This window comes from Sebastes fasciatus, chromosome 8 (genome assembly GCF_043250625.1).
Source record: "Sebastes fasciatus isolate fSebFas1 chromosome 8, fSebFas1.pri, whole genome shotgun sequence".
Lineage (NCBI taxonomy): Eukaryota > Metazoa > Chordata > Actinopteri > Perciformes > Sebastidae > Sebastes > Sebastes fasciatus.
Window position 1 is genome coordinate 4,604,177 of NC_133802.1, and position 282,737 is coordinate 4,886,913.

General features: G+C 32.2%; 3 protein-coding genes across 4 annotated transcripts; 1 reads left to right on the forward strand and 2 right to left on the reverse strand.

Annotated features, from left to right (window-relative positions):
* Positions 1 to 18,923: 18,923 nt before the first annotated feature.
* On the reverse strand, positions 18,924 to 127,447 carry LOC141772181 (MICOS complex subunit mic25a-like). 2 transcript variants are annotated; one of them, XM_074642883.1, is made up of 9 exons: positions 127,229 to 127,447; positions 124,227 to 124,320; positions 122,998 to 123,130; positions 121,641 to 121,785; positions 89,562 to 89,585; positions 82,542 to 82,625; positions 68,463 to 68,533; positions 50,701 to 50,836; positions 18,924 to 19,582 (listed from the first exon to the last, which is right to left on the reverse strand). In XM_074642883.1, exons 1-9 carry the CDS (start codon positions 127,310 to 127,312, stop codon positions 19,559 to 19,561), a joined length of 795 nt encoding a protein of 264 aa, XP_074498984.1. In that variant the 5' UTR covers positions 127,313 to 127,447; the 3' UTR covers positions 18,924 to 19,558. The 2 variants fall into 2 exon arrangements, with proteins under 2 accessions (XP_074498984.1, XP_074498985.1); XM_074642884.1 differs by lacking the exon at positions 89,562 to 89,585.
* LOC141771951 (uncharacterized) lies at positions 31,917 to 36,124 on the forward strand. The gene is made up of 3 exons (XM_074642499.1): positions 31,917 to 32,264; positions 32,481 to 32,845; positions 35,992 to 36,124. Exons 1-3 carry the CDS (start codon positions 31,917 to 31,919, stop codon positions 36,122 to 36,124), a joined length of 846 nt encoding a protein of 281 aa, XP_074498600.1.
* Positions 127,448 to 128,733: 1,286 nt separating the features above from the next.
* LOC141772172 (E3 ubiquitin/ISG15 ligase TRIM25) lies at positions 128,734 to 135,964 on the reverse strand. The gene is made up of 4 exons (XM_074642871.1): positions 135,083 to 135,964; positions 133,390 to 133,529; positions 131,770 to 131,937; positions 128,734 to 129,988 (listed from the first exon to the last, which is right to left on the reverse strand). The coding sequence occupies exons 1-4, from the start codon at positions 135,701 to 135,703 to the stop codon at positions 129,280 to 129,282; spliced, it is 1,638 nt and encodes a 545-aa protein (XP_074498972.1). The 5' UTR covers positions 135,704 to 135,964; the 3' UTR covers positions 128,734 to 129,279.
* Between the last annotated feature and the right edge of the window lie 146,773 nt (positions 135,965 to 282,737).

Consider the following 282,737-nt stretch of genomic DNA (forward strand, 5'->3'; position numbering starts at 1 on the left):
ACACACGGCTGTTTTACATTATTCTGATTAGACCTCTGCTCAGACTGAAGCTTAGTGTGGCCATGCTGGGAATTATGTGAGGTCACCACATTCAACGAAAAAATAAAGATACAGGGATACCGCCTTAACAGGTGCAACAGAAAAGTGTGGGAGATGTCAATCACACGCAGTCTGTACACATTCACACAGTCCAAAGATTGAACTTGCATCTCTAGGAGTTTGAACTTGGCAAGTTCAACTCATGACCAGCGGCTCATCCAGGCTCTGGTGATTACATTTAAATAGAACTGTCCACACTTGTTGTGTAACAAAATATCACATCTTTAGTACACAAACATGCTTAAAAAAAAAACCACGAGCATTTTTGGAGCTCTTAACTGCGTTGACCTTGAGATGCAGTCAGCAGAACACCTCCTTACTTCATCTTTAACCGAAGCAATTTGGCAGGAACAAATGTTAGATTTTAACTCCAAGACAATGTATCTTCCAAAAGTTATTATTTCTTATGTGCAAAATGCTACAGAGACCTCTGATCTCGCCCGGCTAGTGAGTTTACACATCTCTGAAATTTTTTTTTAGCAAATTTTCACACCTGAAAAAAAATGGTGACACACTAACTTGTACATTTTTACAGTTATGAGTCTCATATCCTCCACCATGGCCGCTGTTACATGCAAAATGCATGATAGGATCTACCCCAGGTTCATACAAATCAGCTCCCTATCAACTTCTGTATTATGAAGAGACGAGTCGGATTTATTGAAGCTTTTAGAAAAGAGTTTCACAGACTCCGATGTTAACTTGAACGCTATTTATGAGTTGGAATCGCATAATGATGATAACTCCAACAAGGCATCAATGTGGCATCAGATCTAATCAGGCACAACAAGTAACAATACCTGTATGGGTAAACCATAGGGAATTAAATATTGGCCACTTTGAGTTTCCATTCAGTTTGGGGTGTAATGGTAGACTTGATTTTTACCTTACAATTAAAAAAAAAAGAGAAAAAAAAGGATTTGATTTTGACAAACTTGAATTGACCATAGGGTTTAACTTAGCTGGGTATCAGTATTTCCACCTTCGGTATCCCCATTGTGCATGCCTACAGTCGTATCATATTCCTGAGTGTTGAGGATGATGTACTGAGTGTAAGATACAGACTGTAAAAAGTCAATTGAGTCTTTAATCGGTAGGAATTTAAATAATTGGATATGGTACTCTAAATCAGCCCCACTAACAGTGAATCATGGACCTACAGTGTTAATGACCATGTAGAACAGGCTTCATTTACAACACAACCCATTCTTCTTTCTTTTCTTTAGCAACAGGGTGTGGAATCTCTCTTTCACACAGATCCACCTACACACCCACATGCATACACATATAAGGACGTGATGCAACTCAAAGTAAGCGGTTGCTCTATAATGAGAGGTGTATGGGTCATCATGCTCGACATGAACCCAGCTTGTTTCCCACAATCATTAACACCTTTCCTCTCTGCTCTTCTAAGATTCCCCCTATGATATCTGATCATACTGGTAGATGTAAATATACGGGCATGCACGTATTTACACACCGACGCACATAACACAGATAAAAGAGCATCATAGTTTTATTAAGCCTTTTGTAAAAATCATTTTTGTGGAAGCTATGTTCAAGTCACACGCGCGCAAAATCACACAACATCTTTGACAAACTCACCGATTCCTTTAGGACAGCATTATGTATTTTTCCATTTAAAAGTTGAAGGAATCATAATTATTAAAAATCAATTGTTGAGATTCTTTTTGGAAGTTGCTTAAAACCAAAGTATGACAGGACACTTGAGGAAGAATTGATAGTATAGCATAAGTAGGCCCTTTATCATGAATAAAAAGAAATTATGAGCTGCTAATTCATAATTCATTTCAGGTTTTAAGACGTGATTACAAGTCACTGATGTGGTCGAAGCTGTTCAAAGCCATTGTAGGGAATGTCAGGATGTCTCCCGATTCTCCTCTCTTGCACAAGGTTTTAAAAAAGACAACGAGTATATAGGCTACTACAGCTAAATGAGCTAAACGCTAATGCCAGCACGCTAGCATGTTCACAGTTAAGGCCAATTCATACCTTCCATGTCCGTGAGGGTCCTCTTTGGCCTGCGTGACAAAAATGTTGTCAACCGCCCAGGTCGGTGAAGGTCCGCGTGGACCCTATATGTCGACGTCCGCGTGCAGCCCAAAATGTGTGACCATGTGGACTGTATTCATAGCAAGAGCGCCGAGTTTGCAAGCTTCAGTTTCGTTCCAGTCCAGTTGGTGACGTATGCACCTCTGGCTGGTTTGCCATAACAAATTTGATGCTTGTTTTTAAGAGAGGTTGTGCAAGGAGATCTGCCAATACCCACTTTTAAAGGAATACAAAGACAGTCGAATGGCGATGAACTCCTGGCAAACAACGTTATGGTGCATTACCGCTACCAATTTGAATGGAGTGTGGATCGGGAAATGTGCATATGTGGAATGCCAGACCGACACGGACCCTCACTGTAGTATGAATGGAACCATGTGCGCGTCCACGTGACCAGTACAAGTCCGGAAAGTATATCCAATTTACAAAGCTAAAATGCTGCTATTTTGACTGCTTTCTGAGTGTTTTCTTACTTTGACTTAGACTTAGACTAGTCAAAGTTTAAACATCAGGGAAATTCTGAGCATTAATATAGCTGCAAACAACTCTTTGTAATATAAAAATATAGAGGAGAAATGATTACCTGAACAGAGAATGAAGTCGTTCTCCCTCAGTGTGTGTTGTGTTCTGAGTTTCTCTGTGCTTTGTTGACATAGCCGGGCCAGCCACGCATGCATTTTAGTGCAAGTGAGCCTCTCTGTTGTGTCCCACTGGCTAGCTAATAGCCGCCACTCTGCACTGCGGTCATACGGCAGTTACCACTGATAACACCGGCGTCGTTGCAGAAGCCCTCCAGCCCGTAGTTTGCACTGCTCGTGCCATTTGCATAGCTGCCGGTTCAGCCGTCTCCATGTTGAAAGCTGTGTAGAGGCAATAAATATGCTCCGAATTCTGTATTGAGCACTTTTAACATTTTTTTTTAGGTCCCACGTAAAAACAATGACATATACCGTATGACAATATACTACAAAGGTGGCGTTGCAGTTGATCAAATTGATCAAATAAATTGTATTTCCTCCACTCTTGCTCCTTTCATAGACGTATAAATGGTATACCTTTCAAACCACAGTAGATCTAGGAGAAGCCATAAGTGTCACAACGCTCAGTTCCAAATTCCACCTGACACAAGTGCCAAAAGGTTGCAGGCGCATTAAATAAGATAGAGGTGCTATGGAAATAAGACATATTTTTTATGAAATGGAGAGACTGATATAGAGATAGAGATGTGAAAAGCTCCTCTCTGACAAACAATCATAATGCAAACATGCAATGTACAATATGGTTTTATTGTTAGTGGCTTATTATACTGCTTTGCTACAGGGTCACAGCATAACATACATTTCCTATTCATGAATTTATTATTTTAATGTGAAAGTTGTAGCATATATTACAGAAGTTAAATCAAGATTCAGAACATCAGTCCAAAAGATCGGTGAGGATCTGCCATTATGCTAGAGAGCTCTGTCCAGTGTCATATTGCTGATAATGAGTAAATATATGAATAGAATCAAAAATCAGAAACTGTATTCATATATCTTGTACCAAAAAATATTAAAACAATTATACAACCTGCACCACAAAATCTGTGCTCCAATTAAAACTATAGTTATGACTGAAATGCATACACTTCATACACAAAAGCAAGGCCCTGTTGTGCTACATTTGGCCCCAGTGGGGATCGTCCCGTAACCCAGAAATGCTCGGCAGAGAGAGATTTGTCCAGTTTTAACAAGGCTGCAGGACGGTACATTTGTCATTCTCCCCTTTGCTTTTCTAAACTACATTTAATAAGAAGACAACAAGTCAGACTTTTTGGGCCTAACAAGGTGGATGCCATTTAATATGAGCCACCTGACAGCGGCTGTGAGAGCAAAACATTTTGACAGCGGGTGAGTGGTAGTCAGTTTGTTAAAATTTAACAAGGATGGTGGGCTGAGGATCGGTCTCCGTTCATTCGTCTGTCTGTCTGTCACACACGTTATCTCGGATGCCGCTGATCAAATTCTGACAGCCTTGAGGGAATGGTGCGTGTCACCGGTATCCAGGATTTCCAAAAATTGCATTGCCCAGGAAGTGAGCTACAATTCCAGGTCAAACCGAATGGTCCACTTGGTCCAGAGGACTGCTGCATCATGTGTGGGGATGACATATTTGCTGTTGCCTTGTTTTTTCTCAACGTTCTCTTCATAATCTTGAAAGGAGTAGCTCAACATTCTGCAAAATACATACTTTTTTTCTGAAAATGTGATGAGAGCTATTTATAGCAAATCTCATGTTTGTGTGCGAACCAGGCTAAAAGTCTAAAGCCATGCTAACAGCTCTGTGAGACTGTACTTAGGCACAGCTTTGCTTTGAGCTAAATGCTGCTCTCAGCGTGCTAAAATGTTCACAACAACAATTTGTGGTTTATGGGGAGTAACGTGCTGCAACTATTTCTTGGCGAACAACATCCCAGTGCAGTGACAAGGATTCGTGGCTGTACAGAGACCAACACCAAAACCTGTGCTTCCTGCACAAAATCCGTTAAAGGGGACATATTATGCTCATTTTCAGGTTTGTACAGAACTTGTTTACATGCTTCAGTGTTCAAAAAGCACCTTATTTTTCACATACTGTCTGTCTGAATATACCTGTATTCATCCTCTGTCTGAAAAGCTCTGTTTTAGCACCTGTCTCTTTAAGTCCCCCCTCCCGAAAAAGTCCAGTCTGCTCTGATTGGCTTGTGAGAAAAATATGGTGCACCTTTGCAAAGGTAGTTCTCAATCTGTGGGCGATATATTCAAAATAGTCGGCATGTAACATATAGGAATGGGAGCCAAATCTCAATGGCTTGTTGAATCCCGTTTTCTGATCTAGACAGCCCACAAAAAACTGACTGGGTTGTCTTATTTCACAGTGTGTGGGTTGGTAGACACTCCAGATACCCAAGTGTGTGTGCACAAGCACTGAAAAAGTGAGTTTTTCATGATATGTCCCCTTTAAGGGTGTGGTTAGCTTAGCTAAGCAAAAAGACTGGAAGCAGGGGGTATAGGTAGCCTGACCTTATCAATGAGATACACTGTCAAAGGGTCAGCTTAAAGCTTTTTACACACCGGGTGTGTTTCTTTGTTGCGATTAATCGCACGTCAATGTGTTTTTTTGAACAGTTGTTTTTTTGGTCATGAGTACTTTCACACAGAACGCAAATATCAAGCAAAGTAATTTTGTTTTCGGAACAACGCAGATTTTTTGAGTGTTTGCATCGCAAACAAAGTCATCAATCACTCACGTTGTGCGGAATGGACATAATCAATATGTACACACGGAGACTGATTAGCTCGTAACCAAGATGGCAAACGTCATTACTCCTTTCAACCTTGACAAATGCAGCGCATACCAGATCCACTCCTTTCGTTCTTACCTTTCACAATAAAAGTCCTATATACATTGTGCAACTGTTTAGCAGAGGCTAATTCACTCAGAGCATTTCGCAAAAGGAAACAGTACCTCTTAGGCTATACAACAATTTACCTCAGACAGACTGCCAAATGCTGCTCTGGGTCAATAGGATGCCAGTAATTGGTCCTCTGCCTGTTTGAATCTATTCAAACCTTTAATTAAAAAAATGTTGCAACTCTTGCAAAAATAGTTTTGATGCGCAATATTTGCAGGCCAGTATTTATTCATCACGATAGGTGTGTTTTTGAACTTTGGGCTGCCCAAGCTAGCTGTTTGCCCTTTGCTTCCAGTCTTTATGCTAAGCTAGGCTAAGCACATCCTGACTCCAACTCTGTGCTTAACATGCAGACATGAGACTGATGTGTCATCTTCTCATCTCACTCTTGGAAAGAAAGCTAATAAGCATAGCCTATTTCTTAAAATGCAGCAGTATTCCTTTAAAGTGGCAATCTGAGATTTCTATGTGTTCAACGTATACTCACAATGATGATATCTTGTGAAAAAGTTATTCCTCCTTTTTGTTTGTTTACCTACGAATTTCCAGCAACACGTGTCAATTTCCGCTCGTTACATGCATACAGTCTTTTCAAAATAAACTTACATCTTCACAGGAAACAACTTCCTTAGGTTTAGGCAAGACAGCTACTTAGGAAAAGGTTGACTTTGATAGGATTAGGCAACTAAACTACTTAGTTAGGTTTAAGCAACTAAACTACTTAGTTAGGTTTAAGCAACTAAACTACTTAGTTAGGCTTAGGAAAAGGTTGACTTTGTTAGGATTAGGCAACTAAACTACTTAGTTAAGTTTAGGCAACAAAACTACTTAGGTTTAGGAAAAGATCGATTTTGTTAAGATTAGGCAACAAAACTTGTTGAATTAAGGTTTAGGAAAAGATCATGGTTTGGCTTAAAATAACTCCAGAAGTGGCATTAATTAAATACGTAAGTTACATGACAAATAAATCACAGGTCTCCTGGGCGAAAGTCCGGTATTTTTTGACCCACCCATCCACCCCGACTTTCCCCCTATACGCGACGCTCCCCGCTATTTATATTCCCTGGTTCGAGATTACATGGGATTTACACGAATTGCAGAGCATTACTTTTCTTAGGTATAGCTACGAACCGTGTATGAGACCAGCTTGATGTATTAAATATTGTGAGTATTTTAACACACCATTTTGGGCCCAAGTGCTCACTGCTCATGGACATTTATTTATTTAGACAGTGCCATTTTAGCTCCACGGAAGCTTCACTACAGGAGCCCTTTGTCCCTAAGAGAGAGTAATGACAATTGGCAGATAAAGGGAAGTCACCACATTAAACAGCATTAAGCCACTCAGTACCAGACGCATTACCAAGAGAGAAAGAGGGAATGAAGAAAGGGATGAGAGAGGAGAGAAAATGACAGCGAGGCCCGGAGAAAAGAGCGAGGCAGTGATAAATCGCAGGACTAATCCGGGCTACTACAGAGGGATTAAATCGTTCTCCGCTGCACGGTCGCCTGCTCCGTCAGACGGCAGAGGTTAAGCAGACCGTTCTCTCCTTGTCCTGTTTTTCTTCTTTTCTCTCATCCCCTCAACCACCTTCTCTCCTTTTCTCATCCATCTAATGGCATTAGAGAGGTGGAAGTCTTTAATCGGAGTAGCAAAGTAGTGAGGAAGGCCTCTGCAGAGCATCTCACACACACACACACACACACACAGTATTGAGCAGATGGAGTGTTGGGCTAATAGATGTCAGTGTTTCTGATAATCTGATGGAGGGAAGAGATAACAGAAAGAGTCATTGATTTCCCTTGTGGCGGGTGTGTACAAGTGTGTGTGTGTGTGTGTGTGTGTGTGTGTGTGTGTGTGTGCATTTGTTGCATATTTGTGTGTCATTTCAATTGGGCAGTACTGTGAAAAAATTACCTTGGGATAAAATAACAATTACCAGCATTATCTAGTATTATACTGTATTATCTAGTATAAAAATAAATATATTTTTCATAATTATTGTGTTATAGCATTTGATCTTACAGTGCTTTTCATATTTCATGCATTATAATTTGGATTTACACCAGTGTGTGTGTGTAGACTGTATGTGTGTGATTGAGGGATAGTAGGCCTACAGTATGTGTAACATAGCATGTGTGTGTAATCCAGGATCATTTTGGTTTCTTATGCTACTAGTTAACTAACATAGTTTTTCCTTAACTTCCATTGCATTCCAATTCGTGATAATAATAATAATTAAAGCACCAAGTTAATTGCTGAGATCAAGCCTGGATTGTGAATGGGCCAAAGCGTGCAGCTGCCGCGGGGCAGACCCATTCCCTCCAGGGCTCTGAAGGCTCCGGGTTCACCATGTCACAGTTCAATTAGTGCTAAATGGACTGCATTTTATATAGCACCTTTATCCAAAGCGCTGTAAAATGTGGTGGAGCCGGGGATCGAAATGAACTCAGCTCTACCTGCTGAAGTGATAGGGGCCTTAAAACACCACCTGCATTACCTAATGTTGAGGCTCCATCTTGTAGAGGGGCGCTGAGTTACAATTGAATCGGGCCTCTATTATTTCAGTATATATTGTGTTTTAAATTCAGATTACCTATGAAAATGACAGGAAAAAAGTGGTGGATAAAACGGCGACACAACTAAAGCATTGGGAAGGTTTATATATGCAGCCTTATGCAGTCTTGGAGGACGATGGATTTCAGCATATGATTAACGTAACGTGACATGAGCCGAGCTATACACTTAAGCAACACAGTAATTCCAGCAGCACAATCCCTGTTATGTGTTTTATATTTATTCATTGTTTTTAAATAACACAGTTGCACAGAAATCAAACCGTGTTTCTTTTTTTTTTTTAAAGTTATTTTTTGGGGGCATTTTTAAGCATTTTATTGACAGGACAGTGGATAGAGTCTTGGAAAGGGGGGGAGAGAAAGAGTGGATGCGGAAAGGGCCACAGGCCGGATTCGAACCCGGGCCACCGCGGTCAGGACTGAGGCCTGTTACATGGGCGCCCGCTCTACCGACTGAGCTAACCAGGCACCCCAAACTGTGTTTCTACAAATAATGCACTTTGTGCGTGGAAAAACTAATCTTTCAATTAAGAGCTGATGTTAAACTGTTCTCTTTTTTTTTTAATTATAGTTTTGGTTGAGCTTATGCTTCACTTTATGTTGATGGCCTTAGTCTATAATTACATCATATTTATATGAAAAGAACAAAGCTGCATTTTCTGTTTGCACTAATTACTGTAGAAGACCTATTCTTTCAATTAATATTTGACAATGAAGAAGAGTTTATGTTCTTTATGTAAGGCATACTTTTGTTAAGGCAAACATTTGTTAACTTATTTTTGCCAAATAAATGAAAAACATGACCTCCTCGCTGTAACATAAATGTACCAAACCAAAAACCATAACCCCAAAACTGTGATATGAACCGAACCGTGAATTGTGTGAACTGTTCCACCCATAGACTGTATGTAACTTCTTACTCTTATAAATATGTTTTAATCGTTTTTTATTGCCAATGTGTGAACAGGTTGTAACCTAACCTAAAAAAATGAGTCCTTCCGTGACTTTCTGGGTTTCCTCTATCAGCCTGTAGACTGCTTTTAATGTAAAGAACCCGGATCCGTTTTTCCGGGAAAATCCAACGGATGTGACGTCATGCACGCTCGCGAGTGCCTCAGCCGTAGCTAACGTTCGGTTAGAAATGGAGCCTGCCAACGCCAACAAACGACCATACCCCACCACAACTCAGACTCCAACACAAACTCCATGGAAGCACAAAAAAAAAGAAGTTATATCTAGTGAAGCTCGTCTTGCAAAACAGGAATGTGAGCAACGTCGGGCAAAAAATAGTGTTGTGGGAGTGTGTGTGCACGTTGGACGTGAGTGGTGAAGCAAGAGAGAGAGAACTGCGGCGAGTGTGTTAGAAAACGAACGAGCAGCGGAGCAGAAGAGAGTTAGTTTAGCTCTGAGAATATCTGTGAATGTACAATGGAAGTTGCAGTTTGTGCAGATATAAATGCTGCAGCTCCTCAAGACCAACAGAGGTTTCCTGTGTCTTGTTTCCCTGCTGCTGAGTGAAGTGACGGCGGGGGTTAACTCCAGAGCGAGTAATGTTATTGACTCTAACCCAGGAGACCAAAACTACGGTGTCTCCCCTGTTCCTTCTGACCACGGTCGGGAGGCTGAAGCAGGAAAAGTTAACACTAGGATCAACATCGGCAGGGCCTTCCATTCATGGAGGGATTTTCCTTTGGTAAGCTAACATTACTGCCAAGCAGGTGAAATATATGATGATATTGTGCTTTTAGCTTTCAATCACGTTAAGTCTTGTGTGTGTCGCCTCACTGTTTTGATCGATGCTCACTCGCGTCTACGTAGAGCGAGCACAAGCGCGGGCAACAGGACGCTGACTGTCGTTGAATTGACGGCCAAAGGAGTCACTGTTAACAAGCAATTTCTGATTCTTACATTGAGTCCCTTTAAAGAATTATTAATTATTGTGATTATTGTTATTCTTATTATTGAACTTCCATCATTAGCTTTGACCTGCTGTACCTGCTTTAGCTGTTTTTTTCCTGTGTAATGAGGGATTATTACCAACATTTCAGCTGCACTCACTTTCAGTTTTTCCTCCAATTAAAGCAGATAATGTGGCTAAAGTGTTGGCTTGTTTACAACCTTTCTGACCTGTTTCTTTCCCCATAATGATGTCTCCATGTTCCCGGATCTCAGCAATTACTTTGGTGTGTACAATGTCATCATAAGTGATGAGAAATGAAGGCCAAAACTATGGTAGGGACCATAAAAAAACAGAAATGATAGCCAATACATCCATTTCTTGCTGGGATTTCATTAAATCAAAGATATGTGAATGAAGTGGAGAGACAAACACCCCTTTCAACACATGCATATTACAACACAGTCTCAAAGCAGTTGGTGAAATAGTTACGAAATTTAATTTATTTGATTCGTGTACATTGACACGAATTTACCTTTTTTTCGTGATGCTCAGTGCGACTTTCAATAACGTATTTTTCGTGCGTTTTCCTAGGAATGTTCAACAACACGTGACGCAAGAGTCAATTTCCTCTCTAGTCTTTTCAAAGTAAAACTACTTAGGTTTTGAAATAGGTCGACTTGGTTAGGCTTAGGCAACGAAACTACTTAGTTAGATTTAGGAAAAGATGGACTTGGTTAGGCTTAGGCAACAACAGTATTTAGGTTTTGGAAAAGATCAGTGTTTGGATTAAAATAACTCCTGAAGTGCTGTAACTTGGAAGTTACATGACAAATAAATCAACTTTGACTTCTGGTTTCACACAGGACACAAACACTGGGAGAAAGTTCTGTCTTTGTTTGACCCACCCATCCACCCCGACTTCTTGCCTATGTGCTGTTTGCCGCTCTTTATACTTTCCGATTCGAAATCACGAAGATTTCATACAAATTGATTTTGTGCTTACCATCACGAAAAAAAAAGAGGCATGAGCAATGGGGATAAGACAGGTGGAAATACTGACACTCAGCTAAGCTAAACCCTTTGGTTAATTAAAGTTTTTCAGAATCTTCTTTTGGACATCTTTTTTTTAAAACATTGCAAGGTAAAAGTCAAGTCCCGTATCCGGGATATTATGTCATTTTTTTAAATCTCGTGACAATTTCACAAACTGCTGTTCGACTGGGCTACATATTACCACTGTACAATGCACAAAATTGTCTCAACATCATAGTGCAGGGACAACTGTGTATGCCGAGCTGAATCTCTAGTTCTCTTATTTCACAGAGAAGTTGTCACGCTGAAATCTTTCTGTCTGAAGCTGCAGATAAGAGAGATTTCTTTGCCACAACCTTCCTCCTGTGAACGTGTAATGACAGGCGTGGGTGTTTACCTCGGCACACCAAAGGTTCAAGCAGACACCAGAATGCTCCCCTTTCTCTTTCTGTATTCTCTGTACAACCCCCACCCCAGCCCCCAGCAACCCCCTCGCTCTGCGCTCCCTCCTTCCCCTCGCTGCAGTGGTAATTGGGTATGACACGGGATCAACAGGGAGAGAGCGAGGACGCATTTGAATGCGCCGAATGTCGTCTTCCTCACTTCTCTTTTCTAACCTGCTGCCTTCCAGCTCCCAGCCTCTCGCTCACCGCTGTTACCGTAGCAACATCTGCGTGACCGCATCCTCCATCCTCCCTCCTCCACCCCCGTGTCATTTCTTTTATTAAGATTGGCCGCTAGTGTCCAAATGTGCGTGTGCGTGTGTGCAGCAGCCTGACAGTGAGGTGCATAGCAGCAGAGCGTTGCCAGCCTAACTCCGTGCTCCGAGCCAATTACCACAGCCTCACTACAGAACTGAAAGCTACAACTCAGGAAAAATTAACCCGAGCAGAGAAAATGTAGCCACTTGAGTCAAACTTGTTACATTAAGTCAATCAAGTACATTATTGCACACCTGGGTACGCCTCGGTGATGCTCAAAGGGGAATATCTCTGCTGTAGGAGCCACACAGCCATGAAAACGTCCATACATAATCCTTCCTCATGTTTCCTCTTCTCCTGTCAAAAGAAAAGAGGTGAATTACAATATGTTAAAGGTGCAATGTGTAAGATCTGGCCAGAATTTTAGTTTAAAACCCCCAAAAAATTAACATTATTAACAAAATGTGATCAATGATGTCAAAGATGTCTATGTGACGCAGAGATATCTAATGAAATGAGCATGCTAAACTTAGACTTAATTTAAACACTATTATAATTGTCATATAGTATATACCAGTGGGCAACTGATTGTATAGAAGTATATAAGAAAATGAGCCTACTTCTCACTTCATTTATTACCTCAGTGAACATTGTAAACATGAGTTTACGGTCTCAATCGCTAGTTTCAAGTCTTCTTCAATACAGCATGATGTTCATTTAGTAAATTATGGTCCCATTTAGAGTCAATGTGTTTTTAAATATTCATATGAATGATTCCTCCAACAGTTTTGCCTCTGAATTTTGAAATATTACTTCATACTTAAACCATAACTGAATATTGAGCTTGTCTTGTGCCTATTTAGTGATGATTGGGATTTCCTCTCAACACTGGCATATGTGCATCCTGTCTGCTTGTATTGTTGCTGCCGGTTATCCCTCACAAACTATTTAAAAATCTGCATTCAACCCATCCTAAGCATTTAGGAGCAGCGGGCTGTTGTAAAGATCTGCCCACTGAGCTACAGCCACCCATATTTTATTTAAAAAAAATAATAAATTATAGGCTGTGACATTCAAGATACGCAGTAGAGATGACTGGATGGACCAAGTCTGTAGGAAGAGCACCGGTGATTCTGAAATAGCAGCCACAGTCAAAACTGCAGGCCACTCTATGTGCTACGGCCCAGAGACTTTTTCTCATGCATTACCATTACAAAAGAAACTGCTGTTAAACAATAAAGAGTTCAGTGCTAGTTGGATTGGTGGTAACAGCAAGTGTGGTTAAAGTAGCAGTGGGTAGAAATGGAGCAAATATGATTAATAAAAGTTGTTTTTATAAAACGTTCACTATATCCTGACAGTAGTGCATGAGACAAAATCATGTTCCTCTGTGTCCTCCAGTGCTCCTAATGGCATCTGCAAGATTTCACAGACTGGAGGAAAACAACCAATCAGAGCCAAGCTTGACTCTGCCAATCCAGCTGTTGTCTATGAGCAGCTGTCAATCAAATGGTCAGACTACGCAGCGCTGATCAATATTCTGTTACTGTAAGGCCTATTTCTCCCATAAAATGTTTTCAGAAACATCTTGTAGTGTACTGTTTACCCGCCCGCCACCCGGAGCACAGCCGATAGAAACGCCGTCTCTCTGAAATGACCTGTGAAGTCTCCTGTCACAGACTTAAAGCCTGAATACAGAGCCATGAGGAGGTGCAGACGTCTAGTTTTCTCTCAGAACACTTGAATTACAATATGCTGAAAAGTTATTATGGAATTTATAGGTTATTTTGAAAGCTCTGATGCCAAAAACTTGTTGCCTACTGAAGCTTTAAAGGACGTTTGAAGGATTTAACCAAATGTTCTACAGTATTTGCTTATTTGCACTTGATTGCTTCTTTTAAGATAGGGTGTGACATCCGCTGTTGACAGAGAAACGCAACAGAGTTGGGCCTGGATGGACCAAGTCCTGTAGGAAGAGCACCAGTGATTCTGACATAGCAGCTGTAAACAGCTGTAAAACAACAAAGAACATTTCACACATTCAAACATTTCTGTTTGTATAATCACAGTTTAAAGTCGTAACACTTCAGATTTCAGTGCTGGTAGGTATGGTGCTAACAGCAGGCGCGGTTTAATACGGCACAATTCTGGAGGCAGCAAACCCTTCTGGAGCAGCTACTGGTGTCTGTTTACAGCGCAGCCAAACAAACTCACGTTGTTTTAATACGGTCAATAATATTTTTTTTCTACTGTGGCATGAGCAACCATGAACTGATTTCATGTTACACACTTCATAAGTAGTTTTCCACACAACAGCAGGACACAGTAAACGGAGTTTATTACCTTACTGAGGAGATGGTGGTGTGCAGCCTGTTGCCTCGAAGCTCTTCATCTAACAGCTCTCTGTGGCTGCTCCCATTGCTCCCTGCAATAATTCAAACTGGGCCGCTGACAGAACGTGTTGAAAATGACCATATGTTGTTTTGTAAATGCATTTTTGGATCAATGAATGACTTTTTCACTATGAAAGCCACTTAATGTTTTAGCAGTTGAAAGCTTTTAATGTGACTATAGCAGCAGTAGGATGTTTGCATTGTCAGTAACTTAATATAGCTCTGCTGTAGGAGCAGAAACAGTCAACAGTGAAGCTGATATCAATGAGATTAAAGCTGAAGTAGGCGAGGTTGGAGCAAATATGATTAAAAAAAGCTATTTTTATAGAACGGTCGCTATATCGTGACAGTAGTGCATGAGACGGGTAACCTGAAAAAAATCATGTGCCTCTGTGTCCTCCGGTGCTCCTAACATCATCTGCAAGATTTCACAGACCGGAGGAAAACAAGCAGTAAGAGCTGATCTGAGGTCTGCTGTCCATCTGCCGTCTATGAGAGCCGGCTGTCAATCACTAGCAAACTCCGACCAAACGGTCAAACTAGTCAGCGCTGATCAAATATGAATCAATATTATGTTATGTTAATGCCTATTTCTCTCCACAAATGTTTTCAGAATCATCTTGTAGTGTAAAGTTTAGCTGTAAAATTAGAGAATTTGTTACCTGGCAGCCATGTCCGGAGCACAGCCAATAGGAACGCTCTCTCTCTGAAATGACCTGTGTTTGGTCAAAGTCTCCACTTCTAGATTTTTTAAAGCCTGAAAAGAGAGCCATGAGGAGGTGCAGAAGTCTAGTTTTCTCTCAGAACACTTGAATTACAATATGCTGAAAGGTCATTATTGAATGTTTGCCCAATGATGCCAAAATTATACTGCCTACTGCTACTTTAAATTACTTAATAAAACAGTGTTACGTGCTGTGTTGTCTTGTGTGATTCTGCTCCCTGTCCTGTGTCTCTTCAGGTGCAGCTCTCCCCCGCCGTGCAGCCGAGGTGAATGGTTGTATGCAGCTGCGCCCAATCACCCATCAGGGCTGGGTGGTTAAGAGACCGGGAGAGAGGAGCAGACAGGGCCGGTACACATATTTGCCAGCTGTGGTCAAAAAGTATTTTTTGTTTAGGAAGGTTCCTAACAGAATAAAATGACCCGGAAGTATCTCAGTAGCAGCCATGGTAAGAGCTGGTCGAATTCTCTAACTGCTAAGGAAAGATGCTTCAGTGCTTCTTTTTTTATCCTGTATGGACCATCCTTTATGAAAGGAAACGAGATAATGTCGTCCCACAATTCCTTGCGGCAGCAACTTTTAAAGCGACGCACCATTTGTCTGTTCATGAAAACAAACAATATGTTTATGATGCATATTATTTTCATACAGCCATATACTAATTGGGATTAATGTTGATAAAAATGAGTGGACAGTGATAACCATTTTGTTTCACTTTATTTCTATTCATTTATTTCGAAAAAGTCACAAATAAGTAAAAAACAAAACAATAACAAATAAAATCAGTAAACATATAGCAAATAATTAATCAGCATAAATAAATATTTCGTCTGAAAAGGAGTAGGAAGAAATATACATTTAATGGTTCTACTCCATAACTCAAAAAATAACTAAAATTAGTGGTATCTATAGGTTATTCCTTTAAGATAAAGTCAGATAATCCTTTATTATGTGTTGATGTAAAGTGTTCGAGCAGCATAAGGACCTACAGGATCTCTCTATCACACACTGCGGGTGAAGCAGCCTGTCACTGAAAGACCTATTTAAGAACGCATGGAGGGAGCAGCGTCTTTTGTAGTCCGTCTTCAGAACATTGTAGTTTCACCATGGCAGACTCATGTCACTAACATCCGCCTCCGTTGCATCATAATTACAGAGCCTAGTGAAGTGCAGTCAGATTCTGCTAACACCACAGTTGTCTTTTCCTAAGTCCTTCTGAATTCTCCTTCACATCTTTCCTTGACCTCATGACGTTTTCCATCGAGGTCAAGGACAAGTGGTTAGGAAAAGGCATTAGGACGTAATTTTTGGACTTTTCGACCGCGGCCCGCTAGAGAGGAGCAGACGGGACCATAATGTTTCTCTCTGCGGAGCCCCGTCACTTCACAAGACACGGGAAACCTCTGTTGGTCTGGAGGAGCTGCAGCAGTTATCTCTGCACAAACGTCCACTGTACATTCACTAGATATTCTCAGAGCTAAACTAACTCTTCTGCAGTGTGGAGTGAGCGCGCATTCATGTCTAGAGGTGGAGCGAGTACGCGAGAACACGCGCTCTGTCTGAGTGAAGGCGAGCAGGCAGAGGAGGAGAGTACAGCGGCCACAGGCGAGCGCGCATATGTGAGCGCGCATGTGTCCCGACCCGGTACATTTATACGCTTAAAAAGTTACAAACAGTCCCTTTAATGAACACAATCACATGGTCTCATTTCATACATCAATTCCCTTTTTCATAATTCATTTCTGATGTGCTTCATCAATGTAAGACTGAAAACTTGTAGACAAGTTTCATCAGTGTCATCTTTTCACGTTTCTCCAGGTCACTGCTTGTATCTTCATGCAGTAACTCATTGACACTGTATCACACATGGAGTCGTCCACATTACTAACCAGAATCCTGGGTGATCCCACATCTGCAGTGAAGCCTCCGTCATTGGCACACTTCCTTTCTATTTAGCTATTTCACATTGTGTCTCATCTAGTCCTCCGAGACATTTGGCCTCGATCCCTCACAGCACTCAAACTGTTATCTAGAAATTATAGTTGATTTACTGGAAAAAGTTGCAGCTGACGGTTGCCGTATGGTTTTTATTGTCATTATTTCATAGTAAAAACTTAGCTTGTGAGCTGTAGTCTGGCTTTGAAAGGCTCAATGTAGCTGTGGAACTTCCACATGGCAGTTAGTGGCGTACCCTTACAGCAGTGATTCTTAAAGTGGGGTCATCATCATCATTTATTTTTTTTTTAACAAAAGTCTTCACAGTTCAACAAATAACATTTTAATTTTAAATATACAGTATAATCAGCCCAGTCGCCAGGAAATAATGTTGGCATTGTACGTTTCTGCTAAACATGTTGAATGTGGACGTTTTTTCATCCGGCAAGTGACATAGTACAGCAAGCTACCGTTATTGAAAGTTTCATGCAACGTCGTTTTACGCAACGTACTCAACATTTTTTTACGCAAAGTTGTTTTATTTTGGGCGGCTGTAGCTCAGTGGGTAGAGCGGGTTGTCCTTTAACCACAAGGTTGGCGGATTGATCCCTGGCTCCCTCTGTCTGCATGTTGAAGTGTCCTTGAGCGAGACACTAAACCCAAAGTTGCTCCCGGGGTGCTTCACAGCATCCTAATGCTTAGGATGGGTTAAAGGTCACAAGAGGTCACATTCCATGTATGTATCTGACGATTCTAAACGTTTTGTTCAACATTGTTTTACGTAGCGTGACATTAGAAAGGCTAAGGGCGGTTGTTGTTTATTTACAGTAGTAATGTTGTTATTATATGTTGGTAAATTATTATTCTAACACAAACCATTATGTTTTTTCTAACCTTAACCAAGTAGTTTTGTTTCCTAACGGCGTGTTCACACCGCCCGCATGAGCAGCGCGTGGCGGCTGCGGAACCTGTTGTTTAGTAAAGTAAAGATTCATTTTTAAATCAACACTTCCTGCTTTCATTTCAAAATGAAAGCCCTCAAGCGTTTTTTTCTGTGCACAGTACAGAAAATACATTTGTTAACATGAGGCTTTTATTTTGAAATAAATGATGTGCAGGACAGTGTTGTAGAACATGCAGTGACTTGCACGGCTCCATGAATTAATAAAGTACAGGGTTTTAATTGTGAATGATTACTATTATTTACAAATTACCACACATTTCTTAACCTTTTTTCTGTCTAAAATAAATATAAATGACATTTATAATGAAATAAAAATGGCCATTATGAAAGGGAAACTCCATGTAGAAAGAAAGGACTCGCAAAAGCAGCAGAAACGCTGCTGGTGTGAACAACCGATGCGTAAGTCACGCAGCAGTTCAGCGAGGCAGCCGCCAGGCGCTGCTCATGCGGGCGGTGCTTCCAGACCGTAAACCTGAGCAATCGTTTCTCATTGTTAACCATATGGCATTGTACATTTCTGTAAGTGTGATATGAGGCTGATGATTCCCACGGTTTGCAGAAAAGCCAAAAAATGTTCTGCCGACTGGGTTGGTAAAATAGTTCATAGATTACGTTCTATTCTTACAAATCTATAACTCTTGCATATGTTTAATACATATATTTTTGATTCATTTCTCATGTGTTCTTTCACATAACTAAGACTATAGAAGTGTAAAAAATAGTTTACGTCAAATTATTAAAAGGGACATACATGACGGGGTCCTCGGTATATTCTCTATCTTGTAAGGGGACTTTGGCTGGGAAAAGATTGAGAACCTCTGCCTTAGAGGATTCAACAGTGTGGGGTAGCTTGTCAGGCTAAATAACTAATACATTTCATTCAGTTTCATTTTATTGTTCTGTGAGGTGCTATTGCTTTAGTTTGAAAGATGATTTGAGAAGAAATGTTGCATTTCTCTGGAGGAATAAATAAATCACTTTTAAAATTAAATGTACTTAGCATTAAAATTAAAAGAAAGAAATAATTAAATATGCATATAAACAGGTTGAGGAGTCCAGAAGGAAAAAACTAAAAGACACACACAAGACAGTCACCGGATATGAATCATTTAATAAAATCATACAATACATCACAGGTCTGATGAATTGAAATCATGGCCAGGATTACCTCAGCTTATTCCTGTGTCATTAAAAAAATACAAAACCATAAAACTCAAAAGCAATAAAATTCAATTAGCTCTTTTTTTTTTTTTTTCAGCCAGAGATCAAAACAAGGACGGTACCGATGCCCTCCATTCATCTCACACCTGAAATGATTTTCTTATTTTTCATCCCAACAAAGGAAGCAGAAGTTTGGATGTAAACTGAATTTCACATTCAGATGATGGAGGACTGACCCTGAATGGATCTTTACAACCCAAATCTTAGAAATACTTTCAGCTGATCTTGTGAATGACTGAATTGAAAGTGTACTGACTCAGACCATGAATACACACACTCATTTCTCTCTCAAAAGCTTCCCTGTAGAATGTAGCAGTGCAGAATAATAGAGCGACTTTACCGGATGATACTGCAGATAAATAGCATAATATAAACGTTTTAAAAACAACGCATGCTAAAATAAAATCAACTCTCTCAGAATTCGAAACAGGAAAGCGACAAGTGTCGCTCTTAGTGCCAAAGTAAAAGCCTACTTCAAATAACAGTTTTACCCTTTTCCTCCCTCTCTTCATCCGTGATTGACCAGCAGGTTCTAAGAGAAAAAACAGAGAAAAAAAAAACGAGAATTAGTCCACCTGCACTCTGCCACATCCTCCGACCTTTGAGATGCTCTTAGGGAGCGAGGACTGTCATGTTTCGTGCATACTTTTCCAGCTTTAACTGACCACACCTGAAAGGTCAGAGCTGCTAATAGTAGGGATTATCGCAGTAATGGAGAGAAGTGAACCTGTTGATCGATGTTACTCAGCTCTACATCGCTACCCCAAAGGCCTTTTCATGTTGCAACAAATTGCAACTACAGGAGGTAGATAAGATCTGAATTTACCCCTCAACTTGTAACTGTGTCCCTCTTTGTTGAAGCAGTCTGTGTTTGGTATTGGTTGTTAGAATTTTACAAGACTGTTCCCATTGACATACTAAATATTTGGCAGTTTATTTGACCAATGCACTTGAAGTTTGGGCATGGATTTAAAAAAAAGAAAAAAATCTATTAGCCATTTTGTGCTACTTTACAAACAAGACTCGGTCAAAACTGATTATACTGTATATGTTTGGTTATTCAGTCTAAACAATCAACCAAAATCTACTTCTGAAAAGTTTTTAAGCGATAAATAGGCTACAATACTGCTGAATCTCATTTCATTTTAGAACTAGATCTCCTAGTTTCACAGCCTGGTCCAAGTTGCGTGTGCCGTAGGCGTCGCGCTGGACGGGCTCATTTGCATAAAGGACCGTTCCCACCTCTTCATTTTGAAAGAGAAAGGACCAATGAGGAAACTCCAACACTCGGCCGACCAATCGTGTAACTCAGTAAGTCAGTCACTCAGTGGCTCTCTGCGGTCAGGCCAAAAATCTCTAACACAATAAAGTTGTGACCTCTTTTACAGCTGGTGCACTGTGCTAATGTTAGTCAGTTTAGTCTCCTTCCACAAGGTGGTCACATTATTTTGTCTTCTCGTTGTATGTTGGGTATTTTTAAGGTATAGCAAAGTTGGGAATCTGGAAGAATGAGGGGAAATATATTTAGCAGAGGGTGTGTTATTGGCTGGCATCAAACAGCCAATCATACAGTTCTTCTTATGTCATTTCAAATCAGTGCAATCCCAACACATGCATATAGACTGTCTCATAATAGGGAGGAGAGGCAATCTGTTGGAAGGTGCAAAAATATCTGTTCAACCCAACCCTAAATATGTCTGAATAGTATGATATAATTCATTTTGAAGACTGTGAAGGCCCTAAAATCACAGTAGTTCTCATTCATCATGATGCACCCAGTTTTATTTTCAATCACACAATAACTTTGTGCAGCTATAGATACATTTGTAGTAGAGCCTGAGAGGATTACTGAGACCAACACAGATATTTGATAATAAAAAATCAAGGTAACAATATATCGGACATAATATATATATATATATAAATAAAAATATATATATATATATATATATTTATTTTTTTACATAACGTAATGCACACAAATATTTCAGTGTCAGTACCCTCTGGTGGACAACCTATGTAACGATAACAACATTTATAAATTATTACAGGTGTATCTGCAGCATCTCGCTACTGCAATTTCTTATTACTTATTGGCTGACATGCAATATGTATCAAAATAAATATCTGATCAGCTAATATCAACCAATAATATCAGACCAGTCGATTTATCAGTCACACTTTACTTTAAAGAACAATAAAACCATGAAAAACTGCCAAAATGCCAAAAATAAATGAATAAATAAATGACTCAATAAAAAAATAAATGTCATTAAATGTAGCAAAAATAATATTAAATATGAATGTAGCCATTAATTAATTGATAAAACGTGACATAAATTGATATTTCTGTTTTAATTTGCTTCTTTATTTATTTATCTTTGTATTAATTCGCTTATTTATTTACTCTTTCGTTAAATTTTCCCTTTTATTTATTTATATATTAATATTCATTATTTTTTTTGATTTATGTATTTATTTGTATATTTTTGCATTTATTAAAAGAAGCAAATTTAAACAGAAATATCGATTCATGTAATTTTATCAATTAATTTCCATCATTAAAATCTCAAACAAACATTTGAAACTATTTGCTTGTTCCCACAGAAAACCTTCTTTTTAGTGCTGAAAGGAAGAGGTTACAACTGAGGGTTCTAACTAGAACCTTTACTAAAGGGATCCTCTTTACAACCCACATGTAATGGAATCCTCTTTAACGTTTTTTTTTGCATGTACAGTACAAGGGTTATATCAGGGGCCAATCTTGTTGGTGATACTCAGAACTCCTTATGCGTGACATCTACCTGGAATCCATTACAGATAGATTCAGGTAGATCCTCGTTTACAGTCTCTATAGCAATCTGTTCATATAACGGAGATGCAATGACCTCCAAGAGAGCTATAGTCTATCAGGCCTACCTACTTGAAAACAGCTACAAGAAATTGATCCCAGCAGTGCAACCGCCATCTTTCAACCAAAGATCAATGCTGTCCTTGAAAGCGTGTCATTGTCCCTGAGAGAACACAACAGGTCTGACAGCACGATTCCAAGCTACAGTGTACGACCTCGTCTTGAATACTGCGAGAGGGCTTCACTCCAATCATGTGCTCTGAAATTTTCTGTCTCTGAAAAGTAGGCGTAGAAATAACACAGATGGGATTTACACAAGCTACAAGAGGGGTTGTGGTGGAAAAAGAAACATGCGTTGACTTTTAGTCTGTTTTCAGAAACGTATTTAGCTGTAAAATGACAAAGTTTGAGACCCGTCCACCATGATGAAAACAGTCGAGCCAAACACAAGCAAATTTCTGATTTTACAGCTGAACAGTACAATATGTTTCTAAAAATATTTGAGGTGAGAAATCGGCATTATAGTAACAGAACCTCGATTCATATTTGATCAGCGCTGCCTAGTTGCCGAGCAGCTGCCTGACAGTTTGATCGGAGTTCGCGAGTTTCACGAGCACCGATTGACAGCTGCTTAGAGACTCCTCGGCTCTGATTGGTTGTTTTTTCGTCGGGCGCCGTGAAATCTTAAAAATGCCATTAGGAGCACAGGAGGAGGCCGAGTAACATGATTTTTCTCAGATTACCTGTCTCATCCACTACTCAGGATATAGTGACAGTTTTATAAAAATAGCTTTTTGTCATATTTGCTCCAAGTTACCAGCTGCAGCTTTAACCATCCAAATCTGCTCTTTTAAAACTTAAAAAATTAAACAGAAGAGTAAATAAAAAAGGGAATTAATACAAAGATAGATAGATAAATAAATAAAGAAGCAAAGTAAAACAGAAATATCAATGTATGTAACTACTTAATCACAAAATTTATTTTTAATATTATTTTTGCTAGATTTAATGACATTTAATTTATTCATTGAGTCATTTTTTTGTTTATTTTTAAACGTTATCTTTTCATCAGTAATAGTTATTTTTATCAAATAGCTGAGTGTGAGCTGACGTGTGGCTGAAGTAAATGTTTTGGAATCAAGATCACTATGTTATTTCTATTCTGAGCTTGGTGATGTCAGACAAGTCCCACTACTGATCTTAAAGTGCTATAGTAGCTGGTCTCCAGGGTTACCAATACATTGGTATAAACTGAAGTATCTCAACAAATATCAGATGGATTGCCATCAAAGCATACAGAGTTTAATGGTTCCCAGAGGATGAATTGTCATGAGTTTGATGATCCCCTGACTGTTCCTCTAGCATCATTATGAGTTTGACATTTTTGGTTTTGAATTAATTGTCTTAACAACCATTTGAAGGGTGACCATGACATTTGGTACAGATTCATGTCCCCCTCAGACAGAACAGAAAGCTCTAATAACTTTGGTGATTCTCTGACTTTTTACTGACACCATCATCAGCTCAATTTGTTGTAAAATATACAATCAGCAGAATCCAGAATTATTTCCCTTCCTCCATTCATGTGAATGAGCCCCAGACTGAGGCTGGACCGAGATTGTGTCTAGAAGGGAGCCCACAAATTGTGAAATCTGATCTGAGATCAACTAACTAACCTCAACTATTCGAGGTCAATGCCTAACCATAACAATCTCGTGAGAGTTTCCCCAGTTTGCGGGCTCCCTTCTAGCCACTACCGCGAGCCGCTGGCTCAGCCGTCGCCATGTTGAGAGCCGTGCGGAGATAACAGATATGCTCTGAATTTCCTATTGAGCACCTTTAAGGTTTTTTAACCAAACTTTGTTTGTTTGTACTTTGCTTATGCACTTGTGTTTCTGTGCAAATACGGATTTATATGGTGAAAACATTTAAAACAAGCCTGTAATGCATCAGCCATTCCAGTAATCAATACAAGAGTTACATCTATTATTAATCCTTAATTCTTTACAGGAAAAATAAACTCTGTCTTGTAAATTTGCTTTGGTGTGCCCATCAGAAATCGATCAGGCTCATCCCTGCTTGGCTTCAGAGGCTGGACAGCAGCAGGGAGGGGGGGTGGGGGGGGCTGTTTCAGAAAGACTACTGGTCCCACTGAAGTCCAATAGTAACCCATGTGGAACGATGCAATGAGCTAAATTGACTGAAGGCTCGAGGTGCATTGACCTGAAGCCAGCTGGCGGAGAGGCATGTATGTACTATTATGTGCATGTATGTGTGTGTAGAGAGGGCACGGTATCTGTTCTAAGCACCACAGAGTTCGCTCCAGCTGAGAAACTCAAACCATTAAAACCACAGACAGACTCACAGAGCAGGGTGATCAATATGGCTCCCCACTTCAGTCCTCTCATCTCATCCCTCTGATTTCCTCTCCCCACCTTTCACTCTCTTCCAATTCTCCTGCTCAACTCTGTCATCTGTCCTCTTCTCCTCTCATCCACTCATCTATCTCTCTATCCATCCCTCCATTTTCTTTTCTTTCTGCTCTACTCTGCAGTTCACTGGGTACAAGTAGTAGGTGTATACATACAGTATAGTACAATGACTTAAACACAAACCTGAAAACACATTTTCTCTCCTTTTTTATCTTTGTAAATGTTTGTTTAATTCGCTTCACTGTTTAGTTTTGATATTTCGGTCATTTTCAACTTATACCACTCAAATACACATATATAAGAATTGCGAGATAATAAATTAAATATTTGACAAATCTCCCTTTAAGGTACATTTTGAACAGATACAAAATATTGACAGATTGACAGCCCTAAAATGAATTGAAGCATACTTTAGATGCTTGTGTTCTATAGGCTATGCATTAAGTTTCAGTGTAATGTTCAGGTCTACAGTCTTCTGTATGACTAAATGTAGCAATAATATAATTGTGTAATGGTGTCCTACTGATCACAGCATGAACAGCGAAAGTAATTAGTACTCCGACAGGTTCTGAAAATGGTATCAGCGCACTTCTACTAACCGGTATCACCTCGCAACTCACCCACTAACAAACTAATGGATTTCCCACCTGTTGCTCTAATTGAAGATCCATCCTGAGTTACAGTAGTCACGGACTAAGAAGACTTGCTGCGGTTACACCACACCGCCTCCCAGATAGCACGTTGGTATCTGGGCTTTTACAACAAGCCTATTTTCATTTCACGTGGCTCCGGCCGGCAGATCAGAGAGAGACAGTGAAGGGAGTGGAGACAGAAGAAGAGGGACGGGGGCCGAACACAGTAGGTTGATAGAAAGAGAAAAAAACTAACTAACAACAAACAGAAAGTCAGGAGAGGTAGAAGAGCAGCAGAAGTCTACCTGTTCTCCATTCTGCCTGAGCCAGCCTGGGAGCCTTGACTCAATTGGAAATCCATTTTATCTGATGACTGGCAGGCAATTGGGGCTCCCAGGCGATAGGCTGAGGTTCTGTGGTTGATAGGCCTGACCACTCCACTGCTGAGGGATGGAGGGATGGAGACGGAGGGGAATGTGGAGGAGAACATGTACTGTAAAGATTGTCTCCGCTAACAAAGTTAATTTCAGGCTACCTAGATAATCCGCTTCCTCCACTCCTATCAAAAAAATACAACATCTAACGGATATTTTGATTATCAATTAATCCGTTCCTTCATTTTTCAAATAATCAATAAGTCCAAAACTGCAAAAAAGAAATAAAATACGACGACAAATTACCACGAAATATTGACAAACTAGAATTACTGCCTTGCGGTTGTATGCCTCCGTAAACCAGTCAGTTTGGAGTTTACATCCATGTCTGTTCAAAATGTCATCACTTCATCATTTTATCCTATTAATTTATTATTGATAAAACTAAGGCTGTCAATTGATTAATTTAAAATGATTAATCATGATTACTCGCAAATTAATCACACATTTTATAAAAATGTTTAAAATGTACCTTAAAGGGAGATTTGTCAAGTATTTATACTTATCAGCATTGGAGTGGTCAAATATGCTGCTTTATGTATATATTTATTATTGGAAATCAATTAACAACACAAAACAATGACAGATATTGTCCAGAAACCCTCACAGGTACTGCATTTAGCATAAAAAATATGCTCAAATCATCACATGGCAAACTGCAGCCCAACAGGCAACACCAGCTGTCAGTGTGTCAGTGTGCTGACTTGACTATAGGTCCTTCTCATTTCAGCATTTTTCGCCTCCTCGACTCCTCGCTCCTCGATCCTCTGGCTGTGACCCGGAAATCGATCTCAGTCCTCCATCTTGAAGGACGTCCCAATTCATAAAATGCGCATCGAGGAGCGAGGATCGAGGAGCGAGGAGGCTTGCTGGAGGAGCTATGAGCGAGGATACACCAGTGCATCCTCCAGTGTTTCCTGCACGGAAGTTTATCACCGACCGACACGCCCCCTTACTGGATATCAGTTATTGATTGGACGCTGCGCCGATTAGACTGATCTGATACATCAACATCACTAGAGTTTCATACCAGAGTGAAGACAGATCACAGATTAACAGTTTTATATTTTAGTTGTCTTCTGATTCACCGTCTAGTTATAATCTGTGTTAACTGTAGGTGTGAACAGCAAACGGATCATGTTGATGGTGAAGTGTTCCAGCAGCAGAAGGACCTGCAGTCTCTCTACTTCACACACCGTCACTGAAGGAGTCTGACACTGAGAGGGGTTTATAAAAGCTGACAACAAACAGACTTAAAATAACTTTCTTCATTTATTAGAAAGAGTTTTCTTTTGATGATCTGTTATTTCACTCATTCACTTTTATTAAGTATCCAGTTAAAGTCAGAGAGAGAAGGGGAGTCTGTCTTTTATACCTTTTACATCATTTATCCTCATTTCCATTCAGTCACATGTGAAGCTGATAATTCCTGAGCGTCGGGTTTGATATGAGTTATATCATTTCACTTTCCCCTCAAACATTCAGACTAATACATAACTTCTACTGTCAGAATATAAATTAATACAGACGCTAATAATGAATAAATAATATAAAGATATTGTGCCAGTAGAGATGGTTCCTGGTTCTCTAAGCAGGACACAGTCCACAGTAGAAATACAGACTGCAGCTGTTATTCATGTGCAGGTGTTTGTTAAACAGGTAACAGGCTACAGAGAGGAAACACTGCTGCTCTGATAACTCTGTTTCTTTATTACTATTAGATCAGTTCAGACATAAACAGCTGTTGAAGCCAACTGACAGCTGATCCAGCTGTGATCAGCTGCTGCTGTCTTCAGAGGAAACGACGTCTCATGTCTCTAAAACATATTTACTCGTTTCCTCTCTCCTCGAGTCTTTTCCTCGCCTCCTCCGCTCGCATCTCCCGGGGGCGGGACTAAGACGCGAGTCGAGGAGTCGAGGAGCCGAGGAGTCGAGGAGTCAAGCCGTATAAAAGCACTAATGGGAAAGACCCTATGACTTGCTCCAAACTGCATGTGATTATCATAAAGTGGGCATGTCTGTAAAGTGGAGACTCGTGAGTACCCATAAAACCCATTTTAAATCATATCTTGAGGTCAGAGGTCAAGGGACCCCTTTAAAGTGGCCATGACAGTTTTTCCTCGCCAAAATGTAGCATACTTTTGGAGAGTAATTTACCCTCCTTTGCAACAAGCTAGTATGACATGGTTGGTACCAATGGATTCCTTAGTTTTCCTAGTTTCATGTGATGCCAGTCACGTATCTTCACTCGCTGCTTAAGTTGCGTTAATGCTTAAAGGAATGTGTGGCATTAAAATTAATTTGTGTTAATGTGTTTTTATGGCTTTAACGTTGAACGCCATAATAATAATATATTGTGAAATTGTCATAATTAGTATATGAATTATTGAGCCAAAAACGTGTTTTGTGAGGGCACGATGACCTTGACCTTTGACTACCAAAATATAATCAGTTCATCCTTGATACCAAGTGGATGTTTGTGCAAGATTTGAAGAAATTTCCTCCAGGCGTTCCTGAGATATCACGAGAATGGGACGGACGGACGGACGGACGGACGGACGGACGGGCAACCTGAAAAGATAACGTCTCTGGCCACGGCTGTCGCCGTCGCAGAGGCATAAGAACACCACAAATGACAAGTTCATGAGTCATTGTTCTCGTACAATGCAAATAAGCAGCTGCCTTTGGTACATTTGCTAGACAAAGAATTGTAAATAACTGCAGTACCACTATAAAAAAAAAAAAGAAGCAATTTCAAAGTTTCACATGAAAGTGAACTTGTCAACACAGCTCTGGGAGCAAACAATAACACAATGACATTTATTTATTTACAAAAAGGCCAGAGAAAAAAAAAAAAAAATCGATCTCTTTGGGAGTACAGGGTGTGAATTGTAGGGCAGGACTCAACTCATAAAGGAAAAGAAGGGATGGAGAGACGGACGGATTGAGTGACAACGGGACACAAAAGAGAGGCTGGTATAAAGTGGACCGTTCCGATAATGTTGCGGCTGTTTGGAGGCACTGAAAAAAGCCAGTGAAAAACCCACCTAAAAGCCCCGCTGTTGTCCTCTCTTATCCCAGCTGGTGGTCTTGGTTCTACAAAACCTCTCGCTAAGCGCACCAGAGAGGGGGCGATAAAATGCTTACCAGAATATTGGTGTGAAATGCGCCCTGAAAAAAAACAACAACCGAGTGTGTCAATTGCTTATGCAGCCGTGGTGGCTTTCAACGGAACACAATGCAGGGCTGTGCTGAATTATTATCGGGACCCCCGTCGGAGAACGCAGAAAGAGGGAGCGAGAGCAGGGGGTCTCGTGGCGCGAGCCGACAGGCGTGGTGGCGCTCGGAAAGGTCAGCGAGGTGTACAAAAGCTGGTGAAAATGCCTCCCTCGGGAGGCAATTGTGAGTAACCTCAACTCTACACCCCCTCCCTCCATGTCCGCACACCCCTGACTCCCCCCCTCGTTTGAAAGCTTTGAGGCGTCTGAGGGCCACGAGGCAGATAAAAGAGGAAACAGAGGCTCCAGATTTGGCTTGATGTGCTGTGCGATCGAACACTGCAGTGCAACAAAAGACAGGGAGAAGGGAAATACAGGAGAGAAAGGAAGGACGGGGACAGAAAGACTCGGCGGGCGTTATATGTCTCTCAAAGAAAAAGTAAGAGAAAGTTCCATGTGTAGCACAACGGTGGCTGGAGTGCGGAGAGCGGTGGAGGTATACGCACATTCATCGTCAAAGACAGGCACATGCATGGACAGTGAAAGTTTCATTTCTTTGCAACAAGAACAGAGGGGTTGTGATAATTTCTCATGAATAGTTTGTGATGCACTTTTCTTTTAAAGTCCCTCAGCTTTCCATCTGAGTGAGCTATTTTTCACAAAATGTAAGAGTCTGAAGGGAAAAAGAGAAAAAGAGAAGAGAAGCCTAATTCACTATAAATACCTAAATGTATTGGGTTGTTATTTCACTGCAGTGCTGAATCGCTAGATTAAAAAATATAACCCACAGAGCACACAATACAAGACAGACGAACAACAAAAGAGAAAGAACGAGAGCAGATAATGACGCTCGGCGGTGATTGGTTGTGATCGGCTCTACAATGATCAATGCCGGCTTGAAAGGAGGCAACGCTGATGGTTTATGACAGAGGGAACAGTATGAAAATGAAATCAATAAGTCAACTGCGGAGCAGGGAGAGAGAAATGAAGGAAGCGGCGGAGAAAGAGAAGAGAGGTGGTTTTAGAGGAGAGAAACAGATAGCAGAAGACCGAATAAAACACGAGAGACAAAGAGAGCGGAGTAGACATAGTGAAAGGGAAAAAAAGGAGTTGCAGACAAGACGTAGAAGCTAGATGAAAGGTGTTGGTTTTAAAGGAAGCAGAGACAGAAAAACAAAATTGACGGATGAAGGACGATTCATTAAAGATAGATAAAAAAGACTACAGCGAAAACAAACTGACGAAAAATCAGATAAACCAACTAACAAAAACTTCTCTACAAACCCTGGGAGCTGATGTAAGTGCACTTGAGCATGTGTGTTCTGTATGCATGTTAGGGCTGCACGATATACCGTTCCAGCGTCGACAGGACTTGTGATGTCGACAAATGAACTCAAACATGTCATGCTGCGACTTTTCCGTTGCTCGATGCAAAAGGAAAACTCGCACGGTTGTCATCATCCACGACAAATCCAGTGTTTCCCGTTAATTACCTACAGTCTGGGCACTGTAGACCCGCCACAGTTTCATAATGAACCGTATATATTTGTATACGCTTCGTGTGGGGTCTGTGCTGTCTGCCCGGGGGATTCGACTCGGCGGGTCAGGGACGGCCACTCAGTGTGGCAGGACCCTCTCCCCGGTGCTGGCTGGCTCTCGCTGGGTGCATTTCCTCCATGATGGTGCACCATGGTGTGTCATCCCCATTCATATCTATACAACCAATGTGTTTATGGTTAAATGGTTTACTAGAGCACAAAAGTGTTTATAGTTTATTTAATTGTGCTCTCAAAGTGCACCAGATTGATGCATTTTAACTTTAAAATGTACAATATTTAGGGTGAATACTCCTGTATTTTTTCATAGTGTATCGCAGAAAAAATATTGCATATCAGTTTTTTTTCCCCAATATTGTGCAGCCCTAATGCATGCGTGAATGTATGTATGCTCAGGTCCTGTAACCATACACAGGCAAGGTGGTGTTTGACACATTCTCTCAGCTTCCTCACAGAATAAACTTCCTTCATTATGGGCACTTCGACACGCAGGGGATCATTGGGCCTCATGCAGGAAGTGATATACAAACACATTTTCTCTTATTTTTGTTCTTTTTGCTCTTGCTTAGGTAAGAGAAAATTTTACCAGTGGTCGAGAGCACTCTTACCAAGATACGAAAAAAACATGTTGTTTTCACAGCAAGGAAACACATGTTTTAAATTTGAGGATCATAACAAAATGCATGAATATCATATAATCAAATTTAGATTATGATATGTTTTAGAGGTATTATAATGATTGGATTATTAAATTTTTTTGGGCTGAAGAAATACACCAGTACTGAAAATCACACAATTACTTTGTTAAGTTAACATGTGATCAAATAAAAATCAATAAATCAATCAATCTTTCTTTCTTATCGTATTTCAGCTTCAAGGTAAAACTGCTATGTTTCTTGCCCTCATGTCTGAAAACTGGACTCACAGGTTCATATTAGTTCTTGTGGCCTGCTATGTGTGTGTGTGTGTGTGTGTGTGTGTGTATGTGTGTGTGTTTACATTGACATTAATGACTGTCCTGATCTCTACCCCTCTACCTCTGATGATAAGGTCTGCCATTTTTTAATGAGTCAGAAACCCAGAAATGACTCCAGCATTAAACTTCTCAGTGGACCCGACACACACAAACACACACTCGAGGTCGTTCAGCCAAAATGTAATGTGGCACAAACATAATACAGAGTTCAGTCACAGGTCGAAGTTGTTGTGTTCTGGCTGTGCCAGCTTGTTGTTGTGAACTGTTGTGGTTTTGGATGTGGTTTATTTGTATGTATTTCCGGTGTTTCCTGTTTTATTTTGGTGATTCACTCCTCCTGTGTCTTGTCTGGGTTTACTTCCTTCCTTTGTCTGTTTTCCCGCCTTTTGGTTGATTGTCTGCCCCGCCCTGATTTGTTTCACCTGTGTGTAATCTTGTCTGTTATTTAAGCCTGTGTGTTTCCCCTCTGTCCTTGTTGGTTTGTACTTGTCTTCCCAGTCCCTTGTCCTCCGTGTTCCTAGTGTTCCTAGTGTTCCTCCTGCCCGTGACTCTCGCACCCTCTGGTTTGTAGTTTTGTTTTTGTTCTCAGTTTGGTTTTGGTGTGTTTTCATTTGTACTTTGTTCCCCTCCTCGTTTTGTGATTTCTGGATTTTGTCAGCTGAATTAAAGCTCGCTTTTGTTTAAAGAACTTCCGTTCCTGCTGGTTACTCTGCGTTTGGGTCATATAGAAAACTCACCACACGACAGAACGAACCAACCTTACCATAATGACCCCAGCAGAGAGCTTTTATGCCCATTTGGGCATCCGGATTCGGCCCGAGCATCAGCCTCAGCCCCGGCCTGTTGGCTTCCTGAGCTTCCGGCCCATGCCCCAGCAGTCAGCTAGCTCTAGGCTAGCATCAGCCCCGGATCGGTTCTTGGGAACCCGCCTTGCCCTGGGAGGCCCACGGAGTTTCCAGTCTGCTCCTCGCCATGCTGGCATCCAGGACACTAGCTTCGAGCCAGAGGTCATGCTAGGGGTGGGATCTCACAGAAGGAAGCGTGGGTCCCAGAGGCGGCGTTCTCCTAAATTGCTCAGTGTTCCATCCAAATCCAAGTCTACTCCTGTGTCGGAGGTCCGGCTGACCTCTGCTCCAAGTTTCCTGTCGGAGGTCAGGTCGACCTCTGCTCCAAGCGTCCTGTCGGAGGTCCGGCAGACCTCTGCTCCAAGCGTCTTGTCGGAGGTCCGGTCGACCGCTGCTCCAAGTTTCCTGTCGGAGGTCAGGTCGACCTCTGCTCCACGCGTCCTGTCAGAGGTCCGGTCGACCTCTGCTCCAAGCGTCCTGTCGGAGGTCCGGCAGACCTCTGCTCCAAGCGTCCTGTCGGAGGTCCGGCCGACTCCTGCTCCACGTGTCCTGTCGGCGGTCCGGCCGACTCCTGCTCCACGTGTCCTGTCGGCGGTCCGGCCGACTCCTGCTCCACGTGTCCTGTCGGCGGTCCGGCCGACTCCTGCTCCACGTGTCCTGTCGGCGGTTCGGCCGACTCCTGCTCCACGTGTCCTGTCGGCGGTCCGGTCGACTCCTGTTCCACGTGTCCTGTCGGCGGTCCGGTCGACTCCTGTTCCACGTGTCCTGTCGGCGGTCCGGTCGACTCCTGTTCCACGTGTCCTGTCGGCGGTCCGGTCGACTCCTGTTCCACGTGTCCTGTCGGCGGTCCGGTCGACTCCTGTTCCACGTGTCCTGTCGGCGGTCCGGTCGACTCCTGTTCAACGTGTCCTGTCGGCGGTCCGGTCGACTCCTGTTCCACGTGTCCTGTCGGCGGTCCGGTCGACTCCTGTTCCACGTGTCCTGTCGGCGGTCCGGTCGACTCCTGTTCCACGTGTCCTGTCGGCGGTCCGGTCGACTCCTGTTCCACGTGTCCTGTCGGCGGTCCGGTCGACTCCTGTTCCACGTGTCCTGTCGGCGGTCCGGTCGACTCCTGTTCCACGTGTCCTGTCGGCGGTCCGGTCGACTCCTGTTCCACGTGTCCTGTCGGCGGTCCGGTCGACTCCTGTTCCACGTGTCCTGTCGGCGGTCCGGTCGACTCCTGTTCCACGTGTCCTGTCGGCGGTCCGGTCGACTCCTGTTCCACGTGTCCTGTCGGCGGTCCGGTCGACTCCTGTTCCACGTGTCCTGTCGGCGGTCCGGTCGACTCCTGTTCCACGTGTCCTGTCGGCGGTCCGGTCGACTCCGGTTCCACGTGTCCTGTCGGCGTTCCAGCCGACTCCTGTTCCACGTGTCCTGTCGGTGGTCCGGTCGACTTCTGTTCCATGTGTCCTGTCGGCGGTCCGGTCGACCTCCGCTCCACGTCTTCTGTCGGCGGTCCGGTCGACTCCTGTTCCAAGTATCCTGTCGGTGGTCCGGCCGACTTCTGTTCCAAGTATCCTGTCGGTGGTCCGGCCGACTTCTGTTCCAAGTATCCTGTCGGTGGTCCGGCCGACTTCTGTTCCAAGTGTCCTGTCGGGGGTCCGGCTGACCTCCGCTCCACGTCTCCTGTCGGGGGTCAGGTCGACCTCCGTTCCACGTCTCCTGTCGGGGGTCGGGTCGACCTCCGTTTCGGTTGGGCCGCAACCGCCACCTGCTGCTCCGGTTGGGCCGCAACCGCCACCTGCTGTTCCGGTTGGGTCTCAACCGCCACCTGCTGTTCCGGTTGGGTCGCAACCGCCACCTGCTGTTCCGGTTGGGTCGCAACCGTCACCTGCTGTTCCGGTTGGGTCGCAACCTCCACCTGCTGTTCCGGTTGGGTCGCAACCTCCACCTGCTGTTCCGGTTGGGTCGCAACCTCCACCTGCTGTTCCGGTTGGGTCGCAACCGCCACCTGCTTTACCGGTTGGGCCGCAATCGCCATCTGCTGTTCCGGTTGGGTCGCAACCGCCACCTGCTGTTCCGGTTGGGTCGCACCCGCCACCTGTTGTTCCGGTTGGGCCGCAACCTTCACCTGTTTTTCCGGTTGGGCCGCAACCTCCACTTGCTTTTCCGGTTGGGTCGCAACCTCCACCTGCTGTTCCGGTTGGGCCGCAACCTCCACCTGCTGTTCCGGTTGGGCCGCAACCGTCACCTGCTGTTCCGGTTGGGCCGCAACCTCCACCGTCTGATTCGCCGGTTGGTCCGCAACCGCCACCGGCTGATTCGCCGGTTGGTCCGCAACCGCCACCTGCTGTTCCGTCTGGTTCGCCGGTTGGGTCGCAACCGTCACCTCCTGTTTCGCCTGGGTTTCAGCCCAAAAACCTGGTTCCTGTGACTGCTGGGCCGCGGTTCCGGGACCCCGGGTTCCCCGGCTCTGGCTCTGCCTTGCCCCCGGGCCGTCCGCCCGAGTTTCCCGGCTCTGGCTCTGCCTTGCCCCCGGGTCATCTGCCGGAGTTTCTCGGTTCGGACTCTGCCCTGCCTCCGGGCCGTCCGCCCGAGTTCCCAGACTCTGTCCCGGTTCTGTCCCCGGGCCGTCCGCCTGAGTTTCCCGGATCTGACTCTGCCTTGCCCCCGGGTTGTCTGCCGGAGTTTCTCGGTTCGGACTCTGCCCTGCCCTCGGGCCGTCCGCCCGAGTTCCCAGGCTCTGTCCCGGTTTTGCCCTCGGGCCGTCCGCCTGAGATGGTCGGTGCCCAGGGTTCCTGGAGTCCCTCCTCCGGGCCCCCCTCCGCCCACCCGGTTCTGGTTGTGGAACGTCTGGGATCCGTCCCTTGAGGGGGGGGGGCTATGTTGTGTTCTGGCTGTGCCAGCTTGTTGTTGTGAACTGTTGTGGTTTTGGATGTGGTTTATTTGTATGTATTTCCGGTGTTTCCTGTTTTATTTTGGTGATTCACTCCTCCTGTGTCTTGTCTGGGTTTACTTCCTTCCTTTGTCTGTTTTCCCGCCTTTTGGTTGATTGTCTGCCCCGCCCTGATTTGTTTCACCTGTGTGTAATCTTGTCTGTTATTTAAGCCTGTGTGTTTCCCCTCTGTCCTTGTTGGTTCGTACTTGTCTTCCCAGTCCCTTGTCCTCCGTGTTCCTAGTGTTCCTAGTGTTCCTAGTGTTCCTCCTGCCCGTGACTCTCGCACCCTCTGGTTTGTAGTTTTGTTTTTGTTCTCAGTTTGGTTTTGGTGTGTTTTCATTTGTACTTTGTTCCCCTCCTCGTTTTGTGATTTCTGGATTTTGTCAGCTGAATTAAAGCTCGCTTTTGTTTAAAGAACTTCCGTTCCTGCTGGTTACTCTGCGTTTGGGTCATATAGAAAACTCACCACACGACAGAAGTGACTACCATTTGATATGTTTGTATGAATTAATGGCGGCCAAAGTCATAAATTAAACATACAGCGACAAAGAAAAAATGGACACAGTATAACTGAGGACCTCACAGTATAGACAACTAAACATCCTTGTCAAACATATGCCATACAACACCCCAATCAAATGAAAACAAATGCTCACATTACTGTAACAAACCCAATTAAATACTGAGTACTTTCCACTTTCTGTTTCTTTTTTGCTTTCTCTTGCACTAAACTCTCTCCGTCTACTGGCAGCCTCCATTATGTTTTGTGTCAACACTTCTCCAAATTCAGCTTGTAAGAATCATCCACGCTTGAAATAAATCATCATGGCTCTGACTCGATTGGAAAGAAAAACATTATCAACCCTGAACACCCACACACTACTGCATCATCTGGGCAGACCCTCCATGGCAAACGGCTCCAAACTAAAGCCAGCATGGTTCCATGGTGAAAATAGAGTCACGATGGATAAATCGCCGCACAATCAATCTTAAAGGTCAGGTCCATTATTTTATATATATTTTTTTATCATTCAGTATTGGTGTTCCTTATGTATTCAAATCCAAACATTTTCTTATTAGAGACCCCAACCAGCACAGCCACAAACTGTTCTGCCTGCTGCCGTCTGGCAGACGGTCCCGCAGCATCTGCTCCTGCACCACCAGGCTCAGGGTCCGCCGGATCGCCTCATCCAACAGTCCAGAAGACTGCTAAACTCTTGAGCTCCTGCTCAAAACTTGACATGTTATCATTATACTGTCACTTTAACTTTACACTAGGGCTGTCAAAGTTAACGTGATAATAACGCCTTAACGCAAATTTGTTTACTACTTTCTTTAACGCGATAACGCAACTTGCGGATTTTAGGTTGTAGCGGACTCAGAGTGAAGATACCTGTATCATATGAAACTATAAAACCAAACAAATCCATTGGTACCAATCATGTCATACTAGCTTGTCGCGAAAGAGGTTAAATAACGCTCCAAACGTATGTTAAATTTTGGCGAGGAAAAACGGGCATGGCCATTTTCAAAGAGGTCCCTTGACCTCTGACCTCAAGATATGTGAATGAAAATGGGTTCTATGGGTACCCACGAGTCTCCCCTTTACAGGCATGCCCACTTTATGATAATCACATGCAGTTTGGGGCAAGTCATAGTCAAGTCAGCACACTGACTGTTGCCTGTTGGGCTGCAGTTTGCCATGTTATGATTTGAGCATATTGTTTATGCTGTGTTGTTAATTGATTTCAAATGATAAATATATACATACATTTGCATAATATCCCTGTTGTTAAGACTATTAAATAGTTGACAAATCTCCCTTTTAGGTACATTTTGAACGGATAAAAAATGTGTGATTAATTTGCTATTAATCACAATTAATTATGGACAATTGTGCAATTAATCACGATTAAATATGTTAATCGATTGACAGCCCTGCTTTATACATAAACTTAATGTTTTACAACCTGTTTACATCTCTGTATATAGCCTACATAAATGTATACTCCTCATTATACAAACATTTACTACATTAATCTTATTAATTTGCAATTACTGGCTACCACAAATTCATATTACTTTATTTCATATTTATTAATGATATATTTTATCCAAATTCTAACTTGACTACTTCATGTCTTATATTCTCATTTTATTTTTCACTTGTGTGATTTTCTTTTTTGAGATTATGTACTGAGGTGGGTCACACAGATACTGATATTGAAAAGATGCAGCTTTTTTATATTGTAGACTGTTGTAGTCTAATTTTTTAAAACACTTTCGAAATAAAAAGAGAGTTTGGTTCTCTTTTTAAAGAAGAATTTGAAAGTGTAAATGACAGTTGTCAGGGCATAAAACTGATCTCTCGATCTTTACGAATCAAGACTCCATCGTCTAACGCTGCATGTTTAAATCGGAAATCGAATCGTGACCTCAAAACCGAAAAAATCGTGGATTGGAGAATCGCGACGCCCCTCTTCAGCACAGCTATTAATTTTGTTAACACAAACAACTTGTTTGTTGTAAACAGAAAAGAAAATTAACGAATGATAAAATCCTTCATTGGTACGCATCAACTTCAGGTATCCAAAACACACGGGAAATACAACTTTTGGTCAATAGACCTTCATAACTGCTCTACGCATTATCCCGCTGTGTTCTGGCAAGTCAACTTTTGTTCAACACTGTGAGCTGCGGTTGGAAAAAAAAAGTAAAAAGTTATTCCTTGGAGTTTTTTCCGTTTCTTGTCTGTAGGCAGTCACAGCTAATGAGGCACAAACAGACCTTCAACTGAGAGCACAAGAGAAACAAGAATCTGACAAAAATGTGCTCCAAACGAACGCTACCTTTTTTAAATCGATTCAACGCCTTTGCAAAGAAAGGTGCAAAACTACTACTGAACAATTTGTTAAGATTCAAGATTTTTGCAATTGTGAGTTTTCATTCCTGTTTTCTCCAGTGGGCAGGGGGGAGTCGTGGTAGTTGAAGCTCAGAGTCACAAATACAATGTCAAAGGATAAAAAAAAGTGCTATCTGCTCCGTGGTGCATCAACTTTGTAGAAAAGTTCTGCACTTTGAAAGAAGATTTTTAAAAACGCAGCAAGGCTTTAGCCCCAATTAAGGCAACCCCTACACTAATTTAGAAGTGCGGTGTGAAACCCCCAACGCCTGGGTTTTTAAATCTTTTTTTTTCTCTCCCAACAAATATACAAATTGAGAGAGACTGTTCCTTAATTAGGCCTAGTTTAAAGAAAGCTACAAGACACTTTATAATATTTATTCACGCATAGCAATGAGGCGAATATGGAGTTTGACTACTTGTTCGCTTCATAAATTTTGTGTCAGTACATAAGTGAGAGTGTGTGTGAAACTTTCTGTGTGTGTGTGTGTGGTCAGTAGCAGGTCCAGCAAGCAGCTGAATCTCCTCATTCTTCTTCATTAGTGTTGACTGCAGAGGGGCCTGCCATCTCTCCCTCTCTCTCTGCATCTTTTCATCCTCTGTCCATCTCTAACTCTTCCTCCATACTTACCATCTCCTCACGGTATCCACCCATCTTTCCTTTCTCGCCTTTTACCTCCCGATCCTCGTGCCTCCTCCACCCTTCCCTCGTTTTCTCCCATCTGAGCGCTTCTGTCCGAGTCTTTCTCCTCCATTTCTCTCTCTCTCAACGGCGCTCCCATCATCCCTCGTCTGCCTCCACCTCTGTTCTTCAACTGTCCACCCTCCTTTTCTTCATCATTTTCTCCTCACATCTCCCCATTTTGTCCTCTTCGCTTCTAAAATTGCTCATCATGTTTACAAAGCGCAACTCTTTTTTTCTTCCCGTCATATTTTCTCTGTATTTTTCTCCTCTTTTCTTCCTCACATTCATTTCTCTGCTTTATTTTCTTTGTAACGTCTCTTCAGCTTCGCCCTATCAGTGCTCATCACGAGCTCCATCCCCCCTTTTTTCTTAACTTGCTTGCTTTTTCTCTTTCATACTACCTATAGAGGAAGTCTGCTCCATTATTTGTCTCACTTAAACTGATCTCCAGCTTCTTCCTGTAAACATTTAATCTGCAGCTTAATCGTTTCTTCTTTCGCTGGGCTCCATTGTCATGCTTTAGCGCTCCCCTCTTCTTCTTCCTTTCTATTTATCTCTCTCTATGCCCAGTGTTTCTCAAGGCCTCTCCGATTATTCCTCATTGGCCTTTCACATGTACCACCCCAACCTAAGAGTTTCTAGATCTCTCTACGTCTACACAGCATGTGCTTTTTGTTCTTCAAAGCCTTCTCTTTGTATTTTCTTGGTAGTTTGTTTGTCTACATTGTTATCTGCCGGCAGAGTCGCTGAGCTGCTGTGATCTTTGTACTGACTGGCATGACTCCCGTTCAATCAACAATAAAACTAAAGGTAAAAGAAAAAAAAGAAATCAATACTAGGTTTTACACCGCTGTGATTCACCGGCTTTGCGAAAGTCAGTTTGCATACAGATCGGCAACAGATACAGATTTCTTTTTTATCAGTATTGTCAATAGAGCTTTCCTCTGAGAATGGACTTATCAAAACCTGATGAAACTATTTTCTCTATCCCCTTATCTTCTGCTGTGCTGTCCACAGGGAATCATACTTGCATGCCTCAGAAATAGCACACAGGCTCCTGCACAAAAGGTTGGCCATTTCGAATCACAACAAGTGTTCCAAAATATTCTACAGCGTCCCTCTCTGTGGGTCTGTGGAAAGCTCCCCTGCAATAACTACAAAACTGCCCCGCTCAAATGCTCTGCCCACCCCCATTTACATAAATGATGGAATATTACAAACACTTCTCAGTATATTGCAATGCAGCACGTCAATACCACCAACCCCCCAAAAAATCACAAATCAACACTTCTCTGAGACAGATAATGTCTCAGAGAAGTGTCAAAGATAATCAATATTAGCGCTATTTTTCATCATTGTCTGTCCCAAAACTAAACTACAGTTGCCTACCTAACGGCACATAGAAATGACGACATTTGTCCCAGTGTCGCCTTTACAATGACGTATACATTTTGGTTTATAATATATATATAATATAATATATAAAATGATGGTGATAAAGCTGAACCTAGACCAGGGGTCAGCAACCTTTACTATCAAAAGAGTATTAGGGCCACATAGAGGGAAAAAAAATCTGAGATATCCAGAATAAAGCCATTATATTACGAGAAAAAAAGAAAATAACACGTAAAATTACTACTTTATAGTATTATGACTTTATTCTCATAATATTAGGACTTTATTCTCGAAATCTCAGATTTCCTTTTTTTCCTCAATGTGGCCCTAATTCTCCTTCGTACCGTCGTACCATAGACCTACAACAATGATAAATAAAAATGAAAATGTAAACAAAAAACAGTTATTAATTTCCATTTTTTTTAAATCCACAGGGAGCTACTGGAGAGGAGCTGAAGAGCTCCAAAAGAGATATTTTTTTAGATATATAAAAGCCCATTACTGCTCTAAAAAATAAAGTTTCGCAAGATTTGAAATGATTTATGTGCAAATGATACCACTCTGAGAAAAAGCTCCATCTTAACAAAGCACTTAATAAATGGTTAAAGTGGCTGATGGACAGCAGACATGACATGTCATCAGTCAAACCTCCTCTGTTATTTCAATTAGCCCTGATGGCACGACTGTCAACGACCGAACAGTCCAACAACCGTAAATCATTAGCTAAGCAGGAGAAAGGGGAATTAAAGGTGTAAATGAATGCCTCTCGCGCAGGAGAAGGACAGTCAGTCTTAATGCACCGGGTTGTTTTGGAGAATGTCTCACAGTATGAGAGCTGACAAATGTGACACCTCATCAGCAAGTCGTCCTACTCCCTACTCTACCTCGCCATGGCTGTCAGGGACCGGGGAGTTCAACAGCTTAGACAGTCAACAGAGCACACAAACACAAGTCTAGTTTAGTCATAATCCATAAAGCAGAAAACACACGTGGGCTGTGCATGTCTATGTCATTTATCGTTGGCATAGCTTGTTCATGAAAAGTAATATTCAGCCTCATTTTCTCTTGATATTAATTTATTTCTACGTCTCCTAACCAACTGTTACAGCCCTGTCTCCTAAAAATTATGTTTCCATACAACGGAACTGCTATGTGAATTACATTACGAGGGAAATGGAATAAAGTAATATACATTTGGTAGACAATAATTGCAAATGAAACAAATGTATATGCATAAGGAGGAGCATACTGTATATATTAACGCATTAACGTGATCTTTCGGTGGTTGTAGTGGGCTCAGTTCTAAAGCTAGAGTGAAGCTACTGGCATCATATAAAACTACAAAACCTAAAGAATCCATTGGTACCAACCATGTCATACTAGCTTGTCGTGAAGGAGGCTAAATATTGCTCCAAACCTACGGTAAATTTTGGCGAGGAAAAACTGCCATGGCCATTTTTCAAAGGGGTCCTTTAAAAAATAAAAAAATGTGCGATTAATTTCCCATTAAGCGTGATTAACTATGGACAATCCTGCAATCAATCGACAGCCCTACATTATAGACATAACCTTAAAATAAACTGTTGCATTCTAGTTTCAGCTTTGAACTTATTCTGTATTATATGAAATGTGAGCGTGAATGGTTGTCTGTCTCTTTGTGTCAGTCCTGTGATAGCCTGGCAACCTGTCCAGGGTGTTCCCCGCCTTTGTCACCTGGGATCAGCTCCAGCCCCCCCACGACCCTGAATAGGATAAGCAGTTACAGATAATGGATGGATGGATGGATGGATGTATTATATGAAATATGCCAAAAACTGAAGTAGACATACTGCACTAAAGCATATATCTCAATCCAAACAATTTTGGGTGGCATGTAAAAAAAACAATACATGAGTTAAGTACTAAAATAATTAAATAAGCAATTAAATTATCATATAACTTATACACAAATGTATTTCCCTCACTTTACAGCAATAGCTTGGCTTTGCACAAATTGAATAAGGTATTGGGGGAAAAAATTCTAATTTGTGAAAAAGTATCCGTAATTAGAAAATATATCGCAATGAATTCGACCAGAAAATCTGCCAAAGGTTGCTTAAATATCCCCGTGTATTAGATAATAGTGACTTCAAACACTACTTGGGATCTTATTACAGATATCCATGGGGGGCCAGTAGTCCAGACACACCCCAGGGAGAAGAGATAATGAAGATAGATCATTTCTAGGGGAGGCACTTTCCCGGATTTGAATAAAAAGCAGTCCATTACTTTAAGAGGTTATATCTACTAATCACCTGCCGGTCTGCAAGGTCTATCATATTAAAACATATTCTAGGGATGTATAGGAATGAAAAAAAATCACAACTAGAATTTACCCACCCAGATTGTACCGTTAAATTTTGTGTCTGACTACTACACTAAACTCCTACGACAGGCCACATGCATAATCTCACGTTTTAGTGTCTTTGATTACATCTGTGATTTGAAAACATCAGATTTCCACACATTCAGAAAAATAAAAGTGTACGTCCTCGTCATTCTCAAGTAATAGAATCCTTAATAAAAACTCTCCTGCCTGGCTGCTGAAAGCTGTCAGCCGAAGTGTTGATCACACTCAGTAGACGAACATCTGGTTCAAAAGTACTTTAGCCGACTTTGCGAGCATTCAGCAGTGAAGCGGCTAACAGAAACAAGTCACTCTGCCCTCCGTTTCCATCACACTTCTCTACTTCCATAACGGTTACTTTTGTAGTTCCAACACTCAAGTTTGCAAGCGTAAATAGTCGCAAAAAAAAAAAAATATTGCAATGATTTGACTGACAGAAGGAGATTTGACCCATGGGTTTCTCAAGTGATGATTTGGGGCAACAAACCTACATGTGACAGCGAGAAGGAATTCCTCTGCCGCAAAAGCAGCAGCAGCAGCAGCAACAAGGAATCACAGTCCACAGAACAAAGACTCATTTCTTACAGTGTGGCTGCTTCATTCCCAGTGCGGACAAGATCAATACGGCGACCAAATAACTCTTTAAACACACATTCCCAAATCTCCTTTTCAATCACTCTGCTGCTCCTCTTGCCTGATATCAGACAGAATTGTCAACTCAGTTTCCATCTTCAGTCTGATGTTCCCTCCAATCTAACCGATTTCCGTGGGGGGTGGGGGGGTTCTCCTAACTAGTGGGCAACCGCCGGGTCTGAAAAGTGAAGCCAATGCGGAAGTGCCTTAAACTTGCATTCTGTCTAACAGCCAGCAGGGGGCGACTCCTCTGGTTGCAAAAATAAGTCTGATTGTATAGAAGTCTATGAGAAAATGAGCCTACTTCTCACTTGATTTATTACCTCAGTAAACATTGTAAACATGAGTTCAATCGCTAGTTTCAAGTCTTCTTCAATACAGCATGATGTTCATTTAAAAATTATGTAAATTATGGCCCCATTTAGAGTCAAATAGATCATAAAGCAGGGGATGTTTAAAGGCATGGCTACCTTGTGATTGACAGGTCGCTACCACTGAGGTGTCCGTGTTTTCGTCTTAGAAATTTAACCTTTTCACAGTGGGGTTTTCAGTTTATGAAACATTTTGGTCGCCTAAAAACATATTATTCAGCGTTCGGTTGTACGTCCATTAGCTCCACCCTCTTCTGGTTGCAAAAACATGGCGACAGCCAAAAATCAAAATGCCAAACTTAAGGCTTCAAACCAAACCAATAGGTGACGTCACGGTGACTACATCTTATAGTCTATGCTCCTAACCAATCACAAGAGACCAACGTATATGCCTGAATGATACGACAGTTCAAGTCAACACTGACCTGACGCCACTGGTTTTGCCGGGGTTTTAAGAGTGGAGCGGAGCAAAGTAAAAACAAACTACCATGTCGGGCGATATTGAGAAGACATTCCGTCTCAGGCGTGCAGCTCGACAACGCTTCCCAACAGATTGACAACGGCATTGGTCCCACCCTTGGCACTGATCGGCTAATCGTCGGTCCACCGTGGCGCTCATTGGCTCAATTGCTTTTTAACGGAGAAACCGCTGTTTGGTGTCACGATGCCAGACGAATCAGTCAACTTGATGGAGTGGGTGGATTGAAAGGTCTGGACCCAGGCAACTGCTCCTCAACACTCTATAAAGTTTCTTGCTCTCCGATTCTACCTTTCTTTTCTCTCTGTTAGGTTCAGTTTCACTCTCTCTCCAGTCTGACAGGCAGCTTTTAACTTTAGGAGTAACTCCCTGGGTATTAGACCCAAAGCCTGGTATGTCTGTGCTCCACAGCAGGGCTCCGGATATATACGTGAGTGTGTGTGTGCCTCAGTAGTTGGCCTTGCTGAAGGGGAAAATAACAACGTTTAAAGTTTCTGAGGTCTTAACTTGCAGCCGGCCAGATCGTGACCTCGCTGTAGCTCCACATACATCTGTGATCGCACATGCTGATGTAACACCCATCTCTCTATGTTTTTCCAAATCTCTTTTATGGTTTTTACTCTCTGTATATCTGCTCTTTTTTACCTCTCCGTTCAGGTATTTTCTCCATTTTTCCGAATCTCTTTTGTACCTTTCTGTCACTGTCTCTCATTTTTCCAGTTTCCACTCTCTCCATTGTGAGGCAAGCCTCTGACATTGATCAGCATCAGAGCCGGGCTCTCTCTGAGATTGCCGCTAAATGAATTCACAATCCCACCAGGCCTTTAGACAGTGCGTGCGTGTGTGTGCTGTGTATGTATTCGCATCTGAGAGCGCAGATAAAAGACTAGAGAATCCCACCGAGTGTCTGGACAGTGTGTATGTGTTACATGTGGCAGTGCCCACGTCAGGCCCAGCCTCCCAGAGGATAATGACTAGAGGTCGTCTGCTCGGTCTCTGCGGGCTCTGTGGGAATCTCCCCTCATTTGCCATCAAACACACACACATGTACACAAGCGCACATAAAGATGGTAGTGTAACCCAGCAGGAAAACGTCTGTGATATGCAGGCCTGTCCACTGACCCGCTGTGACACTGATCAAAACACATCACAGTTGCTTCTGTGAGTCTGGAAAGACAAAACAAAAAAACTGGACCACATTCAGTCCCAATGAAGTCATCTTCAACTCATTTAAAAGCAAAGGAATGAAAAGACATCATCTGTTTGCTTTCTCCTATCAGAGGCTTTCTGATATTATTTAATTCGTAATTTTGATTAGTTAAATAAGCAGTAGTTTCTCTTGTTTAGTTAAGGCCACACAATTTTTGAAAGGATTAAAACTTATATTGGCAATACAGAAGAAAACACTCATCAACTACGCTTATAAACAGGATGAAAACAGAAATGAAAACAAATTTTCCCCAGGCTCACAGCGAACCGACTTTCCTTAAGATACTCTCATTTAATATGCATTATAAAGAAGAGAAGTGAAATCATTTCCCCACAGTTTGTAGGACTCAAACATTTATGGTTTAAATGATTAAAATTAATCAAAAATATTTTGCTGCATTTCTGTTATAACACGGACAGGAAACGCAAATGGTGTGATGCTTTAAAAAGTCCAACCCGCTCTCACAGGAAGGCGTATAAATACATTACACGGACATTCCGCGTGTCATGAGTACGCATTTTAGCATTTTCACGTGTCATTTGTACTTTTCACTGAACACCCTAAAATTTTTTCAACCTAAACATATTTTAGAGCTGAAATTAGCAACTTTCGGCCTGTTCACACTACAGCTGACGAAGCATGATGTGACGTTTTTTAAGACTATTTTTCAAAAGTCTACGTAACAAACTTCTAAGGCTGGGAGCAACTACTGACTTGTTAATGATTAGTGATAATTAAAGTTGGGATCGGCAACATTGGAGAAACCAGCAAGAGTAAGCTGGAGTTTGAACATATCCTACCGAAATAAATCCAGCCCAGTGTTGCCAACTTTTTTCTAATGAAAGTAGCCAGCAGCACTAGCTCCAATAGTCGCTAAATCTAGCAAGAAAGTCGCCAAGTCGGCAACACTGACAGTCCGTCCCTTCTGGCCTCACTCAAAAACAACAACCCCAATTAACAACACAAAACAATTAATAATATTGTCCAGAAACCCTCACAGGTACTGCATTTAGCATAAAAAATATGCTCAAATCATAACATGGCAAACTGCAGCCCAACAGGCAACAACAGCTGTCAGTGTGTCAGTGTGCTGACTTGACTATGACTTTGCCCCAAACTAAATGTGATTATCATAAAGTGGGCATGTCTGTAAAGGGGAGACTCGTGGATACCCATAGAACCCATTTACATTCACATATCTTGAGGTCAGAGGTCAAGGGACCCCTTTGAAAATGGCCATGGCAGTTTTTCCTCAACAAAATTAAGCTAGTCCTAGTCATTATACTATACACATTTTTTCGTGTTAAAGTTTATCAAAGTTGATTTTGAGGCCAAAATCCTCCGATTGTATGGAGGACCACAAGAGTCACGTTAATAGTAGTAGAGCATTTAATTGATTAATAACTAATGGTATAAAATAATTGAATTGCATTGCACTAATTGTACCGAGAGGGAAACGTTAAAGCTAAATGCAGAGGCTAAACGGAGAAGCTAAATGACTCAGCAAATAGCTAACACGTTTAGTAAAAGCAGCAGTGAAATGCTAATGCAAATGGGAAAAGAAGTTGCCCTTTTAAATGCCTGATTAAAACATGTATTCCTAATTCAATTTGTGAATCCAGTTATTTATTTCTCTTTTAAAACAGCATTTTCAAATAGAATTTTAACTTCCATTATTTATTTATGAATTAATTAATGTATCATTAAAATATGTACTTATTGACTGTTTTATGGTGTTTTTGTAAATCCTATTTTAATTTGAACTACTTATTGATGGATTAATTATATCATATAATAATACAACAATAATATAAATAATTAATATTTCATTTGTAAATTCTTTTCATATTCTTCTTTTTATTGCCCAATAAAATGTAAAATAATGACATACTTTGTAATTTCCATTTATTCATAGATTAATAAATTAATTTGTAAACACGTATTAATGCCTATTTTTATTGTACAATTAGTTATTAATCAATTAAATGCTCTATTACTATTTACCTGACTATTGTGATCCTCCATACCTTTGTGGCAATTCCACTGATGTCAAATTAAGTATGGGGTGATTGGCCCAGAGAACATAGACATAGTACTATAGTATCAATTAGCATTAATCACTAAATACTAGCTCTGTGTAAAAAGGTTATTTTGTCTTTAAACTTGATAGGTTCAACAACGCAACGTTTTGTTTTTTTCCCCCACAATGTGTCAGGCTACAGTACATTTATTAAGTCCACAGTCTACTCCACAAGAAAAAACAAGTCATCAGTGATAACCAAAATGTGACAGCTTCTAAAGACATAATGGAGGAAGAACTTTATAAACTTTCAAATTGGGTGAAAGTCAGGGAGATGCCTCAGGGGCTAATCAGGAGGAAAGACCTTGATGTGTAGGTTAAAACAGACTGCGATGTAGCAAGCTATTCACGCACCCCACACACACACAGACACACACACACAGACACACGCACACATATATTGTGCATGATCCGCCATGCTCTTTTAAAGACAGTCTTCAAAGAGTCTTCACTCCGCTCCTCGTTATCTCACACCAGCTAATATGATGAAGAAACTCGCGCACACGCGCACACACACACACACACACACACACACACACACACACACACACACACACACACACACGCACACACACACACGCACACACACGCACACAACGCCGATCCTTGTAAGGACATTTGACACTCATAAGTGTAGAAATACAAGAACACAAACAGGTTTAGCTATGTGTATAAAAGTCTGCATGGGTTTCATACAAGACAGATGCAAAGCTACGGATGCTATTGAAAGTGCACACACGTACAGGCAGCCACACACACACACGCACACACACACACACACACACTACACCAGCACAAGAGCAGAGGAATCAAGTTTCAGCGAGCTGATTATCACATGCTGTATTACTATATGCCAGGGGAAGCCTCAGTGCCCCTGAGCAACGCAGCTGAGATGTGAGCAGAGAGCACCATGAGGCAGAGCACTACGTTGTCCGGGTGCATGATGAGCAGCTACACCTTCAAATGCCTCTACTGTACAAACTTTGGAAGGGCAAGCTTCCAGTATTCTGTCCTCCAACTTCCCCCTCTTCCTCTTCCATCTCCTCACATTTTTCTCTCTATCTTTCTGTGAATTTGTAACTTAAAACTGCTGCAGCGATGCACATACTTGAGGAGAGAAATCTTGTCTTTGCTTTTGAATAATACAGCAAGTGGATCCAACTGAGGAATGTGAAATGCTGAAAGCGAAAGTACAAAGGCTAGATTTTACTGAGTGCATGCATAAGCAGCGGTTTCTTACTTTCACTGCGGATAAAAAAAACAAAAAGTGACAAAGAGAAAAAAGGCGAGATCTCTTCAAAGACAGCTCTGATGGAAAGACGAAGACATAACTAAATCAACTAAATTAACATTGTGTCAGAAAACGGAATGACACCACAATCAACTTAAAGGGCAACGACTGCCATTTTTAAAGGATTGATATTATTCTGGAGGCTATATAACATGATGGAAAAAATACTGCAACTTGCTCATGTACACGCATATTGCGAGGGCGTGCCAGGGAAACCACAAGGTAGCGGCGTCATCACGGTAAACAGCAACTGCCTGTCATTGACGATTTGAATGGAGTATAGAGTTTCAACAACAATATGAATAAACTTGCTGTCACTTTCTGAATCTATTTTATGTTAACAATAAACACTTATGAGACAGGGAAACTGTGTCATACCTTTCTGACTTCTTTTGAGCTTTTCCAGTAGTTATAGTTTATGTAAGTGCTGTCCCTTGAAATGGAGAAATCCACTGGAACGAAGTAATCCGTCACAGGATTTCACCGCAAGTTGTGACGGTCACTATGAGTCCGGCTAGCGACTCATTGTCGCTAGCCGGACTAGCAGGCTCCATTAAATCACAAAGCTTAATAAACACAGAGTAATTGATAATTAGGTCTGCCGTGAAATGATCCGTTTCACGTCACTGTGTTGTGCTATTTACAGGATGAAACCACAAAACGACACTTCACAGCTAAAACGACACCGGAGATAAAGTAACAAAGAGATATGCATCATATAAAGCATGTCGTCTTTGCTATGATGAGGGACATGGGTTAAAGGTCCCATATCATGCTCATTTTCAGGTTCATACTTGTATTTTGTGTTTCTACTAGAACATGTTTACTTGCTGTAATGTTCAAAAAACATTTTATATTCGTCATACTGTCTGCCTGAATATACCTGTATTTATCCTCTGTCTGAAACGCTCCGTTTTAGTGCATTTCAATGGAATTGCAACGGAATTGCGTTGCTCGGCAAAAGTTTGTGTCCATGTTTACTTCCTGTCAGCTGATGTTATTTACATACATTGCAACAGGAAATAAACTGGCACACATTTAGAATGTTTACGTTTAAAACCCTGCAATGGTCTAAATATTGTATATTTGTGACATCACAAATGGACAGAAATCCTAACGGCTTGTTTCAAATGCACAATTTCTGAATACGGGCTGTGTGTATTTCTAGAGCGTTTTGATGGTTTAACAGTATTTATATAGCACTTAAACCTGCTTTATGATATAAAAGACCTGAAAATCTCACTTTTTAGAATATGTGTCCTTTAAAGGATGAGTTTTCAAACTTAAATAACACAAAAGTCTAATGCAAATAAACAGGAAAAGAAGCCTTGAGATTATATAATCATAAGATTTCTGCTCTTATACTCTCGTAGAATTGTAATGATGAGACTGCAGACATTATCGTCTGACTGGATGACCCTGTCTGGTTTAGTTGAAGTCAAGTCAACTCCCTTTCAAAAGAAAATTCTTATTTTTCTTCAATTCTGGCAATGTTAATGTGCTTCAGACAGTGCACTGTCATATTCAGATAAATATCTAAAATGTAATTAATGTTGACTGGGAAAATGTCTAGTTTCACGGCTTGTTATCAGATAACAACCTGCTTTTCTGTCTTTCTCACTCACTTTAAATGATCACGTGTCTGTAAACTACCTAAAATTAGAACCAAAAGAGTGAAGGCTGCGGTGACAAGCTGAACTGCGACTGAGGACTTATGTCATAGCAACCCAAACTGTGTTTGCCTTTGAAAAGATGTCATTTTCAGCATTGGTAGGAAAACAAGTTTGGTAGCACTGGAGAACTTGGATTTCATACTTTTACATCACACATTCACTCTAAAAGCTGTTTCTAATGACAAGATTTTACTCTGTGTAAAAACTTAAAGTGACAGCACTCGAAATTGTATCAATCAGATTTTTTGGGGTCCTTAACTCCCCCCAGAATAATCGTGAGAACATGAGAAAAAATGAATTTCTTTCTTTTACATCAGACAGAGTGCTGCTCTGAAAATAACATCATCTTTATCCATGGAAAACTTCAAAAGCCACCACGAAGACAGGATTGTTATGTCTCAAACTTCCCCAAATCCCTGCTTGTTTGAGGGGCAATGCAAAGTACAATACGATATTAACATTGTTATTATTATTATAATATACATATTATTTTTGTTAGAGACTTGCTATTAATATTGCTTTAGAAAGTGATATTCATAATTAAAGTATGACCTGGGATTTTGTTTTTCAACTTCATGGGAGCGCTGACACAATAAAATACGATTTGTGATAATACTTTTGTTGTATTAACTTTTGGGATCTTCCCTAATATTCCAAATCCTATCCACTTGGAAAAAGCTCTCACCTTCTTTGCAGCATTGATACACCGCTGGTATTCTTTGGCCAGGTCTGAACACCTCAGGGTCTGGTCTCTGTTCTCCCTGTAGCAAGATAAAATCTGAGCCTGCAGGCCAGAACACACCGGGTCTGTATTGCGAGACCTGAAAAAGACAAAAACACAGAGATACAGTAAGAATAAAATAAAGAATTAAAAAAATAAATAAATATATGAATAAACAGTAATGTTTGGTCCCCTTTTTATCACTGACAGTGTAAATATGGGCCTGCAGAAAAATAATGCAGACCGAAAATCACGTTAAAACATCAATGAAATTGAAGAACTGATGAGCATCAACATCTTGAAAAACTGTAAATAGATAAGTAAAACCCCCCAAAAACTAAAAACAAACAACGGCAACAATTAGTGCATCTTGAAGTCAACACATATATCAGCTCCTCAGAGAAAGAGGAAAAATGTGAATGTGAAAAAAGGATCTATTTAAAGCAGCTATAATCTAAGTTTTTATAAGGAACAATGGATCACATACGTTTTCAGCTGAAGCAGGCAGCTGCTTTCAGCAAAAAAGTTCTAAGAACCACGACTAACTGGTGGACATATTGTTGCTTTTAGCAGCTGAAGAGCCAGACATTTCCCTCAGGAGTTGGTGGAGACCAAAACAGAGTTAAAAGGAGAGTTAATATTAGACATATAGTATATTCATCAAATGGCCACAGACACAACTCCAAATGAACGATAATGTTGCACTATAACTGTTGGATGTGTAAATAATAGGGCTGTCAATCGATTCAAATATTCATCGTGATTAATTGTATGATTGTCGTATGATTAATCACACTTTTTTTTTATCCGTTCAAAATGTACCTTAAAAGGAGATTTGTCAAGTACTCTCATCAACATGGGAGTGCTTGCTGAGATTTGCACTCACCTTTACTTTAATCATAAGTAGGGATGTCGATCGATTAAAATATTGAATCACAATTAATCCCCATTGTCCATAGTTAATCGTGATTAATCAAAAATGTATTCGCACAGTTTTTATCTGTTCAAAATGTACCTTAAAGGGAGATTTGTCAAGTATTTAATACTCTTATCAACAACGGATTGGGCAAACATGCTTGCTTTATAAAAATGTATGTATATATTTATTATTGGAAATCAATCAACTCGGAGGCCTCTGGTAGAGGTAGAGGACCCGAGCTTAAGGAAGACACCACGATACCACCCCACGAGGGTGAGAGGGAGATATATATATATATATATTTATATTTATTATTGGAAATCAATTAGCAACACAAAACAATGACAAATATTGTCCAGAATCCCTCACAGGTACTGCATTTAGCATAAAAAATATATGCTCAGATCATAACATGGCAAACTGCAGCCCAACAGGCAACAACAGCTGTCAGTGTGTCAGTGTGCTGACTTGACTATGACTTGCCCCACACTGCATGTGATTATCATAAAGTGGGCATGTCTGTAAAGGGGAGACCCGTGGATACCCATAGAACCCATTTTCATTCACATATCTTGAGGTCAGAGGTCAAGGGACCCCTTTTGAAAATGGCCATGACAGTTTTTCCTCACCAAAATTTAGCAAGTTTAGAGCGTTATTTAACCTCCTTCATGAGAAGCTAGTATGACATTGTTGGTACCAATGGATTCCTTAGGTTTTTCTAGTTTCATATGATACCAGTATCTCCATTCTAGCTTTAAAACTGAGTCCACTACAACCTAAAAATTAAGTAGTACTTAAAAGTAAGTTGCGTTAATATATTGAAGAAATTAGTGGCGTTAAAACGCATTTGCGTTAACGCGTTATCGTGTTAACTTTGACAGCCCTAACAAAAACAAGAATCTTATATCGTAACTAATTCATAAAGCCACTCATAAAGAACTGAAGTATGTTTGATTGTTTATTGACTGTTGTGAATTTACACTGTCAAGAAATGAAATCAGATTATAATGAAGTTTCGGAACACTTTCTAAATTCCATAAGTATGCTTTACTTCCAACAGAACATTAAATAATATTTGAGAAATAGAAGTGTTTTTTTCCTCTCGTCTACATGCTTCTCAACTTCATGTGTCTTAGCCACAACAGATGAAAAGAAAAACTATTTTTTTTTTTTTAAAAGAAAAAACATGGGAAAAAAAAGAAGTCTGTTCAAATGAGGCAAGACAAAGATGAAAAACAATTAACAACCTCACCCACTGCGACCTGTTTAACAACCTCTGGTGTGTATAGTACTGTACGTGCTTCATTGCAAATCATGCAATTAGAGCTAAATCACATTTAATTGAGTGAGTAGGATCATTCTGATCAAATACAGCAGAAAAGTGTGCTTCGAGAGACTGAATCAGCCGTGCTTAATTTGATATGTGGGCTGTATTATAATTGGTCTTTGCCTGTCTATCTGTGTGATTGTTAACTATGACAGGCTTGCTGCCTGGGCGCCTCGCTGTAATGGATTCTGACTGATTGAAGCAGAGACAAGCGAGTTATGTACGCCCACACAGGTATAGAAAGGCACATGCACAAATGTACACACCCACACGCACTTTGTAGTACGCCGTAAACGAGAAAGCACCGCAAACTTGCGCACACACACACCTCCCTACATGCCGGCACATCGATCTCCTCTACGCTGTGGCCCCTGCATACACACTTTCTCTGTGAGGAGCGTTTAACACCACATTTAATTGAAAGCCAAATTAAAGGGTCTTTTTGGCTTTGATTCACAGAGGTGAGCTGACCCCCGCGTTTCAATTACAGCATATCCATATCCACACAGGCACACACACACACTTTATCATCAGCAACAGTATCATGGATGCAATGACTGAGTTTATCTGAGCACGGGTGATAGAGGTTAAAGAGGAAAATGAACAGAGACGGATAGAAAAACATATAAAGGAAAGAAGTAAGATAAAACGATGAAAGGGGAGGAATGAAGCATTCTTTGGTGTTCTCTCATAAGACCCATTTTAAAAAGATGACAGCATACCCCGTTACCCCCCCCCCCCCCCCCCCCCCCCCCCCCTCCCCCCAGCACCACCTCCAATAGTTTATCTTGCCTGTTTAATCAGTCTTTTCCCACTTTTTTGTCTCCGTCTTCTCTCCAACTCGGTCTCCTTTCTTACTTCTCCCTCGCTCACCCCCCCTCCTCTTCTCTCATCACATTAACAACATAGAGAGGACGACACCAAAGCGCGCCATCTTTATCTCTCTCGCCGTTTGAGGCCACCGAAGATAAGGAACTCTCCTTTAATTTGAAATAAATGGCCTTCATCAGGGAAGCCAAAGCCTCCTGATAGCGCTGCGTGGTTTATTAAAAGGCGCTTGAAGCAGAAAATTGGCTCAGCCGCAGCAAAAAGCTAAAGCTCTGTCCACATGCTACACCAAAATTGAAGGTGAGGTCTTAAATCAACAATATTAACTGAGCCGCTTACAAAATAAATAAATAAGAAAAATACAGTAAATATATATATATAGAGAAGGAAGCCTTGGTTTTTTAGTTGGAACAAGGTAAAGCAGCGTCTGTGACAGCCCGTCCAGCCATGTACGGGGATGTTGTTGTTGTTGTTAATGTGCGTATGTACTGCGAAAAAAGCATTTTAATGTGTGTGGGAGCAGTCATTTTTGGGGAGAGTTCTCCACACATCTGTGAGCGGTAAATATGACAAAACATAAACAGTAAGATTAGTTGCTTAATTAATGGTGCTGCCCATTATTTTTAATCTCCGGCAGCGAAGGCGGAGGCGGACGCAACACAGAGGCCTCAGACTTCTGGACCACGCAGACCAGCTTACCGAGACAAAGAGAGGGAGAGACATGAAAGGGGAGAAATTGGAAAATGGAAAAAAGACACAAAACACACCACCAACTACAAAAGCCTCTGGCAAAGCTACGAGACTGATAAGGAAGATGCTTTTATCGCCTCTACATCATGCATCTCTCAGTGTTGAGAGTGATGTTTTTTTGTGTTTTCCTTAATGGCTTTGGCTATACATATGAAGCATTGTTTGTCCTACATGCCATTTTATTTCTACCCTGTCAACTACAAAGTGTTGGTATCTGCACTGTGTTTCAGGCAACTAATTAGAAAATCTTGTTAACATCTCACAGGAATCAGCGCCCGAGGAGGAAAAACGAAGAGAATCCAATATTGTGACTGACTTCAGGGCTACAATACAAGTTCATTGAAAGTCTGCGACATCTTGTTTGTGTGCAGACACACGGGGCATATGTTGTATTATTTTTGACATGTAATGAATATAATGTGTCCTCAACTTTTTTTTTTTATATAATGCTTGGCTCTGACTATGTATTCCAATGTCAACAACTGTCTGTTTAATGTCTATTGTTTTTTTTTCAAAAAATACCGTTGCACCCATCTCCCTAATTGCAATTCAGACGCTTCCTCACTGTCAACCAAATAGCTGACTACCTGCATCATTTGGCAGCCATGCTATACAGTGGTCAAGTCATATTTGTGGGGAGAGAGGGTAATCCAAGCAAAACCCATTCAGAACGGACCGATTTCTCAGTTCCCAGTACTGTTGCTTGCAGCGTTGTCGTTGGGCGTAACTGTTTGGAGCCCGTGGCCGTTCGGAACGCATGGCCATTCGGCGAGGGCTGATTGCTTGGCCCCCAGATGTGCTGGTGGAAGCGTTCTCGAGAAGCGTTCTCGAGAAGCGTTCTCGAGAAGCGTTCATCGCTCGTTGACTCCAGGGAAGTGAAGAAGTTTGGTTGTAACGTTAGCATCGAGCATCCAGAAGCAATGAGCCGCGGCCTGTATAAGCAAAAGCGGACGACATGATCGACTCAGTCCCCAGAGCCCTGAAGAGTTTATTAATATTGGATCTGTCGCATGATCAAATTGCACCAATTTCGACAATGCAATACACCCGCCAAGTGTTAAGTAGATCGGATGAACTTTTTTGAGATATGCAAAGGACATACGCATGCACATTAGACCTGCACGATAATGAAAAAAAATAAATAAATTGACATTGCAATATTTACTTTTTCTGTGACGTATATTGCGATATGAAAAAATACAGGAATATTCACACTCAATTTTGTAGGCTACATTTTAAGGTTAAATACATCAATCTGTTGCACTTTGAGAGCAAAATGAAGAGGCTAGATAAACAATTTTGTGGTGTTGTAAACAACTGTGTGCTCTGGTAAACGATTTATTCATAAACTGTTTTCATTGTATGAATGGTGATGACATGGCAAAAAAAAAGTTACACCCGCGAAGCATGGTTAATGAAACAAACTCCGTGATTCAGGACGGGTCGGGAGGGTTGCAGACATTAGCTGCAGACCTCAGTATAGTCTGCCCGGTGAGGAGAGCTATAAGCTCACCGTCGTGTGTGACTAATGCGCATGCTCGCATCTCAATGTCGCTGCTGGAACAATATATCAGGCAGCCCTAACACGCACACATACAGAGATTCCTTGTTTTATAGTTAGATTATTGTGACCCAAGATTGAGATGTTACCATGGAATACTTAACCCAAAAAAATAACCATTTGCGTATCAATTACTCACCCCGTGTCACCTTATCGCATGCCTCCACGGTGAATGGAGAATCAAAAAACAGTGAAAAGTCTTGTTGAATTGAAGTAAATGGAGGCCGCTTTTAACAACAGAAAAACTATATCAAAATATCCTTTTACAAACTCTAATGCAAATAGCACAGTACTCTAAAACCTTAGTATTAAAAACACTTTGGACTCGTCTGGACTCGCATGAATGAGTAGTGCGCCTGTGCAAGTGTTTTATATAATAAGATTTTAGTGCAAATGCATGTGTTTGGTAAGTATTGAGTATACGACTGGATAAATAAGACTTGGATTATACCGCACGAGTTGTGAGAAACAACTTCAAGAATTCAAGGTAACACAGGGTGAGAAATACAAAAATGGTAATTTTGTGGGTGAAGTTTTCCTTTCATCTCCGATTGAACTACGTTTTTCTCCTAAGATGAAGCTTAGGTGGCTCTGTTTATTCTCAGTTAATTTCATCATTTAAAGTCCTAGAATCCTTCAGTAGTGAGGTTTGAGTTCAAGTTCAAATTTGCCATTCCAATCACACAAAATACAGCTGAATGAAATATTCTTTCTTTCATTACCAGGGTAATAAAACTTTAAAAAAAAAAAAAAAAAAAAATCTGACCAAACATCAAGGTTATGGGTGAATCAAAAATCTGAGAGCAATGAAAAAGAGAGTGGTTTGTAAGAACCATCACTTCATCTCGAATTTTGTCTGCTAACTTCATACTACAATTCTACAATTTCATTTAGCAGACACTTTTGTCCAAAACTACGTACATTTGAGAGTTCGATGGCCACTGGCTTTCTCCAAAAAGTAAAAGTCCTGCAAAAAATGCCATAATATCAGGTGCTATATGTTTTTCAGGCCAGGCATTTACATCACGCTCATGTCACCAACCATTAAACGTCTTCATTTTGTCTATCTTTGTCAAGTTCCTGGAGTCTGGCGGTTCTCTAAGCCCTCAACAACTTGAGCCTACACTGTCAGGATTAACATCATGTTTGATATTCTGTTATACACTCTGCTCTCTTTCTCACCCTACAACTCTTGTAAAGTCTCTGTCTAAGCCCTCTTGTCAAGGAGGTTGCTGTTGTTGTTGCTGCTGCTGCTCCCTGCAATTTCTGCATTACCTGGTAAAATTTGAAATACTCCACTTGTGTTCCTATTTGGATGTCCAGGTTAAAAAACTTTGAGGAAGGAATGAAATACAACTGCATTTGTTCATCCAAGATCAACGGAGAAAGCCAAATAGTTCAACATATTAAAGAATATTTTTTCTCTTTCCGAGAGTCAGATGAGGAGATCGATACCACTCTCCTGTCTGAAAAGTAAATATGTAGCTGGAGCCAGCAGTGGATTAGCTTAGTTTAGCATAAAGACTGGAAGTTGGGGGAACTGCTATCCTGGTTCTGTTCAAAGCAAAACAAATCTGCCTAAAAGGACCTCTAGGACCAAAGATCCCATAGATTTCTATGCAATTTGACGGATGTTTGGATTGCAATTTTGACAACTTCATATGCATTCATCAGTTGTTATACAAACGTTTGTTTTATACACAGGTCTAAGAATTATTTTGTGATCTGGCCTGAAACTGAGCATTCACTTTTCCTAAATAAATTAAGGTCGATCATTACGTCATGTCCCTTCAGTCTTTCCCCGTCCAACACAGTGGCCGAATATTGCTTATCCAGACATCTATACATATTTGATTAAATCACGTTAGGCGAAGCATCTGTACAAATCCAATCTGTTAATAGCCAACTGCTTGATCTATAGGCTGAGATTTAGTTGAAGACGACAGTCTGATGCTGCAATAACGTTAAAGTATGACTGTATTACTGCAGCAGCCACACACTCAAGCTAACGTTAGCTAGCCATGCTAGTCACTGTCACCAGCATCATTTAGCCATTTACCACACTGACAGTGAATACTCACGTATCGTATGTGCCTCAAATCTCATTGTGAAAGCCTCGGTTAACCCGCTACACAACAGCTTTTTAGCATTTTCTCTCCTGTGACAGCAAGTTGAGCGCAGCTGCGGCAATGATGCTGGTCTGGTCTATAGCTTGGAGCCATAAAGCCCCTCTATTATACCTTTTTTAGGACATAGCAGGGGAACAAATTAGAGATCAGCATTTTTGGATTTATTGTTGGTGCAACCAACTACACAGCAACTCTTCATAGCATAGCGTTATTACTATTAGCGGTTGTTTAAAGTAGAAGTTTAGAGACATGTTTCAACTTCTTCTGTTTACTCTGTTACGGACACGGGATTGTTTTCCCTCAAAAGGGGGCGTGGTCATGCAAGCCCACTCTGGATGATGTACTGATGTATGTTAAAATGTTTGTCGGTTGCTTTTTGTAAAAACACGGAATTCAAAGTGGGTCCCTCCTCCATGATTCAACGAGCGAGTGAGGGACAGAGAGAGAGAGAAAGAGCAGCGATGGTTGAGTGAGCTATAGAGTGAATGAAGAGGGGGATCGGCCATGGATGTATTACGTGCCTCGGTATCAGATGCAGAGTGGCGTGACAAAGAAGCGGTATTTGACAACCTGAACAGGCAGCACACCCAGAAACATTGTTATTGGCTGTTGACATTACAGTGGATTCATTCTTCTCATCTAACTCTCTTAAGAAAGTGTATTTTACCGATATGTCAAATAACTATATATTTGTAACATGCAAACAATTTGCTTAAAATTGCAAAGTTCTTATGATGAGAAAATGTTTAATCCCTGGTGTAGAGAGAAAGACACGGGCAATGATTCTCTTGCCCAAGAACCTTAAAGAACCTTGATGCTCTGAAGGGAGAACGAGAGACTGCGAGGTAAACAGGTCCATCCTTATCTACTGAGGCAGGAAATGACATTTAACATGTCAGAGGGTCAGAATTCCTGAACAGACCGCTTTACCATTACCGACTTGATTAATACTGGTGCGGTGGTGGAGTGAAGAGAAAAAGAGAGATGATAACAAGGGAGAAAGAGGGCAGGAGAGGTGAAGAGGAAAACAGCTAGAGAGACAGACTTATCTCTTGCTTGTAGCTTGTATGCACCTGCACCCTGACAGCTTTTCAATTGACTGAGGGCACACATTCTCCCCTATCTTGTATCTCCACACTCCTTCACTCCTCCTCTCCATTCCTATCACAACCAGGAAGAGAGGGTCCTCCATATGCTAGTACTCACTTTGTCTCTCGTAAACATTAAAGTAGAGGTAGAGTACTTCATTTCTCCCAATGCCTCTCACTTTAGGGCTGTGACGAATGTCATTTTTTTCACATTCATTGAGGTTGAGGTTGTTGAATGAAGCTTCTATATATATATATATATATATATATATATATATATCCTAGAATCAAATCCTACATTTCAATAAAGTGATTCACCAGATTAAAGTGGCAGTAGGAAGAATATTTTTGGCATCATTGGGCAAAAATTCCTTAATAACCTTTCAGCATATTGTAATTCAAGTGTTCTGAGAGAAAACTAGACTTCTGCACCTCCTCATGGCTCTGTTTTCAGGCTTTAAAAAATCTAGTCCGTAACGAGAGACTTTGGCCAATCACAGGTCATTTCAGAGAGAGCGTTCCAATTGGCTGTTCATTCAATGGAGACAGCTGTCAATCACTCGCAAACTCCGATCAAACGGTCAAACTAGGCTGCGCAGATCAAATATGAATCAATATTCTGTTACTGTTATGAGAAAGTTTGTGACCCGGCCACCATGTTGAGTTGAAGAAATACCAAGCACCGCCCACCAGCCGGAGCTAACTTTCTAATTTTACAGCTAAACAGTACACTACAAGATGTTTCTGAAAACACTTTATTTAAAAAGTAGGCATTACAGTAGTAGAATATTAATTCATATTTGATCAGCGCCACCTAGTTTGACCATTTGATCTGAGTTCGCGATTGATTTGACAGCTGCTCAGAGATGGCAAGGCTCAAGCTCGGCTCTGATTGGTTGTTTTCCTCCAGTCCGTGAAATCCTGCAGATGCCATTAGGAGCACCGGAGGACACTGGAGGACACAGAGGCACATGATTTTTTTTTTCAGATTACCTGTCTAATGCACTACTGTCAGGATATAGTGACTGTTTTACAAAAAATATATATATTTTTTAAATCATATTTGCTCCAATTCTACCAACTGCTGTTTTAAATGAGTTTTTGTTTTTTTATGAAATCAAATTTCTTTAACGAATATAACTCGTCAGTGCGTGCCTCTCTTTGTGTGCTGGCTGCAAGAGGGAGAGTAAACAATTTTTTAAAAATGTTTTTGAAAGGCTAAACACCAACAAATATGGATTGAAGCAGAATATTTTGTTAGATAAAAACATTTTGCGAATTTTGGAAATGATCGCATCTATCTTTTTTCAATAAAAGTTGACTTTTGGACTTTACAATGCTCTGGAGATATTTGAAATGTTTGGATCAAATGTGTCGAAAACAATCCTGCGCAAGGCTTGAATTATTTGGTACAGCCCTACTATTTGTCAGCTCTAACATAATCAATGCTGTATTAGTGAATATATTTTCTTTTAGGTGTCTTTTAAGTAGCTCTAATGAATATGCATAGCTTCTACATGAAGAAAAACTTCAATGACCTCCACTTGAGTCCATTTGATAACCTCAATGGCATAACTGCTTTAATACTTTTCCCCTTTCCATCCAAATCAGGCGGCTACATGTAACGGCTCTTCTCAAACAGCCAGTTGAAATGTTTTTGAACCACGTTTTTGGTTGGCTTATAAAGCACAACAGTGGCCAACTATTCTGCCTTTTAACTTGGACTCTGGACTTTGCTTGTTAATGTTTCCAGCCTTATCGCTGAGTGATCTCCGTAGGCTGGTATCATCTGCCACAGGCTGGGAGGATCTGGCAAAGGCCGGCTATTAAGGCTAGTTGGACTACTACTGTAACAGACAGCTGGCCTTGTTAAAATGCCTTGGAAACTGACCGGAGCGGTTTGACGTGGGTATCTGCCTTGTCCGTCTCCGTCTCGCTCTCATTCCATTACTTTCAACTCTGAAGAGGAGGCTGTCTCCCTCACTCTCTCACACACAAAATGCATCTCGACTAAAAAGACAACGGTTTCCAACCTCGTGTCTCTTTCACTCTATATGTAATTCCACAGCTAGGTAGAGCCTGTCAAGTTAGCAAATACAAAACGTCTTTGCTAAGTGGTCATCAGTTATGCGTAGCAATCTCAATGTAGAACTGTCCAGAACGGCCTGCTGCCACAGTCCACTGATAAGAGGCGTTCTTTTTTTTTGTGTGACACCCCACCACTTATAAAGCTAAGTAGCTGAGCTAAACTATTACAGAAACCTGTTTCAGTTAGTTTCAGAGCTATTGACTAACTCTTGCTACAAGATTCTGTCTCAGTTTGACTCCCAGTACCTGTAGTCTCACCCAGGTACTGTACACTGGAGGGTTAGGGTGTTCATATGTACAATATCAATGGGAGACCTATTGGTGTAGACTTAGAGTCAGACTTACAGATGAAGATTAAAGCTACTGATGCAAACCTGAGTCTGATTGAAGTCACATGTCCAATCAATAACTAACCTGGCAGAACCTCTGGTTCCTAAAGGCCCTTTGGGGGGTGACAGTTTGGGGCAGTCAGCGAGCGTCCGTCGTCCTAGTTTTTGTCTCCCACACTGTCGGCTTCAGTCTGCCCGTGTCAGAGGCTTTTGGACCGATTCAGCATGTTGAATCGGTGGCAGAGCCAGTCGGTGAGAGAAATCACTCTGATTGGCTGTTCAGCTTAAACGGATCGGTGCACGAGAAGAGAAACAGAAGCGAGGAAAGCAAGCCAACGAGTAAAGTGGAGGATTGGGGGATTGGGGGACAGAGTCAACTAGAAGTATGTGGTTAATAATTGGTTTATTCTTTACATTTAAAAGGAATTTTGCTCTGTATTTTTGAATTTCATTCACTTGCAGTTGGCATGTATTGTATGTACACCATATGTCCGCATGTATTGTTTGTGTTCTTGCTTCTTTCCTGCACAAGCTGTGAACAAACACTGGAAGTGGACACTATGTATTGGACAAGATGCTTCATTGGTGGACTGTAGTTGACCAAAAGGAGATATTGACTCGTTGTTTTAGGATATAAAAATAGAACACAAATGTATGTTTTATTAAATATTAATTATATTCCTTTTCTCTTGTGTGTTTTGGTGTTTCTAAAAATATATATTTCACTGTAATTATTGTAAATTTGCACAAGTTGTTGGTCCCTGTGATTGCCATGTATATGGCATAATGTCGGCAGTCTGATAGGCAAGTCATTCCCACATCTTAACTCATAGGATAGGATATGGAAGTTATTGAGGCTGTTTTATCATACTCCATTGAGTTTTGACATTTCAGAGTGCTACAGGTTGCAGTCTTTCTCTGACGCACGAACGCACGCACTGGTTCCCTCAAACCCCAGAGTGCTGGCAGCCAATGCGCCCTTTTTGCTCCAAGGATTAAACTGTGGATTAACACATCACACACATACACACTTATATAGGCACGTATACACACATACAGAGTCACCCACATCAAATTTTACAGTAGCTTTGTTCTACAGATCTGCACTGAGAGAAACTTCCCTCAAACAGTTTACAACATAAAACCAGAGTCTGTCTGAAGTTTCTCAAAGATTACTTAATAGTTTTGGCATCTGAAATTGTTAGAACATGGTACTGACTGTTGTTTAATACATGAATGATTCAAAGTTGTCTATCAATATCCAGACTCTGCCTCTCTATTACTAACACTATATCAGGCTCTCTGCATACTGAATTTTATTCATTCAAGACGATTCTCACATATCAAAGCGCGCTAGAGCAGAGGCTCACCCAATTTGTACACGTTTTCATTTGTTTTAAGGCAAACATTTAGAAGTCAGCACCAAACTAAAATGAAGATACATGCTACAACTCACCTATTTAGCCTGTTTCACTGACTATAATGTCTCATTTTCCACTGCAAGGTACAGCTCAACTCGACTCTACTCGACTCACATTTGATACCAGGTACTTTTGTAGGTTTCGCTTTCCACTGCAGATAGTACCCCGTCAATGTATAAGGGATTCTTAGCTGATCGGCATAGCAACGTCACATGAAACTTCTGTGAAATCATCTTCAATGCAACACAGCTCTTGCTGGTTCCTTTCATCGGCAACCAAACACAGGAACCTCCGCACCTCGTCTATTGGCCACGGCATGGTTTTACAGGCTGCCATTTTTAAAAATCAAAGTCAAGTGAATAAAAAAAAAAAAACAGCCACTATTGATGGTAGCTTGGCTATTTAAAAATGTCGAGTTTGTGCAGGACACGGAACACTGGGTGTTTCTGAAAGTCAAGGACGCTTCCTTGGTAAGGTGGGTCCTTCCAAGTCGGGTCCTAACAGAGGCTAGGCAAGAATCCTTCCTAGCATTCTGACAGCACACATACGAATGCTCTAGCTAGTGTGCAGAAGAAATGGCTGTGGTATTTTTTTTTATTTAGAAAAATTCAGTACATTACATTTTCTAGTAAGAATATTGATATTTCATTCCTCAAAACAATATAAACAGATTCAAAACATGTAGGCCTATTAAAAGAAAATTAAATCAACAGGGATTCGAACAATTATTATAATTTACAAACGTACAAATCATACAGTTAGCACGAGGACCATAGTTCACGCCATTTAACGTTGTGGTTCCAAAATTTGAATTATTCCATCATTGCATATGATATGTTTCCCTCCTACTCTAAATACCTATTCAGCACATGCCTGTCATATTGTCATACTGATCGCATAACATTAAGAAAAACAAATCGATGAGTTTTTTGTTTTTTTGTTTTTTTTCATGACAAAAGCCCCCTCTAGTCGCCACAGGGGGCCACCTACAGTGGATATTCGGTGGCCACAAAGTAACTTTTTGTGGCCACAGGCCATGGTTAATGCCTAACCCTGTCTGCTTACTAAATTGATCATGAGACAAGATGCGTCAAGATCTGGAGGGCTTACATTTCCCTGGAGAAACCCTGTACTGAATATAAACTTGGACATGGACTTTTCTCACACAGCTTTGGGCAGAAGAAGACAGATGGCTAAAGGCTATTAACTGTCAATAAAATGAATAGTGTGAGAGCTAGCAATAATAAGAGTTTACACAGCTGAGGTGTATAGACAGTGATGCATTCAGTCCAACTAGGACAGGATGGTACAGAGAGACACTGTGTTCCGTGTGTTCATTTTAGGGTTGTCAATCGATAGGCATTCGATGAAATATTTAATCGGGATTAATCGCCAATTAATCTCACATTTTATTGTATTTAATACTGTTATCAACATGGGAGTGGGAAAATATGCTTGCGAAAGTATGCATATATATAGATCTATATAGATCTATATATATATAGCAGATTCCAGGAACAACATCTGAAGCCTCAGTCCAGAAGAGCGCAGTCCTAGGAACAGCTAAGATACTGCGCGGAACCCTCAAACTCCGAGGCCTCTGGTAGAGGTAGAGGACCCGAGCTTGAGAAAGACACCACGATACCACCCCACGAGGGTGAGAGGGAGATATATATATATATATATATATATATATATATATTATTTTTTTTAATATTTATTATTGGAAATCAATAAGCAACACATTACAATGACAGATATTGTCCAGAAACCCTCACAGGTACTGCATTTAGCATAAAAAATATCTTCAAATCATAACATGGCAAACTGCAGCCCAACAGACAACAACAGCTGTCAGTGTGTCAGTGTGCTGACTTGACTATGACTTGCCCCAAACTGCATGTGATTATCATAAAGTGGGCATGTCTGTAAAGGGGAGACTCGTGGGTACCCATAGAATCAACTTTCATTCACATATCATGAGGTCAGAGGTCAAGGGGACCCCTTTGAAAATGGCCGTGACAGTTTTTCCTCACCAAAATTTAGCTTAAGTTCGGAGCGTTATTTAACCTAAAGATCCTGAAGATCCTAAAGATCCTAAAGATCCTAAAGATCCTACAGATTGATAGCGTTAATGCGTTTAAGAAATTAGTGGCGTTAAAACAAATTTGCGTGAGTGCGTTATCATGTTAACTTTGACAGCCCTAGTTAATTTTAATCATAATCTATGCAACCAACAGGAAGTGTAAATTGGCCTCAAGAGCAAGTGAAGACCATTATAGTTTGGCTTCATACATAACTACATATTATCACGTGATGATTTCATTTTATAGGATGCTAATTAGTTACTTCTTTTCTTGATCACATATTTAACAGTGACAAATCAAACACACTTAAATGCACAGTAACAGGAGGGCACAACGTCCATCATATCCCTTTTTGGTAGAAAGTCTGATAGCAGACACTTTTTATGCAATGGTATCGGCCTTTTCCTCAGCAGATATTTTGACTTGCTCTGCTCTACTGAAGTGAACCATGTTGTAGCCACTGAAGTACACATCAAATAAATCCCATTTATTTTGTATAATTTGACATCATACACACGGACAGACTCTTATCCTCGCACCTTAATCCACCCATTAAAGTAACACTACTGAATTCCCCGGAGGTTAGGGTTAGACTAGATTACAGAATGAATGAGAGCCTAATCCATGCTCCAAAGCCTGTAAAAGCAGTATATAATTGTCCATAAAGGCAGTGCCATACAGGAAGCTCGGATCGTTTTATCTTCTCTGATAAAACGCTCATGGATTTAGAATACCCTCCTTCCCCCACCACACACACTCAAACACATGTGCAACCTCTCAATGAGCAAAGGATTAGCGGTATGACTGTACGGTATTCCCCAGAGGTAAGATCACCTGGTCTTCAGCATCAGCGCAGATCAAAAACATGTCGCATTGCTTTTAATCTGACTGTAATGCGGGGTCGCATGTTTCTAAACTGCTGATAACAGTGTTCAGTCGTGTATGTATGTGTGAGTGTGGGTGGGCAAGCCCAAAACATCTTCTTGTTATCGTCAGGCTTAAAGGTCATATTGCTAAAATTTTTATGTAGATGAATAATTCAAATTAAATACATTCACAGAGCTTTTAGAAAGGTGCCAAATAAAACAAATTAAAAGAATTAAAAGAATTAATAATTTTTCAAATTTTGGCGGGTCCAAAATGAATGTTTTGTTTAACTCTGTGCACAATATCTGAAATTTGGATTCCCACTTCTAAAAAGGCTTGTGAGCCAATAGTATAACAACGCTGGTATCACTTGGTATCTCTGGGTCGTCAGCGATCAAGTTGCCAGTTAGTGCGAAAAAAATGGAACAGCAGGCAAAATGCACGAGCGGGATTATTTACTGGCACATTTTATATCGTAGAACAAAACGTTAAAAAATCTCTTCAGCTTGTGTTAACCACAGACCTTATTTCAGGCATCTAACTAAAAAACAATTAAAAAAACTCACTGACTTTCAGAAAAAGGGAACCGGAAGTGCGAAAATGCTAACTCATTTCCGGATTTTAGGACTCTATGTAGGCCTATAGCTACATGTACAAAATGACTTTTACTCTACCACGAAAGATTCATCACTTGACATGACTGTCTGTCTGAGTCTCACTCCACCCAACCATATAATATGCAGGTTGTGCAACGAACTGGCAACTACTTGTTGTGAAGTGAATGCAATGGAACGGAGGAGGAATAATGCAAAATCTAGTGGATGAATGTTATCAATTGTACGCGGGCATTGTACCAGACTGTTGGGGCTCTCGAACTGCTGGTCGATCTACGTTCTAACCCTCAACTTAAAGCTTTGGGGAGCGAATGAGATCAATACAAAGCTAAACCAAGAAGTCGGTCTGTAAACTACCATGGACCTTTACAACAGACTGTTTTGGGAATAATTTCACTGTTTGCCTTAGTTTTTGCTTCCAAATAAGTTTGTGGGTTTCTTTAAAACATGTGTGATCTTCTGACTGCTCGTTTCTTCTTTTTAGCAATGTTGCTATGTCGCACTTGTTGTACGCACTTGTTTTGGTACAGATTATACAAATGAGATAGATATTAATTTGTGAGTGTTAAAGGTACTGGCAGGCACCTTCGGACAGAGCCAGTCTAGTTGTTTCCCCATTTTCAGTCTTTATGTTATACTAAGAAGCTAACCTCCTAGCTAACAAGGTAGTCTCCTGGTTGTAGCTTCATATTTAACAGACAATCATGAGAGTGGTGTCAATCTTCTCCTCTAACTCTTGGCATGAGCATGTATTTCCCAAAATGCCAAGGGAAGTAAGATTTTATTACTATTTATGAAAAAAAAAGGAAATATTTCTTCCACATTTATTTCCCAGCAGGAAAGCTAACTAGCATATTTGATATGTATTAGCATATAACATGTTAGCAACGTGCTAGCTAGCATTGCGCAAATTTGTTAGCCTATGTGTGGTCATTTTGAGTCTGTGCAATAATACTTAAAGTACTTGTTCACAGGTGTATATTTACTGCGTATTTTAAGTCAGGCAACCAAACTGAGGCAGTTTTGAGTATGATGCACGATGTTCTTATTACCATTAGGAATGATGCAAAAAAACTACGAGAACATAATTCAAGTAGTAGTGAAATAGGAATTTGAAATTGAAATGTGTTTATGCCAACTTAAGAAAAGCAAAGATAAACTTCACTAACAAGAAGCTGGCCACAAGCTAAAACCTGCCGTCAGGGAATGAGGACACACTGAGGGACATACATAAACAATTGTTTATGTTATTTTGTCCTCATCCATAAATACTTGCTCTAGTTATTAGCGGGCCCTGTTACTGGTGTGACACAAAATTTAACAGTAAGTAATGGCCTGGGTGTTTTACAGACTGCGGTGTCAATAATTAGCAGCCTTTTCCCTGGCTATGGCTCATTATAAGTCCACAGTGAGAAGCGAGGATGGGGAAATAGGGTATTGTTAAACTTGGCTTAATTAAAGCAGCCAATTAAAACACTTATCACATTAGTCAGGTGTGCTCTAGAGAATGTACGCGTTTAACTGGTTAAAAAATTAGGAAAAGAGCAGATCACTATCTATCGGTGCTTATTAGTCTGCTGTGTGCATGCTCGTACATGAACGTGTGTGTGTGAGTTGGTGTGTGTGTGTCAGAGGCTCCAGGGAATAATATCTTCTCACTTTTGGAACTGCAAATTAGTTTGTGAATGTGTGTGTGTGTGTGTGTGTGTGTGTCTCACCTCACGTTTGCTTCCGTCTTGGAGGCGGCTTGGTGGAATTCGTCCTTGCTCTGTTCGTATCTTTCCGAACCCTAAAGGACAACACAGGAAGAAATAAACGCAGAGCATTAGCTGAGACCTATTTTTTGAATAATTTATTGGCAGTTTTGTATGTTCACAGCATAATCACAATAAACAGATTTTGAATAGCAGCTTCATGCCGTACAACTCTTTGTGCAGTTATGTTCTCATAAATACAACACTTGAGGTGCAACAGGTGTAAAAAAAAAAAAAAAAAGAAAGAAAATAAGTTACTGTCTGACAACCACAAATGTTACCTTGTCTTATCCTGGTTGACCATGAGAAAAAAAAAGCTTTTCAAGATACTCTATGATTATTCAGAAACGCATGAGACCTATTTAGATTTTTTTCAAATATAAGGAGGTTTGCCAAGTATAACAGGACATAAAAATATACACATTTGAAATAAATAATATTGAGGAATGGGTTTTCTCCGGGTGCTCCGTCTTCCTCCCACAATCCAAAAGACATGCAGGTTGGGTTAATTGTTGACTCTAAATTGCCCGTAGGTGTCAATGTGAGTGTGAATGGTTGTCTGTCTCTATGTGTCTCTATAGTCTGGCGACCTGTCCAGGGTCAGCTGAGATTGGCTCCAGCTTCCCCGCACCCCTGAATAGGATAAGCGGTTACATATAATGAATGGATGGATATTGAGGAAGTCGGGCTGTCAATCTATTCAAATATTTAATCACGCTTAATTGCATGATTTTCCGTACTTAATAGCGATTAATTGCTAATATCCTAATTAATCGAGCATTTGCTTCTGTTCCAAATCTACCTTAAAGGGAGATTTGTCAAGTATTTAATACTCTTATCAACATGGGAGAGGGCAAATATGCTGCCTCATGCAAATGTTTGTATATATGTATTATTAGAAATCAATTAAAAACACAAAACAATGACAGATATTCTCACAGGTACTGCATTTAGCATAAAAAATATGCTCAAATCATAACATGGCAAACTGCAGCCCAACAGGCAACAACAGCTGTCAGTGTGTCAGTGTGCTGACTTGACTATGACTTGCCCCAAACTGCATGTGATTATCATAAAGTGGGCATGTCTGTAAAGGGGAGACTCGTGGGTACCCATAGAACCCATTTACATTCACATATCTGGAGGTCAGAGGTCAAGGGACCCCTTTGAAAACGGCAATGACACCTTTGCGACAAGCTAGTATGACATGGTTGGTACCAATGGATTCCTCAGGTTTGTGTAGCTTCACATGATACCAGTATCTTCACTCCAGCTTTAAAACTGAGTTGCGCAAGTTAATGTGTTATCGCGTTAATTTTGACAGCCTTAAACTGGATATAAAAAGATATCATCACTTTTTAAATAAATAATATTGAGGAACATATTCATATATTTGAGCAATGAGTCCAATATTTTAAATAACATTGGTAACAAATATGAGTCACTTCTGAGAAATTTCTGTAAAAATATTTAAATTTTTTTTAGTTTCTGTATGGGTTAAAACAAAATAAATATAACATGATCATAAGTGAGCTCCAGAGGTGCAGGTGGGGCATCTTTTTTTTCACTTTTTGACGGAGCCAGGCTAGCTGTTTCCCCCTGTATCTAGGCTTTACGCTAAGCTAAGTTAAGCTAATCAGCTGCTGGCAGTAGCTTCATTCACAGATACAAGAGTGGAATTGATCATCTGATGTAACTCTCGGCAAGAAAGCGAGTAAGCACATTTCCAAAAATGTCAAATTACTCCTTTGACTTCCTGGAAAACTGTCATTTCATTCATAATTTCAAACAGCACATCTTTAATGGAGACTTCATCCTGCACTGTGAAAACATATACAACATACTTACCACTAAATCACATCTTTTTAAAGTAATCCTACCTTTCTGTCTTCTCTTATCAAATATTCTTCTTTCCTAATTTCATATTCCATTGGTTTACTTTTAGAATGACCAAATCATCTCTTTCCTGCACTGCATTTCTTCATCTTTCTCTTTCCCTCCTCTGTAGCAGCTTCCTTTTCTCCCTGCTATTTTCCATTTTGTGCCTTCCGGACTTTAAAGGATAAACTCCTTTGTGAGTTCAAAGCCGCAACTCAGAATCCCACCTGTAATTCATTATTAAAAACCTGAACATTACTTTTACTGTAAGATGAAGCACACAGGAGACCCCGGGCCAAAATTCACTACCACTCTTTTAACACCAAAACTTACAGTATGAAGGAAAAAGTTGCGAGGTTGTATTTTCATCCATAGGAAAGCTTTGCGATTCCAGCCTCCTCTAGCGAAACTAAAGCTCAGCAGTAACGAGTTGCATTACTCATAAATTTTTTAAGGAATCGTGATTTCTGACTTTGCAGCTTCCCCTGGTGAGCCCCAAACTCCAAGCAAGCAGGCAGTGGTATTATGATAAAACAAGCAGCTAATCCACAACAACTGCAGCCTTTCCTCTGCTGATCCCCCTGGCTTAGGCCTTCTAGCACCCAGTATACTCACCTCCCCACTCCCAAATATTTAACCAGCAAACTGTACCAGCTGGGGAGGGAAGAATGACTGGGGGAAGAAAAGAGAGAAAAGGCTAGAAGGGAGGAAAGAGAAGCAGCAGAAAGCATGAAGGTAAGAGAGGCAAGAGAATAGAGAGGGGAGAGAGATTTGTGTTTGAGTGCTTCTGGTTGGATTGGGCTCTGTGTGTAAAAAGTGTGTGCATGTGTATATGTAAGAAGGTATGCAAGGTATAACAGGAGTCCTGCCTGTGACATATGTACACTGTATTCATCATACAGTGGCTGTTAAATCTGAATGTATTTGAGGAAAAATGGGATTACACAACACAAGGCTATGCATGGCGTATGATGGCAGGAAGATCATTTCAAATTTCACAAAGTGTTCCTCTCAGGGGCAAAGCAATGCCTTTATTGACAGTGACAGAGATAGTTATGAGAGGGGTAGAGAGAGGGGATGACAGGGCCACAGGTCGGATTCGAACCCTGGGCCGCACTGCTCTACCAGGTGAGCTACTGCGGCGCTCGGAAATCGTTTTTGTTTAATGCCAGAATCAATATATTTGCTTCATTTGAGTCTATGCAGAGGTAAAAAGGAAGTTACCGCTTTTATTGTTGTAGTCTGAGTAACGTGACGTCATATCCGTTCCGTATCCGTCAACCAAAACAAACTGCAGCCGGCCGCCGCGAGCCAAAAATGAAAAAGTAGAAAACGGTGGAGGGTCTGCGTGGATAGGACCTGCTCCGTCACATGCTCAATCTAACGTGATAAACACTACACATACAGTTAAGTATGGAAACACTTCCGGTTTCACACATTGCCAGGAAAAGAAGAGCTACACATCATGGCTAAAGTTGACAGTTGAGACAGTTGTCAGGGCACTAAACCAATGATCTGTTGATCAAGACTCCATAGTCTAACAATGGCATGTTTAAATCGAAAATTTAATCGAACCGTGACCTCAAAATCGAAAGTCAAATTGAATCGTGACACCCCTAGTCATGGAACACACAGCTTCTCAGCTTACTTATCTTCCTCCATCCCCACTATTAATGTCTTGCTTCTCTGGTCCTACCACTGTTCACATCTTCCAACTTTCCTTTCTGTGCTGCATGGATGCTCTCATCTAGGCCAGTTTACAATGAGTAAGCAGATAAGGGTTGAAGTATCTGGCTTGAGGACAAAATCTACAACATTTAACACAACATGGATCAACTGATCGACAGTATTTGGTGCAACTAAAGCTGAGTCATTCAGCTGTAGGAGCTTTGACTACAACCATTAGGCCACCTGCAGCCTATTAACTGCCACTTCCCTATTTCCTACTTGCTCATTATGTTAACTCATTCTCCATCCTGTAGACCTTTCTCACTCTCTCAGTGCCTAAGAGCAGCATGTGCATGGTATAAGAAAAAGAATGAATAACGTTGCAAATCTCTACGTTGGAGAAACCAATGTTCATTATTTTTAAAGATGGCTATGGAAACTTAAAAAAATATAAACAGAACTGCAGAGAGCCAGGAGAAACTCAACAAGCTTGTTAGCTGTGAAAAGGTAGCAACAGCTGTACTTAACAGTCATCAGCCATCAATAGCCAAACAGATTCCTGCTTCCCTACTGATGATGATTGCAGCCGTTCTCCCCAGCTGTCTACACATGTTTACAACTACCCTGCAACTATGGGATCGCACTTGTTAAATTTGGTACTTGGAGTCGATGGCAAGCTCGAAGGTAATTAGGGAGATTTATTTTTGCTGTTTATTTCTATTGCTGTTGGCTCATTAAAACAATGTAATTGTGTTAAAGCTAATAACCGAACTGGAAACACAACTTGCAAGCTACAGATCAGGATATATAGAGCCTCTCACACAGGCTACAATAGGTCAGAGTAGAGCATTGATAAAGTTGTTCAATCCTGACTGACAGTATGTGCCGTGACTAGGGATGGGTACCTAAACCCGGTATTAAACTGGCGGAGTATTGATAAGTTCTGACATTATCGGTTCTTTTATCGCTACTTTTTAACATTTTGGTGTAATTTTTTTATCTCTCATCCACCGCTGCTATGTTTACACAAGCACAGCGCGCTAGCTCGGTTAATACAAGCTAAAACTAAAGCTGTCTGTATGTAGTCTAACTGTTAAGCTTAGTTTGCCACGTATCTTAAAATTCTTGTAAACTAACTTATCTGCTAGCTGAGACACAGCAGCCCGATCCGGTACCAGTGTTTAATTAATAAGCTGTGTGTCTCATTGTGTGGAAGAGACTGGGATCATTCTTTTATGTGGAAGGCCACATCAGGCTTGACTTAAACATTTAATTCCTAACTTTGTAAAACAAACTTGACAATAAATATATAGTTATAAATTTACTGAATTGTTTTTTTTATTATTAAAATAATAAATCGTACACCAGGAACTTGGTAAAAAATCTTCAAAATTAACAGGAATTACAATTCAGGTGTAAACCTTTTTAATGCAGCAACAAATTGGACAACACTTAAACAGGAATTAAAATTCCAGTAAATAATGTATATAGTATATAAACAGAAAAGATCGGCCCCATTGTCACCGATTCCCGATCAAACTATTTGAGTCAGTATCGGCCCGATATCCGATCCAGCATCGGTATCGGCGCATCCCTAAGGAGGACAGAGGACAGGAGGAATGAATGATACTGACTGATTTATTCATTATAACCTTAACTCAGGAATATAATTTATTTCATTAGCATTCTAGATTAGTTTCCAGTACAATATTATTGAGTTTATATGGTGATTTGCTGTTGTAAAGATTGCTTTGGCTGCTCTAGAAACATTTAGTTATATTTAAAATATATATAGTTCTGAATTCATTCTTTTTTTAAATAATATATTAAATTATATTAAATAATTAGTAATGAAAAAGAACTGATAAGAGTATTAGTATCAATTAAATCCTAACAATACCCATCCCTAGCCATGACATAAACACAGACATCATGAATGGAAGCAAATACACAGACACTTTCCAAAGCAACTAAAGGCCTAATTTTTGCAGAAACATTGGTCTACAAGTGGGTGGCAAAACAAACTCACACACACACACACACACACACACACACACACACACACACACACACACACACACACACACACACACACACACACACAGGGCGCTCTTTGATCCAACAGTAAAAGGAGCAGTCTTTTAACCCACACACACTCCCACCTCATCTAACCTTTTGGTGTGACCTGAAAGTGGCAGCGGCATTCACCGAACACCACAAAAGAATTTTCGTGTGTGAGCTTCGAGAGATTGATCCGTGTGTGATATTCTATTAAATGTATGTACTTTCATTTATCTAAGCATTGTTCTTTGTTCTGTATGTCTGACTGTATATTCTTCTCCTGTAGTGTAGCCATTGAGGGGGTCACAGATGTCACTAATGGAACACCTAGACAGCTAATCGTTCTGACTTACAACTCTGTTAACATTAGCTGGAACCCTTCAGCATTCATATATATGACTATGTAAAAATGACTAATTGTAGTCTTCCCAGAGGTTATTTAGCATCTCAGTAGAATCTCTGCATGGTGACAACAAGACTTCAGCCACGGTTTTACACTTGCAGATGTTTTTGCCTTTGGACAAAGCCAAACTAGCCATTTCCCCCTTCTTCCAGTCTTTGTGCTAAGCTAAGCTAAGCTAAGCTTGCCATCTCCTGGCTGTAGCTACATATTGAGCATCCAGATATGAGAGTGGTATCTATTTTATCATCTAACTCTTGACAAGAAAGTTGAATCTGCATGAAGCTACCAGTAACCGTCATCTTTCTATCTGACAGCAGCAAAGACGCACGCACGCACGCACGCACACACGCACCAGACTTTGAACTGCATAGCAGGTTAGCTTTCTAGTTTATGGCTCCGTCTTCCAAGCTGTGTTGCACCTTGGCTTGTTGAACAGGTTACAGAGGAAAAGTGCACCTTTAATATCAGTCCGAGTTGACAAGTTCATCTTATTACCTTGTTAGCTTTAAGTCCCAGTGAAAGGAAAAATACACTTTCCCAGTTTGAATCTGTGTCCCTGTGTTACTTGTTCATTTATCTCTTGTTATATGCCAAATATATGTCAACAAATCAGTATCAGAGTATATTTTTACATTAAAATCTCTGTCTTTTCTCTTCTGTAAAATGGTTTCAAATGTTTGGTGAAGCATCCTGCACTCAAGGGGGGTTTACAAAAATCATCCAATCAAATGAGACTTCAGGTGAATAGCTAGACACACCGGTTGTATAAAACAGCAATTCACCGTTTGTGGATCGTAGTACTTAATAGATATGGAGATATATAGGAAGAGATGTGTGTTTGGATACCAGTAGGCAAAAACTTCCGAACCAAACCGGCTATGTGTCACTTCAGGGCGGTTAGTACAGCAGATGAACTTTCCCCCTGATCTAACAACAGGTGATGGAGGTGTGTGTGTGTGTGTGTGTGTGTGTGTGTGTGTGTGTGTGTGTGTGTGTGTGTGGAGCCAACAGTCCTCTGTAGCTTCGTATCGCACTAAACTCAAAGCCAGCCCATTTTTTAGCGGTCCAATCAAATGCAAAATATTTGATTGAAATCCCTCTTTTAACTGTACAGCTTTAAATATGTCACAGTACAGAAGCTAAAAACGCTCTAACTTCACTGGGACTTTAAGAACACTGGCTCACATATCCCCGCTCACTCCTCCACCCCTACTAAAGTAGGGCCAAAGGTTTTGCCCTTTAAAAAAATATAAACAATTTTGGGCACCCTGGACTTCTAACCCCCAAAAGGCACAACTACACCACACTGTCAACCATCATACCAAATCTGAAGTTCCTAAGTTTAATAGTTTCCGAGTTCTGCTCCAGAAACGAAAGTGTGACACGCGAATGGACGGAAGGACGGACATTCGGAGAGCTTTATACCCCCACGACTACGTTGTCGCGGGGGTATAATAAAAGCAGTAACTTCCTTCTACCTCTGCATAGACTCAAATGAAGCAAATATATCGATTCTGGCATTAAAAAATCAATTACAAAATCGTAAAAAAAAAAAATTGCGATACATAGGTGAATCGATTTTCTTTTCTCACCCCTATAAAATACACAATAAAACACACATTCTGCAGCCAAAAAGTAATATGTGTTAGAGGCAAATTAAAAGTGTTTCAACAACATTCTTCCCCACTACTTTAGACGTTCAATTAAGTTCAATTAAATGATCTGTGTGTGTTTATCACTGTTGAGGAATGTACACAACACTTTCTTGTTGGTGAGGCAACAATAATGAGGCAACTGGAATGGAAGCCACAACTCTGCAATGTTTAGTAATGTTAACTTATTATGAAACTCATATCTTCATCTCCAGATGGGTGCAGCCTCAGTGGAAATATTGCTAACAAGCTAAACTAATAAGCAGATTCGAAGCCCTCTCTGCAGCATATTGAGCAGATAGCTGTTCACGGGATGAAAGCGTTAAACTTTGACTCGGTCTACATGGGGCCCAGGGTGGATTCATTTCCATGAGAAAGTGCAACACAGCAGAAAAGTGGAGTTTTCAATACATTTAAAAAAAAAAAAAAAAACTTGAGTTCAGATCATAAGGCAAACCTGGCTCAATCGTGTCAGGAACACACATAGAGTATGTTGTCAGTGTGTGTGTGTATATGTTACTATATGCGTGTGCATGCCATCTTAAATAAGTCCTCTGCCTCTCTGTTTGACCAGGAAAAGGGTACTGCCACTGGCATTATTTGGAGTAAAGCAATGTGTGTGTGTGTTTAGCGTGCAGATATTTCTGGCGCACTACGTGGAGGCCCCTGCTGACAGCGTGTCAAGCAACCTGTCAGACTTGGAGGAGGATTATTATCTCTTCCTGTACGCTCTATTTCCACCAGCTTCAGACTATACTTTACTATGAAGAGAGCCAGACAGACAGCGAGGGGAAAGAGAAAGGAAGAATTAGGCAGATAGTAAATGGTGCATGTGAAACTAACAAAAGGCATACGCCTACATCAAATAAACGTCACTGCTTTTCCTGGGCACCGGGCATGGTGTTGCAGGTCTTCTTTGTCTGTCAATATTTATGTCTTCTCAATAGAAAAACAGAAAAACAGACTCGGTAATATCCGAATGCTCCCCTCCACCAAGGACAGGGTGGATAGACACAGTACATTAGAGTAAATGTTTAAAGTCACATGTCTGACTGAACAATACCTACATCATTATGTATTTATATGAAATAACACTCAAAGATATTGAGTTTACCGTCATAGAGGAGTAAAGAAACGAGGAAAATATTCAAATTTAAGAAGCTGGAATCAGAGAATTTTGACTTTTTTTTCTTAAAAAATGACTCAAACCGATTAATCGATTATTAAAATACTTTTATAATTTAATAGTTGACCAACTAATCGATTAATCGGGGGCCCTGTCCCTCTCCGCGGGGAGAGAGGGCGCAGCAAGCAGCCCACGGCCCACGGCCCACGGCCCCGTTAAGTGGCGAGGTCCGGGTCAGAGCTGCGAGCCACCTTCATCCGGGGCCTTTCCAAGCCGACCTAGAGCCGGTCGTGGTGCACCGCCACTGAAGAAATGTGCCCGGCGAGGGCCAGTCAGCAGCGGGGAGAGATGAGAGGATCCTCCCACTCCGAGCGGCCATTCCTGACCCGCCGAGTTGAATCCCCAAGGCAGACTGGGCGGACCCCACCCGTTGAGAAGTCGGTTCATTATGAAATAGAATAGGGAAACACCGCATGACGTGATTGAGTGAATTTGCCTTTACTTGCCATCGCACGACCTGCGATGTGACTACTGAGCATGCGCGATGTCGACGATGTCGACGCTGAAACTATATATCATGCAGCCCCCTAGACTGCAAATAAAATTACAAACCTTTCTTCTTCCCAATGCATGTTGTCAAATTTGTCATGACTTTTTGTCACATCCCAAACCAGCACGCATGTTAAATGCACAGGGCGACGTAACATAAGCACAGCTCAGTTTGAGAAAACTAAACCTGGAGCACTGAGAACACTTGGAGCAGTCAAACAGACTATAAACCCGAGGCATTATGTGGCTTCTGGTGCGGTCGGCAAACACACTGAGCCTGCAGATAGACACATTAATTTCCCCATTTACATATACAGTACACGTGCACCTGAATATACAGTACGCATGCAAAACACACATCTCTCTCTCTCTCTCTGTCTGTCTCTCTGTCCCCCACGCACACACACATATACCCACACAGAGAGGTCTGTCTACAAATATCCTAAGCCCAACAGCAAACACAGCTTGTGCCACCCGTATGTCAGCCTGCCAGTCTTCTACTCCCTCTGCAAACCCAACCTGTTACTAATGAGACTAACACAAATAGCCAGGCATCTGACACCAAGACCTGTGTGTGTGTGTGTGTGTGTAGAGACTATGCACGGAGGTAATAAATGTTTATTTAGGCTGACTGCATGATAATAGAATACAGATTTGTGTTATGGTGATGTAAGCTTGTATGTGTTTGTCTGTCTGTCTTTTAAAGTAAACAGCCACAGAATCATGGGGGGGTGAGGGGGGAGGAAAGACAGAGGAAAGAAAGAGAGAAAGACAGACCTCTTTCTCATCTTCTCTTTAGCCCGACAGAACCGACATGCCTAGTTTAAAAAAACTTCAGATTTAACCAAACAGAAAAAAGCCTATTGCTCGAGTCAGTGGTTACCAAGAACTCTATCCGCTTATGGTAGCTTATGGCAGACACTAAACATAACCTCCACTGACATGCATATACTACACACACACACACACACAAAAATGATTTATTCCAAACTTGGTTTGAACTTTTCTTTCTGTTAATATTCCAACAGCAATCAGAAATCACAAATGATTGACAAAATGCAAATTAATAGATTTAATAGATATCGATCCCGACCGACTTTATTTATTCAGTTTTAGAGATAGAGTGAAGTTACACATATCATATGAAACTAGAAAACCTAAAGAATCCACTGGCACCATGTCATGCTAGTATATCGGAAAGGAGGCTAAATAACGTTCCAAAGATAGGTAAAATTTTGGGGGTCTCTTGACCTCTGACCTCAAGATATGTGAATGAAAATGGGTTCTGTGGGTACCCACGAGTCTCCCCTTTACAGACATTCCCACTTTATGATAATCACAAGCAGTTTTTTGAATGCAGTACAAAAGTGTTATTTTCGACTATTCTAAAAAGGATGTGTTTGAATATACTGGGGTCCCTAAACAGTCTTCGAATTACATAAATTGGGTATCACTGGAAGGCTGAGGCTCTTGTGGATCCAATGAGCTCAATTGTATTAATATGTGATGATAGTCCCCATAGTAGCCATTTCATTGTAGTGAGACCATTTTTTTTTTTTTAAACGTGACTTCACTGTATAAAATGCATAGGATAATCACAGCCTCATGAAACTTTACAGCCACAGACTAGAGACCTAGAGCATTCAGAGGATGGACGGCTTTCCTAGGTAGATTGACAATAAGGGGATTTCTGAGCAGTTTCCAGACAGAGGTGCTCCCCATTTAGGGATGTTAATAATTAACCGATTAACCGTTAGCAGACATTAAGAATTTTAACCAATCGGTTAAACGGTTTAAATAAATATTAAAAATCAAATAAAAAGCTGAGCAAAATTCAGAAGAACGGCTCGTCGCTTAAAGCAGAAAAGCTGGTCCACCTTAACAGCACACCTTAAGAGAACCGGTGTTGTTGCTAATGCAACGGCTAACCGCCTTCAGTTTAATCAGCAGGCGGCCGGCGAGACACGGGAGCTTGGCTTGGGTCTTGAGGAGTTGTAGCATTTATTCACCGACAAATAAACTGTACACACACACTGCTACGTTCACAGCTATAACGCCATCGACAACCCCACACTCACCGCCGCCACACACACGAGGTCTGTCGGTCACTCGCTAATGTTACGCTGCGCTGACAAGAGTACGTCAGGCAGACAAACAGCTGCCAACCTCACAGCTAAATGATGTGGTGGAGACTGACTGGGACAATACATGCAGCATCATAGCTGCTACAGTAACTCTTGCAGAAATATCAAAATATCAAAAGTTTTTGATACCAAATCCCAGCATGGCCTTTTTCTGTAGTGTAATGTGGTATTTGGGAGGGATTATTGATCATTTTTTACGAATTCTCGATAGGTAAAAAAAGGTTAAATTTAGCACCGAATCTGTGTAACAAATGGTATCAACCCAAAATTGCTGCAACAACTTATGAGGCATAATAGAGCATGTGGATGGTGATTATATACTTCTATCATAATGTTCTAAAACATTATACACTTTCACAATATATTTCAATGAATTAATTATTTAATGTATGTTTATTTCTAGATAAACTATCTAAACTAGAACAACTTGACACACAGTGCTGAGCTGCATCTCAAATTAATCTTCAGGTTCCCAGCTATCAGATGATGTACACCACTTCTATGTGACATCTACTGTTGACCTGCTATCTCCCCCTAAACACCCCCTGTACCCACCTAAAAAAGACAAAAACTGGTCTATTGTGGGTCTCAGAGGGTTAAAGGCTGAGTGAGTGATTGTGTATAAAGTCTATGCTCAGCTACAAACGGATGAACCACAATGTAACACTGCAGCGATGGCACTGCAATGTTACGGTTGCCTCTTGTGACTCCATCTGCTCCCACCACTCCCTTAGCAGGACCGGCTTTGATTAGCCATGGTAAGCAGAACATAATACTTTGATTTTACACATAACGTCCTGTAAAAGGTCTTCCCCATCTGAGAACTAGGGGAGTGCTTCCCCCCAGAGAGCCCGTGTAAAGGTCCATCTTGTGCGGCGCCTGGTGAGGCTGAGCCTTAACTCACGACCAACAGCTTCTCTACCTTTTCTGCCCGGTAAATGTCAGACAGACGGACAGATGAAAGAGGATGAAAGGGCTTGGAAGGGCTCTGTGGGGAGATGCTCAGGCTGGCCAAAAATCTGTGTTCCCCTTTGAATCTCATTTACAGACAAATCTTGTGCAGTGCTTTTACTACAAATGTATGTGTGCACCGTACTTGCTATCTTATTCAGCTGTGGCAGCTAACTAAACTACCTGTGAACCACCCACCATATCAAAGGGATAGTTTGGATTTTTTTGAAGTGGGATTGGATGAGGTATTTATCCATAGTCACACACATCACAAAGTTAAAACCTGGTCCAACAAATGGAGAATCAAACTAAACCCCACCAAAACTCAGCTTATCCTGTTCACCAGAAACAACCAACTCAAACCAACGATCCACCTCACCCTCCACAACACCCCCAAAGAAAACCTTCCCAACTGGCGGGGCATAGGCCATACTGCCTCCCTACTGAGTGGGCTCCTCCTCCATCTCCTCTCTCCTGCCTCCAATGATAACGGCTTATGGATAGAAAAGGGCAAATGCCCTGAGCTATCGACCAGACTCACCAATATACGTTATTTATCCATAGTCAGTGTATTACCTACAGTAGATGACAGTCAGCACGCCCCCAGTTTGGAGAAACAGACAGAAGTACCAGCACAGGAGCTAAGCGATGTGCTGCTGTGGACGGGAGCAGCAGCAAATTTATTTTAGACACCTCAATATCAGTGTAAGTGTACGCTATATTTAGAGTATTTTCAGCGCTTTACTATGCCGTCTGACAGTCCTTTCCGATGGGGAACTGAAGCAGTTATCTATGCTCTCTTCAAAGCCACCAGACTCCATTGAGAAATACAGTCATTTTACCTCGCAGGACACAAGAGTTTACTGGTCTACCGCTGCCTCGATCGGTTAGTTGTTATTGCACGACTTTGGTGTTTTAAAGGGTTAGTTCGGATTCACCAAATCCACAAATATTCTAAATATAGCGTACACTTAAACTGTTATTAATTTTTTTAGGTGGGCCTTTTTTTTAAGGTGGCTAAAATACGTCTTGCTGCCGGCCCCGTCTGCAGCGGTACATTGCTTTCCTCCTGTTTCTGTCATCAACTGTAGGTAATACACTGACTATGGATAAGTACCTCAAACAACCTCACAAACAAACTATCCCTTTAATGTGACTGTCACTGTCACAGAGTAGTACTTCTGAGTGTCAGAGCTGTGTTTTTGAGCAGGTGTATTGGACCAGACTCAGACAGCCGATGCCATTCGTGTTGCAAAATTCCCATAATGAGAGTTACAGCACAGACCATTTCTGTCCACCCACTGTCTGTCATAGTGGGACGGCTCAGTTAACATGCACAAATCATGTGTTCACTGTGCCTGCATTTGTGTGATTGTGCAATTGTGTGTATGTTTGTTTGTGGGTGTTTATATATACATATATATACATACATACATATATATATATATATATATACGTGTGTGTGTCCAAGTCTGTAGACATTGTATATGTGTGTATGCATCTATAGTTTTGTGTATACAGTATGTGCAACTTTAGGAATATGTGAAAGCCTCTAATGAAGTCTTTGTAAGCGTTTGTGTGTATGTGTGTGTGTTTGTGTAAATGTTGTACCCTCTTCTCCAGCTGTTCCAGCTGCTCCTTGTAGAAGGCATCCAACGCTTTCAGCTGTGAATCTTTCTTCTGTAGCTGCTGAGCCTGCAAGAGGGCACACACACACACACACAGAGGAGGGGATTAACACACACTGTGTACTGCTACGTTTTCTCACTATAAAGTAGGAGACCGATGAAGTATACAGTAGTAACGCTGAGGGTTTTTGTTGTTGTTGGTTTTTCAAATATTAGATTTATTTTAAATGTTAGTGATAATCTTCTGTTATAGCGCTACAACATAAGAATATGATGAAAGTGGTTCCCAATCTGGGGGTAGAGACCCCCACAAGGGGTCGCATGATAAATCTGAGGAGGAAAGAAGAAACATGTAGAGTTGCAAAGTGTGAGGAGCAGCTGATTCACATTTTAAAGTTTTCTTTAAACAATATTCTCAATAGAGAGCTCCAGGGATGATGTATTTTTGTACGCCAACCAGGAAGTTAGCATCGCCCTGGGTTCCCTCGACAAAAAAACAATGGGATTATTGGATAATTGGATTATTGCAGAAAATAAGCTCTGTGGTAAACACACGTTTATGATACTTATACACGTTTTGTTCAGCAAGATAATCTTCACAAATGAACACCACTTTTATGATTTTTGAAGTGTGAATGCAATCGGCAGAAGTAAAAAGCTAACGTCAGAACATAAACTAACTACACCACGGTCGCATGCGTGTGATTATACACAACGAGGCTGTAAAGGTGGACGAGTAGGGGTGACGACCTTAAGTAGTCTCGTTTAGCCACTTGTTAGCAACCGCTTTTTTTTTAAGAGACATAAAGGCTTCTATTTACTGATTTACTGATGCAGTTTATGTCGTAGAACAAAACTTTAAAATCTCTTCAGCTTGTGTTAACCACAGACCTTATTTCAGACATCTAACTAAAATCCCATTAAAAAAAAACATCGACTTCCAGACGAGGGAACCGAAAGTGCTAAAATGCTAACTCGTTTTCGTGTTTTAAGACTCATTCCTGTAGTACTCTGTTACTTAACACAAAAACACAGGCTTCTCCCAAATTATATAATAACTCTATAGGTTTATGTTATGATTATATGTTATCAGGGTCTGAAATTTAGCTTTTTCACTACACATTTTTATCGGCAGCTACATTTTTTTGTCTGCCACTTCTGAAATTTATGTAGAACGGGTAGAACTTGCTAGTTTAATGTATTCAAGCAAAAGATTGAAAACAACCCTGGTGAAACGACCAAATATAGTTTTGGGTCATTTGTTGGAACTGGTTGATCTAATGGCAAAACATATCCCTTTTGTCTCTTATTGTTTAATTTAACTAAAGAGAAGAGCTCTGCGATTTAAGGTTTTATCCTTTTACAGGCTATTTTGGATGGAAGGTACTGAACAAATGAGAGATCACCATGTATCAGAGACACATTGTGCTTGGTGCTTTTGCACGTACACACAACACACTGTTCAACGTGAGGTCAAATGTAATAAGCTGATTTTGACCTTCACATCACATGTATGAAATAACATGCAAATATGGAGGGACTAATCTGCCTCAGAGTCCTATCTAATTACTATCATATATGTGTTATGGTACGATTCCTTCCCATATATATATTACCTTGACATCAACATTCCATACAATAAAGAACACATTCATGAATGAAAGGAAGTGTGGCTTAGGAGAAAAACCAATGGATTTCTGGCACAATACACAAAATACATACATACACATACAGTGCATGCACACATACCACTGGTAAATGTATATAGTACAGATCAATGTTAGAATGGCTGGATTAAAACAGGAGTAATACAGTAAGTCTAAAGATGTCAACAATCAGACTTCATAGGGGCCTGAATATTCCTACACATTCATATGCATACTACACTCTTAGAAATAAAAGTGCTAACTAGAACCATATGGACAAGAATGGCAACATCTGTACATCAGAGCGCGAGCAAGCAGCAAGATGGGTCCAACACTTCCAGGAAGTGCTCAACCTCCCTGAGCCAGAACAACTAGCTAACATCACAACAACAGACAATATCCTGGACATTAACATCAGCCCCCCTGACTTTGCAGAGGTTAAAACTGCCATCCTAACCCTAAAGGGTGGCAAGGCATGTGGCATAGACGCTATCCATGCTGAAATGCTGAAGGCAGCCATTCCCACATCAACACGAGTTCTGACGGACCTCTTCCAAAACATCTGGAATAGTGACACCATCCCTGAAGACTGGTCCAAAGGTCTCATCGTCAAAATTCCCAAGAAAGGCGATACCAAAAACTGCGACAACTGGCGAGGAATCACCCTTCTATCAATTCCCAGCAAGGTGTTCTGTAGAATCCTTCTTAACAGGATGGAGACAGCCATTGACACCAGGCTTAGACAGGAGCAAGCGGGTTTCAGGAAGGGAAGAGGATGTGCGGACCAGATCTTCGCTCTGCGAAACATTCTTGAGCAGTGCTTGGAATGGAACACACCCCTTTATATCAACTTTGTAGACTTCAGGAAGGCCTTCGACAGTGTTCACCGAAACACTCTCTGGAAGATACTACACTCCTATGGAATTCCACCAAAAATCATCCAAATCATAAAAACATTTTATGAACATTTTGAGTACAGTGTCATCATGGGTAATACCATCTCTGAAAGGTTTTCCGTACAGTCCGGAGTGAGACAGGGGTGCATCATCTCTCCCATCCTCTTCCTTGTTACCATAGACTGGATCACAACAAACACCACAGCAGACAAACCCAGAGGCATCCAGTGGACCCTGTTCTCGCAGCTGGAAGATCTTGACTTTGCAGACGATGTCGCTCTCCTTACAACCAACCACTTGAACATGCAGGCCAAAACTGACAGGCTCAACAACTTTGCCAGACAGGTTGGACTAAACATCAACATCTCCAAAACTCAAGTGATGTGTGTAAACTCCACCCCTGCAGCACCCATTCTTGTAAATGGGGCACCACTTGAGTTTGTGGAAGAGTTCACATACCTGGGCAGCCTCATCAGTAAAGACAGTGCAGTGCATAAAGACATTAAAACAAGGCTGGGAAAGGCTCAGGGTGCCTTCTCCCAACTCCGTTCCATCTGGAGGTCCAAGCAATACAGCCTTAAAACTAAGATGCTTTTGTACAACAGCAATGTCAAGTCTGTTCTGCTATATGGCTCAGAGAGTTGGCTAGTGATCAAAAGTGATATGAGGAGAGTGGAAGTTTTTCACAATGGATGCCTCCGACGAATATGCCAGATCTTTTGGCCAAACAAAATCTCCAACCACCAACTGTACAAAAAAAACGGTAGCCGTAGCATCATCAAGGAAATTACACACAGACGTCTGAGATGGCTAGGCCATGTGCTGAGAATGGAGCAGGACCGGATCCCGAGAGTCGCCTTAAGATGGACACCACCAGGCAAAAGAAAACCCGGGAGGCCCAAATCCACCTGGCGCAGAACTGTGACACAGGAGCTGGACAAGATGAACCTGTCATGGGGAGAGGCCCAACATGCTGCCAAGGACCGAATACAATGGAGAGAGCTCATTGAAGCCTTATGTCCCATAGGGGATGAAGAGGAATGATGAACTAGAACCGTATAGGATTCTTCGGCTTGTCCTCATAGGAAAACCCTTTTTGGTTCCTGGTAGAACCTTTTATAAAGGTTCCACCTGATACCTTTCAGAGGGTCCTATACCCAGAAACCAACATAAAGGGTTATACCAAGAACCATCTGTGAAAGGTTTCAGCCAGAATCCCTTATGAGAGGTTCTACAGAGAACCCTTCTATGGTGTAAATGGTTTCACCTTTTCCACCTTCTCAGGGTGCTTACAAGAACCCCCTTTTATATTCCAAAGGTTTCATCTAGAACCCTAAAGGGCTTTTCACACAGGACACGGTTTGCGCTGCGCTCACTGCTGGGTTCAGCGCACATAATCAGCGCAGCAAAACGCCGTTGTGGTACAGCGAAGACCATTGGAAATAATGTGTTTCAGAGTGCAGTGCTGCCATTGTTGGGTTCTGTCTGGAAAGGTCTTAAAGGGCCGGGGATGATGTGGTGCAATGCAACCCGCAACAATCATGGTTCACAATCACAGTTTTTAGAGGGGTGTGGGCTGGGTTGTGGGTGTTCCCTTTTAATCACCAATGCTTTCAACAATCCTTGAAGAACTGTTTCTTCCAAAAAGGGTTCTTAATAGAACCCTTAAGTCTTACTAAGAACCCTTGAAAAATCCTTTCTTCAAAAGCAAATGTTTCTGGGTAGAACCACAGCCCTTCAGGGAGAACCCATTTGGAACCATTATTCCTAAGAGTGTAACATGAGACTAAAAGACACCAAAAAACGCATGCATGCATGCATGCACGCACGTACGCACGCACGCACGCACGCACGCACGCACGCACGCACGCTAACTATACATATATATACATAGAAACCCTCAAATTATACCTCTTTGAAAATCTCCATTTTACACCTGCCTTTCTTTCTTCACCCACCCATCTATCCATCCATTTATCTCCATCCATTGTGCCCGTGTTTGCGCTGGCACAGAAAACCATGCCACACGCCATCTCACCACAAATCATATGTTATTTTCAAGTAATTATGAGGCACTCAAGGTGACAAACATACCCATGTGTCCACAAAAGCAGGCACATGCACAGGTGTGTGAAAGCATGCTAACAAACAGGCTCATATGCCACGCAAACACACTCCGCACTGACTGAAAGACAGGAGAGAAAATAAAAACAGCATGTGTGAGGGAACTACACTTGGGAATGAAATGTAAAAGAGGAGAGGAGAGCTAAACACGGTGCAGAAAAGAATAGAAAAGACAAAGTGGAATAGAAATTGAAAAATTAAGCTTTCTCATTAGCTATAATTCGTCAGTTTTCTTTTAGAGAGCAATTTAATTCAATAACTTCATTTAAAAGAAGTAATCAATTCTTCGTTAAATGTAATTAACGACTGGATATTGCTTGTGTTAGAGAATTTTACACAATACACATGCATGATAGTAACAAAAAAATATATTTTATTGCAAGAGCAACACGGTTTCTTGAAAAAATACTGTATATCTACACCCTTTGAAAAATGTCGAGGGATAAAAGGAACCTAATGCCAAATTCACACCAGGTAATGGCAAAGTGCATCTCGCCACAACAATTACAATTTTTCTGTGGCCGGGGACGTGAACATGTGCTTCAGTCGGGAAGAAATTCTTTAGAACCGAGAATCATTGTGCTTGCTGGGCATAGACGTTGCATGTCAGCTCGCCGTAGCCCGCCCTTTGCCGCTGCTCTGGTCATACCAACATTTAGCTAAATTTAGCTGCAAAACCAATTGATTTCTGTGCGATCGGTGGATTTACTTGGAGGGGTCGAAGTAAATTCGCACAAAATCTTCATGTTGAGTTCAACTTTGAGCCACTGACAGCCTTTGGGGGAACATAGAGCCAGGAGGTCCAAAATGGAGGAAGCTATCTAAGCTAGGGATGCACCGATCCAACTTTTTCAGTCCCGACACCGATAGCGATACCTGGGCTTTGGGTATCAGCTGATGCAGAGTACCGATCAGATACTAGTGTTTAATTAATAATCTGTATGCCGAACTGTGTGCAAGTGACTGGGATCATTCTTTTATGTGTAAGGCAACATCAGGCTCGACTTAAACATTATTCTCCTAACTTTGTAAAACAAAATGTGACCAATAATGAATATAAATTTACTGAATTGTTTATTATTAAAATAATAAATTGTACACCAGCAACTTGGCAAAACAATCTCCAAAATTAACAGGAATTGCAATTCAGGTGTAAACCTTTTCAATGCGGCAACAAATCGGTCAAAACTTAAACAGGAATTAAAATTTCAGTTAATAATGTATGTAGTATATAAACATAGAATTGAATTGAATAGATCGGCCCCACTGTCACCGATATACGATGCAGCTATTGTCGATGCCAATGTCAGTATCGGCACATATATATATATATATATATATGATCTAATGTTGAACCATCCACTTTTATTTAACCTGCTCTGTCGAAGAACAATCTGCTCCACCAAAGTGTGGAGTGGAATAGTTTGCAGACAGTTGTGAGACAGGAGTCTACGGTACAAATTCATTCAGTAGCTCTTTATTGAATGAAATGATGTACAACCCCAAGAACAAACTGCCGGGGGAGAGACAACGGCACAGTACAGAGAAAATAGGAAGACGCTTGGAGAGCTACTGTATTGTGACTGACTAATGCTAGTATGTTCCAGGCTGGCGAGCGTGTTAGCAGTTAGCTCACCTACTAGTCCTGCGAGTAATCCCATTGTCACCAAGCTTCTGGAACCAAAAAATATCGCAAAGATGTGCTGATGAATTTGTGCCACTTTCTGGTGTGACCAGGCCTTACGATTAATAAAAAAAATGTTTACATTAAAGTTAATATTTTAAGTAATATTTTGCAATTGAAATATATGTGGGGACAGTTTGTCAATGTGTTAAATAATGTCCTTGGTTTGATTTACAACACTGCTGCAGTATTCTCAGATTTTTCTTGCAACCTTCTGCAACTTAAAAATTCTGAACATTTTGGTGATTTATAAATACTGTATCAATAGAAGTAAGAACATGTGTATGCTTGATACAGAGAGATGGAAGGACGAATGAGAAAAACTGATTGAGGGATATTGAATGGGTAAACAAGCGGGGTGGGAGGAAGGAATGGAATTATGTGGATGGATGGGCAGAAGGGGGCCATGAAAACAGGAGACATGCTGAAGACAGAGACGAGTGGAAAGAAAAAGAAAATAGGAAAATAAATATGAATAGGAAGGAATAGTAGGTCCAACGAGAATAATCTGCACAGTAAATGTAGCTTCAACATTTTTTTAAGTGGCCCTAAGCAAGAGGACAGTGGGGAAATAAAACACTGTGAGTGTTAGAAGCAGCAGGCTGGATGGATGGAATGGACGAAAGAGGTTTAAAGGTTATGATGAAGCTTACCATCACATTTATCTCATCTGCAGACTAGAGAGGTTGGGAAATAGAAGAGAAAGAGTAAAAACAAGTTAGAGAAACAAAGCAGGATAAGAAAAGAAATACCAAATAGGAAGGACAGAGAAGCACAAACAGTAAGACAACACTGGACACAGTGCTCGGGTCAGGGCTGTTAAATGAAGATCTAACTATAAAGCGAGGAATCTCCGTCTGTCTGTCTTTTGCATTTCTCAAGAGCCGCTCATCTGATCTACTTCACATGGTGGGTGTATTGCTGTGGACCCGAGTGTTGAATGTGAAGCAGTTTGACCAGATGGTGGCGCTATGACAATGAACTTTACGTTTTGGCCTGTAACTTATGAACTTTAACTCTCAGAAACAAAATTATTTTTTCTGAGAGTCCAGACAGACGAATCGATCCACATAATCCACGCTCATTTTGCATCTAGATTGATTTTCCATAATTTTGAATTGTGTCCAAATCTGATTTTGTTTTGCTACTCCTCCTAAGAATCTTGAGCAATCCTCACCAAAATTGGTACAGAACATCTCTTGACCAAGCCGGAAAAAGTTATATTTATGGATTTTTGATGTTCCATACTATTTTGCTATAGCTGCCCCTCAAAGGTAGCTCAAATGCTGTGGGCAGGGATTGTATTACAAAAACATGTCATGTCCCCTGAATGCTTTGTGCTATTGGGACCACATTTGGTGGACATGTGTAGATATGATGTCTGAGTGACCATGACACATTTATAAAAACTATAAAGGAAGGAATCTCTCTCTGTCTGTCTGTGCATGTGTGTATGTATAACTGTCCTTCACATATCTCGAGAACCGTTCATCCAATCGGCCTGTTCCGGACGGGAACACGCTCCTAACGGGCACTGCACCAGTTATTTGAATTGCAGTTAAAATACAAATTACTGTAATTAATTACAATGAATAACATTATTGATCAGATGACTCCACACAATGCTATTGTGTTCATCTCTTGCAAAATGTATTTAGTATCACAAGGAATTCTATCATCAGAAGTATGAAAGAAAGAATTGTCTACCTACAGGTTTCTCAAAATCGCATGACCCTGTTTCTGCTGACCTCGGCAATTAATCCAATTAGAACATTTGTTTGCATTTTATTTATCATTGAAGGACCAATGTCCAAATGGATTTCATGGAAATGATATTGTAATGCAAACTTCTTCATCACCCAGCGGCAGTGCACATTTACATGCTCAAGTTTGGCCAAGTTCTTCAAACTTGCAGAAAGGATTTTTAAATTCTAGCAGCAATCCAAACGTCTCCAAAGATGTCAAATAAGCCATGCAGCATCTTGAGGAAGCGTGTATAAAGTGATGCATAATATACCTACAATATTTCCTTTTTCATGTAATGTTGCATGTTTGGTTTGGATATTTCCCCTCAGTGTCAGCATTATATAACTTCAATAAAGTGCTGGAAAGAGCCAATAATAAATGTGTATATGATTATGAGTGTTAAATAGTATAAATTATGTGTAAGTAAGTGTTGTTCAGCATTGTATGGAATGTAAAAGATTGATTGCAGGACAATATTTTGCTTTGAATAATATGTATCTGATGTGTTTTTTTTCCACAAAAACAGTTTAATTTCCTTAAAAATATATATATTCTCCCTCGTGGAAAATTCAGAATCTATGAATATTAAAATATTTTTCATTTCAAAAGTTGAACTTTTGAATGAGATATTTCCTACTTCACTGAAAGGTCCACTCTCAGTGTATGTGCCCCGGGGTGTCAAGTTTCCACGTCATAATTGTAGAAATTGCATACTGGACCCTGGTCGCCATCCAAACGAGATGTAACAACTTTCCTCCTTCAGTAAATGAAAACAGCTCTGCTCATACATCACTCTGCACAGTGGCAGTCAAACTTATTAATTAAGTAACAATAAACAAAACATATTTTTGACTGGACATTATTAATCTCATCTGTACATCAAATGACCGCACATGGGGTCCCGAACCCCAGATTGAGAATTTCACAATCCCCACAACAACCACCGCATGTTTTTACTTTTTTCAGTTTTCAGAGTTTCAGAGAGATCTATTCATTATTAATAATTTGAATTATTGCAAAAATCTTGGCTGTGAAGTGGTAAACTTAAGACATACTTCTGTGAAATATGAATTTGGCAGCATAAAAATTGCATTCAACTTTGGCCTACGCTAAAACAACACAATGGGCCCTATTTATCAATCTAGGGTCGTTAAAATAGGAGGATCTAGGAATGGCCTAGTGCATCTCGGGTAGGGATATCACGAGAACCGATACTTCGGTACCAAGTCGATGCCAAAATAAAAAAAAAGTGACAGTACTCTTTTTCTACAGTACCGAAGGTACCGTACGATGCCTGTAATGGTCATTGGTATGGATGTGACAGTGAGGAAAATGTTCCCACCAGTTAACAAATTTGTGACGCCACCGGTGTTACCGATTACACCGGACATTTTACAAGAAAAGATGACGGTCAATATGTGCAGAGTGCTGACTCTGATCTTTACTGTCGGGTGGCGGTGTGTCTGGCCTCTCCAGTAGCGCTTTTGCTGCGGGGCTCCGCTGCAGGGGTCTACCTGGCGCCGCTGCTCCGTGCACACCGGCTGTGACGGCTCCATCCACCTCGCAGCGATTACATCATTAATGTTATGGTTCCCTTATAGCGTGGGGATTAAACGTGAATTATTGCCAGATAGGTGCGTTTGCTTTTCGCTTCGACAATAAATACTCTGCCTCCTGCTCCTACTACTCTGAGCTGATGGACCAGATGCGTTCATGGTCAGTATGTAGCGTCCGTCATCTGACTATTGATTGATAACATGCCACTGATACGCCAAAATGAACAAAATGGGTCAATTTCTTTTATTTATTACTTAAAGGCTACATGCCTCTGTTTTTTGTAATGTTCAAATGTTTTTAATAAAAGAGTACGCGTTGAATTACAGTACAGGGGATTTATTATTGTTGTTGTTGTTGTTTTTTTACCGTGGTATCAAATTGGTATCGAGAATCGTGGATATTCACTGGCATTGGTATCAACTACTGGATTTCTGGTATCGTGACATCCCTAATCTAGGGTGTGTCAAACTCCACTTTTGCTGGTTAAGCGGCCCATAATATCGGCGCAAAGTAAGGCGCAAGGGGCTGTATTTAGTATCTGTGCGCATTGTTATTTAAAAGGCGGATTTGGCAAATTGGAGAAGCGAGCGGTTTTCTGCTGAGGAAACGGATCATCTCCTGCGTGAAGTGAAAGTGCGCGAGCAGCGGAATCCCCGGAGGCTCCATTACGCATGGGCTTGCTTGCAGCCGGGCAATGCCAGAGAGGAGGTGCGAAACGCGCGGTTCCATCAGCCTCAAAACACCGCCGTTTATGGGGAGAGGGCCCATAAACTTTGAAGTAGTATACGACTACACTCGCACACACAGAGGGACGAGGAGAGGAGACGTCACAGAGGCGTGTGCACCGTGATCTCTCTGGTCACGGCCGGAGGAGCGCTAACAGCTCGCTGCAGGTTGAGCAATACAGAATGCCTGAGAGCCTTACTTCATTATATTCCATTATATTCTGAATTGTCACCTGCCGCCTGAATTTTGTGTTTTACTGAATATAAATAAAAATGCTGTTGCAGCGCCGACACTGTATTTAACTGAGGAGGTGTGCCCTGTGTGATGTGAGCCTGCCTATGTAGACGCATCTTACTATCTGAATAATGCGCCTTTAAATAGCAGGAATATACTGCGCAATAAAACGTGGGCGCTGGGCGTGAAAATGCCAACTGCGTCAGTCTGAAATTAGCAATGACAGTTGTGCTTTGCGCCGCTTTGCGCCGGGTGTAAAAGATAGGGTCCAGTGACACAAACAACTGTACCTCATTTCGAACGTACTCACACTTAACTTATGCTCTGCACTGTCCACATGTAATGAAGGTTAAAGTTAATAGATGTTGTGACTCAATCCTCACTGGTCAAACATGACTATTCTATTGATAGACTCTCAACAGCTAATTGGATTAAGTAAAAATGAAAGTGCTGCAGTTATGACTTATAAAAATGGCATGTAGCCTCCATAAACAAAGCTCCTCTTGTTGCTATGACAGCGCAAACACCAGCATTTTAGCACGGTCACATCAGGAGAGGTTTCGTCAGACAGGAGTCTTGTTAAACGGTGCCATGGCATTGAAATATATCAACATTAGGAACACTTCATAGAACTTTCAACAGATAGAACTGACACCAGATGGGTGCGTTTGTCACATGGGGAAAGTCAACATGAAGAAAGTTTTAATAAGAATAACTGCAAAGTATCTCTGAGATTGACAGTCTGCCTGCCACTATCTGAACTACCCTAATGTACTAAATCTCACATCTGGTACACCCAGCAAATTAATGCCAGTCAGTATTTTTTAAAGCACCATTGTCCCTGACGAACAGCACTGTGGCACTGGAAAGCAGCATCGGCGCAGAAGGGTGAGGAGAGTCTACGGGCGCACATGCACACGCATACAGAGGGAGAGGAAGATTCATCATAATTATCAGGGCTGCTGAACGCCAAATCAAATCAGAGCCGATCGTCTGCGTTTCATAAACAGACCTTAACTGAGGAGAGACAAAGAGCGAGAGGGCTTCTGATGTGAGAGTTACTTCCACTGTCGGGTGAAGGCTGCAGCTGGTGCATGTTAATGCAGGTGAAGGAGAGGGAACTGAAATTGTTCATGTGTTCATTTTTATATGTTAGACGAGAATCTGTTCGGTGGGGATTAAGCGGAAAGTGAATGGATTTTAATTTTTAAAAAAAACACAGCTCTCCTTCCTATCTGTGTCTGTGTTGATCCTGTTTTAATTTGCAGTCAGAGAAGAAACTGCAAGTGAATCAGATGACTCCTCTGGTGTCCCTCCGGGGACCTGCGAGTCTATGGTAGATAACAGCCAGCCAGGCGTGACTTTACACACACACACACACACACACACACACGCACACACACAAAGGATGGCTGAGGCTTACATGCTCATGTTTGTTTAGTCTGTCTCTCTGTTGGGATACGTTGGCTGTTCATTTATTCATTCTTTTTTTGTCTGTACTAATGTGTGTCAGTGAGTCCATCTTTAATTCTGTTTTCCATTAGCACTGCGAGAAAAGAAAAAGAAAAAAACGCAGTCCTCTCATTTATTTTAATGAAACTGAAAACTGCTGGAGCAGAGGGCTCTAGTGAGATAAATGCAGAGTCATACGGCAAAAAAAGTTGAATTTGGCCATCCAGCACACTGTACTGTACTGGCCAGCCGAGTACATGCAAGCAAACATTCTTAGGGGCCGTACATATGCTGTGTTTTTTGCGCCCAAAAATCCAATGTTGTCAATGTAGACGTGCTCAAACGCCGTTGCGACGTGCAAGCGTTCCCGAGCACTTATTTCCCACGGCTGCGCCCCGAGATGAACACAATACAACTTTTGGAACGCTGCAGCGTTGTCACATGACGAGGAACAACCAATCACAGCCGGCAGATATCTTTTCTTTTTTCTGTAAATATCAGCGAGCACTCATTTCCAGCTTTTGGTCCTTGACCGTTTTCGATACTTGATGGGCATATTCTCGTCAGGTTGGTAACAAAAAAAGAACCGATGTTCAATGCCTAATTTAATCCTGCATTCAGGAGCGTACTGTCAAGATCAAAAGAAAACACATGAAGTCTTTGTCCTGTTCATCTACGAACGGTACAGCAGCATTAGTAGTGTTAGAGGGAGAAACAGTTTTTATCCCTTCGCTTCAAGAATGATGAACAAGCCTCACAAACGCACCCTAGTCCTCTCAGGATTATCCCATTATCACCATCAGCTTATTGGCCAAATGAGCCTGAATACAAAATAAATTCAATTTGATGGGATGCTCAATCACAAAGCAGAAGAAAATGACAGGGATATTGAGCACTGTGCTTTTAGACATACATCAAACATAGTCACTGTTGTCACCAAAAAAGGTGTCTCATTTAACGCTCAACTTGATTTAAGATAGATATTATGTACAAAAAAAACCACATAAATAACAAGAGACAAACTACATCAGAAAAGCATCTTCACATCTATACTTTGCCCTACGTAATCGGCTGCTTGTGTTTACGGAGTGTCTTATAATATTTTATTCTATTTACTTTTTATAATGCTTAAACAATTCCCATATGTCATACGGCATATCAAATTCATTCTCCTCTGGCGGGTTTTAAAATTGCATTAAGAATATCCTAAATGACTAAAATGAAAACAATAAAAGAGATAAAATGTCATCTGGTTGACATGAAGAAAAGAGAAGGAAAGACAGGAAAAGCGAGAGACAAGAGGAAGACCAAATACGTAACAGATGTAAACAAGTGCAGCAAAATATCTTCAGTTATTAAGAAGGTGCATAATTGAATACGGCAGCTGCTAGCCACGAGCTAAACAGAAGATTAGCTTCCAAACGTATTATCGCACAGTCTTCCTGCCCCAGGCACCTTCTGCAAATGAATCAATTCAGTACACAGCTAGAGGTGTGAAGCATCTATTTAGGAGCTACAGACGGAGGAAAAAATGTGTAAATGTGTGAGACGGAAAAAGGCAAGCGGCAGTAAGTTAGGGGGGAGACGAGCTGGAAATGATGAGGGGAAAAGGAGAGGCAACTGAAACCGACAAAGTGAAACAAAACAAAACCACGGCAAGAATGAGTGAGCATGCAGGAATAAGAGATGAGAGCCTCTGTTGTGGAAGCATCTCACAGCAAAACTTTGCAATAATTTGCAATGCAGTTTTGCTTGTTATATGACTAACAATCTAAAACTTCCAGTGGCAGTGCCATGAGGCTGAACTTTAATATACACTATTACTCCTGTCCAAGCAGTCCAGCTACAGAGCATGGTGAAATTATGACAATAAAAAGGACACTATTACAAAATACCAACCAGTAAAGCTGTGACGCAGGTTATGATTTCTTAACCCTAAGAGACCCACTTTTATCTTTTATAGGGGGGGGTGTTTAGGGGGAGATAGCAGGTCAACAGTAGATGTCACATAGAAGTGGTGTACATCATCTGAAAGCTGAGGACCTGGAGATTAGATGCAGCTCAGCACTGTGTGTCAAGTTGTTCTAGTCATTAATCAGAAATAAACATGAATGAATGATTTAAAATAAATCTAGCTAAGAAAGCCATCCATCTTCTGAATGCTCTAGGTCTCTAGTTTGTGGCTGTAAAGTTTCATGAGGCTGTGATTATCCTAGAGGTCACCACAGGTCATTTTATATTGTGACGTCAAGTTTCAAAAAATTCCATTCCTGTGCTCTATTATGTATCATAACTTGTTGCAGCAATTTTTGGGTTGATACCATTTGTTACACCGATTTGATAAAAATGATCAATAATCCCTCCAGAATACCGCATTAAGACACCAAGACCTTGAGGAACACCATAGAAAACAACACACTGTGATTTGGAATCAAAAACTTTTGACATTTGGAGATTTCTGCAAGAATTGCATTTTTTCGGCGATCGGATGGCGAACGCTTCTGTTCTGTAAACGGCTCAGAAACCCCTTTATTATCAATCTAGGAAAGCCATCCATCCTCTGAATGCTCTAGGTTTCTAGTTTGTGGCTGTAAAGTTTCATGAGGCTGTGATTATCCTAGAGGTCACCACAGGTGACTTTATACAGTGAGGTCAAATTTCAACTTCAACGGTCTCACTATGTTAAATGGCTACTATGGGGACTAACATCATCACACATGAATACAGTTGGGCTCATTGGATCCACAAGAGTCTTAGCTTTGGACCCCAGTGTGTAGAAATATTCAAATACATCAATTTTAGAAAGGCAAAAATAAGACATTTATACTGCATTAAAAAAAAGACATGTTTTTTGCCCCAAACTGCATGTGATTATCATAAAGTGGGCATGTCTGTAAAGGGGAGACTCGTGGGTACCAATAGAACACATTTTCATTCACACATCCTGAAGTGAAAGGCCGAGGGACCCCTGTGAAAATGGGCATGCCAGTTGGACAGTTGTCAACTTTGGAGCGTTATTTAGCCTCCTTCTTGACATGGTTGGTACCTTAGGTTTTCTCGGTTCATATGATATCTGTATCTTCACTTTAGCTCTAAAACTGAGCCTACAGTATAGCCTCTGAAAAGTAAAGTCAGTTGGGATCGCAGAGTCTTAATGCAGCTGTTAAACATATCTAAAAGATTTACACATTTTATTGGACATACTGCAGGTGTAAAGTTTTTACTGTAAGGTGTAATTTGTAAACACTTAACAAAAATAATAAATAAATAAAAATATATATTGGCTCAGCTGATGCTGGTCATAACCTGTACGTCTATACCTACAGAAATGAAAGGGACTGTCTGGGATGCTGAGGAGTCAAGTACATGCCTGTAAAAGTGATCAGGAACCTGAATAATGTTAGACGGTTAACGCGGTTGCTGACATGACTCAGAGCAGAAGTTGGGTGAAGTTGAATAAAACTACCATATTGTCAGGTTTTATGTTTATGAAAAGATGAAAGCGCTTGAAGATCAACTTGATGCCAATGAGCCCAAAACAGTCACGCAGGTACTGTGGGTGACGAGGACCGAGACAGATCAAAGAAACATTTTCAAATATAGACAAATATAGTCTCCATAAGCCAGCTAGAGACAGTCCTATGAAAATACCTTTCAAATTCACCTTTAAACATTTTCACAAGTTTTAGAACAAGATTTGTAAATTCTGTTAAAAATTGGGTCTCCTGTGGAGATAATAGTCATTAAAATTGGTGGTTAATAAAACTCCTCCTTCTGTCAGTGTTGGACCATATACTGTAGAAGGGAGCTCCTATGTAATTTCAGGAGTTTACTTAGTGGTTCCAAAGACCTAAATCATTAAAGATATCATTAAAGAAAAAATCCACAAAAGACTAAATTCCATTATTTTTGTGATTTCAGACAATAAAGTCGATATGTACAAACAGGGAAGACTGTGTCTATAATCTGGAAACAAGATCATCAACACGTCAGGGAATGTTCCCAAACCATAGTAGAATCTCTTTCCCCGACCGGTCACCGGAGCAGCACCGCGATCAATCTCTACACATCATCCACAGATAAAGTAAGGTATCAAAAAAACTGTATTGTTTTGGTATCATATCGACACTAGCTTAGAAACATTTTAAACAAAATTGCATACCAACCATAGGGTCAAACTGGGGCAGATATTGACCGTCTCTAATCTTCATATCAAACAATTTCAAAGGGCCTTTGAGCAGAAGAAAGTGCAGCATAACCTGCGGTCGAGCCAGATCAATAAACCTCGTCTTTTCCCAGTAGTACTGAAGACGCGGGATGACATCGTCAAAGCTATCTAACAATGGGTCGCCCTGGTAGCTCACCTGGTAGAGCTGGCACCCCATTGTTGGATAGCTTTGACGATGTCATCCCGCGTCTTCAGTACTACTGGGAAGAGACAAGCTTTATTGATGTGGCTCGACAGGAAGGTGCCAAGGCTGAATCCTTACCGCAACGGCCTGGCGTTTTAATCCGACCCACGGCCCTTTGCTGCATGTCATCTCCTCTCTCTCTCTCCTTTCACAACTATCACTATCACTATCAAATAAAGGCAAAAAAGTCCAAAACTATTCTTTAAACAGCCATCCAAGAATTGAATTACCTGTAAGTCCAATTAGTCTTCTTATTAAAATTGAAAATTTGCCGATTATATTTAGGTTAAGTTCTTGTACGGCTGCTTGTGTTAAGACAACATTTGAGAATTTGGGCTTCTTTTTGTTAAAGCCACGGTTGGTAATAATGTTCAAAAACATTTTTGTTATATTTGTTGAAATTCTCTTTACAGCAGCAATCAATAAATGAAATGCTCTGACAAAAAAAAGAAAACAAATCTGGTATCGGTAATAAACCCGTCCAATCATTTCATTCGGCCCAGAAGAATTATCATCCACACTGCTAGCTTGAGAGCTGTGAGTACTAACAATAGCCATGTTCCCATTCATAATGTACATTTTGTGGGAGTGTCTTTGGAGGGAGGCCTGAAGGGACGGACTGTCAGCGTCGTCGACTTGGTGACTTTTTCGCTAGATTTAACAACTTTTGGAGTTAGTGCTGCTAGCTGTTTTAGTTGGAAAAGAGTTGGTAACACTAGGTTGTGTTTTTGGTCGGATCATTTTTTTTAAATCTAGCATAGTCTTGCTGGTTTCTCAAGATTACCAACCATAGCTTTATATGAAAAAAGGTTTCGTAGAAAAACGTCTATACTGTATTTCTCACAGAAAAGTATGTTTTGGAATCCGTACAGAAGCTCAGGTATCAAACAGGCGATATAGTATCGACAAACTTTTCATACCAAGACCTAATAAACAGAGGCAAAAATTAGCATCGATTCATGTCTCAACCAAAATTACAATATCAGACATAAAAAAAACCTCACTACTCAGTTAAAGAAGAGCATATTTGTTTTTTTTACAGTGCAAAGTACACTGCAGGTTTTGAGGCTGAGCTGTGGGGACAACAGATGGCATCTGGCTGAGCTGTTAGTCAGTGTGTCTGCCGGGTAGACGCCACAGCGATATCAACTACGGAGGGCCAACACCCTGATCCAGTACAGAAGGAGCACATGAAGAGAGCATCCGAGGGCAGCGCAGTCCAATGGATTATCAACACAACACATGGACATGGACCACTAGTGTTTGGGCTTGCGAGTATGCCTGGGACAGACACGTATAAATAGACACTCACACATCTATCTCTTCCCCCTGTGGGCAATGTGTGTGCTGTGTTGCCATCTGATAGCAGCAGCAGTCTGTTCTCCCATTCCCTCTTTCTCCCCCCCCTCTCTCTATTTACTCTGCTGCGTTTATTTAACACATAGCTCCCAGCGAGGCAATAAATTAGCACTCAATAATAATCTGACTAATAATTAAAGCCAGGCGGCTACGCAGAGGAAAGAGTAGGACAATAAGGGCCACTGGCCCTTCTCCTCCTCCTCCTCCTCCTCCTCTCCTCCATCTATTACTTTAACTCTGACTGCTCCCTCTTTCATGTGACACTCCCTCCTTAATGTTTTAATTGGTTGTTATACAGTACTTTCTACATAATCATGAGATGTGGCTTAATGTAGTTCAGTGGGGTCAATCAAATCAGCAATACTAACAAGAGGGAGGTCATTTTGACAAGAAACGTACTGTATTTTAAATGTGCATGTATATGTACTACCAAAAGCATGCACAATATGGAATTTGTGATGTTTTTATTGTAAGAAACTTTCGCAGCCAATTTTTTAACAAGGATCTTAATAATTACAATTGCTCAATAGCAAGAGATATGAGATGTGGATCCTCAGAGGGATCAGACCAATTCCTTTTGGTTTGAAGCGTGTTAATGTCTCCGGTGTTGGTGTAATGGCCTGGTATCAGGACTGCAGGTGTAAGAACTATTTTGTCCCATTTACGTTTTTGTGTGGTTAAGTTTGAATTGCGTATCCAAACCCATGATTGACTGAAATGACAGTCAGCGTGCTCAAAACCAAAATAAGAGCTCTCTATGACCAAACACTGAATAGCATAAAAAAACTAGAATTACCGCCTCACGGTTGTATGCCTCTGCCAACAAGTCAAGCTGCAGTTTATATCCATGTCTGTCCAACATGTCATCGCTTCACCATTTTATCCTGTTAGACATTTGTGTGAAATTGTAATAATTAACGTATGCATTCTTGAGTTATGGCCAAAAACGTGTTTTGAGACTTAAGTTCATCCTTGAGTCCAAGTGGACTTTTGTGCCATATGTGAAGAAATTTATTTTAGGCGTTCCTGAGATATCACATTCACGAAAATGGTACTGACATATGGATGGACCTACAGACAACCCCAAAAACATAATGCCTCCAGCTACGGCTGTCGCTGTGCAGAGGCATACAAATGTTTAGAAATCCAGGGCCTTTCTAAGACCGGACCCTCCCTACTCCCACTCCGTGATGGAGAGAACTCCGTTTGTAGTCACACTCACGGCTGTATGAAGCACCCTTCTTTAAAGTGTAGGGTATAAATTAGGGCTGTCAATCAATTAAAATATTTAAAATTAGTTTATTTATCAATCATTTATCATATTTATTTATCAATCAATTAAAATATTTCATCCTGATTAGTCGCAAATGAATTGCAAATTTTTTATCTGTTTAAAATGTACCTTAAAAGAGAGATTTGTCAAGTATTTAATAGTCTTATCAACATGGGAGTGGGCAAATATGCAAATGTATGTATATATTTATCATTGGAAATCAAGTAACAACACAAAACAATGAAAAATATTGTCCAGAAACCCTCACAGGTACTGCATTTAGCATAAAAAATATGCTCAAATCATAACATGGCAAACTGCAGCCCAACAGGCAACAACAGCTGTCAGTGTGTCAGTGTGCTGACTTGACTATGACTTGCTCCCAAACTGCATGTGATTATCATAAAGTGGGCATGTCTGTAAAGGGGAGACTCGTGGGTACCCATAGAACCCATTTTCATTCGCATATCTTGAGGTCAGAGATCAAGGGACTCCTTTAAAAATGGCCATGACTGTTTTTCCTTGTTTCATATGATACCAGCTGCTCAGAAACGGCAGGGCTCCAGCCCAGCTCTGATTGGTTGTTTTCCTACGGTCTGTGAAAACCTGCAGATGCCTTTTATAATCATATTTGCTCCATTTCTACCCACTGCAGTTTTAAATGAGCTGCTTGGTTTTTGCAAGAGTCCCTATACAACACTTTATAATCAAATGAACACGTTTACTGTTTTCCAGACCAGACAAGAGTAGATTTTATTCTAAATACGATGCAACCTTAAGTTGTTAAATATCTATTTAGTTCGAGCAGTTTACGTTTGTACGGCTACTTGCACGGAACTTACATTTGTACGAAGCGTGTTCCATGACTAACACAAAACGCGGGTTATATAATCCACTTCCACTCCCCACTAATTGGTTTGGGATGGCAACTTAATATGGCGGACGGTGGACCCTCCACGCGAACGTGCAAACAGAGTGGAAGCAGGTAGGGAGAGGGTGTAGGGGGTGTTTTGAGAAAAGCCAGTCTTGATTATGATAAGCCTTTTTCTCAGCAGACATTTTGACTTGTCATAGCAGGAAAAGCAAAGGTGTCCTCGTAAGCCATGACAGTGTGACTGTGAGCAAATATTAACGATACCAGGACCCCAAAACTGCAGCCATCATCACTGCATTATTTACACCTGTCTTTTCCTACTGCGACATGTCAAAATGTGTTCTCTGAAAAAGGTCCATTCAGCTGCAAATCAGCTTATGACAGGATTTCATATTGTTACTTGTTCATGATTCAGATGTTCACTCCCAAAATAAGATGCAACCTGATTTGTAGCAACATTGCTCTTGTTCCAGCGGATGTACTGCTGAGACCCTGTGTTGAACAGATGTTGGAGGTGTTTTCTTATTTTGGCGAGGCAGCAATCTACAGTGTTCATGTATATCACTGCAGGTAAAGAACGACACATAAAGGTAAATTATATCGCTAAACCCAGCTGCAAATTTGCCTTTCTGCATTCCAGTTTTAGTGTCTTCTCATCTGCTCGTGGCTGTCATGACTGATGCTCAAGATCAGGACAAGCCGGTGTTAGTTTGGGAAAAAAGTTGTAACGGACAGTCAGATAATCATTACGGTCGGTGAGGGTTAAAGACTTCGAGAACAGATCAAGATATGACATGGTCCTTTCAGTTAAAGTTAGCCTCGAAATTCGTACTGAGAATATTGTTTTTGCAATAATAAAATGTGCATCCCAGTCTAGTGGGGAACATTGTGACACCATTCAATTTACCAAGCTGCATTATATAATTATAGTTTAAAAACTATATCTAGCAGGATGACACAGTATTACCCCTTAAAGGGATAGTTTGAGTGTTTTGAAGTGGGGTTGTACGAGGTACTTATCGATAGTAAGTGTATTACCAACAGTAGATGACGGCCCCAGCATTGAGAATCAGACAGGAGCACCAGTACCGGAGCAAAGCAATACAGAGTTGTGAATGGCAGAAAAACTGATTTTAGCGGCATAAAAAAATTGATATCCATTTAAGTGTACGCTATATATAGAATATTTTCTGATGGCGAACTGAACTGAAAGTGAGACGTGTCAATACTGTTTCTGTCATCTGAGCCTGGGTCAAACATGGGTCAAGCAAACAAGATTTTCAACCAGGAGACCGCCGTTTGTGTCCCTTGTGAAACTTAAAGTAACGTTGACTTATTTTGTCACGTCAGTCTTTAGTCACGTGACGCATCGGTATCGCCAGTCACGTGAGGCGTTAATATCGTCAGCTAACGTCAACCACGACCGTTTCCTAACCCTAACTAAGCGGTTGTGTTGCCTAAACCAAACTTCATGTGAAAACAGAAGTTTATTTTTGAAAGGACACTATGCATGTAACGAGTATATATTGACAGACCGTCCCTGGTCCGTCCAAAAGTAACGCAAGAGGGGTACCCCGTGCGTCAGTCTCCAATGCCGAGGGGCACTGACCGAGCGGCGGTATTTGACGAGTTGGGAGTGAGAATGCTCTGGCTGGCTTAGAGCACTTATCTTAAGGTATAGATAAGTTTCACTTTCAGTTTAGTTCCAGGTTTGAAAAGAGAAGGAAGGGGCTGTCTGACGGCGAGATAAAGCGGTGAATATTCTAAATATAGCATACACATAAACTGATATTGATTTTTTATATGTGCCTTTCCTTTAGGTGGCTAAAATGCATTTTTCTGCCGTCCACAGCACTATATTGCTTTGCTCTGGTGTCGGTACTCCTGTCTGTTTCTCCAAGCTGGGGGGGTGCCGACCGTCATCTACTGTAAGTAATACATCAACTATGGATAAGTACCTCATACAACCCCACTTCAAAACACCCAAACTATCCCTTTAATTGCTTCAGTGAGCTACAGTAAACTCACCTCTAATGTGAAAATGTGACTTTTTGTCAACTGTAAATGTGCCAGAGACTACAACAACAACAGGGCCAATACATCATTGCTAATACATGTAGATAAAAGCAATCTACTCGAAAGTCCATTCTTTTCTCAGTGTGTCCCGTTTTTCTTTTTCTTTTTTTTTTAAACCAAGATTTACTGGACTTCCCGTTTGTGTGCCCGCTCACTCGGCTCATCTTACCTGACTATCTGACTGTGCAGTGGGGGAAGCAGGCTTTTGAGCACACAGTCAGCCTAATAGCTTTACATGCAGAAGCATGTCAGTTCCTGCAGATTACAATTACTGATACAACTGTGGGGCTTATCTGTACCTCACTAACTCCTTCACTCACCTCTCTCCCTCTATTTCCTTCAGTGCCACTCCTGCCATCTCCCCATCTCCTCCGCACCCACATTTTCTCAACCTTCTCCTGCTTCTGACTCTTCTCTGGTCTTCCTTTCCTTTTCACCCCTCGATTTCATTACATCTTCTCTTTTCCCCCTTCACTCTTACCTACTTCCCATTTACTTTTCTTACTCTTTACTTGTTACTTGTTTTTTCCTCCCAAACACTGGGACAAGCTCTCTGTTATTAACTGTGTATGAGTTCATATGTCTGAGCGCATGTCTACGTGAATGAATTACGGCTGTCAAAGTCAACGCGATGACGCGTTCACGTAAATTTGTTTTAACGCCGCTAATTTCTTTAACGCATTAACGACAATGTGCGATTCTCAGGTTGTAGCGGGCTCAGTTTTAAAGCCATAGTGAAGATACTGGCATTAATGAAACTAGAAAAACCTAAGGAATCCATTAGTACCAACCATGTCATGCTAGCTTGTCGCGAAGGAGGATAAATAACACTCCGAATGTATGCTACATTTCGGTGAGGAAAAACTGGCATGGCCATTTTCAAAGGGGTCCCTTGACCTCTGACCTCAAGATATGTGAATGTAAATGGGTTCTATAGGTACCCACAAGTCTCCCCTTTACAGACATGCCCACTTTATGATAATCACATGCAGTTTGGGGCAAGTCATAGTCAAGTCAGCACACTGACACATTGACAGCTGCTGTTGCCTGTTGGGCTGCAGTTTGCCATGTTATGATTTGAGCATATTTTTTATGCTAAATGCAGTACCTGTGAGGGTTTCTGGACAATATTTGTTATTGTTTTGTGTTGATAATTGATTTTCAATAATAAATATATACATACATTTGCATAAAGCAGCATATTTGCCCACTCCCATGTTGATAAGAGGATTAAATACTTCACAAATCTACCTTCAAAGTACATTTTGAATAGATAAAAAATGTGATAAATTTGTGATTAATCCTGATTAACTATGGACAATTATGCGATTCATCACGATTAAATATTCTAATCCATTGACAATCCTACTATCCATAAAAATTAAAGCATGTGTGTGTTTTGTATTCATACAGTATGAAACTTTAAATTGCTTGAAGTATGTAAATCCATTGAAATTCAAGACAAAACCCGAGCAAAGCAAAGTAACTCATTTAACCTGTTTTTGTGTGTTGCCATATGTCTGACTAAATAAGCAGTCAGAGGGGTACATGAGAAAACATCAAGCTTTTCACCGGCTCATATGTACCGCTATAATGAAGCATGTCCCCATCTGCTTCTCTTCCTATGTGTGCGTGTAAGTCTGCGCATGAACACAGCTGTTTCTCTCACACCCGTAACCAAAGTCTGAATGAGTTTCCTGAGTGTGTGAGAGAGAGACAACACTGTCGCTCCATCAGCGGAGAATCTCCAGCTGATTACATGGGTTTAGCTATAAACAAGTGAGGCAGGTTTGTCCAATCAGAGCCAACATCTGGCTCATTCCAGCAGTGCTGCTCGACAAACAGATAAGACAGACAAGAGGGATCCCAGCGCCGCGTTGCTCTGGAGTGGTGCTGCTGCCTCAGAATACAATCTGGGGATGAAACACTGGGAATTTAGCATAACAGTTGACCCTATGGTCTCCGCTGTAGAGTAGTGGTGGTATTGTTAAGGGGAGTACTCCTGAGATGTGATGGGCATTCTGTGCTAGTGCTTTTGATATGTAGCACTTCAATTACATCAATACAGTAGATATGTACATACAAAAAAACTCCAACAACGCCTTTTTAACAATGATATTATTAGGTTATGTGAAGAAGTACAATTTATTACTTAATACAACTAATGCTGTACCTTTTATTGAATATACATCCTTAACCTCTTCAACCCCACAGAAGTTGTATTGAACCAAAACCACATCTCCACAGCTACAACTCATTATTAAACCAAGATATAATAAATAATAATAATAAAATGAAATAATGAAATAACTCTGATTATGTTATAGTGTTGTCATTAGGGTTATCTTGGCTTGGGCTTGAGAACAACATTTTAACAAAAAAAACTCCATTATAGGAGTGGGGTATAACATTGTTACAGCACAGTATCACGATATTTTGTGTGGCAATATTGTATCGATACATGGATGTCAAGTATCGACCTTTTATTATATAAACTATTAACCTCTTAACAATACGATGCTATTTTGTCATTCAGAGGTTGTAGCGGGCTCAGTCTCAAAGCTAGAGTGGAAATACAGGTATAATATAAAACTAGAAAAACCTAAGGAAACGATTGGTGATGTCACGTTGGCTTGTCGGGAAGAACGCTAAATAACGCTCCAAAGTTACGCTAAATTTTGGCGATGAAAAACCGGCATAGCCATTTTCAAAAGGGGTCCCTTGACCTTTGACCTCAAGATATGTCAATGAAAACTCTGAGATGCAGAGAGTGAAAACTTTCTTATTGGATAAAACAGATGTTGACAAAATGTCTAATTGAAAGTTGAAAAAAAGGTCATAAATCGCAATATATTGCAGTATATCTTAAAGCAAAACTCAGCATGTCGCAAAATGTTTAAAATCTCAATAAGATCGTCGCGTGACTTGAGTATGATTCCCACCCCTGCTGCAGTACAAACCGGGGGGTTATGGAGTTTGAAAGATGAGGGAGGGTCCAATGGAAGATATTATTGAGTTGGATTATGGGAAATGTAGGATGCAGTGTTTTTAGAGTTTGACCACACTAGGAACTTAATGTTGTGATATCTCTGCCTCTACTTCTTCGATTTTAACCTTTTTTTTTTAAGTCTCCCTTGTGAGTTCCCCAACTTTATGGAAATACAGTATTAAATCACCGGAGTACTTCTTAAAAAATCATTGGAATATATATGTATTTTATTGATAAACAGACAGTAGTTTGTGAAATACAAGAAGCATATTTGTACGCTTCATGCTCAATTTCTTCCATTTTACACGCGCAGCTTCAGGCAAGCGACCCACCCTCAATACTGTTCACCGAACGCATCCTGTGTATAGACACAGACTGAGCACTGAAGCTGCTGCTGCTGCTGCTCTGCTAACCTGCTGCTCGGGTTACGCCCCCTGTGTAGACAAAGCATAAATCTTTCACCGTACGTATGTTGGAACTGCAATTCTGACTAACAAGTTTTACAGTGGGCTGAGCAACACGAGAGAATGATAAAGTTTCATCTATTTCATTTGTGTGGTCTTTTGGGGGACAACTTTCCAGCTGTGGTGGCCTCTACAGCCAAATGAATGAAACAGTGCTGTTTGAAATATCAGACAAGAGAAAGGCTAACATTACAGGTTATCAACTACTTATGTCTTTTTTTTTTGGACTTTTTATGAGTAACAGAAAGAGTGTTATTAAACCAGCAAATATATAATAGCAAACACAAAAGTAAGTTAATTGTTACAAATTTGAATACAGCCAATTACTTGCCTCGGAACAATACTGACTGATATTCTTACACTCCCTATAAAAGCAGGTGAGACAAAGAACGGTAGCAGCTCTTGGCATGCGATAACTTCCTTGAGGAAAAAAAGTAATTTGAATATTACAATAAAACGTTCCCTGTTACTTTGCCACTCTACAGCCAATTATGGAGTAATGAAAATAATTGGAGAGACGAAAGGTCATTGTACGAGGAGAGATTAGGTAGATTAGATTAACATGGGGAACCTGTGCAATAACATTTGTGACTGGCTTTCCAATAAGAGCATTTCACACTTGAAATTTAACTCAATATAGAGCCTGATGGGCACAGAGACAAAGCAACAGACAGAATAAGAGAAAAAATAAAAAGCGGGAGAGAGAGATGCTTCCACATTTCTGTAAAATCATTGAAACATAGAATAGGCTTTTGTTGCCATCTAGTGTCACTTGGAAGAACTGGTTAATCCTGCATTTTCAACACATCTGCCACGGAGTAAAAATGGACATATAAAGTCATATTGTACTGAAACTGATGTGAACTTTTGTCCTTGCAAATCAACACTTCACCTTTTGTCTTTAGCTTTATACAGAAAGCAATTATTGTATCACCTCTCACATTATAATCCCACTGTGGTTGACACGACAAGTCCAATTTCAGTACCTGAGAGCTTGTAAACCTGTCAAAATGTGCATCATTTGTGGAGGAATGTAGAGTTCAAATTCACCCCTTGACAATTTCACCTCCAAAAGTTTAACCTCTGAGGGGATAGCTGTCAGAGAGAGAGCTTTTCTATCAATCTGCCCTACACATACAGGACAAATTAACTGTTTTACAGTTAACATTGAAAATCCTAACTCAGCTTCCTACTAATTTGCCCCAATGTCCATGAAAAAAATTGTAAAGCTCCTCCAGAGCTACAGACGCCATCATACAATTGTTTTCACAGGCTGATTACTACACTACACGACAAGTAAACTTGAAGCGACTATGATCAAAATTTTCATCATAATTATGTATCAAATGTAGGGCTGTCAAAGTTAATGCGATAATAATGCATTAACGCAAATTCGTTTTAACGCCACTAATTTCTTTAACGCAACATGGAATTTTTAGGTCGTAGCGGGCTCAATTTTGAAGCCAGAGTGAAGATACTGGTGTCATATGAAACTAAAAAAACCTAAGGAATCCATTGGTACCACTCATGTCATACTAACCTGTTGCGAAGAAGCCTAAATAACGCTCCAAATTTGTGCTAAGTTTTGGAGAAAACCGTCATGGTTATTTTCAATTAAAAAGTAATGCAGGAGGGGTACCCCGTGCGTCGCTCTCCGATGCCGAGGGGCACTGGCCAGGCGGCATTTGACTAGTTGGGAGTTATTGCAGATTTCACTTGATTCGTAACATTGGTTGACTGCCTCTTTAGTGATCTGTGAGGCCCTAAAGATTTTTACTGGACAGTAGTTGGATGTTGGGTGAAGGACGGCGACAATAGGTTCATTAATCTTCCGAAAAAACTTATACTATTAGAATAATTTGAAAAATGTTATTATGTGCACATAGTAACTTCAGCCAGCTTACATTTCTCCCTGTCGCATTATGTCCTCACAAGATGCACCGGATTCACCTGAGCTTTACAGGCGTTTTCAAAGAATGAGAAAAGCGTGGTTGGCATTTTGCATTAGCTGAAGCTCCATCAGAGGAAGTTAAAGGGCAGCTAATAAAATAGGCTTCCTAATTGTTCTGCAAGAACAGAAGGAGAGAGAGAAATTTACCGTATGCTAATGTGGCTTATAACCTTTTTTTGCTTTCAACAGGCACCAAAAGGCCATTAACACATTATAAAAAGAGAAAATCCCTTTTAGCCCTTTAGTTCGACTTGCTCCCTTTCTTTCCATTCTCCCGTTCCCCTCTCTCATTCTGAAATTAATCTGCGGAAGATTTGCTATTAACAAAGACTATTCACGGAGCGCGACACGGCGGGTGAGGGCCTTGGCTGGGAGATGAAGAACGAGAGAGCGGAATGGCGGGATCAGGCACTTGACTGAGAGGAGGACAAAAGACAGGAGGAAATGAGTGAGGGAGTGAAAGGCGGAGAAAAGAAGGACACAGCTAAATAGTAGATGCTGCGCATCATTGTCTGGCTCTCTCTGACTTGTGACTCAGCGCTGCTTCCACCCACACAGGACAGGAAGCACTTAGTCACCTGTAGCACCTTCTCTCCTCTCTCCTCACATCTTGGTTCCACACTCAGGGCTAAACCTCGAACTTGTTCCCGTCACCTCCTCACCATACGGTCATTCTTTACAGCACATTTATACAGTAAACTCTCCTCCTCTCCTGCACCTCCCCTTTATCGGAATTCTGCAGGTAATCCTCACCTCACCTGTTGCACCCTCTTTCTTTCACATCCTCACCCCTTTTTTCCTGCAGTAACTCTAAATGAAATGGTTACTTCTGAGTTCCTCTCGTCTCTTTAAACTAAGTTCAGACAACACAACTTTCAAAGTCGTCAGATCACAGTACTGTTCACACTACACGACTTTCCGTCTTGTAATCGGGAGTCTTCAAAGCTTCAGTAGGCAACAAGTTTTTTGGCATCATTGGGCAAAAAGTCCATAATAACCTTTCAGCATATTGTAATTCAAGTGCTCTGAGAGAAAACTAGACTTCTGCACCTCCTCGTGGCTCTGTTTTCAGGCTTTAAAAAAATCTCTTTCCGGTGACGGAAAACTTTGATCAATCACAGCTCATTTCAGAGAGAAAGCATTCCTATTGGCTGTGCTCCGGCTGGTGGGCGGTGCTTGGAATTTCCTCAAGAGATCTCAACATGGCTGCCGGGTCACAAACGTTCTAATTTTACAGCTAAACAGTACACTACAAGATGTTTCTGAGCTGCCTGATTTGACCGTTTGGTAGGAGTTAGCGAGTGATTGACTCGCGGCTCCCATAGACGGCATCTGGACGGCAGACTCCAGATCAGCTCTGAATGTTTTTTTTCTTCCGGTCTGTGAATTTTTGCAAATGCCATAAGGAGCACCGGAGGACACAGAGGCACATGATTTTTTTTTCACATTCCCTGTTTCATGCTCTACTGTCAGGATATAGTGACAGTTTTATAAAAATAACTTTTTTTAATCATATTTGCTCCATTTTCTACCCACTGCAGCCTCAAGTCGTTGAGGTTTTCCCACTACATGACTGAGTTGAGACAAGATTTCACACACTACAAGATCTCTCACCAGGAGGAATCCCTGATGAGGTCTCCAAACTACGTTTTGCCAAGAAAACACACATGAGAAATACACGGTAAATGACGTGATACCATACGGGAGACACATTGCTGATGTTGTTGTTGGCACATGAGTTTACAACAGGGGTTCTCAAACTTTTACAGGGGGGAGAACATTTTCCAAGAACCCCCTCATAATCATAACACCGTTTAAGCATAATGCTTACTACCATTTATACTCTTAGATGCCATTGGAAGTACTTGTATTCTAAAACTTTTCAACCTAAATACTTCAGACCAGTTTCATAGTGATAAACAGAAACACATTTCAATTTGAATCATGTTAAGATAAGATGAAAAAACACTTTATCGGTCTCGCAGTTTGGGAAATTTGCAATGTTATTGAATGTTAATACCACTTATATACCTTTAAACAGGGTGATTTTATTCAAATTCAGCATTTGGACTCAACTTGACAGCATTTATACTTCCAAGTAATTGATCTGAAAAGCTTTCAGAAAATAGCAAGTAGCAAGACTGACATCGTCCAAATAAATCCAGATATTAATACGTACCAGTCTAAAGCAGACTTTCAGTGCTTGAACTTCAAAATAATGAACTTCTTGCTGTGTGTCACAACCATAATCAGAGTTTCTATTGGCCCAAAGCTAACGTGGGTGGGAGTAATGGGCACAACATGCTTGTTTTATTGGTGCAAAAGAACCCCATATGTAGATCTGCTCATTTTAATGATACAGTACAATTTTATAATTTTCAGCAGAATATTTCACAGACCCCCTGACAGAGTGCCACGGACCCCACTTTGAGAATCACTGGTTTACAAAATAGCCTGTTTACACCGGTTTCCTCGTGTCTTTTTTTACCATATATTCCTCAAGGTGAAACAACAACTTTGCTCTGTGTTGCAAATGCAACACATACAGCAAGTTCTTATTTTTACAGGCCTCCTCCGGACTGCCTTTTGTCCTCCTCCCCCAGGTTTCCCCTCAACCCGTGTCGCACGCTCTCATTGGCTGTAGCTCGTGGCCGGAGTCCCCGACAGGTCCAGATATTTAGCATGCTAGATATCTGGAATGTGTGTCTGCGAGGCATCGGTGAGCATTGGTGAGCCTCTCGGCTTGCGTCTTTGAACAGTTCACACACGAGGCTCGAGCGCTGATGTGCGAGCGGCGAGCCAACGCGATTTGCGTCTGATCTGGGGCTTTTGTCAGGGAGCTCCAAAAACTGTCGGGGAGTGGAAAATCAGGGCTAAAGTTGTGTAGTGTGAACTCGGCATCACCTGTTTGCCTTACAGTAAATCCACAGGAAATGTCGACTCGTCTGTCAAACATCATCTGTTGCTCACTCTCCTTCTCATCCTTTTGTTCTTATTTCAAGGTGAATGCTGGGGTATCTGCCATCATTTCTCTCTCCTCCTCCTTTCCTTTCTTTCTTTCTTTCTTTCTTTCTTTCATTCTTTCATTCCCTTGCTCCTTTTCACCACCAAGTTCTCTTAATGGTGCACAATGTTCAGCCCTCTCATGGCCTTCTTTTAAAGCATATTTCCCTCCGTCACTCCTTCCTCCTCATCCTTCCACTGTTGCTCTGCTCTTCCACCTCCTCATGATCCTCCAGGAAATGTTAAATCACTTGTGAAGACTTCTTTTTCACCCTCCGGTTCATTCGCTCCTCTTCAGCTCAATTCTACAGAAAATGCTTGTCATCTTCTCTTTCATTCCCATTCATTCCCCGGCTCCTCTTCATTCTTCATCCTAGCCCCCTTCACAAAATGTTCAGTCACTTCTTTTTCATCCTCACATCCTTCTCGTTCCCAATTACTTAGTAAATGCTTAATCAGCTGTCGCCTCTCACTTCTCATCTTTTCACGTGTTCAGTTTTTCTCATCCTTTTTCTCCAGGCAATATTGCACCACTGTCATCGCATTCAACTTTTCCCCTCACAGGGTGTGAAATTAACATGGACCACCAGCCAAATGTAGGTTGGTTCTGACCATGGCAGCCCACTAACTTTGTTGAGATACCACCAGCCACACTGGCAGGTACATTTCATGGACCTTTATCTGCAAGGTACTGTGCTAAATGTCCAGTGTGTAGGATCTGGCGGTATCTAGCGTTGAAGTGAGGAGATTACAACCAACTGAAGCGTCTCCCGTGTGCCAAGTGAGTTGGGGAGCTACGGTGGACGACGTGAAAACGCAAATGTCCCTCTCTAGAGCCATTTGGAGCCGAGCCAGTGTGTAGAGTGTGTGTGTACGTGGGAAGTGAGTGGTGAAGAGAGAGAGAGAGAGAGAGAGAGAGAGAGAGAGAGAGAGAGAGAGAGAGAGAGAGAGAGAGAGAGAGCGGCCCACACAGGAAATGTTAACAGAGTATGGTTTGTCCGTTCTGGGCTAGTGTAAAAACATGGCGGCGCAACATGGCGGACTCCGTAGAGAGGAACCGCTCCCTATGTAGATATAAACGGCTCATTCTAAGGTAATGAAAACACAATTCTTATTATATAAAGTGTATAATTATACACTGAAGAAAACATACTTATTAATTATATATTCCATTTCTGCCAATAGATCCCCCTAATTGTTACACACTGGTCCTTTAGGCGACTAACTCAACAACAGTAAGGGGTAACACATACTGTCCGTTAAGGTTAAAACGACGTAGAAATGTATACCTAAACACTTCTCCTACTCCTGCTGAGCCCAGAGGGTGTATTTTTTAGCCAGGGCTGGCCGCCATATGGGTGTCGACTCGGATCGGGAATGATAATTAGCGTTGTGTGCAACAATCAATCGTTTTATCACGTGTAGTGTGTCATAATAGACGGCAACGGACGACGCGTTTGAGACGCCTCATAATGTCCCAACAGAAAGTCTAGAAAGCATGTTTGATTTTTTTTGGCCTTCCAAGACGTATTCCATCACGGCCGTGACTGTGACCGGCCGAGCACAGAGTAATCTGCTGCGAAAGCACTCGCAACTGTAACAACAATGGCGAAGCGAAAGAGAAACGATGACGCTGTGAGGTAGAATTGTGAAATGGAGGAAAGGTTTGTGAAGCTACGGCAACAACATCCCAGCCTTTTTGATGTTTCCGTGAAGGAGTACCACGACAGAGAGAAAGCTGGCGTGAAATAGCAGAGGCACTTCAGTAACCCGGTGAGTCGGCTACTGCCGTTAGCATCAAGCTTCCTTCCTGATGACTTCATGCACGTCATGAAAGACGATCAGCGATGACGACGTGTAGTCTGTCATGTCACTCGGCCAAGTCACAACAAGAATTTTTGATTCTTAGACCCCGTCTACACGTATTCAGATATTTTTTAAAAACGCACACATATTTTCCTCTACGTTTTGGCCTCTCGTTTTGAAAACGCCTTCTAAGGTGCACATTTTTAAAAACTCCGGTTACTTTGTATCTGTGTGGACGTGTAAAACGAAGCATTTGGGAAGCGATGACGTCTTCTCCTTATTTCGCTCATGCCCATTGTTGCTTTGGGTAATGAGCATGCGCCAGATACAATAACAAAGATAGCGGACTACCGGCTTTTTTACGTTTGTTAGCACTGCTCGGACTAATTACTACCTAATATTTACATGATTGATGATTGAATGTGCATTTGGGCGATTGAAGGAGAGGTTTGGAGCACTCAGAAGAGCTATGGACAGAAACCTGAAGGATCTCCCTTTTGCCATTTATGCATGGAAAGAGACAGTTGATGACGGCAGAGTGATGAGTCATGCAGTTTGACCAGGAATCAGCCCCCCCACGAACAACAACTGTTATCCAACTGACTGTAAAAAGCTGAAGGAAAGGAAGTGAGAAGAGTGGTAACAAAATTCCTTGACCCATAACTTGTGATCTCACTTGTGGTGACATGTAAATATGCATCTGATTATATTTGCGTTTGAGCGGAGATATTTTGTGAAAACCAAGGCGGTATGGAGAGATTCTTTTGTATCTTATTTTTTAAGGAGGGGAAAATATCCATTTTAAGAAATATCCGTATACATGTAGACAGGGCCTCAATCGCCTAATCTGACATAGTGGTCATCGTAACCGTCAAGAATGTAGTCTGAACCATGCATTAGTGTCACTGAGCTGTAAAACAACACATTACCAGTTAAGAAAAGCAGCTGTTTTACTTGCAGGGGGTTACATAGGATAAAGTGCTGTGGATGATGGGAAAAAAAAATCTTATTTGAGTGAAGAATGTGAGCAAATCCTCCCACACTTGATGTGTATGTGCGTGTGTATATATATATATATATATATATATATACAGACGTAGGCAAAGTTGTTGGTAACGTTCCGTTAAAGAGAGAAAAACCCACAATGGTCACTGAAATAACTTGAAACTGACAAAAGTAATAATAAATAAAAATTTACTGAAAATGAACTAATGAAAATCAGATATTGTTTTTGAATTGTGGTTCAACAGAATCATTTTAAAAAACAAACTAATGAAACTGGCCAGGACAAAAATGATGGTACCCCTAGAAAAGATGTAAAATAATGTGAACAAAGGGACATATTAAACTAAGGTGTGTCCTGTAATTAGCATCACAGGTATCTTCAAACTTGTAATCAGTCAGTCTGTCTATTTAAAGGGTGAAAAGTAGTCACTGTGCTGTTTGGTATCATGGTGTGTACCACACTGAACATGGACCACAGAAAGCTAAGGAGAGAGTTGTCTCAGGAGATTAGAAAGAACATTATAGACCTTCATGTTAAAGGTAAAGGCTATAAGACCATCTCCAAGCAGCTTGATGTTCCTGTGACTATAGCTGCACATATTATTCAGAAGTTTAAGGTCCATGGGACTGTAGCCAACCTCCCTGGACGTGGCCGCAAGGGGAAAATTGATGACATATTGAAGAGACGGATAATACGAATGGTAACCAAAGAGCCCAGAACAACTTCCAAAGAGATTAGAGGTGAACTCCAAGGTCAAGGTACATCAGTGTCAGATCGCACCATCTGTCACTGTTTGAGCCAAAGTGGACTTAAAGGTCACATATTATGCTCATTTCCAGGTTCATAGATGTATTTTAATGTTGCACTAGAACATTTTTACATGCTGCAATGTTCAAAAAACCCTTTATTCTTCTCATACTGCAGCCTGAGTCTGCCTGCCTCAGAGCCTAATTCAGCCTCTGTCTGAAAACCCCTGATTCACAGCCTGTCTCCTCCCACTCTGCTCTGAATTGGTCAGCGTTTTCTGTCAATCAAACGTCCTCAACAACACAGCGTCACTATCTCCCCCTCCCTCCCGGAGAAGCTCTGGAGAGAGAGGAGCTAGAATAAAGTTTATAAACCACTTTAAAGTTTATAAACCAGAAACTTCACCCAGCGCACGTGACCGGAGGAATCTGATCAGAAATCGGCGACAAATGATGAACATCTGCGGTCCAGATTCCAGGTTCTCCTGACGGTTTCTCTCAGGTAAATAATGCTATTTATAGCTCTGTTAGTTAACTCAGTGTTTACCTCATGCATCAACTCTGTAAACCGTAAACATACACTCTGTTTTACGTCTGTCTTTACAGATCCATCTGTGAGAAATGACCGACAGAATCATCCCAGAGGAGAGCAGACAGCTGAGAGCAGATAGCTGTGAGCAGATGGGAGATACAGAGCTAACCCGTTAGCATGTATCTACATGCTAACGGGTTAGCTACATGCTACCGCTATGACACGGTGTGTAAACACAGCGACCATCAGGGTGGAAAATAGAAGATGTGAAACAGTAGTCAGTTCATTATTTCTGCTAAAAGATAAATGTATGGAAGATCAGAGTAATGGTATATTATTTACAGTTGTAGCTGTCTCTGTGTTACCATGACTACAGACCACCGGAGCTTAGCTTACCATAGTTTACCAGAGCTGAAGACTTTCTCCTGTACCATGTCAACATAACTGCAGGTGAGATGATTACAAATGCTGTGAATAATTAATATTGTCATCGGTCAACTCAAATAAAGTTTGACTGTGAAACAGAAATGTGTTGTGTTGCTTACAAGTCACTATTTACTACCTGTACTCTTCTACATGCATGACATCAAATATATATAATATATAAATATCATCTGTTTAAACAGTGTAATTACATAAAGCCTTTGTGAAAGAACATGTTATATTTAGATGATGGGAGTACATGAAGCCTGTTCTGCTGGTTCTTGCAGACTAACTGTAGGAGCTACTTTGCTCAAGTTCGGTTGAGGAGGAGAGACAGTGACGTGCTGTGGGGCGGGGTCAGCTACTGAAGGTTCTGCTCTGGTTCGACCAGGAAACCCTCACGTGGCTTGCATTCTCAAACGACGTCAGAAGAGAAGGAAAAGCTGCGCAGCGTTTTTCGACACCCATTTCCGGACAAACGGAGCAGGAGAAAAAGAGAGAGGATGGTCTTTTATGATACTATGGTGACTTGTAGACACACTGGGGACAGATATTGATGTTTAAAAGACATGGAAAAGTGCATTTTGCATAATAGGTGACCTTTAATGGAAGACAACCGAGGAGGACACCAAATCATAAAAAAGCGAGACTGGAATTTTCCAAAATGCATATTGACAAGCCACAAAGCTTCTGGGAGAATGTCCTTTGGACAGATGAGACAAAACTGGAGCTTTTTGGCAAGTCACATCAGCTCTATGTTCACAGACGAAGAGATGAAGCATCCAAAGAAAAGAACACTGTACCTAATGTGAAACATGGAGGAGGCTCGGTTATGTTATGGGGCTGCTTTGTTGCATCTGGCACAGGGTGTCTTGAATCTATGCAGGGTGCAATGAAATCTCAAGACTATCAAGGCATTCTGGAGCGAAATGTGCTGCCCAGTGTCAGAAAGCTTGGTCTCAGTTGCAGGTCATGGGTCCTCAAACAGGATAATGACCCAAAACACAGCTAAAAACACCCAAGAATGGCTAAGAACTAAACATTGGACTATTCTGAAGTGGCCTTCTATGAGCCCTGATCTAAATCCTATTGAACATCTGTGGAAGGAGCTGAAACATGCAGTCTGGAGAAGGCACCCTTCAAACCTGAGACAGCTGGAGCAGTTTGCTCACGAGGAGTGGGCCAACATACCTGTCAACAGGTGCAGAAGTCTCATTGAGAGTTACAGAAATCACTTGATTGCAGTAATTGCCTCAAAAGGTTGTGCAACAAAATATTAAGTTAATGTTACCATCATTTTTGTCTAGGCCAGTTTCATTAGTTTGTTTTTTTAAATGATTCTGCTGAACCATAATTCAAAAACAATATCTGATTTTCATTAGTTAATTTTCAGTGAATTTTTATTTATTATTACTTTTGTCAGTTTCAAGTTATTTCAGTGACCATTGTGGGTTTTTCTCTCTTTAACGGAACGTTACCAACAACTTTGCCTACGTCTGTATGTCTGTATATATATATATATATATATGTATATATATATATATATATATATATATATATATATATATATATATATATATATATATATGTATATATATATATATGTATATATATATATATATATTCATAGCACAAGAAATAGTAATTACAAGGAGCCCTCAGCATCAGGAGGTCCGGTCCTGCTCGACCGGTCATTCTGTTCACAACGTCCCTCCAGCGGCTTCCTATTAGCGTTGGGAGTGTGTTGGAGTGGAGATAAGACGGGCACTACTGCATGTCTCAAAGCGAGGGGAAAGGCAGGTGCGAGAAGAGGGGAGGGGGGAGTCAGAGTCACGTGAAACAGGCGCCGGCTGGTGTATAAAACAAGCTCTCCCCTTTCTACGACTATACCTCCAACCCCGCACCACTCCTATCTCCAGCTCCAGGAAACTCTCAGGGTGCAATTTACCGCTTGCACTGCACTGATAATACTGTCTCCTCGGCAGGAAGGAGAGAGTAATGGGCTGGAATAGAAAAGAGAGAAAGACAGAGAGAGATAGAGGGTGGGGGGGTGGGAGGGAAGACAGAAAGAGAGAGGAGGGAGAAAATGGTAAAGAGAGGGGGAGATAGAAAAGAGTACAGGGATGTAATAGGTGAAAGGAGGAGGAGGCAGAGGGAGTATCACCTTGGAAATTACAAATGCAAGCCCGAGGCCCAATTTGTGTCAGTGTGAAATGCACCAACATGTGCTTAAACCAGGAAAAAAACCTCACCGGACTGAACCATGACTCGACTCGATACAAACTTATCTCCTGCTACTGAGAAACCCTCAAATGAATCTGCTTTTAAGAAAGCTTCATCACTGAACTCACAGCATGTAAATCTAAAGTGTTCAGTCAGAAGTGACTGCTGATTAAAGGCGCTGACACCGTCGGATGTCGGACAATTTTGCCGATGAGTGTCTGTCGCACTCGTTTTTGCAGTCTTTTCCGCACCGTCTGCTCTAGTCTGCCCTTGTTGGAGGCTTTTTGGCTGATTCAGCATTTTAAATCGAGGCCGTCGTTGAGAGAAATCACTCTGATTGGCTGTTCAATTTAAGCAAATCAGTGCACAAGAAGAGAAAAGGAAGTGAGGAAAACAAGCCAACGAGTAAAGTCAAGAGGGCACACAGAAGGCTCTTCTCATTTTTCATCTTCATGTCATCTGATCGTTCCAATACACAGATATTTTCACAACCACATGGCCATCTGGAATGAAGCCAAGTGGTGAGCGAGAGTTGTGTTGAAATGGTAGGCAAACGCCGCTTTGTTTAATGTACGTATCATAACAACGGCTTGTATATCCGCCGTCCTAAGTAGTCCGGTTTCTCTTTTAATACACACTACTGCCACCTGCTGGTAGGGAGAGTTATTTCATCTCACGCAGGTGCAGAACGTAAGCAGTAGTTGGCCGTTGGCTGCGATGTGAGGCGACACAACAGTCGGCCTTCATTGCCGCTAGTTCTTTGATGTCAGTTTGGTGTATCTGGACCTTTTCAAAGCCAGCAGGCTCAGATGACAAAAACAATATAGATACGTTTCACGTCCAATCAGTTCGCCGTCGGAAAGATATTCCTAAATATAGCGTACACATAAACAGATATACTTTTTTTAGGTCGCTAAAATATGTTTTGCTGCCCCCCCCCCCCCCCCGTCCACAGCACTGTATTGCTTTGCTCCGGTGCCGGTACTCCTGTCTGTTTCTCGATGCTGGAGGCGTGCCGACCATCATCTACTGTAAGTAATACACCTACTATGGATAAGTACTTCATACAACCCCACTTCAAAACACCCCAACTATCCATTTAAGTATATTGCTGAAGAACAATATTGGTGGAAGGTTGGTAGGGTTTCAACTCAGATGTGGATGATTTCATAAGGATGGCATTTTTTATATATTTTTTTATTGCTATGCACATTGCCTATATGGATGGAATAAAATTACAGATCTGTTTGAGCTAATTTAACTTAACACACATGTTGAAATGGTAAATGGTAAATGGACTTGCATTTATATAGCCCCTTTCTAGCCTTCCAACCACTCAAAGCGCGTGTCAGCATTCACCCAATTCACACACACATTCATACACTGAGGCTGCTAACCTGCCCATCAAGATCTATCTAATCTACATACTGATTCAGACACCGATGGCACAAAATGGCACTTCATATGAAAAAGGTTGCCGACCCCTGGTCCCACTGGTACAGTTAATGGTTAGTGTTTTGATGTTGAATATCATAACAATTATTCAAACGACTAGTCCCGTTAAATATTACCATCACTACTAGTTACTTATGCTGATCGGCTCCTGCATTTGAAAGTGACTGTGTTAATATAATGCTGGAAAAAGATGATTATCCTTGGAAAGCATTGCTAGCTTCTCTGCTTTTACCATAGCAGTGCAATTGTTGATCAAAACTATGCTCTATTTATTCATCAACTTCATATCGTACAAACATGGAAGAAAAAACAGGGTTAAAAAAAAAGTCATACAGAGCTGAGTTTGACCTCAGGCAAAGTGAAGTCACAAGATCCATGTTAGAGGGGCATGAGACTTCTGTGTGTGTGTGTGTGTGTGTGTGTACCAGTTTTTTGGCATTCTCTGCTTCCTGGCGTTTGTGTTGTCTTTCCCGGGTCATGGCTTTTGTCATCTCCTCCCTTGCTGCCTCCTTCTCTCTTTGTGCCACTTTGGCCAATTCCTCCTTCAGTATTGTCTGCTGCCGTTCATACCTGAACACACACACACACACACACACACACACACACACATAAACACACACAAACATTACCATGCTTCCATATGTTGCATAAAGTCATCAGTTTCTGCTTTTCCAAATCCTTTGATTACAGTCAACTACAGTACTTTAACCATATATTCCACAAGGGGGCAGCATATACCTGCTTTCATCAGACCAGACCAGTCAAATACATGGAGTATTTAAGTTGTGTCCTTAAAAGACAATATTAATTCTCCTCTATTAGACATATACTTGGAGTGATTGAGAAAACAGGAAATTTAAAAACGGCTTGAATTGGTTTTCAATCAATTTGATCAATATTCTACATTTTCAATTATATTAAGATATTTTGTGTTGAGGACTGCAATAAAATGTTTTTGATCCTATAAGTTGTTTTCGAGAAAGGTAAACACAACCAAGATACTAGGGCTGCATGATTATGGTCAAAATGATAAGCACGATTATTTTGATCAATATTGAAATCACAATTATTTATCACGATTATTCCTAGATTTTAGGGATAAAATATTTTTATTGCAATTTCCCATTTAAAAAAACAGCGCTGCTTTCACTTCCATATTGTGCTACACTCCAACCGTAAACAATTTTTAAATGTTAGCCTTTTACTTTGTTATAGTCATCTATAGTGGTTATTTACATAAAAACACAAAATTCAAATGATTGATTATTTAAATATTTGCTTTGATTAAAACAAATCTCGGCATCAGTAGTTCTAATTATATACTATAAGCTACTTAGAGTTAGTGTTATGAGGTTAAACAAGTCATAATTCACTCTCTATCTAGTTTATATTGCTGTGAAAACATCTCCTTCAAACAACTGGATTTATTCAAGTTTCTCACCAAAAACTACAATTTACAAGATAGCATTTGAACGCATCATGATATCCTTATAATTTACCATTGCCCACTTTACAACAGGCTTCATTTGAAAACCTCAATAGAAGCTTTGAATGTAAAAAAATTATATTCAGTACAGTCCTAGTCGCTTGTAATGATTTTAGAGCAAAAAAAGGCACGGTTAGTCACTATAATCTAAATTAATTCTGAGCAACACATATGACCCAACGTAGCTATTTTTGTACATCAGTATTTTACGTTATTTTTATCATCCCCAGGCATAAATCAGCCTGAATGTTTTTCAAACACATCTATATTACAAACCCAGATGTTCTTTAACCTACCTTCTCTGCTCGTCCTTAGCGTAGGAGGCTGGTTTGCTGGTGCTGGACTGGGTACTAGGTGGTGCCCGGTGCTGTGGGCTCTGCTGGGGTCGAGAGCTGGAGCTGGAGCTGGGGCTGGGGCTGCGAGGAGCACCTGGACAAAGACAGAGTGGATGTCAGAGTGAGAAACTCTTGTAGAAAACAGATTATTATAAACTGTGGCAGCTTGGTGACCTACAGCATTACTATTAAAACAAGCCCTATATGGTTTAATTAAATGATACCCGATTATTTAATCTGATGCGTTCATTTTTCTGAGAAAAATAAGTGGGGAGTCAAATTATATTCAAGGACTAGTGATGCAGGCTTTCTGTTAGATATTTGTAGTCTCCAAGCTGAGACAATCCTAATGACATCGTCAGGCTTGTTTTATCAGACTTGACAAATGGTGCCTTCAAATAGGGGTCGTGTTTACCGTGTTCACGAGAAGAGTCCATATGAACGCCAGCCTCTTGTGGTATTCACAACTTCGTAAGTGGAAAGTTTGTGAAAGCTCCGAGTTCACGAGTTGTGACGTGTTTGTTGACGTTAGACGTCAGAAATGGCGGAGGCCATGGAAGTTAATTTGTCGGTGCATAAAAAGTTAATATATTGTAATTTTAGTCGTATATTTTTTCCTTGGTAATTTTATAATATGTCTGAGGAAAATGTTTATATTCCCAAATGCCTCCTCTTTTACCTTTGTCATTATGCCTTTGCATTTCCTGCATTATGTTACCCGCTTGCTAAATTGTTAGAACATGTGGCTTCTAGATGCCGACAGTAACGTTAATATTGCCGTTGCTTAGCAGCGATGTTCTCACGACTTAACCACTTGAACGCCAAGCATATCGGGACTTCCCATGTTGTTAACACAAGCTCACGAGTTTCATTTGAAGGCACCAAAAGCTCCTTCAGAGCCACAGAAGACAGAAGTAGGCAGTACACTTCATGACTAGTAAACTAACCTTTATATACATGGAGATCCCCTTTCATATCTAAATGTGGAATTACAGTATAAGGCTACAAGTTTAACTACTAGGACAATTTTTCATTTCCTTTCCAGGACACACGATGGGCGCACATACAGTATCTTGTGCTCTTGACAATATGCAAACAGCCCATTAACCAGGTCAGCCAGCAATGTTTGGTGTTTCTACGTTTTGTCAGCAAAACTTGTTGTGAGGGAAACACTGTAGGGTGCATGATACCTGTGTCTTTCGGAGGGCTTGAGGTTGATGAGGATGTGCGTTCTGGAGCAATATTGGCTACTCCTTTCATCCTCTGGAGAACGTCTTCTGACAGCTAGGGAGGGATAAAGAGCACATTTAAAAAAAAAAAAAAGGCAAAGATGGGTGGGCTAAGTTCACAGACAGTATCAACACAGAATTGAGCACCTATGGTTGCCCTAAGGTTATCTTTCTTCTTCGCTTTGTTTTCTATTTAACAATGAGAAGCCTTTCTGCAAGTTTCTACAAACTTAACAATGGTTTACTGGAATAAAGCATATCATGCAAATTAAGTGATGTTGTCTTTATTCAAACCAAAATCAGCCTTTCATCTTTTCTGAATGCTTCGGAAAGGACAGAGGAACTTTGGTCAAAGGCAAAACACACAAACCTTCAAAATGTGCCAGAAAACAGTGGGTCACTGTAGCTCTACTTTATGTCGGCATGTGTGTGTGTGTGTGTGTGTGTGTGTGTGTGTGTGTGTGTGTGTCCAGGGAAATGGTTAAACATAGTTACATTAAAAAAACCACAGTAGGCAGCAGCCGCCCCTGACTCACTCTTTCTATGACTCACAAGATTTGAATGTGCAGGCCGGGCTGGTAAATCAGATAATCTGTCAGGCTCGTCGTTTTTGTGTTTTTCAAACATTTTCACAATCATTAAGATGCATGGAAGAACAGCACCAGGAGTAGCCTATAACATCTTAACTTTAGGTTTATCTTTTATGTTCCAGTGGCTGTTAAACTTCACTAGCTTCAATTTGAGTATAGCTAGGTCTGAAGGTGCCTTCAATCCTACGGGAAATTTGGAGATTACTTCCAAAATCCAAAAAGTTCCCATACTGTATTTTCAGAAAGTAGGAATTTCCTATGGCTGCTGTCACACTACAGGCATTCAAGCATTTTGTTTTGTGTGTGCATGCATGTGGCTTTAATCTTTCATTTTGAAAGCAGTACATAATTAAAAATAACACCAAGCTGAAAAGCACTGCTTCAACCTGCAGTAGGCAGAAGGTTTTTGGCATCATTGGGAAGAAATTCCATAATAACCTTTCAGCATATTGTAATTAAAGTGTTCTGAGTGAAAACTAGACTTCTGCACCTCCTCATGGCTCTGTTTTCAGGCTTCAGAAAATCTATTATTATTTTCCTAATCTAATCTCTCTAATTCAAGTGTTCTGATTTTGGCCAATCGCAAGTCATTTCAGAGAGAGTGCATTCCTATTGGCTGTTCATTCAACGGAGGCAGATGTCAATCACTCGGGAACTCCGATCAAACAGTCAAACTAGGCAGCTCTGATCAAATATGAATCAATATTCTGTAACTGTAATGCCTATTTCTCGCGTAAAATGTTTTCAGAATCATCTTGTAGTGTACTGTTTAGCTGTAAAATGAGAACGTTTTCAGCAGCTGGTGGGCGGTGCTTGTTATTTCCTCTGCTGATGTCAACATGGCTGCCGGGTCACAAACTTTCTCATTTTACAGCTAAACAGTTCACTACAAGATGATTCTGAAAACATTTGAGGCGAGAAATAGGCATTACAGTACCAGAATATTGATTCATATTTGATCAGCGCTGCCTAGTTTGACTGTATGATCGGAATTAGCGAGTGATTGACAGCTGTTCAGAGACAGCAAGACTCCAGCTCGGTTCTGATTGGTTGTTTTCTTCAATTCTGTGAAATCTTGCAGATGCCATTAGGAGCACCGGAGGGCACAGAGACACATGATTTTTTCAGATTACTGGTCTCATGCACTACTGTCAGGATATAGTGACCGTTTTATAAAAATAACTCCAAAAAATATTGAACACAGTCTAACAGTCTGTCCAGGAAAATCCTGACACTACATTCCTTTATCTAATCCATGTTGTGAAGGTGAGGATGGAGGTGAGGATGCAAAGGTGAAAAGGGGTCAAAGGCTGGGCTTATACATTCTGCAAAGGTAGCTGTTTACATACACTGCTCAAAATGTTTCCCTTTTGTTGTTCCTGCTAATTGTTTTCTTTCAGTGTTACACTCATGACGTTTTGTTCTGTGTTCATGTTGTTGTGTGCATATATGTTATGATTAGGAGCACTTGCTTTTTTGCAACAAACCTTATCTGCTTTTTTTTTTTTTACTGCAAATGCAGCAAAATCATTGTCATGTTCTTACATGACTGCATAAAGGTATCAATCGAAGTCTCCGTTTTAATTTAATTAATTGTGCAGTCAGCATTAATACATTTAACCATAGAGTCGTTTAATATGTGGCTACATGCAGCATTGTATTACTTCTTACTGTATTACTTGGCACCTCACAAAATTCCGACATTTACAGCAGCACTGGAAGGCAGCACTGTCAAGAGGCAGAGACCAAACCTCATTCGAAATTTGACAATTTAAAGCCCCCTTGGTTATGAACACATATCCCAATAGCAACATTTTAATCTCTCCCTGATTCAGCTATGCGTCCACCGTGCAACTGAAGTGTTCCAACACAATATTAACGGTTCGTTGGCCTCTAGCTGAACGCTTTATCTCTATCATTGATAGCAAGCGCTGGACCTGGGCTAACAGGTCGTGAATTGTAAAAATGTGTGTTTTCTTTTTAATGTAGTACTGCTGGGTGGATACTTGATATGCCGAATATATCACAAGACCCTGAGGGTTTCAGAAATGATGTTGGTTTATTTGCCAGATATGTTCTTTTAGCCGATAAGCAAGGTCAACTTTGACTTGCAGCTTAATACGACAGAGGTTTGGTGTATAACGAAGACGGGTAATGTTTCAGGTCCTCCATCAACCTGCACCCAGCCCTGCATCCCTTTACATCAGCATCACTGCAGCAGTCGCTTTACATCTACATGTACATGTACATCGCGTTGGTTCAACTCTTTAGGTTCGTTTGGTTTGCTGTGCTGCAACATGCTAACGGCTAACGGCTAATACTAGTAGAGTAATGTTAGCATGGCTAATCAAACGCTGCTTAGATTAGCTTTACCTTCACTCCCCGAAGAATCCGGACTCTGTCCTCATCATCCACACCGAAGGACACTTTCCTGGTCGTACTCTCTCCTGAGCCCATGCCTGCTGGTGGTAAGTGACAGCTTTGCTAATGATCTTCTGTAGAATAATGTTACTGTCATGAATTGATGTTAGATGTTAGCTCCTCTGTTAGAGATCAACTGTTAGTGTTCTGCTGCTCAATGACAAAATGTGTGACAGATGGGATCCTGGTTGCCAGATTCCTTTAAAACCATCCCCCTCTCACAGATGTGTGTAAAACTTACGGAGCATGGTTTCCTATTTGTATTAATAAAATGGAGCAAGTAACTTGGATTATTCATCCCAACACAATTTATCTGCATGTGTTTTGCCAGTGCATTTAGGTAAAATGAAAAACGGTTGAAACACTGTTAATGACCTATTTACAGACCAACTTGGCAACCCTGCTGTCATACACTAAAGCAGCCTTGAATGAATGAACTGTCAAGAGCCAATCATATACTACATAAAGCATACAAACTAGCACACATACATATAAATATGGAGACACGTGCATTACCATCAGTTTATTTGTAGCATAAACACAAGCAAGTCTCCCCTAAATGTCAGTGTTCACGCACATCAATGTTTACTGTATATAAAGAACGTACAAGGAAACCACACAACCATTCAAGAGACATTCAGTTAACTTTCAATAAACAGACAGAAAAACATGATAAATGTTAGAAATGGCAAAAAAAAAGGGCAAATCAATTTATGGAACCTGCTTATTGATCTCTATACTCCACAAAAATCATCCCAATTGTTAATAAAAAAGTTTTTGTAAACAAATTATCTGGTGATTAAAATGCTTCAGTTCTATAATGCAGTCATGGTTTTGTATAAAAGCATGGCATTAAGAAGCAATGTTTCCCAGTGAGTATTTTTGGGGTAACCAAAGTCCTGAATTGTGGGATACAGAACAACAAGCTAATTTCTGAACAGGAAGGTCATTTTTCCAATACAATTACACATAAATGCACCCATTTTTACATAATTCTTAACCGATCTGCACTTTTATGAATGTATTTCCATACAGACTTTTGAAAGAAACCAGTAAATCCACAAGTACAAAAAAAAAGTCTCTGTTGGAGGCCAATTTACTTGGTTGAACACCCAAACAAATTCTATACATGGAAAATATTGAACATTACAAGTTGTGTTAGTAACAATAATCTTTATTTATAAAGCACTTTTCATATAACAGATGTTGCTCAATGTGCTTTACAGTAAAAAAATAATAATGCAACACATTTCAACAAGGGAAAATAGACAATGAAATAAGACAATAAAAAGATGATAAAATATACAAGTGAAAGTAAAAAAAAAAAAATCAAAGACCATTTAGAATAATAAAAATGAGAGAGAAGATTAGTAAAACAGATAATAATAATAAGAATAAGAATGGTCAAAATTATAAGCCAAATTGAATAAATTGGATTTCAGCTGTCGTTTTAAAAATGTCCACAGAGCCCGCATCACCTATAGCTCTTGGTAGGGTATTCCATATTTTTGAGAATAGTTAAAAAAAAAAGCTGTGCTGCCTATTTTCTTGTATGTATAATTGTGTGTAACCAAGCATTGGCAGATTTGACAGCTTGTGAAGGATTATAGAACGACAGAGAGTCTGCAATGTAGGCCGGTCCTAAACCACTAAGAGCTTTAAAAACAAGTAAAAGAACCTTAAATCTATTTTAAAAAATAGTGGTAGCCAATGTAGTGTAGCTAAAACTGGGGGCACAGTTCTGAATAAGTATAGACGTATTAATAAGTAAGACATTTTTCAATTGACTTTTTGGGAAGCTCAGTAAAAAGAGCATTGCAATAATCTAATCTATTTGAAATTAAAAAAAAATGTATAAGCATCTTTATAAAATAGGAATGACCATACTTTGGCAATGTTTCTTAAGTACTAAAAGACTGTTTTGGTCACCTTCTTTATGTGTGAAGTAAAATGTAACTCTGAATCTAGAACAATGCCCAGGTTGCATGTTACTTCTGGTTTAATCACATCTCACTGTGCAGTGTGATCCAGGACTCTGGTGTGTTTGAATGTATACTGAACGCTGGGTAAACGGGCTCCTTAAACACAGCCCTGAAGGTGTGGAGGTGCTCCCTGCGCCCTTTGGTGTTGTGGAACATTAATGTCCCCGCCTCATAGTTCAGCGCCATCTCAATCCTCATTGGATGATTGGTGATTTCCCCCAGAGCCACGTTGCAGGACGTCTGGCACACCGTCAGCTTGCCGTTTTTCCATTGCAGCCGCCAGGAAACAGAGTTGTGTCCCAAACGACTGTGGTCACCACGGCGAGGGATGCTCTTGTAACACACACCCAGCGACCACATGCTACCGGCCCCAATTTCTACCACCCATATGTGCTCCCCACTCGAGAACGCCTGGCTGCACAGAACCTGGGGTGCGCTTGTAAAACGCTCCGGGTTCTCTGCATATGGCTGCTTGGTGGGGCTGTACTTGATTGTGCGAAGATCGTTGGAGACTATCAGGCTGGGGTGGGCGCTGCAGGGGTTGAAGGTGAGTTCCAGGGGGTTCAGGAGGACATGAAGGAAATCCAGGAGGCGGGTCATTTCTGAGCGGAAGTCTTGGGTTTTGAGGCCCGTCTGTAGACGCTTGGTGTTGAGTGGAGCCTTTGAGGGGAGCGTGGAAGGACTGGCTCCCGTGACAACTTCTCTCAGCTTATGTTCAATCAGCATGAACCTGGAAAGCAGAAGAATTTCCTCAGTTGATGCTTGTTACCATGTTACCATGTGCTCTGTTTTGGTACTTGGCATCACGTCTTTACTTATGTAGGCTGCATGAATGCAAAGACATACAAATGTGTGTCGACTTATCTGCTTATATTTACAATATATTTATAAGCTAATAGTGTTCATTTGGCACATTTTTATATTTTGTATTCTGCGACCTCGGTTTGTAAAGCTGATAATGTGAATAAAATATATTTCTATGGTACATGTGTGAACTAATCTCTATCTTTGTTCTCATCAATCCATAGATGGGATAATGTAAATAAGGGCCGGCTCTAGCCCTTTTGGTGCCCTATAGGCAAAATTCGGATTTGGAGCCTTCTAGGGTTAGGGTTCAACCCCCCAGAACCCTAAACCTACGCCCGTAAACCGCAACACACATCAGACATCACAATGGTTTTAAAACAAAAATTAAGATTTTTATTGGGATGTAAATAAATCTGGGATAATTTATATATTATATTACATTATCATTCTATGATATATGAGTTATTAGAGGAGAAGTGAGGAAGGGGTAGGGAAATATAAGTTTTACTTCTACCTACTCCTTTTCAGACACTATTACTCTTGTTTTGTTTGTTATTATTATTTTGTATCTGTTTTTATTTATTTTAATGTTCGAAATAAAGTCTTTCATTCATTTTCATAAATTATTGTATTTATTATAATATAAATAAACAATTGGTCCCAGATAGTGTTGCTTAAAAGTGTTTAGTGTTTAGTCAGTTTTACTACAATTTACACTTTTATTAACAAATAAGTGCGGCCGTGCAGATGAAAAAGTGAGAGAATGAGAGTTGCAGGGGTGAAAAGTGTATTTCTTTCTTTCTTTATTTATTTGTTCGTTTGTTGCCCCAAGGCAGAAACTGAGGAAGGGCGCCCACCGGTATTTAAAAAAAAAATAATACAGTATATATACTGTATACACAGCCCAGCGCCCCCCAGAAGGTGGCGCCCTAGGCGACCGCCTATGTAGCCTATATCTTAAACCTGCAATAGGCAGAATGTTTTTGGCATCATTGAGCAAAAATTCCATAATAACATATTATATCATATTACATATTGTAATTCAAGTGTTCTGAGAGAAAACTAGACTTCTGCACCTCCTCATTGCTCTGTTTGCAGGCTTTAAAAAAATCTAGATCGTGACGGGAGACTTTGGCCAATCACAGGTCATTTCAGAGAGAGAGAGCGTTCCTGTTGGCTGTTAATTCAACAGAGGCAGCTGTGAATCACTCGCGAACTCCAATCAGACGGTCAAACTATAGGCAGCGCTGATCAAATATAAATTTATATTCTGTTACTGTAATTACTATTAAAAAAAAAGAGAAAGTTTGCTATATTTGGTATTTCCTCAACTGATCTCAACATGGCGGCTTGGTCACAAACTTCCTTTCTGATTGGTAATTTTCTTCTGGTCTGTGAAATCTTGCAGATGCCATTAGGAGCACCACAGGACACAGAGGAACATGATTTTTTTTTCACATTACCTGTCTCATGCACTACTGTCAGGATATAGTGACTGTTTAACAAAAAAAACTTTTTTAATCATATTTGCTCCAATTCTAAAGACTGATGTTTTAAGCCGGCCCTGATGCAAATAGACAATTATGCATGCTGTTAATTTATCAGTGAAAATACTTCCAGTATGTGGAGGGACTAATTCTTTCACTAGATTTTTTTTGTATTTGTTCATTTTAGTTGAGAAAGCAGTATAGATTTCTGCCGTACCTGTGTATGAACATGCATGCATCTGTCTCACTGAGGGCCTGCGTGGCACTTCGCTGAGCCTCCACTAACTGCTGCTGTTGCTCTTCGAGTGCAGTCAGTCCAAACTGCCAGCTTTTTCTGCGCAGGTGTCTCTCCTCCTCCAATAGCACACGCAGACGCTCCCTGTACCTGAACACAACACAAAGGTACATCAAAATACGGGTAAACTGGGAGCTGTTGTATTATATAACTAGAATTGCTTGTACATTCCTCCAGTATTGAGACCTTTATTAACAATAGATGGCAGTTTGTTTTTCCTTTAAGGTTTATATTTTCTTTTACATGTAAGGAGATCAAACTTTATAATTCTGAATAATGACTATAAACTATCACCTAGTCCAGCTGTTTTTAAACATTCCATGACATTTGAACACCATTACTTTGGTCAAAAAGTTGACTGGCAGTCTAAAAATGCTGACAAACTGGTTTTATAACATAAAGGGATTGGTATGTTGAGTTCATGCCCGCATTTTAATCTTTAAAAGCCACTGCCTGATCCTGCTCTTCAAGCCTGAGAGAGGAACTGCTTCTGGTAATCTGATGCACATACTTTCTGTAAATCATACCGCGACTGATTTAACACATAACCTGGGATTTACAGTACACCAACAAATTGCTCAACCACCATTTAAATGTAAACAAGAGTTGACCCATCGCCTTTTAAAACTTACATAGTACATCGTCTTACTCATTTAAAAAACATAGTGTACATTAGGATTGGTCGATTTTTAATTCAATAATGACAGAAAAACACATTTCCATCCTTATATCTAATCATATCTATTTTTAATGTCATAGCTATAGATAGCCTATATAAATATTCCATACAATTTGATAGAAGATATTATCCATATCCAAGGCCAGCTCTAGCCCTTTTGGTGCCCTTGGCGTGTTTTGATTTGGAGCCAGACCCAAAAATAAAATTATTATTATTATTTATTTTTTTAGAGGGCGACCAGTAGAGAGGAGGTGGCGCCCTAGGCGGCCACTTATATTTCCCTTCCTCCGTTGATGTGAATGAGACCCAGACCGAGGGTGGAGCTATGGCTGGAGCGAGGGCTGAGAGGCGAAGTTAGCAAGCCGTGATGACAGCGTGACCCTGTGACCCAGCCATGTGACCGGGCGGCGCTCCATGAGCCCAATGGATGCGGAAGATTGCCGGAAGATCCAGGTACTTTTCCAGTCTGACGTCGAGCCATTTTGGCATCATGTGCCACTGAGCAACTTTCATAGGAATGAACAGGGCCCCGCCTCCAAGGCTGTATCCAGTTCTCTTTACACATTCATGCCTCAAGGACTTTACAATTTGACAGTGGGACAGCCCTAAACCCTCACAGACTTTCCGGGAATGCACCTCAAAATTTGTGAGTCTTTGAGTGTGGACATTTGGATTGAACCTAAAACATACAAACCCACAGCAGTCATCAGATTCTGATTAAAATGTTGCTAAATCCTCATTGGTGCATGGAAGTGTGTGACACCTTTGACCAATTGCATCTTTTAATACATCTGCTTTAGGACATCACGTGTTACTTTTAAAGGCCGTATCAATACCATCACACATGCAGTATACTGTGTTACCTGTACACTAGTGCAGCTATACTGTCCATGACAGTGACAGCCTTGTTGACCAGTTTGTCCCCTGTATCTTCAGAGGCTCCTTGTTCCTCGGCTGACTTCTGTAGGAGACTCTCAGTTATCTGCAGCCTGCAAGAAACCACCTGGAAAACAAACGCATTAGAGATTTGTGTTTTTTTAACACTTTTCTTGTAACAGGTTGTTAAGGCAAGGGGCAAACACAGACTTTTATTTCATTTCCATATTATTGAAAAGAGATGAAGAGTCCTACATTATAGTCATTTCCGAAAAGTCCCTGTCACTTTTTGATAACTGATAACTTTTGGCACTTCTACTCAGTACAAATGTAATTTAAGTGTTTGATTCAGTCACCTGGAACAAAGAACTCCCTTTTACCTTGTCAAAAGTCATACGCTGTTAGACAATTTTGCATTCTTGTCATTCACCAGTTCCAAAGCACATTGGCAGGGTGCCAGATAGCTGCCAGCCACTCTATTCAAACCTCAAATGTCATGTTTTCATTGTTGTTCAGCAATGGGCATAAAGTTAATCCCCGTCATCACTGCTCAACAAACTGCACTCTCTAAAGTTCTCTGTTAGGTAGCAATATATTTACAGGTCCGTCATTTCTGAATACATTTCCTGGGAAAGGACAAAGTAATTCAGTGCCAATTAAAGATAAAATAGGAATTTCCTTGAAAGAAAAGTTTGATTTAAATGCAAATAAACATTCATTTATTATTAGAAATGTTATTGTTCATGTCTGTCAAATTGTGTGCTTGCCTGTTGATAAATTTCACATTTCTGCATGTTCAGCTGACCTGCTCTGCAGTAAGAAAGACTCTCTAGTTGCACATTTTGTACATTTGGAATATACACAGCTGCTTTGTCAGGAAATGGAAAAAAGAGGAACTATTCACAGTTCGACAAACAAACATTAAAATTAAAATGATAAATCATGGCCTCTTGTGCATTCACATAGGAGGAGTCTGAAAAAAGGAGGGTAAAGAAATAAAAATATAAATAAAAATACCATAAAATATATTTTAGTTTTGGCCATTCATAATTAAATTGGTACAGCACCTTATCACTTTGGTAATCTAAAATGAGTAATAACAGGAGCCCATCTGTTTGAAAATATGTCTGTCTTTACATGGTATTTTGCTGTATTTTTTTTCCATTGTGTAAACTTCATTAACCTGTCTTGCCATTGATGTAGTGTGGGGGGGGGGGGGCAGTGGTTTCAACCAAGATAAATATTTTTTTGGCACCAATAAATAAATACTCCTATAATATAAAACATAGCAGGCTCTTAAGGAATCCATCGGTACCAACCATGTCATACTAGCCGGTCACGAGAGAGGCTAAATAACGCTCCAAACTTGCGTGTTTTGGCAAGGAAAAACTAGCATGGCCATTTTCAAAGGGGTCCCTTGACCTCTGACCTCAAGATATGTGAATGTAAATGGGTTCTATGGGTACCCACGAGTCTCCCCTTTACAGACATGCCCACTTTATGATAATCACATGCAGTTTGGGGCAAGTCATAGTCAAGTCAGCACACTGACACACTGACAGCTGTTGTTGCCTGTTGGGCTGCAGTTTACCATGTTATGATTATGACCGTGTTGTTAATTGATTTCCAATAATACATATATACATATATTTGCAAATACAAATGAAACAACAGAACTACCTTGCTGCGGCTCTCCAGCGCTCGCCTCATCTCCTCTTCGGCAACATTGAAGGTGAGAACATCGTGGTTCTGGTGATGGCCCTCTATAAAGCACTTGCTGCACATCAAGGTCATGTCCTTGGAACAAAAATACTCGAGGGGAAGCCGGTGGGTGGCACAGCCCTTCACCCCCAGCTCACCCAGGGCCTCCACCACAGTGTGTGCCTTGAACGACTCCTTCTCCTGGTGTCTCTGAAGGTGCCGGGAACACAGCGACACCTCACACTTCAGGCAGGTCTTCACAGCCGGTGTCTGCTCGTCTATACAGTGGTCGCAGTAAACCTCCATCCTCTCGGGCGGCTCAGTCTCAGGCTGTCTGTCCAGCTGCGGTGTGGCGGCTCGGTAACCCTCGATGATGCTGCAGAGTTTGAAGTTTTTCTGCAGGGAATCCACACCCTCATACTCCTCGCGGCACTCTGGGCAACGTGGAAGTGTTTTGTCGCTCTTGTCTGCGGTCTTGCCGATGCAGGCTTGACAGTAGTTGTGGCCACAGGGAAGAACCACTGGATCAGAGAAGAGCTGGAGGCAGATGGGGCAGCTGAGCTCATAGGCTAGCTGCTCCTCTGGCTTGGACAAAGACATGGTGGGAGGCGAAGATGTTGGTAGCTTCTTTTGCTACTTGTCGATTATTTCTCTTCTCTGCTCACTCTTGTTGTCAAAACCTCCAACTCGTCTTACCTCGCCTCTACCTTTTGTCCTAAAACGCTCTCTGGTTTCTCCTCCCGTCTCTTCTTCCCACCAGGTAAGACTACAGGTGAGTCTACAATGACAACAGGTAATACAGGCAGTAAACAGAGCAAACAAAGAAGTCAGCAGCCCTTAGCAATTCATCAGAATGGCATGTATCCATAAATGTGTACAGGACAGCATTCCTTTCCGAGAGGCCCTGACGTCTGTGCTACCAGAAATTCACACCACCATACGGGTTGCAGTTGATGGTAAAAACATGCTACACATGACAGTGGTCACGTGCCTCTGAGCTCATTTTTGGAAATTAGCAGCGACGTACATGAAACCTGCCTTGACGGAGGTCTGCGCTCTCCGAGTGCACTTCTAGTTATTATTAAAATCAAGCAGTAAAACAATGGCTTACGAGATTTTTTAAAAACATTCATGCAACCTCAGGGTGGGAATGAACCTTGTGTGCGTAATATATCACAAGAAGCCTGTAGCAGTCCATTGCCCATATCGGGATCCAGTCCCGGGTGAGCAGAGTGCAGCAGCGCGTTGGGCCGCTGCATGTCACCGTAGCTCCGCTGTGGGTCTGGCCCAGAAAGCTGACGGCTAGGCCCGAGCAGCGAGCCCCAAACGGAGCTCTCTCCATCCACTCCCTGGCGCTGCTGCACGCCCCAGGCAGCCTCGACCCTCGCTCAGCTGTCTGGACTGACCAGTTTGGGCGACGAACTGCTGCCCCGGGTCCTTCAGGGCTGCTTACTACAAGCTAACTGTTACGTTGGCTAACACAAGTAGAGCTGGATACAAAGGCCCAAATACAAAGGATTTGTTTTGTTATGTGTTTAAAAGTAGTTCATAATTTGCACGTTATAATATATTTCCTAATATGCTAATGTATGATACTTTACTGACAATTCATCACATAAAATACAATGGAGACTGAAGATGACATTTGGACATTATCATTGGACCAACAACGCAATGTCAATCTTGTATTCTGCTGGTTGTTGATTGGTAACAAGCCAATGTCCTCCCTTGGAGCGTCTTTTTATGTGTTTTGTCCACGCACAGATTAGCATGAAAAAAAATCAAATACATTGAATTGATAGAAGAGGTCCCGCTTCAAGGGAGGACAGCACTATCCCGTCCTCCCTTGCCCCCATCACCATTTTCTTGCCTGCCCTGCAGGTGTCGCTGCAGAAGCATTTTAATTAGAATTTAAATAATGGATTTTTTCCAAAGAAGAGAGAAAAAAATATTTTTGAAATGATACTGAGATTTGGTAATGATTCATTTCAACCAATTACTCTTTTTTTATATTTTGGTCTCCCTCTCATCTACCAAAAATAGAGGAAGAGCATCTACGCCTCTATGGACTGGCCTCTACTGGAAACCACAGAGAACAAATCTAACATGAGACAAGTTTTGGTCATTTTCTTGTCCTGTTGAGCCCTATCCCTATACCTGTGGGAAAAAACGCCTAAAATATAATTGCAAGCGGTAATGATCAGGATCCAAGCAGATTGACAATGATCAATGATGTATGGATTGCTACATTGTTAGCAAGTAGAACTTGGCCACATGGGAATTCATACCCTGAACTTTAGTAATCCGGAGAATGTAACTTACTGATGGGCAGAAAGTGCTTCTATTCAGATGCAGGCCGTTTCCTGACGACCTCTTTAACCCCACCCACCAGCTCCTGGGCCAGGAAGCCAAACCGAACAACCAACCGGAAGGCAGAGAGAGGGACGTCACAAAACTTAAAAGATTCACAATAATTAAAATGTTGGGGATTTTGAAAAAAAGTCACACATCAACCTGCTTCTCTCAGGTGTATTGTCATAGATTTTGGTGAAATGTGTGATATTTAACCACCCAGGGATTCAAACCCATGACCTCCCCAAAGAAGGTAATTTACTGACAGCACCACCAGAGAGATAGGGTTTTACACACATCTTCTTACAACTTGAGACTATGACATCACATGCAAAAACTGGGTATTTTTGTCTATTTAAATTTAAAACACAAAAGTCAAAATGTTGGTGCTAAAATTCTGAAAAATAACCCCATCATTCTGCTGGTTTCGGGTGTATTGTCAAATACTTTGGTGAAGTTTGATCGAACATTTGGCGAAATAGAAAATGTTGTGCATACCGTACAAATTACAGTAAGACATTGATGCCACCGCGGACTCACTGTTTGACCGATCTGAACGCCACTTGAAACATGATATCTAGGACCCAAATAATGTCTGTCTCAATTTCCGTAACATATGAGTGAAGAGATAAAGTTAAGAAATAAAGATGCAAAGTCATTTTGAATATTTTGAAAAATATAGAGTGACGGACTTCTGAATAGACCAGAGGTTGCAGTGAGGCCAACTTTTGTCATGGGTTTCCACCTCCTTTAGTTTTCTTCAGTAGACTTGAAAAAACCCACAACCCAACCCATAAGGTGTATAAAATTCTTTATGGAAATTAAGAAATGCATGACCGACTGTTGGTTTTATCCAACAGCAACATTGTTTGGTTCATTGGGTGCATGAAAACTATGTGTGTGTTTCTGCATGTGCTCGGATGTACACTAAACGGAGGAGCCTGGTATCGTACACACAGTAAAATCACATGCGCTGACACTCCTGTTGACTGTAAGCACCGCAGGGGGAAAAAGCACATTGTTTCTAGGTATCAAGGTCACCTATCAACAAAAAGTCAGGAGAAAGTTGAAAGTGAAGAGGGTTTTCTATAAATAGACACCCAGACGTTTGAAAATGGTGGCTCCAACTGTTTCCAAAATAACTGATAACTGCAGGTACTATATCCTAGGTCCTTGTTTGACATATTGAAGCATAGAATTGACTTCCTAAAATAGAAAGACAATGCTTACTCAATGACTGGCCATAAATTCAAGAAGAGATGTGATTATCTGACATGCTTAAGCTGCTCTCAGGTTGTTAAAACATAAAACAAATAACTGTCAAACATGTGCATACAGTATTTATTATTTATTAAGTGTCATTGCTGATATACATCCCACATTTCCAGTACAGGTCAACACAAAGTTGTAATATGCCATGCTGAACTTTCCTCCAATAAGTTTGTCTGCATGTCTGTGAGTAATGTTTTAGACAACAAACATTGGTGTGAGACTTTGACACAAGGACATCAGAAAGGACATCTGGTGGGCACAGAGCCCGGGAAAGAACAGGAAGCCTGCATGAAACAGTATACAACAAAAAACTAATTAAATTCAAATTACAAATTGAGCTTAACATACATCCTTGACCTTGGAAAAATCAATTGATAGATTAATTCCAATTACTTGCTTGTTCTGGAGCTTTTGACTGTCTCACTTGGTCCTCATCAGCAGCTTGAGTTTGCTTAATTGGCACGAAATTTTTGATCTACCAGCTTTCCATGATTCTCAGCGCTTCGAGTCCATGTTGGCTTAACTATGTGAAGCGCTTGCTACTGTAGTTCTGGTCGACAGCTCCACAAAAAGCAAGTATGTAAGTGAACCTTGAGTCAAGATTGTTTTCCTCACATTAGAAACTGTTCACTAACTGGTATATGTTTGTACAAAAAGAGGGCTAGTACAATACTTTACAAATGAATCAATCATTAAATTCAACATATTGAATACAAAATGTATTAATTAGCAATTCACTGAAACAATTAATAGCGGAATTAAACAATAAAAATGGAGATCTAAATAATTAGTGAAGCTTAAAAACCTATTTGAAAATGCAATTTTAGAAAGTAAACAAAAATATAATTTAGATATACACTTTGTGATGAGAGAAAGTATATATCTAAATTTCTCATAGTAATGTAAAACTATGTTAAATTACACACCATATATCAGATGTGCAAAGTCCATAGATGGAAGAGAATAACTAGCTTTGTAAATTTAATCAATTGGCAGAACCTCCGCTGCCCAGTAGATTGCACTCTGCCTGACGTACACCAGTGGACCCCGGCCCATTGGCTGGGAATAGCTGGTGTATGATGTAATAGCCATGGTTTTATCTCAAATTATATATAGTATATACAGTATATATACAGTTGTCAGTTTGCCCTAATACAACATTCCTGCAATAAACCATACCTACGTGAAAGTTATAATGTGCAGTTTTTGTTGCAACTGTTTTAAAGAGGTGTTGATTCAACTGTATTAATTTTGGAGCATGTAGTTTGTGGTGCTGTTGAACTACGTAGCATTATACAGAAAAGAAAAAAAGAAAATTTCGAATCAACTCGAGGGTTGACGGTCTATGTCTATGATACAACCTCTCCCGTGAAACTGGTTGAAATGACGTGCAGGTTGCACCTAAACCACAGAACAACCAGAATTGAAAATGTTATTGAGTATAAATTCATACACCAACATTGTTATAGACAGTGGCGGCCGGCCAATAGAGGGCGCTAGGGCACCGCACCGCCCCCTCCTGAGCCAGACAGCCACACACAAAAAAAACAGTACCATTACTACTACTAATAAAATTAACAAATTAAACAAATTGTCAATATTTGTGTGTTTAAAATATGGAATGCACCCAGTAATATGGTTCAAAGTCTTTTTGAATTTACAGCTTCAAGGTTTTAGTATTTTTTACCGTTTCAAACTTTTTTTAAATTGTTAACCTATTATGGTAAACGTTTGTATGTTTTAATACATGGTTTAAGAGTTTTTTTGAATTTACAATTGAAAGTTGTTTAGCATTTTTTTACCCTTTTAACCTATGTTACAGACCGGCTCTTAGGCTGCAACACAAATGGGAGTGGAGACGAGGTAAATGCAAAAAGTAACAAAGTTTATTTACAAAAACACTAATTAACGAATAAATGTAAAGATCAGTATCAGTAATCAGTGGTGTAGGAGTGCATGGATGCGTGTGTGTGGGTGCATGTAGCAAAAGAAGAAGGACAGCCGCGCCGCGATGTCCACACAAATGGAGAGATGTGCTTGAATGGAGAGAGAGCGAGATCTGAATGGCGAAGAGGGTTTATAGTCAGCGCAACACCGAGCCCAGGTGTAGCTCATCAACTCATCATGTCATCATGTCCCCGCCTCAACCAGGACCTGCAAGAAACAAAGAGACCAGCGAGCCAACACACACCTAGTGGTGGGGAGGGGTCGTCACACCTATCATGGATTTCAGCATGTTTCAATGCATGGTTCAGAGTTTTTTTTTAATTTAAAGTTTCAAGTTTTGAGTATTTTTTTAACGTTTACTTGTTTACATTTTAACCTATTTTGGATAATAGCATGTTTCAAAGCATGGTTTAAGATATTTTTGGAATTTATCAATTTCTTGTTTGTTTGTTTTTTTGGGCCTGCCACCACCTCTTCGGAGGACTAAATTGACTTTGTTTTCATTCTTTCAAAATAATAGTCAATGAATGAAAAGAAAAGTTAAAATACAAATATAAATCATAATCAAACCAAATTATTTAAAAAATATATTTTACAATTTCAAGATGGTTATTATTTTTTTTACCATTTTAAAACCCTTGTTTAAGTTTTTAACCTATTATGGATTTTGGCATGTTTCAATGCAGGGTTTAAAGTTTTTTTAAATTTACAGTTTCAAATTTGTATTATTTCTTACCGTTTTAAAACCCTTTTTAAATTTTTAAGATACTATGGTTGAACCAGGCAATGTTGTTTCAATGTATGGTTTAAATTTTTTTTCTATCTACAATTTCAAGCTTTACGTATTTTACACCATATTTAAACACTTGTTAAAGTTTTTAACCTATTGTGCATTTTAGAAGAGTTTTTTATCACAATTTCATTTTTTTTTTATCATTTTAAAACCTTTTTTTTTTTTTTAAAGTTTTTAAGCTATTATAGATTTTAGCAGGTTTCAATCCATGGTTTAAAGGTTTTTTGTATTTGCAATTCAAAGTTGTTTAGCATTTCTCAACTTTTTAAAAACCTTGTTTAAGTTTTTAATCTATTATGGTTGAACCAGGCATGTTTCAATGCATCGTTTAAAATTGTTTTTAATTAACAATTTAAAGCGTAAAGTATTTTACACTGTATTAAAACCCCTTGTTTAAATTTCTTAACTATTATGCACTTTAGAAGAGTTTTTTTCAATCACAATTTTTTTTTTTTTTTAAATTTCATTTACGTTTTAAAATCCTTGTTTAAGGTTTTAACCTATTATACGTTTAAGCAGGTTTCAATCCATGGTTTCGAGTTTTTTGAATTTACAATTTAAAGTTGTTTTGTATTTTTTACCTCTTTAAAAACCTTGTTTAATATTTAACCTATCATGGATTTCAGCATATTTAAATGCATGATTTAGAATATTTTTCAATTTACAAGCTTTAAGTATTTTACACGATATCAAAACCTTTGTTTAACTTTTTAACTCATTATGCATTTTAGAAGAATTTTTTTTAATCACAATGTATGATGATATGATTTTGTTTTTATTTTTTTTATTTATCACATTTTTAAACCCTTCATCGATCAATGATTTGATTAATAATTATTACCACCACTGCAAAACTAAATGACAAAATTATTAGTAAAATAAAGATTTGATTAATTATTACTACCACCACTGCACATACTAGATCATAAACATATTGTAAAAATAATGATTTGATTAAAAATGATTACCATCAGAGCACAAGATTATAAAATAATATGATAAAAATAGTAATTTGATCAATAGATACAACCAATTCACATATATTAGAAAAATATTAGAAACAAGGATTTGATAAATAATTATTTACCACCAATTCACAAAGAATATAAAAATATTAGAAAAATAATGATTTGATTAATGACTATTACTACAAATGCACATACATTAGAAAAACATTAGAAAAAAAAGGATTTTATTAATAATGATTACCAAAACTGCAAAAACTAGACGCTAAACATATTAGAAAAATAATGATTTGATTAATAACTACCACCACTGCACAAACATTATTTAAATATTAGAAAAATAATGATTTCATCAATAATTACCACCACTGCACAAACATTATTTAAATATGAGAAAAATTATGATTTGATTAATAATAACCACCATTGTTCATACTAGATGATAAACATATTAGAAAAATAATGATTTCATCAATAACTACCACCACTGCACAAAAAAAAATTAAAATATTAGAAAAACAAGGATTTGATTAATAATGATTAACAAAACTGCAAAAACTAGATGCTTATCATATTAGAAAAATAATGATTTCATCAATAACTACCACCACTGTTCATACATTATTAAAATTTTAGAAAAATAATGATTTGACTAATAATGATTACCAAAACTGCAAAAATGTAGATGCTAAACATATTAGAAAAAAATGATTTGATCAATAACTACCACCACTAAACAAACATTATTAAAATATTAGAAAAATAATTATTTCATCAATAATTACCACCACTGCACAAACATTAAAATATTAGAAAAATAATGATTTGTTTAATAATTACTACCACCACTGTTCATAATAGATGATTATCATATTAGAAAAATAATTATTTCATCAATAACTACCACCACTGCACAAACATTATTAAAACATTAATAAAAACAAGGATTTGATTAATAATGATTACCAAAACTTCAAAAACTAGATGCTAAACATATTAGAAAAATAATGATTTGATTAACAATTACCACAAATGAACATACAATATTAAAATATTTGAAAATAATGATTTCATTAATAATTATTACCACCCCTGTTCATACTAGATCTTAAACATATTAGAAAAATTATGATTTCATCAATAACTACCACCACTGTTCATACTAGATGGAAATCATATTAGAAAAATAATGATTTGATCAATAACTACCACCACTGTTCATACTAGATGGAAATCATATTAGAAAAATAATGATTTGATCAATAACTACCATCACTGCACAAACATTATTAAAATATTTGAAAAATAATGATTTGTTTAATAATCATTACCACCACTGTTCATACTAGATGATAATCATATTAGAAAAATAATGATTTCATCAATAACTACCACCACTGTTCATACTAGATGGAAATCATATTAGAAAAATAATGATTTGATCAATAACTACCATCACTGCACAAATATTATTAAAATATTTGAAAAATAATGATTTGTTTAATAATCATTACCACCACTGTTCATATTAGAAAAATAATAAATTCATCAATAACTACCACCACTGTAAAAACATTATTAAAATATTTGAAAAATAATGATTTGATTAATAATTACTACCACCCCAGTTCAAACTAGATGATAAACATATTAGAAAAATAATGATTTCATCAATAACTACCACCACTGCACAAACATTATTAAAAAAATTGAAAAATAATGATTTGATTAATAATTATTAGCATCACTGTTTATAGTAGATGTTAATCATATTAGAAAAATAATGATTTCATCAATAACTACCACCACTGCAGAAACATTATTAAAATATTGGAAAAATAATGATTTTATTAATAATTACCACCACTGTTCATACTAGATGATAATCATATTAGAAAAATAATGATTTCATCAATAACTACCACCACTGCACAAACATTATTAAAATATTAGAAAAATAATGATTTCATCAATAACTACCACCACTGCACAAACATTATTAAAATATTTGAAAAATAATGATTTCATTAATAATTATTACCACCACTGTTCATACTAGATGATAATCATATTAGAAAAATTATGATTTGATTAATAATTACCACCACTGCACAAAAATTATTAAAATATTTGAAAAACAATGATTTGATTAATACTTATTACCACCACTGTTCATACTAGATGATAATCATGTTAGAAAAATAATGATTTCATTAATAACTACAACCACTGCACAAACATTATGAAAATATTCGGAAAATTATGATTTTATTAATAATTACCACCACTGTTCATATTAGAAAAATAATGAATTCATCAATAACTACCACCACTGTAAAAACATTATTAAAATATTTGAAAAATAATGATTTGATTAATAAATACTACCACCCCAGTTCATACTAGATGATAAACATATTAGAAAAATAATGATTTCATCAATAACTACCACCACTGCACAAACATTATTAAAATATTGGAAAATAATAATTTGATCAATAACTACAACCACTGCACAAACATTATTAAAATATTTGAAAAATAATGATTTTATTAATAATTATTAGCATCACTGTTCATACTAGATGATAATCATATTAGAAAAATTATGATTTGATTAATAATTACCACCACTGCACGAAAATTATTAAAATATTTGAAAAACAATGATTTGATTAATACTTATTACCACCACTGTTCATACTAGATGATAATCATGTTAGAAAAATAATGATTTCATCAATAACTACCACCACTGCACAAACATTATTAAAATATTTGAAAAATAATGATTTCATAATCATTATTACCACCACTGTTCATACTAGATGCTAAACATATTAGAAAAATAATGATTTGATTAATAATTATTACCACCACTGTTCATACTAGATGATAAACATATTAGAAAAATAAGGATTTGATTAATAATTACCACCATTGCACATAAATTGTTAAAATATTTGAAAAATAATGATTTCATAATCATTATTACCACCCCTGTTCATACTAGATGATAATCATATTAGAAAAATAATGATTTCATCAGTAACTACCACCACTGGACAAACATTATTAAAATATTTGAAAAATAATGATTTCATAATCATTATTACCACCACTGTTCATACTAGATGCTAAACATATTAGAAAAATAATGATTTGATTAATAATTATAACCACCACTGTTCATATTAGAAAAATAATGAATTCATCAATAACTACGAACAATGTTCATACTAGATGATAATCATATTAGAAAAATAATGATTTCATCAATAACTACCACCACTGCAGAAACATTATTAAAATATTCGAAAAATAATGTTTTATTAATAATTACAACCACTGTTCATACTAGATGATAATCATATTAGAAAAATAATGATTTCATCAATAACTACCACCACTGCAGAAACATTATTAAAATATTGGAAAAATAATGATTTTATTAATAATTACCACCACTGTTCATACTAGATGATAATCATATAAGAAAAATAATGATTTGATTAATAACTACCACCACTGCACAAACATTATTAAAATATTTAAAAAATAATGATTTCATAATCATTATTACCACCACTGTTCATACTAGATGCTAAACATATTAGAAAAATAATGATTTGATTAATAATTATTACCACCACTGTTCATACTAGATGATAAACATATTAGAAAAATAATGATTTCATCAATAACTACCACCACTGCACATACATTATTAAAAAAATTGAAAAATCATGATTTGATTAATAATTATTACCACCACTGTTTATACTAGATGTTAATCATATTAGAAAAATAATGATTTCATCAATAACTACGAACAATGTTCATACTAGATGCTAAACATATTAGAAAAATAATGATTTGATTAATAATTATAACCACCACTGTTCATATTAGAAAAATAATGAATTCATCAATAACTACGAACAATGTTCATACTAGATGATAATCATATTAGAAAAATAATGATTTAATCAATAACTACCACCACTGCACAAACATTATTAAAATATTGGGAAAATAATGATTTTATTAATAATTACCACCACTGTTCATAATAGATGATAATCATATTAGAAAAATAATGATTTCATCAATAACTACCACCACTGCACAAACATTATTAAAATATTAGAAAAATAATGATTTCATCAATAACTACCACCACTGCACAAACATTATTAAAATATTGGAAAAATAATGATTTTATTAATAATTACCACCACTGTTCATACTAGATGATAATCATATTAGAAAAATAATGATTTCATCAATAACTACCACCACTGCACAAACATTATTAAAATATTAGAAAAATAATGATTTCATTAATAATTATTACCACCACTGTTCATACTAGATGATAATCATATTAGAAAAATAATGATTTCATCAATAACTACCACCACTGCACAAACATTATTAAAATATTTGGAAAATTATGATTTTATTAATAATTACCACCACTGCACAAACATTATTAAAATATTAGAAAAATAATGATTTCATCAATAACTACCACCACTGTTAATACTAGATGCTAAACATATTAGAAAAATGATGATTTTATTAATAATTACCACCACTGCACAAACATTATTAAAATATTAGAAAAATAATGATTTCATCAATAACTACCACCACTGTTAATACTAGATGCTAAACATATTAGAAAAATAATGATTTCATCAATAACTACCACCACTGCACAAACATTATTAAAATATTAGAAAAATAATGATTTCATTAATAATTACTACCACTGTTCATACAAGATGATAATCATATTAGAAAAATAATGATTTCATCAATAACTACCACCACTGCAGAAACATTATTAAAATATTGGAAAAATAATGATTTTATTAATAATTACCACCACTGTTCATACTAGATGATAATCATATTAGAAAAATAATGATTTCATCAATAACTACCACCACTGCAGAAACATTATTAAAATATTGGAAAAATAATGATTTCATTAATAATTATTACCACCACTGTTCATACTAGATGCTAAACATATTAGAAAAATAATGATTTGATTAATAATTATAACCACCACTGTTCATATTAGAAAAATAATGAATTCATCAATAACTACGAACAATGTTCATACTAGATGATAATCATATTAGAAAAATAATGATTTCATCAATAACTACCACCACTGCAGAAACATTATTAAAATATTGGAAAAATAATGATTTTATTAATAATTACCACCACTGTTCATACTAGATGATAATCATATTAGAAAAATAATGACTTCATCAATAACTACCACCACTGTTCATACTAGATGATAATCATATTAGAAAAATAATGATTTCATCAATAACTACCACCACTGCACAAACATTATTAAAATATTTGAAAAATAATGATTTCATCAATAACTACCACCACTGTTCATACTAGATGATAATCATATTAGAAAAATAATGATTTAATCAATAACTACCACCACTGCACAAACATTATTAAAATATTGGGAAAATAATGATTTTATTAATAATTACCACCACTGTTCATACAAGATGATAATCATATTAGAAAAATAATGATTTCATCAATAACTACCACCACTGTTCATACTAGATGATAATCATATTAGAAAAATAATGATTTCATCAATAATTACCACCACTGTTCATACTAGATGATAATCATGTTAGAAAAATAATGATTTCATCAATAACTACCATCACTGCACAAACATTATTAAAATATTTGAAAAATAATGATTTCATAATCATTATTACCACCACTGTTCATACTAGATGCTAAACATATTAGAAAAATAATGATTTGATTAATAATTATTACCACCACTGTTCATACTAGATGATAAACATATTAGAAAAATAATGATTTGATTAATAATTATAACCACCACTGTTCATATTAGAAAAATAATGATTTCATCAATAACTACCACCACTGCAGAAACATTATTAAAATATTGGAAAAATAATGATTTTATTAATAATTACCACCACTGTTCATACTAGATGATAATCATATTAGAAAAATAATGATTTCATCAATAACTACCACCACTGTTCATACTAGATGATAATCATATTAGAAAAATAATGATTTCATCAATAACTACCACCACTGTTCATACTAGATGATAATCATATTAGAAAAATAATGATTTCATCAATAACTACCACCACTGTTCATACTAGATGATAATCATATTAGAAAAATAATGATTTCATCAATAACTACCACCACTGTTCATACTAGATGATAATCATATTAGAAAAATAATGATTTCATCAATAACTACCACCACTGTTCATACTAGATGATAATCATATTAGAAAAATAATGATTTCATCAATAACTACCACCACTGCACAAACATTATTAAAATATTTGAAAAATAATGATTTCATTAATAATTATTACCACCACTGTTCATACTAGATGATAATCATATAAGAAAAATAATGATTTCATCAAAAACTACCACCACTGCAAAACATCATTAAAATATTTGAAAAATAATGATTAGATTAATAATTATTACCACCACTGTTCATACTAGATGATAATCATATTAGAAAAATAATGATTTAATCAATAACTACCACCACTGCACAAACATTATTAAAATATTGGGAAAATAATGATTTTATTAATAATTACCACCACTGTTCATACTAGATGATAATCATATTAGAAAAATAATGATTTCATCAATAACTACCACCACTGCACAAACATTATTAAAATATTTGAAAAATAATGATTTCATCAATAACTACCACCACTGCACAAACATTATTAAAATATTTGAAAAATAATGATTTCATTAATAATTATTACCACCACTGTTCATACTTGATGATAATCATATTAGAAAAATAATGATTTCATCAATAACTACCACCACTGTTCATACTAGATGATAATCATATTAGAAAAATAATGATTTCATCAATAACTACCACCACTGTTCATACTAGATGATAATCATATTAGAAAAATAATGATTTCATTAATAACTACCACCACTGTTCATACATTATTAAAATATTAGAAAAATAATGATTTAATCAATAACTACCACCACTGTTCATACTAGATGATAATCATATTAGAAAAATAATGATTTCATCAATAACTACCACCACTGCACAAACATTATTAAAATATTTGAAAAATAATGATTTCATTAATAATTATTACCACCATTGTTCATACTAGATGATAATCATATTAGAAAAATAATGATTTCATCAATAACTACCACCACTGCAGAAACATTATTAAAATATTGGAAAAATAATGATTTCATTAATAATTATTACCACCACTGTTCATACTAGATGCTAAACATATTAGAAAAATAATGATTTGATTAATAATTATAACCAACACTGTTCATATTAGAAAAATAATGAATTCATCAATAACTACCACCACTGCAGAAACATAATTAAAATATTGGAAAAATAATGATTTTATTAATAATTACCACCACTGTTCATACTAGATGATAATCATATTAGAAAAATAATGATTTCATCAATAACTACCACCACTGCAGAAACATTATTAAAATATTGGAAAAATAATGATTTCATTAATAATTATTACCACCACTGTTCATACTAGATGATAATCATATTAGAAAAATAATGATTTCATCAATAACTACCACCACTGCACAAACATTATTAAAATATTTGAAAAATAATGATTTCATTAATAATTATTACCACCACTGTTCATACTAGATGATAATCATATTAGAAAAATAATGATTTAATCAATAACTACCACCACTGCACAAACATTATTAAAATATTTGAAAAATAATGATTTCATCAATAACTACCACCACTGCACAAACATTATTAAAATATTGGGAAAATAATGATTTTATTAATAATTACCACCACTGTTCATACTAGATGATAATCATATTAGAAAAATAATGATTTCATCAATAACTACCACCACTGCACAAACATTATTAAAATATTTGAAAAATAATGATTTCATCAATAACTACCACCACTGCACAAACATTATTAAAATATTTGAAAAATAATGATTTCATTAATAATTATTACCACCACTGTTCATACTTGATGATAATCATATTAGAAAAATAATGATTTCATCAATAACTACCACCACTGTTCATACTAGATGATAATCATATTAGAAAAATAATGATTTCATCAATAACTACCACCACTGCACAAACATTATTAAAATATTAGAAAAATAATGATTTCATTAATAATTACCACCACTGTTCATACATTATTAAAATATTAGAAAAATAATGATTTAATCAATAACTACCACCACTGTTCATACTAGATGATAATCATATTAGAAAAATAATGATTTCATCAATAACTACCACCACTGCACAAACATTATTAAAATATTAGAAAAATAATGATTTCATCAATAACTACCACCACTGTTAATTCTAGATGATAATCATATTAGAAAAATAATGATTTCATCAATAACTACCACCACTGCACATACATTATTAAAATATTTGAAAAATAATGATTTCATTAATAATTATTACCACCACTGTTCATACAAGATGATAATCATATTAGAAAAATAATGATTTCATCAATAACTACCACCACTGTTAATACTAGATGCTAAACATATTAGAAAAATAATGATTTGATTAATAATTATAACCACCACTGTTCATATTAGAAAAATAATGAATTCATCAATAACTACGAACAATGTTCATACTAGATGATAATCATATTAGAAAAATAATGATTTCATCAATAACTACCACCACTGCACAAACATTATTAAAATATTTGAAAAATAATGATTTCATTAATAATTATTACCACCACTGTTCATACAAGATGATAATCATATTAGAAAAATAATGATTTCATCAATAACTACCACCACTGTTCATACTAGATGATAATCATATTAGAAAAATAATGATTTCATCAATAACTACCACCACTGCACAAACATTATTAAAATATTCGAAAAATAATGTTTTATTAATAATTACCACCACTGTTCATACTAGATGATAATCATATAAGAAAAATAATGATTTGATTAATAACTACCACCACTGCACAAACATTATTAAAATATTGGAAAAATAATGATTTCATTAATAATTATTACCACCACTGTTCATACTAGATGATAATCATATTAGGAAAATAATGATTTCATCAATAACTACCACCACTGCACAAACATTATTAAAATATTTGAAAAATAATGATTTCATTAATAATTATTACCACCACTGTTCATACTTGATGATAATCATATTAGAAAAATAATGATTTCATCAATAACTACCACCACTGTTCATACTAGATGATAATCATATTAGAAAAATAATGATTTCATCAATAACTACCACCACTGCACAAACATTATTAAAATATTCGAAAAATAATGTTTTATTAATAATTACCACCACTGTTCATACTAGATGCTAAACATATTAGAAAAATAATGATTTGATTAATAATTATTACCACCACTGTTCATACTAGATGATAAACATATTAGAAAAATAATGATTTCATCAATAACTACCACCACTGCACAAACATTATTAAAATATTCGAAAAATAATGTTTTATTAATAATTACCACCACTGTTCATACTAGATGCTAAACATATTAGAAAAATAATGATTTGATTAATAATTATAACCACCACTGTTCATATTAGAAAAATAATGAATTCATCAATAACTACGAACAATGTTCATACTAGATGATAATCATATTAGAAAAATAATGATTTCATCAATAACTACCACCACTGCACAAACATTATTAAAATATTTGAAAAATAATGATTTCATCAATAACTACCACCACTGCACAAACATTATTAAAATATTTGAAAAATAATGATTTCATTAATAATTATTACCACCACTGTTCATACTAGATGATAATCATATTAGAAAAATAATGATTTCATCAATAACTACCACCACTGCACAAACATTATTAAAATATTTGAAAAATAATGATTTCATTAATAATTATTACCACCACTGTTCATACAAGATGATAATCATATTAGAAAAATAATGATTTCATCAAAAACTACCACCACTGCAAAACATCATTAAAATATTTGAAAAATAATGATTAGATTAATAATTATTACCACCACTGTTCATACTAGATGATAATCATATTAGAAAAATAATGATTTAATCAATAACTACCACCACTGCACAAACATTATTAAAATATTGGGAAAATGATGATTTTATTAATAATTACCACCACTGTTCATACTAGATGATAATCATATTAGAAAAATAATGATTTCATCAATAACCACCACCACTGCACAAACATTATTAAAATATTTAAAAAATAATGATTTCATTAATAATTATTACCACCACTGTTCATACCAGATGATAATCATATTAGAAAAATAATGATTTCATTAATAACTACCACCACTGCACAAACATTATTAAAATATTGGGAAAATAATGATTTTATTAATAATTACCACCACTGTTCATAATAGATGATAATCATATTAGAAAAATAATGATTTCATCAATAACTACCACCACTGTTCATACTAGATGATAATCATATTAGAAAAATAATGATTTCATCAATAACCACCACCACTGCACAAACATTATTAAAATATTTAAAAAATAATGATTTCATTAATAATTATTACCACCACTGTTCATACTAGATGCTAAACATATTAGAAAAATAATGATTTGATTAATAATTATAACCACCACTGTTCATATTAGAAAAATAATGAATTCATCAATAACTACGAACAATGTTCATACTAGATGATAATCATATTAGAAAAATAATGATTTCATCAATAACTACCACCACTGCAGAAACATTATTAAAATATTGGAAAAATAATGATTTTATTAATAATTACCACCACTGTTCATACTAGATGATAATCATATTAGAAAAATAATGATTTCATCAATAACTACCACCACTGTTCATAATAGATGATAATCATATTAGAAAAATAATGATTTCATCAAAAACTACCACCACTGCACAAACATCATTAAAATATTTGGAAAATAATGATTAGATTAATAATTATTACCACCACTGTTCATACTAGATGATAATCATATTAGAAAAATAATGATTTCATCAATAACTACCACCACTGCACAAACATTATTAAAATATTGGGAAAATAATGATTTTATTAATAATTACCACCACTGTTCATACTAGATGATAATCATATTAGAAAAATAATGATTTCATCAATAACTACCACCACTGCACAAACATTATTAAAATATTTGAAAAATAATGATTTCATCAATAACTACCACCACTGCACAAACATTATTAAAATATTTGAAAAATAATGATTTCATTAATAATTATTACCACCACTGTTCATACATTATTAAAATATTAGAAAAATAATGATTTAATCAATAACTACCACCACTGCACAAACATTATTAAAATATTGGAAAAATAATGATTTTATTAATAATTACCACCACTGTTCATACTAGATGATAATCATATTAGAAAAATAATGATTTCATCAATAACTACCACCACTGCACAAACATTATTAAAATATTGGAAAAATAATGATTTCATTAATAATTATTACCACCACTGTTCATAATAGATGATAATCATATTAGAAAAATAATGATTTCATCAATAACTACCACCACTGCACAAACATTATTAAAATATTTGAAAAATAATGATTTCATTAATAATTATTACCACCACTGTTCATAATAGATGATAATCATATTAGAAAAATAATGATTTCATCAAAAACTACCACCACTGCAAAACATCATTAAAATATTTGAAAAATAATGATTAGATTAATAATTATTACCACCACTGTTCATACTAGATGATAATCATATTAGAAAAATAATGATTTCATCAATAACTACCACCACTGTTCATACTAGATGATAATCATATTAGAAAAATAATGATTTAATCAATAACTACCACCACTGCAAAACATCATTAAAATATTTGAAAAATAATGATTAGATTAATAATTATTACCACCACTGTTCATACTAGATGATAATCATATTAGAAAAATAATGATTTAATCAATAACTACCACCACTGCACAAACATTATTAAAATATTGGGAAAATAATGATTTTATTAATAATTACCACCACTGTTCATAATAGATGATAATCATATTAGAAAAATAATGATTTCATCAATAACTACCACCATTGTTCATACTAGATGATAATCATATTAGAAAAATAATGATTTCATCAATAACTACCACCACTGCAGAAACATTATTAAAATATTGGAAAAATAATGATTTCATTAATAATTATTACCACCACTGTTCATACTAGATGCTAAACATATTAGAAAAATAATGATTTGATTAATAATTATAACCACCACTGTTCATATTAGAAAAATAATGAATTCATCAATAACTACGAACAATGTTCATACTAGATGATAATCATATTAGAAAAATAATGATTTCATCAATAACTACCACCACTGCAGAAACATTATTAAAATATTGGAAAAATAATGATTTTATTAATAATTATGATTTCAGCAATAACTACCACCACTGCAAAACATCATTAAAATATTTGGAAAATAATGATTAGATTAATAATTATTACCACCACTGTTCATACTAGATGATAATCATATTAGAAAAATAATGATTTCATCAATAACTACGAACAATGTTCATACTAGATGATAAACATATTAGAAAAATAATGATTTCATTAATAACTACCACCATTGCACAAACATTATTAAAATATTTGAAAAATAATGATTTCATTAATAATTATTACCACCACTGTTCATACTAGATGATAATCATATTAGAAAAATAATGATTTAATCAATAACTACCACCACTGCACAAACATTATTAAAATATTGGGAAAATAATGATTTTATTAATAATTACCACCACTGTTCATACTAGATGATAATCATATTAGAAAAATAATGATTTCATCAATAACTACCACCACTGTTCATACTAGATGATAATCATATTAGAAAAATAATGATTTCATCAATAACTACCACCACTGCACAAACATTATTAAAATATTAGAAAAAATAATGATTTCATTAATAATTATTACCACCATTGTTCATACTAGATGATAATCATATTAGAAAAATAATGATTTCATCAATAACTACCACCACTGCAGAAACATTATTAAAATATTGGAAAAATAATGATTTCATTAATAATTATTACCACCACTGTTCATACTAGATGCTAAACATATTAGAAAAATAATGATTTGATTAATAATTATAACCACCACTGTTCATATTAGAAAAATAATGAATTCATCAATAACTACGAACAATGTTCATACTAGATGATAATCATATTAGAAAAATAATGATTTCATCAAATAACTACCACCACTGCACATACATTATTAAAATATTAGAAAAATAATGATTTAATCAATAACTACCACCACTGTTCATACTAGATGATAATCATATTAGAAAAATAATGATTTAATCAATAACTACCACCACTGCACAAACATTATTAAAATATTTGAAAAATAATGATTTCATTAATAATTATTACCACCACTGTTCATAATAGATGATAATCATATTAGAAAAATAATGATTTAATCAATAACTACCACCACTGCAAAACATCATTAAAATATTTGAAAAATAATGATTAGATTAATAATTATTACCACCACTGTTCATACTAGATGATAATCATATTAGAAAAATAATGATTTAATCAATAACTACCACCACTGCACAAACATTATTAAAATATTGGGAAAATAATGATTTTATTAATAATTACCACCACTGTTCATAATAGATGATAATCATATTAGAAAAATAATGATTTCATCAATAACTACCACCACTGTTCATACTAGATGATAATCATATTAGAAAAATAATGATTTCATCAATAACTACCACCACTGCACAAACATTATTAAAATATTTGAAAAATAATGATTTCATTAATAATTATTACCACCATTGTTCATACTATATGATAATCATATTAGAAAAATAATGATTTCATCAATAACTACCACCACTGTTCATACTAGATGATAATCATATTAGAAAAATAATGATTTCATCAATAACTACCACCACTGCACAAACATTAGTAAAATATTTGAAAAATAATGATTTCATTAATAATTATTAACACCATTGTTCATACTAGATGATAATCATATTAGAAAAATAATGATTTCATCAATAACTACCACCACTGCAGAAACATTATTAAAATATTGGAAAAATAATGATTTCATTAATAATTATTACCACCACTGTTCATACTAGATGCTAAACATATTAGAAAAATAATGATTTGATTAATAATTATAACCACCACTGTTCATATTAGAAAAATAATGAATTCATCAATAACTACGAACAATGTTCATACTAGATGATAATCATATTAGAAAAATAATGATTTCATCAATAACTACCACCACTGCAGAAACATTATTAAAATATTGGAAAAATAATGATTTTATTAATAATTACCACCACTGTTCATACTAGATGATAATCATATTAGAAAAATAATGATTTCATCAATAACTACCACCACTGTTCATACTAGATGATAATCATATTAGAAAAATAATGATTTCATCAATAACTACCACCACTGCACAAACATTATTAAAATATTTGAAAAATAATGATTTCATCAATAACTACCACCACTGTTCATAATAGATGACAATCATATTAGAAAAATAATGATTTCATCAAAAACTACCACCACTGCACAAACATTATTAAAATATTTGAAAAATAATGATTTCATTAATAATTATTACCACCACTGTTCATAATAGATGATAATCATATTAGAAAAATAATGATTTCATCAAAAACTACCACCACTGTATATTAGAAAAATAATGATTTCATCAAAAACTACCACCACTGTTCATAATAGATGATAATCATATTAGAAAAATAATGATTTCATCAAAAACTACCACCACTGCAAAACATCATTAAAATATTTGAAAAATAATGATTAGATTAATAATTATTACCACCACTGTTCATACTAGATGATAATCATATTAGAAAAATAATGATTTCATCAATAACTACCACCACTGCACAAACATTATTAAAATATTTGAAAAATAATGATTTCATTAATAATTATTACCACCACTGTTCATAATAGATGATAATCATATTAGAAAAATAATGATTTCATCAAAAACTACCACCACTGCAAAACATCATTAAAATATTTGAAAAATAATGATTAGATTAATAATTATTACCACCACTGTTCATACTAGATGATAATCATATTAGAAAAATAATGATTTCATCAATAACTACCACCACTGCACAAACATTATTAAAATATTTGAAAAATAATGATTTCATCAATAACTACCACCACTGTTCATAATAGATGACAATCATATTAGAAAAATAATGATTTCATCAAAAACTACCACCACTGCACAAACATTATTAAAATATTTGAAAAATAATGATTTCATTAATAATTATTACCACCACTGTTCATACTAGATGATAATCATATTAGAAAAATAATGATTTCATCAAAAACTACCACCACTGCAAAACATCATTAAAATATTTGAAAAATAATGATTAGATTAATAATTATTACCACCACTGTTCATACTAGATGATAATCATATTAGAAAAATAATGATTTAATCAATAACTACCACCACTGCACAAACATTATTAAAATATTGGGAAAATAATGATTTTATTAATAATTACCACCACTGTTCATACTAGATGATAATCATATTAGAAAAATAATGATTTTATCAATAACTACCACCACTGCACAAACATTATTAAAATATTTGAAAAATAATGATTTCATTAATAATTATTACCACCACTGTTCATACTTGATGATAATCATATTAGAAAAATAATGATTTCATCAACAACTACCACCACTGTTCATACTAGATGATAATCATATTAGAAAAATAATTATTTCATCAATAACCACCACCACTGCACAAACATTATTAAAATATTTGAAAAATAATGATTTCATCAATAACTACCACCACTGCACAAACATTATTAAAATATTTGAAAAATAATGATTTCATTAATAATTATTACCACCACTGTTCATACCAGATGATAATCATATTAGAAAAATAATGATTTCATTAATAACTACCACCACTGTTCATACATTATTAAAATATTAGAAAAATAATGATTTAATCAATAACTACCACCACTGTTCATACTAGATGATAATCATATTAGAAAAATAATGATTTCATCAATAACTACCACCACTGCACAAACATTATTAAAATATTGGAAAAATAATGATTTTATTAATAATTACCACCACTGTTCATACTAGATGATAATCATATCAGAAAAATAATGATTTCATCAAATAACTACCACCACTGCACATACATTATTAAAATATTAGAAAAATAATGATTTAATCAATAACTACCACCACTGTTCATACTAGATGATAATCATATTAGAAAAATAATGATTTCATCAAATAACTACCACCACTGCACAAACATTATTAAAATATTTGAAAAATAATGATTTCATTAATAATTACTACCACTGTTCATACAAGATGATAATCATATTAGAAAAATAATGATTTCATCAATAACTACCACCACTGCAGAAACATTATTAAAATATTGGAAAAATAATGATTTTATTAATAACTACCACCACTGCAGAAACATTATTAAAATATTGGAAAAATAATGATTTCATTAATAATTATTACCACCACTGTTCATACTAGATGATAATCATATTAGAAAAATAATGATTTAATCAATAACTACCACCACTGCACAAACATTATTAAAATATTTGAAAAATAATGATTTCATTAATAATTATTACCACCACTGTTCATAATAGATGATAATCATATTAGAAAAATAATGATTTCATCAAAAACTACCACCACTGCAAAACATCATTAAAATATTTGAAAAATAATGATTAGATTAATAATTATTACCACCACTGTTCATACTAGATGATAATCATATTAGAAAAATAATGATTTAATCAATAACTACCACCACTGCACAAACATTATTAAAATATTGGGAAAATAATGATTTTATTAATAACTACCACCACTGTTCATACTAGATGATAATCATATTAGAAAAATAATGATTTTATCAATAACTACCACCACTGCACAAACATTATTAAAATATTTGAAAAATAATGATTTCATTAATAATTATTACCACCACTGTTCATACTTGATGATAATCATATTAGAAAAATAATGATTTCATCAATAACTACCACCACTGTTCATACTAGATGATAATCATATTAGAAAAATAATTATTTCATCAATAACCACCACCACTGCACAAACATTATTAAAATATTTGAAAAATAATGATTTCATCAATAACTACCACCACTGCACAAACATTATTAAAATATTTGAAAAATAATGATTTCATTAATAATTATTACCACCACTGTTCATACTAGATGATAATCATATTAGAAAAATAATGATTTCATTAATAACTACCACCACTGTTCATACATTATTAAAATATTAGAAAAATAATGATTTAATCAATAACTACCACCACTGTTCATACTAGATGATAATCATATTAGAAAAATAATGATTTCATCAATAACTACCACCACTGCACAAACATTATTAAAATATTGGAAAAATAATGATTTCATTAATAACTACCACCACTGTTCATACATTATTAAAATATTAGAAAAATAATGATTTAATCAATAACTACCACCACTGTTCATACTAGATGATAATCATATTAGAAAAATAATGATTTCATCAAATAACTACCACCACTGCACATACATTATTAAAATATTAGAAAAATAATGATTTAATCAATAACTACCACCACTGTTCATACTAGATGATAATCATATTAGAAAAATAATGATTTCATCAAATAACTACCACCACTGCACAAACATTATTAAAATATTCGAAAAATAATGTTTTATTAATAATTACCACCACTGTTCATACTAGATGATAATCATATTAGAAAAATAATGATTTCATCAATAACTACCACCACTGCAGAAACATTATTAAAATATTGGAAAAATAATGATTTTATTAATAATTACCACCACTGTTCATACTAGATGATAATCATATTAGAAAAATAATGATTTCATCAATAACTACCACCACTGCAGAAACATTATTAAAATATTGGAAAAATAATGATTTCATTAATAATTATTACCACCACTGTTCATACTAGATGATAATCATATTAGAAAAATAATGATTTAATCAATAACTACCACCACTGCACAAACATTATTAAAATATTTGAAAAATAATGATTTCATCAATAACTACCACCACTGTTAATACTAGATGATAATCATATTAGAAAAATAATGATTTCATCAAATAACTACCACCACTGCACAAACATTATTAAAATATTGGGAAAATAATGATTTTATTAATAATTACCACCACTGTTCATACTAGATGATAATCATATTAGAAAAATAATGATTTCATCAATAACTACCACCACTGTTCATACTAGATGATAATCATATTAGAAAAATAATGATTTCATCAATAACTACCACCACTGCACAAACATTATTAAAATATTGGAAAAATAATGATTTTATTAATAATTACCACCACTGTTCATACTAGATGATAATCATATTAGAAAAATAATGATTTCATCAATAACTACCACCACTGCACAAACATTATTAAAATATTTGAAAAATAATGATTTCATTAATAATTATTACCACCACTGTTCATACCAGATGATAATCATATTAGAAAAATAATGATTTCATTAATAACTACCACCACTGTTCATACATTATTAAAATATTAGAAAAATAATGATTTAATCAATAACTACCACCACTGTTCATACTAGATGATAATCATATTAGAAAAATAATGATTTCATCAATAACTACCACCACTGCACAAACATTATTAAAATATTGGAAAAATAATGATTTTATTAATAATTACCACCACTGTTCATACTAGATGATAATCATATTAGAAAAATAATGATTTCATCAATAACTACCACCACTGCACATACATTATTAAAATATTAGAAAAATAATGATTTAATCAATAACTACCACCACTGTTCATACTAGATGATAATCATATTAGAAAAATAATGATTTCATCAAAAACTACCACCACTGCAAAACATCATTAAAATATTTGAAAAATAATGATTAGATTAATAATTACCACCACTGTTCATACTAGATGATAATCATATTAGAAAAATAATGATTTCATTAATAACTACCACCATTGTACAAACATTATTAAAATATTTGAAAAATAATGATTTCATTAATAATTATTACCACTGTTCATAATAGATGATAATCATATTAGAAAAATAATGATTTCATCAATAACTACCACCACTGCACAAACATTATTAAAATATTTGAAAAATAATGATTTTATTAATAATTATTACCACCACTGTTCATACTTGATGATAAATATATTAGAAAAATAATGATTTCATCAATAACTACCACCACTGTTCATACTAGATGATAATCATATTAGAAAAATAATGATTTCATTAATAACTACCACCACTGCAAAAACATTATTAAAATATTCGGAAAATTATGATTTTATTAATAATTACCACCACTGCAAAAACATTATTAAAATATTGGAAAAATAATGATTTTATTAATAATGACCACCACTGTTCATGCTAGATGATAATCATATTAGAAAAATAATGATTTAATCAATAACTACCACCACTGCACAAACATTATTAAAATATTTGAAAAATAATGATTTCATCAATAACTACCACCACTGCACAAACATTATTAAAATATTGGGAAAATAATGATTTTATTAATAATTACCACCACTGTTCATACTAGATGATAATCATATTAGAAAAATAATGATTTCATCAATAACTACCACCACTGCACAAACATTATTAAAATATTTGAAAAATAATGATTTCATTAATAATTATTACCACCATTGTTCATACTAGATGATAATCATATTAGAAAAATAATGATTCCATCAATAACTACCACCACTGCACAAACATTATTAAAATATTTGAAAAATAATGATTTCATTAATAATTATTACCACCATTGTTCATACTAGATGATAATCATATTAGAAAAATAATGATTTCATCAATAACTACGAACAATGTTCATACTAGATGATAAACATATTAGAAAAATAATGATTTCATTAATAACTACCACCACTGCAAAAACATTATTAAAATATTAGAAAAATAATGATTTCATCAATAACTACCACCACTGTTAATACTAGATGATAATCATATTAGAAAAATAATGATTTGATTAATAACTACCACCACTGTTCATACTAGATGATAATCATATTAGAAAAATAATGATTTCATCAATAACTACCACCACTGCACAAACATTATTAAAATATTCGGAAAATTATGATTTTATTAATAATTACCACCACTGCAAAAACATTATTAAAATATTGGAAAAATAATGATTTTATTAATAATGACCACCACTGTTCATACTAGATGATAATCATATTAGAAAAATAATGATTTCATCAATAACTACCACCACTGCAGAAACATTATTAAAATATTCGAAAAATAATGTTTTATTAATAATTACCACCACTGTTCATACTAGATGATAATCATATAAGAAAAATAATGATTTCATTAATAACTACCACCATTGCACAAACATTATTAAAATATTCGGAAAATTTTGATTTTATTAATAATTACCACCACTGCAAAAACATTATTAAAATATTGGAAAAATAATGATTTTATTAATAATGACCACCACTGTTCATACTAGATGATAATCATATTAGAAAAATAATGATTTCATCAAAAACTACCACCACTGCAAAACATCATTAAAATATTAGAAAAATAATGATTTCATCATTAACTACCACCACTGCAGAAACATTATTAAAATATTCGAAAAATAATGTTTTATTAATAATTACCACCACTGTTCATACAAGATGATAATCATATTAGAAAAATAATGATTTCATCAATAACTACCACCACTGCACAAACATTATTAAAATATTCGGAAAATTATGATTTTATTAATAATTACCACCACTGCAAAAACATTATTAAAATATTGGAAAAATAATGATTTTATTAATAATGACCACCACTGTTCATACTAGATGATAATCATATTAGAAAAATAATGATTTCATTAATAACTACCACCATTGCACAAACATTATTAAAATATTTGAAAAATAATGATTTCATTAATAATTATTACCACTGTTCATAATAGATGATAATCATATTAGAAAAATAATGATTTCATCAAAAACTACCACCACTGCACAAACATTATTAAAATATTTGAAAAATAATGATTTTATTAATAATTATTACCACCACTGTTCATACTAGATGATAATCATATTAGAAAAATAATGATTTCATCAAAAACTACCACCACTGCACAAACATTATTAAAATATTAGAAAAATAATGATTTCATCAATAACTACCACCACTGCACAAACATTATTAAAATATTTGAAAAATAATGATTTCATTAATAATTATTACCACCACTGTTCATACTTGATGATAAATATATTAGAAAAATAATGATTTCATCAATAACTACCACCACTGTTCATACTAGATGATAATCATATTAGAAAAATAATGATTTCATTAATAACTACCACCACTGCAAAAACATTATTAAAATATTCGGAAAATTATGATTTTATTAATAATTACCACCACTGTTCATACAAGATGATAATCATATTAGAAAAATAATGATTTCATTAATAACTACCACCACTGCAAAAACATTATTAAAATATTCGGAAAATTATGATTTTATTAATAATTACCACCACTGTTCATACTAGATGATAATCATATTAGAAAAATAATGATTTCATCAATAACTACCACCACTGCACAAACATTATTAAAATATTTGAAAAATAATGATTTCATTAATAATTATTACCACCATTGTTCATACTAGATGATAATCATATTAGAAAAATAATGATTTAATCAATAACTACCACCACTGCACAAACATTATTAAAATATTGGGAAAATAATGATTTTATTAATAATTACCACCACTGTTCATAATAGATGATAATCATATTAGAAAAATAATGATTTCATCAATAACTACCACCACTGCACAAACATTATTAAAATATTGGGAAAATAATGATTTTATTAATAATTACCACCACTGTTCATACTAGATGATAATCATATTAGAAAAATAATGATTTCATCAATAACTACGAACAATGTTCATACTAGATGATAAACATATTAGAAAAATAATGATTTGATTAATAACTACCACCACTGCACAAACATTATTAAAATATTAGAAAAATAATGATTTCATCAATAACTACCACCACTGCACAAACATTATTAAAATATTTGAAAAATTATGATTTCATCAATAACTACCACCACTGTTCATACAAGATGATAATCATATTAGAAAAATTATGATTTCATCAATAACTACCACCACTGTTCATACTAGATGATAATCATATTAGAAAAATAATGATTTCATTAATAACTACCACCATTGCACAAACATTATTAAAATATTTGGAAAATTTTGATTTTATTAATAATTACCACCACTGCAAAAACATTATTAAAATATTTGAAAAATAATGATTTCATTAATAATTATTACCACTGTTCATAATAGATGATAATCATATTAGAAAAATAATGATTTCATCAATAACTACCACCACTGCACAAACATTATTAAAATATTTGAAAAATAATGATTTTATTAATAATTATTACCACCACTGTTCATACTTGATGATAAATATATTAGAAAAATAATGATTTCATCAATAACTACCACCACTGTTCATACTAGATGATAATCATATTAGAAAAATAATGATTTCATTAATAACTACCACCACTGCAAAAACATTATTAAAATATTCGGAAAATTATGATTTTATTAATAATTACCACCACTGTTCATACAAGATGATAATCATATTAGAAAAATAATGATTTCATCAATAACTACCACCACTGTTCATACTAGATGATAATCATATTAGAAAAATAATGATTTCATCAATAACTACCACCACTGCACAAACATTATTAAAATATTTGAAAAATAATGATTTCATTAATAATTATTACCACCATTGTTCATACTAGATGATAATCATATTAGAAAAATAATGATTCCATCAATAACTACCACCACTGCACAAACATTATTAAAATATTGGGAAAATAATGATTTTATTAATAATTACCACCACTGTTCATACTAGATGATAATCATATTAGAAAAATAATGATTTCATCAATAACTACGAACAATGTTCATACTAGATGATAAACATATTAGAAAAATAATGATTTCATTAATAACTACCACCACTGTTAATACTAGATGATAATCATATTAGAAAAATAATGATTTGATTAATAACTACCACCACTGCAAAAACATTATTAAAATATTGGAAAAATAATGATTTTATTAATAATGACCACCACTGTTCATACTAGATGATAATCATATTAGAAATATAATGATTTCATCAAAAACTACCACCACTGCAAAACATCATTAAAATATTTGAAAAATAATGATTAGATTAATAATTATTACCACCACTGTTCATACTAGATGATAATCATATTAGAAAAATAATGATTTAATCAATAACTACAAACAATGTTCATACTAGATGATAAACATATTAGAAAAATAATGATTTCATTAATAACTACAAACAATGTTCATACTAGATGATAAACATATTAGAAAAATAATGATTTCATTAATAACTACCACCATTGCACAAACATCATTAAAATATTTGAAAAATAATGATTAGATTAATAATTATTACCACCACTGTTCATACTAGATGATAATCATATTAGAAAAATAATGATTTCATCAATAACTACCACCACTGCACAAACATTATTAAAATATTAGAAAAATAATGATTTCATCAATAACTACCACCACTGTCCAAACATTATTAAAATATTGGAAAAATAATGATTTTATTAATAATTATTACCACCACTGTTCATACTAGATGATAATCATATTAGAAAAATTATGATTTCATCAATAACTACCACCACTGTTCATACTAGATGATAATCATATTAGAAAAATAATGATTTTATTAATAATTACCACCACTGCAAAAACATTATTAAAATATTGGAAAAATAATGATTTTATTAATAATGACCACCACTGTTCATACTAGATGATAATCATATTAGAAAAATAATGATTTCATCAAAAACTACCACCACTGCAAAACATCATTAAAATATTAGAAAAATAATGATTTCATCAATAACTACCACCACTGCACAAACATTATTAAAATATTCGAAAAATAATGTTTTATTAATAATTACCACCACTGTTCATACTAGATGATAATCATATAAGAAAAATAATGATTTGATTAATAACTACCACCACTGCACAAACATTATTAAAATATTCGAAAAATAATGTTTTATTAATAATTACCACCACTGTTCATACAAGATGATAATCATATTAGAAAAATAATGATTTCATCAATAACTACCACCACTGTTCATACTAGATGATAATCATATTAGAAAAATAATGATTTCATCAATAACTACCACCACTGCACAAACATTATTAAAATATTTGAAAAATAATGATTTGATTAATTATTATTACCACCACTGTTCATACTAGATGATAATCATATTAGAAAAATAATGATTTCATTAATAACTACCACCACTGCACAAACATTATTAAAATATTCGGAAAATTATGATTTTATTAATAATTACCACCACTGCAAAAACATTATTAAAATATTGGAAAAATAATGATTTTATTAATAACTACCACCACTGCACAAACATTATTAAAATATTTGAAAAATAATGATTTGATTAATTATTATTACCACCACTGTTCATACTAGATGATAATCATATTAGAAAAATAATGATTTCATTAATAACTACCACCATTGCACAAACATTATTAAAATATTTGAAAAATAATGATTTCATTAATAATTATTACCACTGTTCATAATAGATGATAATCATATTAGAAAAATAATGATTTCATCAATAACTTCCACCACTGCACAAACATTATTAAAATATTTGAAAAATAATGATTTTATTAATAATTATTACCACCACTGTTCATACTAGATGATAATCATATTAGAAAAATAATGATTTCATCAAAAACTACCACCACTGCACAAACATTATTAAAATATTAGAAAAATAATGATTTCATCAATAACTACCACCACTGCACAAACATTATTAAAATATTTGAAAAATAATGATTTCATTAATAATTATTACCACCACTGTTCATACTAGATGATAATTATATTAGAAAAATAATGATTTCATCAATAACTACCACCACTGTTCATACTAGATGATAATCATATTAGAAAAATAATGATTTCATTAATAACTACCACCACTGCAAAAACATTATTAAAATATTTGGAAAATTATCATTTTATTAATAATTACCACCACTGTTCATACAAGATGATAATCATATTAGAAAAATAATGATTTCATCAATAACTACCACCACTGTTCATACTAGATGATAATCATATTAGAAAAATAATGATTTCATCAAAAACTACCACCACTGCACAAACATTATTAAAATATTAGAAAAATAATGATTTCATCAATAACTACCACCACTGCACAAACATTATTAAAATATTTGAAAAATAATGATTTCATTAATAATTATTACCACCACTGTTCATACTAGATGATAAATATATTAGAAAAATAATGATTTCATCAATAACTACCACCACTGTTCATACTAGATGATAATCATATTAGAAAAATAATGATTTCATCAATAACTACGAACAATGTTCATACTAGATGATAAACATATTAGAAAAATAATGATTTCATTAATAACTACCACCATTGCACAAACATTATTAAAATATTTGAAAAATAATGATTTCATTAATAATTATTACCACCACTGTTCATACTAGATGATAATCATATTAGAAAAATAAAGATTTCATTAATAACTACCACCACTGCACAAACATTATTAAAATATTAGAAAAATAATGATTTCATCAATAACTACCACCACTGTTAATACTAGATGAAAATCATATTAGAAAAATAATGATTTGATTAATAACTACCACCACTGCACAAACATTATTAAAATATTTGAAAAATAATGATTTTATTAATAATTACCACCACTGCAAAAACATTATTAAAATATTGGAAAAATAATGATTTTATTAATAATGACCACCACTGTTCATACTAGATGATAATCATATTAGAAAAATAATGATTTCATCAAAAACTACCACCACTGCACAAACATTATTAAAATAATCGAAAAATAATGTTTTATTAATAATTACCACCACTGTTCATACTAGATGATAATCATATAAGAAAAATAATGATTTGATTAATAACTACCACCACTGCACAAACATTATTAAAATATTGGAAAAATAATGATTTCATTAATAATTATTACCACCACTGTTCATACTAGATGATAATCATATTAGAAAAATAATGATTTGATTAATAACTACCACCACTGCACAAACATTATTAAAATATTTGAAAAATAATGATTTGATTAATTATTATTACCACCACTGTTCATACTAGATGATAATCATATTAGAAAAATAATGATTTCATTAATAACTACCACCACTGCACAAACATTATTAAAATATTCGGAAAATTATGATTTTATTAATAATTACCACCACTGCAAAAACATTATTAAAATATTGGAAAAATAATTATTTTATTAATAATGACCACCACTGTTCATACTAGATGATAATCATATTAGAAAAATAATGATTTCATCAATAACTACCACCACTGCACAAACATTATTAAAATATTTGAAAAATAATGATTTCATTAATAATTATTACCACCACTGTTCATACTAGATGATAATCATATTAGAAAAATAATGATTTCATCAATAACTACAAACAATGTTCATACTAGATGATAAACATATTAGAAAAATAATGATTTCATTAATAACTACCACCATTGCACAAACATTATTAAAATATTAGAAAAATAATGATTTCATCAAAAACTACCACCACTGCACAAACATTATTAAAATATTAGAAAAATAATGATTTCATCAATAACTACCACCACTGCACAAACATTATTAAAATATTTGAAAAATAATGATTTCATTAATAATTATTACCACCACTGTTCATACTAGATGATAATCATATTAGAAAAATAATGATTTCATCAAAAACTACCACCACTGCAAAACATCATTAAAATATTTGAAAAATAATGATTAGATTAATAATTATTACACCACTGTTCATACTAGATGATAATCATATTAGAAAAATAATGATTTAATCAATAACTACCACCACTGCACAAACATTATCAAAATATTGGGAAAATAATGATTTTATTAATAATTACCACCACTGTTCATACTAGATGATAATCATATTAGAAAAATAATGATTTCATCAATAACTACAAACAATGTTCATACTAGATGATAAACATATTAGAAAAATAATGATTTCATTAATAACTACCACCATTGCACAAACATTATTAAAATATTTGAAAAATAATGATTTCATTAATAATTATTACCACCACTGTTCATACTAGATGATAATCATATTAGAAAAATAATGATTTGATTAATAACTACCACCACTGCACAAACATTATTAAAATATTTGAAAAATAATGATTTCATTAATAATTATTACCACCACTGCAAAAACATCATTAAAATATTTGAAAAATAATGATTAGATTAATAATTATTACCACCACTGTTCATACTAGATGATAATCATATTAGAAAAATAATGATTTCATTAATAACTACCACCACTGCACAAACATTATTAAAATATTAGAAAAATAATGATTTCATCAATAACTACCACCACTGCACAAACATTATTAAAATATTAGAAAAATTATGATTTCATCAATAACTACCACCACTGTTAATACTAGATGCTAATCATATTAGAAAAATAATGATTTGATTAATAACTACCACCACTGCACAAACATTATTAAAATCTTAGAAAAATAATGATTTCATCAATAATTATTACCACCACTGTTCATACTAGATGATAATCATATTAGAAAAATAATGATTTCATCAATAACTACCACCACTGCACAAACATTATTAAAATATTGGAAAAATAATGATTTTATTAATAATTACCACCACTGTTCATACTAGATGATAATCATATTAGAAAAATAATGATTTAATCAATAACTACCACCACTGCACATACATTATTAAAATATTAGAAAAATAATGATTTAATCAATAACTACCACCACTGCACAAACATTACTAAAATATTCGGAAAATTATGATTTTATTAATAATTACCACCACTGTTCATACTAGATGATAATCATATTAGAAAAATAATGATTTCATCAATAACTACCACCACTGCAAAACATCATTAAAATATTTGAAAAATAATGATTAGATTAATAATTATTACACCACTGTTCATACTAGATGATAATCATATTAGAAAAATAATGATTTAATCAATAACTACCACCACTGCACAAACATTATCAAAATATTGGGAAAATAATGATTTTATTAATAATTACCACCACTGTTCATACTAGATGATAATCATATTAGAAAAATAATGATTTCATCAATAACTACAAACAATGTTCATACTAGATGATAAACATATTAGAAAAATAATGATTTCATTAATAACTACCACCATTGCACAAACATTATTAAAATATTTGAAAAATAATGATTTCATTAATAATTATTACCACCACTGTTCATAATAGATGATAATCATATTAGAAAAATAATGATTTCATCAATAACTACCACCACTGCACAAACATTATCAAAATATTGGGAAAATAATGATTTTATTAATAATTACCACCACTGTTCATACTAGATGATAAACATATTAGAAAAATAATGATTTCATTAATAACTACCACCATTGCACAAATATTATTAAAATATTTGAAAAATAATGATTTCATTAATAATTATTACCACCACTGTTCATACTAGATGATAATCATATTAGAAAAATAATGATTTCATCAATAACTACCACCACTGCACAAACATTATCAAAATATTGGGAAAATAATGATTTTATTAATAATTACCACCACTGTTCATACTAGATGATAATCATATTAGAAAAATAATGATTTCATCAATAACTACAAACAATGTTCATACTAGATGATAAACATATTAGAAAAATAATGATTTCATTAATAACTACCACCATTGCACAAACATTATTAAAATATTTGAAAAATAATGATTTTATTAATAATTATTACCACCACTGTTCATACTAGATGATAATCATATTAGAAAAATAATGATTTCATCAAAAACTACCACCACTGCACAAACATTATTAAAATATTAGAAAAATAATGATTTCATCAATAACTACCACCACTGCACAAACATTATTAAAATATTTGAAAAATAATGATTTCATTAATAATTATTACCACCACTGTTCATACTAGATGATAATCATATTAGAAAAATAATGATTTCATTAATAACTACCACCACTGCACAAACATTATTAAAATATTTGGAAAATTATGATTTTATTAATAATTACCACCACTGCAAAAACATTATTAAAATATTAGAAAAATAATGATTTCATCAATAACTACCACCACTGTTAATACTAGATGATAATCATATTAGAAAAATAATGATTTGATTAATAACTACCACCACTGCACAAACATTATTAAAATATTATAAAAATAATGATTTCATCAATAACTACCACCACTGTTAATACTAGATGATAATCATATTAAAAAAATAATGATTTCATCAAAAACTACCACCACTGCACAAACATTATTAAAATAATCGAAAAATAATGTTTTATTAATAATTACCACCACTGTTCATACTAGATGATAATCATATTAGAAAAATAATGATTTCATCAATAACTACCACCACTGCAGAAACATTATTAAAATATTCGAAAAATAATGTTTTATTAATAATTACCACCACTGTTCATACTAGATGATAATCATATAAGAAAAATAATGATTTGATTAATAACTACCACCACTGCACAAACATTATTAAAATATTGGAAAAATAATGATTTCATTAATAATTATTACCACCACTGTTCATACAAGATGATAATCATATTAGAAAAATAATGATTTCATCAATAACTACCACCACTGTTCATACTAGATGATAATCATATTAGAAAAATAATGATTTGATTAATAACTACCACCACTGCACAAACATTATTAAAATATTTGAAAAATAATGATTTGATTAATTATTATTACCACCACTGTTCATACTAGATGATAATCATATTAGAAAAATAATGATTTCATTAATAACTACCACCACTGCACAAACATTATTAAAATATTCGGAAAATTATGATTTTATTAATAATTACCACCACTGCAAAAACATTATTAAAATATTGGAAAAATAATGATTTTATTAATAATGACCACCACTGTTCATACTAGATGATAATCATATTAGAAAAATAATGATTTCATCAATAACTACCACCACTGCACAAACATTATTAAAATATTTGAAAAATAATGATTTCATTAATAATTATTACCACCACTGTTCATAATAGATGATAATCATATTAGAAAAATAATGATTTCATCAAAAACTACCACCACTGCAAAACATCATTAAAATATTTGAAAAATAATGATTAGATTAATAATTATTACACCACTGTTCATACTAGATGATAATCATATTAGTAAAATAATGATTTAATCAATAACTACCACCACTGCAAAAACATTATTAAAATATTTGGAAAATTATGATTTTATTAATAATTACCACCACTGTTCATACAAGATGATAATCATATTAGAAAAATAATGATTTCATCAATAACTACCACCACTGTTCATACTAGATGATAATCATATTAGAAAAATAATGATTTCATCAATAACTACCACCACTGCACAAACATTATTAAAATATTTGAAAAATAATGATTTCATTAATAATTATTACCACCATTGTTCATACTAGATGATAATCATATTAGAAAAATAATGATTCCATCAATAACTACCACCACTGTTCATACTAGATGATAATCATATTAGAAAAATAATGATTTCATTAATAACTACCACCACTGCAAAAACATTATTAAAATATTTGGAAAATTATGATTTTATTAATAATTACCACCACTGTTCATACAAGATGATAATCATATTAGAAAAATAATGATTTCATCAATAACTACCACCACTGTTCATACTAGATGATAATCATATTAGAAAAATAATGATTTCATCAATAACTACCACCACTGCACAAACATTATTAAAATATTTGAAAAATAATGATTTCATTAATAATTATTACCACCATTGTTCATACTAGATGATAATCATATTAGAAAAATAATGATTCCATCAATAACTACCACCACTGTTCATACTAGATGATAATCATATTAGAAAAATAATGATTTCATTAATAACTACCACCACTGCAAAAACATTATTAAAATATTTGGAAAATTATGATTTTATTAATAATTACCACCACTGTTCATACAAGATGATAATCATATTAGAAAAATAATGATTTCATCAATAACTACCACCACTGTTCATACTAGATGATAATCATATTAGAAAAATAATGATTCCATCAATAACTACCACCACTGCACAAACATTATTAAAATATTCGGAAAATTATGATTTTATTAATAATTACCACCACTGCAAAAACATTATTAAAATATTAGAAAAATAATGATTCCATCAATAACTACCACCACTGCACAAACATTATTAAAATATTCGGAAAATTATGATTTTATTAATAATTACCACCACTGTTCATACTAGATGATAATCATATTAGAAAAATAATGATTTCATTAATAACTACCACCACTGCACAAACATTATTAAAATATTTGGAAAATTATGATTTTATTAATAATTACCACCACTGCAAAAACATTATTAAAATATTAGAAAAATAATGATTTCATCAATAACTACCACCACTGTTAATACTAGATGATAATCATATTAGAAAAATAATGATTTGATTAATAACTACCACCACTGCACAAACATTATTAAAATATTTGAAAAATAATGATTTTATTAATAATTACCACCACTGCAAAAACATTATTAAAATATTGGAAAAATAATGATTTTATTAATAATGACCACCACTGCACAAACATTATTAAAATATTCGAAAAATAATGTTTTATTAATAATTACCACCACTGTTCATACTAGATGATAATCATATTAGAAAAATAATGATTTCATCAATAACTACCACCACTGCAGAAACATTATTAAAATATTCGAAAAATAATGTTTTATTAATAATTACCACCACTGTTCATACTAGATGATAATCATATAAGAAAAATAATGATTTGATTAATAACTACCACCACTGCACAAACATTATTAAAATATTGGAAAAATAATGATTTCATTAATAATTATTACCACCACTGTTCATACAAGATGATAATCATATTAGAAAAATAATGATTTCATCAATAACTACCACCACTGTTCATACTAGATGATAATCATATTAGAAAAATAATGATTTCATCAATAACTACCACCACTGCACAAACATTATTAAAATATTTGAAAAATAATGATTTGATTAATTATTATTACCACCACTGTTCATACTAGATGATAATCATATTAGAAAAATAATGATTTCATTAATAATTATTACCACTGTTCATAATAGATGATAATCATATTAGAAAAATAATGATTTCATCAATAACTACCACCACTGCACAAACATTATTAAAATATTTGAAAAATAATGATTTTATTAATAATTATTACCACCACTGTTCATACTAGATGATAATCATATTAGAAAAATAATGATTTCATCAAAAACTACTACCACTGCACAAACATTATTAAAATATTAGAAAAATAATGATTTCATCAATAACTACCACCACTGCACAAACATTATTAAAATATTTGAAAAATAATGATTTCATTAATAATTATTACCACCACTGTTCATACTTGATGATAATTATATTAGAAAAATAATGATTTCATCAATAACTACCACCACTGTTCATACTAGATGATAATCATATTAGAAAAATAATGATTTCATTAATAACTACCACCACTGTTCATACTAGATGATAATCATATTAGAAAAATAATGATTTCATCAATAACTACCACCACTGTTCATACTAGATGATAATCATATTAGAAAAATAATGATTTCATCAATAACTACCACCACTGCACAAACATTATTAAAATAATCGAAAAATAATGTTTTATTAATAATTACGACCACTGTTCATACTAGATGATAATCATATTAGAAAAATAATGATTTCATCAATAACTACCACCACTGCAGAAACATTATTAAAATATTCGAAAAATAATGTTTTATTAATAATTACGACCACTGTTCATACTAGATGATAATCATATAAGAAAAATAATGATTTGATTAATAACTACCACCACTGCACAAACATTATTAAAATATTGGAAAAATAATGATTTCATTAATAATTATTACCACCACTGTTCATACAAGATGATAATCATATTAGAAAAATAATGATTTCATCAATAACTACCACCACTGTTCATACTAGATGATAATCATATTAGAAAAATAATGATTTGATTAATAACTACCACCACTGCACAAACATTATTAAAATATTTGAAAAATAATGATTTGATTAATTATTATTACCACCACTGTTCATACTAGATGATAATCATATTAGAAAAATAATGATTTCATTAATAACTACCACCACTGCACAAACATTATTAAAATATTCGGAAAATTATGATTTTATTAATAATTACCACCACTGCAAAAACATTATTAAAATATTGGAAAAATAATGATTTTATTAATAATGACCACCACTGTTCATACTAGATGATAATCATATTAGAAAAATAATGATTTCATCAATAACTACCACCACTGCACAAACATTATTAAAATATTTGAAAAATAATGATTTCATTAATAATTATTACCACCACTGTTCATAATAGATGATAATCATATTAGAAAAATAATGATTTCATCAAAAACTACCACCACTGCAAAAACATTATTAAAATATTTGGAAAATTATGATTAGATTAATAATTATTACACCACTGTTCATACTAGATGATAATCATATTAGAAAAATAATGATTTAATCAATAACTACCACCACTGCAAAAACATTATTAAAATATTTGGAAAATTATGATTTTATTAATAATTACCACCACTGTTCATACAAGATGATAATCATATTAGAAAAATAATGATTTCATCAATAACTACCACCACTGTTCATACTAGATGATAATCATATTAGAAAAATAATGATTTCATCAATAACTACCACCACTGTTCATACCAGATGATAATCATATTAGAAAAATAATGATTCCATCAATAACTACCACCACTGTTCATACTAGATGATAATCATATTAGAAAAATAATGATTTCATTAATAACTACCACCACTGCAAAAACATTATTAAAATATTTGGAAAATTATGATTTTATTAATAATTACCACCACTGTTCATACAAGATGATAATCATATTAGAAAAATAATGATTTCATCAATAACTACCACCACTGTTCATACTAGATGATAATCATATTAGAAAAATAATGATTTCATCAATAACTACCACCACTGCACAAACATTATTAAAATATTTGAAAAATAATGATTTCATTAATAATTATTACCACCATTGTTCATACTAGATGATAATCATATTAGAAAAATAATGATTCCATCAATAACTACCACCACTGCACAAACATTATTAAAATATTCGGAAAATTATGATTTTATTAATAATTACCACCACTGTTCATACTAGATGATAATCATATTAGAAAAATAATGATTTCATTAATAACTACCACCACTGCACAAACATTATTAAAATATTTGGAAAATTATGATTTTATTAATAATTACCACCACTGCAAAAACATTATTAAAATATTAGAAAAATAATGATTTCATCAATAACTACCACCACTGTTAATACTAGATGATAATCATATTAGAAAAATAATGATTTGATTAATAACTACCACCACTGCACAAACATTATTAAAATATTTGAAAAATAATGATTTTATTAATAATTACCACCACTGCAAAAACATTATTAAAATATTGGAAAAATAATGATTTTATTAATAATGACCACCACTGCACAAACATTATTAAAATATTCGAAAAATAATGTTTTATTAATAATTACCACCACTGTTCATACTAGATGATAATCATATTAGAAAAATAATGATTTCATCAATAACTACCACCACTGCAGAAACATTATTAAAATATTCGAAAAATAATGTTTTATTAATAATTACCACCACTGTTCATACTAGATGATAATCATATAAGAAAAATAATGATTTGATTAATAACTACCACCACTGCACAAACATTATTAAAATATTGGAAAAATAATGATTTCATTAATAATTATTACCACCACTGTTCATACAAGATGATAATCATATTAGAAAAATAATGATTTCATCAATAACTACCACCACTGTTCATACTAGATGATAATCATATTAGAAAAATAATGATTTCATTAATAACTACCACCACTGCACAAACATTATTAAAATATTTGGAAAATTATGATTTTATTAATAATTACCACCACTGCAAAAACATTATTAAAATATTAGAAAAATAATGATTTCATCAATAACTACCACCACTGTTAATACTAGATGATAATCATATTAGAAAAATAATGATTTGATTAATAACTACCACCACTGCACAAACATTATTAAAATATTAGAAAAATAATGATTTCATCAATAACTACCACCACTGCACAAACATTATTAAAATATTTGAAAAATAATGATTTTATTAATAATTACCACCACTGCAAAAACATTATTAAAATATTGGAAAAATAATGATTTTATTAATAATGACCACCACTGCACAAACATTATTAAAATATTCGAAAAATAATGTTTTATTAATAATTACCACCACTGTTCATACTAGATGATAATCATATAAGAAAAATAATGATTTGATTAATAACTACCACCACTGCACAAACATTATTAAAATATTGGAAAAATAATGATTTCATTAATAATTATTACCACCACTGTTCATACAAGATGATAATCATATTAGAAAAATAATGATTTCATCAATAACTACCACCACTGTTCATACTAGATGATAATCATATTAGAAAAATAATGATTTCATTAATAACTACCACCACTGCACAAACATTATTAAAATATTTGGAAAATTATGATTTTATTAATAATTACCACCACTGCAAAAACATTATTAAAATATTAGAAAAATAATGATTTCATCAATAACTACCACCACTGTTAATACTAGATGATAATCATATTAGAAAAATAATGATTTGATTAATAACTACCACCACTGCACAAACATTATTAAAATATTAGAAAAATAATGATTTCATCAATAACTACCACCACTGCACAAACATTATTAAAATATTTGAAAAATAATGATTTTATTAATAATTACCACCACTGCAAAAACATTATTAAAATATTGGAAAAATAATGATTTTATTAATAATGACCACCACTGCACAAACATTATTAAAATATTCGAAAAATAATGTTTTATTAATAATTACCACCACTGTTCATACTAGATGATAATCATATAAGAAAAATAATGATTTGATTAATAACTACCACCACTGCACAAACATTATTAAAATATTGGAAAAATAATGATTTCATTAATAATTATTACCACCACTGTTCATACAAGATGATAATCATATTAGAAAAATAATGATTTCATCAATAACTACCACCACTGTTCATACTAGATGATAATCATATTAGAAAAATAATGATTTCATCAATAACTACCACCACTGCACAAACATTATTAAAATATTTGAAAAATAATGATTTGATTAATTATTATTACCACCACTGTTCATACTAGATGATAATCATATTAGAAAAATAATGATTTCATTAATAACTACCACCACTGCACAAACATTATTAAAATATTCGGAAAATTATGATTTTATTAATAATTACCACCACTGCAAAAACATTATTAAAATATTGGAAAAATAATGATTTTATTAATAATGACCACCACTGTTCATACTAGATGATAATCATATTAGAAAAATAATGATTTCATCAATAACTACCACCACTGCACAAACATTATTAAAATATTTGAAAAATAATGATTTCATCAATAACTACCACCACTGCACAAACATTATTAAAATATTTGAAAAATAATGATTTTATTAATAATTACCACCACTGCAAAAACATTATTAAAATATTGGAAAAATAATGATTTTATTAATAATGACCACCACTGCACAAACATTATTAAAATATTAGAAAAATAATGATTTCATCAATAACTACCACCACTGCACAAACATTATTAAAATATTTGAAAAATAATGATTTTATTAATAATTACCACCACTGCAAAAACATTATTAAAATATTGGAAAAATAATGATTTTATTAATAATGACCACCACTGCACAAACATTATTAAAATATTAGAAAAATAATGATTTCATCAATAACTACCACCACTGCACAAACATTATTAAAATATTGGAAAAATAATGATTTTATTAATAATGACCACCACTGCACAAACATTATTAAAATATTAGAAAAATAATGATTTCATCAATAACTACCACCACTGCACAAACATTATTAAAATATTGGAAAAATAATGATTTTATTAATAATGACCACCACTGCACAAACATTATTAAAATATTCGAAAAATAATGTTTTATTAATAATTACCACCACTGTTCATACTAGATGATAATCATATTAGAAAAATAATGATTTCATCAATAACTACCACCACTGCAGAAACATTATTAAAATATTCGAAAAATAATGTTTTATTAATAATTACCACCACTGTTCATACTAGATGATAATCATATAAGAAAAATAATGATTTGATTAATAACTACCACCACTGCACAAACATTATTAAAATATTGGAAAAATAATGATTTCATTAATAATTATTACCACCACTGTTCATACAAGATGATAATCATATTAGAAAAATAATGATTTCATCAATAACTACCACCACTGTTCATACTAGATGATAATCATATTAGAAAAATAATGATTTCATTAATAACTACCACCACTGCACAAACATTATTAAAATATTTGGAAAATTATGATTTTATTAATAATTACCACCACTGCAAAAACATTATTAAAATATTAGAAAAATAATGATTTCATCAATAACTACCACCACTGTTAATACTAGATGATAATCATATTAGAAAAATAATGATTTGATTAATAACTACCACCACTGCACAAACATTATTAAAATATTAGAAAAATAATGATTTCATCAATAACTACCACCACTGCACAAACATTATTAAAATATTTGAAAAATAATGATTTTATTAATAATTACCACCACTGCAAAAACATTATTAAAATATTGGAAAAATAATGATTTTATTAATAATGACCACCACTGCACAAACATTATTAAAATATTCGAAAAATAATGTTTTATTAATAATTACCACCACTGTTCATACTAGATGATAATCATATAAGAAAAATAATGATTTGATTAATAACTACCACCACTGCACAAACATTATTAAAATATTGGAAAAATAATGATTTCATTAATAATTATTACCACCACTGTTCATACAAGATGATAATCATATTAGAAAAATAATGATTTCATCAATAACTACCACCACTGTTCATACTAGATGATAATCATATTAGAAAAATAATGATTTCATTAATAACTACCACCACTGCACAAACATTATTAAAATATTTGGAAAATTATGATTTTATTAATAATTACCACCACTGCAAAAACATTATTAAAATATTAGAAAAATAATGATTTCATCAATAACTACCACCACTGTTAATACTAGATGATAATCATATTAGAAAAATAATGATTTGATTAATAACTACCACCACTGCACAAACATTATTAAAATATTAGAAAAATAATGATTTCATCAATAACTACCACCACTGCACAAACATTATTAAAATATTTGAAAAATAATGATTTTATTAATAATTACCACCACTGCAAAAACATTATTAAAATATTGGAAAAATAATGATTTTATTAATAATGACCACCACTGCACAAACATTATTAAAATATTCGAAAAATAATGTTTTATTAATAATTACCACCACTGTTCATACTAGATGATAATCATATAAGAAAAATAATGATTTGATTAATAACTACCACCACTGCACAAACATTATTAAAATATTGGAAAAATAATGATTTCATTAATAATTATTACCACCACTGTTCATACAAGATGATAATCATATTAGAAAAATAATGATTTCATCAATAACTACCACCACTGTTCATACTAGATGATAATCATATTAGAAAAATAATGATTTCATCAATAACTACCACCACTGCACAAACATTATTAAAATATTTGAAAAATAATGATTTGATTAATTATTATTACCACCACTGTTCATACTAGATGATAATCATATTAGAAAAATAATGATTTCATTAATAACTACCACCACTGCACAAACATTATTAAAATATTCGGAAAATTATGATTTTATTAATAATTACCACCACTGCAAAAACATTATTAAAATATTGGAAAAATAATGATTTTATTAATAATGACCACCACTGTTCATACTAGATGATAATCATATTAGAAAAATAATGATTTCATCAATAACTACCACCACTGCACAAACATTATTAAAATATTTGAAAAATAATGATTTCATCAATAACTACCACCACTGCACAAACATTATTAAAATATTTGAAAAATAATGATTTTATTAATAATTACCACCACTGCAAAAACATTATTAAAATATTGGAAAAATAATGATTTTATTAATAATGACCACCACTGCACAAACATTATTAAAATATTAGAAAAATAATGATTTCATCAATAACTACCACCACTGCACAAACATTATTAAAATATTTGAAAAATAATGATTTTATTAATAATTACCACCACTGCAAAAACATTATTAAAATATTGGAAAAATAATGATTTTATTAATAATGACCACCACTGCACAAACATTATTAAAATATTAGAAAAATAATGATTTCATCAATAACTACCACCACTGCACAAACATTATTAAAATATTGGAAAAATAATGATTTTATTAATAATGACCACCACTGCACAAACATTATTAAAATATTAGAAAAATAATGATTTCATCAATAACTACCACCACTGCACAAACATTATTAAAATATTGGAAAAATAATGATTTTATTAATAATGACCACCACTGCACAAACATTATTAAAATATTCGAAAAATAATGTTTTATTAATAATTACCACCACTGTTCATACTAGATGATAATCATATAAGAAAAATAATGATTTGATTAATAACTACCACCACTGCACAAACATTATTAAAATATTGGAAAAATAATGATTTCATTAATAATTATTACCACCACTGTTCATACAAGATGATAATCATATTAGAAAAATAATGATTTCATCAATAACTACCACCACTGTTCATACTAGATGATAATCATATTAGAAAAATAATGATTTCATCAATAACTACCACCACTGCACAAACATTATTAAAATATTTGAAAAATAATGATTTCATTAATAATTATTACCACCACTGTTCATACAAGATGATAATCATATTAGAAAAATAATGATTTCATCAATAACTACCACCACTGTTCATACTAGATGATAATCATATTAGAAAAATAATGATTTCATTAATAACTACCACCACTGCACAAACATTATTAAAATATTTGGAAAATTATGATTTTATTAATAATTACCACCACTGCAAAAACATTATTAAAATATTAGAAAAATAATGATTTCATCAATAACTACCACCACTGTTAATACTAGATGATAATCATATTAGAAAAATAATGATTTGATTAATAACTACCACCACTGCACAAACATTATTAAAATATTAGAAAAATAATGATTTCATCAATAACTACCACCACTGCACAAACATTATTAAAATATTTGAAAAATAATGATTTTATTAATAATTACCACCACTGCAAAAACATTATTAAAATATTGGAAAAATAATGATTTTATTAATAATGACCACCACTGCACAAACATTATTAAAATATTCGAAAAATAATGTTTTATTAATAATTACCACCACTGTTCATACTAGATGATAATCATATAAGAAAAATAATGATTTGATTAATAACTACCACCACTGCACAAACATTATTAAAATATTGGAAAAATAATGATTTCATTAATAATTATTACCACCACTGTTCATACAAGATGATAATCATATTAGAAAAATAATGATTTCATCAATAACTACCACCACTGTTCATACTAGATGATAATCATATTAGAAAAATAATGATTTCATTAATAACTACCACCACTGCACAAACATTATTAAAATATTTGGAAAATTATGATTTTATTAATAATTACCACCACTGCAAAAACATTATTAAAATATTAGAAAAATAATGATTTCATCAATAACTACCACCACTGTTAATACTAGATGATAATCATATTAGAAAAATAATGATTTGATTAATAACTACCACCACTGCACAAACATTATTAAAATATTAGAAAAATAATGATTTCATCAATAACTACCACCACTGCACAAACATTATTAAAATATTTGAAAAATAATGATTTTATTAATAATTACCACCACTGCAAAAACATTATTAAAATATTGGAAAAATAATGATTTTATTAATAATGACCACCACTGCACAAACATTATTAAAATATTCGAAAAATAATGTTTTATTAATAATTACCACCACTGTTCATACTAGATGATAATCATATAAGAAAAATAATGATTTGATTAATAACTACCACCACTGCACAAACATTATTAAAATATTGGAAAAATAATGATTTCATTAATAATTATTACCACCACTGTTCATACAAGATGATAATCATATTAGAAAAATAATGATTTCATCAATAACTACCACCACTGTTCATACTAGATGATAATCATATTAGAAAAATAATGATTTCATCAATAACTACCACCACTGCACAAACATTATTAAAATATTTGAAAAATAATGATTTGATTAATTATTATTACCACCACTGTTCATACTAGATGATAATCATATTAGAAAAATAATGATTTCATTAATAACTACCACCACTGCACAAACATTATTAAAATATTCGGAAAATTATGATTTTATTAATAATTACCACCACTGCAAAAACATTATTAAAATATTGGAAAAATAATGATTTTATTAATAATGACCACCACTGTTCATACTAGATGATAATCATATTAGAAAAATAATGATTTCATCAATAACTACCACCACTGCACAAACATTATTAAAATATTTGAAAAATAATGATTTCATCAATAACTACCACCACTGCACAAACATTATTAAAATATTTGAAAAATAATGATTTTATTAATAATTACCACCACTGCAAAAACATTATTAAAATATTGGAAAAATAATGATTTTATTAATAATGACCACCACTGCACAAACATTATTAAAATATTAGAAAAATAATGATTTCATCAATAACTACCACCACTGCACAAACATTATTAAAATATTTGAAAAATAATGATTTTATTAATAATTACCACCACTGCAAAAACATTATTAAAATATTGGAAAAATAATGATTTTATTAATAATGACCACCACTGCACAAACATTATTAAAATATTAGAAAAATAATGATTTCATCAATAACTACCACCACTGCACAAACATTATTAAAATATTGGAAAAATAATGATTTTATTAATAATGACCACCACTGCACAAACATTATTAAAATATTAGAAAAATAATGATTTCATCAATAACTACCACCACTGCACAAACATTATTAAAATATTGGAAAAATAATGATTTTATTAATAATGACCACCACTGCACAAACATTATTAAAATATTCGAAAAATAATGTTTTATTAATAATTACCACCACTGTTCATACTAGATGATAATCATATAAGAAAAATAATGATTTGATTAATAACTACCACCACTGCACAAACATTATTAAAATATTGGAAAAATAATGATTTCATTAATAATTATTACCACCACTGTTCATACAAGATGATAATCATATTAGAAAAATAATGATTTCATCAATAACTACCACCACTGTTCATACTAGATGATAATCATATTAGAAAAATAATGATTTCATCAATAACTACCACCACTGCACAAACATTATTAAAATATTTGAAAAATAATGATTTGATTAATTATTATTACCACCACTGTTCATACTAGATGATAATCATATTAGAAAAATAATGATTTCATTAATAACTACCACCACTGCACAAACATTATTAAAATATTCGGAAAATTATGATTTTATTAATAATTACCACCACTGCAAAAACATTATTAAAATATTGGAAAAATAATGATTTTATTAATAATGACCACCACTGTTCATACTAGATGATAATCATATTAGAAAAATAATGATTTCATCAATAACTACCACCACTGCACAAACATTATTAAAATATTTGAAAAATAATGATTTCATTAATAATTATTACCACCACTGTTCATACTAGATGATAATCATATTAGAAAAATAATGATTTCATCAATAACTACAACCACTGCACAAACATTATTAAAATATTTGAAAAATAATGATTTCATTAATAATTATTACCACCACTGTTCATACTAGATGATAATCATATTAGAAAAATAATGATTTCATTAATAACTACCACCACTGCACAAACATTATTAAAATATTTGAAAAATAATGATTTCATTAATAATTATTACCACCACTGCAAAAACATCATTAAAATATTTGAAAAATAATGATTAGATTAATAATTATTACCACCACTGTTCATACTAGATGATAATCATATTAGAAAAATAATGATTTCATTAATAACTACCACCACTGCACAAACATTATTAAAATATTAGAAAAATAATGATTTCATCAATAACTACCACCACTGCACAAACATTATTAAAATATTAGAAAAATTATGATTTCATCAATAACTACCACCACTGTTAATACTAGATGCTAATCATATTAGAAAAATAATGATTTGATTAATAACTACCACCACTGCACAAACATTATTAAAATCTTAGAAAAATAATGATTTCATCAATAATTATTACCACCACTGTTCATACTAGATGATAATCATATTAGAAAAATAATGATTTCATCAATAACTACCACCACTGCACAAACATTATTAAAATATTCGAAAAATAATGATTTCATCAATAATTATTACCACCACTGTTCATACTAGATGATAATCATATTAGAAAAATAATGATTTCATCAATAACTACCACCACTGCACAAACATTATTAAAATATTGGAAAAATAATGATTTTATTAATAATTACCACCACTGTTCATACTAGATGATAATCATATTAGAAAAATAATGATTTAATCAATAACTACCACCACTGCACATACATTATTAAAATATTAGAAAAATAATGATTTAATCAATAACTACCACCACTGCACATACATTATTAAAATATTAGAAAAATAATGATTTAATCAATAACTACCACCACTGCACAAACATTATTAAAATATTAGAAAAATAATGATTTCATCAATAACTACCACCACTGCACAAACATTATTAAAATATTAGAAAAATAATGATTTCATCAATAACTACCACCACTGTTAATACTAGATGATAATCATATTAGAAAAATAATGATTTGATTAATAACTACCACCACTGCACAAACATTATTAAAATATTAGAAAAATAATGATTTCATCAATAACTACCACCACTGCACAAACATTATTAAAATATTTGAAAAATAATGATTTTATTAATAATGACCACCACTGTTCATACTAGATGATAATCATATTAGAAAAATAATGATTTCATCAAAAACTACCACCACTGCAAAACATCATTAAAATATTAGAAAAATAATGATTTCATCAATAACTACCACCACTGCGCAAACATTACTAAAATATTCGGAAAATTATGATTTTATTAATAATTACCACCACTGTTCATACTAGATGATAATCATATTAGAAAAATAATGATTTCATCAATAACTACCACCACTGCAAAACATCATTAAAATATTTGAAAAATAATGATTAGATTAATAATTATTACACCACTGTTCATACTAGATGATAATCATATTAGAAAAATAATGATTTAATCAATAACTACCACCACTGCACAAACATTATCAAAATATTGGGAAAATAATGATTTTATTAATAATTACCACCACTGTTCATACTAGATGATAATCATATTAGAAAAATAATGATTTCATTAATAACTACCACCATTGCACAAACATTATTAAAATATTTGAAAAATAATGATTTCATTAATAATTATTACCACTGTTCATAATAGATGATAATCATATTAGAAAAATAATGATTTCATTAATAACTACCACCATTGCACAAACATTATTAAAATATTTGAAAAATAATGATTTCATTAATAATTATTACCACTGTTCATAATAGATGATAATCATATTAGAAAAATTATGATTTCATCAATAACTACCACCACTGTTAATACTAGATGCTAATCATATTAGAAAAATAATGATTTGATTAATAACTACCACCACTGCACAAACATTATTAAAATCTTAGAAAAATAATGATTTCATCAATAATTATTACCACCACTGTTCATACTAGATGATAATCATATTAGAAAAATAATGATTTCATCAATAACTACCACCACTGCACAAACATTATTAAAATATTCGAAAAATAATGATTTCATCAATAATTATTACCACCACTGTTCATACTAGATGATAATCATATTAGAAAAATAATGATTTCATCAATAACTACCACCATTGCACAAACATTATTAAAATATTTGAAAAATAATGATTAGATTAATAATTATTACACCACTGTTCATACTAGATGATAATCATATTAGAAAAATAATGATTTCATCAATAACTACAAACAATGTTCATACTAGATGATAAACATATTAGAAAAATAATGATTTCATTAATAACTACCACCATTGCACAAATATTATTAAAATATTTGAAAAATAATGATTTCATTAATAATTATTACCACCACTGTTCATACTAGATGATAATCATATTAGAAAAATAATGATTTCATCAATAACTACCACCACTGCACAAACATTATTAAAATATTGGGAAAATAATGATTTTATTAATAATTACCACCACTGTTCATACTAGATGATAATCATATTAGAAAAATAATGATTTCATCAATAACTACAAACAATGTTCATACTAGATGATAATCATATAAGAAAAATAATGATTTGATTAATAACTACCACCACTGCACAAACATTATTAAAATATTGGAAAAATAATGATTTCAGCAATAACTACCACCACTGCACAAACATTATTAAAATATTTGAAAAATAATGATTTCATCAATAACTACCACCACTGCAAAACATTATTAAAATATTTGAAAAATAATGATTAGATTAATAATTATTACCACCACTGTTCATACTAGATGATAATCATATTAGAAAAATTATGATTTCATCAATAACTACCACCACTGCACAAACATTATTAAAATATTTGAAAAATAATGATTTCATTAATAATTATTACCACCATTGTTCATACTAGATGATAATCATATTAGAAAAATAATGATTTCATCAATAATTATTACGACAACTGTTCATACTAGATGATAATCATATAAGAAAAATAATGATTTGATTAATAACTACCACCACTGCACAAACATTAATAAAATATTGGAAAAATAATTTCATTAATAATTATTACCACCACTGTTCATACTAGATGATAATCATATTAGAAAAATAATGATTTCATCAATAACTACCACCACTGCACAAATATTATTAAAATATTTGAAAAATAATGATTTCATTAATAATTATTACCACCACTGTTCATACTAGATGATAACCATATTAGAAAAATAATGATTTCATCAATAACTACCACCACTGCAAAAACATTATTAAAATATTTGAAAAATAATTATTAGATTAATAATTATTACCACCACTGTTCATACTAGATGAAAATCTTATTTGAAAATTAATGATTAGATTAATAATTATTACCACCACTGTTCATACTAGATGATAACCATATTAGAAAAATAATGATTTCATCAATAACTACTACCACTGCACAAACATTATTAAAATATTGGAAAATAATGATTTCATAATCATTATTACCACCACTGTTCATACTAGATGATAATCATATTAGAAAAATAATGATTTCATCAATAACTACCACCACTGCACAAACATTATTAAAATATTTGAAAAATAATGATTTCATTAATAATTATTACCACCACTGTTCATACTAGATGATAATCATATTAGAAAAATAATGATTTCATTAATAACTACCACCATTGCACAAACATTATTAAAATATTCGGAAAATTATGATTTTATTAATAACTACCACCACTGTTCATACTTGATGATAAATATATTAGAAAAATAATGATTTCATCAATAACTACCACCACTGCACAAACATTATTAAAATATTGGAAAAATAATGATTTTATTAATAATTACCACCACTGTTCATACTAGATGATAATCATATTAGAAAAATAATGATTTCATCAATAACTACCACCACTGCACAAACATTATTAAAATATTCGAAAAATAATGATTTCATCAATAATTATTACCACCACTGTTCATACTAGATGATAATCATATTAGAAAAATAATGATTTCATCAATAACTACCACCACTGCACAAACATTATTAAAATATTCGAAAAATAATGTTTTATTAATAATTACCACCACTGTTCATACTAGATGATAATCATATCAGAAAAATAATGATTTCATCAATAACTACCACCACTGCAGAAACATTATTAAAATATTGGAAAAATAATGATTTTATTAATAATTACCACCACTGTTCATACTAGATGATAATCATATTAGAAAAATAATGATTTCATCAATAACTACCACCACTGCACATACATTATTAAAATATTAGAAAAATAATGATTTAATCAATAACTACCACCATTGCACAAACATTACTAAAATATTCGGAAAATTATGATTTTATTAATAATTACCACCACTGTTCATAATAGATGATAATCATATTAGAAAAATATTGATTTCATCAATAACTACCACCACTGCACATACATTATTAAAATATTAGAAAAATAATGATTTAATCAATAACTACCACCATTGCACAAACATTACTAAAATATTCGGAAAATTATGATTTTATTAATAATTACCACCACTGTTCATACTAGATGATAATCATATTAGAAAAATAATGATTTCATCAATAACTACCACCACTGCACAAACATTATTAAAATATTGGGAAAAAAATGATTTTATTAATAATTACCACCACTGTTCATAATAGATGATAATCATATTAGAAAAATAATGATTTCATCAATAACTACCACCACTGTTCATACTAGATGAGAATCATATTAGAAAAATAATGATTTCATCAATAACTACCACCACTGCACAAACATTATTAAAATATTGGAAAAATAATGATTTTATTAATAATTACCACCACTGTTCATACTAGATTATAATCATATTAGAAAAATAATGATTTCATCAATAACTACTACCACTGCACATACATTATTAAAATATTAGAAAAATAATGATTTCATCAATAACTACCACCACTGCACATACATTATTAAAATATTAGAAAAATAATGATTTCATCAATAACTACCACCACTGCACAAACATTATTAAAATATTTGGAAAATTATGATTTTATTAATAATTACCACCACTGCAAAAACATTATTAAAATATTAGAAAAATAATGATTTCATCAATAATTATTACCACCACTGTTCATACTAGATGATAATCATATTGGAAAAATAATGATTTCATCAACAACTACCACCACTACACAAACATTATTAAAATATTTTAAAAATAATGATTTCATCAATAACTACCACCACTGCACAAACATTATTAAAATATTTTAAAAATAATGATTTCATCAATAATTATTACCACCACTGTTCATACTAGATGATAATCATATTAGAAAAATAATGATTTCATCAATAACTACCACCACTGCACATACATTATTAAAATATTAGAAAAATAATGATTTAATCAATAACTACCACCACTGTTCATACTAGATGATAATCATATTAGAAAAATAATGATTTCATCAATAACTACCACCACTGCACAAACATTATTAAAATATTGGAAAAATAATGATTTTATTAATAATTACCACCACTGTTCATACTAGATGATAATCATATTAGAAAAATAATGATTTCATCAATAACTACCACCACTGCACATACATTATTAAAATATTAGAAAAATAATGATTTAATCAATAACTACCACCACTGCACAAACATTATTAAAATATTCGGAAAATAATGATTTTATTAATAATTACCACCACTGTTCATACTAGATGATAATCATATTAGAAAAATAATGATTTCATCAATAACTACCACCACTGCAGAAACATTATTAAAATATTGGAAAAATAATGATTTTATTAATAATTACCACCACTGTTCATACTAGATGATAATCATATTAGAAAAATAATGATTTCATCAATAACTACCACCACTGCACATACATTATTAAAATATTAGAAAAATAATGATTTAATCAATAACTACCACCATTGCACAAACATTACTAAAATATTCGGAAAATTATGATTTTATTAATAATTACCACCACTGTTCATAATAGATGATAATCATATTAGAAAAATATTGATTTCATCAATAACTACCACCACTGCACATACATTATTAAAATATTAGAAAAATAATGATTTAATCAATAACTACCACCATTGCACAAACATTACTAAAATATTCGGAAAATTATGATTTTATTAATAATTACCACCACTGTTCATACTAGATGATAATCATATTAGAAAAATAATGATTTCATCAATAACTACCACCACTGCACAAACATTATTAAAATATTGGGAAAAAAATGATTTTATTAATAATTACCACCACTGTTCATAATAGATGATAATCATATTAGAAAAATAATGATTTCATCAATAACTACCACCACTGTTCATACTAGATGAGAATCATATTAGAAAAATAATGATTTCATCAATAACTACTACCACTGCACATACATTATTAAAATATTAGAAAAATAATGATTTCATCAATAACTACCACCACTGCACATACATTATTAAAATATTAGAAAAATAATGATTTAATCAATAACTACCACCACTGCACAAACATTATTAAAATATTTGGAAAATTATGATTTTATTAATAATTACCACCACTGCAAAAACATTATTAAAATATTAGAAAAATAATGATTTCATCAATAACTACCACCACTGTTCATACTAGATGATAATCATATTAGAAAAATAATGATTTCATCAAAAACTACCACCACTACACAAACATTATTAAAATATTTTAAAAATAATGATTTCATCAATAATTATTACCACCACTGTTCATACTAGATGATAATCATATTGGAAAAATAATGATTTCATCAACAACTACCACCACTGCACAAACATTATTAAAATATTTTAAAAATAATGATTTCATCAATAACTACCACCACTGCACAAACATTATTAAAATATTTTAAAAATAATGATTTCATCAATAATTATTACCACCACTGTTCATACTAGATGATAAACATATTAGAAAAATAATGATTTCATCAATAACTACCACCACTGCACATACATTATTAAAATATTAGAAAAATAATGATTTAATCAATAACTACCACCACTGTTCATACTAGATGATAATCATATTAGAAAAATAATGATTTCATCAATAACTACCACCACTGCACAAACATTATTAAAATATTGGAAAAATAATGATTTTATTAATAATTACCACCACTGTTCATACTAGATGATAATCATATTAGAAAAATAATGATTTCATCAATAACTACCACCACTGCACATACATTATTAAAATATTAGAAAAATAATGATTTAATCAATAACTACCACCACTGCACAAACATTATTAAAATATTCGGAAAATAATGATTTTATTAATAATTACCACCACTGTTCATACTAGATGATAATCATATTAGAAAAATAATGATTTCATCAATAACTACCACCACTGCACAAACATTATTAAAATATTTGAAAAATAATGATTAGATTAATAATTATTACCACCACTGTTCATACTAGATGATAATCATATTGGAAAAATAATGATTTCATCAATAACTACCACCACTGCACAAACATTATTAAAATATTTGAAAAATAATGATTTCATCAATAACTACCACCACTGTTAATACTAGATTATAATCATATTAGAAAAATAATGATTTCATTAATAACTACCACCATTGCACAAACATTATTAAAATATTCGGAAAATTATGATTTTATTAATAACTACCACCACTGCACATACATTATTAAAATATTAGAAAAATAATGATTTAATCAATAACTACCACCACTGCACAAACATTATTAAAATATTCGGAAAATTATGATTTTATTAATAATTACCACCACTGAAAAAACATTATTAAAATACTCGAAAAATAATGATTTTATTAATAATTATTACCACCACTGTTCATACTAGATGATAATCATATTAGAAAAATAATGATTTCATCAAAAACTACCACCACTGCAAAACATCATTAAAATATTTGAAAAATAATGATTAGATTAATAATTATTACCACCACTGTTCATACTAGATGATAATCATATTAGAAAAATAATGATTTCATTAATAACTACCACCATTGCACAAACATTATTAAAATATTCGGAAAATTATGATTTTATTAATAACTACCACCACTGCACATACATTATTAAAATATTAGAAAAATAATGATTTAATCAATAACTACCACCACTGCACAAACATTATTAAAATATTCGGAAAATTATGATTTTATTAATAATTACCACCACTGCAAAAACATTATTAAAATACTCGAAAAATAATGATTTTATTAATAATTATTACCACCACTGTTCATACTAGATGATAATCATATTAGAAAAATATTGATTTCATCAATAACTACCACCACTGCACATACATTATTAAAATATTAGAAAAATAATGATTTAATCAATAACTACCACCATTGCACAAACATTACTAAAATATTCGGAAAATTATGATTTTATTAATAATTACCACCACTGTTCATACTAGATGATAATCATATTAGAAAAATAATGATTTCATCAATAACTACCACCACTGCACAAACATTATTAAAATATTGGGAAAAAAATGATTTTATTAATAATTACCACCACTGTTCATAATAGATGATAATCATATTAGAAAAATAATGATTTCATCAATAACTACCACCACTGTTCATACTAGATGAGAATCATATTAGAAAAATAATGATTTCATCAATAACTACCACCACTGCACAAACATTATTAAAATATTGGAAAAATAATGATTTTATTAATAATTACCACCACTGTTCATACTAGATGATAATCATATTAGAAAAATAATGATTTCATCAATAACTACTACCACTGCACATACATTATTAAAATATTAGAAAAATAATGATTTCATCAATAACTACCACCACTGCACATACATTATTAAAATATTAGAAAAATAATGATTTAATCAATAACTACCACCACTGCACAAACATTATTAAAATATTTGGAAAATTATGATTTTATTAATAATTACCACCACTGCAAAAACATTATTAAAATATTAGAAAAATAATGATTTCATCAATAACTACCACCACTGTTCATACTAGATGATAATCATATTAGAAAAATAATGATTTCATCAAAAACTACCACCACTACACAAACATTATTAAAATATTTGAAAAATAATGATTAGATTAATAATTATTACCACCACTGCTCATACTAGATGATAATCATATTGGAAAAATAATGATTTCATCAACAACTACCACCACTACACAAACATTATTAAAATATTTTAAAAATAATGATTTCATCAATAACTACCACCACTGCACAAACATTATTAAAATATTTTAAAAATAATGATTTCATCAATAATTATTACCACCACTGTTCATACTAGATGATAATCATATTAGAAAAATAATGATTTCATCAATAACTACCACCACTGCACAAACATTATTAAAATATTGGAAAAATAATGATTTTATTAATAATTACCACCACTGTTCATACTAGATGATAATCATATTAGAAAAATAATGATTTCATCAATAACTACCACCACTGCACATACATTATTAAAATATTAGAAAAATAATGATTTAATCAATAACTACCACCACTGCACAAACATTATTAAAATATTCGGAAAATAATGATTTTATTAATAATTACCACCACTGTTCATACTAGATGATAATCATATTAGAAAAATAATGATTTCATCAATAACTACCACCACTGCACAAACATTATTAAAATATTTGAAAAATAATGATTAGATTAATAATTATTACCACCACTGTTCATACTAGATGATAATCATATTGGAAAAATAATGATTTCATCAATAACTACCACCACTGCACAAACATTATTAAAATATTTGAAAAATAATGATTTCATCAATAACTACCACCACTGTTAATACTAGATTATAATCATATTAGAAAAATAATGATTTCATTAATAACTACCACCATTGCACAAACATTATTAAAATATTCGGAAAATTATGATTTTATTAATAACTACCACCACTGCACATACATTATTAAAATATTAGAAAAATAATGATTTAATCAATAACTACCACCACTGCACAAACATTATTAAAATATTCGGAAAATTATGATTTTATTAATAATTACCACCACTGAAAAAACATTATTAAAATACTCGAAAAATAATGATTTTATTAATAATTATTACCACCACTGTTCATACTAGATGATAATCATATTAGAAAAATAATGATTTCATCAAAAACTACCACCACTGCAAAACATCATTAAAATATTTGAAAAATAATGATTAGATTAATAATTATTACCACCACTGTTCATACTAGATGATAATCATATTAGAAAAATAATGATTTCATTAATAACTACCACCATTGCACAAACATTATTAAAATATTCGGAAAATTATGATTTTATTAATAACTACCACCACTGCACATACATTATTAAAATATTAGAAAAATAATGATTTAATCAATAACTACCACCACTGCACAAACATTATTAAAATATTCGGAAAATTATGATTTTATTAATAATTACCACCACTGCAAAAACATTATTAAAATACTCGAAAAATAATGATTTTATTAATAATTATTACCACCACTGTTCATACTAGATGATAATCATATTAGAAAAATTATGATTTCATCAATAACTACCACCACTGTTCATACTAGATGATAATCATATTAGAAAAATAATGATTTGATTAATAACTACCACCACTGCACAAACATTATTAAAATATTAGAAAAATAATGATTTCATCAATAACTACCACCACTGCACAAACATTATTAAAAATATTTGAAAAATAATGATTTCATTAATAATTATTACCACCACTGTTCATACAAGATGATAATCATATTAGAAAAATAATGATTTCATTAATAACTACCACCATTGCACAAACATTATTAAAATATTCGGAAAATTATGATTTTATTAATAATTACCACCACTGTTCATACTAGATGATAATCATATTAGAAAAATAATGATTTCATCAATAACTACCACCACTGCACAAACATTATTAAAATATTCGGAAAATTATGATTTTATTAATAATTACCACCACTGCAAAAACATTATTAAAATATTCGAAAAATAATGATTTAATCAATAACTACCACCACTGTTCATACTAGATGATAATCATATTAGAAAAATAATGATTTCATCAATAACTACCACCACTGCACAAACATTATTAAAATATTGGAAAAATAATGATTTTATTAATAATTACCACCACTGTTCATACTAGATGATAATCATATTAGAAAAATAATGATTTCATCAATAACTACCACCACTGCACATACATTATTAAAATATTAGAAAAATAATGATTTAATCAATAACTACCACCACTGCACAAACATTATTAAAATATTCGGAAAATAATGATTTTATTAATAATTACCACCACTGTTCATACTAGATGATAATCATATTAGAAAAATAATGATTTCATCAATAACTACCACCACTGCACAAACATTATTAAAATATTTGAAAAATAATGATTAGATTAATAATTATTACCACCACTGTTCATACTAGATGATAATCATATTGGAAAAATAATGATTTCATCAATAACTACCACCACTGCACAAACATTATTAAAATATTCGGAAAATTATGATTTTATTAATAATTACCACCACTGCAAAAACATTATTAAAATATTCGAAAAATAATGATTTCATCAATAACTACCACCACTGTTCATACTAGATGATAATCATTAGAAAAATAATGATTTCAGCAATAACTACTACCACTGTAAAAACATTATTAAAATATTTGAAAAATAATGATTTCATCAATAACTACCACCACTGTTCATACTAGATGATAATCATATTAGAAAAATAATGATTTCATCAATAACTACCACCACTGCACAAACATTATTAAAATATTAGAAAAATAATGATTTCATCAATAACTACCACCACTGCACAAACATTATTAAAATATTTGAAAAATAATGATTTTATTAATAATTACCACCACTGTTCATAATAGATGATAATCATATTAGAAAAATAATGATTTCATCAATAACTACCACCACTGCACAAACATTATTAAAATATTAGAAAAATAATGATTTCATCAATAACTACCACCACTGCACAAACATTATTAAAATATTTGAAAAATAATGATTTCATTAATAATTATTACCACCACTGTTCATACTAGATGATAATCATATTAGAAAAATAATGATTTCATTAATAACTACCACCACTGCACAAACATTATTAAAATATTCGGAAAATTATGATTTTATTAATAATTACCACCACTGCAAAAACATTATTAAAATACTCGAAAAATAATGATTTTATTAATAATTATTACCACCACTGTTCATACTAGATGATAATCATATTAGAAAAATAATGATTTCATCAAAAACTACCACCACTGCAAAACATCATTAAAATATTTGAAAAATAATGATTAGATTAATAATTATTACCACCACTGTTCATACTAATGATAATCATATTAGAAAAAAAATGATTTCATTAATAACTACCACCATTGCACAAACATTATTAAAATATTCGAAAAATAATGATTTTATTAATGATTACCAAAACTGCAAAAACATTATTAAAATATTCGAAAAATAATGATTTAATTAATAATTACCACCACTGCACAAACATTATTAAAATATTAGAAAAATAATGATTTCATCAATAACTACCACCACTGCACAAACATTATTAAAATATTAGAAAAATAATGATTTCATCAATAACTACCACCACTGCACAAACATTATTAAAATATTAGAAAAATAATGATTTCATCAATAACTACCACCACTACACAAACATTATTAAAATATTTGAAAAATAATGATTTTATTAATAATTACCACCACTGTTCATACTAGATGATAATCATATTAGAAAAATAATGATTTCAGCAATAACTACTACCACTGTAAAAACATTATTAAAATATTTGAAAAATAATGATTTCATTAATAATAATTACCACCACTGTTCATACTAGATGATAATCATATAAGAAAAATAATGATTTCATCAATAACTACCACCACTGTTCATACTAGATGATAATCATATTAGAAAAAAATGATTTCATTAATAACTACCACCATTGCACAAACATTATTAAAATATTCGAAAAATAATGATTTTATTAATAATTACCAAAACTGCAAAAACATTATTAAAATATTCGAAAAATAATGATTTAATTAATAATTACCACCACTGTTCATACTAGATGATAATCATATTAGAAAAATAATGATTTCATCAATAACTACCACCACTGTTCATACTAGATGATAATCATATTAGAAAAATAATGATTTTTTTAATAATTATTACCACCACTGTTCATACTTGATGATAATCAAATTAGAAAAATAATGATTTCATCAATAACTACCACCACTGCACAAACATTATTAAAATATTTGAAAAATAATGATTTTATTAATAATTACCACCACTGTTCATACTAGATGATAATCATATTAGAAAAAAAATGATTTCATTAATAACTACCACCATTGCACAAACATTATTAAAATATTCGAAAAATAATGATTTTATTAATAATTACCAAAACTGCAAAAACATTATTAAAATATTCGAAAAATAATGATTTAATTAATAATTACCACCACTGTTCATACTAGATGATAATCATATTAGAAAAATAATGATTTCATCAATAACTACCACCACTGCAAAACATCATTAAAATATTTGAAAAATAATGATTTCATTAATAATTATTACCACCACTGTTCATACAAGATGATAATCATATTAGAAAAATTATGATTTCATCAATAACTACCACCACTGTTCATACTAGATGATAATCATATTAGAAAAATAATGATTTCATCAATAACTACCACCACTGCACAAACATTATTAAAATATTTGAAAAATAATGATTTGATTAATTATTATTACCACCACTGTTCATACTAGATGATAATCATATTAGAAAAATAATGATTTCATTAATAACTACCACCATTGCACAAACATTATTAAAATATTCGGAAAATTATGATTTTATTAATAATTACCACCACTGTTCATACTAGATGATAATCATATTAGAAAAATAATGATTTCATCAATAACTACCACCACTGCACAAACATTATTAAAATATTTGAAAAATAATGATTTCATTAATAATTATTACCACCACTGTTCATACTAGATGATAATCATATTAGAAAAATAATGATTTCATCAATAACTACCACCACTGCACAAACATTATTAAAATATTCGGAAAATTATGATTTTATTAATAATTACCACCACTGCAAAAACATTATTAAAATATTCGAAAAATAATGATTTCATCAATAACTACCACCACTGCACCAACATTATTGAAATATTGGAAAATAATGATTTCATAATCATTATTACCACCACTGTTCATACTAGATGATAATCATATTAGAAAAATAATGATTTCATCAATAACTACCACCACTGTTCATACTAGATGATAATCATATTAGAAAAATAATGATTTGTTTAATAATTATTACCACCACTGTTCATACTTGATGATAATCAAATTAGAAAAATAATGATTTCATCAATAACTACCACCACTGCACAAACATTATTAAAATATTTGAAAAATAATGATTTTATTAATAATTACCACCACTGTTCATACTAGATGATAATCAAATTAGAAAAATAATGATTTCATCAATAACTACCACCATTGCACAAACATTATTAAAATATTCGGAAAATTATGATTTTATTAATAACTACCACCACTGCACATACATTATTAAAATATTAGAAAAATAATGATTTAATCAATAACTACCACCACTGCACAAACATTATTAAAATATTCGGAAAATTATGATTTTATTAATAATTACCACCACTGCAAAAACATTATTAAAATACTCGAAAAATAATGATTTTATTAATAATTATTACCACCACTGTTCATACTAGATGATAATCATATTAGAAAAATAATGATTTCATCAAAAACTACCACCACTGCAAAACATCATTAAAATATTTGAAAAATAATGATTAGATTAATAATTATTACCACCACTGTTCATACTAGATGATAATCATATTAGAAAAATAATGATTTCATCAATAACTACCACCACTGTTCATACTAGATGATAATCATATTAGAAAAAAAATTATTTCATTAATAACTACCAAAACTGCAAAAACATTATTAAAATATTCGAAAAATAATGATTTAATTAATAATTACCACCACTGCACAAACATTATTAAAATATTAGAAAAATAATGATTTCATCAATAACTACCACCACTGCACAAACATTATTAAAATATTCGAAAAATAATGATTTAATTAATAATTACCACCACTGCACAAACATTATTAAAATATTAGAAAAATAATGATTTCATCAATAACTACCACCACTGCACAAACATTATTAAAATATTAGAAAAATAATGATTTCATCAATAACTACCACCACTGCACAAACATTATTAAAATATTTGAAAAATAATGATTTCATTAATAATTATTACCACCACTGTTCATACAAGATGATAATCATATTAGAAAAATAATGATTTCATCAATAACTACCACCACTACACAAACATTATTAAAATATTTGAAAAATAATGATTTTATTAATAATTACCAAAACTGCAAAAACATTATTAAAATATTCGAAAAATAATGATTTAATTAATAATTACCACCACTGTTCATACAAGATGATAATCATATTAGAAAAATGATTTCATCAATAACTACCACCACTGCACAAACATTATTAAAATATTTGAAAAATAATGATTTCATTAATAATTATTACCACCACTGTTCATACAAGATGATAATCATATTAGAAAAATAATGATTTCATCAATAACTACCACCACTACACAAACATTATTAAAATATTTGAAAAATAATGATTTTATTAATAATTACCAAAACTGCAAAAACATTATTAAAATATTCGAAAAATAATGATTTAATTAATAATTACCACCACTGTTCATACTAGATGATAATCATATTAGAAAAATAATGATTTGATTAATAATTATAACCACCACTGTTCATATTAGAAAAATAATGAATTCATCAATAACTACCACCACTGCACAAACATTATTAATATTTTGGAAAAATAATGATTTTATTAATAATTAACACCATTGTTCATACTAGATGAAAATCATATTAGAAAAATAATGATTTGTTTAATAATTATTACCACCACTGTTCATACTTGATGATAATCAAATTAGAAAAATAATGATTTCATCAATAACTACCACCACTGCACAAACATTATTAAAATATTTTTAAAATAATGATTTTATTAATAATTACCACCACTGTTCATACTAGATGATAATCATATTAGAAAAATAATGATTTCAGCAATAACTACTACCACTGTAAAAACATTATTAAAATATTTGAAAAATAATGATTTCATTAATAATAATTACCACCACTGTTCATACTAGATGATAATCATATTAGAAAAATAATGATTTCATCAATAACTACCACCACTGTTCATACTAGATGATAATCATATTAGAAAAAAAATGATTTCATTAATAACTACCACCATTGCACAAACATTATTAAAATATTCGAAAAATAATGATTTAATTAATAATTACCACCACTGTTCATACTAGATGATAAATAGATTAGAAAAATAATGATTTGATTAATAATTATTACCACCACTGTTCATACTAGATGATAATCATATTAGAAAAATAATGATTTCATCAATAACTACCACCACTGCACGAACATTATTAAAATATTAGAAAAATAATGATTTCATCAATAACTACCACCACTGCACAAACATTATTAAAACATTTGAAAAATAATGATTTCATTAATAATTATTACGACCACTGTTCATACTAGATGATAATCATATTAGAAAAATAATGATTTCATTAATAACTACCACCACTGCACAAATATTATTAAAATATTTGAAAAATGATGATTTGATTAATAATTATTAACACCACTGTTCATACTAGATGATAATCATATTAGAAAAATAATGATTTCATCAATAACTACCACCACTGCAAAACATCATTAAAATATATTAAAAATAATGATTAGATTAATAATAATTACCACCACTGTTCATACTAGATGATAATCATATTAGAAAAATAATGATTTTATTAATAATTACCACCACTGCAAAAACATTATTAAAATATTTGAAAAATAATGATTTCATTAATAATTATTACCACCACTGTTCATACTAGATGATAATCATATTAGAAAAATAATGATTTCATCAATAACTACCACCACTGCACAAACATTATTAAAATATTTGAAAAATAATGATTAGATTAATAATTATTACCACCACTGTTCATACTAGATGAAAATCATATTAGAAAAATAATGATTTCATCAATAACTACCACCACTGTTAATACTAGATGATAATCATATTAGAAAAATAATGATTTCATCAATAACTACCACCACTGCACAAACATTATGAAAATATTGGAAAAATAATGATTTCATCAATAACTACCACCACTGCACAAACATTATTAAAATATTGGAAAAATAATGGTTTTATTAATAATTACCACCACTGTTAATACTTTATGATAATCATATTAGAAAAAATAATGATTTGATTAATAATTATTAGCACCACTGTGCATACCAGATGATAATCATATTAGAAAAATAATGATTTCATCAATAACTACCACCACTGTTAATACTAGATGATAATCATATTAGAAAAATAATGATTTCATCAATAACTACCACCACTGTTAATACTAGATGATAATCATATTAGAAAAATAATGATTTCATCAATAACTACCACCACTGCACAAACATTATTAAAATATTGGAAAAATAATGATTTCATCAATAACTACCACCACTGCACAAACATTATTAAAATATTAAAAAATAATGATTTCATCAATAACTACCACCACTATAAAAACATTATTAAAATATTTGAAAAATAATGATTTGATTAATAATTATTAGCACCACTGTTCATACTAGATGATAATCATATAAGAAAAATAATGATTTGATTAATAACTACCACCACTGCACAAACATCATTAAAATATTGGAAAAATAATGATTTCATTAATAACTATTACCACCACTGTTCATACTAGATGATAATCATATTAGAAAAATAATGATTTCATCAATAACTACCACCACTGCACAAACATTATTAAAATATTAGAAAAATAATGATTTCATCAATAACTACCACCACTGTTCATACTAGATGATAATTATATTAGAAAAATAATGATTTGATTAATAATTATTACCACCACTGTTCATACTAGATGATAATCATATTAGAAAAATAATGATTTCATCAATAACTACCACCACTGCAAAACATCATTAAAATATTGGAAAAATAATGATTTTATTAATAATTATTACCACCACTGTTCATACTAGATGATAATCATATTAGAAAAATAATGATTTCATCAATAACTACCACCACTGCACAAACATTATTAAAATATTAGAAAAATAATGATTTCATCAATAACTACCACCACTGCACAAATATTATTAAAATATTTGAAAAATAATGATTTGTTTAATAATTATTACCACCACTGTTCATACAAGAGGATAATCATATTAGAAAAATAATGATTTCATCAATAACTACCACCACTGCACAAACATTATTAAAATATTGGAAAAATAATGATTTTATTAATAATTACCACCACTGTTCATACTAGATGATAATCATATTAGAAAAATAATGATTTCATCAATAACTACCACCACTGCACAAACATTATTAAAATATTAGAAAAATAATGATTAGATTAATAATTATTACGACCACTGTTCATACTAGATGATAATCATATTAGAAAAATAATGATTTCATCAATAACTACCACCACTGCACAAACATCATTAAAATATTTGAAAAATAATGATTAGATTAATAATTATTACCACCACTGCACAAACATTATTAAAATATTAGAAAAATAATGATTTCATCAATAACTACCACCACTGCACAAACATTATTAAAATATTTGAAAAATAATGATTAGATTAATAATTATTACCACCACTGTTCATACTAGATGATAATCATATTAGAAAAATAATGATTTGATAAATAACTACCACCACTGCACAAACATCATTAAAATATTTGAAAAATAATGATTATATTAATAATTATTACCACCACTGCACAAAGATTATTAAAATATTTGAAAAATAATGATTTAATCAATAACTACCACCACTAAACAAACATTATTAAAATATTTGAAAAAACATGATTTCATTAATAATTATTACCACCACTGTTCATACTAGATGATAATCATATTAGAAAAATAATGATTTCATCAATAACTACCACCACTGCACAAACATTATTAAAACATTTGAAAAATAATGATTTCATTAATAATTATTACGACCACTGTTCATACTAGATGATATTAGAAAAATAATGATTTCATCAAAAACTACCACCACTGCACAAACATTATTAAAATATTTGAAAAATAATGATTTCATCAATAACTACTACCACTGCACAAACATTATTAAAATATTTGAAAAATAATGATTTGTTTAATAATTATTACCACCACTGTTTATACAAGATGATATTCATTAGAAAAATAATGATTTGATCAATAACTACCACCACTGCACAAACATTATTAAAATATCTGAAAAATAATCATTTCATTAATAATTATTACCACCACTGTTCATACTAGATGAAAATCATATTAGAAAAATAATGATTAGATTAATAATTATTACCACCACTGTTCATACTAGATGAAAATCATATTAGAAAAATAATGATTAGATTAATAATTATTATCACCACTGTTCATACTAGATGATAATCATATTAGAAAAATAATGATTTCATCAATAACTACCACCACTGCACAAACATTATTAAAATATTTGAAAAATAGTGATTTCATCAATAACTACCACCACTAAACAATTATTATTAAAATATATGAAAAATAATGATTTCATTAATAATTATTACCACCACTGTTCATACTAGATGTTAATCATATTAGAAAAATAATGATTTCATCAATAACTACCACCACTGCACCAACATTATTGAAATATTGGAAAATAATAATTTAATCAATAACTACCACCACTGCACAAATATTATTAAAATATTTGAAAAATGATGATTTGATTAATAATTATTAACACCACTGTTCATACTAGATGATAATCATATTAGAAAAATAATGATTTCATCAATAACTACCACCACTGCAAAACATCATTAAAATATTTGAAAAATAATGATTTGTTTAATAATTATTACTACCACTGTTCATACTAGATGATAATCATATTAGAAAAATAATGATTTCATCAATAACTACCACCACTGCACAAACATCATTAAAATATTTGAAAAATAATCATTTGTTTAATAATTATTACCACCACTGTTCATACTAGATGAAAATCATATTAGAAAAATAATGATTTGTTTAATAATTATTACCACCACTGTTCATACTAGATGATAATTATATTAGAAAAATAATGATTTCATCAATAACTACCACCACTGCACAAACATTATTAAAATATTTGAAAAATAGTGATTTCATCAATAACTACCACCACTAAACAATTATTATTAAAATATATGAAAAATAATGATTTCATTAATAACTACCACCACTGCAAAACATCATTAAAATATTTGAAAAATAATGATTAGATTAATAATTATTACCACCACTGTTCATACTAGATGAAAATCATATTAGAAAAATAATGATTTGTTTAATAATTATTATCACCACTGTTCATACCAGATAATCATATTAGAAAAATAATGATTTCATCAATAACTACCACCACTGCACAAACATCATTAAAATATTTGAAAAATAATGATTTGTTTGATAATTATTACCACCACTGTTCATACTAGATGATAATTATATTAGAAAAATAATGATTTCATCAATAACTACCACCACTAAACAAACATTATTAAAATATTAGAAAAATAATGATTTGTTTGATAATTATTATCACCACTGTTCATACTAGATGAAAATCATATTAGAAAAATAATGATTTGTTTGATAATTATTATCACCACTGTTCATACTAGATGATAATCATATTAGAAAAATAATGATTTCATCAATAACTACCACCACTGTTCATACTAGATGATAATCATATTAGAAAAATAATGATTTCATCAATAACTACCACCACTGCACAATCATTATTAAAATATTGGAAAAATAATGATTTTATTAATAATTATTACCACCACTGTTCATACTAGATGATAATCATATTAGAAAAATAATGATTTGATCAATAACTACCACCACTGCACAAACATTATTAAAATATTTGAAAAATAGTGATTTCATCAATAACTACCACTGCACAATTATTATTAAAATATATGAAAAATAATGATTTCATTAATAATTATTACCACCACTCTTCATACTAGATTATAATCATATTAGAAAAATAATGATTTCATCAATAACTACCACCACTGCACAATCATTATTAAAATATTGGAAAAATAATGATTTGATTAATAATTATTACCACCACTGTTCATACTAGATGATAATCATATTAGAAAAATAATGATTTCATCAATAACTACCACCACTGCACGAACATTATTAAAATATTAGAAAAAAAAGGATTTGATTAATAATGATTACATGTTTAGCAGGGACATTACCCCATTCTTTATTTATTTTTATTTATTTTTTATTTGTATTTTTGTATTTTTTTTTGTATTTAGTTGGAATGTACTCTGTTGTGGTTCTGATGTTTTGGTACAGCTCGGGTATTTTATGTTTCTGTTTTTTTTTTTTTTTGGAGTGTGCTAGGAGATTTCCAGCTCTTTATTTGCATCAAGAATTTTAATGGCAAGTAAACTTCGGGTCTGCACTTGGAATGTGAGAGGGATTAATAATCCTATAAAGCGTAGGAAAATACTTACCTTCCTGAAAAAAGAAAATATAGATATAGCTCTAGTGCAAGAAACCCATCTTGATGACAAAGAACATTTAAAGTTAAGGCAGGGTGTGTTTGGACAAGTATTCTTTTCATCCTTTACAACCAGAAGCAGGGGTGTCGCTGTACTTATTAGACGAACCCTGCCTTTTAAGGTGGTTAACTGTGTTGAAGATCGGAGTGGTCGTTATGTTATAATTAAAGGGAGTTTACAAGGTCAAGATATTGTAATAATGAACGTTTATTTCCCACCAGCTCATCCAGTTGCTTTTCTTTCTAAAGCGTTTTTAGATTTTGCAGAAATGACAGCAGATATAGTAATTGTGGGTGGTGATTTTAATTGTATATTAAATCCGCTCATGGCCCCCTCTCCCCAAGCAAATGCTCTTCGTGCCATCTGTGAAGATCTCGGATTTGATGATGTTTGGAGGAGTCTTCACCCTTCTGACAAAGAATATACATTTTTCTCTGCTCCTCATGGGTGTCAGACTAGAATTGATTATTTTTTTCTACCCAAATCCGAACTACACTCTGTCTTATCTTGTAATATAAACAGTATAATAATATCTGATCATGCCAGTATGGTTATGGACATAAAACTTAAAGTCTCAATAAATCAGGCCCGACAGTGGAGACTTAACACTATTATTCTTAAAGATAATACTTTTATATCTTATTTTTCCACTGAATTTAAGGCATTTTTGTCCATCAATTTACAATCTTCGAATAATCCCTCAATTCTATGGGAAACTTGCAAAGCCTATGCAAGAGGGTTGATTATATCATACTCTACAACTAAGAGGCGCCAAAAACGTAAAGAGCAAAAATCCTTAGAGAGCAATTTGTCAAATAAAGAAAAGATTTATATCAGCTCTCCATCACCTTATTTATGGCAAGAAATGTCTGCTCTTAGATCAGCTATAAACTGTCTTCTTACTAAAGATGCAGAGAAAAAAATTAAGTATATTAAACAGAGCTTTTATGAATATGGAGATAAACCAGGAAAATATCTTGCATACCTGGCTAAAAAACGAGCAGAGTCCCAGTCTATAGCAGTGATTGCGGATGCTGAGGGCAATAGGGTATACGAAAACAGACTGATAAATGACAGCTTCAAAGATTTTTACATAAATTTGTACTCTTCTGAACAGACAACTGACACACCTCAATTAATGGAAGACTTTTTTGCTCAGATTAATCTTCCAACACTATCAGAAGAACAGGAAAGTTTTCTTAACAGCCCCATTACAAGAAATGAAGTAGCTAATGCCATCAAAAAGCTTCAGAGTGGGAAGTCGCCAGGGCCTGATGGGTTCTGTTCTGAATTTTATAAGGAGTTCCAAGACTTACTTTTGGAACCGTTACTTGAAATGTTCAATCATTCATTTTCTATTGCAGATTTGCCACAGACTCTTAAAGAGGCTAACATATCACTTATCTTAAAGAAAGGGAAATGTCCTGAATCCTGCTCATCCTATAGGCCGATAGCTCTTTTAAATGTGGACAGAAAATTGCTTTCTAAAATTTTAGCTACTCGTTTGGAGGACCTTCTGCCCATATTAATTAAAGAGGATCAAACTGGCTTTATAAAAGGCAGAAACTCAACTAACAATGTCAGACGTCTCATTAATGCTATTCAGGCCTTTAAACAAAAATCTATAGATGGTCTGGTGCTTTCTCTGGACGCAGAGAAGGCATTTGACCGAATTGAGTGGCCTTTTTTAATTTACACATTAGAAAAATTTGGTCTTGGTAATAATTTTGTGAAATGGGTTGAAATCATCTATAATGATCCTCAAGCTGCGGTTATGACTAATGGACTTAGATCAGAGTATTTTAGTACACATAGAGGAACTAGACAGGGCTGCCCTCTATCGCCTCTCCTGTTTGCATTGGCCATTGAGCCACTGGCTGAGGCCATTAGAAGAGAGCCCTCTATATGTGGTCTGCAGGTCGGAGAGATATGCCATAAGATAACATTGTATGCTGACGACGTCCTAGTTTTTCTAACTGACCCAGAGACATCTGTTTCAGCCCTCATTAAGGTGATTAACATGTTTAGCAAATTCTCTGGGTATAAGATTCATTTAAACAAATCAGAAGCTATGCCCCTGGGTACTCTAACTACTATACCTAATACGGTCCCATCCTTCCCTTTCAAATGGTCCCCTGCAGGTTTAGTCTATTTAGGTATTTTTATTACCCCATCATTTAATCAGTTGTATAAAGCCAACTTTATCCCTTTATTTGGTAAAATAAGGCAAGATTTAGAGCGTTGGAACTCACTTCCTGTTTCTTGGTTAGGACGTATAGCCCTGATAAAGATGAATGTGTTACCTAGGCTACTTTATCCCATTCAAATGATTCCCATATTGTTTTCGAATAGGGTTCTTAAAGATTTGAATAGCTGGCTCAGCTCTTTCATATGGAGCAAACGTAGACCTAGACTCAAAATGTCAGTTCTACAATTGCCAGGTTCAATGGGTGGTTTAGACCTGCAGAATATCAAAGTATACCAGCTGTGTGCTCACTTGAGATTTATATCTGAATGGGTGAAAGATGAGGCATCTTCTGCTTGGCTGAACATTGAAGCATCATTGTCCCAGCGTAGACTACAGGATTTATTATTTTTTAAGAATTTTAAGGACATAAGAAATAATTGTATAAATCCAATAACAATCAATGCTTTAAAGGCATGGCGATCAGTCCGTCGTCTGGAGGGGAGGTCCAAATTAACTTCCACACTTACCCCAATAATAAACAACCCTGAATTTTTGCCAGGGATATTGGATTCTGGTTTCCAACAATGGAACAATAAAAATATTACAAAATTGGGAGACTTACTTTCAGATAATAGTCTCATGTCATTTGAACAATTGATAAGGGAATACCAACTCCCAAAACAAGATTTCTTTCGGTTTTTACAAATAAGGCATTATATCACTAAGAGTACAACCATTATAGATCATCCTGAGGTGTCTGCTGTTGAGAAAATGCTGTTTCAACGACCAACGAAGGTGTCTCTGAGTTTGCTATATAATGTAATGAATGGCAAGTATACTACAAATACACAAAGGATTAGGAGTGTGTGGGAGAAGGAATTGTCAGTGACTATTAATGATGAGACATGGGACGATATTTGGAGTCATGCCAAAAAGATATCTATCTGTACCCGGATGAAAGCAATCCAATTTAAAATTATACATAGAATACATATATCCCCTAATCGCAGGCATTTCTTTGACCCCTCACTTTCTCCTCTGTGTCTCAAATGTAAAACAGAAATAGGTACCTTAACCCATTGCCTTTGGTCGTGTCATAAATTACAGAAGTACTGGTCTGAAATATTATGTCAAATGGAAAAGATATTTGATAAGGATTTAGAAATGAATCCAATGTCTTTGATTTTAGGAATCCCAAGTACAAATATAATTACTGGAGCCAACAAAAGGTTATATAACATTCTTACATTTGCTGCTAGAAAAAATATACTACTACAGTGGATCAGTGATAAGAAACCCTCTGTACAAGGCTGGCGAAAAGTGATATTTGAGATGGTCCCTTTGGAATATCTGACAAATATTCTACATACCAAAGTAGATCAGTTCCATAATATCTGGCAACCCTATCTGAATTGTATTGGACCCGAACTCTCTTCCATTATCTTACAAGGAGTCTCTTAAACACTACCTCATATATCCTGTGACTTCCCTGCACTATGAACTATTTCCTATGACCTCCTATATACATTTTTTTTTTATTTTTTTTTTTTACCTGAGCTGTACCAGTGTTTTTTTTGTTGTTGTTGTTGTTGTTGTTTTTTCTCTTTTTCCTTTATCCTTATTGTGTTTGTGAAAATAGGAAAACCCAATGAACGTATTAGTGTAAAAAAGAACAAAAAAAAACAAAACACCAACAGTTGTGGAGTGGTATAAACTGATATTTGAGCTAATATCAATGGAATATCTAACATACAGATTTAAATGTAAAATGGGTGATTTCTTTAAGACTTGGATATCCTTTTTTAAATATGTTGGTGAAAAACTTGAACTAAAGGGTCTGATAGATTGCAATATTGAAAATTTGCCAAAGGGACATTTTTGGTTCGTAGGGCGAGATATTTATTTGTTGACTTATTTATTTTGTTTCGTTTTCTTATTTTTCTTAAAATGTTTTGTTGCATCAGTGTCGATTGCGATAAATTGTAACGGACTGAGCGCCTCCTTATCCCTATTTATATACATACATAGATGCTTTGATTTTTCAAATACATATGTGATTGTGTAAAATCATCTCTTTGAGTATATTAGGTGCTATGTATACTGTGTGTTAGAGATCTAAATCTGGTGTTTAGTTATTGTGACCAATGTGTGCTGATTTATTGTTGGTTTTGTCGGTGTTTGTGTTTAAAAGCATAATAAAAATATTGGGGAAAAAAAATAAAAATAAATAATGATTACGAAAAACTGAAAAAACTAGATGCTAAACATATTAGAAAAAAAATGATTTCATTAAAAATCATTACCACCACTGTTCATACTAGATGATAATCATATTAGAAAAATAATGATTTCATCAATAACTACCACCACTGCACAATCATTATTAAAATATCTGAAAAATAATCATTTCATTAATAATTATTACCACCACTGTTCATACAAGATGATAATCATAATAGAAAAATAATGATTTCATCAATAACTACCACCACTGCACAATCATTATTAAAATATTGGAAAAATAATGATTTTATTAATAATTATTACCACCACTGTTCATACTAGATGATAATCATTTTAGAAAAATAATGATTTCATCAATAACTACCACCACTGCACAAACATTATTAAAATATTGCAAAAATAATGATTTTATCAATAATTATTACCACCACTGTTCATACTACATCATAAACATGTTAGAAAAATAATGATTTGTTTTATAATAACTACCACCACTGCACAATAATTATTAAAATATCTGAAAAATAATCATTTCATTAATAATTATTACCACCACTGCACAAACATTATTAAAATATTGGAAAAATAATGATTTCATCAATAACTACCACCACTGCAAAAACATTATTAAAATATTAGAAAAATTATGATTTGATTAATAATTATTACCACCACTATTCATACTAGATGATAAACATATTAGAAAAATAATGATTTCATCAATAACTACCACCACTGCACAAATATTATTAAAATATTAGAAAAATAATCATTTCATTAATAATTATTACCACCACTATTCATACTAGATGATAATCATATTAGAAAAATAAAGATTTCATCAATAACTACCACCGATGCACAAACATTATTAAAATACTAGAAAAACAAGGATTTGATTAATAATGATTACGAAAAACTGAAAAAACTAGATGCTAAGCATATTAGAAAAAAAATGATTTGATTTATAATTAGCACCACTGTTCATACTAGATGATAATCATATTAGAAAAATAATGATTTCATCAATAACTACCACCACTGCACAAACATTATTAAAATATGAGAAAAATAATGATTTGATTAATAATTATTACCACCACTGTTTTTACTAGATGATAATCATATTAGAAAAATAATGATTTCACCAATAACTACCACCACTGCACAAACATTATTAAAATATTGGAAAAATAATGATTTCATCAATAACTACCACCACTGTTCATACTAGATGATAAACATATTAGAAAAATAATGATTTCATCAATAACTACCACCACTGCAAAAACATTATTAAAATATTAGAAAAATAATGATTTCATCAATAACTACCACCACTGCAAAAACATCATTAAAATATTTAAAAAATAATGATTTCATCAATAACTACCACCACTGCACAAACATTATTAAAATATTTGAAAAATAATGATTTCATTAATAATTATTACCACCACTGTTCATACTAGATGATAATCATATTAGAAAAATAAAGATTTGATTTATAATTAGCACCACTGTTCATACTAGATGATAAACATATTTAAAAAATAATGATTTCATCAATAACTACCACCACTGCACAAACATTATTAAAATACGAGAAAAATAATGATTTGATTAATAATTATTACCACCACTGTTCATACTAGATGATAAACATGTTAGAAAAATAATGATTTGTTTTATAATAACTACCACCACTGCACAATAATTATTAAAATATCTGAAAAATAATCATTTCATTAATAATTATTACCACCACTGTTCATACTAGATGAGAATCATATTAGAAAAATAATGATTTCATCAATAACTACCACCACTGCACAAACATTATTAAAAAAATTGAGAAATAATGATTTGTTTAATAATTATTACCACCACTGTTCATACTAGATGATAAACATATTTTAAAAAATAATGATTTCATCAATAACTACCACCACTGCACAAACATTATTAAAATATTGGAAAAATAATAATTTTATCAATAATTATTACCACCACTGTTCATACTACATCATAAACATGTTAGAAAAATAATGATTTGTTTTATAATAACTACCACCACTGCACAATAATTATTAAAATATCTGAAAAATAATCATTTCATTAATAATTATTACCACCACTGCACAAACATTATTAAAATATTGGAAAAATAATGATTTCATCAATAACTACCACCACTGCACAAACATTATTAAAATATGAGAAAAATAATGATTTGATTAATAATTATTACCACCAATGTTCATACTAGATGATAATCATATTAGAAAAATAATGATTTCATCAATTACTACCACCACTGCAAAAACATTATTAAAATATTAGAAAAACAAGGATTTGATTAATAATGATTATGAAAAACTGAAAAAAACTAGATGCTAAACATATTAGGGAAAAAAATGATTTGATTAATAATTATTACCACCACTGTTCATACTAGATGAGAATCATATTAGAAAAATAATGATTTCATCAATAACTACCACCACTGCACAAACATTAAAATATTGGAAAAATAATGATTTCATCAATAACTACCACCACTGCAAAAACATTATTAAAATATTTGAAAAATAATGATTTGATTAATAATTATTACCACCACTGTTCATAATAGATGATAATCATATTAGAAAAATAATGATTTCAGCAATAACTACCACCACTACACAAACATTATTAAAATATTGGAAAAATAATGATTTTATTAATAATTATTACCACCACTGTTCATACTAGATGATAATCATATTAGAAAAATAATGATTCATCAATAACTACTACCACTGTAAAAACATTATTAAAATATTTGAAAAATAATGATTTTATTAATAATTATTACCACCACTGTTCATACTAGATGCTAAACATATTAGGAAAAAAAATGATTTGATTAATAATTATTACCACCACTGTTCATACTAGATGATAATCATATTAGAAAAATAATGATTTCAGCAATAACTACCACCACTACACAAACATTATTAAAATATTGGAAAAATAATGATTTTATTAATAATTATTACCACCACTGTTCATACTAGATGATAATCATATTAGAAAAATAATGATTCATCAATAACTACCACTGTAAAAACATTATTAAAATATTTGAAAAATAATGATTTTATTAATAATTATTACCACCACTGTTCATACTAGATGATAATCATATTAGAAAAATAATCATTCATCAATAACTACTACCACTGTAAAAACATTATTAAAATATTTGAAAAATAATGATTTTATTAATAATTATTACCACCACTGTTCATACTAGATGATAATCATATTAGAAAAATAATGATTTCATCAATAACTACCACCACTGTTCATATTAGATGATAAACATATTAGAAAAATAATGATTTCATCAATAACTACCACCACTGCACAAACATTATTAAAATAGTAGAAAAAAAAGGATTTGATTAATAATTATTACCACCACTGTTCATACTAGATGATAATCATATTAGAAAAATAATGATTTCATCAACAACTACCACCACTGCACAAATATTATTAAAATATTTGAAAAATAATGATTTGATTAATAATTATTACCACCACTGTTCATACTAGATAATCATATTAGAAAAATAATGATTTCATCAACAACTACCACCACTGCACAAATATTATTAAAATATTTGAAAAATAATGATTTGATTAATAATTATTACCACCACTGTTCATACTAGATGATAATCATATTAGAAAAATAATGATTTGATTTATAATTAGCACCACTGTTCATACTAGATGATAATCATATTAGAAAAATAATGATTTCATCAATAACTACCACCACTGCACAAACATTATTAAAATATTGGAAAAATAATCATTTGATCAATAATTACCACCACTGCACATACACTATTAAAATATTTGAAAAATAATGATTTGATTAATAATTATTACCACCACTATTCATACTAGATGATAATCATATTAGAAAAATAATGATTTCATCAATAACTACCACCACTGCACAAATATTATTAAAATATTAGAAAAATAATGATTTGATTAATAATTATTACCACCACTATTCATACTAGATGATAATCATATTAGAAAAATAAAGATTTCATCAATAACTACCACCAATGCACAAACATTATTAAAATACTAGAAAAACAAGGATTTGATTAATAATGATTACGAAAAACTGAAAAAACTAGATGCTAAGCATATTAGAAAAAAAATGATTTGATTTATAATTAGCACCACTGTTCATACTAGATGATAATCATATTAGAAAAATAATGATTTCACCAATAACTACCACCACTGCACAAACATTATTAAAATATTGGAAAAATAATGATTTCATCAAAAACTACCACCACTGTTCATACTAGATGATAATCATATTAGAAAAATAAAGATTTGATTTATAATTAGCACCACTGTTCATACTAGATGATAAACATATTTAAAAAATAATGATTTCATCAATAACTACCACCACTGCACAAACATTATTAAAATACGAGAAAAATAATGATTTGATTAATAATTATTACCACCACTGTTCATACTAGATGATAAACATGTTAGAAAAATAATGATTTGTTTTATAATAACTACCACCACTGCACAATAATTATTAAAATATCTGAAAAATAATCATTTCATTAATAATTATTACCACCACTGTTCATACTAGATGAGAATCATATTAGAAAAATAATGATTTCATCAATAACTACCACCACTGCACAAACATTATTAAAAAAATTGAGAAATAATGATTTGTTTAATAATTATTACCACCACTGTTCATACTAGATGATAAACATATTTTAAAAAATAATGATTTCATCAATAACTACCACCACTGCACAAACATTATTAAAATATTGGAAAAATAATAATTTTATCAATAATTATTACCACCACTGTTCATACTACATCATAAACATGTTAGAAAAATAATGATTTGTTTTATAATAACTACCACCACTGCACAATAATTATTAAAATATCTGAAAAATAATCATTTCATTAATAATTATTACCACCACTGCACAAACATTATTAAAATATTGGAAAAATAATGATTTCATCAATAACTACCACCACTGCACAAACATTATTAAAATATGAGAAAAATAATGATTTGATTAATAATTATTACCACCAATGTTCATACTAGATGATAATCATATTAGAAAAATAATGATTTCATCAATTACTACCACCACTGCAAAAACATTATTAAAATATTAGAAAAACAAGGATTTGATTAATAATGATTATGAAAAACTGAAAAAAACTAGATGCTAAACATATTAGGGAAAAAAATGATTTGATTAATAATTATTACCACCACTGTTCATACTAGATGAGAATCATATTAGAAAAATAATGATTTCATCAATAACTACCACCACTGCACAAACATTAAAATATTGGAAAAATAATGATTTCATCAATAACTACCACCACTGCAAAAACATTATTAAAATATTTGAAAAATAATGATTTGATTAATAATTATTACCACCACTGTTCATAATAGATGATAATCATATTAGAAAAATAATGATTTCAGCAATAACTACCACCACTACACAAACATTATTAAAATATTGGAAAAATAATGATTTTATTAATAATTATTACCACCACTGTTCATACTAGATGATAATCATATTAGAAAAATAATGATTCATCAATAACTACTACCACTGTAAAAACATTATTAAAATATTTGAAAAATAATGATTTTATTAATAATTATTACCACCACTGTTCATACTAGATGCTAAACATTAGGAAAAAAAATGATTTGATTAATAATTATTACCACCACTGTTCATACTAGATGATAATCATATTAGAAAAATAATGATTTCAGCAATAACTACCACCACTACACAAACATTATTAAAATATTGGAAAAATAATGATTTTATTAATAATTATTACCACCACTGTTCATACTAGATGATAATCATATTAGAAAAATAATGATTCATCAATAACTACCACTGTAAAAACATTATTAAAATATTTGAAAAATAATGATTTTATTAATAATTATTACCACCACTGTTCATACTAGATGATAATCATATTAGAAAAATAATCATTCATCAATAACTACTACCACTGTAAAAACATTATTAAAATATTTGAAAAATAATGATTTTATTAATAATTATTACCACCACTGTTCATACTAGATGATAATCATATTAGAAAAATAATGATTTCATCAATAACTACCACCACTGTTCATATTAGATGATAAACATATTAGAAAAATAATGATTTAATCAATAACTACCACCACTGCACAAATATTATTAAAAAATTTGAAAAATAATGATTTCATCAATAACTACCACCACTGTTCATATTAGATGATAAACATATTAGAAAAATAATGATTTCATCAATAACTACCACCACTGCACAAACATTATTAAAATAGTAGAAAAAAAAGGATTTGATTAATAATTATTACCACCACTGTTCATACTAGATGATAATCATATTAGAAAAATAATGATTTCATCAACAACTACCACCACTGCACAAATATTATTAAAATATTTGAAAAATAATGATTTGATTAATAATTATTACCACCACTGTTCATACTAGATAATCATATTAGAAAAATAATGATTTCATCAACAACTACCACCACTGCACAAATATTATTAAAATATTTGAAAAATAATGATTTGATTAATAATTATTACCACCACTGTTCATACTAGATGATAATCATATTAGAAAAATAATGATTTGATTTATAATTAGCACCACTGTTCATACTAGATGATATTCATATTAGAAAAATAATGATTTCATCAATAACTACCACCACTGCACAAACATTATTAAAATATTGGAAAAATAATCATTTGATCAATAATTACCACCACTGCACATACACTATTAAAATATTTGAAAAATAATGATTTGATTAATAATTATTACCACCACTATTCATACTAGATGATAATCATATTAGAAAAATAATGATTTCATCAATAACTACCACCACTGCACAAATATTATTAAAATATTAGAAAAATAATGATTTGATTAATAATTATTACCACCACTATTCATACTAGATGATAATCATATTAGAAAAATAAAGATTTCATCAATAACTACCACCAATGCACAAACATTATTAAAATACTAGAAAAACAAGGATTTGATTAATAATGATTACGAAAAACTGAAAAAACTAGATGCTAAGCATATTAGAAAAAAAATGATTTGATTTATAATTAGCACCACTGTTCATACTAGATGATAATCATATTAGAAAAATAATGATTTCACCAATAACTACCACCACTGCACAAACATTATTAAAATATTGGAAAAATAATGATTTCATCAAAAACTACCACCACTGTTCATACTAGATGATAATCATATTAGAAAAATAAAGATTTCATCAATAATTATCACCACTGCACAAACATTAAAATATTTGAAAAATAATGATTTGATTAATAATTATTACCACCACTGTTCATACTAGATGATAATCATATTAGAAAAATAATGATTTCATCAATAACTACCACCACTGCACAAACATTATTAAAATATTAGAAAAATAATGATTTCATCAATAACTACCACCACTGCAAAAACATCATTAAAATATTTAAAAAATAATGATTTCATCAATAACTACCACCACTGCACAAACATTATTAAAATACGAGAAAAATAATGATTTGATTAATAATTATTACCACCACTGTTCATACTAGATGATAAACATGTTAGAAAAATAATGATTTGTTTTATAATAACTACCACCACTGCACAATAATTATTAAAATATCTGAAAAATAATCATTTCATTAATAATTATTACCACCACTGTTCATACTAGATGAGAATCATATTAGAAAAATAATGATTTCATCAATAACTACCACCACTGCACAAACATTATTAAAAAAATTGAGAAATAATGATTTGTTTAATAATTATTACCACCACTGTTCATACTAGATGATAAACATATTTTAAAAAATAATGATTTCATCAATAACTACCACCACTGCACAAACATTATTAAAATATTGGAAAAATAATAATTTGATCAATAATTACCACCACTGCACATACACTATTAAAATATTTGAAAAATAATGATTTGATTAATAATTATTACCACCACTGTTCATACTAGATGATAATCATATTAGAAAAATAATGATTTCATCAATAACTACCACCACTGCACAAACATTAAAATATTGGAAAAATAATGATTTCATCAATAACTACCACCACTGCAAAAACATTATTAAAATATTTGAAAAATAATGATTTGATTAATAATTATTACCACCACTGTTCATACTAGATGCTAAACATATTAGGAAAAAAAATGATTTGATTAATAATTATTACCACCACTGTTCATACTAGATGATAATCATATTAGAAAAATAATGATTTCATCAATAACTACCACCACTGCACAAACATTATTAAAATATTTGAAAAATAATAATTTTATTAATAATTACCACCACTGTTCACACTAGATGATAATCATATTAGAAAAATAATGATTTCAGCAATAACTACCACCACTACACAAACATTATTAAAATATTGGAAAAATAATGATTTTATTAATAATTATTACCACCACTGTTCATACTAGATGATAATCATATTAGAAAAATAATGATTCATCAATAACTACTACCACTGCAAAAACATTATTAAAATATTTGAAAAATGATTTCATCAATTATTACCACCACTGTTCATACTAGATGATAATCATATTAGAAAAATAATGATTTCATCAATAACTACCACCACTGCACAAACATTATTAAAATATTGGAAAAATAATGATTTGTTTAATAATTATTACCACCACTGTTCATACTAAATGATAATCATATTAGAAAAATAATGATTTCATCAATAACTACCACCACTGTTAATACTAGATGATAATCATATTAGAAAAATAATGATTTCATCAATAACTACCAACACTGTTAATACTAGATGATAATCATATTAGAAAAATAATGATTTCATCAATAACTACCACCACTGTTCATACTAGATGATAATCATATTAGAAAAATAATGATTTCATCAAATAACTACCACCACTGCACAAATATTATTAAAATATTTGAAAAATAATGATTTTATTAATAATTACCACCACTGCAAAAACATTATTAAAATATTTGAAAAATAATGATTTGATTAATAATTATTACCACCACTGTTCATACTAGATGATAATCATATTAGAAAAATAATGATTTCATCAACAACTACCACCACTGCACAAACATTATTAAAATATTGGAAAAATAATCATTTGATCAATAATTACCACCACTGCAAAAACATTATTAAAATATTTGAAAAATAATGATTTGATTAATAATTATTACCACCACTGTTCATACTAGATGATAATCATATTAGAAAAATAATGATTTCATCAACAACTACCACCACTGCACATACACTATTAAAATATTTGAAAAATAATGATTTGATTAATAATTATTACCACCACTGTTCATACTAGATGATAATCATATTAGAAAAATAATGATTTCATCAATAACTACCACCACTGCACAAATATTATTAAAATATTTGAAAAATGATTTCATCAATTATTACCACCACTGTTCATACTAGATGATAAACATATTAGAAAAATAATGATTTCATCAATAACTACCACCACTGCACAATTATTATTAGAATATATGAAAAGTAATGATTTCATTAATAATTATTACCACCACTGTTCATACTAGATGATAATCATATTAGAAAAATAATGATTTCATCAATAACTATCACCACTGCAAAAACATTATTAAAATATTTGAAAAATAATGATTTCATCAATAACTACCACCACTGCACAAATATTATTAAAATATTTGAAAAATGATTTCATCAATTATTACCACCACTGTTCATACTAGATGATAAACATATTTTAAAAAATAATGATTTCATCAATAACTACCACCACTGCACAAACATTATTAAAATATTGGAAAAATAATGATTTCATCAATAACTACCACCACTGTTCATACTAGTTGATAAACATATTAGAAAAATAATGATTTCATCAATAACTACCACCACTGCACAAACATTATTAAAATATTAGAAAAACAAGATTTTGATTAATAATGATTATGAAAAACTGAAAAAAACTAGATGCTAAACATATTAGGGAAAAAAATGATTTGATTAATAATTATTACCACCACTGTTCATACTAGATGATAATCATATTAGAAAAATAATGATTTCATCAAAAACTACCACCACTGCACAAACATTATTAAAATATTGGAAAAATAATAATTTGATCAATAATTACCACCACTGCACATACACTATTAAAATATTTGAAAAATAATGATTTGATTAATAATTATTACCACCACTGTTCATACTAGATGATAATCATATTAGAAAAATAATGATTTCATCAATAACTACCACCACTGCACAAACATTAAAATATTGGAAAAATAATGATTTCATCAATAACTACCACCACTGCAAAAACATTATTAAAATATTTGAAAAATAATGATTTGATTAATAATTATTACCACCACTGTTCATACTAGATGCTAAACATATTAGGAAAAAAAATGATTTGATTAATAATTATTACCACCACTGTTCATACTAGATGATAATCATATTAGAAAAATAATGATTTCATCAATAACTACCACCACTGCACAAACATTATTAAAATATTTGAAAAATAATAATTTTATTAATAATTACCACCACTGTTCACACTAGATGATAATCATATTAGAAAAATAATGATTTCAGCAATAACTACCACCACTGCACAAACATTATTAAAATATTGGAAAAATAATGATTTTATTAATAATTATTACCACCACTGTTCATACTAGATGATAATCATATTAGAAAAATAATGATTCATCAATAACTACTACCACTGCAAAAACATTATTAAAATATTTGAAAAATGATTTCATCAATTATTACCACCACTGTTCATACTAGATGATAATCATATTAGAAAAATAATGATTTCATCAATAACTACCACCACTGCACAAACATTATTAAAATATTGGAAAAATAATGATTTGTTTAATAATTATTACCACCACTGTTCATACTAAATGATAATCATATTAGAAAAATAATGATTTCATCAATAACTACCACCACTGTTAATACTAGATGATAATCATATTAGAAAAATAATGATTTCATCAATAACTACCAACACTGTTAATACTAGATGATAATCATATTAGAAAAATAATGATTTCATCAATAACTACCACCACTGTTCATACTAGATGATAATCATATTAGAAAAATAATGATTTCATCAAATAACTACCACCACTGCACAAATATTATTAAAATATTTGAAAAATAATGATTTTATTAATAATTACCACCACTGCAAAAACATTATTAAAATATTTGAAAAATAATGATTTGATTAATAATTATTACCACCACTGTTCATACTAGATGATAATCATATTAGAAAAATAATGATTTCATCAACAACTACCACCACTGCACAAACATTATTAAAATATTGGAAAAATAATCATTTGATCAATAATTACCACCACTGCAAAAACATTATTAAAATATTTGAAAAATAATGATTTGATTAATAATTATTACCACCACTGTTCATACTAGATGATAATCATATTAGAAAAATAATGATTTCATCAACAACTACCACCACTGCACATACACTATTAAAATATTTGAAAAATAATGATTTGATTAATAATTATTACCACCACTGTTCATACTAGATGATAATCATATTAGAAAAATAATGATTTCATCAATAACTACCACCACTGCACAAATATTATTAAAATATTTGAAAAATGATTTCATCAATTATTACCACCACTGTTCATACTAGATGATAAACATATTAGAAAAATAATGATTTCATCAATAACTACCACCACTGCACAATTATTATTAGAATATATGAAAAGTAATGATTTCATTAATAATTATTACCACCACTGTTCATACTAGATGATAATCATATTAGAAAAATAATGATTTCATCAATAACTATCACCACTGCAAAAACATTATTAAAATATTTGAAAAATAATGATTTCATCAATAACTACCACCACTGCACAAATATTATTAAAATATTTGAAAAATGATTTCATCAATTATTACCACCACTGTTCATACTAGATGATAAACATATTAGAAAAATAATGATTTCATCAATAACTACCACCACTGCACAAACATTAAAATATTTGAAAAATAATGATTTGATTAATAATTATTATGAAAAACTGAAAAAAACTAGATGCTAAACATATTAGGAAAAAAAATGATTTGATTAATAATTAGCACCACTGCACAAACATTATTAAAATCTTAGAAAAATAATGATTTGATTAATAATGATTATGAAAAACTGAAAAAAACTAGATGCTAAACATATTAGGAAAAAAAATGATTTGATTAATAATTAGCACCACTGCACAAACATTATTAAAATCTTAGAAAAATAATGATTTGATTAATAATGATTATGAAAAACTGAAAAAAACTAGATGCTAAACATATTAGGAAAAAAAATGATTTGATTAATAACTACCACCACTGCACAAACATTATGAAAATATTAGAAAAACAAGGATTTGATTAATAATGATTATGAAAAACTGAAAAAAACTAGATGCTAAACATATTAGGAAAAAAAATGATTTGATTAATAATTAGCACCACTGCACAAACATTATTAAAATCTTAGAAAAATAATGATTTCATCAATAATTATTACCACCACTGTTCATACTAGATGATAATCATATTAGAAAAATAATGATTTATCAATAACTACCACCACTGCACAAACATTATTAAAATATTCGAAAAATAATGATTTCATCAATAATTATTACCACCACTGTTCATACTAGATGATAATCATATTAGAAAAATAATGATTTGATTTATAATTAGCACCACTGTTCATACTAGATGATAATCATATTAGAAAAATAATGATTTCATCAACAACTACCACCACTGCACAAACATTATTAAAATATTGGGAAAATAATAATTTGATCAATAATTACCACCACTGCACATACACTATTAAAATATTTGAAAAATAATGATTTGATTAATAATTATTACCACCACTGTTCATACTAGATGATAATCATATTAGAAAAATAATGATTTCAGCAATAACTACCACCACTACACAAACATTATTAAAATATTGGAAAAATAATGATTTTATTAATAATTATTACCACCACTGTTCATACTAGATGATAATCATATTAGAAAAATAATGATTCATCAATAACTACTACCACTGTAAAAACATTATTAAAATATTTGAAAAATAATGATTTTATTAATAATTATTACCACCACTGTTCATACTAGATGATAATCATATTAGAAAAATAATGATTTCATCAACAACTACCACCACTGCACAAACATTATTAAAATATTCGAAAAATAATGATTTTATTAATAACTACCACCACTGCACAAACATTATTAAAATATTAGAAAAACAAGGATTTGATTAATAATGATTATGAAAAACTGAAAAAAACTAGATGCTAATGATTTGATTAATAATTATTACCACCACTGTTCATACTAATGATAATCATATTAGAAAAATAAAGATTTCATCAATAACTATCACCACTGCAAAAACATTATTAAAATATTTGAAAAATAATGATTTCATCAATAACTACCACCACTGCACAAACATTATTAAAATATGAGAAAAATAATGATTTGATTAATAATTATTACCACCAATGTTCATACTAGATGATAATCATATTAGAAAAATAATGATTTCATCAATTACTACCACCACTGCAAAAACATTATTAAAATATTAGAAAAACAAGGATTTGATTAATAATGATTATGAAAAACTGAAAAAAACTAGATGCTAAACATATTAGGAAAAAAAATGATTTGATTAATAATGATTACCACCACTGTTCATACTAGATGAGAATCATATTAGAAAAATAATGATTTCATCAAAAACTACCACCACTGCAAAAACATTATTAAAATATTTGAAAAATAATGATTTGATTAATAATTAGCACCACCACTGTTCATACTAGATGATAATCATATTAGAAAAATAATGATTTGATTTATAATTAGCACCACTGTTCATACTAGATGATAATCATATTAGAAAAATAATGATTTCATCAACAACTACCACCACTGCACAAACATTATTAAAATATTGGGAAAATAATAATTTGATCAATAATTACCACCACTGCACATACACTATTAAAATATTTGAAAAATAATGATTTGATTAATAATTATTACCACCACTGTTCATACTAGATGATAATCATATTAGAAAAATAATGATTTCATCAATAACTACCACCACTGCACAAACATTATTAAAATATTTGAAAAATAATGATTTTATTAATAATTATTACCACCACTGTTCATACTAGATGATAATCATATTAGAAAAATAATGATTTCAGCAATAACTACCACCACTACACAAACATTATTAAAATATTGGAAAAATAATGATTTTATTAATAATTATTACCACCACTGTTCATACTAGATGATAATCATATTAGAAAAATAATGATTCATCAATAACTACTACCACTGTAAAAACATTATTAAAATATTTGAAAAATAATGATTTTATTAATAATTATTACCACCACTGTTCATACTAGATGATAATCATATTAGAAAAATAATGATTTCATCAACAACTACCACCACTGCAAACATTATTAAAATATTCAAAAAATAATGATTTTATTAATAATTACCACCACTGTAAAAACATTATTAAAATATTTGAAAAATAATGATTTTATTAATAATTATTACCACCACTGTTCATACTAGATGATAATCATATTAGAAAAATAATGATTTCATCAACAACTACCACCACTGCACAAACATTATTAAAATATTCGAAAAATAATGATTTTATTAATAACTACCACCACTGCACAAACATTATTAAAATATTAGAAAAACAAGGATTTGATTAATAATGATTATGAAAAACTGAAAAAAACTAGATGCTAAACATATTAGGAAAAAAAATGATTTGATTAATAATTAGCACCACCACTGTTCATACTAGATGATAATCATATTAGAAAAATAATGATTTGATTTATAATTAGCACCACTGTTCATACTAGATGATAATCATATTAGAAAAATAATGATTTCATCAATAACTACCACCACTGTTCATACTAGATGATAATCATATTAGAAAAATAATGATTTCATCAATAACTACCACCACTGCACAAACATTATTAAAATATTAGAAAAAATAATGATTTCATCAATAACTACCACCACTGCACAAACATTATTAAAATATTTGAAAAATAATGATTTTATTAATAATTATTACCACCACTGTTCATACTAGATGATAATCATATTAGAAAAATAATGATTTCATCAACAACTACCACCACTGCACAAACATTATTAAAATATTCGAAAAATAATGATTTTATTAATAATTACCACCACTGCAAAAACATTATTAAAATATTCGAAAAATAATGATTTTATTAATAATTACCACCACTGCAAAAACATTATTAAAATATTAGAAAAACAAGGATTTGATTAATAATGATTATGAAAAACTGAAAAAAACTAGATGCTAAACATATTAGGAAAAAAAATGATTTGATTAATCATTATTACCACCACTGTTCATACTAGAAGAGAATCATATTAGAAAAATAATGATTTCATCAATAACTACCACCACTGCAAAAACATTATTAAAATATTTGAAAAATAATGATTTGATTAATAACTACCACCACTGCACAAACATTATTAAAATATTTGAAAAATAATGATTTTATTAATAATTATTACCACCACTGTTCATACTAGATGATAATCATATTAGAAAAATAATGATTTCATCAACAACTACCACCACTGCACAAACATTATTAAAATATTCGAAAAATAATGATTTTATTAATAATTACCACCACTGTTCATACTAGATGCTAAACATATTAGGAAAAAAAATGATTTGATTAATAATTATTACCACCACTGTTCATACTAGATGATAATCATATTAGAAAAATAATGATTTCAGCAATAACTACCACCACTACACAAACATTATTAAAATATTGGAAAAATAATGATTTTATTAATAATTATTACCACCACTGTTCATACTAGATGATAATCATATTAGAAAAATAATGATTCATCAATAACTACTACCACTGTAAACATTATTAAAATATTTGAAAAATAATGATTTTATTAATAATTATTACCACCACTGTTCATACTAGATGATAATCATATTAGAAAAATAATGATTTCATCAATAACTACCACCACTGTTCATACTAGATGATAATCATATTAGAAAAAAAATGATTTCATTAATAACTACCACCACTGTTAATACTAGATGATAATCATATTAGAAAAATAATCATTCATCAATAACTACTACCACTGTAAAAACATTATTAAAATATTTGAAAAATAATGATTTTATTAATAATTATTACCACCACTGTTCATACTAGATGATAATCATATTAGAAAAATAATGATTTCATCAATAACTACCACCACTGCAAAAACATTATTAAAAAATTTGAAAAATAATGATTTCATCAATAACTACCACCACTGTTCATACTTTATGATAATCATATTAGAAAAAATAATGATTTGATTAATAATTATTAGCACCACTGTGCATACTAGATGATAATCATATTAGAAAAATAATGATTTCATCAATAACTACCACCACTGTTAATACTAGATGATAATCATATTAGAAAAATAATGATTTCATCAATAACTACCACCACTGCACAAACATTATGAAAATATTGGAAAAATAATGATTTTATTAATAATTACCACCACTGCAAAAACATTATTAAAATATTCGAAAAATAATGATTTTATTAATAATTATTACCACCACTGTTCATACTAGATGATAATCATATTAGAAAAATAATGATTTCATCAATAACTACCACCACTGTTCATACTAGATGATAATCATATTAGAAAAATAATGATTTCATCAATAACTACCAACACTGTTAATACTAGATGATAATCATATTAGAAAAATAATGATTTCATCAATAACTACCACCACTGCACAAACATTATTAAAATAGTAGAAAAAAAAGGATTTTATTAATAATTATTACCACCACTGTTCATACTAGATGATAATCATATTAAAAAAATAATGATTTCATCAATAACTACCACCACTGCACAAATATTATTAAAATATTTGAAAAATAATGATTTGATTAATAATTATTACCACCACTGTTCATACTAGATGATAATCATATTAGAAAAATAATGATTTGATTTATAATTAGCACCACTGTTCATACTAGATGATAATCATATTAGAAAAATAATGATTTCATCAACAACTACCACCACTGCACAAACATTATTAAAATATTGGAAAAATAATCATTTGATCAATAATTACCACCACTGCACATACACTATTAAAATATTTGAAAAATAATGATTTGATTAATAATTATTACCACCACTGTTCATACTAGATGATAATCATATTAGAAAAATAATGATCTGATTTATAATTAGCACCACTGTTCATACTAGATGATAATCATATTAGAAAAATAATGATTTCATCAATAACTACCACCACTGCACAAATATTATTAAAATATTAGAAAAATAATCATTTCATTAATAATTATTACCACCACTATTCATACTAGATGATAATCATATTAGAAAAATAAAGATTTCATCAATAACTACCACCAATGCACAAACATTATTAAAATACTAGAAAAACAAGGATTTGATTAATAATGATTATGAAAAACTGAAAAAACTAGATGCTAAGCATATTAGAAAAATAATGATTTCATCAATAACTACCACCACTGCAAAAACATTATTAAAAAATTAGAAAAATAATGATTTGATTAATAATTATTACCACCACTGTTTTTACTAGATGATAATCATATTAGAAAAATAATGATTTCACCAATAACTACCACCACTGCACAAACATTATTAAAATATTGGAAAAATAATGATTTCATCAATAACTACCACCACTGTTCATACTAGATGATAAACATATTAGAAAAATAATGATTTCATCAATAACTACCACCACTGCACAAACATTATTAAAATATGAGAAAAATAATGATTTGATTAATAATTATTACCACCACTGTTCATACTAGATGATAATCATATTAGAAAAATAAAGATTTCATCAATAACTATCACCACTGCAAAAACATTATTAAAATATTTGAAAAATAATGATTTCATCAATAACTACCACCACTGTTCATACTAGATGATAATCATATTAGAAAAATAATGATTTCATCAATAACTACCACCACTGCAAAAACATTATTAAAATATTAGAAAAATAATGATTTCATCAATAACTACCACCACTGCAAAAACATCATTAAAATATTTAAAAAATAATGATTTCATCAATAACTACCACCACTGCACAAACATTATTAAAATATTTGAAAAATAATGATTTCATTAATAATTATTACCACCACTGTTCATACTAGATGATAATCATATTAGAAAAATAAAGATTTGATTTATAATTAGCACCATTGTTCATACTAGATGATAAACATATTTAAAAAATAATGATTTCATCAATAACTACCACCACTGCACAAACATTATTAAAATACGAGAAAAATAATGATTTGATTAATAATTATTACCACCACTGTTCATACTAGATGATAAACATGTTAGAAAAATAATGATTTGTTTTATAATAACTACCACCACTGCACAATAATTATTAAAATATCTGAAAAATAATCATTTCATTAATAATTATTACCACCACTGTTCATACTAGATGAGAATCATATTAGAAAAATAATGATTTCATCAATAACTACCACCACTGCACAAACATTATTAAAAAAATTGAGAAATAATGATTTGTTTAATAATTATTACCACCACTGTTCATACTAGATGATAAACATATTTTAAAAAATAATGATTTCATCAATAACTACCACCACTGCACAAACATTATTAAAATATTGGAAAAATAATGATTTCATCAATAACTACCACCACTGTTCATACTAGTTGATAAACATATTAGAAAAATAATGATTTCATCAATAACTACCACCACTGCACAAACATTATTAAAATATGAGAAAAATAATGATTTGATTAATAATTATTACCACCAATGTTCATACTAGATGAGAATCATATTAGAAAAATAATGATTTCATCAATAACTACCACCACTGCACAAACATTATTAAAATATTAGAAAAACAAGGATTTGATTAATAATGATTATGAAAAACTGAAAAAAACTAGATGCTAAACATATTAGGAAAAAAAATGATTTGATTAATAATTATTACCACCACTGTTCATACTAGATGAGAATCATATTAGAAAAATAATGATTTCATCAATAACTACCACCACTGCACAAACATTAAAATATTGGAAAAATAATGATTTCATCAATAACTACCACCACTGCAAAAACATTATTAAAATATTTGAAAAATAATGATTTGATTAATAATTATTACCACCACTGTTCATACTAGATGATAATCATATTAGAAAAATAATGATTTCATCAATAACTACCACCACTGCAAAAACATTATTAAAATATTTGAAAAATAATGATTTGATTAATAATTATTACCACCACTGTTCATACTAGATGAGAATCATATTAGAAAAATAATGATTTCATCAATAACTACCACCACTGCACAAACATTAAAATATTTGAAAAATAATGATTTGATTAATAATTATTACCACCACTGTTCATACTAGATGATAATCATATTAGAAAAATAATGATTTGATTTATAATTAGCACCACTGTTCATACTAGATGATAATCATATTAGAAAAATAATGATTTCATCAACAACTACCACCACTGCACATACACTATTAAAATATTTGAAAAATAATGATTTTATTAATAATTACCACCACTGCAAAAACATTATTAAAATATTCGAAAAATAATGATTTTATTAATAATTACCACCACTGTTCATACTAGATGATAATCATATTAGAAAAATAATGATTTCATCAATAACTACCACCACTGAACAAACATTATTAAAATATTAGAAAAAATAATGATTTCATCAATAACTACCACCACTGCACAAACATTATTAAAATATTTGAAAAATAATGATTAGATTAATAATTATTACCACCAATGTTCATACTAGATGATAATCATATTAGAAAAATAATGATTTCATCAATAACTACCACCACTGCACAAACATTAAAATATTGGAAAAATAATGATTTCATCAATAACTACCAACACTGCAAAAACATTATTAAAATATTTGAAAAATAATGATTTGATTAATAATTATTACCACTGTTCATACTAGATGATAATTATATTAGAAAAATAATGATTTCATCAATAACTACCACCACTGTTCATACTAGATGATAATCATATTAGAAAAATAATGATTTCATCAATAACTACCACCACTGTTCATACTAGATGATAATCATATTAGAAAAATAATGATTTCAGCAATAACTACCACCACTACACAAACATTATTAAAATATTTGAAAAATAATGATTTTATTAATAATTACCACCACTGTTCATACTAGATGATAATCATATTAGAAAAATAATGATTTCAGCAATAACTACCACCACTACACAAACATTATTAAAATATTGGAAAAATAATGATTTTATTAATAATTATTACCACCACTGTTAATACTAGATGATAATCATATTAGAAAAATAATCATTCATCAATAACTACTACCACTGTAAAAACATTATTAAAATATTTGAAAAATAATGATTTTATTAATAATTATTACCACCACTGTTCATACTAGATGATAATCATATTAGAAAAATAATGATTTCATCAATAACTACCACCACTGCACAAACATTATGAAAATATTGGAAAAATAATGATTTTATTAATAATTACCACCACTGTTCATATTAGATGATAAACATATTAGAAAAATAATGATTTAATCAATAACTACCACCACTGCACAAACATTATTAAAATATTGGAAAAATAATGATTTGTTTAATAATTATTACCACCACTGTTCATACTAGATGATAATCATATTAGAAAAATAATGATTTCATCAATAACTACCACCACTGCACAAACATTATTAAAATAGTAGAAAAAAAAGGATTTGATTAATAATTATTACCACCACTGTTCATACTAGATGATAATCATATTAAAAAAATAATGATTTCATCAATAACTACCACCACTGCACAAACATTATTAAAATATTTGAAAAATAATGATTTGATTAATAATTATGACCACCACTGTTCATACTAGATGATAATCATATTAGAAAAATAATGATTTGATTTATAATTAGCACCACTGTTCATACTAGATGATAATCATATTAGAAAAATAATGATTTCATCAACAACTACCACCACTGCACAAACATTATTAAAATATTGGAAAAATAATCATTTGATCAATAATTACCACCACTGCACATACACTATTAAAATATTTGAAAAATAATGATTTGATTAATAATTATTACCACCACTATTCATACTAGATAATCATATTAGAAAAATAAAGATTTCATCAATAACTACCACCACTGCACAAACATTATTAAAATACTAGAAAAACAAGGATTTGATTAATAATGATTACGAAAAACTGAAAAAACTAGATGCTAAGCATATTAGAAAAATAATGATTTTATTAATAATTATTACCACCACTGTTCATACTAGATGATAATCATATTAGAAAAATAATGATTTCATCAATAACTACCACCACTGCACAAACATTATTAAAATATTTGAAAAATAATGATTTCATTAATAATTATTACCACCACTGTTCATACTAGATGATAATCATATTAGAAAAATAATGATTTCATCAATAACTACCACCACTGCAAAAACATTATTAAAAAATTAGAAAAATAATGATTTGATTAATAATTATTACCACCACTGTTTTTACTAGATGATAATCATATTAGAAAAATAATGATTTCACCAATAACTACCACCACTGCAAAAACATTATTAAAATATTTGAAAAATAATGATTTCATCAATAACTACCACCACTGCACAAACATTAAAATATTTGAAAAATAATGATTTGATTAATAATTATTACCACCACTGTTCATACTAGATGATAATCATATTAGAAAAATAATGATTTCATCAATAACTACCACCACTGCAAAAACATTATTAAAATATTAGAAAAATAATGATTTCATCAATAACTACCACCACTGCACAAACATTAAAATATTTGAAAAATAATGATTTGATTAATAATTATTACCACCACTGTTCATACTAGATGATAATCATATTAGAAAAATAATGATTTCATCAATAACTACCACCACTGCAAAAACATCATTAAAATATTTAAAAAATAATGATTTCATCAATAATTATTACCACCACTGTTCATACTAGATGATAAACATATTTAAAAAATAATGATTTCATCAATAACTACCACCACTGCACAAACATTATTAAAATACGAGAAAAATAATGATTTGATTAATAATTATTACCACCACTGTTCATACTAGATGAGAATCATATTAGAAAAATAATGATTTCATCAATAACTACCACCACTGCACAAACATTATTAAAAAAATTGAGAAATAATGATTTGTTTAATAATTATTACCACCACTGTTCATACTAGATGATAAACATATTTTAAAAAATAATGATTTCATCAATAACTACCACCACTGCACAAACATTATTAAAATATTGGAAAAATAATAATTTTATCAATAATTATTACCACCACTGTTCATACTACATCATAAACATGTTAGAAAAATAATGATTTGTTTTATAATAACTACCACCACTGCACAATAATTATTAAAATATCTGAAAAATAATCATTTCATTAATAATTATTACCACCACTGCACAAACATTATTAAAATATTGGAAAAATAATGATTTTATCAATAACTACCACCACTGTTCATACTAGTTGATAAACATATTAGAAAAATAATGATTTCATCAATAACTACCACCACTGCACAAACATTATTAAAATATGAGAAAAATAATGATTTGATTAATAATTATTACCACCAATGTTCATACTAGATGATAAACATATTAGAAAAATAATGATTTCATCAATAACTACCACCACTGCACAAACATTATTAAAATATGAGAAAAATAATGATTTGATTAATAATTATTACCACCAATGTTCATACTAGATGATAATCATATTAGAAAAATAATGATTTCATCAATTACTACCACCACTGCAAAAACATTATTAAAATATTAGAAAAACAAGGATTTGATTAATAATTATTACCACCACTGTTCATACTAGATGAGAATCATATTAGAAAAATAATGATTTCATCAATAACTACCACCACTGCACAAACATTATTAAAAAAATTGAGAAATAATGATTTGTTTAATAATTATTACCACCACTGTTCATACTAGATGATAAACATATTTTAAAAAATAATGATTTCATCAATAACTACCACCACTGCACAAACATTATTAAAATATTGGAAAAATAATAATTTTATCAATAATTATTACCACCACTGTTCATACTACATCATAAACATGTTAGAAAAATAATGATTTGTTTTATAATAACTACCACCACTGCACAATAATTATTAAAATATCTGAAAAATAATCATTTCATTAATAATTATTACCACCACTGCACAAACATTATTAAAATATTGGAAAAATAATGATTTTATCAATAACTACCACCACTGTTCATACTAGTTGATAAACATATTAGAAAAATAATGATTTCATCAATAACTACCACCACTGCACAAACATTATTAAAATATGAGAAAAATAATGATTTGATTAATAATTATTACCACCAATGTTCATACTAGATGATAAACATATTAGAAAAATAATGATTTCATCAATAACTACCACCACTGCACAAACATTATTAAAATATGAGAAAAATAATGATTTGATTAATAATTATTACCACCAATGTTCATACTAGATGAGAATCATATTAGAAAAATAATGATTTCATCAATAACTACCACCACTGCACAAACATTATTAAAATATTTGAAAAATAATGATTTCATTAATAATTATTACCACCACTGTTCATAATAGATGATAATCATATTAGAAAAATAATGATTTCATCAAAAACTACCACCACTGCACAAACATTATTAAAATATTGGAAAAATAATAATTTGATCAATAATTACCACCACTGCACATACACTATTAAAATATTTGAAAAATAATGATTTGATTAATAATTATTACCACCACTGTTCATACTAGATGATAATCATATTAGAAAAATAATGATTTCAGCAATAACTACCACCACTACACAAACATTATTAAAATATTGGAAAAATAATGATTTTATTAATAATTATTACCACCACTGTTCATACTAGATGATAATAATATTAGAAAAATAATGATTCATCAATAACTACTACCACTGTAAAAACATTATTAAAATATTTGAAAAATAATGATTTTATTAATAATTATTACCACCACTGTTCATACTAGATGATAATCATATTAGAAAAATAATGATTCATCAACAACTACCACCACTGTAAAAACATTATTAAAATATTCGAAAAATAATGATTTTATTAATAATTACCACCACTGCAAAAACATTATTAAAATATTCGAAAAATAATGATTTTATTAATAATTACCACCACTGTTCATACTAGATGATAATCATATTAGAAAAATAATGATTTCATCAATAACTACCACCACTGCACAAACATTATTAAAATATTAGAAAAAATAATGATTTCATCAATAACTACCACCACTGCACAAACATTATTAAAATATTTGAAAAATAATGATTTCATTAATAACTACCACCACTGCACAAACATTATTAAAATATTCGAAAAATAATGATTTTATTAATAATTACCACCACTGCAAAAACATTATTAAAATATTCGAAAAATAATGATTTTATTAATAATTAGCACCACTGTTCATACTAGATGATAATCATATTAGAAAAATAATGATTTCATCAATAACTACCACCACTGCACAAACATTATTAAAATATTGGAAAAATAATAATTTGATCAATAATTACCACCACTGCACATACACTATTAAAATATTTGAAAAATAATGATTTGATTAATAATTATTACCACCACTGTTCATACTAATGATAATCATATTAGAAAAATAATTATTTGTTTTATAATAACTACCACCACTGCACAAACATTAAAATATTTGAAAAAATAATGATTTCATCAATAACTACCACCACTGCAAAAACATTATTAAAATATTTGAAAAATAATGATTTGATTAATAATTATTACCACCACTGTTCATACTAGATGATAATCATATTAGAAAAATAATGATTTCATCAATAACTACCACCACTGCACAAACATTATTAAAATATTGGAAAAATAATGATTTTATCAATAATTATTACCACCACTGTTCATACTACATCATAAACATGTTAGAAAAATAATGATTTGTTTTATAATAACTACCACCACTGCACAATAATTATTAAAATATCTGAAAAATAATCATTTCATTAATAATTATTACCACCACTGCACAAACATTATTAAAATATTGGAAAAAATAATGATTTCATCAATAACTACCACCACTGCACAAACATTATTAAAATATTTGAAAAATAATGATTAGATTAATAATTATTACCACCAATGTTCATACTAGATGATAATCATATTAGAAAAATAATGATTTCATCAATTACTACCACCACTGCAAAAACATTATTAAAATATTAGAAAAACAAGGATTTGATTAATGATTATGAAAAACTGAAAAAAACTAGATGCTAAACATATTAGGAAAAAAAATGATTTGATTAATAATTATTACCACCACTGTTCATACTAGATGAGAATCATATTAGAAAAATAATGATTTCATCAATAACTACCACCACTGCACAAACATTATTAAAATATTAGAAAAAATAATGATTTCATCAATAACTACCACCACTGTTAATACTAGATGATAATCATATTAGAAAAATAATGATTTCATCAATAAAAACCAACACTGCACAAACATTATTAAAATAGTAGAAAAAAAATGATTTGATTAATAATTATTTCCACCACTGTTCATACTAGATGATAATCATATTAGAAAAATAATGATTTCATCAACAACTACCACCACTGCACAAACATTATTAAAATATTGGAAAAATAATCATTTGATCAATAATTACCACCACTGCACATACACTATTAAAATATTTGAAAAATAATGATTTGATTAATAATTATTACCACCACTGTTCATACTAGATGATAATCATATTAGAAAAATAATGATTTCATCAATAACTACCACCACTGCACAAATATTATTAAAATATTTGAAAAATAATGATTTGATTAATAATTATTACCACCACTGTTCATACTAGATGATAATCATATTAGAAAAATAATGATTTCATCAATAACTACCACCACTGCACAAATATTATTAAAATATTTGAAAAATGATTTCATCAATTATTACCACCACTGTTCATACTAGATGATAAACATATTAGAAAAATAATGATTTCATCAATAACTACCACCACTGCACAATTATTATTAGAATATATGAAAAATAATGATTTCATTAATAATTATTACCACCACTGTTCATACTAGATGATAATCATATTAGAAAAATAATGATTTCATCAACAACTACCACCACTGCACAAACATTATTAAAATATTTGAAAAATAATGATTTGATTAATAATTATTACCACCACTGTTCATACTAGATGATAAACATATTAGAAAAATAATGATTTCATCAATAACTACCACCACTGCACAAACATTATTAAAATATTAGAAAAAATAATGATTTCATCAATAACTACCACCACTGCACAAACATTATTAAAATATTTGAAAAATAATGATTTCATTAATAACTACCACCACTGCACAAACATTATTAAAATATTCGAAAAATAATGATTTTATTAATAATTACCACCACTGCAAAAACATTATTAAAATATTCGAAAAATAATGATTTTATTAATAATTACCACCACTGTTCATACTAGATGATAATCATATTAGAAAAATAATGATTTCATCAATAACTACCACCACTGCACAAACATTATTAAAATATTTGAAAAATAATGATTAGATTAATAATTATTACCACCAATGTTCATACTAGATGATAATCATATTAGAAAAATAATGATTTCATCAATTACTACCACCACTGCAAAAACATTATTAAAATATTAGAAAAACAAGGATTTGATTAATAATGATTATGAAAAACTGAAAAAAACTAGATGCTAAACATATTAGGAAAAAAAATGATTTGATTAATAATTATTACCACCACTGTTCATACTAGATGAGAATCATATTAGAAAAATAATGATTTCATCAATAACTACCACCACTGCACAAACATTAAAATATTGGAAAAATAATGATTTCATCAATAACTACCACCACTGCAAAAACATTATTAAAATATTTGAAAAATAATGATTTCATTAATAATTACCACCACTGTTCATACTAGATGATAATCATATTAGGAAAAAAAATGATTTGATTAATAATTATTACCACCACTGTTCATACTAGATGATAATCATATTAGAAAAATAATGATTTCATCAATAACTACCACCACTGCACAAACATTATTAAAATATTTGAAAAATAATGATTTTATTAATAATTACCACCACTGTTCATACTAGATGATAATCATATTAGAAAAATAATGATTTCAGCAATAACTACCACCACTACACAAACATTATTAAAATATTGGAAAAATAATGATTTTATTAATAATTATTACCACCACTGTTCATACTAGATGATAATCATATTAGAAAAATAATGATTTCATCAATAACTACCACCACTGTTAATACTAGATGATAATCATATTAGAAAAATAATCATTCATCAATAACTACTACCACTGTAAATACATTATTAAAATATTTGAAAAATAATGATTTTATTAATAATTATTACCACCACTGTTCATACTAGATGATAATCATATTAGAAAAATAATGATTTCATCAACAACTACCACCACTGCACAAATATTATTAAAATATTTGAAAAATAATGATTTGATTAATAACTATTACCACCACTGTTCATACTAGATGATAATCATATTAGAAAAATAATGATTTCATCAACAACTACCAACACTGCACAAACATTATTAAAATATTGGAAAAATAATCATTTGATCAATAATTACCACCACTGCACATACACTATTAAAATATTTGAAAAATAATGATTTGATTAATAATTATTACCACCACTGTTCATACTAGATGATAATCATATTAGAAAAATAATGATTTCATCAATAACTACCACCACTGCACAAATATTATTAAAATATTTGAAAAATGATTTCATCAATTATTACCACCACTGTTCATACTAGATGATAAACATATTAGAAAAATAAAGATTTCATCAATAACTACCACCACTGCAAAAACATTATTAAAATATTTGAAAAATAATGATTTGATTAATAATTATTACCACCACTGTTCATACTAGATGATAATCATATTAGAAAAATAATTATTTATTTTATAATAACTACCACCACTGCACAAACATTAAAATATTTGAAAAAATAATGATTTCATCAATAACTACCACCACTGCAAAAACATTATTAAAATATTTGAAAAATAATGATTTGATTAATAATTATTACCACCACTGTTCATACTAGATGATAATCATATTAGAAAAATAATGATTTGATTTATAATTAGCACCACTGTTCATACTAGATGATAATCATATTAGAAAAATAATGATTTCATCAATAACTACCACCACTGCACAAACATTATTAAAATATTGGAAAAATAATAATTTGATCAATAATTACCACCACTGCACATACACTATTAAAATATTTGAAAAATAATGATTTGATTAATAATTATTACCACCACTGTTCATACTAGATGATAATCATATTAGAAAAATAATTATTTGTTTTATAATAACTACCACCACTGCACAAACATTAAAATATTTGAAAAAATAATGATTTCATCAATAACTACCACCACTGCAAAAACATTATTAAAATATTGGAAAAATAATGATTTTATCAATAATTATTACCACCACTGTTCATACTACATCATAAACATGTTAGAAAAATAATGATTTGTTTTATAATAACTACCACCACTGCACAATAATTATTAAAATATCTGAAAAATAATCATTTCATTAATAATTATTACCACCACTGCACAAACATTATTAAAATATTGGAAAAAATAATGATTTCATCAATAACTACCACCACTGCACAAACATTATTAAAATATTTGAAAAATAATGATTAGATTAATAATTATTACCACCAATGTTCATACTAGATGATAATCATATTAGCAAAAATAATGATTTCATCAATTACTACCACCACTGCAAAAACATTATTAAAATATTAGAAAAACAAGGATTTGATTAATGATTATGAAAAACTGAAAAAAACTAGATGCTAAACATATTAGGAAAAAAAATGATTTGATTAATAATTATTACCACCACTGTTCATACTAGATGATAATCATATTAGAAAAATAATGATTTCATCAATAAAAACCAACACTGCACAAACATTATTAAAATAGTAGAAAAAAAATTATTTGATTAATAATTATTTCCACCACTGTTCATACTAGATGATAATCATATTAAAAAAATAATGATTTCATCAATAACTACCACCACTGCACAAATATTATTAAAATATTTGAAAAATAATGATTTGATTAATAATTATTACCACCACTGTTCATACTAGATGATAATCATATTAGAAAAATAATGATTCCATCAATAACTACCACCACTGCACAAATATTATTAAAATATTTGAAAAATAATGATTTGATTAATAATTATTACCACCACTGTTCATACTAGATGATAATCATATTAGAAAAATAATGATTTCATCAATAACTACCACCACTGCACAAATATTATTAAAATATTTGAAAAATGATTTCATCAATTATTACCACCACTGTTCATACTAGATGATAAACATATTAGAAAAATAATGATTTCATCAATAACTACCACCACTGCACAATTATTATTAGAATATATGAAAAATAATGATTTCATTAATAATTATTACCACCACTGTTCATACTAGATGATAATCATATTAGAAAAATAATGATTTCATCAACAACTACCACCACTGCACAAACATTATTAAAATATTTGAAAAATAATGATTTGATTAATAATTATTACCACCACTGTTCATACTAGATGATAAACATATTAGAAAAATAATGATTTCATCAATAACTACCACCACTGCACAAACATTATTAAAATATTAGAAAAAATAATGATTTCATCAATAACTACCACCACTGCACAAACATTATTAAAATATTTGAAAAATAATGATTTCATTAATAACTACCACCACTGCACAAACATTATTAAAATATTCGAAAAATAATGATTTTATTAATAATTACCACCACTGCAAAAACATTATTAAAATATTCGAAAAATAATGATTTTATTAATAATTACCACCACTGTTCATACTAGATGATAATCATATTAGAAAAATAATGATTTCATCAATAACTACCACCACTGCACAAACATTATTAAAATATTTGAAAAATAATGATTAGATTAATAATTATTACCACCAATGTTCATACTAGATGATAATCATATTAGAAAAATAATGATTTCATCAATTACTACCACCACTGCAAAAACATTATTAAAATATTAGAAAAACAAGGATTTGATTAATAATGATTATGAAAAACTGAAAAAAACTAGATGCTAAACATATTAGGAAAAAAAATGATTTGATTAATAATTATTACCACCACTGTTCATACTAGATGAGAATCATATTAGAAAAATAATGATTTCATCAATAACTACCACCACTGCACAAACATTAAAATATTGGAAAAATAATGATTTCATCAATAACTACCACCACTGCAAAAACATTATTAAAATATTTGAAAAATAATGATTTCATTAATAATTACCACCACTGTTCATACTAGATGATAATCATATTAGGAAAAAAAATGATTTGATTAATAATTATTACCACCACTGTTCATACTAGATGATAATCATATTAGAAAAATAATGATTTCATCAATAACTACCACCACTGCACAAACATTATTAAAATATTTGAAAAATAATGATTTTATTAATAATTACCACCACTGTTCATACTAGATGATAATCATATTAGAAAAATAATGATTTCAGCAATAACTACCACCACTACACAAACATTATTAAAATATTGGAAAAATAATGATTTTATTAATAATTATTACCACCACTGTTCATACTAGATGATAATCATATTAGAAAAATAATGATTTCATCAATAACTACCACCACTGTTAATACTAGATGATAATCATATTAGAAAAATAATCATTCATCAATAACTACTACCACTGTAAATACATTATTAAAATATTTGAAAAATAATGATTTTATTAATAATTATTACCACCACTGTTCATACTAGATGATAATCATATTAGAAAAATAATGATTTCATCAACAACTACCACCACTGCACAAATATTATTAAAATATTTGAAAAATAATGATTTGATTAATAACTATTACCACCACTGTTCATACTAGATGATAATCATATTAGAAAAATAATGATTTCATCAACAACTACCAACACTGCACAAACATTATTAAAATATTGGAAAAATAATCATTTGATCAATAATTACCACCACTGCACATACACTATTAAAATATTTGAAAAATAATGATTTGATTAATAATTATTACCACCACTGTTCATACTAGATGATAATCATATTAGAAAAATAATGATTTCATCAATAACTACCACCACTGCACAAATATTATTAAAATATTTGAAAAATGATTTCATCAATTATTACCACCACTGTTCATACTAGATGATAAACATATTAGAAAAATAAAGATTTCATCAATAACTACCACCACTGCAAAAACATTATTAAAATATTTGAAAAATAATGATTTGATTAATAATTATTACCACCACTGTTCATACTAGATGATAATCATATTAGAAAAATAATTATTTATTTTATAATAACTACCACCACTGCACAAACATTAAAATATTTGAAAAAATAATGATTTCATCAATAACTACCACCACTGCAAAAACATTATTAAAATATTTGAAAAATAATGATTTGATTAATAATTATTACCACCACTGTTCATACTAGATGATAATCATATTAGAAAAATAATGATTTGATTTATAATTAGCACCACTGTTCATACTAGATGATAATCATATTAGAAAAATAATGATTTCATCAATAACTACCACCACTGCACAAACATTATTAAAATATTGGAAAAATAATAATTTGATCAATAATTACCACCACTGCACATACACTATTAAAATATTTGAAAAATAATGATTTGATTAATAATTATTACCACCACTGTTCATACTAGATGATAATCATATTAGAAAAATAATTATTTGTTTTATAATAACTACCACCACTGCACAAACATTAAAATATTTGAAAAAATAATGATTTCATCAATAACTACCACCACTGCAAAAACATTATTAAAATATTGGAAAAATAATGATTTTATCAATAATTATTACCACCACTGTTCATACTACATCATAAACATGTTAGAAAAATAATGATTTGTTTTATAATAACTACCACCACTGCACAATAATTATTAAAATATCTGAAAAATAATCATTTCATTAATAATTATTACCACCACTGCACAAACATTATTAAAATATTGGAAAAAATAATGATTTCATCAATAACTACCACCACTGCACAAACATTATTAAAATATTTGAAAAATAATGATTAGATTAATAATTATTACCACCAATGTTCATACTAGATGATAATCATATTAGAAAAATAATGATTTCATCAATTACTACCACCACTGCAAAAACATTATTAAAATATTAGAAAAACAAGGATTTGATTAATGATTATGAAAAACTGAAAAAAACTAGATGCTAAACATATTAGGAAAAAAAATGATTTGATTAATAATTATTACCACCACTGTTCATACTAGATGAGAATCATATTAGAAAAATAATGATTTCATCAATAACTACCACCACTGCACAAACATTATTAAAATATTAGAAAAAATAATGATTTCATCAATAACTACCACCACTGTTAATACTAGATGATAATCATATTAGAAAAATAATGATTTCATCAATAAAAACCAACACTGCACAAACATTATTAAAATAGTAGAAAAAAAAGGATTTGATTAATAATTATTACCACCACTGTTCATACTAGATGATAATCATATTAGAAAAATAATGATTTCATCAACAACTACCACCACTGCACAAACATTATTAAAATATTGGAAAAATAATCATTTGATCAATAATTACCACCACTGCACATACACTATTAAAATATTTGAAAAATAATGATTTGATTAATAATTATTACCACCACTGTTCATACTAGATGATAATCATATTAGAAAAATAATGATTTCATCAATAACTACCACCACTGCACAAATATTATTAAAATATTTGAAAAATAATGATTTGATTAATAATTATTACCACCACTGTTCATACTAGATGATAAACATATTAGAAAAATAATGATTTCATCAATAACTACCACCACTGCACAATTATTAGAATATATGAAAAATAATGATTTCATTAATAATTATTACCACCACTGTTCATACTAGATGATAATCATATTAGAAAAATAATGATTTCATCAACAACTACCACCACTGCACAAACATTATTAAAATATTTGAAAAATAATGATTTGATTAATAATTATTACCACCACTGTTCATACTAGATGATAATCATATTAGAAAAATAAAGATTTCATCAATAACTATCACCACTGCACAAACATTATTAAAATATTTGAGAAATAATGATTTCATCAATAACTACCACCACTGCACAAATATTATTAAAATATTTGAAAAATGATTTCATCAATTATTACCACCACTGTTCATACTAGATGATAAACATATTAGAAAAATAATGATTTCATCAATAACTACCACCACTGCACAAACATTAAAATATTTGAAAAATAATGATTTGATTAATAATTATTACCACCACTGTTCATACTAGATGATAATCATATTAGAAAAATAATTATTTATTTTATAATAACTACCACCACTGCACAAACATTAAAATATTTGAAAAAATAATGATTTCATCAATAACTACCACCACTGCAAAAACATTATTAAAATATTTGAAAAATAATGATTTGATTAATAATTATTACCACCACTGTTCATACTAGATGATAATCATATTAGAAAAATAATGATTTCATCAACAACTACCACCACTGCACAAACATTATTAAAATATTGGAAAAATAATAATTTGATCAATAATTACCACCACTGCACATACACTATTAAAATATTTGAAAAATAATGATTTGATTAATAATTATTACCACCACTGTTCATACTAGATGATAATCATATTAGAAAAATAATTATTTGTTTTATAATAACTACCACCACTGCACAAACATTAAAATATTTGAAAAAATAATGATTTCATCAATAACTACCACCACTGCAAAAACATTATTAAAATATTGGAAAAATAATGATTTTATCAATAATTATTACCACCACTGTTCATACTACATCATAAACATGTTAGAAAAATAATGATTTGTTTTATAATAACTACCACCACTGCACAATAATTATTAAAATATCTGAAAAATAATCATTTCATTAATAATTATTACCACCACTGCACAAACATTATTAAAATATTGGAAAAAATAATGATTTCATCAATAACTACCACCACTGCACAAACATTATTAAAATATTTGAAAAATAATGATTAGATTAATAATTATTACCACCAATGTTCATACTAGATGATAATCATATTAGAAAAATAATGATTTCATCAATTACTACCACCACTGCAAAAACATTATTAAAATATTAGAAAAACAAGGATTTGATTAATGATTATGAAAAACTGAAAAAAACTAGATGCTAAACATATTAGGAAAAAAAATGATTTGATTAATAATTATTACCACCACTGTTCATACTAGATGAGAATCATATTAGAAAAATAATGATTTCATCAATAACTACCACCACTGCACAAACATTATTAAAATATTAGAAAAAATAATGATTTCATCAATAACTACCACCACTGTTAATACTAGATGATAATCATATTAGAAAAATAATGATTTCATCAATAAAAACCAACACTGCACAAACATTATTAAAATAGTAGAAAAAAAAGGATTTGATTAATAATTATTACCACCACTGTTCATACTAGATGATAATCATATTAGAAAAATAATGATTTCATCAACAACTACCACCACTGCACAAACATTATTAAAATATTGGAAAAATAATCATTTGATCAATAATTACCACCACTGCACATACACTATTAAAATATTTGAAAAATAATGATTTGATTAATAATTATTACCACCACTGTTCATACTAGATGATAATCATATTAGAAAAATAATGATTTCATCAATAACTACCACCACTGCACAAATATTATTAAAATATTTGAAAAATAATGATTTGATTAATAATTATTACCACCACTGTTCATACTAGATGATAAACATATTAGAAAAATAATGATTTCATCAATAACTACCACCACTGCACAATTATTATTAGAATATATGAAAAATAATGATTTCATTAATAATTATTACCACCACTGTTCATACTAGATGATAATCATATTAGAAAAATAATGATTTCATCAACAACTACCACCACTGCACAAACATTATTAAAATATTTGAAAAATAATGATTTGATTAATAATTATTACCACCACTGTTCATACTAGATGATAATCATATTAGAAAAATAAAGATTTCATCAATAACTATCACCACTGCACAAACATTATTAAAATATTTGAGAAATAATGATTTCATCAATAACTACCACCACTGCACAAATATTATTAAAATATTTGAAAAATGATTTCATCAATTATTACCACCACTGTTCATACTAGATGATAAACATATTAGAAAAATAATGATTTCATCAATAACTACCACCACTGCACAAACATTAAAATATTTGAAAAATAATGATTTGATTAATAATTATTACCACCACTGTTCATACTAGATGATAATCATATTAGAAAAATAATTATTTATTTTATAATAACTACCACCACTGCACAAACATTAAAATATTTGAAAAAATAATGATTTCATCAATAACTACCACCACTGCAAAAACATTATTAAAATATTTGAAAAATAATGATTTGATTAATAATTATTACCACCACTGTTCATACTAGATGATAATCATATTAGAAAAATAATGATTTCATCAACAACTACCACCACTGCACAAACATTATTAAAATATTGGAAAAATAATAATTTGATCAATAATTACCACCACTGCACATACACTATTAAAATATTTGAAAAATAATGATTTGATTAATAATTATTACCACCACTGTTCATACTAGATGATAATCATATTAGAAAAATAATTATGTTTTATAATAACTACCACCACTGCACAAACATTAAAATATTTGAAAAAATAATGATTTCATCAATAACTACCACCACTGCAAAAACATTATTAAAATATTTGAAAAATAATGATTTGATTAATAATTATTACCACCACTGTTCATACTAGATGATAATCATATTAGAAAAATAATGATTTCATCAATAACTACCACCACTGCACATACATTATTAAAATATTAGAAAAATAATCATTTCATTAATAATTATTACCACCACTGCACAAACATTATTAAAATATTGGAAAAATAATTATTAGATTAATAATTATTACCACCAATGTTCATACTAGATGATAATCATATTAGAAAAATAATGATTTCATCAATTACTACCACCACTGCAAAAACATTATTAAAATATTAGAAAAACAAGGATTTGATTAATAATGATTATGAAAAACTGAAAAAAACTAGATGCTAAACATATTAGGAAAAAAAATGATTTGATTAATAATTATTACCACCACTGTTCATACTAGATGAGAATCATATTAGAAAAATAATGATTTCATCAATAACTACCACCACTGCACAAACATTATTAAAATATTAGAAAAAATAATGATTTCATCAATAACTACCATCACTGCACAAACATTATTAAAATATTTGAAAAATAATGATTAGATTAATAATTATTACCACCAATGTTCATACTAGATGATAATCATATTAGAAAAATAATGATTTCATCAATAACTACCACCACTGCAAAAACATTAAAATATTGGAAAAATAATGATTTCATCAATAACTACCACCACTGCAAAAACATTATTAAAATATTTGAAAAATAATGATTTGATTAATAATTATTACCACCACTGTTCATACTAGATGCTAAACATATTAGGAAAAAAAATGATTTGATTAATAATTATTACCACCACTGTTCATACTAGATGATAATCATATTAGAAAAAATAATGATTTCATCAATAACTACCACCACTGCACAAACATTATTAAAATATTTGAAAAATAATGATTTTATTAATAATTACCACCACTGTTCATACTAGATGATAATCATATTAGAAAAATAATGATTTCAGCAATAACTACCACCACTGCACAAACATTATTAAAATATTGGAAAAATAATGATTTTATCAATAATTATTACCACCACTGTTCATACTAGATGATAAACATGTTAGAAAAATAATGATTTGTTTTATAATAACTACCACCACTGCACAATAATTATTAAAATATCTGAAAAATAATCATTTCATTAATAATTATTACCACCACTGTTCATACTAGATGATAATCATATTAGAAAAATAATGATTTCAGCAATAACTACCACCACTGCACAAACATTATTAAAATATTGGAAAAATAATGATTTCATCAATAACTACCACCACTGCACAAACATTATTAAAATATTGGAAAAATAATCATTTGATCAATAACTACCACCACTGCACAAATATTATTAAAATATTTGAAAAATAATGATTTGATTAATAATTATTACCACCACTGTTCATACTAGATGATAATCATATTAGAAAAATAATGATTTCATCAATAACTACCACCACTGCACAAATATTATTAAAATATTTGAAAAATAATGATTTGATTAATAATTATTACCACCACTGTTCATACTAGATGATAGTCATATTAGAAAAATAATGATTTCATCAATAACTACCACCACTGCACAAATATTATTAAAATATTTGAAAAATAATGATTTGATTAATAATTATTACCACCACTGTTCATACTAGATGATAAACATATTAGAAAAATAATGATTTCATCAATAACTACCACCACTGCACAATTATTATTAGAATATATGAAAAATAATGATTTCATTAATAATTATTACCACCACTGTTCATACTAGATGATAATCATATTAGAAAAATAATGATTTCATCAACTACCACCACTGCACAAACATTATTAAAATATTTGAAAAATAATGATTTGATTAATAATTATTACCACCACTGTTCATACTAGATGATAATCATATTAGAAAAATAATTATTTATTTTATAATAACTACCACCACTGCACAAACATTAAAATATTTGAAAAAATAATGATTTCATCAATAACTACCACCACTGCAAAAACATTATTAAAATATTTGAAAAATAATGATTTGATTAATAATTATTACCACCACTGTTCATACTAGATGATAATCATATTAGAAAAATAATGATTTGATTTATAATTAGCACCACTGTTCATACTAGATGATAATCATATTAGAAAAATAATGATTTCATCAATAACTACCACCACTGCACAAACATTATTAAAATATTGGAAAAATAATAATTTGATCAATAATTACCACCACTGCACATACACTATTAAAATATTTGAAAAATAATGATTTGATTAATAATTATTACCACCACTGTTCATACTAGATGATAATCATATTAGAAAAATAATTATTTGTTTTATAATAACTACCACCACTGCACAAACATTAAAATATTTGAAAAAATAATGATTTCATCAATAACTACCACCACTGCAAAAACATTATTAAAATATTTGAAAAATAATGATTTGATTAATAATTATTTCCACCACTGTTCATACTAGATGATAATCATATTAGAAAAATAATGATTTCATCAATAACTACCACCACTGCAAAAACATTATTAAAATATTTGAAAAATAATGATTTGATTAATAATTATTACCACCACTGTTCATACTACATCATAAACATGTTAGAAAAATAATGATTTGTTTTATAATAACTACCACCACTGCACAATAATTATTAAAATATCTGAAAAATAATCATTTCATTAATAATTATTACCACCACTGTTCATACTAGATGAGAATCATATTAGAAAAATAATGATTTCATCAATAACTACCACCACTGCACAAACATTATTAAAATATTTGAAAAATAATGATTAGATTAATAATTATTACCACCAATGTTCATACTAGATGATAATCATATTAGAAAAATAATGATTTCATCAATAACTACCACCACTGTTCATACTAGATGAGAATCATATTAGAAAAATAATGATTTCATCAATAACTACCACCACTGCACAAACATTATTAAAATATTAGAAAAAATAATGATTTCATCAATAACTACCATCACTGCACAAACATTATTAAAATATTTGAAAAATAATGATTAGATTAATAATTATTACCACCAATGTTCATACTAGATGATAATCATATTAGAAAAATAATGATTTCATCAATAACTACCACCACTGCAAAAACATTAAAATATTGGAAAAATAATGATTTCATCAATAACTACCACCACTGCAAAAACATTATTAAAATATTTGAAAAATAATGATTTGATTAATAATTATTACCACCACTGTTCATACTAGATGCTAAACATATTAGGAAAAAAAATGATTTGATTAATAATTATTACCACCACTGTTCATACTAGATGATAATCATATTAGAAAAAATAATGATTTCATCAATAACTACCACCACTGCACAAACATTATTAAAATATTTGAAAAATAATGATTTTATTAATAATTACCACCACTGTTCATACTAGATGATAATCATATTAGAAAAATAATGATTTCAGCAATAACTACCACCACTGCACAAACATTATTAAAATATTGGAAAAATAATGATTTTATCAATAATTATTACCACCACTGTTCATACTAGATGATAAACATGTTAGAAAAATAATGATTTGTTTTATAATAACTACCACCACTGCACAATAATTATTAAAATATCTGAAAAATAATCATTTCATTAATAATTATTACCACCACTGCACAAACATTATTAAAATATTGGAAAAATAATGATTTCATCAATAACTACCACCACTGCACAAACATTATTAAAATATTGGAAAAATAATCATTTGATCAATAACTACCACCACTGCACAAATATTATTAAAATATTTGAAAAATAATGATTTGATTAATAATTATTACCACCACTGTTCATACTAGATGATAATCATATTAGAAAAATAATGATTTCATCAATAACTACCACCACTGCACAAATATTATTAAAATATTTGAAAAATAATGATTTGATTAATAATTATTACCACCACTGTTCATACTAGATGATAGTCATATTAGAAAAATAATGATTTCATCAATAACTACCACCACTGCACAAATATTATTAAAATATTTGAAAAATAATGATTTGATTAATAATTATTACCACCACTGTTCATACTAGATGATAAACATATTAGAAAAATAATGATTTCATCAATAACTACCACCACTGCACAATTATTATTAGAATATATGAAAAATAATGATTTCATTAATAATTATTACCACCACTGTTCATACTAGATGATAATCATATTAGAAAAATAATGATTTCATCAACTACCACCACTGCACAAACATTATTAAAATATTTGAAAAATAATGATTTGATTAATAATTATTACCACCACTGTTCATACTAGATGATAATCATATTAGAAAAATAATTATTTATTTTATAATAACTACCACCACTGCACAAACATTAAAATATTTGAAAAAATAATGATTTCATCAATAACTACCACCACTGCAAAAACATTATTAAAATATTTGAAAAATAATGATTTGATTAATAATTATTACCACCACTGTTCATACTAGATGATAATCATATTAGAAAAATAATGATTTGATTTATAATTAGCACCACTGTTCATACTAGATGATAATCATATTAGAAAAATAATGATTTCATCAATAACTACCACCACTGCACAAACATTATTAAAATATTGGAAAAATAATAATTTGATCAATAATTACCACCACTGCACATACACTATTAAAATATTTGAAAAATAATGATTTCATCAATAACTACCACCACTGCAAAAACATTATTAAAATATTTGAAAAATAATGATTTGATTAATAATTATTTCCACCACTGTTCATACTAGATGATAATCATATTAGAAAAATAATGATTTCATCAATAACTACCACCACTGCACAAACATTATTAAAATATTGGAAAAATAATGATTTTATCAATAATTATTACCACCACTGTTCATACTACATCATAAACATGTTAGAAAAATAATGATTTGTTTTATAATAACTACCACCACTGCACAATAATTATTAAAATATCTGAAAAATAATCATTTCATTAATAATTATTACCACCACTGTTCATACTAGATGAGAATCATATTAGAAAAATAATGATTTCATCAATAACTACCACCACTGCACAAACATTATTAAAATATTTGAAAAATAATGATTAGATTAATAATTATTACCACCAATGTTCATACTAGATGATAATCATATTAGAAAAATAATGATTTCATCAATAACTACCACCACTGTTCATACTAGATGATAATCATATTAGAAAAATAATGATTTCATCAATAACTACCACCACTGCACAAACATTATTAAAATATTGGAAAAATAATAATTTGATCAATAATTACCACCACTGCACATACACTATTAAAATATTTGAAAAATAATGATTTGATTAATAATTATTACCACCACTGTTCATACTAGATGATAATCATATTAGAAAAATAATTATTTGTTTTATAATAACTACCACCACTGCACAAACATTAAAATATTTGAAAAAATAATGATTTCATCAATAACTACCACCACTGCACAAACATTATTAAAATATTGGAAAAATAATGATTTGATTAATAATTATTTCCACCACTGTTCATACTACATCATAAACATGTTAGAAAAATAATGATTTGTTTTATAATAACTACCACCACTGCACAATAATTATTAAAATATCTGAAAAATAATCATTTCATTAATAATTATTACCACCACTGTTCATACTAGATGAGAATCATATTAGAAAAATAATGATTTCATCAATAACTACCACCACTGCACAAACATTATTAAAATATTTGAAAAATAATTATTAGATTAATAATTATTACCACCAATGTTCATACTAGATGATAATCATATTAGAAAAATAATGATTTCATCAATAACTACCACCACTGTTCATACTAGATGATAATCATATTAGAAAAAAAATGATTTCATTAATAACTACCACCACTGTTAATACTAGATGATAATCATATTAGAAAAATAATCATTCATCAATAACTACTACCACTGTAAATACATTATTAAAATATTTGAAAAATAATGATTTTATTAATAATTATTACCACCACTGTTCATACTAGATGATAATCATATTAGAAAAATAATGATTTCATCAACAACTACCACCACTGCACAAATATTATTAAAATATTTGAAAAATAATGATTTGATTAATAACTATTACCACCACTGTTCATACTAGATGATAATCATATTAGAAAAATAATGATTTCATCAACAACTACCAACACTGCACAAACATTATTAAAATATTGGAAAAATAATCATTTGATCAATAATTACCACCACTGCACATACACTATTAAAATATTTGAAAAATAATGATTTGATTAATAATTATTACCACCACTGTTCATACTAGATGATAATCATATTAGAAAAATAATGATTTCATCAATAACTACCACCACTGCACAAATATTATTAAAATATTTGAAAAATAATGATTTGATTAATAATTATTACCACCACTGTTCATACTAGATGATAATCATATTAGAAAAATAATGATTTCATCAATAACTACCACCACTGCACAAATATTATTAAAATATTTGAAAAATGATTTCATCAATTATTACCACCACTGTTCATACTAGATGATAAACATATTAGAAAAATAATGATTTCATCAATAACTACCACCACTGCACAATTATTATTAGAATATATGAAAAATAATGATTTCATTAATAATTATTACCACCACTGTTCATACTAGATGATAATCATATTAGAAAAATAAAGATTTCATCAATAACTACCACCACTGCAAAAACATTATTAAAATATTTGAAAAATAATGATTTGATTAATAATTATTACCACCACTGTTCATACTAGATGATAATCATATTAGAAAAATAATGATTTGATTTATAATTAGCACCACTGCACAAACATTATTAAAATATTGGAAAAATAATAATTTGATCAATAATTACCACCACTGCACATACACTATTAAAATATTTGAAAAATAATGATTTGATTAATAATTATTACCACCACTGTTCATACTAGATGATAATCATATTAGAAAAATAATGATTTGATTTATAATTAGCACCACTGCACAAACATTATTAAAATATTGGAAAAATAATGATTTCATCAATAACTACCACCACTGCACAAACATTAAAATATTTGAAAAAATAATGATTTCATCAATAACTACCACCACTGCAAAAACATTATTAAAATATTTGAAAAATAATGATTTGATTAATAATTATTACCACCACTGTTCATACTAGATGATAATCATATTAGAAAAATAATGATTTCATCAATAACTACCACCACTGCACAAACATTATTAAAATATTGGAAAAATAATGATTTTATCAATAATTATTACCACCACTGTTCATACTAGATGATAAACATGTTAGAAAAATAATGATTTGTTTTATAATAACTACCACCACTGCACAATAATTATTAAAATATCTGAAAAATAATCATTTCATTAATAATTATTACCACCAATGTTCATACTAGATGATAATCATATTAGAAAAATAATGATTTCATCAATAACTACCACCACTGCACAAACATTATTAAAATATTAGAAAAAATAATGATTTCATCAATAACTACCACCACTGCACAAACATTATTAAAATATGAGAAAAATAATGATTTGATTAATAATTATTACCACCAATGTTCATACTAGATGAGAATCATATTAGAAAAATAATGATTTCATCAATAACTACCACCACTGCACAAACATTATTAAAATATTTGAAAAATAATGATTTCATTAATAATTATTACCACCACTGTTCATAATAGATGATAATCATATTAGAAAAATAATGATTTCATCAAAAACTACCACCACTGCACAAACATTATTAAAATATTGGAAAAATAATAATTTGATCAATAATTACCACCACTGCACATACACTATTAAAATATTTGAAAAATAATGATTTGATTAATAATTATTACCACCACTGTTCATACTAGATGATAATCATATTAGAAAAATAATGATTTCAGCAATAACTACCACCACTACACAAACATTATTAAAATATTGGAAAAATAATGATTTTATTAATAATTATTACCACCACTGTTCATACTAGATGATAATCATATTAGAAAAATAATGATTCATCAATAACTACTACCACTGTAAAAACATTATTAAAATATTTGAAAAATAATGATTTTATTAATAATTATTACCACCACTGTTCATACTAGATGATAATCATATTAGAAAAATAATGATTCATCAACAACTACCACCACTGTAAAAACATTATTAAAATATTCGAAAAATAATGATTTTATTAATAATTACCACCACTGCAAAAACATTATTAAAATATTCGAAAAATAATGATTTTATTAATAATTACCACCACTGTTCATACTAGATGATAATCATATTAGAAAAATAATGATTTCATCAATAACTACCACCACTGCACAAACATTATTAAAATATTAGAAAAAATAATGATTTCATCAATAACTACCACCACTGCACAAACATTATTAAAATATTTGAAAAATAATGATTTCATTAATAACTACCACCACTGCACAAACATTATTAAAATATTCGAAAAATAATGATTTTATTAATAATTACCACCACTGCAAAAACATTATTAAAATATTCGAAAAATAATGATTTTATTAATAATTAGCACCACTGTTCATACTAGATGATAATCATATTAGAAAAATAATGATTTCATCAATAACTACCACCACTGCACAAACATTATTAAAATATTGGAAAAATAATAATTTGATCAATAATTACCACCACTGCACATACACTATTAAAATATTTGAAAAATAATGATTTGATTAATAATTATTACCACCACTGTTCATACTAGATGATAATCATATTAGAAAAATAATTATTTGTTTTATAATAACTACCACCACTGCACAAACATTAAAATATTTGAAAAAATAATGATTTCATCAATAACTACCACCACTGCAAAAACATTATTAAAATATTTGAAAAATAATGATTTGATTAATAATTATTACCACCACTGTTCATACTAGATGATAATCATATTAGAAAAATAATGATTTCATCAATAACTACCACCACTGCACAAACATTATTAAAATATTGGAAAAATAATGATTTTATCAATAATTATTACCACCACTGTTCATACTACATCATAAACATGTTAGAAAAATAATGATTTGTTTTATAATAACTACCACCACTGCACAATAATTATTAAAATATCTGAAAAATAATCATTTCATTAATAATTATTACCACCACTGCACAAACATTATTAAAATATTGGAAAAAATAATGATTTCATCAATAACTACCACCACTGCACAAACATTATTAAAATATTTGAAAAATAATGATTAGATTAATAATTATTACCACCAATGTTCATACTAGATGATAATCATATTAGAAAAATAATGATTTCATCAATTACTACCACCACTGCAAAAACATTATTAAAATATTAGAAAAACAAGGATTTGATTAATGATTATGAAAAACTGAAAAAAACTAGATGCTAAACATATTAGGAAAAAAAATGATTTGATTAATAATTATTACCACCACTGTTCATACTAGATGAGAATCATATTAGAAAAATAATGATTTCATCAATAACTACCACCACTGCACAAACATTATTAAAATATTAGAAAAAATAATGATTTCATCAATAACTACCACCACTGTTAATACTAGATGATAATCATATTAGAAAAATAATGATTTCATCAATAAAAACCAACACTGCACAAACATTATTAAAATAGTAGAAAAAAAATTATTTGATTAATAATTATTTCCACCACTGTTCATACTAGATGATAATCATATTAAAAAAATAATGATTTCATCAATAACTACCACCACTGCACAAATATTATTAAAATATTTGAAAAATAATGATTTGATTAATAATTATTACCACCACTGTTCATACTAGATGATAATCATATTAGAAAAATAATGATTCCATCAATAACTACCACCACTGCACAAATATTATTAAAATATTTGAAAAATAATGATTTGATTAATAATTATTACCACCACTGTTCATACTAGATGATAATCATATTAGAAAAATAATGATTTCATCAATAACTACCACCACTGCACAAATATTATTAAAATATTTGAAAAATGATTTCATCAATTATTACCACCACTGTTCATACTAGATGATAAACATATTAGAAAAATAATGATTTCATCAATAACTACCACCACTGCACAATTATTATTAGAATATATGAAAAATAATGATTTCATTAATAATTATTACCACCACTGTTCATACTAGATGATAATCATATTAGAAAAATAATGATTTCATCAACAACTACCACCACTGCACAAACATTATTAAAATATTTGAAAAATAATGATTTGATTAATAATTATTACCACCACTGTTCATACTAGATGATAAACATATTAGAAAAATAATGATTTCATCAATAACTACCACCACTGCACAAACATTATTAAAATATTAGAAAAAATAATGATTTCATCAATAACTACCACCACTGCACAAACATTATTAAAATATTTGAAAAATAATGATTTCATTAATAACTACCACCACTGCACAAACATTATTAAAATATTCGAAAAATAATGATTTTATTAATAATTACCACCACTGCAAAAACATTATTAAAATATTCGAAAAATAATGATTTTATTAATAATTACCACCACTGTTCATACTAGATGATAATCATATTAGAAAAATAATGATTTCATCAATAACTACCACCACTGCACAAACATTATTAAAATATTTGAAAAATAATGATTAGATTAATAATTATTACCACCAATGTTCATACTAGATGATAATCATATTAGAAAAATAATGATTTCATCAATTACTACCACCACTGCAAAAACATTATTAAAATATTAGAAAAACAAGGATTTGATTAATAATGATTATGAAAAACTGAAAAAAACTAGATGCTAAACATATTAGGAAAAAAAATGATTTGATTAATAATTATTACCACCACTGTTCATACTAGATGAGAATCATATTAGAAAAATAATGATTTCATCAATAACTACCACCACTGCACAAACATTAAAATATTGGAAAAATAATGATTTCATCAATAACTACCACCACTGCAAAAACATTATTAAAATATTTGAAAAATAATGATTTCATTAATAATTACCACCACTGTTCATACTAGATGATAATCATATTAGGAAAAAAAATGATTTGATTAATAATTATTACCACCACTGTTCATACTAGATGATAATCATATTAGAAAAATAATGATTTCATCAATAACTACCACCACTGCACAAACATTATTAAAATATTTGAAAAATAATGATTTTATTAATAATTACCACCACTGTTCATACTAGATGATAATCATATTAGAAAAATAATGATTTCAGCAATAACTACCACCACTACACAAACATTATTAAAATATTGGAAAAATAATGATTTTATTAATAATTATTACCACCACTGTTCATACTAGATGATAATCATATTAGAAAAATAATGATTTCATCAATAACTACCACCACTGTTAATACTAGATGATAATCATATTAGAAAAATAATCATTCATCAATAACTACTACCACTGTAAATACATTATTAAAATATTTGAAAAATAATGATTTTATTAATAATTATTACCACCACTGTTCATACTAGATGATAATCATATTAGAAAAATAATGATTTCATCAACAACTACCACCACTGCACAAATATTATTAAAATATTTGAAAAATAATGATTTGATTAATAACTATTACCACCACTGTTCATACTAGATGATAATCATATTAGAAAAATAATGATTTCATCAACAACTACCAACACTGCACAAACATTATTAAAATATTGGAAAAATAATCATTTGATCAATAATTACCACCACTGCACATACACTATTAAAATATTTGAAAAATAATGATTTGATTAATAATTATTACCACCACTGTTCATACTAGATGATAATCATATTAGAAAAATAATGATTTCATCAATAACTACCACCACTGCACAAATATTATTAAAATATTTGAAAAATGATTTCATCAATTATTACCACCACTGTTCATACTAGATGATAAACATATTAGAAAAATAAAGATTTCATCAATAACTACCACCACTGCAAAAACATTATTAAAATATTTGAAAAATAATGATTTGATTAATAATTATTACCACCACTGTTCATACTAGATGATAATCATATTAGAAAAATAATTATTTATTTTATAATAACTACCACCACTGCACAAACATTAAAATATTTGAAAAAATAATGATTTCATCAATAACTACCACCACTGCAAAAACATTATTAAAATATTTGAAAAATAATGATTTGATTAATAATTATTACCACCACTGTTCATACTAGATGATAATCATATTAGAAAAATAATGATTTGATTTATAATTAGCACCACTGTTCATACTAGATGATAATCATATTAGAAAAATAATGATTTCATCAATAACTACCACCACTGCACAAACATTATTAAAATATTGGAAAAATAATAATTTGATCAATAATTACCACCACTGCACATACACTATTAAAATATTTGAAAAATAATGATTTGATTAATAATTATTACCACCACTGTTCATACTAGATGATAATCATATTAGAAAAATAATTATTTGTTTTATAATAACTACCACCACTGCACAAACATTAAAATATTTGAAAAAATAATGATTTCATCAATAACTACCACCACTGCAAAAACATTATTAAAATATTGGAAAAATAATGATTTTATCAATAATTATTACCACCACTGTTCATACTACATCATAAACATGTTAGAAAAATAATGATTTGTTTTATAATAACTACCACCACTGCACAATAATTATTAAAATATCTGAAAAATAATGATTTCATTAATAATTATTACCACCACTGCACAAACATTATTAAAATATTGGAAAAAATAATGATTTCATCAATAACTACCACCACTGCACAAACATTATTAAAATATTTGAAAAATAATGATTAGATTAATAATTATTACCACCAATGTTCATACTAGATGATAATCATATTAGAAAAATAATGATTTCATCAATTACTACCACCACTGCAAAAACATTATTAAAATATTAGAAAAACAAGGATTTGATTAATGATTATGAAAAACTGAAAAAAACTAGATGCTAAACATATTAGGAAAAAAAATGATTTGATTAATAATTATTACCACCACTGTTCATACTAGATGAGAATCATATTAGAAAAATAATGATTTCATCAATAACTACCACCACTGCACAAACATTATTAAAATATTAGAAAAAATAATGATTTCATCAATAACTACCACCACTGTTAATACTAGATGATAATCATATTAGAAAAATAATGATTTCATCAATAAAAACCAACACTGCACAAACATTATTAAAATAGTAGAAAAAAAAGGATTTGATTAATAATTATTACCACCACTGTTCATACTAGATGATAATCATATTAAAAAAATAATGATTTCATCAATAACTACCACCACTGCACAAATATTATTAAAATATTTGAAAAATAATGATTTGATTAATAATTATTACCACCACTGTTCATACTAGATGATAATCATATTAGAAAAATAATGATTTCATCAACAACTACCACCACTGCACAAACATTATTAAAATATTGGAAAAATAATCATTTGATCAATAATTACCACCACTGCACATACACTATTAAAATATTTGAAAAATAATGATTTGATTAATAATTATTACCACCACTGTTCATACTAGATGATAATCATATTAGAAAAATAATGATTTCATCAATAACTACCACCACTGCACAAATATTATTAAAATATTTGAAAAATAATGATTTGATTAATAATTATTACCACCACTGTTCATACTAGATGATAAACATATTAGAAAAATAATGATTTCATCAATAACTACCACCACTGCACAATTATTATTAGAATATATGAAAAATAATGATTTCATTAATAATTATTACCACCACTGTTCATACTAGATGATAATCATATTAGAAAAATAATGATTTCATCAACAACTACCACCACTGCACAAACATTATTAAAATATTTGAAAAATAATGATTTGATTAATAATTATTACCACCACTGTTCATACTAGATGATAATCATATTAGAAAAATAATTATTTATTTTATAATAACTACCACCACTGCACAAACATTAAAATATTTGAAAAAATAATGATTTCATCAATAACTACCACCACTGCAAAAACATTATTAAAATATTTGAAAAATAATGATTTGATTAATAATTATTACCACCACTGTTCATACTAGATGATAATCATATTAGAAAAATAATGATTTCATCAACAACTACCACCACTGCACAAACATTATTAAAATATTGGAAAAATAATAATTTGATCAATAATTACCACCACTGCACATACACTATTAAAATATTTGAAAAATAATGATTTGATTAATAATTATTACCACCACTGTTCATACTAGATGATAATCATATTAGAAAAATAATTATGTTTTATAATAACTACCACCACTGCACAAACATTAAAATATTTGAAAAAATAATGATTTCATCAATAACTACCACCACTGCAAAAACATTATTAAAATATTTGAAAAATAATGATTTGATTAATAATTATTACCACCACTGTTCATACTAGATGATAATCATATTAGAAAAATAATGATTTCATCAATAACTACCACCACTGCACATACATTATTAAAATATTAGAAAAATAATCATTTCATTAATAATTATTACCACCACTGCACAAACATTATTAAAATATTGGAAAAATAATTATTAGATTAATAATTATTACCACCAATGTTCATACTAGATGATAATCATATTAGAAAAATAATGATTTCATCAATTACTACCACCACTGCAAAAACATTATTAAAATATTAGAAAAACAAGGATTTGATTAATAATGATTATGAAAAACTGAAAAAAACTAGATGCTAAACATATTAGGAAAAAAAATGATTTGATTAATAATTATTACCACCACTGTTCATACTAGATGAGAATCATATTAGAAAAATAATGATTTCATCAATAACTACCACCACTGCACAAACATTATTAAAATATTAGAAAAAATAATGATTTCATCAATAACTACCATCACTGCACAAACATTATTAAAATATTTGAAAAATAATGATTAGATTAATAATTATTACCACCAATGTTCATACTAGATGATAATCATATTAGAAAAATAATGATTTCATCAATAACTACCACCACTGCAAAAACATTAAAATATTGGAAAAATAATGATTTCATCAATAACTACCACCACTGCAAAAACATTATTAAAATATTTGAAAAATAATGATTTGATTAATAATTATTACCACCACTGTTCATACTAGATGCTAAACATATTAGGAAAAAAAATGATTTGATTAATAATTATTACCACCACTGTTCATACTAGATGATAATCATATTAGAAAAAATAATGATTTCATCAATAACTACCACCACTGCACAAACATTATTAAAATATTTGAAAAATAATGATTTTATTAATAATTACCACCACTGTTCATACTAGATGATAATCATATTAGAAAAATAATGATTTCAGCAATAACTACCACCACTGCACAAACATTATTAAAATATTGGAAAAATAATGATTTTATCAATAATTATTACCACCACTGTTCATACTAGATGATAAACATGTTAGAAAAATAATGATTTGTTTTATAATAACTACCACCACTGCACAATAATTATTAAAATATCTGAAAAATAATCATTTCATTAATAATTATTACCACCACTGCACAAACATTATTAAAATATTGGAAAAATAATGATTTCATCAATAACTACCACCACTGCACAAACATTATTAAAATATTGGAAAAATAATCATTTGATCAATAACTACCACCACTGCACAAATATTATTAAAATATTTGAAAAATAATGATTTGATTAATAATTATTACCACCACTGTTCATACTAGATGATAATCATATTAGAAAAATAATGATTTCATCAATAACTACCACCACTGCACAAATATTATTAAAATATTTGAAAAATAATGATTTGATTAATAATTATTACCACCACTGTTCATACTAGATGATAGTCATATTAGAAAAATAATGATTTCATCAATAACTACCACCACTGCACAAATATTATTAAAATATTTGAAAAATAATGATTTGATTAATAATTATTACCACCACTGTTCATACTAGATGATAAACATATTAGAAAAATAATGATTTCATCAATAACTACCACCACTGCACAATTATTATTAGAATATATGAAAAATAATGATTTCATTAATAATTATTACCACCACTGTTCATACTAGATGATAATCATATTAGAAAAATAATGATTTCATCAACTACCACCACTGCACAAACATTATTAAAATATTTGAAAAATAATGATTTGATTAATAATTATTACCACCACTGTTCATACTAGATGATAATCATATTAGAAAAATAATTATTTATTTTATAATAACTACCACCACTGCACAAACATTAAAATATTTGAAAAAATAATGATTTCATCAATAACTACCACCACTGCAAAAACATTATTAAAATATTTGAAAAATAATGATTTGATTAATAATTATTACCACCACTGTTCATACTAGATGATAATCATATTAGAAAAATAATGATTTCATCAATAACTACCACCACTGCACAAACATTATTAAAATATTGGAAAAATAATAATTTGATCAATAATTACCACCACTGCACATACACTATTAAAATATTTGAAAAATAATGATTTGATTAATAATTATTACCACCACTGTTCATACTAGATGATAATCATATTAGAAAAATAATTATTTGTTTTATAATAACTACCACCACTGCACAAACATTAAAATATTTGAAAAAATAATGATTTCATCAATAACTACCACCACTGCAAAAACATTATTAAAATATTTGAAAAATAATGATTTGATTAATAATTATTTCCACCACTGTTCATACTAGATGATAATCATATTAGAAAAATAATGATTTCATCAATAACTACCACCACTGCACAAACATTATTAAAATATTTGAAAAATAATGATTTGATTAATAATTATTACCACCACTGTTCATACTACATCATAAACATGTTAGAAAAATAATGATTTGTTTTATAATAACTACCACCACTGCACAATAATTATTAAAATATCTGAAAAATAATCATTTCATTAATAATTATTACCACCACTGTTCATACTAGATGAGAATCATATTAGAAAAATAATGATTTCATCAATAACTACCACCACTGCACAAACATTATTAAAATATTTGAAAAATAATGATTAGATTAATAATTATTACCACCAATGTTCATACTAGATGATAATCATATTAGAAAAATAATGATTTCATCAATAACTACCACCACTGTTCATACTAGATGAGAATCATATTAGAAAAATAATGATTTCATCAATAACTACCACCACTGCACAAACATTATTAAAATATTAGAAAAAATAATGATTTCATCAATAACTACCATCACTGCACAAACATTATTAAAATATTTGAAAAATAATGATTAGATTAATAATTATTACCACCAATGTTCATACTAGATGATAATCATATTAGAAAAATAATGATTTCATCAATAACTACCACCACTGCAAAAACATTAAAATATTGGAAAAATAATGATTTCATCAATAACTACCACCACTGCAAAAACATTATTAAAATATTTGAAAAATAATGATTTGATTAATAATTATTACCACCACTGTTCATACTAGATGCTAAACATATTAGGAAAAAAAATGATTTGATTAATAATTATTACCACCACTGTTCATACTAGATGATAATCATATTAGAAAAAATAATGATTTCATCAATAACTACCACCACTGCACAAACATTATTAAAATATTTGAAAAATAATGATTTTATTAATAATTACCACCACTGTTCATACTAGATGATAATCATATTAGAAAAATAATGATTTCAGCAATAACTACCACCACTGCACAAACATTATTAAAATATTGGAAAAATAATGATTTTATCAATAATTATTACCACCACTGTTCATACTAGATGATAAACATGTTAGAAAAATAATGATTTGTTTTATAATAACTACCACCACTGCACAATAATTATTAAAATATCTGAAAAATAATCATTTCATTAATAATTATTACCACCACTGCACAAACATTATTAAAATATTGGAAAAATAATGATTTCATCAATAACTACCACCACTGCACAAACATTATTAAAATATTGGAAAAATAATCATTTGATCAATAACTACCACCACTGCACAAATATTATTAAAATATTTGAAAAATAATGATTTGATTAATAATTATTACCACCACTGTTCATACTAGATGATAATCATATTAGAAAAATAATGATTTCATCAATAACTACCACCACTGCACAAATATTATTAAAATATTTGAAAAATAATGATTTGATTAATAATTATTACCACCACTGTTCATACTAGATGATAGTCATATTAGAAAAATAATGATTTCATCAATAACTACCACCACTGCACAAATATTATTAAAATATTTGAAAAATAATGATTTGATTAATAATTATTACCACCACTGTTCATACTAGATGATAAACATATTAGAAAAATAATGATTTCATCAATAACTACCACCACTGCACAATTATTATTAGAATATATGAAAAATAATGATTTCATTAATAATTATTACCACCACTGTTCATACTAGATGATAATCATATTAGAAAAATAATGATTTCATCAACTACCACCACTGCACAAACATTATTAAAATATTTGAAAAATAATGATTTGATTAATAATTATTACCACCACTGTTCATACTAGATGATAATCATATTAGAAAAATAATTATTTATTTTATAATAACTACCACCACTGCACAAACATTAAAATATTTGAAAAAATAATGATTTCATCAATAACTACCACCACTGCAAAAACATTATTAAAATATTTGAAAAATAATGATTTGATTAATAATTATTACCACCACTGTTCATACTAGATGATAATCATATTAGAAAAATAATGATTTGATTTATAATTAGCACCACTGTTCATACTAGATGATAATCATATTAGAAAAATAATGATTTCATCAATAACTACCACCACTGCACAAACATTATTAAAATATTGGAAAAATAATAATTTGATCAATAATTACCACCACTGCACATACACTATTAAAATATTTGAAAAATAATGATTTCATCAATAACTACCACCACTGCAAAAACATTATTAAAATATTTGAAAAATAATGATTTGATTAATAATTATTTCCACCACTGTTCATACTAGATGATAATCATATTAGAAAAATAATGATTTCATCAATAACTACCACCACTGCACAAACATTATTAAAATATTGGAAAAATAATGATTTTATCAATAATTATTACCACCACTGTTCATACTACATCATAAACATGTTAGAAAAATAATGATTTGTTTTATAATAACTACCACCACTGCACAATAATTATTAAAATATCTGAAAAATAATCATTTCATTAATAATTATTACCACCACTGTTCATACTAGATGAGAATCATATTAGAAAAATAATGATTTCATCAATAACTACCACCACTGCACAAACATTATTAAAATATTTGAAAAATAATGATTAGATTAATAATTATTACCACCAATGTTCATACTAGATGATAATCATATTAGAAAAATAATGATTTCATCAATAACTACCACCACTGTTCATACTAGATGATAATCATATTAAAAAAATAATGATTTCATCAATAACTACCACCACTGCACAAACATTATTAAAATATTGGAAAAATAATAATTTGATCAATAATTACCACCACTGCACATACACTATTAAAATATTTGAAAAATAATGATTTGATTAATAATTATTACCACCACTGTTCATACTAGATGATAATCATATTAGAAAAATAATTATTTGTTTTATAATAACTACCACCACTGCACAAACATTAAAATATTTGAAAAAATAATGATTTCATCAATAACTACCACCACTGCAAAAACATTATTAAAATATTTGAAAAATAATGATTTGATTAATAATTATTTCCACCACTGTTCATACTAGATGATAATCATATTAGAAAAATAATGATTTCATCAATAACTACCACCACTGCACAAACATTATTAAAATATTGGAAAAATAATGATTTTATCAATAATTATTACCACCACTGTTCATACTACATCATAAACATGTTAGAAAAATAATGATTTGTTTTATAATAACTACCACCACTGCACAATAATTATTAAAATATCTGAAAAATAATCATTTCATTAATAATTATTACCACCACTGTTCATACTAGATGAGAATCATATTAGAAAAATAATGATTTCATCAATAACTACCACCACTGCACAAACATTATTAAAATATTTGAAAAATAATGATTAGATTAATAATTATTACCACCAATGTTCATACTAGATGATAATCATATTAGAAAAATAATGATTTCATCAATAACTACCACCACTGTTCATACTAGATGATAATCATATTAGAAAAAAAATGATTTCATTAATAACTACCACCACTGTTAATACTAGATGATAATCATATTAGAAAAATAATCATTCATCAATAACTACTACCACTGTAAATACATTATTAAAATATTTGAAAAATAATGATTTTATTAATAATTATTACCACCACTGTTCATACTAGATGATAATCATATTAGAAAAATAATGATTTCATCAATAACTACCACCACTGCACAAACATTATTAAAATATTAGAAAAAATAATGATTTCATCAATAACTACCATCACTGCACAAACATTATTAAAATATTTGAAAAATAATGATTAGATTAATAATTATTACCACCAATGTTCATACTAGATGATAATCATATTAGAAAAATAATGATTTCATCAATAACTACCACCACTGCAAAAACATTAAAATATTGGAAAAATAATGATTTCATCAATAACTACCACCACTGCAAAAACATTATTAAAATATTTGAAAAATAATGATTTGATTAATAATTATTACCACCACTGTTCATACTAGATGCTAAACATATTAGGAAAAAAAATGATTTGATTAATAATTATTACCACCACTGTTCATACTAGATGATAATCATATTAGAAAAAATAATGATTTCATCAATAACTACCACCACTGCACAAACATTATTAAAATATTTGAAAAATAATGATTTTATTAATAATTACCACCACTGTTCATACTAGATGATAATCATATTAGAAAAATAATGATTTCAGCAATAACTACCACCACTGCACAAACATTATTAAAATATTGGAAAAATAATGATTTTATCAATAATTATTACCACCACTGTTCATACTACATCATAAACATGTTAGAAAAATAATGATTTGTTTTATAATAACTACCACCACTGCACAATAATTATTAAAATATCTGAAAAATAATGATTTCATTAATAATTATTACCACCACTGCACAAACATTATTAAAATATTGGAAAAATAATGATTTCATCAATAACTACCACCACTGCACAAACATTATTAAAATATTGGAAAAATAATCATTTGATCAATAACTACCACCACTGCACAAATATTATTAAAATATTTGAAAAATAATGATTTGATTAATAATTATTACCACCACTGTTCATACTAGATGATAGTCATATTAGAAAAATAATGATTTCATCAATAACTACCACCACTGCACAAATATTATTAAAATATTTGAAAAATGATTTCATCAATTATTACCACCACTGTTCATACTAGATGATAAACATATTAGAAAAATAATGATTTCATCAATAACTACCACCACTGCACAATTATTATTAGAATATATGAAAAATAATGATTTCATTAATAATTATTACCACCACTGTTCATACTAGATGATAATCATATTAGAAAAATAATGATTTCATCAACTACCACCACTGCACAAACATTATTAAAATATTTGAAAAATAATGATTTGATTAATAATTATTACCACCACTGTTCATACTAGATGATAATCATATTAGAAAAATAATTATTTATTTTATAATAACTACCACCACTGCACAAACATTAAAATATTTGAAAAAATAATGATTTCATCAATAACTACCACCACTGCAAAAACATTATTAAAATATTTGAAAAATAATGATTTGATTAATAATTATTACCACCACTGTTCATACTAGATGATAATCATATTAGAAAAATAATGATTTGATTTATAATTAGCACCACTGTTCATACTAGATGATAATCATATTAGAAAAATAATGATTTCATCAATAACTACCACCACTGCACAAACATTATTAAAATATTGGAAAAATAATAATTTGATCAATAATTACCACCACTGCACATACACTATTAAAATATTTGAAAAATAATGATTTGATTAATAATTATTACCACCACTGTTCATACTAGATGATAATCATATTAGAAAAATAATTATTTGTTTTATAATAACTACCACCACTGCACAAACATTAAAATATTTGAAAAAATAATGATTTCATCAATAACTACCACCACTGCAAAAACATTATTAAAATATTTGAAAAATAATGATTTGATTAATAATTATTTCCACCACTGTTCATACTAGATGATAATCATATTAGAAAAATAATGATTTCATCAATAACTACCACCACTGCACAAACATTATTAAAATATTGGAAAAATAATGATTTTATCAATAATTATTACCACCACTGTTCATACTACATCATAAACATGTTAGAAAAATAATGATTAGTTTTATAATAACTACCACCACTGCACAATAATTATTAAAATATCTGAAAAATAATCATTTCATTAATAATTATTACCACCACTGTTCATACTAGATGAGAATCATATTAGAAAAATAATGATTTCATCAATAACTACCACCACTGCACAAACATTATTAAAATATTTGAAAAATAATGATTAGATTAATAATTATTACCACCAATGTTCATACTAGATGATAATCATATTAGAAAAATAATGATTTCATCAATAACTACCACCACTGTTCATACTAGATGATAATCATATTAGAAAAATAATGATTTCATCAATAACTACCACCACTGCACAAACATTATTAAAATATTGGAAAAATAATAATTTGATCAATAATTACCACCACTGCACATACACTATTAAAATATTTGAAAAATAATGATTTGATTAATAATTATTACCACCACTGTTCATACTAGATGATAATCATATTAGAAAAATAATTATTTGTTTTATAATAACTACCACCACTGCACAAACATTAAAATATTTGAAAAAATAATGATTTCATCAATAACTACCACCACTGCAAAAACATTATTAAAATATTTGAAAAATAATGATTTGATTAATAATTATTTCCACCACTGTTCATACTAGATGATAATCATATTAGAAAAATAATGATTTCATCACTAACTACCACCACTGCACAAACATTATTAAAATATTGGAAAAATAATGATTTTATCAATAATTATTACCACCACTGTTCATACTACATCATAAACATGTTAGAAAAATAATGATTTGTTTTATAATAACTACCACCACTGCACAATAATTATTAAAATATCTGAAAAATAATCATTTCATTAATAATTATTACCACCACTGTTCATACTAGATGAGAATCATATTAGAAAAATAATGATTTCATCAATAACTACCACCACTGCACAAACATTATTAAAATATTTGAAAAATAATGATTAGATTAATAATTATTACCACCAATGTTCATACTAGATGATAATCATATTAGAAAAATAATGATTTCATCAATAACTACCACCACTGTTCATACTAGATGATAATCATATTAGAAAAAAAATGATTTCATTAATAACTACCACCACTGTTAATACTAGATGATAATCATATTAGAAAAATAATCATTCATCAATAACTACTACCACTGTAAATACATTATTAAAATATTTGAAAAATAATGATTTTATTAATAATTATTACCACCACTGTTCATACTAGATGATAATCATATTAGAAAAATAATGATTTCATCAACAACTACCACCACTGCACAAATATTATTAAAATATTTGAAAAATAATGATTTGATTAATAACTATTACCACCACTGTTCATACTAGATGATAATCATATTAGAAAAATAATGATTTCATCAACAACTACCAACACTGCACAAACATTATTAAAATATTGGAAAAATAATCATTTGATCAATAATTACCACCACTGCACATACACTATTAAAATATTTGAAAAATAATGATTTGATTAATAATTATTACCACCACTGTTCATACTAGATGATAATCATATTAGAAAAATAATGATTTCATCAATAACTACCACCACTGCACAAATATTATTAAAATATTTGAAAAATAATGATTTGATTAATAATTATTACCACCACTGTTCATACTAGATGATAATCATATTAGAAAAATAATGATTTCATCAATAACTACCACCACTGCACAAATATTATTAAAATATTTGAAAAATAATGATTTGATTAATAATTATTACCACCACTGTTCATACTAGATGATAATCATATTAGAAAAATAATGATTTCATCAATAACTACCACCACTGCACAAATATTATTAAAATATTTGAAAAATGATTTCATCAATTATTACCACCACTGTTCATACTAGATGATAAACATATTAGAAAAATAATGATTTCATCAATAACTACCACCACTGCACAATTATTATTAGAATATATGAAAAATAATGATTTCATTAATAATTATTACCACCACTGTTCATACTAGATGATAATCATATTAGAAAAATAAAGATTTCATCAATAACTACCACCACTGCAAAAACATTATTAAAATATTTGAAAAATAATGATTTGATTAATAATTATTACCACCACTGTTCATACTAGATGATAATCATATTAGAAAAATAATGATTTGATTTATAATTAGCACCACTGCACAAACATTATTAAAATATTGGAAAAATAATAATTTGATCAATAATTACCACCACTGCACATACACTATTAAAATATTTGAAAAATAATGATTTGATTAATAATTATTACCACCACTGTTCATACTAGATGATAATCATATTAGAAAAATAATTATTTGTTTTATAATAACTACCACCACTGCACAAACATTAAAATATTTGAAAAAATAATGATTTCATCAATAACTACCACCACTGCAAAAACATTATTAAAATATTTGAAAAATAATGATTTGATTAATAATTATTACCACCATTGTTCATACTAGATGATAATCATATTAGAAAAATAATGATTTCATCAATAACTACCACCACTGCACAAACATTATTAAAATATTGGAAAAATAATGATTTTATCAATAATTATTACCACCACTGTTCATACTAGATGATAAACATGTTAGAAAAATAATGATTTGTTTTATAATAACTACCACCACTGCACAATAATTATTAAAATATCTGAAAAATAATCATTTCATTAATAATTATTACCACCAATGTTCATACTAGATGATAATCATATTAGAAAAATAATGATTTCATCAATTACTACCACCACTGCAAAAACATTATTAAAATATTAGAAAAACAAGGATTTGATTAATAATTATTACCACCACTGTTCATACTAGATGAGAATCATATTAGAAAAATAATGATTTCATCAATAACTACCACCACTGCACAAACATTATTAAAATATTAGAAAAAATAATGATTTCATCAATAACTACCACCACTGTTAATACTAGATGATAATCATATTAGAAAAATAATGATTTCATCAATAACTACCAACACTGCACAAACATTATTAAAATAGTAGAAAAATAATGATTTGATTAATAATTATTACCACCACTGTTCATACTAGATGATAATCATATTAGAAAAATAATGATTTCATCAACAACTACCACCACTGCACAAACATTATTAAAATATTGGAAAAATAATCATTTGATCAATAATTACCACCACTGCACATACACTATTAAAATATTTGAAAAATAATGATTTGATTAATAATTATTACCACCACTGTTCATACTAGATGATAATCATATTAGAAAAATAATGATTTCATCAATAACTACCACCACTGCACAAATATTATTAAAATATTTGAAAAATAATGATTTGATTAATAATTATTACCACCACTGTTCATACTAGATGATAATCATATTAGAAAAATAATGATTTCATCAATAACTACCACCACTGCACAAATATTATTAAAATATTTGAAAAATGATTTCATCAATTATTACCACCACTGTTCATACTAGATGATAAACATTAGAAAAATAATGATTTCATCAATAACTACCACCACTGCACAAACATTAAAATATTTGAAAAATAATGATTTGATTAATAATTATTACCACCACTGTTCATACTAGATGATAATCATATTAGAAAAATAATTATTTATTTTATAATAACTACTACCACTGCACAAACATTAAAATATTTGAAAAAATAATGATTTCATCAATAACTACCACCACTGCAAAAACATTATTAAAATATTTGAAAAATAATGATTTGATTAATAATTATTACCACCACTGTTCATACTAGATGATAATCATTTTAGAAAAATAATGATTTGATTTATAATTAGCACCACTGTTCATACTAGATGATAATCATATTAGAAAAATAATGATTTCATCAACTACCACCACTGCACAAACATTATTAAAATATTGGAAAAATAATAATTTGATCAATAATTACCACCACTGCACAAACATTATTAAAATATTAGAAAAACAAGGATTTGATTAATAATGATTATGAAAAACTGAAAAAAACTAGATGCTAAACATATTAGAAAAAAAATGATTTGATTAATAATTATTACCACCACTGTTCATACTAGATGAGAATCATATTAGAAAAATAATGATTTCATCAATAACTACCACCACTGCAAAAACATTATTAAAATATTTAAAAAATAATGATTTCATCAATAACTACCACCACTGCACAAACATTATTAAAATATTGGAAAAATAATAATTTGATTAATAATTATTACCACCACTGTTCATACTAGATGATAATCATATTAGAAAAATAATGATTTCATCAATAACTACCACCACTGCACAAATATTATTAAAATATTTGAAAAATAATGATTTGATTAATAATTATTACCACCACTGTTCATACTAGATGATAATCATATTAGAAAAATAATGATTTCATCAATAACTACCACCACTGCACAAACATTATTAAAACATTAGAAAAACAAGGATTTCATTAATAATGATTACCAAAACTGAAAAAACTAGATGCTAAACATATTAGAAAAATAATGATCTGATTATTAATTACTATCACTTCACATATATTATGAAATAATAGAAGAAAAATAATGATTTGATTAATAGATACCACCACTTCACATATATTAGAAAAAATTTGATTAATAAATATTTACAACCAATTCACAAATATAAAAATATTAGAAAGATAATGATTTGATTAATAAATATTACCACCACTGTTCATACATTATTAAAATATTAGAAAAATAATGATTTCATCAATAACTACCACCACTGTTCATACTAGAGGATAATCATATTAGAAAAATAATGATTTCATCAATAACTACCACCACTGCACAAACATTATTAAAATATGAGAAAAATAATGATTTGATTAATAATTATTACCACCAATGTTCATACTAGATGATAATCATATTAGAAAAATAATGATTTCATTAATTACTACCACCACTGCAAAAACATTATTAAAATATTAGAAAAACAAGGATTTGATTAATAATGATTATGAAAAACTGAAAAAAACTAGATGCTAAACATATTAGAAAAAAAAATGATTTGATTAATAATTATTACCACCACTGTTCATACTAGATGAGAATCATATTAGAAAAATAATGATTTCATCAATAACTACCACCACTGCACACATTATTAAAATATTAGAAAAATAATGATTTCATTAATAATTATTACCACCACTGTTCATACTAGATGATAATCATATTAGAAAAATAATGATTTGATTTATAATTAGCACCACTGCACAAATATTATTAAAACATTAGAAAAACAAGGATTTCATTAATAATGATTACCAAAACTGAAAAAACTAGATGCTAAACATATTAGAAAAATAATGATCTGATTATTAATTACTATCACTTCACATATATTATGAAATAGAAGAAAAATAATGATTTGATTAATAGATACCACCACTTCACATATATTAGAAAAAATTTGATTAATAAATATTTACAACCAATTCACAAATAATATAAAAATATTAGAAAGTTAATGATTTGATTAATAAATATTACCACCACTGTTCATACATTATTAAAATATTATAAAAATTATGATTTGATTAATAATTATTACCACCAAAGCACAGAAAATATGATTCATAAACTTAAAAAAAATTGATTTGATCAGTAATTACCACTACAACCCATAAATCAAACAAATATTTGAAAAATAATGATTTGTTTAATAATTATTACCACCACTGTTCATACTAGATAAACATATTTGAAAAATAATTATTTGATCAATTATTACCAACACTGCACATACATTATTACAATATTAGAAAAATTATGATTTGATTAATAATTATTACCACCACTAAACAAACTATATGATTAATGTATTTAAAAAATAATAATTTCATTAATAAATACCACCACGTCACATAGATTATAAAAATATTCTAAAAAGTAATGATGTGATTAACAATTTCCACAAATGCATATAGATTATAAAGGACATAAGAAAAATAATGATTTGGTTAATAGTTACCACCACTGCACATACATTATAAAAATATTATAAAAATATTTTTTGAATAATAAATACCACCACTCCAAATAGATAATAAAATAATAGAAGAAAAATAATTATTTGATTAATAATACACGCCAATGCATACATTATAAAAATAGTTGAAAAATTATGATTTGATTAATAATTAACACCATTACCTATACATTATAAACATATTAAAAAATAATGATTTGATTAATAATTACCACCACTGCAAAAAGATTAAAAAAATATTATAAAAATAATGATTTGATTAACAATTACGACCACTGCATATAGATTAGAAAAATATTAGAAAAATAATTATTTCTTTAATAATTACCACCATTGTACATACATTAAAAAAATAATAGAAGAAAAATAATGATTCGATTAATAATTACCATCACTGAACATAGATTATATAAATATTATAAAAATAAAGACTTGATTAATAATTACCACCACTGCACATAGATTATAAAATTATTGGAAAAAATAATGCTCGATTACTAATTACATGGTTTAATATTTTTTTTTTAATTTACAATTTCAAGTTTGTTTTTGTTTTTTACCATTTTCAAACACTTGTTCAAGTTTTTAAAATATTATGGATGTTAGCATATTTTAATGCATGGTTTAGACTTTTTTTAATTTACAGTTTCACGGTTTTAGTATTTTTAACTGTCTTAAATCCTTTTTTTTTTAATCTTTTTAAGATATTGTGGATATTGTTTAGAGTTTTTTTTAATATACAATTTGAAATGTTTTAGTATATTTTAAAACTCCTGTTTAAGTTTTTAACCTATTATGGATTTTAGTATGTTTCAATGCATGGTTTAGATTTTTTTTTAATTTACAGTTTCAAAGTTTTTATTATTTTTTACCCTTTTAAAACCCTTGTTTCAGCTTTTAACCTATTATGGACTCAAGAAAGTTTCAACCCATTGTTTAGAGTTTTTTTAATACATAATTTCAATTTTTTTTTTAGTATTTTAACATATTGAAAAAAAAAATAGTTTTTAAACTATTATGGATTTTTTCATGTTTCAATACATAGCTTAGAGTTTTTTTAATGTTGAATTTGAAGTTTTTTAGGACTTTTTACCGTTTTAAAACCTTTGTTTAAGTTTTTACCCTATTATGGATTTTAGCATGTCTTAATGCATGGTTTAGAGATTTTTCAGATTCACAAATTCAAGTTTTTTAATATTGTTTACCATTTTAAATCCCTTGTTTAAGTTTTTAACCATGTTTCAACGCAAGGTAGAGATTTTTTTTCCAATTTACAGATGTAAGTTTTCTTGTATTTTCTAACCGTTTTCAAACACTGGATTATAGCATGTTTCAATACACAAGTTTTTTTTTATTTATTTTTAACTGATTTCAAACACTTGTTTAAGTTTTCAAGTATTGATTTTTAGCATTTTTCAATGCTTCCTTTTGTTTTTGTTTTTATTTATAAACTGAAGTTTTTAAGCATTTTTTAACCTTTCAACATCGTTTGGGATTTTAACACCTTTCAATACACACCTTTAAGTGGAGATTATCCTACCTTACTGAGATCCTGACGAGTAATTTCGGGTTACCTGCCATCTCCTTCTGTCCAATTCGACCGTTAAGTTGGTAACATTTAAAGGTTTTCACCCACCACGTAAGTTGACAAAAATGATAAGTAAGTTAACTATAGGGCAGGTTAGCCTACTCACCAGTGGGGATAGTACCGGAAACTCACACCATGTAAGTTAGCTTGGTGAAAACCTTTAAGTGGAGATTTCCCTACCGTACTGAGATCCTGACGAGTCATTTCGGGTTACCTGCTATCTCCTTCTGTCCAATTTCAAAGCAGCTGAAAATTCATCCGGCAAAAACATCTGTTGGAAAGAAAAATCCAGTTGTGTACTCTACCTGTTGCTGTCCTGTGCACTACTGAGGTGTCTTCTGGTCTGTGTGCTCTCCTTATGATACTCAGAACCTCAGAACGCTGCAAGACTTCTAACGTCAAGGATTCTAGAATGTTACCTATGTCATCAATTCCAGACACACGTTCGAACGCTCACAAAGATGCACGCACACGCACACGCACACGCACGCACGCACGCACGCACGCACACACACACACACAATAGAGTGATACAGGAATGAGTCCATATGTCACATAGGCCTACGCTGTAAATGGAACTGCCGTAGTGCGTTGCTATTGGCTCAATTTCAGCGCGTGCAGACCAGATTTTACTCCGCATGTGTTGTACTCAATGCTATGACGCGAGACATGTCCTCTTTTCACCCTCCTCAAAGAGTAAAGAAGCAACGAAATGAAACTCTGGTGTTTTTTTGAGAACAGCCGCTAGATGTCTTTTCCTCTGTCACTATGCCTTTGCATTTACTGTATTATGTTACCCAATTGCTAGCTTGCTAAATTGTTAGTCTCTGTGGCTTCTCGTCAGCGACAGTAACGTTAATATTGCCGTTGCTTAGCAGCTATTCTCACAACTTAACCACTTGAACGCCAAGCATACATCGTGTACACGACTTCCCATGTTGTAAACACCAGCTCACAAGTGTCATTTGAAGACACCATATGAAACATTATATGTTTAGCACGCAACTTGTGAGAACAAGATCATAATTTGTGTGCACAGTGTAAAAAGCTA

Bases quoted from the DNA above. Each gene is read 5' to 3' on its own strand.
- LOC141771951 (XM_074642499.1), top strand. From the start codon at position 31,917: ATGACCCCAGCAGAGAGCTTTTATGCCCATTTGGGCATCCGGATTCGG. The intron at 32,265-32,480 runs GTCCGGCTGACC...GTCCTGTCGGAG, and splicing joins AGTCTACTCCTGTGTCGGAG to GTCCGGCAGACCTCTGCTCC. The intron at 32,846-35,991 runs GTCGACTCCTGT...TTTTCTTATTAG, and splicing joins CGTGTCCTGTCGGCGGTCCG to AGACCCCAACCAGCACAGCC.
- LOC141772181 (XM_074642883.1), bottom strand. From the start codon at position 127,312: ATGGGCTCAGGAGAGAGTACGACCAGGAAAGTGTCCTTCGGTGTGGAT. The intron at 124,321-127,228 runs GTAAAGCTAATC...ATCCCTCCCTAG, and splicing joins GGATTCTTCGGGGAGTGAAG to CTGTCAGAAGACGTTCTCCA. The intron at 68,534-82,541 runs GTACAACATTTA...GTTGTCCTTTAG, and splicing joins TGGAACAGCTGGAGAAGAGG to GGTTCGGAAAGATACGAACA.
- LOC141772172 (XM_074642871.1), bottom strand. From the start codon at position 135,703: ATGTCTTTGTCCAAGCCAGAGGAGCAGCTAGCCTATGAGCTCAGCTGC. The intron at 131,938-133,389 runs GTAACACAGTAT...TGTTGTGTTCAG, and splicing joins ATAGCTGCACTAGTGTACAG to GTACAGGGAGCGTCTGCGTG. The intron at 129,989-131,769 runs GTACGGCAGAAA...TCTGCTTTCCAG, and splicing joins GCATGCATGTTCATACACAG to GTTCATGCTGATTGAACATA.